General features: G+C 42.5%; 1 protein-coding gene and 1 long non-coding RNA gene across 2 annotated transcripts; one reads left to right on the top strand and one right to left on the bottom strand.

Annotated features, from left to right (window-relative positions):
• Positions 1-666: 666 nt before the first annotated feature.
• LOC311018299 lies at positions 667-1,036 on the top strand. The gene is made up of 3 exons (XR_014597710.1): positions 667-726; positions 835-896; positions 1,007-1,036. It is a non-coding gene; the product is annotated as an uncharacterized lncRNA (long non-coding RNA).
• Positions 1,037-40,590: 39,554 nt separating this feature from the next.
• Positions 40,591-244,503, bottom strand: bnc1 (basonuclin zinc finger protein 1). The gene is made up of 6 exons (XM_084006690.1): positions 244,456-244,503; positions 65,171-65,309; positions 56,504-56,606; positions 55,264-55,499; positions 48,081-50,173; positions 40,591-43,019 (listed from the first exon to the last, which is right to left on the bottom strand). The coding sequence occupies exons 2-6, from the start codon at positions 65,183-65,185 to the stop codon at positions 42,233-42,235; spliced, it is 3,234 nt and encodes a 1,077-aa protein (XP_083862816.1). The 5' UTR covers positions 65,186-65,309; positions 244,456-244,503; the 3' UTR covers positions 40,591-42,232.
• Positions 244,504-281,617: the final 37,114 nt, after the last annotated feature.

Here is a 281,617-nt window from a genome sequence, read left to right as displayed (position 1 = left end):
GGGGGGGGGGGGGCACATTTGTGTTGCGTCTAGGTTCCCCTAGACCAGGGACGTAACAACTTATGAGTAAAGTATTCCCCATCAATGATCGCTTTTGAGTAAACGCTACGTACACGGACGTCATGACGTCACGACGTTGTGAATCTGCTGCCCTGACCGACGTAACATTTTTTGTCCAAGATGGCTGCCGTGTGCGAGAGTCCGCGTCTCATCTTCATTCATGGATTAACGTGTAAGTAAACCAAACAAACTTGTCAAAACTGCTTTGCTTGTTATAACGTTGCATGGGTATCACAAATAATTAAGTGTTTGATCGTTAGACTGCGCTGTTTTTACATTTAGGGTACCGAGCAATGGCCGCAGTGATTCGCGCTCATATTTGAATTGCGTTGAATTGCATATTTGAAAGTTAGCTAGTAACTCTTTTCAGTTAGCAGCCGTAGCGTTTCTTTGTGTGGCGCTGAAATTTATGTGAAGCGCCCTTATCTGGTAAATATTTTTCTTCTTCTTACATTCACCCGAATGAACTAACGTAGGCCTAGTAGCTATCTTAAGACGAACGAACGTTAAGTTGCAGCTAGTTTAGCCATTAGCCGACTTAGTAACTTTGCATGGACATGAAGTTGGTTAGCTTATGCAATCTGCAAGTTTACATTGAACCTCCATTTTTTTCTTTCCTCATAGGCTGAAGTGGATGCAGAGAAGCGAGCATGCACACAAATCAAGGTAACTGAGATTTAGCTTGTGCTGCTCCCCCTCCATAAATGGGCTAACATTTTATTATTATTTGTAATAATCAAGTCTGTCTGTCTGTCTGTGTGTGTGCATTTGAAGATCTATGTAATTGACTGTATATGACCTACAGTCACTTATATCATCTGAGAACAACTTTATTGGTTAGTTATATTAACACTTGAGATTCTGGGTTAATAAATTGTAAAGCTGTTGTTGAGTAGCCTACATAATTTAACAGGGTTCTTACTGCTTATTGCATCTGTTTCCACAGGATCAAGTTGAGAATATTGACCAGCACTGACCTTTTTCTTTGGTAAGCCAAATGATTTAAACTCACTTGTAGGAGAATTAATTTAGTTTGAAAGTAAGCACTTCAAATGATGGAGTGGAAGTGCAAATTGGGTGCTGTGTCCTCAGACACCCAGACGCAGTTATTTAAGCACTACATAGCCATTATTCAAGAGTTAGTCCTTTGCCATGTCTCTACACCTCCTGCATTTGTACATTTCTGTAATTAATGCACTGAAAATTCATTTATCGCGGTTTCCCAAAGACACGTGTAGAGCTGGTGCAAGTGAAGGAGCACAAGCAGGACACAGTTTTTACATGTCCCTTGTGTGACTTCAGACCGCCCTTCTCAGAGGTAACACTGTCACACTGATTACTTTTGCCCTGCGTCGCCAAGAGATCGTTCAGGGGGATCAAATGGTGAAGGAGTTCCTACAGAAATGGCCGGCTCTTCGGATGGAATCGCAGGTAAAACATGCTCACTCTTTCTCATTTCTACCAATCTTTACACATCTTTCCCAGTCTGCCCTCTCTAAACATGTTTCATCCCAATTAATTTGTCCTATTGTGTTTTGTAGGTTTGTGCAGAGTTCCACCGCATTACAAACGTCAATCTACGGAACCAGTTTTATGCTGAGCTTGACCGGCACACACCACAACTGTTGGCCATATACAGACAGAAGGCAGAACACACCGGCAAGGTAGCAGAGGCGCTGCATGACATCCTACATATTTATGATCTCCAGGTGAGTTAAAGTTGAACTTGGTCCAAATCAAGTTATACGGACAACAGTGACAGCAACAAAGTTCATCATGTTCAATTTGCTTGTCCTTTCAAGTCAACATGTCAACATGAGATGCACTGCAGCCCTACGTGCCCTCCCGGTATACCTGCGTGAGGAGGACCCACCGTTCTTCAAGACGTGGAATGTAAGTATGCACTGCTTTCGCAGAACTGTTAGTATCAATGAGGTGATATTGCTTGCTTTGTATAGATATTTTCAACACTAAAAGCTGCCTAACTATACAACGCAACCACCTTCCAAACCCTGTGTGGAGGCGTGAGTGTGGATGCATATGGATACATACAGTATGTGGTATAGAAGCCCTGTAATCCTTAAGTTTTAACTTCCCACAAAGCCCTGACCTCACCTTGCCCAGAGGGCTAATCATTTGGTTGACCTTTTGACCATAACACACACACACACACACACACTACTTTCCTACCTCCTCCCTTCCTTCTTTCCTCCCTCCCTGCCCCTCCCTTCATTCCTTCCTTCCTCATTTTTCTTCCTTCCTTCTTCCCCTCCTTCCCTTTTTCTTTCCTTCCTTCTTCCCCTCCTTCCCTTTTTCTTTCCTTCCTTCTTCCCCTCCTTCCCTTTTTCTTTCCTTCCTTCCTTCCTTCCTTCCTTCCTTCCTTCCTTCCTTCTGTCCCTCCATCCCTCCTTACTTCTTTCCTTCCTTCTGTCCCTCCATCCCTCCTCACTTCTTTCCTTCCTTCCTCCCTTCTTCCCCCTGTCCTTCCTTCAGCTTCCTTCCTTGACCCGATGACCGCTGGAGGGTTTAAAAGACCTATACGAGACACATTGACATACTTACTTGTATACCTACCTGTTGGATGGTGACTAGTAGAATAGTCAGTTGAAATACCTACCTAATACTTAGCTGTTGAGTCATGACAGTGTTTCCCGCAGGATTTTTTTCAGCAGCGGTGGTGTGGTCCCCGAACCCTCTAGGGGGGTCCGGGGGCATGCCCCCCCGGCCAAATTTTTTTTGTACCCTTTACATTGGAATGCATGAATCTGGTGCACTTTGAGAGGAGAATATGCACTTAAATCCTATTCAAACAGTCCTGTGTATTACTGTAGATGGGATTATTGGTGTTGTAACTTTGCCTTTTGTGTCTTCATTTACAGATTTTTATATTTTTGTATAGTAATATTTAACAAAAAATGCCACAACGCAAATATAATTTGCACAATTTATTTACAGATTTTTGCCTAATGCTTAAACACTAAACATGGTTGCTATGCCCAAAGCATAACTGTTTTTTACATAAGACACTTTGTTCAAAAATGAAATCTCCTGCAACAATGGGCAAAACACATCTTTTTTTAAAATTATAAACCTAACTAAAATTTGAAAAGAACACAGACTCACACACATAAAATGTAACTAAAATTTGAAAAGAACACAGACTCACACACATGAAAAATAAAAAATAAAGCTAATTGAATACCAATCAGTGTGAGCCTTAGCACTACAAATAGACCTCAGGTGAGCTCAGCTCCTTTGTGAGACAGTGAGAGTCAGGGGAAGAGGACAAGAGAGCGACAGGAGGATGAGGACAAAGAAGACAACAGATGGAGAACTGTGAAGCCATTTTTGAGATGTTTTGGTTCGCCTGGATTTATTCTCTTATTAAGATTGCATTCATCACCCTTATAATGCATAGCTGTCAAGCTATCATTTATTTGGGTCACAACCTGGACTATCAGAATATGTGTGCTGCAGTGATGTCGTTTGAATGTAGGAAATTATCAATTAGACAGTAAAAAAAAAAAAAAGCAAATAATATCTCAATTATTTATTGATATGACACAAAGGCAAATTGATTAAGCTTGTTATTGCTTAAAACACTTCTTCTTAGTCTTGGGAGTCAAAAAGTGATGAGAAAATTATAAAATAAATATAAGTTATACATAATAGAAACTATTCATGATCTTTTAAGAAGTCCTTAGGTTTTTTCCCTGCATTTATGCTAATGACCACATGCTTACAGGCGATTAGCATAAATCCCTAACTAAAATACGCGATGAAAACGGATTTTATATGGCAATAAAGAACAACATCGGATCTAACAGTATGGATTCATTTTTCAAAGTTCCCGAAAATACCTAGGCTATAAATTCCTGGCTGGATATAAGCTCCTGTAAAGGCTATGAGTGATCCCAAAAAGAGCGACAACACGCGCACACACACACATAGGCCTACACACACACACACACAATACTAGAGGAAAAACGGCACGGAGGTTGCGGTTTATAGATACAATAAAATGATTGGGCTCAGAGGGTTTTTAACACTGGTGGTCATGTAGCGACACATTTTAGCAACTTACTTTCTCTCTCTCTCTCTCTCTCTGTCTGTGTGTCTCTCTCTCTCTCTCTCTCTCTCTCTCTCTCTCTCTGTCTGTCTCACTCTTTCCTTCTTTCTTCGATCTTCCGCTTCACTCGCTACTGCTAGAATCAATGTAACTTTGCAACCGTGTAGGGTAGTCTACTGCCAACAACAACAAAGGATTTTTATTGCAGCGGCGGAGAAAATTCAGCAGCGGCGGCGCATGAACGTGGGGGGAAACACTGCATGACCTGTGAAATAGTAATATAATGCAATTGTCTAGTTCCTGAAAGTTAACCGTGTATAACCTGCATATTCCAGGAGGACGATTCGCCTGAGCCAGACATCACTGTTGCCCTTGTCACGGTGGTCTCCGAGAGCACTACAAGTCCAGTTGACTTCAGTCCTGCATCCATTGCTATTGTGGTAGAAGATGAGCTTGTGATGAGCAACATCCCCAAGTTGGCTAAAGCATTTGCATTGTTGTTTGGTTTGATGTATGTATTGCATTTGGACTACCCCAGGAAACTCATTCACACTTTTACCTTCATCCAGAAAGTCCTGATGGGACCACATTACACTTTGTGTCTATGCACATGCACACATCTGTATGCACATACAGAAGCAAGTTTTTGGTGCCATGTGTCTTAATGTGACAGTATGTTGAATATGCTTTTGCCTAAAGCATCTGAATGGAAGTTACACCTGGTAGGCTGTCTAACCACAAAAGCTACCTGTTCATGTTTACACTTTAAAAAAAGATTACAGTTTGAATTGTTAGCAATTGTATATTTCTGTCATTTATTCACTGAAAATTCCTTTATAATGTGTAGAGCTGGTGCAAGTGAAGGAGCACAAGCAGGACACACTTTTTACATGTCCCTTATCCACCAAATGGTCATTCGTTCATGGTTGCCTTTTTAAAAAGTTAACAACTGTAAATCGGAATAGTGTGAGATATGCCATTTACAATAATGTATTCAGTTCTTTTTTTATTTTATCTTGGTCCTTTGTTGTAAGACTTATGCACAAAGGCCAGTGGTATTATTTATTTCAGTTTTATTTATGTTTAAAATATGAACACATATTTAAGTATAGTGTAACTCAAAAAATGTATTAGGTTAACTTAAAAGTTTACGTAATCAGTTACAGCATAAATTGAGTTTTCTGAACTTATTCGGGTTTACAGTGTGGTTCAAAAGTATATCAAACAGAATTATGCAAATACAATAGCAGAGCTCAACGCTAAGGTTTTCTTCCACTGGCCCAAAATATAAATAGTTATATAAATAGTTTTTTTTATTAGTGGTTATCAAATAACGACAAAGATTCAGGTAAATTGTTGTATTTGATCTTTATTTACAATGTATGAATAATTCTGACATTGTTGGAACATTGGTATTTTTTTTTTTTTTGTGGTTTTATCCCATATTTTAATCTTTGCCACTCAAACTTTGGCACAAAAATAAATAAATAAATAATCCCCTCACACCCGACGTGCTCTCTGACCTGCTGACAGCCAGTTCTACAACACGTTCTGCATTGTAGTTGGCGGTAGCGGAGCTATGTAGCGGATAGGGTTGCACATCTCTTTGTGATAAACGGTTCGATATGCATCTAGATACACAGGTTACGATTCGATTCAAAAACGATATCCTTTATCACAGACCGATTCGATTCAAATCGATTCCATACAGTGTAAGAACGATACGATTCGATTCTACAGTTAATATTTGTTGTAGATATTTTATAAAATAAAGAAGCCGATTCTATGAAAGTGACAGTACAATAGTTTCTTTTCAAATATGTAAAATACCACACATCCCCAAACATTGTGGCTGTATGGCACTGGCAAAAAAACAAAAAAAAACAGAACAACAAAATCACATGTCAATGTATTTATTTTTAGACATGGACCCAAAAAAAAGTCTGTCTGAATCGTTGGATGGCGGTCACAGGACAGCGTCGTGGACGCTACCTGTGCTGCGGCCGCCTCTTGTGGCGCAAGTTGAGACACAAGCGATTGGCATTCAAAGCCGTCCGTCTCTCACGTGCGGTCGTGGAGTGCCTGCGGTCACACGGCAGCGTCGCAGCCGCCTACCTGTGCTGCGCCCGCCTCTCCACCTCCATGTTCCGTGTTGTCCCTTGTTTACTCATACAAGCTAGCCAGCTACGGCGTTTCACGGGCAGCTTCAGCTCTCGCGTTGTTTTAGAGACGCTGGTGTAATGCCGCCCAGATATGATGCCGCCAACCGCTTCAAAGTCTCGCGATACCCGATCCATGACTCCGTAACCGATTCATCTAGGAATTCATTGATAATTTGTATCGATTGAGGAGGCTGCTACCGATGCAGCCGTAACTCTCACTTGTTGAACCGAATATCCGGTCGCATCGGTTTATCGTTTACAACCCTAGTAGCGGAGTAGCGGGAGTTTCGCAATCTCGATTTTGATAGGCCAGAACCACATTTAAAAAAAATCAAATAGTACGCCAAGCATTACAAGTAGGGCTGTAACGATACACCAAACTCACGATCCGGTTTGTATCACGATTTTTGACCCACGGTTCGATACAAATTTCGATATTATTTATTTTTTTTAATTAAACATTTGATTTTTGTAAGATGCAGATTTGGCATGGAGGGCGTGTCTATCTGATGGTCTGTTAACTGCACAGGTCCCTCACTCAACTTACTACAGAGAAATGTCACACAAAGCAACGTTGCAGAACCAAACTAAGGTAACGTAGTAACTGTAACTGTCTTTGGCAACGGGGAAACAAATACCGCAGCTGTACGTGGAGAAGCGTCTCCTGTCACAGCTAGGGGGGCGGATTTGGTATGGCATATTCATGACTTATGATTATATTGATAAACACTCATATGATTCTTGGAATATTATATCCAGGCAACTTTGGAGGTTATCCGCCTTACATTTTTGTTTTTGTTACTTTCTTGTGTTGTTTTCGCCAGTGATGCCCTTTCAGGCGAACATTCCATCGTATCCCCTATCGGGCTTACTAATTTCCTGCATATCACTGTATGAACTAGATAATTTTATAATAATCTCCTTCAGAGTGCAGTTTCACCTGCACTCTCCCTCCTATCTATCACTACTATTGTGGCGCTGTTACTAGCCACCTCCCACTTTTACCCTCAACCCTATTTTTATAGCAAGAGAGACCCCCAGATCAGTGGTTGACTCATGGCAGTTTCAACAGTTCAGTTTATTGGCCATGGCTTTGACCGTCTGGGTAATGACCGCCTCCCATTGTAGTCATCCCCATTCTGAGTAGCTCCAGTACATTTGACTGATGTACCAGTTTATCATTGCAGAAACTCAACAGTCCAGCATTCTGATGTTGTAGCTGGGCCAGTCTGCGCTGTGTGACGTTGGCAGTCTGACGCAGGTTTTCGTTATTCGCCTGCAGTTCTGCATTCTCTTCTCTCAGCTGGGCTGTCTCATCCATCAGCAGTCTCCTAGATGCTTTTAATTCTTGGATCTTAACCCTTCGTCTGCGTTCGTATGATCTCCTCCGGCTTCTGGCCATTTCAACTTGTGCTTGGGTCGTCAGACGTTTCTTTGTGTTGATGTAGTTGTCTTTAGACAAGTTGCCTACTGTGTTTTCTACCTTGCCGTATGCTGACCATGTACCTAACGGCTGTTCCAACATTTTGTTCAGTTGGTCCATGTCACTCGAGTCAAATCCATCCTGCTGCATGGGCCTCCCTGGTGAGGGGCTTCCTCTGTCCTCACTGGCAGGACTGAGAGGGCTGAACATGTTGTCCGCTGGCGGCTGATTTGGCATTCGTGGATCCACTCTTGCTTCTGGTAATGTAGATCTGCTGTCCTCCGTGGTCACGCACCCGTGGAAAGCAACTCCCAACCGTTCTGGTGGGACCGGGTCTCTTTTCTGCATTCCACCAGTCCCGCCACGTCCGTCATGATCGGGGTGTCTGTTTTGGTCAGGTACTCCAACTCTTCCCCTCGTGCTACACAAAAAGGGAAAAATCAAATCATTTGGTTTGCGTACAACAGGTGATAATGCTGTTATTACTTCATTATTATTCAGTTTTTTAGTCTATATGGACATATTCTTGAGTTTTCACTCCATCCATTTAAGTGTCCTGCCGTGATCATTGCACAGAAGGCAAAACATTCAGCTATCTCTGGACAGCTTCCTATGCTACTTCCAGGCAGTGGCATGAGCTGTGGAATTTTTTTTAGCATTATAACAGGCAATGCACTCCTGTCGCTCTTTCTTCTGTGCTTTATACATTGCTTTAGCTGAGTATGTTATCCATTGTTGAAACATGTTGGAGTCCCATTGCGAGGTTGTTAGTTTGGTCAAATCTCTTTTTTTTCTCATTTACTCACCAGCCGAATCCATTTATTGGCCTCTACTGTTGTCATTGTCTGTTTTGTGTCCGTTTCTTGACACAAAATGTTGGTGCATGTGACCTGCATTGTCACCATCCCTTCTTCTTGGCATTCAGTGGTGCGGGGTAGTCCCACCCAGTGTTTGCTTGGAGCGTTAGCTGTTGTGATGTCAATGGTTAGTACATAATCATAGGTGTCAGTTTTTACATACATGTAGTTTTGCACTTTTCCTTTTGTTAATAGGTTTTTGTCAGTAGCTAATGTGACCATAGCCAATGCACACTTAGCATGTGGGATGTTATTAGCGGCTGCTAGGGACGGAGAGGTCATTAGGACATCCTCCCCCCTTGTGAAACCTGAAAGGGTAAGCACAAAAAGAAAGAAAGCAAACAAACTATTCCGGGTCTGATCTGAAGGTAATTGTGGGAGTGCAATCGGTGTCTCGTACACCCGATGGCCCTGTTTGGACACTCTCTGGGGTGTCCTTATCAGCCGTACTGGCAGAGTCATCTGCTGTGGCCGGCCCATTGCTGCTGTCAGTACCTTTTATGACAAGAAGTTGCACGCCGAGCCTGTAGGTGGGCTGACCATCTTTCACCTTGAGGTGAACTGGATGGACTGCTGCGTGGGGTGCTTTCTGCATCCCCATCAGCAGGTAGAGTAGAGCAGGGGATGCTTTCTGCATCCCCTTCAGCATGTGAAGTAGATCAGGGGGTGCCTTCCGCATCCCCTTCAGCATGCTCTGGCAGGCGGCCAGGCGGGTTAGGAGGTTGGGGACGGGTGCAGTGGTTACGATGGTACCAAAAACTCTTACCTTCAACTTTTAAGGCAGTGGGTGTAGTGAGTACCACCTTAAATGGCCCTTCTCTACGGGGCTCGTGCCAATGACGTCTAAATACTCGTATGAACACCTGGTCCCCCACTTGGGTCTGGCGAGCATCCAACGGGATTCTGCTATCGTCTTTGCCGTTGGCCTCTTTCACCTGTTGGAAGACAAGTCTGTGGATTTGAGTTAAACTTTTCAAATAGTCACCCAATTCTCGTTCAAGTTTTAAGAGTGATGGCCCTTCTTGGGGGCCCCTACATTGTGGTAACGGCATTGGTCGGCCAGTGAGCATTTCATGTGGGGTTAGGTGAGTTAGTCTGTTAGTTTGTGATTGCATAGCCATCAATGCTAATGGAAAAGCATCCACCCAGGTGAGCCTGCCATTGCTGTCAGCCATGATTTTGGCTATTTTGTCCACAGAGCCTTGTGACTGTGGATGATACACGCAACCATACTTCTGTTGTATGCCTAACATTTGAAACATTTCTTGTATCACTTTGGATACAAAGTGTGGTCCATTTTCAGATGAGATGGTATCTGGCATACCAAATCTTGGAAATACTTCTGTACACAGAAACTTAGCAGCAGATTTGTGGTCAGCTTTAGTTGTGGGGCATGCTTCAACCCATCTACTAAACCTACAGATGACCACAAACATGTATTTTTTGTTTTGAACTCTGTCTAGCATGTCTACATAATCCATCATTAGATGTTTGAATGGACCTTCTGGCACTGGGATGTGTGCCAAGGGATGAGTAAACATTTTTCGCACGTTATATTTTGGACAGTGTAGGCATGTGGCCAATTGCCTATCTACCATAGCAGTCATGTATGGTGTCCACCATGTTTCTCGTAGTTTCTGAAGAACTTGACTTTGTGAACAATGATCAGGTTCATGCATCTTTTTGATTGCTATCTGTAACAGTGATAGCGGGAGGACAAAGTGTCCATGGCCGCTTCTCCACAACCCTGCATGGGGGGTTGTTGTTCTGATAGCTCCTCTCTGTATCCAAAGTTGTTTTTCAGCCTCTGGGACCTGATTTTGGGCTTCTATCAATGAGCTCAAAGTGGTTATAGGCGCACAGTCTTGCTCAACCAAGATTGGGGCTTGTGTAGCTTTCCCTGTTACCTTTTTAGCTGCCTCATCAGCTAAGTTATTTCCCTTAGCTACCAGAGAGTCATTAGGCTGGTGTGCTGAACACTTTACTATAGCTAACTCTGCCGGAAGCTGCATTGCTTGGATCAATTCTAGTACTGCCTGACCATGTACTACTGGTGTACCATCTGCTCGAAAGAAACCTCGTTGTTTCCAGATGCTGGCGTTAATGTGACATACGCCATAGCCATAGGCACTATCTGTGTAAATAGTTGCCCTTCTTCCGGCAGCTAGTTTGCAAGCTGTAGTTAATGCTTTTATTTCTGCCAATTGAGCTGAACATGGTTGACGTTGTAGAGTCAATTCTGATGGAATTGGTTGATTATGCAGTTTGTCGCGCACTTTCATGAAACTGTTTCTTTAAGGCAGTCGTGAGGGGTGCCCTCTGTTGGCAATATCATTCTTGTAGCTGGGTTTATAGTATTGCAACGTCGTATCGTTAATTCCGATCCTGATAGGAGAACTTCATAACCAGTTTGTCTGGCTTGAGTTAATACAAACCGTGGGCTAGTTAGCATGGCATGTAGCTGGTGTGATGTATACAGGGTGACAGGATGTCCCATTGTCAGGACTGATGCCTTTTTGTGAGCAAAGGCAGCAGCAGCCAATCCTTGGTAGCAAGGTGGCCGGCCTTCCTCAATGATGTCCAATCTTGTGCTGTAATAAGCCAGGGGCTGTTTGCCTGTAGGAGACTCCTGCATTAACACAGCACATGCATAGCCCTGTCGCTCTGTTGCATAGTGTAGAAGAAAATGTGTTACCTTACATTTCTTATTTGTATCCCATATAAAGTTCCTTTCTCTCGGGAACATCAAATGTCCTGCTGAGCTGCATTCATTGTATGTAACCCTTGCCATGTTGATGAAAAGACCCTTTGTTCTGTCCCCCTTCCTGGACCGTCTCCGAAACACCTTCATCTCACATACTTGATCAAGGCCTTCATGAATGGCCCCTGTTGTGACACTATGTAGAAAGAACCCAGCTGTTCCGAGGGAAGTCACACCTTTATGTTGTCTTAGGACGTCTCTTCCTCTTGGGAGAGACGTGTATTGAATCTATGTAAATCCACTGTTTAGACCTGCCCCTTTGGTTCTGTGTATAAAGTTATCCCTCGCCTCACATATTTTAGAATGGACAACGCGACATTGTCTTTTCTCCACTGTCAGTGATTAAACCTCATTTAAACCAGCCACAGAATTGGACCTGAAGAGTTTTCTTCCACAATACAGATGAACCCTAACCCTAACCCAGATGAAATGGTTTACTATAGTCTGGAGTGGCCAGGGCAGGAGCGGTTTGCATATCAGTTTTAATGAGGAAGAACGCTTTTTCAGCTTCCTCTGTCCAATTCAGATGAGCCGACCTGTCTGTCTGTCCGGCAGCGTGAATCAACGCTCTTAATGGAGCTGTCTTGATTGCATAGTCACATATCCAGGACCTACTGTAACCAGCCATTCCTAGAAAAGATAACATTTGCCCTACCGTTTGCGGCTTTGGGGCTTTCGTCACAGCCTCAATTTGTGAGGATGCAATTTGTTTTTTATTTCCACTTAGTTGTCGGCCCAAGTATTCTACTGTCTGTTGGCAGAACTGTAGTTTACTTTTACTGACCTTGTGACCACCATCTGCCAGCGCTGTTAGGACAGTTAGTGAGTCTTTTTCACACTGCTCTTTGCTGTTTGTGCATATTAGAATATCATCAACATACATTAATGTCGTGGACTGACCATTTAAATGTTGGAGGTCTTCAGCTAGAACTTTGTTAAAAATAGATGGCGAGTGCACGAACCCTTGTGGTAACCTGTGATAGGTGTACTGTTGATTCTGATAGGTGAATGCAAATAAGTATTGTGACTGGTACACAAAAAAATGCTGAACATAAATCTATCACCGTATACCATTTTGTCCCTGGAGGGATGTTGGACAATAAAGTATGTGGATCAGGCACAACTGGTGTTTCTTCTGTCACTATGGCATTTATTGCTCTTAGATCATGCACTAGCCTGTAGTCTTCAGAATTTATTTTCCTAATTGGAAAAATAGGTGTGTTACATGGGCTATTAGTTTTCACTAGAACTCCTGCTTCTAACAATCCTTCTATAGTTGGTTTTATTCCGTCAATAGCTTCTTTTCTGAGTGGATATTGTCTTTGGTATGGCAAACGTATGTCTGTTTTCACCTGGAATTGCCTTGGGGTTGCTGATTTTACTAACCCTACATCAGTTTTATGTTTTGACCATACTTGTGGTGGGACTTGTAATAGCAGGTCTTCATGTTCTTTGGTTAATAGCATTTGTGTTCTTGCTTCTGTGGGCAGCAACACTTTTTTCTGCTGTTGCTTCATCTGCTTGTTTGTATGATATTCTACAGAAACGTCTGTCTGGAGATACATGTATGTACTGATTGTCTGTCTATTCCTTGATTTGTTGTGCTTCTTTAATCATTGGTCCTAGATCATGTGATTCATATCCGTCCGCTATTAGTAGTGTCACATGTGGTGATGAGTTAGGAACCTGGAACCATTCTTTTATGTCTTTTGACAGTGTGACTGCTGCTGCAGCTCCTTGAGGTCCTAGTATGATGTCATCATATTGTATGGCTGTAGGGGAGTGATTAATCAATTAATTCCAACAGGCATCATAATCTACTTGACTTTTGTCTACATCGACAACATGGTACAATGACTTCCCACTCTTGGTGTAGGAAGGAGTTTGGTGAAGTTAACTTCATCCAATATACTTGGGCTTCTTTTATGTCATCATCTTGATGATGATAGGGGAAGTCCAGCTCCTTCTTTTCCAATGCAGGAGTATGTTGCTCCTGTATCCACCATGAACTGATGCTGATGGTTCTGTATCGTTACTTCTATGGTGGGTTCAGTGCGTTGCTGCTTGGTTAGGACAGGTGTTATTACTTCCCCTTCATGATTCTCTAGGCATCCCTATTGCCATTATGCTGCTGGTCCCATCCAAGGACCAGTGTTGTGGCCTGCTGCCCATGGATTAGTTGGGCAGCTTCTTTGCATGTGTCCTGGCTGTCCACATCCCCAGCAGCGATTCTCTCGTTGCTGTGCGTTTTGTTGCATTGGTGGGCTATACGGAGATGGCTGACATTGATATGGCATTTGTCTCCATCTTCCTCTTTGAAATGGTCCTCCATTTTGATTCATTCTTCCTCTACCTTGTGGTGGGTAGCCGTTATTTCCTCCTTGGCCTAGGTACACATGTATTGGTGGGCCTTGTTGCATCGGTGTTGGGGCTGGTGCATATCCATGTTGCTGGATAGCTTGTGGCTGTTGAGGGGCCTGTGGTGTAGCCGTTGTTGTTGTAAACACTGGTGCTTGTGTTATTGTTGGTCCGATGTGTGCCTCAGGTGTAGGCTCCGGCTTACTCTCTGGAGCTGTAGTCATCACTGAAGCCTGGTGCTTGGCCTTTTCTTTATCTTTCTTCATGTTTTTAGTCAGCTCTCCAATCTGAAGCTGTGTTAGTTTTCCTTCCAGCATTTTGCATTGTTCTTCTTGGGTTGATTTCTCAGATCTGTCCACATAATGTATGATGTGTTCTGAGAATACTGGCCAGTCCATTTTCATCAAACCAACCACATTGTTTAGTTTATCTCGTACTTCTTTTGGTATGGCATTCTTCACATACAGTTTGAAGAGGGCTTTGGATGCCTCGTTCGTGTTCCATTCACTTCCTGTTTCTTCTTTCCATTTTCTCTGAAACTCATGGAGAAATTGTGCTGGATTATCTCCATCCTTAAGTGTTTCTCTTTTCAGTCTGGATGGGTCCATTTTAGATGGATATTTGGCCCGTAGTGCATCCCACACCTTCGTACGATAAGGCCCAAATGCAGTGGCGTCATATTGATGATTGTTGTTTACTGCTAGACGGACTTTTAAATATTTTTCTTTTAATTCTTACTCATTTTATTTCTCTAATTATGCCCTTTTCACCTTTAACTAATTCTCTCTTAATAGTTACTTATTTGATTTCTCTACTTTTATTATTATTATTTACCACTTTTACTTTTACTCTATCACTTTTACTCCTTTTTATTTACACTGCACTCCTGCTCTCCTCTATTTCCCGACAGCATATCACATATTTTGTCACTTTGCGCACTTTTATGTACATATATTTACAAGGCCTTATGCTTTTTTATTTTACAGCTGTTTTCCCTACCTATTTTATGTAGCTACTCTTACAGGCAACAGCCCTCTTGTAGGCGCTGTTCCTATATCTTATCAGCTTATCGGCAACAGTCCTGCCCTAGGAACTGTTCCGGTGCCTAAAGGCGAGAACCTAACCTTTTGAGGTTGCCCTTCGACACTAAATCCTCTATTTTCACATAGAACTCTTAAGTCTAGATCACCCCAAAAAAGGTTCCAGCAATCTTCCAATTCAGACTTTTTCAGTTCTTTTACAACATAAATGACAGACATTAAATAACAGACATATAGGCAACAGTCCTCTCTTAGGTGCTGTTCCTATATCTTATCAGCTTATCGGCAACAGTCCTGCCCTAGGAACTGTTCCGGTGCCTAAAGGCGACAATCTAACCTTTTGAGGTTGCCCCTCGACACTAAATCCTCTATTTTCACACAGAACTCTTAAGTCTAGATCACCCCAAAAAAGGTTCCAGCAATCTTCCAATTCAGACTTTTTCAGTTCTTTTACAACATAAATGACAGACATTAACATACATCTATTCTCAGCTGAGCTTTAAATTTCTCTACTTCCCGTTCCCAGTTCCATTTACTTGATTAAACAGTGAGTTAGTTGATATGGAAATTTTGTACTTCTTGATGAGAGATATCTGAACTGAAGACTTACACATGAGAAGGTTTGGTGTGAATGTAAATGTGTCCTGTGACCTGTGACCTGTGGCCATTTGTGTGTGTTTTGCAACCCATGTGTGTTTTGCGACATAGGTGTGGTTTATGACCCAGGTGGGGTTTGCGACCCATGCAAGGTTTAGATAAACATTCGAGTTTACGACTTCCATCCCTGTGAACTGAGTGAAAACACACCCACAAGAAGATGGATAAATATCATGTTCATCTCACAACACTTTGAGTCTACACTTAGTAACGGACCAGCATGTTGCTCTGTGAATTCTCCTCTTGATCAAGATTAAATCCCTGTTTGGACCTTGAGCTGACTCCGATCTCCTTCCTCCAGTTCTATACCAACGGGTAATTATTTTAACACTTTGGCGCCCAACGTGGGGCCCCAATATCTTTCCCTCTCTTCGTACCAGAGGACCTGAAACCCTTGCAAGGCAGAGGAAATAGAAACCCTCTGAAAAGACCTCCACCGCGGAGCTCATATTGCCTCGTTTTGGACAGAGAGGCCAGGTCCTCTGAAGAGGGGGCGGTGACGGGGCCAACCACAGAGGGGAGACGGACCAGCCAGGCAAACAGAGTCAGGGACTCATCGAAAGGGTAAGAAATTTCTAATAAGTAAAGCAAGTCGGGAACTTGGGGGATCGATCTCTTAGAATAGGTCAAAGGACCTAATAGGAAAAAGGAAATAAATAGGAATGAAGCCAAGGCTTGGGGGAGCAGGACTCTTAGATTTAGGGCAGGACCCTAAATCCAGGTAAGCTGTCTTTGGAAGGACAAAGCTAATCCCGAAGGCCTGCGAAAACAAAAAGACGTCAGGGAGGGTCAGAGACCCATAGGTAAGAGTACTCAAAAGGAAAAGAAATGAAAAGACCGGTAAAATAGAAAAAACGTTTAAATAAAAATACGTCTTGAAAATAATTAAATAGATAAATAAATAAACAAACAAACATAACTAAACAAATTCAAGCTGGGAAATTGTAATAGTTGTTTTAAATTGTTGTTGTTTTTTTTAAATATTGTTGTGAACCTGACGAGGTTCAATATAAATGAGATGCAAAATGAATGAGCCAGAAAGCTCTAGATAATGTAAATTATATAAAGAAGTGGAAAAAAAAGTATGGGTTTAAAAGAAAGTTGCAGGTGGAAGAATGCAGAGAATTGGTAGAAAAAATAGAGGAAAGGTTAAAGGGAAGTGAGAAAAGGCAGAACAAAGAGGGATACACTCAGGTGAAAGCATGGTTAAAGGAGGCAGAAGCAAGAAAGAGAGGAATGTAGAAACAGAAAGTAAAAGTAAGTGAGACAATGTAAAGAAGAAACTGAGAAAGGAGAGGTTGAAGAAAGGAAAAGATAGGAAGAAAAGGAGAAAAAGATTCAGTATGTAATAAACTTTATCCTGTTTTGTACTCCAACCGAGATAAACAGGATGACAAGTATGTGCCTCTGGGTCTCCACCCTACCCCGTACAACATCCCTCAGCCACCACCGCCTCTTGTCCAGGCCTCAGCTCCACTCCTTCGCCCTCCCTCTCTCTTCGCATCTACTCTCTCCACTCCTGCACCGATAGCAACAGCCGTAGGAAGCACCTAATTGGTGTTGGAACTGCTGGGATACAAGCTACGACTGACCAAGAAGCCAAGAAAGGCGGAACAAAAAAGGCAAGTGGAATATTTGTCATGGAAGATGATGATGATGATGATGATGATGAAAATTATGCTAATTAATTCACTGATGTGTATTTCCGAGGCAATGTCAATCGTGGAGGCTGGAGAGGGAGAGGAAGAGGAGAAGGACGGGGAGGACGAAGATTTGGAGATGAGAGCTCCTACAGCTGTGGTAAATTTGGACATTGGGCTCGAGAACGTAGAGCTCCAAAGGGCAGAGGTCAAGGAGGCTGGCGGGGGAGAGGAGGAGCAGGGAGACCCAGACGAGTTGATGATTCATCGGCGTGACTTCAATAAATCAGGTCATGCATGGACACACACACACACACACACACACACCAAGACACAGAAGAGGAGGAAGAAGAAGTATGTTCACTAGAAAGTGCTGAAATATTTTTAAGCATGAATCAGAAACCGATTACCGATCACCAGATTATTGGTTAACAATTATAAAACTTTAAAACGTTTTCTATGCGATACGATAGCATGCAGAACAATTAGAATAATCAGAAAAGATGAAGGCGGTGGTAGACTGCCTACAAACAACTATCTTTTCTAGGCCATGTCCGCAAACTTAGCAAAATTTGTAATAAATTTGTAATTTGTAAAATTTGTGAAAAAGCCAGATACTATTATATGTGGATGACATCTTAATAGCGTCTAAAACTGAAATAGATTGCAAAACTGACACTTTAGCTCTATTAAAATTCTTAGTTGAATAAGAATTTAAGGTCAGCAAAAATAAATTACAATTGTGGCAAACGGTTGTAAAATATTTAGGTTTTAAGATTTCACAGTCAGGTAAACATCTAGACGAGAAAAGGAAAACAGCTATTTTACAAGCACCAAAACCTACAACCAAAAGACAAATGATGTCTTTCTTAGGTATGACTATATTTTTGCAGACAATGGATTGCTAATTATGCTGAAATAGCACAACCGCTCCAAAATACTATATATGACCAACCTATGGCAGCTCAAGACAAAATAACATGGACTCAAGAAACGAATGATGCTTTTGTTAGACTCAAACAAGTTCTAGTGAGCTCTGCAGTATTAGCTTTCCCTGATTACTCAAAGCTGTTTGTTCAGACTTGCGATGCTAGATCTGGTTTTATGACTAGTGTTCTAACACAACCATTTGGAGGAAAACAGAGACCTATTGCATATTATTCATCAAAACTTGATAACATCACAAAGGTTATGCCACCTTGTTTGCAGGCAGTACAGGCAGCTGCACTCAGTGTGCAGAGTTCTGCTTCTATAGTGTTATTTCACCCACTGACACTTCTGGTGTCACATGCGGTCTCAGCACTTCTAATGCAGAACAAAATAGCCTTTATGTCACCAGCGCGACATCTTAGTTGTATGACTATCCTACTGTCACAGCCACATCTCACTATAGAGAGATGCACTACATTAAACCCATCAACCCTGCTACCAAATGAAACAGATGGAATAGCACATGATTGTGTAGGAGAAACTAAACTAGTGCTAGAGTTTTACCAAGACCAGATCTCACCGATGTACCACTTGATGCTGCTGATATTGTGATATTTGTAGATGGCTCATGTAAAAAGAATCCTGACGGGACAAATGTAAGTGGATATGCTGTAGTAACATCTGACAAGGTTTTGAAGTCAGGCTCCTTACCGTCGCATTTCTCTGCGCAGGCAGCAGAACTTGTTGCACTTACAGAGGCGTGCAAAATAGGGAGAAATAAAGATATAACTGTATATACAGATAGCCAGTATGCATTCTCGACACTTCACGTGTTTGCACAACAGTGGAAAAATAGAGGCATGGTAACATCTACAGGGAAACCTATTACACATAAAGATCTCATTTTACAGCTACTGGATGCCATTCAACTGCCAAGAAAAGTTGCAATATGCAAGTGTGCTGCACATACTACAGGTAAAGATTTTATTTCAATGGGGAATAAAAAAGCGGACGAGGAAGCAAAACAAGCGGCTGCTACTCAGAAAAATGTAGATGACATTTATACTACTGAGACTACGCTTACACATATAGATCATGACATTTTGAGAGACATGCAAAATAGTTCACCGGAGACTGAGAAAAACATGTGGCGAAATAAAGGAGCCACACAGACAGAAACGGGGATTTGGGAGAGCCTCGACGGAAAGCCTAAATTACCAAAAGATGTATTTAGATTTGCTGCGATATTGAGTCATGGGATTACCCATGTCTCAACAGGAGGGATGGTATCCACAATAGAGAACATTTTTACTACATATGGATTTCACAATTACACAAAAAATGTTTGTGCCTCATGATTGATTTGCTCTAAACATAATGCTCAAGGTAGACTACGTCCTAAACCAGGTAAATTCCCAGAAGCGACATACCCATTCCAATGTATCTGTATGGACTTTATTGAATTAAACAGAGCCGAAGGAAAGAAATACTATTTAGTAATAGTGGATATGTTCTCCAAATGGGTAGAAATTACACCAACAGTGAACAATGATGCAATAACTGTGGCCAAAATTTTAGCTACAATAATAGCTCCAAGGTATGGTTTTCCAGAAAAGATTTGTTGTGATAACGGTCCTCATTTTAGGAATCAAGTAATACAAAAGCTATCGGAAATATTTTCAATCCAACTCAGGTTCCATTGTAGTTATCATCCACAGTCAGCAGGACTGGTGGAAAGAAACAATGGAACTATTAAAGCAAAACTGAGGAAGGCTATGGAAGAAACAGGGAAGAGTTGGGTAACATGTCTACCAGCTGTAGCATTAAGCTTACACATTCAACCTAACAGTACAGGATTATCACCATTTGAAATATTATATGGAAGGCCATTTAGGGTACCGCTAATAGATACAAAGGGAGATGATACAAGATTGACTGAAACAATCGTTGACTACATGTCAAAAATGATGAAGAACAAAAGTATTATGTCTACAGTATCTCCTCCTACAGATCCAGCACCAACAGGAGGGCCAATAAACCCAGGAGATTGGGTGTTTATCAAAGTCCTGAGGCGAAAGAATTGGTCAGCTCCCCACTGGGAAGGACCCTATCAAGTGTTACTGTCTACACCCACAGCAGTCCGCATAGCTGAAAGACAGACTTGGATCCATCTCACACACTGCAAAAGAGCACAAATACCACTGTCAGATAAGTAGAAACATTCACCATGCCGGATTTAAAGCTATGCTTGATAACTGTTTTATGTGTGACCACAATTGCATTCCTTATTTCAAATATAGTGACACAAGGCCAGGTATACGATAAAATGAGGGAAAGAGCTATAGGAATACAATCCAGGTGGGACACTAGTAGAGGTGTAGTGATAATAAAATGTACTGAAGGGATGAATTGCATTGCTCAGATTGATGCATGTCAGGTTTTCCCCTGTTCAGGACAACACTTTCACTGGCCGGAGACAGAAAATTATATCTGTGTCACCACGGAGGTATGCAGCACATATAGAAAAGCGTGGGGTAGAGCTGTTCATATAGGTGGGTGTGCGTGCAAGAAGTGGAGTTGGGTAATTGCTAATACAGGACCACGGGATTGGGGATACAACCCAAATTCTAACTTGAAAAACCGACTGAAAATTATCAAGATATTTGCAAAACAAAATATTTGCAAAACAAACAATTGCATGCCTGTAATAATAACACTTAAGACTCCTAAACGCACTGATAACGGAACATATGTGTTGGGAGCATGGGGGAGTGGAATAAACAAGGTTGGGATATTCCATATAATAGTGTCCCCAAGCCCGAGAAATCAGACAACATCTGTAACAGCCACACCAACCAAACCGACTTCGATGAAAAATAATCCTGTAAAATATATAGACATAAGAAATATGAAGGAAACGTATGCCCTAGAAACAGGATTCACAGACTCAAATGTATGGCTACAATGGATCGTTCACACAGCCCGAAACAGCAAGTTATCCTCTTCCAATTGTCTAGCATGTGCAGCAGCCAGGCCGGGGTTAGGCACAGTGCCTTTTCCCCTTAATCCAGATAATGATCCAAAAGGTTTTCGTTGCATGCTAGAATTATACAAATCAGAGAATGCTACAAACTGCACCACTTTGAAACTTCTGTTCCCCCCAGTGTCATCACAGATTAAACCACCTTGGTTTACGCCATACACCGGGAATTATACCTGCTTGACACGAAGCAGAGGTACTGTGTCAGTAGGAGTATTGACAACCTGTAAAACCATCATTGATGTAATTAAGGGCGAGAGCAATGTCACTGATGGCATAGTGAGTGATCAAACAATGGCCAGAGCTGATGTATGGTGGTTATGTGGAGGTAAGATACTCAGAGCAAAATTACCAACTGATTGGAAGGGAACTTGTGCTATGGTACAATTATTAATGCCGACATATATTTTACCATATGACACAATGGCATTAGAAAAAGTGGCGATACATAATTTACGAACAAAAAGAAATGCACCAGCAGGATCTTTTGACAACAGAGTTTATATAGATGCAATTGGTGTTCCTCGAGGTGTTCCTGATGAGTTTAAAGCCAGAAATCAGGTTGCTGCAGGGTTTGAATCACTCCTGGCTTGGTGGGTAACCGTTAATAAAAATGTGGATTGGATAAATTACGTCTATTATAACCAACAAAGATTTTTAAATTACACTAAGGAAGCAATTGGGGGCATACATCAACAGTTAGATAAGACTAGTTTAATGGCATGGCAGAATAGGATGGCGTTAGATATGTTAGCTGAAAAAGGAGGAGTATGTAAAATGTTTGGAGATACGTGTTGTACGTTTATTCGTAACAATACAGCACCTGATGACAGCATCACTAAGGCGTTGAATGGATTAACCTCCCTATCTGCAGAGTAAGCTGAAAACTCTGGTTTTGAAGATCCTCTGACAGGATGGCTCCAGGACATTTTTGGAAAATGGGCAGGTTCTATAAAAACTATGATGTTATCTGTAACCGTAATGATTACCATTCTAATCGTCTGTGGATGTTGTTGTATCCCCTGTTTGAGAGGACTGTTACAGAGACTCATTGACACCGCTGTGACTAAAACAACTATGCTGTACGAAAGGATCCCCACCACCGATGATCACCGAGGGGACTATGAGAATGCAGCACAAGAAAATGTTACTTCTGATCTGACAGATGATGATTTATATGGTAACCTCTTTGATGAAGATAAGGACACTACGGACTAAGAGATAATTGCTGTTATATGTTTATTCTACTGATTATGATGAGACTACAGAAAATCTAACTGAAGTTGTAGTTTTCTGAATTGGCCGACTAGAGCCACTTAGGAGAAAAATATTCACAGCATTTGTTAGGAATGGGCGATATTTTACCGTTTGCGATATACCGTCAAAAAATTTCCGCACGGTAAGAATTTGTCATCTCGCGGTAATAACGATAAATTCCGGTTGATGACTTCCCCCCCCCCAACTTTATTGTATTCAGATTTACTCTCGTTTGATGATGTTGTATGCGACCACGCACTCGCAGCCCAACTCACGTGACAGGCACCTGCCTTCTGCCTGTAGACCTGATCTCTCGGCTCACGTGAAGAACAATAACAAACATGGCGGAAGGCGGAGCTGAGAGCGATGCGAAAATGCGCACAGATGCAGCAAAAGCGACAGCGTCAACTTCAGCCAAAGCCTCCGGTAAGAAAACTCTTAGCCAGGCGAAAATTGGCGCCGCATTTGCTCATTCCATACCATATGATAAGCAAAGCAAACGATGGAAAGAATTAACGGAGGCAGTGGCGTTTTGCCTGGCTAAAGACATGTTGCCACTCCAAACTGTGGAGAAGGAAGGATTCAGGCGAATGATCCATAAAATCGACGCTAGATACAACATGCCCTCGAGGAAGTATTTTTCCAAGACAGCGCTGCCTAAGATGTATGATGAGTGCCGTGATGGCTTACAAACAACGCTGTCTACAGTGGAGTTTTTTGCCTCAACCACAGACATGTGGAATAGCCGAGCGACTGAGCCGTATATTAGCCTCACGGTCCATTACATCGCGAGTGATTGGAGTTTGAACAGCTGTTGCCTCCAGACGAGTTTCTTAATTTATCAGGTTTTATTTTAAGTTGTTTGTGATTTTATAAGCTAACTGCCAACTGCTGCTAACTTGTGCCTTAGTTTGAATATATGTTGAATCTGTTCTCACATTTCAGACTTGTTTGAGCTGAGTCATTACAGTTTTACAGTACAGGTGAATTGGTATTTTTTTATCGTCACTTTTATCGTTACCAGGATAAATGCCAGAAATTATCGTGATACATTTTTTAGTCCATATCGCCCATCCCTAGCATTTGTACATATTGAAGGTGACCCCATTTCTTTTGTTCTTTTTACGTGCAAGGGATAGTTTAGCTAGGTAGGGATAGGTCCGTAGCCAAGCCCGATAGGTTGACTAGCTTGGCGAGGACATTTATGTTTTGTTTTTGGGGGCAACAATGTAATCAAAATGCTTTTGAATTTATGCTTATTTTTATATAATTTCTGTGCCTTGTTAAATGGAGTACCTGCGGGTGGTTGCCGGGGCAGCGGGACCGTGAGAGAGTTTCCCTTTCTAGAAGGATAATGGATAATAAGAATGTTTTGAACTGCCTGATAGGGTTTTCGCTCTCACACTTCACAAAATGTATGTTATGATTATGCTTAGAATCAGCATAAACAGGAGGGATATGATATGGAAATGTTGTACTTCTTGATGAGAGATATCTGAACTGAAGACTTACACATGAGAAGGTTTGATGTGAATGTAAATGTGTCCTGTGACCTGTGACCTGTGGCCTGTGGCCATTTGTGTGTGTTTTGCAACCCATGTGTGTTTTGCGACATAGGTGTGGTTTATGACCCAGGTGGGGTTTGCGACCCATGCAAGGTTTAGATAAACATTTGAGTTTACGACTTCCATCCCTGTGAACTGAGTGAAAACACACCCACAAGAAGATGGATAAATATCATGTTTGTCTCACAATACGTTGAGTCTACACTTAGTAACAGACCAGCATGTTGCTCTGTGAATTCTCCTCTTGATCAAGATTAAATCCCTGTTTGGACCTTGAGCTGACTCCGATCTCCTTCCTCCAGTTCTATACCAACGGGTAATTATTTTAACATTAGTATTATTTTCTTGCGATATATTATGCATTATTCTCATTATTACCATATTTCTTGCAACACACCATATTATTCCACTTATTATACTCAAACACATGGAAATCCACATAAAAATTAACATATTAAAAATCAGCTGTTCTAATGTATCGATTTTTAGGCATGGTTTACACATAGATATTTCTTTCTCTAATCATTTTGCACATTTGTATCATGATCTTAACCATGCACAATCATAAATAGTTTGGATTGAAGACTGCTGTTATGCTTCCTTAAAATACCTTATTTCAGGTTATGTAATTTTTTAATAATTACATTTTTTGGACAGCGCCACTCGTTAAAAAAAAAAATCTTTATCTGACCTTAGCGGTAGATGTGGGCGCACCCGAGTATCGCCGTCCCGTCCTCCCAGTCCTCCGCTGCAGGCTGTGTGCCGGACCAGTCCTCCTGGCTGGGCTCGCCAATTGTTGTAGCGAAAAACCTTCAACTACATAATTTCTAGGTCCACTTCAGATAAACTAACTATCTAACAGATAGTCTCCCAATTGTAGTCCCAGATGAAAAGAAGTCCATTCAGTCTTTAATCCAAAGAAAAAAAGAGATGTTTATTAGCCAATACAGGATCCAAACATCATGGGTTATCCCGGGGTAAGCGCCCGAGAGCCCCATGTCCTCGGTTTATATGCTGTTGAACCCAGGATTCCACGCCCATGTCAGGTTGCCACCCTCACCTTTTCTACAAATCAGGATCTTATTTTTCTAAAAAACAATGACTGTCATAATTTCCCCACCCATCATTTGGAACTCTCCCAGCTGTCACACTTTGGCAGGGTTTTTCCCCATTAGCTTCCTAAAGCGTTCCTAAAACACCTCTCCTCACTGCAGCAGGCCTCATTATGACATAATGGTGTACACAGTTTGTGTGGACTCATGAACCCAGGTGCAGGGCCTTTAAATCACAGCCTGACATGGTAACTTAGATATCCTTAGGCTGCAGAAATAATTAACCCCTTAGCCACTACACCTCCCCCTGTTGTGTTTGAAGAGAGGCTACGAACTTCCGCTGGGCGAGGTACTTGACCCGGACTTCTTTCAGCGTTACAGTGAGGGATGATCTCTCCTCCTCCATCTGGAGGCGTTTGGTCTCCAGATCCTGCTGAGATTTCTGCTTCTCTTCTTTCTCCATCTCAGAGTGGAGACGCTCAGTCTCCAGCAGCTCTTCGGATTTTTCAGGGCTGCTGCAATCCTGCTGGTCTCCACTTTCTGCTGCTCCATCTGGGCTTGATGGATCTTTGTAGCCTCCTCCTGTTGTGTTTGAAGAGAGGCTACGATCTTCAGCTGGGCATGGTACTTGTCCTGTGCTTCTTTTAGCGTTGCAGTGAGAGATGACTTCTCTTCCTGATCACTCTTGTGCTGCTGCTCAGCTTCAGAACTTCAGAGGTCCTGAACGATGCTGTATGTACCAACATGTCAGTATGAGATGGGAATAAGACTGTGTTGAGTCACTTCAGTCACCATCAAAACCCACAATAGCTAGCTTGAAAGCACCCCTTTTAAGTATCTTCATCATATCAGTGATTGATTAAATAGTTTATTAGACAGAATGCAAACAGCATAGTCAGTCACACATTTGGGCTAAACAAAAAAGTCCTGGGGACCCTTTTCCATTGTGGTCCCATGTGTGTGATGAGATGACTGCAGCCCTCTAACAAACTGTGTTGAGTGAGATCAGTACGTGGATAGTGCATGTGCATATTCTGATGCAAAACTTGGGCAATTACTAATTACCTGGCAGTTGGTTGGATGGCTCCTTAAAGTGGATTTCATGCAGTTCCCAGTGCTGCAATGCTGCGGGCTTCAGAAACTTCAAGAGCAGCTTGCGGAAGAAACCCCCCATCTAAAAATTTCAGAAAAGATTTAAAAATTTAAATGTATTTTGTGCTAATAAAAAAGGAACAAAGATAGTACATCATACTAGCAAACTGTGTATTCCAACCTTCCTAATTTACCTTATCATGTAGAAGGAAGATGGACGACTTCTCTCTCTGGAGGAGTAGGTTGAAGAGTGAGAAGACTGGAAATGTTGCTTGATAGAAGAGCAGGTACTCTGTGATTGGGTCAGAGAATGCCTCCACAAGCCTCCTGAACCTTGGCTGTTTGTCATCTGTGGGGAAAGAGAGAGAAAATGGTTGTGCATAATAAATAGTACATTTACTTTTCAGTCTGTTCTAAAAACCATACATTTGAATCATTAAAAATGTGATGCCTACTTAATGACTTCAAGTAGCTGGCCAGTGGCTTATACTGCTGCAGGATACGAGTCAAACAATTCTCCAGGCTCAACCATCAAACGGAAATGTGCATGGGCATTTCCATATATTCACTTCCATGGAGCTCACAGAATTCTATGACAGGAATGGAACATCTTAATGCCATTTGGTCAAACCCTACTGGATTTGGGGTGGCCGCTTGCGCAGTGATTAGGGCAACCGCCCCGTGTACAGAGGCTCAACATCCTCGACGCGGCAGTCCCGGGTTCGACTCCCGGCCCGGGATCAGTTTCCCGCAATGTCTTCTCCCTCTCTCTCCCCGTTTCCACACAGGCTTGAACGGTGCTCTAGCCGAAAAAATAATCTTAAAAAAAAAACCCTATTGGATTTAATTTGTACTACATTGGGACTGCACATACATACCTGTCAGATAACCTTTACGATTGGTGCTTCCTTTAAACCAATATCCAACATCCACAGCGAGATCCTCTGGATCAAATCCACACACCTGCAATACATGATTATTTATCGTCACAAGACATTGTTGTCATTGGTTCATGACACCGCACAGCATAACAACCTGTTTGACTTGACATAGGCTGTGTTCGAAATGCCATACGTCCTACTCGTACTCAATTGTGACGTAAATTTGAGTACGTAGTGCGTTCAGATACAATAGTATGTGAATTTGTGTACGCGAGAAATGCCCGGATGTATACTGCATTGGCAAGAATTTCTGAGTATACAGCGGACCTTGCTAAATCTACTCAACTTCCCCAAAATGCATTGCGGCTCGTCTGACTTCTGAAAAGTTTTGGATAATGGCGGACGACTGCGGTGATTCTGGCGACAGCCCGACACAAACCGCGTACACATGTAAGTAAACTGTAACATGACTTTTATGTTTCCAGCTGACTTTTAAATCGTATTGATAATGAACGTTACTTTATTGTTGTTGGAACTGTACGTTAACATTACGAATCGAAGGTCCTGCTAGCCGGCTAGCCTACTGACGGTAATTTACCATAGAGGTTAGCGAGCGTAAGCGAAGCGGAAAATGTGCCGTTTTTACCGACGTTAACTAAGAATATAGTGCTTATGTTAAACCGTGGTTATATATTTACTAACGGCGGTAAATAACGCGGTGCACCGTTGTCCGTTAAAGGGACGGATGCAGACACCGAGCGCCTCATTCAGTGGAGGGAACGATCAGGAGAAGTTCACCGGCAGGAGGGATGCTGCTCTGAGAGGCTTCACTTAAAAAATGTGGTGTTAAATGTTGTGATTCTCATATGCAGGGCTTAACTACTACTGGTGCATATTTAGCTACTCAATTATATAAGGTTGAACACCAGCGTATATAGATGGGAGATGTACTGCTCTCCTGAGATGTCTACCTGAAACGTTCTGTTGAACTGCAAGACATCATCAATGAACTGTTACACTTTTCTACGTGCTGTTCTTCATATAGGATGTTTATTGAAGAACATTAGATGGAGGGAAGGTGGACCCGGATGAGCTAAGAAGAAGTGGGAGAACATGAAGCAGAAATACAAGGGGAGTTGGAAGCAGTTTAAAGTATTGAACTCTACATGCTTGATGTGAAGCATAAAATAAACCAGATGAAGTTGTCATTCTTATTAATAACCAGGCAAAGTCTGCTGGGTAATATCCCATGTGGAACAGTATTACAGTACATATTATAATATATGACTAGTGGTGAATAGTTGATCTCAACAATGATTATGAGATGTGTTTTGTATGAACTGACGGTGTCAGCACTGAGGGAGGAGAGGTCACTGCTGCACACTGGAAGTGTTTGTTGTCATGGATGAGGTGATGGAGCAAAGACCTGCTATTACACTACACCCCATCTCCTCAGCCATGATGCCAACCACTGCAGCAGGGTCTCTCCTCCAGAGCAGGAGGGAAATAGACCTGCAGGCCTAAAACATGAGTCAACAATAATATATATATTCAGATATTTATTATTTAGATTTGTACACAGCCTAATAATCGTAAATCATTAAACAGGAAACATTTGTCTGTAACAACTTCTACTGTGTGGTATTACTTATAAACTGCACTACTGATAAACACAAATAAAACCTCAACAATAAGCATGTTCCTGCAACACAGGGATCTGGACATTTGGAGCAGACACTGCAGCTACGAGCGTCTGAGGATGTCCCAGGACTGCTGGAGTGGCTCGTTGACTTCGTCGCTGTCACCCCCATCACCACCGTGGAACTATGGACATGGAACCCATCTGTTCTGTTAGTAAGCAGTGGACGAGGTTCTCCGTGGAACACCTTGAAAGACAGAAGTCCTTCCTTAAATCCCCTTCCCGTCTGGCACCAACCTGTAACAGAAAACATCAGATATTACATTTATTCAGAATGTTTTCCTATTCATTTGTTGATAAACTACTTATTCCTTCTTATCATACACGTATTGCAACCTGTATATATAACATGGATTATTTGTCTAATCAATTATTCACTAATATCCCACTTGCTTGTACTTGTTTATTTTAATCACACCAAACTCATACATGATATTATTAAAACCACTTATATTAGCCTACATGTAGCCTACATTTGTTTATGCATGCATATGCACATCTATTGATAATCAAATAATAAAGGAACGTATTTAAAAAAAAAAAAAATGTATATTCTTTTTATTTTCATTTTTCATTTAAAGGAAAACAGACATAACAGTAATAACAACAGTAACAACACCCCGGCTCAGACACGTAAAATTAAATTAGAAAAGAAAAATACCTGTGACTTTAATAAGCACACACACACATAGATGAGTGCATAAACAAATATACAGTAAGGCTACCAGTTATTTGTCGCCTGTCCTGGTCTCATCCAGGTAGGCAAGGAAGGGGCCCCAAATAGCGAAAAATTTTCCAATTGAATTAGTCCTTGTGAACCTGAGTCTTTCCATTTGCATGGTTGAGGCCATGTCAGCCAACCACCTCTGAAAGCAAGGGGGAGACGTCGACTTCCACTCCAGTAGGATTAGCCTTTTTGCAATAATCATCCCCAGCATCAGAGCCTGCTGCATTGCTGCAGGTAGGCTTGCTGTAGTCTGTGAGCAGCCAAAGATTGCAAGTTCAGCCTCCGGTTGGAAGGGTCTCTTATAGGCCTTGGAGAACCAGTCAAATATTTTGTCCCAGAGTCCAATCAGCAAGGGACAGAGCCAGAAGGTGTGAGACAGTGTGCCCTCCGACACCCTACATCTGTCGCACAGCGGTGAGACAGAAGGAGCGATCTTATGCAGTTTGAGTTTGCAGTAATGAAGACGGTGAACAACTTTGAATTGAATTAGCTGATGTCTGCTGTTAACCGAGCAAGATTGTATCATAGCTAAACATTTCTTCCATGTTTCTGCAGACAGCTCAATGCCTAGCTCTCCCTCCCAAGCCGCCCTCACCCTGTCCGTGGCAGCCCCATTACAATCATCAAACAGACGCACAAATCTGGAAATGAGATGCCTGGAGTCAGGGGGGCTCCTTAAGATGTCGAAAAACACATGCTCCTTCGGGAGAGTTTTGAAATCAGGGATTTTGGATCGAACATAGTCTCTGATTTGCAGGTAACGAAAATGGTGCGAGTGTGGTAACCCAAAATTTGCCCGCAATTCTTCAAAAGAAGCGAAGTGTCCATCCACGTACAAATGCTTTATGGAAGTAAGGCCCCTCTCCCTCCAGGCATGGAAAACTCTGTCTAATGTTGAAGGCATAAAGGAGTGGTTGAAGCAGACAGGTGTATGTACAGATGTCGTTGGCAGACCCAAGGCTCTTCTCACCTGGTTTAAAATTCTAACAGCGTTTTTAACAACAAAACTTTAACTCCTCAAAATGGCTAGCTTCTCTATTTTGCAGAACAGCAAGGCAGATAAAGATGATCCGACTACCGAGTTGGCCTCCGTATTCAACCAGGAGGGGGCCCCAGGGGCCAAACTGCCTGGAGATTCCAGTTGCCAGAACATCAATGCCCTAACGTTAGCAGCCCAGTAATAATGTCTAAATATAGGTAGACCCAGCCCTCCCTCTGATTTGGCCTTTTGTAAATGGGCTTTTGAGATCCTGTGGTTCTTATAATTCCAAATGTATGACAAAATGATGGAGTCTAGTTCTTTAAAAAAAGCTGATGTGAGGAAAATAGGAAGGTTCTGACAAAGGTAAAGGAACCTGGGAAGGGAGACCATTTTAATCGAGTTAATACGGCCGATCATAGACAGGGGCAAGATCTTCCAAGCCTCTATATTTCCCTTAAGCTTAGCCACAAACTCTGAGAAATTTAGTTTGAATAGGAGTCTAGGTTCCCTGGGTATTGTCAGGCCAAGATATGTAAAGTGGATGTGATGGAGTTCCTTGCTCCTGTATTGACAGGAACTGGCCAAGAGAAGAGTCAAATAAATCTTACACAGCTCTGCAACAAATACAGGACAATAATGGACTTATAGAAGCCTTAAAACAGTACTAACTAGGAAACTCAAGGAGAAACGAACAAAATTGGGTAGTTACCTACTGTCCGTCTTCTAGCAAGCAGGAGAACGTCGAGTCAGTGGGTTTTAAATGTCGGCGCGGTTGTGTGTGAAAGATGGTTAGAGACGCCAAGACCCGCCTTACGTTGCTTCTGATTGGCACAAATGACTGATGGATTGGTTATCTCGGTCAGTCAATCAGAGTTACTCGAACTATGGCAAGCCGCGAGGACCAAAGTTTATTATCATGAAAAAAAAACAGAGTATTGAATGGGGAAATATAAGCGTGAGAAATGTCAAGTGTGGGGCGTGTGGTGTGAGAATGGGTCAAATTGCGGTGACTGTCATACTCAAAGTGTGAGGCTTGGCAGCCCTGTGTTCTCAACTTTGAGACCGCATCCGGCCAACATGTCCAAAATCGTGCTGGTGATGGATTCCGCATTGGCCCTTGGGCAGTCGTACATCCCGATGAAATCTTCGTGGACCTCAAGGACATCTGACACACACCGAACAGAGAGGGACAGCTGCTCTTGCCCAGCAACATCCCTGGTCCCGTCAACAATGATGGCATGAATCTTCGCTGCCCTGAACGTTAATGCACATTTCAGAACTCAGAACTCATTAATTGTGTCATGGGACATGTATTTCGAGTTATTTGCAAATGCCTCTAAGTGTTTGTTTTTTGCACTTAGGAGAGCCACGACCTGCACCTCCTCCTGTCTCTGGCCACCCACCAGCTTCTCATCCTGCTCCTTATCCTGCTGCTCCTGGCCTCCTTGCACCTCCTCCTGTCCCTGGTCCCCCACCAGCTCCTCATCCTGCTGCTCCTGGCCTCCTTGCACCTCCTCCTGTCCCTGGTCACCCACCAGCTCCTCATCTTGCTCATCATCCTGCTCCTGGCCTCCCTGCACGTAGCTCCTTGTCACCAGCTCACGTACCTCCTCCTCCTCATCCTCCATTGACACCTGCCCTTGCTGATTGTCCGGTTCGCCATTAAAGTTTGTGAGTTGCTCTTGTTGTTGGTCATCATCATTCTGACTTCCACATATTTTTTTTGTTAATCCAGCAAGATAAACTTGTCTGTAACTGTCGCTTACTTTTTTATGACTAGACATAGCTTAAGCTAATTTGTAAAGCATGTATCAATAGCCTATAGCAAATAGCAAACGTTAACCTGCTGTGCTGACTGCCGATTAAAATTCTTTAGTATTTGATTCTGATTGGATTAAAATAATAACACTGAGCGAACATAACAGCAACATTTTATTTATTTGCCCTATTCAACATAATACCATTGTCAATGACTGTGCTGAAAATATCTGTACATAACCTACTTGCTACATTTTGAGGGTTAACAGTAAAAGGTCCCCGGTAACCTGTCACTGTTCATCCCTGTTGCTAAGAAAAACTACACTAGAATTAGTTACCCAACTGTGCCTGTTACCTTTGTGTTTGACTGTAGTCATGTACATTAAATATTGAAAATCCTTTCCCACCACATCATCTTCTCTTGAGTCTTTTTTCATGTGATTTCACCCACAAAAAAAATGAAGCATGATTCACCGCAACATTGGTCTGACTGTATTTGGAAGGAACCTCACACCTGATAGCCTAACTAGATAAGATGAGATGAGATAGCCTATACGCTACCGTTAATAACATATAAGCACACAGTGATATGACAACATACCTTAGCCTTTCGGATCATTGTTTACACATTTGTCCAAGGAGCATTGGTCTGTAGCCCTACAAACGCACCTAGCGCTTAGCTTAGCAGCTATGCTAGCAACTGCTTTCCACGTTGATCAACATTGACTGTAGCTAGTGTTGTGATGTAGTAGTGTATCAAAGATCTGTAGTCCTCCACGCACAAGTTTCAAGAACAAATACAAATGAAGGTAATGTAGTAATGCCTCGTTGGTCATAGGATAACCCTTTTCCTGGACCTGGTTAAGAATCAGAATCAGAATCAGAATTCCTTTATTGTCCCTCAACGGGGAAATTTGTTTGCCACAGCAGCCAAAGGACAGTATGTTACAAAGAGCACAATAGTAATAATCACAATAGCAAAAATTAACAATATAAATTATAAAAAATGTAAAAGATAGAATAGAAATAGAGTAGACTTGTTATATACATTTGCGGGCGAAGTATCCGATTGGCTGAGCAAGACATCTAGAGCAGACGTAATTAAAGCTACAGCACTGTGAATAGATCTAGTTAATGCTGCAATCACAATGAAAAGTGGGGGTGCGGTCGCACCCCCTGCACCCGTGTTTCCGGCGCGCCTGGCTCTGATGCAGCTGCTTGGCCATGGAAACCCATTCCATGAAGCTGTCTACACTGTTCTTGAGCGAATCTGGAGGCCACATGAAGTTTGGAGGTCTGTAGCGATTGACTCTGCGCACTATGCGCCTCAGCATCCGCTGACCCCGCTCTGTCATTTTACGTGGCCCACCACTTCTTGGGTGAGTTGCAGTCATTCCCAATCGCTTCCACTTTGTTATAATCCCACTGACACTTGACTGTGAAATATTTAGGAGCAAGGACATCACAACTAAACTTGTTGCACAGGTGGCATCCTATCACAGTACCATGCCGGAATTCACTGAGCTCCTGAGAGCGACCCATTCTTTCACAAATGTTTGTAGAAACAGTCTGCATGCATAGGTGCTTGCTTTTATACACCTGTGGCCATGGAAGTGATTGGAACATATGATTTCAATTATTTGGATGGGTGAGTGAATACTTTTGCCAATATAGTATATATAAGTATTGATATGACTGGGAGGACTAGCTTCATCGCTGAGTGGGGAAAAACGATTAGACACGTGAACATGGTGGTTAACCATGGGCTTCGGTTTACTACTATGCCTCCTTCGGACATTCACCCAGCAACAGCTGGCTGATTACAGCGGCAGCCGACGGAGGATTGTCGATGTAGACCCGCACTTCCAAATAATTTATCCTTGCCTCCGAAGCAAAAAATGAACTACCTTTATTACATGCACCCTTATCAGCAAAGGAGGAGGAGAAGAAGCTAAACATTAGACACACCGGGCAGGGGAGAACAGAAGGAGGACAGGGAAAGAGAGAAGCCGTCGCAGCTGCTAGGCTAGCTGTTGCGCTAAAGTAGCTAACAGAGATAGCGTGTAAACAACTGCAAATTTAGCGAGAAGACAACTCAGAAAAGGAGCAATGTGTCTGCTGAAGCAGGGATAGCATGTGTTTAGGCTTAAACTTAGCGGTAGTTAGCCGCTGAACTGGGAAACTATGTTAAATTAACAGCTAGACTAGAGAGAAAAACACAGCCTGCAGTGAGTATCACAGAGAAACAGGAAATGATGCAAGGCGCTTACCGTCAGAGTCTCACGTCATTTTAGGCAATCAGGTCCTGCAGTAATTGTTCCTGGGTGTGTCTTGTGAAATTTTACCCAATTATTAATTAGATTTGGTAATTTGGTTGATTGAGCACCAAGGGGGCAATAACTTCTTCACATAGGGCCTAGTAGGATTGGATAGTTTTTTCCCTTAAACATATAACGTAATCATTTAAAAACTGCATTTTTGTTTACTCTGGTGGTCTTTGTCTTATATTAAAATTAGTTTGATCATCTGAAACATTTAATTGTGAGAAATATGCCAAAAATGAAGAAATCAGGAAGGGAGCAAATACTTTTTCACAGCACTGTATATATGTTATATGATGACATATATACTGTGATCCATATTTAAAAGAGACTTCTTGCAGGACTTAAATGTGTTGCTTTCTTATTTTACAATACACATTCATGTTGCATAAGCTGTTGGCCAGGTAGAAGTTGAAGTGTGGTGCAGGGATTGTTGCCTATGACTGGTTTTCTACACCACCAGGGGACACTGCAGGCCTGCAGAGTAGTAGATATTCGATCCAGTGGAGATGTTATTTCCAGCAGCAGGTGGCAGCCGAGCAACAGTCTCCACTCCTTTCCTGGACCATGATGAGGTTTTAATGTGTGTACACGGTTGGATTAAGGCTGGAGGGTATGCAGGATCGTCATCATATCGCTGAGATGTGAAGTTTTGTCTTTCTTTAGATAATAACACTTCACATTTGAACCCATAAGTACATTTCTGTCATTATCATCACAATTGTTTTGTATGAATGTGTTTTAATGTAACAAGATATGTTATTAAATCTTTAGAGTGATTAAAAGGGCTGAAACTTACCTTAAATAACAAAAAAAATAAGCTTTTTTGTGAAATGTTAAATGTGAGACGTCTTCGAGGTAACATCAAGGATGAAGCTGGAGAAGGGACTTGCTAAGACTGTGCCAACATGATGGTGACATGATATCCAGGCATCTTAAAGGTTAAATATGGATAATATATATGTATATATATATATATATACACACACAAATGGCTCTGATGAACTTACATAGTACAGAGAAGGAAAAAAAAGCTTGTGAAACTGAAAGTCCCTCCTTCCCTCCTACATGTACTCCTCTTCACCTCCTCTTCCTCCCTCGGCCTGCAGAGTATTTTGGAAGAACAAAAGTCATCTGCTGTCCATCTGGTTGCTGTGCCATAATACCCCCTCATATTCCTCAGCTTCCCAAGCACCCGTGGACAATCCATTCTCTCCCCCCTTCTCTGCCTCAACCTCCAGTTCTACTCCAGCCACCCCCCACCCCCCTGCTGGACCGAGAGGTGGGATCCGGTGTCATTGCCCCAGAAAGACCCCGCTCCCTGGAACATGTGGGAGATCAGAAGCAGCGATGTTTAGAGGGCTCAGTTTCACTGTTTGGGATTCTCACAGTAGCGTGCACGTATCCCTTACCTCCCAGGTGCTGGTTCAGAGCATATCTAACTTTCAAGATGGCAGTCAGCTGATGTTTTCCCATGAGAAGTTTGTGATTTACTTCTATCTTCTGGATGCATCCTACACATGAAGGTTCACGGTTCACATTCAACACGGTCGGCCATTTAAAGGAAAATAACTTCTGTTCGTCTACTGCTTCTATCAGACATCATAACATTGTAGACACATTATTTTATTATTAAAGCTGCACTATTCTTGATTTTTCTATTTACAATGGACCAACTGACTGATTGTAATGTGAAGGGCGTTGCTTATGTAGACAAAACCACACAAACTCTGCAGTTCCCCTCAGCTCCACAGAGACTCCAGCTCACACTCCCATAAAAAACATAGGCCATTGTACTGTTGTAATATGAAGGAGGCTTCCCCCATATTTGTAATTACAAATTGAATATGTGGGAGCAAGAACCTAAACAGGCCCTACCAAAACCTTCATTTGATTTTGAGAAAAGGTCCTCACACTTCAGTGGTAAAAATAATGAAGCTATACTTATTAAAATTATTTATGATGAAGAGTTAACGTTAGCTCGGTATTGTTTTAATTGAAATGAGTTCAGCTTGTGATAGCCTGTGTTACCATCTACATGACCAGATATGCCAAGAAGGTGTCGGGTCGCGGGGGCAGCAGCTTTAACAGGGGATTCATTTTCGAACTCCAAGGCAAGTTTGATAATGTGATTTATTTTTTGATGGAAGTGTGTGTAAGTGGTACAGATGACAGATTGTCTACAGACTTTTATGCTTTAGGCTTCAAAAACTGCAGTCCACAAACCAACGGATTAGAGCACAATGACTACGTCCACGTCTTCTTTAATCACTTCTTTTCAACATCAATATCGCGGTCGATCATGTTAATTTCATTGGGACTGGGGGAAGCCAAAGTGGATATTGTGATGAATATTCGATGAATTGTGCAGCCCTCGTTATTCCTGTGACATTAGTTGTTGTTCAGTCACACCAAACAGTCAACGCTGTACCAACGTTAGCTGTAATGCTAGCTCCACAGTGTGAAATGTGTTGTGCTGATGGTTCAGCCTGCGTTCCATATTTACCATTGAGCGCTTTCTGAAAGTGGTCTACCACTTCTTAAAAATAGCCCTAATGATGCACGTCGTTCCAGATCCAGATCCAGCTCTGTGGAGGAAGCTGAGCGAGTGCTCCACCTCTACAGATCAACCAGATTCTCCGCTGAATATTGTCGCCTACATGCAGCGCACAGGAGGGACTGAAATAACCCATTGTGCCCTCTGAGTGGTACTAGATTTCTGCAACGTGCCAGAGAAAAAGGATGGGGGCCACTTGTCAGAACTGGGATTTTCAGCTCCAAAGTGATGAGGAACAACTCTGCCGGCTCACTAATGTACAGTAAATGTGATGGGTGGGTTGAATTGTTGAGTTATGCAAGGCTTTCAGCCCTCTGTAATCGTGCAATACTTTGGCATGTTGCATAACAGATTTGCCCTCCTCGCTTTTTCAGTGTATGCCCAACGATACTTCCACTGTCCCATGTCCATTTCCATTCATGCCCTCTAACTTCACCTCTTCACTAACAGAGAGGGGGGTGTAGTGTATGCCATTTTGCAGCAATGCACATTTTAGCAACTACTGAATTATGACTACCACTCATTCCATTTTATCAAGCCAAAAGAAAGTATCCCAAAACCAAGTATTTCCTTCCCCTGGTGATTTTTTTTCACCACTGAACCACGACTTATGTGGTCTGAGTGCATTAAGACGAGTGTTGCTGTGTGTCTACATGAATGTGTCCGTACATCCAGGTCTTTTGTTTAGTTTTGCAATCTGTGCAGTGTTGTATTGAAAGGGTCAAACGGAGGTCTAACTCAACACGGTTATAGAGGCTAAGTTCCGTCCCTTTCTGTGGAGCAACATGGGACCTCATGTCAGAAAAAATATGGATAGCAGTCAACGGCAAGAGACAAATCATTATTTTTTCCCCATTTGAATTGTACCAGGAAAAGCCTCTAAACCTTGCTAGCTACGGGCCGTTAGCTTTAGGTTGAGCTGCTGACCCACAACACAAGTAAGATAGTTCACACTAAAGTGACTCAACGACAAACTGAGTCTTTCTTGATGTGGAAATGTATCTTTTAAATTAACAAACATCATGGGCCCTAGTTTCGTGGCGCAGCGCAGGGCGGCGCAGGGTGGCGGAGCCGGCGTAATGCAAGTTTCGACGCGCGCAGCCTTGCGCAAGGTCAGTTTGGCAGTTTGGTGGATCGCCTGCGCCAAGATGGGTGTGGTGGCGCAGCAGGGGGAGGCGTCACAGATTCAGCTTGGCGTAGCGGAAGTTTCGTGGCAAAAAGCCTCGCCGAGACTGCGCTGAAAGCTCGCCAGCTCCAACCTGGTCTACTCTTGGCGCAAGGCGTAAATAAAGTCCATTCATTCAATGCGAATCACAGCTGGCGGAGTGGAAGTTTGGCTGACGGCGCGCAGTGCGCACACGTCACCGAGACCTCACAGGCAGGTTTCCACAGTTCCAGGCACATTTAAATGCAATAAATAATCACAACAAACACTATTTAATGCAACTAATTGAATCAACATGTGAATTTATATCTATTGTCCCGTCACATCTGACGTCAGATCAAAGGCGTATGGCACGCGTAACGGAAACTCAGCCTCTCGGACCAAAACATCTCCCTCTCTCTCTCCTGTTTTTTATAATATGGGCATTGTTATTATTATGATACGCACGCACAGCGTGTGATGCGCGTGGTGGGAGCGGCGGCGCTGCTTCTGTCATCGGGTTGTCACGGAACTTGCACTGAACCTCCCCTAACGCATTAAAGGTGAGGAGAGGAGCTCATTTGATTGGTGAAGATCTGAATCGGCTGTATTAATCCCAGACCACGCCTCGTCTCCTCCTCGTCTCCCACTCACGCCTTCTTCTCCTCCCTCTTTCCCACTTGCGCGGGTGGGAGTGACGCGAGGTGTGCCTGCGCGAGCCTGCGCGGTGCACGAAACTTGCAAAGTCCAGGCGGACACACCCCGTCGGCGTGGCGCAGGTGCGCTGAGAGCTGACTGCGCCTGGTCTACGAAACTAGGGCCCCATATGTTTAATTCATTTAACAATTCAAACGGGATTAAAAAAAAAAATCTCTCTCCCCAGTGACTACCATACATATTTTTTCTGAAATAAGGGAACACAGGAAGGAGAGAGGCCATGGGACCTTATGTAGAAAACAATATGTACCGTAGTCATTAGTGAGAGAGAATTTCTGTTGTATTCCATGAATTCCACATCTGATGTTTGTCAATGTAAAAGATAATTCTTCAAGTCCAGAAAGTCTCAGAGTGTCTCAGGTTTGTCGTCATATCATTTAGTTTAGTGTGAACCATCAGTGAACTACATCTCTGGTCTCACATAACGTACGTCACCAACACGGATGTTAGCTTGTCTTGCTAGCTAGCTAGCTAACTAAGCTACGTTCCATCACTAATGTAACGTGAGCTTAGCTGATGTGTTTTTAGCAGCCGGGAAGAGCAAGAAGGAGCAAGACCTGTTGTTAGTGTGAGTAACATTACAGCCTGGTCCTCACTGATGGTGTGCCATCCTTATAATTAGTCTTATACAACAGTTAGACAACAAAGTAGGACAGTATGGATGCCATTGACCGTTCATATTTTTTCCGAAATAAGGTCCACCAGAAGGGGCTTCATTTTCTCTTGAATCTGATCAAATACAATTTTGAATTTGTGAATTTGTCCCGTTGTGTTTTTAATACCTTAAATGAGGAAAAATAAGACATGTAGCTCCATTAATACCAAGACAATGACACATGACTGAGCATTCTCCAAACAATCTGAACCAGACTAGACTGATTTTCTCATGAATTTTTACTTACTTACTCCTGCCAACACTTGCTCCGTAACCAGCTTTCATAGGGATTTACCTCGAGAGGCCTGTCGTTTTTTTTATTTTTATTTTTTATGTCGTTGGTCAGAGTTGTGAGAAACATTAATCAAATCTGGTTAACCTTCGTGGCATGGTATCTGTACAAATATAACCCAAACTATCTAACATCACAAGAGAAAATATGCTGTTGTGTAATTTGGCTGAATTCATTGAAAAATTGAGATTTTTCTTTTGGTTTACATATATATTGGTTGCCTTGTTAAGAGGACTATGTTCATGTATGTTATGTTCCCAGCAGCCTCTTGCTTTATGTGTCTGCTAGAGGCTCATCAGTGCTGCTCCGCCTAACGTTGAGTATTACGGGTCCTCCAGGGAGTCAGCCTGGATCAGATGATAGTGCCGCAAAGATGAGCCAGGCGACAGTCCCCTATCATACAAACTGCCCTTTCTTGACTGTTTATTCATCCTTTATTTAGTTTCATTTATTTATCTCTCTACTTCTATTAACATGGATCATATCATACCGGTATATACACACACATAAGTATCCATTGTTATCATTTTTATTTTTTCCATTTTTAAATTATTATTGTTATTATCATCATTATTTAATCAGATATATATTATTAATCACTACTACAACTACTACTATTATTATTATTATTATTATTATTATAAATATTGTTATTATTATCATTACTACTATTGTTAATATGACTATTATTTCATATACTCTATTTATTGATCTGATTATTTATTGTCATTATTATTAAGAATGGTTTTGCTGTTATTATCATAATCATTGGTAATAAATAATTAAAAAAGAAAGAAAGATACATTTCATTCAGAATAGTAATAATTAATGAGTGTGAATATTTGTTTCCTGGGTAGAATATTGAATGGAATGAGGCTTGCAAACATATGGCTTTTTATTTAATTGGAATGGATATTGTAACATTAAATCAAAGGAAAGCATGAACACTTATCAACATATGTAAAGTTTTTGTTCTTTTTTTTAACAAATCAAAACAACAAACAAATGGATCTAAAAATCTGGCCCACTGCACATTTAAATACAGAATAAAAACAATATGCAGAATGCAGAGCAAAACCAGAACAGTAGAGCACGGTGAAAATATCAGACATGTACAACACAATGTTCTTGTTCGTTCATTTCTGGACAAAATAAAAGCAAAAATATGTAATTTTATTCGTGAAATTAGCCTAGTTTATAGAGAATATTTTTTTGGTTTCTTTCAGATAACAAATTACTCTATTCACAGAATATACAGTTCAATAAACATTTTGTTTACCAGTTATTTTTTAGGGTGTGCTCACATGTGGGGCCATTATTGTAAACTGCATTAAAAGAAAAAAAGAAGAGAAAAAAAAGCATTATTATTATTAGAATTTCTCAGTGTTTGACTCATTCACAGTACATGCCTCTAGCCTCCAGACCCAGCGTATCTTCCTGCTGTTCGTCCAGTCAGTCAGGACACTGCAAGCAACCACAGATACAAATCAAAAGCATTTATCAGTTCTGGTCCTGTGAGCAGATTTCTTGAAAAAAAAAAAAAAAACGCCAAGATATTCAAGATATTTTTCCCAACCTGATCACTTAAAAGCTGTTCCTTTTTTGTTTTGGTGAATATTATTTTATTTTATAACAGAGCCCACCCGTGAATACTGCTGTTAATCCCACGAGAGAAGACCAGGCGGGTCCTTTTAATACTGCATACCCCTCACACACTATGAAGGGTTTTCTATACACACATGTAGACTGAACAAATCTTTGGTCAACATTAGCAGTATTCAACAACCAGAACAGTAAAGACAGGTCATATATAACACCATACGATAACTTATTGGTCAAGCTCACAACACTATAGCTTTTCAACAAAGACTATTTTTCAAAAACCACCATCCAAATGAATGAGGACACGTGTAGAGGTTACTTCACCACTGCTTTTGAGCAATACAGTATGCACAGCTTGACAGGGAAGATGTGAACATCTGACAACAAAAACACCAGAAAAAAAGAGCTCACATGATACAGTTTCATGACTCAACTCTCACCTGGACAACACATGGACAAATTCAGTTCATACAAATTAATCTTTTGAAGGTCTAAACTGGGCTGTAAGGCAAACCAATGCAAGGAAATCAGTACTGCATTACAACAAAAGACTGCGACTTGTTAAGTTCGCATTTCTCAATGTTGAAAATGAATTAACTGAGGACAAGTCTATGTTTTAGTTATTCTTTACATAGTAATGTGTAAAGAGACGTGTGTGTAAAGCCTTAGCAATTTTTGCTGTCCAGAACGAGCACATTGTATTTGCCACTACAAACAAACTCCTTATTGTACTTTCTTTTATTCTCTCCTTTTCCCCAAAAATATGACAACAGGATGGACATGGTACGGAATTTAAAAGTGCTAATTGGTGAGCCTTCTTTAGGTGCCCAAAACACAACAACAACAACAGCAACAACAACAGCAACAACAACAACATTAACAAAAAGACAATTAGAACCAAGGAAATCAGTCATGTTGGCATATTCTCAAAGCCCTACTCCTGGTCCATCGTGGCCCCTGAGCTAACAGCAAGGTTCCTGTGAAGGTTCGGGTTTTGGCTGTGCCTGTTTCTGCTCCGCACAGAGGAGAAGGATGTATCACAGCCGGGGACTTTACACTTGTGAAGCAGTCGCAGATGAACAGTCTTGTAATGGGCTCTGAACGTGCCCTTGTTGCTGTAGACCTTTTGGCAGACGTGGCAGGTTATTGGAGACCCACCCCCACCTCCCTGAATCCCACCTTGTCCTCCCCCAATGCAGCCCGGGGTCCTCTCTCCTCCGAGCACCAACTCCTCGCTCCCAGGCCTCCCCACACCGATCCCATCGCAGCTTTCATCACTGTCCATGTGGAGGGCCTCCTCATCCTCTTCAACTCCTTCCTCACTGCCGGCACCATCTGAATCCCAGGAAGACCGAGCGTTGCTGCCACAAGGCGGGGCAGAGGAGGAGGTGCTGAGGTCCAGGATTGCCCCATCCTCTCCATTTCCACCACCTTCTCCACCTCCTAATCCCTCCATTTCTGCTAAGGGAGATGCCTCAGCACTGTTTGGTGCAGTAGACACTTTGCTCATTGGGAAGACCAGGCCCATGCGATTGTGTCCTCGGAAGATGACGGAGGTCTGGCTGGTTGGGTCTCGATGGGGTAGATCTCGGTCTTGGTAGTAGTCAAGGCCTAGTGAGTCTCTGTCTCTACAGTGGGATGAGGGCAAGAACAGGCTGTTGGCTGGACTGAATGAGTCTTTGGTCAGCAGCTTGTGATGCAGGTTCAAATTTGCGCTGTGTCTGTAGATGAAAAAATAATTGAAAAAAATTAGGGTTGACTCCAAATAGTCGACTATTCTGACTCAACTGCCAATCCAAGAGTCAAATTGTCACAGTGGCAGAAAATCTGGCAAAGAAACATAGTATTGTTAATTCACAACAGCATGGCATGTTTTAATCACAGAACAGGATTACGTTCATTCATCAGACCAATCACATAAAAAGTAGCACTATGAGCACAAGATATATTATGAATTTATGAACAATTCCCGAAAATAAGCTGGTAGAAACAGCTGTTAGCAGCTGTGTAACAGCTGGTTGCTGCTTGCCTCTGTCTCTCCCGTTGACTGAGCCTTCAATGTTGATTCCCTTCTATCTGTGCTTTGCTCCAATGGGAACAATAGAATGAAGTAATAGAATGAAGTATCTAATTTCTATTTATAACGACAAAGAGCAAGCAAGATCCAAGCAAGATCCAAAACTGTCTCTTTATCGATCTATGCTTTGTATCTGTACCATGGACATTATTCTGAGACAACAGCTAAGCGATGAGTAACATGTCTTGTGGCCAATTTTGTTACTTTTACTATTTTTCTATAGATACATAAAGCTTAAACCATAAAATCTATACAAGAATTGGACTTAGTCATCATGACATCACCAGGGGCCCGTTTCACAAAGCAGGTTCAACAAACTCTGAACCTAACCCTGAACTCTGAGTTGAACAACTCTGAGATGGGCAACTCTGAGTTTTCGGTTTCAGAACAGCGGTTTTGAATTAGTTCAGTCAACTCTGAGTATGTAAACTCTGAGTTACGCGCGTGCCTGCCAACTCTACAAAGCCATCATCAATGGAGCTCCGATACTACGATTCACCATGGCAACGGGGAGAGCGTCATTAGATATTACTGAGTGTTTATGTAGAAAATGAGCTCATCCTGAGAAAGCGGAGCAACGTAACTGCAGCAAAGTAGCGATAGTTGGCGTGGCAGACATTTACTGCCCGATCTAATGTGTATAACTGAATGAAACAGTCTATTGATCTAAAGGTAATAACTCTTTATTTTCAAACTTACAGAGCGACACTGTGGTGTAATGGTTAGCAACGCTGCCTATGGTGCAGGCAACAAGGGTTCAACTCCCGTAGTTCACATAGTAGTGCACTGAATTAATTATCATTTTCATTGGGTGTAATCCCCCCAGGCACAGAAAGAAAGTGGCGTCAGTTGAAAATTAAGCATAAGAATATTGCGCAAATACGTTGACTAAGGCATATGATTTTAATCATATTTCACATATTAAACAGTAAATATAAGCAGGTATTTCAACACAGGAATGTACTTAAACATTTCATAAATCTCCCGTTCGCAAAAACACTACCTCCGCAAAGAATCTGGTTGCGGATTATGTCCGCGATATGAAATGTTGAAAATGTTGGAGAATATTGTTTAGATAATATCTAATGTGATTGGAAGGAAAGGTAATCAAAATTGTCTCCCAACGCAAAGCTGCTAGAATCACTTTTATTTCCATATCGATTAGGTTGACGATGAAAGGACGGCAAATTTTTTTGGTTCAGATTCCGGAAAAAGGCGGAGACATGTAGGGAGAAACTCAGGGTTTGTTGAAGCAAACCTGCTAGCGAGCAGGTTAGGTTCACGGATTATGTTACCCGGGTAACTGACTCATTTATGCTGAACTGGCTTTGTGAAACCGAAAAACCAGTTTCCCTCATCTCAGGGTTAACTAACTCAAGGTTTTTACTAAACCTGCTTTGTGAAACGGACCCCAGTTGGTTTGTGGACTATTGTTTTGAAGCCTCGAGTTTGGCAATTTTCCATCGCCATCTTGTATTTTGGCAGTTGCCATTTTAGATTTTTGCAAGCAGTGACGGAAGTGACCTTGGACTGTGGAGGAGTGAGGGGTGGATCTGATGAATACAAGTGGCAGAGCAGCACCCTTTCTGGATCTGGATCCATCTGGATTCTGGTGTGAAGCTGCTAACAAAGTTAGCATCATAATTCAAGGTCTTCTAAAAGTCATCTTAATAGCTAACTGCATTAGTAGTGACCTGTCAATCACCAGGTAGCCCCGCCCCTAAAGCATCCCCTACTTTCTGGTCTGTTTGACTCTAAATGGACGATAATGTACTAAATGAACATCATGCTGGATTGAAGAAGACTTGAAACATGTTTACAATGTTTACTGAGATAATAAATTAAGAGAGAAGAGAAGAAGTCATTCTTTCATAGACATTTATACAATCAGAGAAGAGACACCCCGTGATGGCCAGCAGAGTGCAAGTTTATGACACTTTAGCATTGGCTTCACTTTTCCGGTTGCCGTCTGTCTTAAACAGAGGGGGACCAATGATTGAGGGAAAACAACATGATTCACTGATCAGTGTTGTTGTTTTGACAACAACTTCAGACTGTGAAAGATGGAATGACACACCTTATGAACTTTTTGAATCAACTCTCTGAAGATGCTAATAATTTACTGTAGCTCCGTAGGATTATTAGTGCTCATTTTGGTGAACTGGACTTTTTTTTTTTACATGAGGCTCATTCTGGAGAAAGAGGCCGATTTTGCATCAAATGTCTGCATATTACTTAATCACATTATGTGCAAATTACTTGGGATGGCAGTTTGGTGTGAATTTCACCAAATGTGTGCTTTAGGAATTACAGGGTTTCTATTTCTGCAGCCTAGGAGGCCTTTTCACATCGCTGACAAAAAGGAAAAAAGAAAAGGAAAATGCGGAATCTTCGCTGGTGATTTTTGACATTCAAACCTTTCACACCAGAGCTAACACCCATATTCACATTCCGTGCATTTCACCAAAATGTACAGTTTTGCATTGTAACACAATAATCGATTCATAATTTGTTTTTACTTTTACACAGTCAACTCTACACGCGGCAAGCTTGCAAACACTACACTGTGAAACATTTATTATTGTGTGGAAAGCCTCATAGAGATAGATGGGCTCAAATTTTTAAATTGCCGTGTGATTTTTTCACACTACTTATTCACGTTTGGTGTGTAAAGACTTTGGGCCCTAGTTTCGTAGACCAGGCGCAGTCAGCTTTCAGCGCACCTGCGCCGCGCCGACGGGGTGTGTCCGCCAGGACTTTGCAAGTTTCGTGCACCGCGCAGGCTCGCGCAGGCACACCTCCCGTCTCGCCCACCGGCGCAAGTGGGAAAGAGGGAGGAGAAGAAGGCGTGAGTGGGAGAGGAGGAGGAGACGAGGCGTGGACTGGGATTAATACAGCCGATTCAGATCTTCACCAATCAAATGAGCTCCTCTCCTCACCTTTAATGCGTTAGGGGAGGTTCAGTGCAAGTTCCGTCACTTGACAAGCCGATGACAGAAGCAGCGCCGCCGCTCCCACCACGCGCATCACGCGCTGTGCGCGCGTATCATAATAATAACAGTGCCCATATTATAAAAAACAGGAGAGAGAGAGGGAGATGTTTTGGTCCGAGAGGCTGAGTTTCCGTTACGCGTGCCATCCGCCTTTGATCTGAGGTCAGATGTAACGGGACAATCTATATAGATATAAATTCACGTGTTGATTCAATCAGTTGCATTAAATAGTGTTTGTTGTGATTATTTATTGCATTTAAATGTGCCTGGAACTGTGGAAACCTGCCTGTGAGGTCTCGGTGATGTGTGCGCACTGCGTGCAGTCAGCCAAACTTCCACTCCGCCAGCTGTGATTCGCATTGAATGAATGGACTTTATTTACGCCTTGCGCCGAAAGTAGACCAGGTTGGAGCTGGCGAGCTTTCAGCGCAGTCTCGGCAAGGCTTTTTGCCATGAAACTTCCGCTACGCCAAGCTGAATCTGTGACGCCTCCCCCTGCTGCGCCGCCACACCCATCTTGGCGCAGGCGATCCACCAAACTGCCAAACTGACGGTGCGCAAGGCTGCGCGGGTCGAAACTTGCATTGCGCCGGCTCCGCCACCCTGCGCCGCCCTGCGCTGCGCCACGAAACTAGGGCCCTTTAAGTGCACAAAGGGAAGTGTTCACACAAGTGAGGGCTGCACATACTGTCCATGTGTACGTGTTGGCTACATGCAGACAACTCGACAGAGTCTCCGTGCAACCTGTGTGGACAGTTGCCAATTTCCCCAGAACAGATTCTTGCAGCTGCATGAATGAAGGAAGTGTAATTTGAGTTTGAGGGCCCACGAGTCGCTGATTCAATCCTAACCAAACTAAAGAAGCAGATTTCGTACGTTCTCCCTGCCAGCATATTGACATATTTCCGTGGCATACGTTCGATCACACTGAGACTTGTTGCGACAGGCACAGCTTCTTCAAAAATGTTGATTGGCAAAGTGCATAGGGCAAAACAGTTCATCAGATATGGATTCAAGCAAATGTGGAGCTCTTGCTGTTGCTCTGCGGTTGGGTGAAGTTTTGGGTTCAAAACTTTTCCTGACAAAATATATAGTACCTCTTGATTAAATACCAGTAATATCAACCTTCCATTGTCCGTTCCTACCACATCTACCAGCATCAAAGCAGGAAGGTAGTGGTAAAGTAGTAAAGCACTCCTCTTGCTCAATTTGATCGACTGCCTTGGCCAAGGCAAGGCAAGGCAATTTTATTTGTATAGCACCTTTCAACAACAAATCAAAAGTGCTTTACATAAAAAATTAAAAGCATTAGAGAAAAAGCATTAAAACAAGCCAATAAAATAAAATACAAAATTTGAAAATTTGAAAAATCAAGTGTTACATTGATTCCAAGCCTGATGCTGAAAAGTTGAGAATAAACGTTTCTGTGCATCTAAAAACGGAGAAAAACATGATGGCGGCTGAAGAGAGAAGCTCATGCTAGGTGTGACGTAACATAGGAAAACAATAGTTTTGTGGTTGATGCATTTCTAGAGATGTCTCTTGTCTGGTCCCCGCTGATCTGACGCTACATGACTGATACACAAGGTGTCTGCTCAGGGGAACCATGAGAACAATACGAACCCTACACTTAGTAAAATGTACACGCAAGCATCTGTCAGCAATCCTGATAACCCACACTGTAACAATGACAACATATGGCTGCATCTCACCTGTCTCGGCTCCGGCGGGAGGGGAAGGTGGCATTGCAGCCGTCCACTGTGCACATATGCATCTCCTTAAGATGGACATTTTGGTAGTGCATCTTGACACTGTAGGGGTTCTTAAAGGTCTTACTGCAGATCTCACAGTGGTGTGGCAGGTCAGCGTTGGGGTCTAGATGAGACAAACCTAAGTCACCATAGTCGTCTGCACAGCCGTCCAATCCCTCCCTCTCACGGTCTATAAGCTGAAGAGCACCTCCATTAGTCAGCTTGTGTTCACCCTCATCCCACCTGAGCTCTGACATCTTGTCAGCTGTATGCAGCGAGTTTGCATTCTCCCTGTGCTCCCTTTCTTCATTACCGTTGGGTTCCTGACAGAGTAAGCTGTTGCCACAGTGATTCTCCATTGGTCTGTCTTCGAAGGGGGAGGAATCAGAGGTCATGACCCCTGTTTCAGCTTGCCGTGCCCTTTCATCTTTGTCCTCTCTCGTTGCCATTTCTCTATCTAAAGTTTGCTCCAACATGGCACGCTCCATTTCCTTCTCTTGGCCAAAGTAAGCTCCTTTGGCCTCCCTCTCGTCCCCAGCTTGTCTTACACACATATCCCCTTCTACTTGGATTCTGTCACACTCCTCCTTGTCTCGGCCCCGTAAGGGAGTCTCGTCCTCAGAGCTGATCCCTTTATCCATCTGCTCATGTTGCTCCACCACCTCCTTCTCTATTTTTATTGGCATGCTTGACTTTCGGGACTTTTTCTTTGGTATCGGTTCTGTCATGCAGGGTTCAGGTGCTGTGATGGGTTTGATTGGTACAGAGGAGGATAACAGAGGAAGGGAGGGTAGTGTTCCTGGGGTGTTGGCAAGCTCTGCCGGGGTTACCAGGCTGCGGTAGAAAGGTAGAACTGGCTGTACTGTTTTTAGATTTGGGAAGAGGATGCCACTCTGGCCCATGCTGGGGAACGAGCTACTGTGGACTTTAGAGCCAGTGTCCACATGGCTCACCATGTAGCTGGGCACTGACTTGTGGCTTTCTGCAGAGCAGACAGGGAAAGGGGTTCCATATTCTGGCCTCTTCTCCTCTGGAGAGCCCTCATCACCAGACAAACTGCCCCGGATGTCTTTGTCCCGGTTGTTACGATTCATAGGCATGTGTAGCCGTGGATTTGGGTTGGCACTATGGCGATTGCGACTGCGCAGTGAACTGAACACCATGTTGCAGCCCTCGATGGTACACTTGTGCTTAATCTTCAGGTGCACTGCATTGTAGTGGATTTTCAGTGTGCCTTTGTCGTAGAAGGTCTTCTCGCAGGCGCTGCAATAGACGCGACCTTTCTTCAGAGAGCAACCTCCCCCACTACCTCCTGAGACCCCTCCACAACCGCTCCCATTCCTCTCCAGGGAGCGCAGCTTGCCCTCAGGTGACATCTGTGTTATGTCAGAGCTCATGGAGGGTGTGCACGGTGTGGAGGGTCCATCCGAGTAGTTGTCACTTGCAGAGAAATCCTCTGCCTCGATCTTTGTGGTGGTGGAGAGGCTGTCCATTGGCCTGTCTCCACTTTGGTCCAGATCAGCTGTGAATGAGACAGAGCTGGAACCTAGCAGGCTGCTCTCTGGAGGGTGTGAAAGAGGGAGGGGGTTGTCCCTCCCTAGAACATCCCGACTTTGATCATCTCGTCTCTGACTTTGCTGCTCCATTGACCCACGGCATGGCTGCTGGTGCTGCTGGTGCTGCTGGTGCTGCGTCGCCCCCAGTGGCGAGCTCAGAAATGGTGCCGGAACAGAGCCTAACAGTTGAAAGGGCAGCATGAAGGCCATGCTGTTGACAAAGTTCTCAAAGTGATGCATGCTGTTGTTGCTCAGCTTATCGACTTTGGTTGTAGAGAGGTTGGCAGCAGTGTGCGGGGTGTTTCGCTCAATGAAAGTGCGGATATCAGAGTTGGTGCGGGTGCTGGGAACCAGCACCGCCTGGCCCTCCTTGTCCTGCAGAGCCATCAGCTCCACTATGGACTTGGTCTCGCCAAAACGCAGGAACTGCTGCAGTGTGGCAATTTCCTCTTCGAACGTCATGATGGCCCACCGGTCCAGCACCTTCCCGGCTACATCCTGCGGAGAGGGCAGGAGGAACAGGAAGAGCAAAGGGAAAGGGGAGGGGGCACGGGAAAGGAAAATATCGAAAAAAGGAGGGGAGGTGAAAAAATGATAAAGGAGAGAGAGAAACAGAGAGAGAGAGTGACGGAGAGAGAGACAGAAAGAGAGAGAGAATTTCATCATTAGCATTATAAGTCTGTTAGGTTGCTCATACATATTCACAGAGTGGGTTAGATGACACACCCTATAAAGTAGACTGGCAGGGCAGCTAAATAAAGGAATCACAAGGAGTGTTAATACAAACGGGCAGTGCAGAACCCTGAGAACCCTCATTACACAGACACACAGTGTTTCATCTTGCAGGTCATTTCACTTCATTTATATCATGGATTTACTCCCTCTGCATCAGACAGAGAACACACTCACATCCTGGTGAGGACGTGCATCAAAGCATACTAGCAGACACATACTCGTGTACTCACTCCCAAAGCCATGTTAAAATAAATATGCGCACAAACATACCACACACACACACATATGTAGACGCACAAGTAAGGGATCGGTGATCAGAGGGCGGCTTACATTGATCAATTGGGTCCTCTCTCCCTGAGCTCAGCAGTAATCACATGTGAGTTTGGGTATCTTTGAATGTGAGGAGCGGCTCTGTGCCGTAACTGTGATTAATATTTCATCATAGAGCATTCATTGGGCGCCTGTCGAGGATTCTGACTCTACGTTCACCATTAGATGAGCTAACATGAATTAAACGGAGCCCGAATTGAATACTTGATGATGTACTAATCGAAGTGAGAGCTCGGGCTGACATAGTGCCTGCAGCTCAGGCCTTGGCCAGCTTGGCTCCAGCTTGAGAGGAAATCTGGAGCAAAAGACATAATATTTACAAATCTAGCAGACACAGTTTGGAGACCTCCCTGAGCTGGTGGTACCACGGCAACAAGCAAGCGGCATCAGCAGTGTATCATGAGAGTTCATGGCATTCGTCGCTACATCACATCCCTACTCTCTGCTGTCTTCAGCCATGCTGTCCTCCCTCCTCCACCCTCATCCTCCTCAGAAATTCCCTCTGTCTGTCTCTTCATAGACTCTCACTCACTCAGTGTGAGCTTTAGGGCTTGCCTTCAGGCTGTTTTACAGGTTTTTTCTACCCTGAAACTAATTACACTACCTACTATGTTGAAATTGTTTTCATAATTAAAGGAATAGTTTAACATGTTGGGAAATAGTTTGTCTTCCTTCTGAGATTCAGATTAGATGATTGATATTAAGATGTATATCTTCTTCCATCGTATGTGTTAAAGTGTAAGTTTGGCGGAAATTGAAAATAAAGCTATTTTCTGAATGAAAATATATCAACTAAGCCGTGGAGGAAGTAATTTTCGCTCATCACGCAGTTCAGAGCTAGCACGGGCGGAAGCTAGAGTCCAAAATCGCAAACAGTGGGTTAGCATGGGGCCAACAGCCACACGCTTTCAAAATCGCATTTTTAAACCACTAACATTGCTCAAAACAGCGCCAAACCTCGTCAGCAGCTTGCTCTGGGTGTCTACACATAAAACGAAGCACCAACAACTCAGTTCATGAACCCGAAGTTTATAACAGAAGACAGTTAAGAACACTCACCAATTCTACCCCTGCCAGCTCCTCGCGAAGGATAGTCCGTAAGTGTCGATTACCGAACGCAGCTCTCGTGTTCCCGTGTGAGATCTCGCGTGACATGTATGTGCTTCAGATAAGGCTGCTGTCTTGAACTGATTGGAAGTGTATACAAACTATCCCGACGTTTTTACCCACCGTTATTAACTTATATTTGGCCAAACTGCCACTAATTTAAAAGTATACTCGTTTTATTCTGGGCGAAATCTTCAGTGGTCTCCCTCGTTTTGCATTGCGTTCGGTAATCGACACTTACGGACTATCCTTCGCGAGGAGCTGGCAGGGGTAGAATTGGTGAGTGTTCTTAACTGTCTTCTGTTATAAACTTCGGGTTCATGATCTGAGTTGTTGGTGCTTCGTTTTATGTGTAGACACCCAGATTAAGCTGCTGACGAGGTTTGGCGCTGTTTTGAGCAATGTTAGTGGTTTAAAAATGCGATTTTGAAAGCGTGTGGCTGTTGGCCCCATGCTAACCCACTGTTTGCGATTTTGGACTCTAGCTCCCGCCCGTGCTAGCTCTGAAATGCGTGATGAGCGAAAATTACTTCCTCCACGGCTTAGTTGATATATTTTCATTCAGAAAATAGCTTTATTTTCAATTTCCGCCAAACTTACACTTTAAGTACAGAGCTTTGTTCAGAATGTGTTAAACTAGTTAAACAAAACTCCAGGCTTAACATTAAACATTAAGCCTGGAGGGCGGAGGACACCCCACCAGCACCGCTAAAGCTCTTGTACATGCTGTATATGAAACCTGAGCACATAAAGAGGAAAAACAACGTCTTTGTGGCGTGTCTGGCTGTAACACCCATTGACAGGTATGGCAGGCCAGCACAATTGCAATAGCACAACTGACAATTAGACTTCAGAATGCTGTGCACATTCTGTACATGATCACTTTTGAGTTGTTCATGCATGCTGTTTCCTCCGTCTCCTAGCCTTTATGGTAAGCTAGGCTGACCACGTCCTGACCACTGACCATAGATCATATACATCATATAGATCATGTACGTTCCTCAGTTCAGACATCACGGTTCGGTACGAGTTCAGGGCAATGGAGGGGACAGAAAAAAAAAAATGCAGAAGGCAATTCTTTTTTATTGTGCATGTCTCAGGTTGTACCACCTAGTGTCATACAGTCTCTCTCCTGAGCTAGTTGCAACAGCCTGAACTGCGTAATCTAAGATGTAAACAGTAGCCGGGAGGCGGAGCTCTGAATCCACTGAAAAAGACTCGAAGAGCACAAAGACTCGCTGTAGTCCATATTCCAGGCCCTTATGTGGCGCTGTTTCATCTACAAAAATACACCAAAAATGCAGAAGAAGAGACGGAGCTTGACCGGATGTTTGCTGTTGCTATGGCAACACTTGAAAGCTACGGCTACTATCCACTCGACTACCCGATCAATAAATATCCATAAGATGACAATTTGGCCCGTATAAAAAAAACCCAATAAGCATCAAAAGCCGTCACCCTGGGGACCTTAACGAGGCGTTGTCACACGTTGTGATGGATTAATTAGAAAAATGTATGCATTGGTTGTTTGTTAGCATCGTAAAAAAGTAGCAATTCTGCAACTTTTTTCCCGGAATATTGCCCCCCTCTCTCGACTCCTGTTTTTTCATACAGTGGCCCTAATACGCCGTCGTACAGAGGAGCAGAATATCTGCTGCAGCACGTTCACGAGCACGTAGGCCGTTGTTGTTGTTACGAGACATCGCGGGGGAAGAAGTCAGGCTCGAGGGTCGAGGAGCGGGGCGATGACATCAGCGTATGCGTTTTTGCCGTCTACATGAAAATGAACACGAAACGGAGGGGTGCCGTTTTTTCCTTTTTCACCGTGGGACCTGGTTTCAAAAAAGTGCGTTTTCAGGCCCTGAAAATGCTGGATCCATATGGACGGCCGGCTGAAACGCACAAGACTTGTGCGTTTACCCACAAAAAAAGTTTCCGTGTGGACAGCCTCTAACAGTAGTTCCGTAATTAATTCGCGTGCCAGTTTTATCTATTTTTATACTGTGTATTCTCCGTGTAAATCCACGCACCGAACCGTGACCCCCATACCGTTTCGGTTCAATACAAATACATGTATCATTACACCCCTAAGCCACGCCCTGAAGCATACCCTGCTTTTTGGTCTATTTGACTTTAAATGGACCATTCCATCCCATGGAATCATACTTCAGTTTGATTCATTTGTTAATGAAAGGGGGTCATATCAATTTCACAACAAAATAATGCATTTTCACCAGACATCAGAGCAGAGTGCTGCTGGATTTCAAAGTAATTGAGAAAGCTGATCTATGGGCAGAAAGTGTTCTGGGATTCTGCACCTGAGTTTGGATCTGAGTTTGGATTGTGAAAATGGAACGTGAGAGTATATAGAGTCAAATTTTCAGTGATACATTCAATTTCAAAGATGCTATACAGATTCAGTTCTTCAATACAATCATTCAAGTTGACAAATTCATATTCAAATATAAATTATTCAGATCCACTTTCTAGTGACACAAATTTCTGCCCATACTGATCTCTCCTGGCGATGCCAACACATTCAGAATGCATTGCAGTTGAGTGGCGTTTTCACTATTTTTGACAAATAAACCTCTACATGCTGTTTTTACTCGCTGTATGATGCTAGCAACCCACAGCAGTGGCTCTCAACTGCAAGACCCAGGGCATGATGGGAAACACCTATTTTTGTAGAAACTCTTGCTTTTCTGTGTAGTTGTATTATTTAACCCTAGCTATTTGGCTCATGGTGTGCAGACCTAACAAAGCATGACTTTTTACTGATCACCATCATTATGGAGTTATTTCAGCATCCTTTTCATCTGGATATTAATATTAAATCACAGCTAAATAGTTTTTTCTGGGTTCCTCCAGCTGTGGTAAACCAGCTGACATGTGTCTTGCTGCCATGTGTGTTCTCACTGAGCACATCTGGATGATGTCATGAACTCAGACAGGAGGGCGTCTGGTTTCCTGGTGGATCTTGGACTTCAACATGTACAAAATGGTTTTAGCCATATTGAATGAAATCTTTCTACATCGAGATATACCTGCCGGCCCCCTCCTCTCTGGCAGGTCTTGCATGAGTGACGTGAATAAACACAACCAATAATTGTGCGACGAGACACAACTGAGCCAGTGGTCAAACTCGCCAAATAACGCAAAGCTAAAATTTGCCCTGCAAGTACCTTGACCTATACAGGATCTTTAGGGAGAATGTAAGTGTATGGCACTTCCACATTGGCTTCACTTTTTAGAACCAGGTTGGTACCTGCTCCTGATTCTGTACTTAACACCAGACCCAAGATTGATATGGTTCTTTCTAAATAGGCATATTCTCCCCATTTTTTTTGAAATTCAGAAACCCACACTGGGTATAATATGAAAGTAGTCTCACACAGTCTTCCCCCACTGCCCACCTGGAGAACGTATCCACGAATGTAGTCCTGCAGAGTCCAGTCAAGTGCGTTGAGGATCTGGATGACCTCCTCCTGCTTGAGGACAGAGAAAAGGCGGTCCAGGAGGATCTTGAGGCGGATGGGAATGGCCTGTGTGCCATAGAGCATCAGGCTGCAGATGTCGAACACCACGTTAGAGTGCACTATCTCCACTTGGCTGCTCTGGTACATGTGGTGGACCTTCAATTTACTCAGGGCTGGAAAACACAGATCAGATTTGAGCAGATTAGCTTTTATGAAACTATGTGATCCCTGGAATGTATCAAATATATATAACATGTATAAATGTAAACAGGAACAAAAGTATTCATACAAAGTGTATTATGGGACATGTATAACAAATATAATTGGTTAGAAATGGGAATTATACAAATAAATAATCAATAAATGACAATATTAGAATACTGTTTGGGAAATAAATAAGAAAAGATAAAATAATTATAAGATGCCAATGGGGCTGCACGGTGGTGTAGTGGGTAGCACTGTGGCCTCACAATTCAGAGGTACTCATTAGGAGGATGGCCAGAGAACACAACGTCGTCATGGTTCTATTGAATGTTTCTACTGATCCGGTTTAATGAACTACTTATTTTTGAAGGGTAGGTTGAAAGACTTGAAATCTCACAATGTAAGAAATGTTCTGTAGATTTACAAGATGTTCTCTCTACCATTCACACACACACACACACACACACACACACACACACACACACACACACACACACACACACACACACACACACACACACACTTCTGTCAAAAAATAAATTACACAAAAACATAAGTGACACTCTCAAACTTCTTCCTGGCATATCTGGCAACGTTAACGGTTCACACAGTTTAAGAAAATCTAATTTTTTAGGTATTTTTTACCACACAAGTGTAAGGAAGCTTTCTCCAAATCCAAAAATGAAATTAAAGATTCTGTGAGAGATGGCCGCTGCCTCATGGCGACTTGAGCGTTTGCTGAGCTTCTTGCTCCCACAATTCAATGTGTAATTAAAAATACGGCTAAAACCCCTGTGAAAAATAAATGCAGAAAATTCCTTCATAATAAAACGGTGCATTGGCCCAGATTTGACTTTTGTTAGAGTGCAGAGACAGAAACTGAGTCGTTTGTGAGAAATATGTATTTTTGCTCAAAATAAAAACACATAACATTATTGAAAAAAAGACCTTTGGTTTACAGTACAACTCTTACCATGTGCTACCCAGCCATGCTTGCAGTTATCACACTGCCTCCTCTTCAGCTTCCCAGGCTTGAAGCTGTCACAGTTACAGTTCACCAAAGTGCAGCAGATAGTCTGTCAACACAAATTAAAAAACATCACCCTAAATGTTACAACACAATTACATAATTACATATACATTCTTGTTCCAACCATTTTGGCTGAATCATTGAATCATTGAAACCCAAGATGCACATTTTAATTTCATATTATGAACATTTCATTTCAATTCATTTCAGCTAATTTCAATATTTCTTGCATTATGTTCACCAAATTCAGCCAGACATATTTTAAATTGTTGTAAACTTGAGTAGAATCTAAGCTGGAGAGCCTTTTTTAAGGTTGACGTTCGATTTCTAAATTCCTCACATCAAAGATTTGACAGACATTATTGATGTTATGCCACTTTTACATGTTCTATCATGCCAAAGATATTACACTTCCAAGTGGTCGCATTTGTAGATATCGGGGCATAATACCGTCTCATCCTTCTGTGACTGTTCAGGCGAGGTAGTGTCAGGAGTGTGTGTGTGTGTGTGTGCTGTAGCTCTGCTTATCTCACACAGCTCCATGAAAAATGTACAACCGTCAAGTTGCCTGCGGAAACCGAAAGAAAGAGCATATTTGCCTCGAGTAATTTTGTTCTCCCATAGGTATCACTCCTTGCCTGGTTTGCCCTGTGAGAGTACAGGTGTGTGTGCGTGTATGTGTGTGTGTGTCTCAGTGATGCTGCAGGGCAGGTCCTATCTATAGTCGGCCTAACGAAAGGTCTCAGATACACCTGGAACCACCAAAGCCATTTTAATCAATCAAGGCACACACATAAAGAACTACACACACACACACACACAGAGAGAGAGAGAGAGAGAGAGAGAGAGAGAGAGAGGTCAGAGGAGCCTGTCCATTAGCTCGTCTGCTAATGGGTTTCATCATTTCAGGACAAACGTGCAGAAAAGCAGAGTAAGTGGACAGAGACTCAAAGTGAGGAGTGAATGGCAGTAATGAGTCAAGTTTTCTGGGTAGCTGCTGACTTGGCAATGGCGATGACTCCAGCACACTGATACACTAAGAATGCCCCCCCCCCCCCCCCCCCCCTCTGCCATGGACAAAAAAAATAATTTACACACCAGGAACTGAGGGGAAAGCATCATCAGATTTATGATCAAAGGCAGTGTTGTTAGTGCTACATACTGAAAACCTCGGAGTGGCTGCACTACTCCACCTCTCCCCCTCTGCATCTATAATGCATGATCAGTGAGGTTTTAGTATACATGAGCAGCATGCTTAGCTCCTCACTCCCTCTCCATGAGCGCACAAGGAAGAAAAGTGTGGGTGGGTGGATGGGTGCGGGACCTCCTCCTCCTCCTCCTCATTTAGTCAGCCGCTTGGCTCTGTGCTTCAGGCTGGGCTTGTCCTTGAGATCTGGGATCATGTTATTTCACCTTACAATAACCCCTCATCATTAGGACGGATAAAGTGACCCGAGATGAAGGCGGCGTCAGCTACCTGGCCTTGAAACAGCGTGGCAGCTCCGGCCTTCAGTCCCATGACATCCGCTTTGCCGTTCCCTCTATCACCCTCTCCGTCGGGTTTTATCTCCGGCTGGCTAACTCAGCTTCCTCTGGACAGTGGCAAGGTGTGAAAACCCCCTTTGCTCATCTCTCAGTGACATAATCCCATTATTACAGAGCACCAAGAACCAACACGGCCCAATTAGGCTAATCCCACCCCAGTGTGGGTGCACACACACACCTCCTGCTGCTCCCCCTAATATACATCTCAATCAGGTGCCCCCTGCTTGCTCACCAGCCTGAAACACACACACACACACACATTCCAATGCACAGTGTGCTCCAGGTCATTTATCTTAATTATCATTTCAGGGTTTTCTGAAGAGAAGGAGAAGAAGAAGAAGAAGAAGAAGAAGAAGAAGAAGAAGAAGAAGAAGAAGAAGAACACGGAAGTAGAAGAAGCAGGGCGTGCCAAGGATCTCTCTCTCTCTCTCTCTCTCTCTCTCTCTCTCTCTCTCTCTCTCTCTCTCTCTCTCTCTCTCTCTCTCTCCTCTGTTGTCACAACAAAGACGTGGCTGTTGGCATGCATCACTGAAGTCGATGACAAGAGACTAATTGCACAAAATGATGCGGCTGGGTCAGTAAAGGCACCACGGTGTTGTTTCTTTATATCAGTGATGTATAACCACCACCTCCAACACACATCCTCTTATCAGCATTTCATACATACATGTGGTTAAATGATGACAGTTAGGTAAGTCAGAGGTTCTTCAACTAAAACATCCAAAACATGTTTTGGAGGGTAATGCAAAACAAAATAGAAATGCTATGTGAAAAATGCATCCAAACCTAATCATGTCACATTAAACTGTGAAACTCCAGGAGAGTTAGTGCAGCCTGTATTGAGCCTGACAGGCAAAACCAAGGATGAAGAAAGTCCACCTCTTCACTGCTGCTTGTATAGTTTATTCCAGAAATAGTTAATTCATATCAAGGTTTTTATTACCTCACAGCTTCAATGACCTTTTGAAAAATAATACTTCAATAAAAAAAGTCCAATTCAAGGTTGGACTACACTTTTTTCCAGTGTGTACAGGTATATTTAGTTTGTGTGATGACAACTAACTAACTAACTAACTTCACCTGCTAATAACGACGGTGAGAATGAGCCCATTGATTCCTATATCTATTTGAAATAAGAACATGTGTGAGAATGTGATAGAAGACTGGTCTCCTTGTCACTACTTTCTTTCTTATAATTCAAAGCATCGTCTCCCTCCTCGTCTGTGTCTTGATTCTGGCCACAGCCGCTCGGCCTCTGTACACCCAGAGGTCAGACCCAGAGGTCAGGCTGTACAGGACGGAGAGATGGAGGCCACGATGGGAGGGCAAAGAGAGAGGAGGCAAGGTGAAGAAAGGAGGTGAAGAGGGCCCCCGCTGTGTGTCTATGTGTGTACTTCCATGTAAACACATACAATTAAGCAGCCATGTTTGTACAGGGTTTGTTTCAGGTCAAAGAAAACCTGTACACATTATTCCCATAGAGCAAGTTTGACTTGTGTAATGATTGACACATTAGAATTGATTAGATTGATTAGATTAATAATTCAATTCCTGGGTTTCATGAAATGATGAAATGTCACTCCACTGAAATTTTAGTTTAGTTAAAGCATCATCTAAGCATCTTAACCAATGGCAAGGAGTATTTTTTGGAATTCGCTGCTCATCCATTGGCAGTTTTACCTGTATTTATTGTCCTTCTGTGAAGACCCGCCCTACCCCGCCTCTGATTGGCTCATTGCCTCCATGATTACAAGAGAAACATTTTTTTTTTTTTATATGTGCTTGGCACGTTGCCTATATGAATGGAATAAAATGACACAATTGTTGGTCGCATAATATAACTGAATGTTCACCTTAATTGTGACACACTGATAAACAAAAATATATATATATATACTATATACTGTATATAGAATATATAGTATATAGTATATACTATATACTGTATATAGAAATACATAGAAAAACTACAGTGTGCATCCTAAGACAGAAACAAAACAACAACAAAAGACATGTTCTGTCTGGTCGCAGTACAACATCATCTTCATTCCACCGCTGACATCCTTCTCACACACACACACACACACACACACACACACACACACACACACACACACACACACACACCAAAGAAATAAAATGAATTAGTCCTCTCGGGCTCTTAAAATCAAATCCTCTCCGTCCTGCAGAGCCCCAGCGCTTTAGAGCTCAGCAGCAGCAGCAAACAGCTGCTTGGACTGAGACGTTTCAGGGACGGACGGAGACCAGTTGGCTAACGTGAGGGAAAACTAATCAATTAGTAGCAGCCCGATACTAACTGACACTCAGCGGGGGAAACAAGCACTGCTGGTGCCAAAGAGTGAATAACCACAGGACAATCAGCAGCTTGGAGGAGCGGATCACATTTTACTATCAGACATTAATCACTTAGCGCCACAAATATGGCACAAGGGGAATAAAGGAAGTGAGAGTTTTCACGATGGGAAACACATTTGGCACATTTCATTAATTTAAGGTTCACTTTATGTATGAATTAAACACATTTTCTTGAAAACTTTCTGCAGAACCCTGACGGACTGGGAGAAAAATGATCGAATGCTTCATAAATCACTTGTATGGACATTTTTGGATTTCCCAGTTAAATCTTGAAAATCTGTGGGCTTTGTTTGTTGTTTTGTTCTCCTCCCAACTTGGCAAAAAGTGTTCTAAGGGCTAACAATATATTGATAACGAATTATGAAATTATTTTTTTACCATGAATAAAGCAATTAGTGCCAATGTGTGTGCTCATGAGGTCAAACTCTCAGTGAAGTGAGGGGTAAAAGAAAAAGTCAAACATTAACTGATGTGAGAATTTGTTGATTTCCTGTTCTACTTTATTATTAAGTTGGCATTTTGAGATTTTGTTTGTTGGTCAAACAAACATAAGCAATCACAAAAACTCTCTGCTGTCTGTGTCTCTGTCGTCCTGAGCTGATTTCTCTATTTCCTGGCTTGTTCTAATGACACATGGAGTTACCTTAGAAACAAACACCATCAGTCCATAACACAATAATCACAAAATTACCGCATTGACACTTGATTTAATTTTGTATAAAGGGAATGGCATAATATGTAGTTAGATAACTTGAGAGCCAAACGTACTGATTTTAGAATGATTTGGAAAAACTACATTTACATTTATTTAACACGCTTCAGTTTTTTAAATTAAATAGCCACTAAAAAACAAACAAAGTGCGGCAAGCTGAACAATCTCTCTCTTACACACACACACACACACACACACACACACACACACACACACACACACAGACAGGAAATAAATATCTTATCCCTGCCAGAACCCAGAGAACACTGAGGAATTTCGTGGGAGGCCGGTGTTCCTGGTACCACTCACATATCCTGCAAATAATGCCTACTTCCACCAAAAAACCTCCTCAGCACCAAAACTTGTGGCTGCAGTAACGACACCTGGCCATACCACCACCGATCGCTGTGTGTGTGTGCTTCTTAAAGAACACAGTCTCGTGAATAAATCAAGGCAGACTGAATTGTGTATGTGACAGCAAGGTAGTAAAATGTTAATTGACGACAAGTGTTAAAGCGAGGTTAGGAGACGCGCCGTGATCCCCCGCTCATGATTTAATGTCACCCCACCAAGTAAGAGGAAGCACTTAAACACACAGGAGCACAGTTTTAAAAATCATCACATTTGACTCTTTTTTTTAGCACACAAAGCCAACCACAATGTGCTCCATTTAAAGCCGCGTCAGTAGCTTTTTAAAAAGAAATAAAATCACGTTTCCCTTCAACGCCGCATTGGACGTGAAATAAGAAGACAAAGCCAGGGAAAGCCTGAGCACGTACAAGTAGTGACAGGCTGTGTTTGAGCCTATTAAAAGTCCATACAGCCCAAAGACAGCGTGAACAACTCATTATTTCATCCGCCAGTCAATCACAAGGAAGCACACACACACGCACGCACACAAACACTACATGTTTCAACACTAAAGCAGACAAAAAAGGAAGCAAATCTTTACCTGAATATCCATGAGAAAAAAGTTTCTTTAAAAGAAGAAAAAAAAAGAGAATTAAAAGAGCTTGTGGTGCAGGACGAGGGGGAGGAGGGCGGAGGCGAGCCAAAGTTTGCTTCTTGGTGTGTGTGTGTGGATCCCCGTTAGGAACTCGGAGGGAGTGTTTGGCTCGGAGAAGGAGTAAATGAGGGGAACATGTTAGTACACTGAGTCTGAGAGAGTTTGGCTCCCAGCTACGCTCTGATTAATATCAGATCTCCCCTCTCTCCTCGCTGCCTCTTGACAATCTTGTCACATCTGGCTGACAAATCCTCACAAGCCTTTTGGTGGCGGCGCAGAACCGGCGCAAGGGGTGGCTGCTGTGTGTGTGTGTGTGTGAGGAGTTTGGGGGTGTTGAGGGGGTAGCTTGGGACCGGGAGGGGCGGATCACTGCTCGAGGAGACACTGAAGGGGGTAAAAGGCTGACCCCCCCTTACCACGCCTCTTATCCTCTTGCGGATGCACCATCATGAACCTAATGAAGCTGACGAGGCTGGAAGACTACAGTTGCCGCTGCCGACACACTCACACACACACACACACACACACACACACATAAACACACACCACATCCACTCTCACTCTCACTCTCACTCTCACCCGTTTCAGGGCTGATTTGAAGATGTCATTGCTTGCTTTTAAGTTTTTAAATGGATGTGTCACCTTAACGAGCAGAACTCCATCCTCCAGTTAGAGCACTGAGGTCGACCAATCAGATGCTCCTGGACGTCCCCAGAACCAGACACTAGAACAGTGTTGACCAAGCTCTGTTCTCTGCAACAGCCTCATGCTTCATCTAAAAGCTGAAACATGGAAATGCAGCTGATACTCTATGAGACGCAGACTTCAGTGCTGCATTTATTTGACTTATAATATGAGCACATTATGTTTCATCTTTCCTTCTGTTCTTCTGCTTGCTTTGTATTTATTTTCATTGTATGCGTGTTCAGCATGTTGGTTAGTTGGGTTTGTTTTTTAAAGTGCTATCGAGTGAAGTTTGACTGGACTTGACACACAAAGCAACACTGTAAAGACAAGCAGCGATCCTGTGTGCCGTTTTCTGTTACACACAAGTGTGTGTGTATGTGTGTGTGCCGCCCTGGGGCCCTGCAGCACTAAGGGATAAGAGAGAGACGCCCACAGAAAAGAGTTGGAGGTAAAACGAAGGATACAAACGACAGAGAGAGGGAGCTAGCAGGAGGGTAAAGAGATATGAGTGTGTTAAAAGGAAAAGTCACAGAGGGCCACTCCACCAACATTTCTGTCTCACACACACACACACACACACGCACACACACGCACAAATAAATCTAAATCACTTTGGTGGATTGCCAAAGTAATGGCCTTCACACAATGAAAAAGGCAACCTGTTAGAGGAGCATAAAATGTGCAAGGAAGAATCAAAGTAAAAAAAAAAACACCTCACATGCTGAAATAATGGAGTGGATCATAATTCAATAAATGTATTTTTAATTATTCTATTTGTTTTTTATTATTATTATTTTTTATATTCATAAAATAAGGGCTGATTCAATAGCAAACTAAATTCACTCTGCCCTACAATATTTAAGGTTAAATCGAATATGATTGCCAGTAAAAAAACAGTGGCAATGAATTTATTTAACATGTCTTAAAACTACGTTTAAAAAATATAGAATCCAATCCATCAGATGGTGCATTTTTTGAGTTTTTAGTTTAGTTACATTCGGGTTATTGGGAGCCTCAAAAATATTATTTTTATAAATAAATCATAACATGTGGTAAAACAATTAAGTAATACATAAATAAGTAATTGTTGTTTTTTTTCTATTATAAGAAGAAAGTATCATTTGCTTTATTCATAAAATCTATGATCGTCTCATATTGTTGTGGAAGTTAAACTCCATCCTGTGCCGTCGCTCTAAAAGAGAATGAACCACAATTGTTTGTCCTCCGACTGTTTAGCAGCGATTACACACACACACACACACAAACACACACACACACACACACACACACACACACACACACACACACACACACACACACACTCACACACACACACACTTGCCGCTACAGACACCAGCCTCACACAGACAGCTCAGCTAATTGTTACATTATGACTGCGACCAAACATTAGGGCTGCTCTTAAATTACATTGAGAGAGGCTGTGGCCGGCAGCCAGGAGACCAGCAGCAAGGAGGCCGGCAGCCAGGAGGCTGGAGGAGGCCGGGCGGCAGCACAGGCCCAGGTAGAGACGACACACACAAATCAAACATATAAAGTTCTTACAAAGATTGATTCAAAATCAATTTTAAAAAATCCCACAGAACATGACTCGGGGAAAGAGAAAAAGAGCATTCCGCAGTGAGAGAAGCCTGACTTGTCTGTTGTTGTTTATTGGGAGTTGTCTCCGAATGCTTGGAAGGCATGTGAGGACAATCTCTGTCCACGCTGACTGGCAGAGACGCACTCATTTGGATTCCCTTCATTTCAAGTGCTTGAGAGCAAACTTAGACACATACGCTACATGTGAGACAACTTTCAAAAACTGACAATAAAAAAATCAAGTCAAATTCACTGTATTCTTCAATCAGAGATGTTCTGGATTTTTTGCCAATTTGAAGGTTTTTTTATTTAGCTTACTTGTGTTTTGGGGACATTTCACATTTGAGAACTGTTGAAACAAATGTGCAAAAGTCAGAAAAGTTTGGGCTCTAATGTCTAAATGTGGAACACTAATCACCTCTATGAACAAGTGACAACTTGTAAAAACAAATTCTCACATACAAAGATATGTGGAGTCTGTGTGAGCGCGGTTGTGTTCGCGCACATACACAAAGAAAGATCTAAAGCTGAAACATCTTTACGTTTACGTTTGTCCTGAAAGTCTCCTGCTGTCACTGATCTCCGTAAACTCACTCAACTCACACTTTGTCTTTGCTGAACGCATCATGTTGATGCGCGCGAGAGCGAGCAGACAGTAATGCCAATGAAAAGCCGCCTGTCTTACCTCGGCCATTGTCATTTAGTCGGAGGTTTCCAAGGATACCGTGGAGTTTGCCATTCCCCGCGAGTCCCGCAAAACAACTGGCTCCAACTCTCCGTCCGCACTGATACTAACGCGGCAGAGCCATCCCAGCCGGCAGCATCTCCTCCACGCGCACGCACCGAGGAGTAGTCACCGTGCTCTTACTCTCACACACAAACACGCCTCCCCTGCTTTCTCTCCTCTAATGTGGCCGTGGACTTGCTCTAAACTACTCAAGATGTTCAGTGTGTGTGTGTGCGTGTGTCTGTGTGTGTGTGTCTCTGTGTGTGTTGAAACGGGGCACAGGGGATTGGAATGAGATCCTCCCACTCGGCATTCTCACCTCAGGAGCTGCCTGCTCCTTCCCTCGCGCACACACATATCTCACGTGCGTCCGAAGTAGGTGTGCATGGTGTTTTTGCGCGCGCGCATGCACGTCTACCCCCTCAGAGTCACAGGGCAGTCCCCTCACAGCTGGCTGGAAGAGGGCATGACACTCATCTTTCACAGAGATTTGATCAAAAGGAATCACAAAGGCTGGAGGCTCTCCTAATGCAGTCAGAGGAGACTCCCTCGCTCTCTCCCTCTGTCTGTCTGAGTAATGCCCTAAATCAACGTTGCCCCTCTTGGTGCACACAGCCCAGTGTGTGTGTGTGGGTGTGTGTGTGTGTCTGGATTCACCTTAACACAGCTCTGTGAACAGCCTACATAAGAAGTTATGCCTTGTGCATTAGGAATGTGTCAGTGTCTTTTTGAAGCCCCGAGTTCAGCATCTGGCTGTCGCCATCTTTGATTTTTTGCAACCAGTGAAGGAAGTGACCATATTTGGACAGTTGATAAGCAACAGGCGTAACAGAAGCAGCAGACAGCAGCGACCTTACTGGATCTGGATCCATCTGGATTCTGATGTGAAGCTGTTGACAAAGTTAGCTTCATGATTCAAGGACAATTTCAAGTCCTCTTAGAAGTTTACTGCATTGGTAGTGACCTGTTAATCACAAGGCAGCCCCGCCCCCTAAAGCCTCCACTGCTTTCTGGTCTGTTCGACTCTAAATGGACCATAATGTACTAAATGAACATCATGCTGGATTGAAGAATACTTGAAACTAGAGATTGAGACCATAAACTCGTGTTTAAAATGTTTACTGAGATCATACATCAAGAAAGAAGTAGGACCATTTTCTCATAGACTTCTTTTTGCAACTAGAAGAGTTGCTCTCTGATGGCCAGTAGAGAGAATGCTTTAAGGCACTCTGCCTTGGCTTCACTTTTCAGGTTGCCGCCTTCATGTAGTTAAAAATTGTATTGCATTGAAAACTATGGGATGGGACTAACTATGGGACTAAGTATGGACATGTGGCACTTATACTTCTTTAATCAGAAAGTTCCAGATTTCAGATCCAAAAGTTTGTCAATGTTTGGCATTTGCGTCAAGTCTTTCGTGCTGCCCAACGCCGATTCTACAGATTCAGGTCCATTGCATTGACTACCATGGTTTTGACCCTCTTTTTTCTTTCCACCTCTTCCTTTGTCTTTACCCTCTACAGAGGGGAAGCTCTGATGATTTTAGCCATTAGAGGCATCTGCTAATCCACAAATTACACAGCAAGTTTAAACAAGTACACCTGGTGTGCTCTACCTGTGGCAGCTTTAGGGAGGAAGGGAGGGGGGATGCCACCATGTTGAGACACACTTGAAAGTGGAAAACAGGATTTTCTTTTTCTTTTCTTTTTTTTTAAACCTTAATTCACCTAGAGAGTATCAATGGACAGGTTGTTCTTATTCATTGTTATACATTATAATTGTATAAAAGCCACTTCATCATGAGCCAGGAGGTGTAGGGCTGCCTCGAAGGAAGTCAGGTGACAAGTAAGAGCCACAAATCTGCGAAGGGAGAAGGTCAGGGTAGATGTATGATTGGGCCAAATAAACACAGGACTTTATCCCAGGAGACCATTGTTCATGTTCGACATGAAGCACAAAGTCAACGACCTAGTTATTGTTGTAGTAATTTGACCTAGTTGTTGTCATTTAACTTACACACACACAAAAATATAGTTATTTTCATCCAAAACACTTAGGAAACCCAACCAAGTAGTTTTGTTGCCTTGACAGGTTTCTGCGTCGGAGGATCCATGAAAAATAAAGAATAAATAACTTGTAAGATATCAAAGAAAGAATTGTATGAGGATAAGTTGCACTGGAGCACTTCAGCATTTCACTGCACCACATTAAAAGGATTTAACAGCTTTGTGTACATGTTTCTCCTTTTAGCCAATAAAACAGTGGAGGGTTCAGTGCCTTGCTAAAAGGCAACTCAACTGCAGTGGGAAGGAAGTGAGAGAAGTGTATTACTCATCCACTCTTCCCACCCACATTCTCCCAGCGAGGACCTCAACCTGACAACCCTCCAATCATAAACCCACTTCTCTAACCTCTAGGCTAGCAACACCCCCTGACTTGACATTCAGAAATTTGCCGAGCAGCCTCAGTAACTGTTAAAAATGCAACTAATGGCCCTTGAAGTTGGACATTAAAACTGCATTACTTTTCACAGAGAGATCAAAGCTGTTCTTATTTGTGAAAAGCCCAAAAATGTTATGAGGTTACATATATGGATGAGAGACATCCCGTCAAGGCATGTATCGCATGGTTGGAAAGCCCTCCACTCCCCTGCGGTCGTCCAGGCAAGCAGATCTGCTTACCGGCCTTGTATTTATTCCATACCTAAGGGATGCATACCAAACACAGCCCCAGACCTGGCCTGGATTAGGTCTGCACTGCTTGTCAGATTGCTGTTCCCTGGGCTGGTGCGCAGCAGACGAATTTGCGCCCTGGGGGCTGAACATAGAAGCTGCAGCTAAAACCACAGCAAATAAACTCCATGTGCAGTACAACAGATCACGCTGCCTACTTACACGTCTGTCATTAGCCTTCCTGCAGGGAAGAGCGAAACAGGCTTGAGTACTTGAGCAGATGCTTTGGGAAAGCATTACACTCATTTACACTTTCTTTATTTGATGATGTCCGAGCGAAACATTGCTAGAGTGTACACTTGCACTCTATCATTGTTTGTTAAATGATACTGGCTGATTGGGCCGTCATATCAGATGTGACAACTACATGTGATGATGTAAATAGCCACCTGTAATTTCACAGCTTTCATTGCATGACTATTACTGCTGAAAAATCAGGTTACAACCCTAATGTCAATATAATCCCGCCAACCTCCTTGTTGTGTCTTAAACTTGCATTGTCTTACTGGCCATCAGGAGGTGCCTCCTCTGGTAGCAAAGTCTGATTACATGGAAATCATGGGAAATGAGCCTACTTCTCTCTTGATGTATGATCTCAGTAAACATTGTAAACATGAATTTATGGTCTCAATCTCTAGTTTCAAGTCTTCTTCAATCCATGATGTTCATTTAGTAAATTATGGTCAATTTAGAGTCAAACAGATCAGACAAAAATCACTTGTTAAACAGCCATACTGGCCTATGTCATATCAACATGGGGGGAAGAAACTTATTGATGGACACCTGTCTGAATACCAACATGTCAAATTAATTACAATCAAAGCTGTAATTGTTGCAACAAAAATGATTCAACTTTATGAAGACCCACCATGGACACAAATGTTCCAGTTTTTTGTGATCATGCCTTCACCACATTCATCCAGATGACAAAACCTCTTAGTTAGGTTGAGGAAATTTTGTAGGAAAGTCACTTCACAACATCACATTGTGACGTCCCCCTCACCCTCCATAAGTAGTCTTTCTCAATAATTAATACTACATCACTATCTCCGGCCATTACATTGTCACGTGGATGTCTTCAATTCATGTGGTGACCATGAAAAATTATTCCAGTTGACTTTCCATTGGCATCGTTTCCACACTAAGCGTCATGAAAAAAAACTATTTGTCTCCCTGTACATGAAACCAGTCGATTCTGTTCAGTACTTGCCGTGAGACTGGGTTGGAAGACCATATAAATGCTTGTATTTACATATGAATAGGTCTTATTAATGTCAAAATAATCACTTACAGCTTTTGTACTGGCTATTATCTCTCTCTCCTTACTGACAATCATATCATGCAAAACCTGTACAAACAAAGCTACACATTATAAGGGAAGTTACGTATTATGTGTGTTTGTGTGTGTGTGTGTGTGTGTGTGTGTGTGTGTGTCTGTTTGCATGCCAGTATCTCATCCAAGTATTGGCCTGCCTTTCCTTACTTTAGTTGACAGTAAAAAAAAAAAAAAAAAAAAAGCCCAAAGAGAAGCTCTTACCTCCCTGCTCCCTGCAAACTGTCTGTACCAGGCTCCAACCACCACGGCCATGGCCCCAAGTTTACCTGTCATTCTATGCCATTATTCAATGCAGATGCTCGCACTGGGTCACTCTAAATCACACAGAGAGCAGAAAGACTCCTTAAATTGAATCTAAGCTGGTGAAAGATCTTGCCATGTGACAGGGCTATTGTCAGCCTGAAATTCACAGTTGTGTATTTCAACATTAAAAGGATCCAATTGTTTGACCCTGCCGTTGTGGATAAGCAGTAGGCCTATGAGATGCAGCCATGTAACAGTATGTGCATGATTATGTGTGAAGGAAATGGAAAACGATGTAACAAGTAAAAAGTGAGGCAAGCGCTCTCAACATGCAGCACGAGAGGAGGTCAGGACTGCTTGTGTGTGGGAGGTGCAGTGCTTTCATAGAGATTTGGTTTTATATAAAACAGCATTAGTGAAAGCAGAACTGGCCACTGAGTGCACTTCAAATGTTAAAAGAAGACCACAGGATATTAGTGCTTACGATGAATATATTTTTCTCTCTTTAGTTAGTGGGTAATGTGTGTAGGACATCGAAGTATCTGGGAACAATGCTGATGCTAACACACTCACTGCACATGTTGTAAAAGGTAGACAAAGACGTGTAAAGGAAAAGGACATACTGTAGAAATAGAAAGTTTTCAGTTGTCATTTGACTAGAACAGGGTTCTCAGACTCGCGGCCCGGCGATATTTTGTGGCACCCTACCTGAAATCAAAGCTTGATGTTTGTGCGGTCCACACGTTTCTTTCTTCGCTTTATCTGCGTGAGTCGTTTGCCTGTGCGTTTTGTATTTTTTAACACTTTTGGGCTACCACAGCTCAGGCTTGTGACAACAACACGAATTAGCAACGTTGGTCACCATAATTTCCAGACTATTGAGCGCACCTGAATATAGTATAGAGTAGGAGGAAGTAAGAGAAGAACCGTTCATGTTCTCCATGTTCTGAATTGTTATTAGTAAAGATTGAGAAGATTGGATTGGTTGTACTTTTTTTGGAATACTTGAACCCCTTTTTTTGTGGAATACTTGATGCGGCCCAGCCTCATCCAGACTCTACCTGCAGCAGCCCACAGGTAAGTTGAGTTTACCCCTGGACTAGAAGAAAATAAAATGGTGATTGCTGTTTGACGTTATGGTGACAACACATGGCCGGAAAGTTTGACAGCATACAGGGAAGAGAGAAGACGGAAATCAGGAGACTGATGTCTGGCTAGGTAGCTAGTTAGCTAGGTAACTAGTTAGATAGATATCTAGTTGGCTAGGTAAATGGTTAGCTAGGTAACTAGTTAGCTAGGTAGCTAGTTAGCTATGTAACTAGTTAGATATAGTTAGCTAGGTGACTAGTTAGCTAGGTATATAGTTAACCTGACCAGATGGATTTTTATGTGAGCTCATGGTATCGCAAGAATTTTCAACATGTTTTGATTCATACAGAGAATAATTAGCCTGGGGATGCAATGCAATGCAAATTCCCCATCATACAGTAGAAACACAAAGATTTCCTTCTGTGAACAGTTTACGCACAAATTTGTTCTGCTCGGTTTCATGAATGAGACCAAAGCTGTGCCATCACCACCTAATGTGCTGTTGAGTGGTCATCTCATGTATTTCCAGGTTGGACCCAAAATTTGGGAGGTAAAACACAGAGACTTGACTTGGGTCTTGAGGAGCCAACACTGTACATAACCTACCACTTGACAACTGTTAATTCCCTCTCTGCTCTGGTCGCCAAGACCTGCTCTGAGCACATTCACTGTCACTCTGTTTTACTGGTGTTTCTGTGTGTTTCCTGCCCTCTCGCCACCTGAGGCCTCCCTGTATGGGTGCAGTCGAATAGTCAAAAAATAAGGTCCTAACTCCTATTCCTTGACCTCTGGGGAAAACGTCACGGGGTTAAGGAAAGGCGATAGGAGAACTCAAAAGGATTTAGGAAAAGACGACTGCGGTGCTCAGATAATCCGACCGGACTTTCACTAAACTACATCATTATAACGTGGCCGCTGATGATTGACAGCTGATGATCGGCACCGGCGATTGACGTGCATCTCCGCTGGAGAAAATTCAATAACGGACTTCAAAAAGCGCGTCGTCCAATTCTCCCCATGTTGTTGGTTTTATAAGCAGCTGGTTCACTGACCGGCTTCAGGTCAAGCAGCTCCTCCCTCCTGTTTGACCGTTTGCTCTATTTACATTTCACTTGTGGTTTTAGTTTAGTTTTTGTCAAGTTTGTTACATGATTCAAATAAATAAAAAATACCATTCAATTATTATCACGGTCCACATACATTTATCAACACAATTCCAATTACTATGTCTGCATGAAAGTAATTGTTAAATGTGCAAATGCACATATCATTTGTTTTCATGAACGACCGCGGCACTTTAAAGGTTGCTCTCGCAAAGAATTGTGGGTCGGCGTAATCTCCTTTCCTTTTCGTATAGGAAGGTCCATTGCATCCTATGCTTAACCCTAGAACACCATTGCCGGGTGGTTTTCACCCAAGCAAATACATTTATGTGATTTTCATTATGCTGCATTTATCTGAGTGTCATGGGTCTCTGGGTAGCTTCAGCATTGTCTTTGACACCTTTGATGGCATGGGTGTTTTCCTAATCCAAAACACACTTTTTCTTCCAGGCACATGTTTGGGTGATTTTCACCCAGCAATATTGATTGAAGGTAAAGTAGTTTACTATCTGCGTGTACCAATTGCATGTAAGGAATAAGGTAAGTAAGAGTGGTCCTGGAATTGCATGTTGTCTTTATTAAGTGCAGTGGTTATGAATAACTATCACAAAGTGGTGATCTCCAAGAGAATTCATATTATGATAAAGTTATTTTAGTCAGCTGGCCTTTTTTACCCATTCAAAATATTACATATTTTGTTTCTCTCTCCTGCAACTATTTGTGTGCCAAGGACACTGAGCCTTCACCAGGGAAGTCTCAAACATGTTCCCAAATTCCTAATTTTCCAGTCATTTTGGAGCATTTTTATATGGTCCCCTCATGATGCTTTTCTTTCATTTTGTTAGACATGACACAGTTTAAAATCAAAGAACTACTCAAATTTGTCATGTATTGTCATGTTTTGATATATTTTGATGACAAGTACTTTTTATTGGGTGTATTATCTCGGGTAAAAATCACCCAGCGTTAGTGATAGTGTTTTGAATTTGAGCGATAGTGTTCTAGGGTTAAGGAGCTCTGAAAGGAAGCATTGGAGCTCCTTTCCTTTGCATTTAGAGAATCCGAACGGCTCTTATCATGGCGGCCACTTGTTTACTTCCGGGTTACTTCTTCAGTTAGGAAACTTCTTAAGCAAAATAGACTATTCGACTGCACCCAGAGTCTGTCCGTGTTTATGGGTGTGGCTACTCCTGAGATCTAGCAGCTGGCACACCTGAGTCTTGTCACCTAATCAACTGCTGCAGTCTATCAACCAGTCTATCACAGGGCTGACATGTAGAGACAGACAGGTCCTGCATGTCTGTGGGAGAAAGCCGGAGAACCCGGAGAGAATTTGCAAACTCCACACAGAAGGAACCTGAACCCGGACCCTCTCGCTGTGAGGCTACCCACTACACCACCGCACAGCTCCGCCAATAAGAGTGTTTTTCCAAATGAATACATAAATTCAACCTACTTTGTGACCATCTGTGTTGTACTGTGTACTGCTCACATGAAATATATTATTTTCATGGATTTTTCTCAATCACTCTGCTCTCCCTACTCTCGTCTGCCTGTTATTTTTCCTTCAGAGCAATGCATGATGGTCTATAACACTCGGTTAGCGAACTCAGTTGTACACTACTTCTCAAGATGAATTGTGGCATACTATGAGTCCACTATATTGGGTATAACAATTCTCACTATAAACTCATACAGCACTATAATATGGCACACAGAGTAGTGAGGGATTTCGGGTACATCCTATGTGTCATGACAAATGTCAGTGTAGCGTGGATTCCTCCCTTCAGGAATTTCTTCTACTGTTTTTAATTACAGCCCTCAGTGGTTCTACTAAGGTGGTGAGCATACAGGTGTGATACCTAAACAAGCAAGCTCACTAGCCGATAGCGGTTGTTAGCTGCTCAGTGCACTATGAATATAAACACCTGTTAACACAATTACAGCAGAGACAGTGAGAATAAACACGGACCTCCTTTAAACTCAATATGGGATTAATCTTCTGTGGGACACTGGATAGGAAATACTTCTAATCTATTGTTGTACAACGACTGACAGTGCTGGAAACCGCAGACCATTTTGCATTCCCACTTCGACTGACACTGCCATCTATCTGTCAAATGAGTCAGCGTTAAATGTTACTTTCCGCTTGCTGGTGAGAATCACATGCAGGGTCGTCTGTGATGAGGACGTCCTCCAACATGTCTCATCTCACTTCTTGAGCCTGAAAGGAAAGACGTCTGGGCCATATGAGGGAACCTGATGGGAACCAGCTGCCTGTTCAACTGCCGCAGAAATGGTGTGAAGACGTCCCTCCGACTGCATGTTGGACACACCTGCACGTGAAGGCATTAGCAGGAACAAAAGCAGCCTTTAAAACACTATACACACACATCCAGTCAACATCAGTGGTGCTATAAACTGATGAGACGAGCAGCATTCCTCTCAAGGAATGTATGTATCCTACAGTGGAGAATAATAACAGGTGATACTTCATCTCTAATGGTGCTCAATGGTGCTTTTTTTGTCAGTCGAGACAATATTACGCTACAAAACCAACGTTAGGTTTTGGCAACAAAAGCTCTTAGTTAGGTTGAGCAAAAACTTCATGGTCTGGTGACGGCCAAAATGCTTGAGGCTCTAAAATCCTAGACTATAAACCAGAGAACACAATGACTACGTCCACTGCATGTATACAGTCTGTGATATGAACAATATGCATCATACAACTGTTACATCCTGCTATTTAGCATTTTTTACCGGTTCATATCGTGCAATTTAGGATGCTTCAAAAGAGCATGGCTTGGTGGACAGTTAAGTGGTCATGTTGTCAAATTATGACATTGTGAGTTGTTACATGACTTACATATTGTATCATATAACCTCCAAAAAACCCAACTCCCCTCATGTTTTGCACCATCTCTGCCCGTCGCTGTCATCCCATGGTGTGGCGACAGAGCGTTCAGCCGGTAGATAGATTGATAAAGCTGCTCCTTTTCCTCTCATCCTTCATCCCTCCATCCCCTCCCAGGAGTCTGGTATTGATCAGACATGTCCACATTAGAGGGAGGGGAGATGCTTTTATGATAATCCACCCACCCTCCCCGCCACTCGTAATGGCTGCATTAGACGCTCATCCCCTCCGCACCCGACACCTGGTCCTCACTCTATTTGGACTTACTGTTTGCATTACAACACTGTTTAATGGGCTCTTTAGAGGGGCTGAGGGGGCTGGGGGCAGGGGAGGGCAGGAAACTTTCCAAGAGTTTCCAGTAGATGAGGACCCAGCAAGGAGCCACTGGGAAGGTCCGGTGCGAGAGTGATAGATGGCACCATATTGAAGTGGAGGGCGGAGGGAGCTGGAAGTGGGGGTCCATTACCTATTACTGAATGCCCTCTCTGTCTAGCCATGCTGCTCGGCTGCCTGTCTGATGGACAGACAAACTCTGGGAAGTGAAGCTTTGGATGACTGTGTTCTCTGACCGGACCCAGACAGAGGGCCAATCAATAGCTCTCTCCCTCGCATTACTTTCTCATTAAAACGATCACATCACTTTCTGACACAAATGTAAAGAGTCCGTACACATGGCCTAAAGCTAAAGATCCAGGGAGGACACGTGTGTTGGTCGACACTGGTACTATAGTACAAGCACACCTATAGCATTATGGGTTATACTTGCTCTCCCTCTGCATTATTCACCAGGCTGACTGGATGTAGCCAGGATGAGTGGTGTGTGGCTCAGGGGGGAAAAAACAGGATTGAAAGAAAAAAAAGGAGAGGGAAAGAGCCACCTGGACGCCATCAGTCTCAGCGAAGGTAAACATGTCCCACATTCCTACCAGGCACACTGGCCTACAGGGGTCAAAGGTCGTGATGACAAACGAGTGACCCAGGAGCCCTGAGAGGCCAAGAGAGGAGCCTCTGGAATCTCTCAGCAGGGGGACGGGGGGACACAGAGACAAATTCAACAGCCCAGGAACCGCAGATAAAAGGATTGTGCATTACAAGGTCTCAAGGCCACTCTGCAAGACCCAACCTGTGGCTCTTCAAGGAAAACAACATTTGAAGAAGAATTTGTTCCTAAGAAAGGCACGGTGTCATCCGTTATTTGGAATTGGTACGCAAGGTCAGATTTAGACCAGACAACACCCCGCTGCAAAGTCTGTACAAAGTCTGTTGCTAGCAAAGGCAGCAGTACGACTAATTTACTGCGCACAGCGGAATGAGAGAGACCGCGGCACCACAAGCACCACACGCACAGCCACTAAAATACAGACCAACGTCACACAATCCTTTGCCAACTGCATCCCATATGAAAAGAATTCGTCCCGCTGGAAAGCCATAACTGTCGGATCGCTATGTATATAGCAAAGGATATGGTCCCAATTTATACCATGGAAAAGCCAGGCTTCATCAATATGCTAAAAGTTTTATGGTTTATGGTCAAGTCGGAAGATGCAACCATACATGAGTCTTACTGTGCACTTTATCAACAACGATTGGACTCTGTTAAGCGTCTGCCTTCAAACGGCATTCTTTCCAGAGGACCACACAGGTGAAATAATAGCCCAGGGGCTAAGAGATGCCCTAAACTCATGGAACCTTGCCGAAGACTGACTCATTTGCATCTATCTATCTATCTATCTATCTATCTATCTATCTATCTATCTATCTATCTATCTATCTATCTATCTATCTATCTATCTATCTATCTATCTATCTATCTATCTATCTGTCTAATCATAAGGTTTTACATACTGTGTTAATGTGTGTGCCCTTTATGCATGTACATTCATATTTTGCAGAAATTGTAGCAAGACAACAAGTTTGTGAATGTAGTGGTATCACTAAAATGTGTTTTGATTGATGTATTCTTCATTTACTACAGAGAATGGTGTGAAGGACCCACGGATCGATCGTGCTATCAGGGTATGCAAAAAGGCTGTCTCTGCCTTTTCTTACAGCTGGAAAAAAAAGAAAAGACATGACTGACGCCAAATAATGATAGAGAGATTTCTCGAACAAGAGAAGGCTCTGGTCCATGTCCTGGGTTCGGACAAGAAAAGTCGCCATCTTGTGCCCACTTGGCAAGATCTGGATGAGTTGGAATCAATAAATAAAGCTGTAAAATCCCTCCAAGAATTCTCTGATGCACTCTCCAGGGAGTCATATGTCAGTGTTTCCTACATTAAACCAGTGCTCCATCTGTTCCAAACCAGTCTCCTACAGCAGGAGGAGGAAGACACAGAGCTCACGAAAACAATAAAAGGAAATATCAGGCAGTACCTTACAAATACAAATACAGTGAACCTGTAAAAGATGAACTCTTGGACATGTGCTCACTGGTTGACCCAAGGTTCCGCACAACCTACATTGACCCAGACAAGGTGGAACAGGTCAAAAAAAGAGCTGTTGCTGAGCTGATGTCTCTACCTGCTCCCACCAACAACAGTACACCACAGCAGCCTTGCATGGCTGTACAGGTGTGTCAAAAAGAGCCTCCACCCAAGAAAAAGATGACTTTAGCAGCCTTCTTAAAAATGAATGCAGTGTCATCTCCCAACCAGTCTGAAATCTTACTTATTGACCCCTGACGTAGACCCAGACACCAATCCTCTTGAGTGGTGGAAGGGCCACCAACCGAATTTTCCTAGGCTAAGTGTCCTGGCAAAAAAAATCAGTTTTCATCAATTTCACACAGCTGTCAGAGGTCCAACAACACTGTATTCGATATGCATTGCCCCAAACCCATCTGTGGTCCTGAATTTCAGCTGTCTAAAAGTTGCTCAAATGAGCACTTTGTACTGACTCTCGTTACTGACTCTCGTAACTGAAGCAGCCCGATGTGAAGTGGTTAGCACACACATAGAAGCTAACAAGGACCGTAGCCGTAAAAATGAAACACAAGAGACCAGACCCGGACCGCCGTGCAGGGCGCTCTGTTGGACACACGCCCCCGGGTTCTGTCCGACCGGAGGCAGTAGAAGACGCACCAGAGAGTGTGAGACAGACGGAGGATTATCTCCAGCTTCACCTGCACAGGGATTTATTCACGGAGCACCAGCCGGATCACCCAGCGCCATGACCAGTAAGTTGGGCTGCACTCTCTGGCACGCTGTGGGTCCGTGCGCGCTGTCTGCCCGTGCTCTCCGTGCCGCTCTCCTCCGTGCAGCTATGGGTCTGTCGGTCGCCTGCGCTGTCTGTCCGTGATGTTGGTCCACACTCTCCATGCTTGCTGTGGGTCCGTGTGTGCTGTGGGTCCGTGCGTGCTGTCGGTCCATGCGTGCTGTCGGTCCATGTAGGTCCGTGCTGCTGTCGGCCTGTCCGTGATCTCCGTCAGCGCTCTCCGTGGGTCTCTCTGGTTGGCGCTGTCTGTCCGCTTTCTCAGTCCGCGCTGTCGGCTCTCAGCGCTGTGTTGCGAAATGCCCCCCTTTCGGATCTCCTATCATCATGCAGAGGAGTTCGGGCTTATGCAAATGACTCCTTTCGTTACGTAAAGAAAGGAGCTAAATCCGAACAGCCTGTAGGAGCACCATTTTACCAGAGGGTGGGCTGCAGAGACCATGCAGGAATTGCTTGATTTCCTCATCCTGGGAGTTGGCAGGCTCAGGGAGGACCAGTTTATAGGTGTAGAGACCAGAGAAAACCTGTTTTTCATAATATGGCCCCTTTAAAGAAGCGCATGTTCCAACTTAAAAAAGCACCTTATGCGCTCATGCACTGATTTAATGCTTTGTTGAATGTTATGTTGGCACTTTATCAGAACTACCTCTTATCAGAATTTTTCCAACTTTCAAGATGTTCAACTTGTGTTTAAAGAATTATTTTATGTTTACAGAAATATTTTATTTTATATTTTATTTTATATATTTTACATTTTATGTTGTGTTACATTATAAATATATATTTTTTGGAACAACTTATATTTGTCCTCTGCATATGATTTTTTTTTTTTTTTGGGGGGGGGGGGGTTTAGGCCATATTGCCCAGCCCTAATCTGTATTAATTGAACGTTGTTGCATTTTGCATTAAAGGAGTCATCACCTGGAAATCGCAATTTCTCTTGTTAAAACATGCATATCTGTGTTTGACCTCAGTTGAAACTTGCCTGAAAGGCTGGAGTTTGAAAGTGGCGCCGTTTTTTCGCTTCTGCTCTTTTTCCGAACAGGAATAGCACACAAGGGTGTGCATTCCTAAAGCACGAGATTTTGATTCTGCGCCTTCGGTGACGTCACCGTGGCGGCTACTTGCATAAGCCCACCCCTCTTTCACCACCCAACCCCGCCCCGTCCGCTACCTGAAATCGCCGAAGCGCCGCCATTATGTTTTGGAGTCTGCATGCAGGCAAGCCCCCCCGGCTCTGTCCTTCCTGCGGCGAATCAACGCGCGCCTCATTACATATTATACAATGCACATCCGGACCAGTCAAAACCTCGCGCGTAATCTCGCGTGATAAAATCGCGGTACGAAAAAGGGTCAGAACAAGCTCAATGTTTGATTTATTTTTTATTTTTTTTTTCTAATAAGTTTTACGAATTGATCCAAAGCGATCCAAGGGGGGCTGGATACGTATAAAACCAGGTGATGACTCCTTTAAATGGTACACCAACTTTTCAACCTCAGCCTAAAAACTTTTCCTGATATTTTTGAATTTCTAGTTTTGTATGTGCAAATATAAAATGTGCTGGGCTACGTTCCACACAGATCTACCTCAAAAACACAAGTGTTAATTCATTGACAATTATTCCCTGGTTACAGAGACTATTAATGAGCTTGACCACAGACCTTTTATAAAAAAGTGAACGTAGTCCTCATGATGTCACCCATCAGTTTACACACTACAATTTTGAAGTCTTGATTTCCGCATTTTGGTCGTTGCCATCATGGAATTTTTTCAACCAGTGAAGGAAGTGACCATATATGGACTGTGGAGGAGCGACGGGTGAATCTGATGAACACAAGCGGCCAGTGAGCAGCACCCTGAGTAGCAACCTTACTTTATCTGGATCCATCTGGATTGTATTGTGAAGCTGCTAACAAAGTTAGCTTCATGATTCAAGGTAAACTTTACAGCAAGTGTTAAAGTCATCTGAGTTGCTAACTAGCATTGGTAGCGTGGTAGATGGTAGAGACACTGCACCATTTTCTTATAGACTTCCATGTAATCACTTCTTTTTTAACAAGAGGGGTTGCCCCCTGATGGCCAGTCGAGCGAATGCAAGTTTAAGGCTCTTCAGCTTTGGCTTTACTTTTCAGAAGTGGAGGTTGCCACCTGAGCTTGACATATTTGTTGTGGAAAACACAATATTTCAAAACTGCAAAACAACAAAACATGCCCAGCACAATTTTCACCTATATGTCTCAGATGATTTGCACAAATGTCATGTTCATTCAGGAATTTTTATATCTGAATCCAAACTATGTAAAGTGCTTCAAAATAGATGAATAAATAAATTATTGAATATACTGCCAGAAAAAAACAATGAAGGTAAATTTAATTCATATTAAGTAGGGCCGGGACTTTAACATTAACTTGACATTGACATTAACGCGTTAAAAAAATGTACGCATTTTAATCACACTTATTTTTGCACCGCGGAACGTTTCTCACCGGATGAGTTTCAGGCGGACCAATTACGCCTGGTTCACACCGGCCGCAGAAGCGCCGCCAATAGGCGCGTAGTGGAGCCCGCTTCCTTTCGGCGCCCTTGTTAAGCGATAGTGTAGTTCACACCAGACGCGGAGCGCCGCGAATAGGCGCGGCCGTCCCGCACTGTGAAGCGGTCGTTTCAGCGTCTGCTATATTTTTTTGCGCATGCCGCGAGCGATCGTGTCAATCCTGGCAGGAAATCACACAAACAAACACGAGACAATAAAATACCGCGATTTACAAATACGATATTTGTGTATCTAAACTCGCACTGGGAAACAGGAAGAGAAAATACATTTAATAAATGTGAAGAGTAGATAAACAAATATGTGTATTTCAACTGTATATCTACACTACTACTGTCTACTACCATACACACTCTCTCTGTCTGTCTGTCTGTCTGTCTGTGTGTGTGTGTGTGTCTCTCTCTCTCTCTCTCTCTCTCTCTCTCTCTCTCTCTCTCTCTCTCTCTCTCTCTCTCACTGAATGGATGAATAAAAGAAGTGTACAAACTTCTTGGTTACAGAAAAATGTCGTATGACTTGGTTGAACAAAAATAAACAATATTTTGTTGCTTAAGCTTATGTATTCAGTCATTATTCAATGGTATACTAAAAATCCATGTGAAAAAAATTACTTCTCACTGTTCTCAGGTCAAATCTTTATATGCGATTAAAATGCGATTAATTTCGATGAATTAATTACAAAGCCTCTAATTAATTAGATTAATTTTTTTAATCGAGTCCCAGCCCTAATATTAAGCATACATTACACATTTGGTTTCCTCTAATAGTAATGGTGAAGCTTGATCAGAGCAATTGCTCTTAAAGAATAAATCCATTTAGATTGCCTTCCGTATTATAAGATCTAGTGCAACCATTAACACTCATCCTCTTAAAGCCATCAGCACTTGAGTGCAGTGGACAAAGTATTCTCTCTTAATACATCGGTTATTTAAAAAACAAAAATTAACAGAATAGAGTTACACACACACATACACACACAGGTGGCAGGACAAATTATTTGACATACACTAAAATCCAGGAGTGTAATAAGTATAATAGAATCGGGGGGTTTAGCTCAGGAGGTAGAGCGGGTTGGCTGGCAACCGCAAGATTGCCGGTTCCTCCTAGCTGAGTGCCTGGTGTCCCTGAGCAAGACACCTCACCCTAATTGGTCCTGACGAGCTGGCTGTCGCCCTGCGTGGTTGACTCCGCCGTCGGTGTGTGAAAGTGTGTGTGAATGGGTGAATGTCAGTCATAACTGTAAAGCGCTTTGGACAAAAGCGCTATATAAATGAGGCCATTTAATAATAGTCAGCAAGTTGATCCCTACTGAGTAACCATCGTGTGTGTGTGTGTGCACCTGTGAATGCAACTTCATCAAACAATCATTTTAGTAGGATTCCTATATCTCCTTTGGAATATTTCGATGTCATGAAGTGAACATGTATATAGCTGGTTCTGATGAAAAATGTAATTGAAAGATGTTCTGGAAAAAACTACGATCAACAAAGCAACTGCCACAAGTAATTTTTTAATGAAGCTACATGACGTCTGGCACCAATCAAAGCTGAGCTGTCCTCAACTGTTGTCAGCAGTAATCACCTTGTTTTGTTGTGCTTCAAGCTAGCACTTGAGCACTACTTCCACGACAATAACGTAACTCATATAAACCAGAGGACATTGACTTGCTGAGACCAGTATTTATGGTGATTTGTCACAGGGACTCTCTTTGGCTAAGTTAGTTACAGTAGTAGTTTGTATTTGCTACCATCTGCATACTTACATACTCACAATGTTATATTTCCAATGTAATTTTTTAATTGTCAGTATGCTAGCATTTTCTCATTCTCACAGACACAAGTACAATATATATTCATGTATAGCTGAACTGGTGGGAATGCCAATTTTGTTGCTAATTGATGTGTTGTTGATAGTTTCTTAACAATAAGAATGATATCCAACATTAGTAGACAGTTTGATTGATGTCTGTTGCTGCACCCATCATTTCCTGTTTGGATGAAATTGTAAAGTACATTGATTTCTGGTTTAGTAGCTGAAAAATAGACACTACACTACACTGTATTAAATTAGTGTGTAATATGTCACAGTATGTAGTGGGACTCAACACTAAAATAAATATCAACCTTATCAAACTTTATTGTATAGAGAGGCTAAGTCGCACCACTTCTGGTGTTCATCAGGAATGGGGAAAATATGTATGGTAGTTAATGCTTGTTCCCATTTAAATTGTACCATAAGTTATAATTGCGGTGTTTGTCAATTTAAAGGATAATGTTTCAAGTCCAGATAGTCTCAGTTTTTCATAGTTTTTTTGGAGCATCATTTCATTTTATGTGAAACCCCTCAGTGATCTCTCGTCTACCCCAACGTACAACACCAACACAGGCGTTAGCTTGGCTTGCTAGCTAGCTTGCGAACTTAGCTACATTCCATCACAGATGTAACATTATCTTACCTATCAGCCAAAAAGTGAAACAATGAGAAAGATAATTTGTTCAAGTGAGTACATCCATGTAGGAGAATCAGACATTGCAGCTTCAGAGAGAGGCCTTACTTCAATGACGCTTCTGTGTAGTAAACAGTTATACGACAAAATGTGTTTCTTGGTGTCGAAAAATGTCTTTATGAATTGACAAACATCAAATGTGTGATTGATGGCACAATTCAAACGGGATAAATCATTATTTGTCTCACCACTACCATACATGATTCTTTTGAAACAAGGTCCCTTGTGGAACACCAGAGGTGGCAGAACTAAGCCTCTCTGTTTGCTTCATCTTCTGAGGGTGTGTTACCTATTGCTAAAGAACATTCAATTCAACCAGAGGATCCAGGTTTGTGCGAGGATCTTACTTGCTTAAGTGTCCCTGAGCAAAGACACAATCAGATCCAGACCTGCTGCTGCGTAGTTAAGCCTGACCCTGACCTCTGACCTCTCTGACACAAACAGCCTCTGAGCAGTTTCACAGGTAGTCCCAGTACTACTCAGTCCTGAGGTACTGCTTTCAACATCAGCTGGTTGTGTAGCCAGACAATAGAAGCTAACCAGATGCACTGTGAGTCAGACTGAGATCAGGCAAGTGTGCGATTGCTGCAGCAAGAAGCTTCAACCCTGCTTGACCTTCAAACTCCATTATAGTTCTCTTACAAAGCTTGACAAACATGCTCATATTCCCATCTAAAGTAACAAAATAATTTCTGAGAACATTTATAACTCATGGGCACATTGGCCTGTACAGGACAGGTGGCAAACTCCAGTCCTGACAAGTGAAGCCAAAATCTAAAGTGCCTTAAACTTTTTCTAGCATTCTCTCTACTGGTCATCAGTGGCGACTCCCCTGGTCATAAAAAGAAGTCTGATTGCATGGAAGTCTATGGCTGCGGTCGAACAGTCTATTTTGCTTAGGAAGGTTCCTAACTGAAGAAGTGACCCGAAGTAAACAAGTGGCCACCATGGTAAGAGCCGTTCAAATTCTCTAAATGACCCACAATTCTTTGCAAGAGCAACATTTAAAGTGCCGCACACCTCGGCCGTTCACGAAAACAAACGATATGGGCATTTGCATATTAAAAATTACTTTCATGCAGACATATCCATCCATCCATTGTCTACCGCTTATTCTGTATTCAGGGTCGCGGGGGGGCTGGAGCCGATCCCAGCTGTCATTGGGCGAAGGCAGGGTACACTCTGGACAGGATGCCAGTCTATCACAGGGCTGACATGTAGCGACAGACAACCATTCACGCTCACATTCATACCTACGGGCAATTTAGAGTCTTCAATTAACCTATCCCCATCCCCCATGTCTTTGGACTGTGGGAGGAAGCCGGAGAACCTGGAGAGAACCCACGCTTACACGGGGAGAACATGCAAACTCCACACAGAAGGAACCCGGGGCCGACCCGGGAATCGAACCCGGGATCCTCTCGCTGTGAGGATATGTGAGGACATATATTAATTGGAATTGTGTTGATGTTGATAAATGTGTGTAGACAGTGATAATAATTTAATGATGTTTTTATTTATTTCAATCATGTAACAAATTTAACAAAAACTAAACTAAAACCACTAATGAAATGTAAATACAGCAAAAAGTCAAACAGGAAGGAGGAGCTACTGGACCTGAAGCCATTCACTGAACGAGCTGCTTATTAAACCAACAACATGGGGTCAACTGGACGATGGGCTTTTTGTAGTCCATAATTGTAGTTTCTCCAGACCCACGTCACTCGCCGGTGCCGATCATCAGCTGTCAATCATCAGCATGCGCATTATAATGACGTAGCTTAGTCTAAGTCCGGTCGGATTCTCTGAGCACCGCGGTCGTCTTTTCCTAAATCCTATTGAGTTCTCCTATCGCCTTTCCTTAACCCTGTGACATTTCCCCCAGAGGTCAAGGAATAGGAGTAAGGACCTAATTTTTTGACCATTGGACTGCAACCTCTGAGAAAATGAGCCTACTTCTCTCTTGGTGTATTATCTCAGTAAACATTGTAAACACGAGTTAATGGTCTCAATCTATCGTTTCAAGTCTTTTTCAATCCAGCATGATGTTCATTTAGTACATTATGGTCCATTTAGAGTCAACAAGACCATAAAGCAGAGGGTGCTTGAGGGCGTGGCTACCTTATGATTGACAGGTACAATTAGTTACTCAGATTACTTTAACACTTAGGTGCAAACACTTAAGCTAACTTTGTTAGCAGCTTCACACCAGAATCCTGGATCCACTTCTACAATCTGTGTAGTTAGTGTAGCTCAGGCTGTGGCTCACAGGTAGAGTGAGTCGTCCGGGTCGAATCCCGGCTCCTCCAGTCTGCATGCCGAAGTGTCCTTGGGCAAGACATTAAACCCGAAATTGTCCATTGGTGTGAATGTGTTTGAATGAGTTAGATAATATTAGATCCTGATGTGCTGCTCCTCTGCCATCAGTGTATGAATGTGTGTGTGTGAACAGGTAAAAGTGACTGAATGTAGTGTGAAGCGCCTAGAGTAGCTAGTAAGCTAGCAAAGTGCTATATAAATGCAGGTCCATTGACCATTTTACTTAAAGTTAAGCATAAATAAAGTGTGGGTGAAGGGTCGCTACAATGGTGTTGCTCAGCAATTGGCAAAACCAATGGAGGACCAACCACAAACCAATGGAGGACATCAAGGTGAAAATGTGCACCGCTACAAATGTCAGTGCATCCTTACAAAGTATTGAAATAGATCTCAAATTGAACTCATTTGATATCTTTGAATTGAAGTACTGTTGCTGTCCCCGTTAGATGTGATGGTAAATGGTGTTATCAAAAGTCCTCTGACCACTGAGGCAGATCATACATATATATTCTTATAATGTGGTGCATGACAATATCAGCTTAATTCTTCCAGCTGCAGTCCTGACGGTGTAAAACAGACTTGGGAGCAAAAAACAGATAAATATAAAAACATAATTCAAAGTGGTAAGTAGTGGTAAGAAGTGAACCAGCGTCGTAGGACGGAAAACCCAGGGTTGACACTGAAGTTACCTCGCTAAGCCCAAAGCCTGCTTCGTAGTACAGGCCCCTGTCCTCATCCTGTGTGAACATGACCTAAGGCCCTCCCATAGTCTGTGGTACAGGAAACACAACTAACATTGTATCTATAATATCAGAGCTGGAGGCTGGACTGCAGATTTTGATTTGGCAAAACCAGGAGAACAACCCCAGTTTGACACAAATGAATCAACACAAAGATAAAAAAAAAATGCAAAGTCATGTGGTGTAGGTGTATAGGCCTGCTGCAGACCAGCTGGACAGCAGGGACATCTTTGTCTTTAGCTGGATTTATTGACTCTGTTTTTTTTTTTTTTTTTTTTTTTTTTTTCAAATGTTCTATATATATCGTGATAATATAGTTATTATGAATTATTTTGGCCACAATAATCATTAGTGAAAATCTGATGTTGTGATAGCCCCAATAAGGCAAAACTCAAAAGTTTAAAAACAGAGAAGAAAAAAGAAATGTCATGATCATCTCTGCTTCAGCTTGCTCTTGAACCCCCTCAGGTCATGCAAGCCTCCAGGATATTGTCAGAGGTAGGAGGTGGTTCTGAGAGGTGGGGGCTTACCAACAGGTTCATTAGGAGGCCTTGGCTGCTGGGAGTGGGACACATTGTGACCTTCCCTGGGCTTTGGGCACAGCTAGAGCTTGGAGAGGGGGGAGGAGAGCAGAGGAACGGGGGAGAGTCCAAGAGGAAAAGAAGAAAAGAGGGTCCGTACGTGTCTCCATAGTGTTTAGGTTTGATTAGGTTGAGCAGAGCATCTCTGTGGTGGTTGTATATCCATCTGCCGCTCAGGGCTGAGCGGTGTGTTCCTGTTGCCACCCTCATGACCTCAGACCTAAACACACCAATTAACCACCACTGGACTTTCCACTTCTCTTCAAACTATGGTCCAAACAAACACACCGTTATATCTACCCCCCCACCACCTTGCCGCTCTTCATTTTTGATCTGCTGCCTCTTGCTCTGACTTAGAACAAAAGTAGATTCCAGGCAACACATTCACTTGTAAAATCACTTTCTGAGATGAAGAACAAACAAAGCAAATACATAGATTCAAAAGTTGGTTTAAAACCACAGACTGTATATAAGAAGTGGATATAGTCATCATGATGCAACCCATTGGTTTGTGGACACTTTTGAAGCCTTGAGTTCAGCATTTTGGCCAACATATCTTGGATTTTTTGCAAACAGTGAACACAAGCTGGATCCATCTGGATTCTGGTGTGAAGCTGAAAACAAAGTTAGCTTCTGTAATTCAAGGTCAACTTTACAGCTAAGTGTATCAGTCATCTTAGTAGCTAACTGTGTTGGTAGCGTGATAGCGACCTGTTTGACTCTAAATGGACCATAATGTCTGGATTGAAGAAGACTTCAAACCAGAGACCATAAACCCATATTTACAATGTTTACTGTGATAATACATCAAAAGAGAAGTAGGCTCATTTTCTTATGGACTTACATGCAATCAGAGAGTCGTCCCCTGGTGGCCAGCAGAAGGTATTCAAATTTGGTTTCAATTTACAAAAGCAAAGAATGCTGCATGTTTAAAACCAATATCTTTGTCTGATTACACTTTGAACGTATTATATTGGCATTTGTTAGACACGCATTCATTCTTATATGTTTGAATCTTTTTTTATATGTTCCTAACCAAGGTTTCTACACCTAAACAACTGCCTTTATATTAAAATACTAATTTGCTTTACAAAATACACATTGTAGGAAACGTATTCGCTGCCTTTATTATGTTCACTGACAAACTCGCACAATTCTTTCAAGTGCCTTTTAGCCAGATGGCTGTCTGTTTGACAGTCCATCACTTTGACATAGAAGGAGATATCTCAAGAACTTTGACAACGTTACCTAACGTTGTTTTAAACGGCGTTATTCCAAACACTGTTGGTGACACACAACAACTAAACCAATGACGTTCCCATCAGCCTCAGTTGGACTTGAGTTAAGTGTTAACGATTAGCAAATTAACATTGTCCTTGCAAGCATATTGACATTAATATTGAACTCTGTTAAATGAAGGGTGCTACCACACCAAACCTGTCTGGTTCCTTTAAAATGGACTTGGTTCCATTTGTCTAGTTAGAACCGTTAGTTGGTCAGCGTGTGTGAAATCTGTCAATCAAACCGTGGTCCAAACCAGACAAGTTGGGTCCATGTGGACTTGAAAAGGCCATGTATATAAAATATATATGCAAATCACCATGTATTTACATCAGTGCAGGTAGTTCCCTGATTAATAGGTAAAGAGCTGCAAAAACTGTGGTTTGTATCCTGCTCTGTGCACTTTGCCCGTTCAGTCCATTAAAGAGTCTGACAGTGATGCCACATTAATAAGTCCCGAATCATTTTTGTACAAGACGTCACATGCAAGTCACATGTTCCCTGAAGATCGCACCAGTCATCATTGAGCATGCAAAGATGCTTTTGCGCGGTCCTGTCTCTACCTGTCGGGATTCATAACATGCGGTTGATTTGCAGTCTAATAATACTAATGATGAACTATAATCAGTTATTTCTTTGTGACACCAAAGAACATAAATACACAAATCAGAAGCATTAAAGAGTTGCATAAACATCTGTCAGTCACCAGAATGTGATAACCTGACGAAAGTCCTGTCGATCCACTGATGATGCAGGATGCTCATCACCAATCACCACCCTTTTTACAAACCAAATTGACCCAACAACACGTGTGAAAGCTCCTGATGTGATAACAGAAAAGACAAAAGGTAATTTGCGATTTTTAATTTTTAGATACAACTAGTAAAGCTCATCTAAAACTTGATTTGATTGTATTTTAATACGGATGGTACAAGTTTTACAGGATCTCCTACTGTACACTGTTATTGTGTGGGTTTACATGTAATATGCTTATTTAAGCCTTTTTCACTGGAACAGTCTCTTTATTAGCCATAACTTAGTTCTAGTCCAGAACGGGGCTGCTGCAACTATGTAGTTGTGCAATTTCATCCACTGTGAAGCGCTCAGCCAATAACAGAGCGATCTTGTGAATGTGGGACCCTGCCACTGAAAACAGCTTGCGGTTTGGAGGGACAGACAGAGTGGAATAAATTAGATTAAATACATACTATTTTCTTTCAATTTAACATTGTACATTCACGTTAGAGTTGTTTCAGAAACTTGAGTCAGGGTTACTGAATTTACACCCTGAGAGTGTTTTATTTCTCCTCCCCATAATCAATCTCCTGTATACCTTACTGCTGGGGGGTGGAATGATGATTCACGTTAAAGCTAAAGCTTTCATGTGGAAGCACAGAGACAGAGACAGATCACCTCGGGGCCTGTGTTTTGGCATGGCTGTGTCAGGGCTGTGTTGGGACTTGTAGCGGTAGAGTCTTGACACTGAGCCCAGCAGCATCCGAGGGCCTCTAAGCTATGCTACGGTGGCCTGTGTAAGGGCCAGCACAATGAGACGACAACGCCATTCTTAACTTATGTTGCCCTCTTGGTGCTGGTAAAAGATAGGTTGCTACTACAGTAAGTATTGAAGTGAGAATTAAGAATTCAGGAACAAAAAAAATGTAATTCACACTTGATTAAGGCATTTTAAACGTATCTCGCACTTGATAAGAGATCCCACAGCAATGCAATCCACAAAACCTTTTTATTGTCCATATTTCTATGTAGAAAAAGGTTTTGCCAGTCAGGTATGTGGATTGCTGTATTCACTGTGATTGACATTTATAGTATTGATGTTGGACTCTGAAAATATGTCTGGCCAAATAATACCAAAACTATCTGTTTCTGGTGAAATGTGGCAGGACAACATTCAAATATGCAAAGTCATGGTAGTGGTTTGGTGAAGGATGGTCAAAATGGAGCCAAAAAATTTACACAATTGAAAAAAAAAAAAAATAGCAAGCAGTTCTGCTTTCAACCCTCCAACCTAGTTTTAACTGAACCCATGTCAACCGAATAATTCCTTCAGAAAAGCAGGTTGTTTTCTGGGCTCAATCCAATCACCTGTTAATGAGTGTGACATCCCTAGATCCTCCGGTCCACATGTCACTTGTCCGAGTACAAGAGACTGACCCCCAAATTGCCCCATGAAAGATGTGTCTATTTACTTTGAGTGTTGATGGCGCAGCTACAATGTTGGCATAGCCTACCTCCAATCAATCCAATCTCCATTAAGAAAACAAGCATGCAACATAGCATGACTTCAGACTTTTTACTGATCACAATAATTATCTACTTATTTCCGTATATTTTTTCATCTGGTTATTGATATTAAATCACAGCTAAATAGTTTATTCTGAGTTCATCCAGCTGTGGTAAACCAGCTGACGTGTGGTTGGCTAGATCCAGTAAATCCAGCTTAATTAAATCCACCGAGCACCTCTGGATGATGTCATGAACTCCAACAGGACAGCGCTTGGTTCCCTGGTGGATCTGTAAACTGCACCAATAGTAGTTATTTCAGCCATGATTTTTGAAACATTGTTGGTCTATATGGAGGTAAGCCCCGCCTCCTCTCCAGCCTGTCTCGGGCAAGTGACATGAATAAACACAAATGATACCGTGGTTAAACTTGTGCAGGTAACACAAGGCAAACATGTGCTTAGTGCATGGTGTGAACACAGGATTTGTGAGCAATTTGGTTATCTCAGTATCTTGCCCAAGGGCACTTCAACATGCGGACTGAAGTCAGGGATCAAACCAATCTGCCTGAGAGGTCGACCCGCTCTCTCAGCCACAGCAGTCCCCATCATGACACTGCACATTTAAACAGCAATATAAACCGATGCCTAATGCTGTAGCTTTTGTTGGGAAGACAGCCTCGTACAGGGTGTGGTTGGCTTCCCTGGTCAAATCCCTTCATAAAGTCATGTTTTACCTTTCATTTGTATGAGCAGAGAGAGGCACGGTGTATGAAATGATAACAGACTCCACAAGGTACAAAATATTTGATCAAGAGAGTGTACAGCTTTGATTCACAGGTGCTTGAATTTCTTTCCAAGCAAGCTTGACCCGAGATGGCACCAGTGAGGCAATTCGCAAATAAAAACAGCAAAGGAGAAAATTGCATTGTGGAAGCTGTTTTACAAGTCTGGGCTGATCGATGCTCACATGGCGCACACACACAAAATCTTCTCTGAGGCTATCATTTCAACATAAGAGAGGAGAGGTGCCTCATTAGGAAGGCTGGCTTTGGAGAACTGAAGACTTCAGATAAACTTATCAGTATACCCGACCCATTTCAGGGAGGGTTCGCAGGACTCGACGCAGCCAATTTTGACTTTGTTTTTCTCGCTACAAGTCGGGGCAAATGGGTTTCAGGGCCTCTACACGAGCAGACAAAGAGACAGTGGTAATCCCTGGAGTGTTTGCTGAATTGTTTACTACATGGCCAGTCTCTCGATTTGACACTGACACTCTCACACAGGGCCCAGAAACCGAGTCGCCTCTGAGACGGCTGAAACTGAAGAAGAAAGCATGTCTCTCTCTCTCTCTCTCTCTCTCTCTCTCTCACACACACACACAAACACACACACATACAATCCTACATTACCAACAGTTGACTATTACACTACTCCAACCAAGTGTGTACTTCTGTTTCTGGTCAAATTGATGAAACAAAAATCGCGTGGAAATTTTACTTTTAAGGTCTTTTCCCAGAATATTACTGCAAATGTTCTTTCAAATATATTTTTGTTTTTAAAGAAAAGGGCCATTGAGTGAAGTCTGCTGATCAATGAGCTGACGTCCATGTACTGCAGTGGAACTGTCCATATCCATTGTTTTACCTAATAACTGTTTGCTTACCACAAATACTTTCTTTGTTTCTTTCAAAATCATTAATTCAACTTTAATGTCATCAATATTTAAACACTTAATTTTGATGTTTTTCCTGCAACCAGAAGTAACTTGGCCACATCCACTAGTACCAAAACTGTCTATAAGGTTTATTCTATCTTGTCTTTTTTCATATAAACTTTATATACTATACTATATATAAAGATTGATCACAAGAGCACATTCATTCTAATTTCATTTTAGAGGAATTTAGAAGTCAGACAGACTCACACACACACACACACACACACACACACACACACACACACACACACACACACACACACACACACACAATGTGGCTTTCCCTCTGCCAATCAAGTCTCACTCCTGTGTGTTTCACTCAGTGAATTAAAAAGCTGACTTCATTAGTCCTCCAGATGCTTGTCCTATAATCGTATGCAGCATAAACATTTCTAAAAACATTGTTGATTGTTCACCTCCTTTTTCCTCAATTTTGATGGTGCTCACTCTCACCCCTTTTCCTGCTTCTTTAGTGAAATGTGAGACTCTGGCAGCATTCCTTTCTCAATAGCCTCTGAGAGAGTAAGGCTATGAGTCTGTGTGTTTCAGAAAGAGAGAGGGCTAAGATGAAGAGAGATGTTTTGGGGGGAGAATATGGTAGCAATGAGAGAACTGTTTTGAGCCAAAAAAGCACATTTTTGTATTATTTCTTCTCGATCTCTATTTAGAAAAGAAAATCAGAATGAGCAGCCCCACTTGATTGACCTCAAGGCACACACAGCTTCAGCATGGCTCACCAGTTTCCAAACAGGAATACATTTATGTAAAAGAGAAATCTGTACACCCATATGTACAGCCTTGGCATGGCATGTCGTCGGCACTGCTGACAAGTCCACCGGGACGCTGCCGTTAATCAGAGTAAGATGTTGATTTTGATCTCTTTCATGATCAGAAGTAGAACCGTTCCATACGGACAACGATGTGTTTTCCGCCAACATACATCTGTTTGTGTCATGATCAATCCACTCTGACACATGCAACTCCCATCAGTCGACCCTCCCTCCCCTCCCCTCCCTCACACACACAGCTGCCTCCCCAACAGCCATCAGGCTAAGGGACATAATCATCCAGGTTGCTTGTGACATTCCTATTTAAGGGTCAGGAGGGAAGCCCCTCCACCGCTTCTTACCTCCTCTTTGCATGCACATGCGCACACACACACACACACACACACACACACAAACACACACACACACACACACAAAGTTATTCAAGTATGGCTAGCTATTTATACTTGTGGAAGTTAAAAAAGTAACTGTGGAAAAATTGTTAATGAAAGATTGTAAAATCTGAGCACATCCTACCGATTATCTCTGAAATAATATAAAATGTAGAAATGTCAGAACAAAACATACTACAGGATGTACACATGATCACAACTCTTTTAGAAATGGCAATATATAGCAACTGGAGTTTTATTGTTTTGTATTTAAGTTCTTTCAGCTATGACAACATTGTCTTCAGTGAAATTATTGAGTCAGACGACTCCACTGCTTTAATGCTGCACTTGTTACAGAAAATTATCCGAATCAATTTGTCACTCATCCGACAACATCAGTGTTGTTTCCTCTGCTGTGATCAGAGTGTGTGGATGAAGAATTAGGTTGTGAAATGTTAAACTAATTGAATCAGTCTCTATAGTCCGAGATTGTCTTCTTCCATTCTCTTCTGTTGAACAAGAGTTACTGTCATGTTAACTTTTAGACACATTAAAGCTGCATGCTTAGAACACGCCCTGATTATGTAAATGTGTCTTAAAGTGATACCATATGTAATTCCTCTCTCCATTAGATAAGCTGCAGGTCTAAAGAATGTACTTTAATTAGATTGGTGGATTGGTTCAATCAGAGTGTGAGTCTGGTAATGTTTCTGGCATAAAGTATACAGTAGAATAAACCAAGATTTTAAATGTCACAGTGAAATCTGACAACATAAATATGAACTTTACCCAAATAACTGTATTTTGTATGTATTTATTCTGTTTTAATTCCAGCTAAATAAGGATACAGTGTGACACAAATCAAAAACAAAAAGACAAATAGGTTTTACAGAAATGCTTCTTTCTAAAGTATATTCTTTCTACAGACTATGATGCTATAATCCTAAAACGCTATGTATACTCTTTCATCACTATGAGATTATTCTGAGAATAAAGATGACAAAAAATATTTGGGGGGGCTCCAACCCCCTAAACAGGCCTAACAACATCACTGACGAGATGGCACCAATGTCCTTAAACAGTGACTGTTAATACATTAAGATGCAATACTGTTTGCAAACACAATTTCTAAGACATTTTAAAGCCAGATTACCGAAACCAAAAGTAAGTACACCAGGAAGTGAACTGTGATGGATGATTGCAACAGAAAGTTTGGGTAATAATTTCACTATTCGTCTTCGTTTTCTCCCTAAAATGAAATTAAATAAACTGGGTTTTTGTTTACAATCATCTGCTTGTGTTTCTTGCCATGTCAGATCTCAGCCATTAACATAGTGGGTACTTAAACTTATCCTAAGATGTTCATTAAAAGAAGTGAATAATCCATGCAAAACTGACACTGCACCTTCTTGTCTGTGGTCATCTGTCTTGCTAAACCATGTCACCAGGAATGTGGAGGCGGGGGTAATTGGCACACAGCAGGGTTCAGTGAGTGGCTGGGGGCTGCAGAGGCGGTGGGGTGATGAAATTGGAAAAGCATGTGGAGATAGATGTGACTGCAAGACAGATCCAGACACTTCCAGATGCCCGGGCGCTGAGGGGCCGAAGGCCGCAGCAGAGCCACCTTCCCGGGGGATGTGACTCACCTGGAAGGAGGGCCAAGCACTGCCAGATGTGGAGGAAGCCGGCTGGGTCCCTCACGCCAAGTCTGTCTAACACTGTCTCGATTGTGCTACAGCATATGTTTCCAGTCAAGGGTGAAAAATGCAGGCACCAGCACATGCCAGAAGTCTTTCATGCATATAGCCCAGCAGTCATCCTCCAGCCTTACACCCACTCTGATCCCTACACACACACACACACACACACACACACACACACACACACACACACACACACACAAACACACACACACACACACACACACACACACACACACACACACAAACACACCCACACACGGAGCAGAGCCTCCCAGTTATCCAGTCAGTGTAGTGCAGACATGTCACCACACAGCAAGTCAAGGCTGGTTAAACTGTAGCAGCTAGAAGGACCCGGTCCAGACAACCAACCCCGGGGATATCCCAATCCATCTCTCAGACAAACACACACGCTGAACATGGTCCACCCATAGACTGCATATAACAAGTGCACGTAGTCATGGTGACGTCACCTATTGCTTTAAAGGACTACGGTTTTGAAGCCACCGTAAAAAGATAGCGTCGCTATCTTAGATTTTTTTTTTACCAAAGAAGAAAGTGACCATATTTGGACTGCGGAAGAGAGACGGGTGGATCTGATGAAATCAAGCAACCCTAGTCCAGGATGAAAGTGGCAAAAATGCTGAGGATAGAAAAAAAGGAGTGTATAACAAGTGCTATGTCTCAGCATTAAAACACAGATGATCCAAACAAACCACAGATGCCGCCTGAGTCAGACCAAATTATTTCACTGCCATAGTAACATCATATTGTAATAATGGACCCCCGCTTCCATGTGGCCTTGACTATATGAAAGACAAGAGTGACACAGTCGGAAAAAAACAGCCTGGCCCACTTAACCCGACGCTCACACACACACAAGACGCTGATTTTGCAACACTGGAGAATCGTCACTTGGCCTGACTGTGTGTCTTTGTGTGTGTGTGTGTGTGTGTGTGTGTGTCTGAGCCTTGATGGTGTGTAGGGACATGCAGCTGGTGAGCACACATCTCTTTCATACAGCAAATCTCATTGAAATCCCCCCTCACCTGGAGCAACAGACACATTTGCACACACACAGATGGCTAACTCCAGCCTGTAAAAGTCCGAGAGCCCCGTGCAGGAATGTGTGTGTTGCACAATGACCTCATTGTGCCGTGATATGGCTTGTCTGAGCCACGCTCTGTGGCAGAGTCACACCTGTTCCACCTATGCCAAAGGGCTGACAAAGCCAAAGTTACATCAATCAGCATTTAGAGCACACACACACACACACACACACACACACACACACACACACAGTTGAGAGACACATGCGCTCACATGCAGAGACACACAAACACACACACACAGTGCTGATGTGGCACTCTCTCTCTGCAGCAGGGTGGCTCCCTGAACACTATGAGATTCAGTGAGATTGGATACGTTATGATGGTTTGACATATTTCAAAATGCTTAATTTGCTTTGACTTGTAGACTGTTTGAATAAGTTCACAAAAGGCAGTAGAACAGGCTCAAACAATAATAGTTTAAATTAGTGTGAGAAGTAATGTCTTCCTTCTAATCTTGTCTAAAACCCATTGTTTGTTTCCCTGGTTTTTCTGTTCTCCCAATACACAGCACAATATCTATGACAATATCTAGGCTTTAATTTAGCTCAGAATATATAAAAGAAGTGGCAGAACTGTATGTGAAATTAGTCCTTTAACGATTGAGTAATCCAGTAGTTGATTGAAAGGAAATTGTCATATCATCCGGTATCATCCCCAACTCCTCAAATACTAGCGATTGATCACTATCTTATGGCATCTGATACCAACGCACTTTAGCATCCAATGTAAACCCAGGTGTGTCATTTTTGATGGGAAGAACTGACGTAGAATAAAGAGCAAGAAAGTGCGGTTAGGGGAGGTGGGTTTGAAGGTTGGATCGGTCACACCAACACAGAACTTATTGTTTTACGCTAGTTTTGATACATAACTTCCATACATACGCCAATTATGTAACACATTTTTTTCAAGACTAAACACTAAATAAACCTACATTGGAAGTTTATTTTGACACTGCAGAACTGACGCGAGAGGTGTACCAGAGTTTATTGTTTATTGTTTAGTTGTGGATCCCCATTAGTTGACGCAGAAGCGGCAGACTAGTCTTCCTGGAGTCCAATTAAAATCAGAACATACAAATAATAAATCAACAATCACATTTTCATCAATCACATACATTCGAATACAGTAAAAGTAACAGTCCCATCAGATTACAGATATAAAACACAGTTGTTGTAATAAATAAATAATTAAATAAGCATCTGTGCACTTCAGAGCGTGCAAACACCCACATCAAAATACAATACAGTGAGTGCCAAGTCCAGAATCCAGAGTTCATGTTTAACATGCATAAAAATAGGATTTAATTAGCCTATCAAATTCTTTCTTTCCAGTTACAACACAAATTTGCAAAGGGAGTAAATTCCATAAAGACATGGATCTATAGAAGACTGTTTTCTTCATTGCATTCTTTCTACATTGTGTTAGTAAAATTCGACCAGCTGTTGCAGATCTAGTACCTTATGAATGAGTATCAGAGCAGAAACCAATTTCATTGAAGAGAAATCTAGGAACATGAGTGGAAATTATAGTCTTAATAAATATCAAGGACCTAATGGATAACCTATCAAGAACTTTAGGCCATTTCAGATCAGAATTCATCCGGTCAACATTTGATCTGTAAGATCTATCAAGGGCAAGTCTTGCAGCCATGTTTTGTACAATTTGTAGTTTGTTTAGGTTAGTCTTAGAGGCAGAGGCCCAAATTAAAGAACTATAGTCAAGATGGCATAATACTCATGTTTGAACAACCTGCCTCCGTAAAGTAGCTGGTAAGTAGATGGCACATTTACGGACTGTAGCAATGCTTCTATTCATCTTGGCAGCTATCTGCCTAACATGATCAGTCCAGGACAGAGTGTTACAAATGGACAGTCCTTGAAGCTTTAACTTACACTCCTGCTTGACTGGCTGACTAGAAATCTGCAGATCAAGCATGGGCTCACTGGCGAGACTATGCAGTGATCCAAAGACAGTGCTCACAGTTTTTGATTGGTTTAAAACAAGTCTATTAGCTGTAACCCAATTGACCACTGCATTCAGATCTTGTGACAGAACAGACTTCAGTTCACAGCATGTAGATGCATAATAGTACAGTGTAGAATCATCAGTGTGTAAAACCATAGTGGATTTTTGAATAACAAGCAGGAGATCATTCGTAAAAGTTTAAATAAAAGTGGACCCAAACATCTTCCTTGCGGCACACCACAGTCAATGTTAATGCTATTGGACATTCAGTGCCATGGAGTGCCATTCAAGAAAACCCTTTGAGTTCTGAATGATAAGTAATTCTCAAACCAAGAGGTTGCCATAGGTCCAAAACCATAATGCGTAAGTTTTCCAATCAACAACTTATGGTCAATAAAGTCAAATGCAGTGCTGAAGTCCAACATGACAGCACCAGATAACAATGAATTGTCAATCCCCCTTAACCAATCATCAGTCATTTTTACCAAGGCTGTACAGGTGGAATGACCCTCTCTGTAGGCATGTTGTGCATTACTTATCAAATCATTCTTAGACATATAATCATGGATTTAGTTATATACAGTCCTTTCTAAAATTTTACTCAGAACAGGTAGGATTGTTACAGGTCTACAGATAGGACCACTGAATGTAGATTTGGGGTCTTTTAGTATAGGAATAATTTTTCCTTCTTTCCAGCTTTTAGGACAGGTTCCATTTGATAGGCAGGAATTAACTATTGTGACATAAAGGAAAAGCTATATAATCAATCGCTATTCTGAATAATTTACCATCAATACAATCTGGACCAGCAGATGTCTTTAGAAATTGAACTCAAAAGTACAATGTTTGCCTCTCATTATGAGATCATCAATGAGCAAACATGATTCGTTGTTTACATTTGTACATAAGCCCCCCTCAAAATTTCAACTTTTTACACAAAATAATTATTAAGGTAATTTGACATATCCTTAGGCTTAGAAATAAATACACCATTATCAGTTTCAATGAAGGATGCAGAGGCATTAGTACTCCTACCCATAATATCATTCATCACCTTTCATAATTTCTTACTGTCATGTTGTGCTCTATCAATCATTTGCAAATAAAATTCTCTCTTTTTTACTCTGTTCACTTTCGTAACTTCCATCCATCCATCCATCCATTTTCTACCGCTTATCCTGTATTCAGGGTCACGGGGGGGCTGGAGCCGATCCCAGCTATCATTGGGCGAAGGCAGGGTAGACCCTGGACAGGTCGCCAGTCTATCACAGGGCTGACTTGTAGAGACATACAACCATTCACACACACATTCACACCTACGGGCAATTTAGAGTCACCAATTAACCTATCCCCATCCTGCATGTCTTTGGACTGTGGGAGGAAGCCGGAGAATCCGGAGAGAACCCACGCTTACATGGGGAGAACATGCAAACTCCACACAGAAGGACCCCGAATTTGACCCCGACCCGGGAATTGAACCCAGGACCCTCTTGCTGTGAGGCGCTAGTGCTACCCACTACACCACCGTGCAGCCCACTTTCGTAACTTGATTCATTATTTTACAATATGCACTTTTATCATTGACTAAACCAGAGGCAATAAAGCATCTTTTTACCTCATCTCTTAGTGTCATTAAGTTCTTTAACTCATTATCAATCCAGGGAGCTCCATTAGGCTGTACAGTGAATTTCACAGAGCTTCACCAAGTGCATGGGCCACTGATCAATGGCAGTATGAGGAGTTGGGATTGAGGCGTTGGTCGTAGGCTACCATCTAACACCATCCCAACACACCCTTCATAATGAAAGCTGTACAGTCTTGGGTGTGGGTCACACCCTTTTTTGTATTATGGCCCAACAAACAACTACTGTAGTTACTCTCTTCAATGATATCCCAAATGTTTAATTTTACGATGTAGGCCATGTTATCGGCCCAGAGAATTGTTTTTATTGCTACTGTTACATTCTCTCTGATTCAAATTCAAAAACCTCCCTTACAGGAATAAACTATTGTTTTTGTTTTGTAGGTTTTCTTGTGTAGCATGTGGGCTTGAACTGAATTTTCATTGTGCATCCCTGTGTTGAAAATAAATGATCCATAATCCTCATGATTCAACGCTGCTTATGTAAACACACCTGGTTAATTGCTGCATGAAGTAAGTTAAGCATGTGTGTCAGATTGCCTGCCTCGGAAAGTTACACAATTGACCAATTCAGTCTTCATGTTCAATTGATGAAAAACGATCTGACAAACACTCAGTGTGAAGCATATTGAGACCTCTAAGTGGCACTTACTGTAAATGAATTAATGAGACATTATTGGCCAATCTTAGCTTGTCTGGTTTATATGTCAGTCAATAAATGCCAACAATATGTTTAAGGTAATTTATAGTTTCCTAATTGTGTAAGGCCAGATTGTTATGTATTTGAGTTCATTTCTATGTTGAGTCTATATTTCATATCTAAACTTAATCTACTTAGCTTTGCTGTTATATTAGTGTTTTTTTTCTAAACGTTAATCTTACAATTGAAATGTCCCTAAAGTACACACATTGTATATCACCACAATAAAGAAATAAAGATGTCCATCCATCCATCATTGACCGCTTTATCCTACTCATGCAATTAGCTTTAAGCTTAGAGTTTACTCTGGCACTTAGCTGCTGTAAGTACATTTAGCAAGTTTACCCTCAATTTATAAGAGTTAACTTTAAGATATATATGGTCACTTCCTTCGCTGGTTACAAACATTCTAAGATGGTTACAGCCAAAATCCAAGATGGTGATTGGCAAAATGCCGAACTCACGTAACCATGACTACACACCACTCTTATATACAGCCTATGGTGCTGACCTCACTGGCCCCGACAAGCCAAGTTGAGCAGATTTCAACCTCGAAAGATTTACTGATCTAAACTAATTGTTAGCAAATGTCCGAGTGAATTGTATGTTGCTGCCATTACTGAGTACGTCTCTCTCAGTTTACATGTATGTGTTAGTCGGAGAGAGAAGGCACACACATATATTGATATCAGTGAAGCATATTTCAGGAGGGGCCCATCCTTGTCAGGGGCTGAGCTTAGCTGTTGGCAGGCCAACTGTTACTTGCAAAGATTTGTCACAGTCACTTCCTGGAGCCATGACACAGTCATTAAGACATTTGCTGCAGTGTCATTTGATCCACTGGCTCATTGGACTGACGGGTCCCTAGTGCCAGAAGTGCACTTCCAGGAAGCCTCGGATACTCTAGTGATAAAGGCCTCGCTAGAGGACCAAAGTGATCAGGGTCAGGGGGAAATGACTGCTGTTTGTCATATTATCACCACCACTCTGAGGAGAATCAATCAATACCAATCTTGTGAAGGTCCATCTGGGAGTGCTGCTGCTGCTGATGGTGCTCACTAACACTGGTGGGAGAGCCCACCTTATGGTGTCACAATGAACTAATGAAGGAATCGGCCATTCAAAGAATAAGCAGCAGAATTATGGTAGGTTCATTGTTTGTTTTAAATATATATAAATCTTCCCATAGTGTTTGCCAACCAGCTTCCTGACAACTTGAATGTCCAGAGTTTTCAACTAAAATATGAGTAATTAATTGTTTGATAGTTTCATTAATATGATTAACACTCTAACCCAGCCCACCCAAAAAATGTGCAAACCAGAGAAAAGTTGAATGTCTGTGTTTTTGAACCAAAAATATGTTTTATAAAAAAGGTTTCATATCATGCTTGAGGCAATGAACAATTCCACATGGTTAACGTTGTGGACCTGGTGTTGTTAGGTATAATCAACAAAACGACTTAAAGGTTAGAATAAAGATCACGGCTTGTATTAAAGGAGAAATCCGGTCATTTTTTACCCCATTTTCATTGTCTCCAGGCTCATCCCGATTAGAAGCAAAAAACCAGACAAAAATTGACATTGCCTAGCCCGAGATCTGTACCTGCCTGGCAGCCTTCCAGACTCGCTCCAATGCTGACCCATAGGGGCAAGTTTTATCTGCTTTTCTGGGCCTCAGAAAGTAATTCCAAGACCTATGCAACACAGGTTGGGTCCGTACGAGACACAACAGCACTCGTTTAGCTCAAATAGTGTGGCAAAACGACATAAATATGTATGTTTTTGCATGGAGTTACTCACCTCAAATCACCCCGTAGACATTAGCAGTAGATAGCTGAGCGCGCGCTCATCCCTCCCAGTCACCGCAGAAACGAAAACATTTTCCTCGTAGTTTTGATTTTGTATCCATAAAGAAACGATCGAGCAGTGCAGTCGTCATGTCCGTAATAAATCCATGAAGCTGTTATGTTACAACATAGCAAAGATTGCTTACAGCTCAACAGCAGCCCGTAGCCAAAACAATGCAAGTCTCGTGCAAGTTCCCGTCTGCCGTCCTCACTCTGGAGCTGATTTTAAGCCAGTACAGTGACAAATCTTGGACAGTCACGCGAGGGTCACTTTGAGTACACCTGGAGTCGAAAAACAGCGACAATGGCAAGTACTAGCTAGCTAGCTTGGAAGCTCTTGCTCGATCTCACTCTGCTAATGAGAGACTGCACTCTGCACACGCGACTCCCACTTGTGCTATCAACACAACTAGCCTACTGAGACTGCGCAACATTTTTTTGCTGTAGCAGGTTCAATTGTCACAAAGGCTAAGCAATCTTACTATGTAGTTACATTGTCATATGGACATGACAGCACTGCTCGATAGAAAGAAGTTTGTCACTATACTGGCTTGAATAGAATAGAATTCTTTATTGTCATTGCACAGAATACAACGAAATTGGATGGCAGTCCTCTTGGTGCTTATAGATTAAAAAAAAATAGAGTTCTAAAATAATATAAGACAATACAAAACATACATGTCCAGCTATTCACAGACAGCCCCCCTCTCTACCCTCCCATTATCCCCACATACATTCACATACATACTCAAGTACATGTTTTAAAGTGACAGTGAGGTAGAATGGGAAAAGTGCATAAAGTGCATACAGTCCGACATTTAGAGTGGCTAAGTCTCTAAGTGACCGTGTGTGAGGGTGACTGAAAGTGTTCAGTGTCCGTATTGCGGTGGGGTAAAAACTGTTGCTGAATCTGTTTGTGTGTGATTTGATGGACATGAAACGTTTGCCGGAGGGCAGCAGTGCAAACATATGATGACCGGGGTGTGAGGGGTCTTTCAAAATGTTTGCAGATCTGGTGAGACAGTGGGAACTGAAGATGTCCTGGAGGGAAGGCAGGGAACAGCCGGTGATTTTTTGGGCAGTATTGATAATCCTTTGTAAGGCCTTTTTGTCCGCTGCTGAGCAGCTGGTGGTATACCAGGTGGAAATGCAGTAGGCCAGCACGCTTTCAATGGAGCAGCGGTAGAAGGACACTAGCAGTTTCTCCTCCAGGTGGTGTTTCCTGAGTATTATATACTCAGGAAGTGGAGTCGCTGCTGGGCCTTCTTGACCATGTGGTGGGTGTTGGTAGTCCAAGAGAGGTTCTCTGTGATGTGTGTGCCCAGGAACTTGAATACAGGAACCCTCTCCACACATTCCCTGTTAATGTGGAGCAGCTCTATGTCTGTCTTTTTCCTTCGAAAGTCCATGATTATTTCTTTTGTTTTGGAAGTGTTGAGGATGAGATTGTTGACCTTACACCACCCCACCAGTCTGCAGACTTCCTCCCGATAGGTGGCCTCGTCTCCCCCTGAGATGAGACCAACGATGGTTGTGTCGTCCACATACTTCACAATGGTGTTGGTAGGGTGGGTGGGGGTGCAGTTGTAAGTGTAGAGAGAATACAGCAGGGGACTCAAAACACAGCCCTCGGGGGAGCCAGTGCTGAGTGTGAGTTGGGTAGAGATGTGTTGGCCTATTCTCACTGTTTGAGGTCGGTTGGTCAGGAAGTCAATAATCCATTGGCAGATTGATGAGGAGAGTCCCAGGTTGGTGAGTTTGGTGACAAGTCTCCCCGGAATTATGGTGTTAAATGCAGAGCTGAAGTCTACAAAGAGCATCCTCACATAGCTCCCCTGGTGTTCAAGGTGGGACAGTGCACTGTGGAGAGCAGTGCTGATGGCATCTTCTGTAGACCTCCTGGCTCTGTATGCAAACTGGTGTGGATCAAATGTGGGTGGGAGGCTGGCTAGGATGTGCTGCTGGATCAGCCTCTCAGTCAGTCAGTCAGTGCAGGTGTTGATGTAGGAGAGTACCGTGGTGGTGAAAGCCTCCAGGTCCTCGTCCTCGAAGATGTCCCAGTTGGTTCTTTCGAAGAAATCCTGCAGCTGTGATGAGGCTCCCTCAGGCCAAGTCTTTACAGTCTTTGAGGTGACTTGAGTTTTTCTTCTAGGTGATCTGACTGTCCTAAGTGTGGTAGTGGTGTGGACCTGAAACCTTTGCTAATGTTAGAATAGGCTTTGTCAAGTGTTTTAACTCCCCTTGTAGCACATTTAATGTGTTGTGTGAACTTGGGGAGGACCAGTTTAAGATCTGCGTGGTTAAAATCCCCGGTTAAAATGTGGGCAGCATCAGGGTGTTCACTCTGTTGTTTACTGATAGTGCCATGTAGAATGCCTAAAGCAGTGTTAGCATTAGCATCTGGTGGTATGTAACTGCGGTGATCATTACTGCAGAGAACTCCCGCGGGAGATAAAACGGCCTGCATTTAATTGTGTCTAATGTAATGTAGATTTAGATTTTCTTAATTTTTAGGTTTACTTCCACAACAAAAGGAAAAGATCATGGTTTAGGTTTAAATTACATTTTAAAGTATTTAAAGTATGTTCCCTACATAAAATAACTACTTGTGTTACTTCGTACTAATAGTACTTAGCATCGTGTAGCATCTTACCCTAGCTATCTTTTTTATATACCAATGGGTTAACCTAGCAATTAGGAGTGCTTGAAACATGTTGTATTGACATCCTTATTGTACCGACAGCCAAATGTACTTATTGTAAGTTGCTTTGGACAAAAGCGTCTGCTTAATGTCCTAAATGTAAATGTAACTTAACTGCTGTCAATACATGATTTAACAAAACTAAGGTTAAATAAGTAAGCGTTTAGAACACCAGACTCCTGGTGAAAGTTGTGTTTGTTTGACTAATCCGTCGACCCCTCCATTTTGCCTGATTTTCTTTGCACTCTTTATTATACCTCAGTTGCTATGACCATCTAACAACGATGTAGATGGGTTAAAATTGTAGTTAGGTAACCACCTGGTCTCATACAGACACTGACGGTTGTCTCGGTACATCGGGATCAGTGGTGGTATTTGATGAGTTGGCAGCGAGAACAGGTTGAATGGCTCGGTATCACTAGGGGTAAGTGTTAAGTTACATTTAGGTTTAATTAGTCATCAGTCATTGTGGACAGGAGTAGTGTCACTGATTAATAGGATCTGAAAACCAGGATCTTTCAATATGGCATTGCTGTAACAACAGACATATGTAGGCTCCTTGCCACCAGCGGTACAGTGCAGATGAGTGTGCTGGAGCACTGCTGCAGAAGCTGACAGCGGCCAGATCCTGGTGAAACAATGATCTGGGTTGGTATGAGCGAATGGTGGGTTAGCACTGGTTGCTGTGGAGGCTGCAGCTGAGAGCTCAAAGCTGTGGGATTGTCTCAGGCTGAAAGGGGATCCAGCACACACTGTAAGAAAAAAACGGTCAATGACTGGCAGCTGCGGCTGCCAAACAAAAACCGTAAAATTAAAGTAAAATATCCTAATTCAAATAAAGTGCAAAAACATTACTATTACAGAAAATTTCATTAAATGTTCTGCAGGAAAATACCGTTATTTTACAGATTTTTCTTCAATTTTTTATGATCAAACACCTTTAATAAAGTGAAAATGCTATAAGTTCTGCAGGAAAATACTTTTATTTTACAGATTTTTCTTCAATTTTTATGATCAAACACCTTTAATAAAGTGACAATGCTAAAAGTTCTGCAGAAAAATACAGTTATTCTACAAATATTTCTTAATCTTTTTACAATCAAACACCTTTAATAAAGTGACAGTGCTAAAGGTTCTGTAGAAAAATACCATTATTCTACAGATTTTTCCAAAATTATTACAATCAAACACCTTTAATAACAGTTAAAAAACACCTTAAAAAACAGTCAAATTGACTGGCAGCTACGGCTGCCAAACAAAAACCCTAAAATTAAAGTAAAATATCTATAATAATACATCTAATTCAGATTAAGTAAATTTTTCATTCTGCATGGTTCTGCATAAAAATACCACTATTCTACATATTTTTCCTATATTCTTACAATCAAACACCTTCAATAAGTGTGTTACATGCTCAATATTTAATTATTCAGTTTTTGTAATATTACAGTTTTAATGTAATACATTAAATATTTTAACTACTGTACTGACTGAAAATATCATGTAAAAGATTATTGTGAAATATCCTCAACTCAAAACATACTTAGGAAATTCAAAATCGATACATCTAAAGATCACTGTTTCAATTAAAGTAGGTCACGAAACTTAATTACAAATAAAATACACACCAATATTGATTCTAAAACCCCTTTATTTAATGTATTGGGTTGTACATTTACAATATCAACCAATTATTCACAAACAGTTCTTCAGAGACCCCAAGGAAGAATTGAAAAACTAAAAATTCTATTTCTCCATGTGTCTATCTTGTCTGTTAGCTGTACTATCATGACGAGGTGATGGCGTTTCACTTTTGAAACAGGTGGAGAGGTGCTGGGCTGAGGGGGTTGTTGTCAGTTGTTTTTTAGCTTGTATTTTCCAATTCAGTTTTATATTGTTTTCCACAATGTTCTCCTGTCCCTGGGGGCTCTGTATACTGTAGTTCCAATAATATTTGTAGTATTTGTGCACATGCATTACATTCTTAATTTAGCCTATTTAGCCCTCTTAATTTAACCTTAAATGTACAGTGTATTATCAAATAAAATCAAAACCACAAAAGAGTCAATTAATCTGTACCAGAGGTGACAGTGCAATGTAGCAGATCAAGAAGAATCCTCCTCCAAATTGCCGGTAATCAGCTGGATCTTTGGTGCACCTGGGGGAGGGGGAAGGGAAAAAGGACAAAGTAATACCCACTGAAAAGTCCTTACTATAAAAAGGATTTTATTTATTTTTCTATTATTATTAGATGATCCAGAGTCTTTTTTTTTTTTTTTTTTTACGCTATTGCTGCTTGCCAGTATTGCACGCTTGGTGGGCTGCCACTAGGAGGATGATTGACAGGTGCTCTCCAGTCAGCCATGCCTGCCCAGGGCTGGAAGCTGTTTATTTTATTTGGGTTTTGTTTTTTACCTCGGAGTGGCCAACTCTCTATTACTCCTATCTCGGTTTGTTGATACAATTCAACCAATCCAATCAACGAACAAACGTGCTGGCCAATTACAGGGGTTGGGGAGGCGGGTCATTGAGTCATACTCATGAGAGGGTAAAGCTGTTAGTACTTGACGTTCACGCTCATAGTTAGCTGTTACCGGCTGTTGCTCTAACCGGCTTAAGGTACGTGTCCACAGGGGCGATTTTAAACGCGTGTGGACGCGCCGCTTCCCAGTATTGCACGCTTGGTCGGCTGCCACTAGAGGATGATTGACAGGTGCTCTCCTTTAAACAACAATTTTTTGCGAGCGTTCGCGAGGCGGCGAGTCGAGCCCGGCGCCTCTGATTAGCATAAAGTAGATTCGACTTCAACTTTAGGCAAATGAGGAGCGGCCAACTCGCGCGCCGTCTCGACATTCGCCGCGACGCTACCAGAATGCATTGCACGGCTTTTCACATAGACAATGAATGGGACGCGGGGAAACACCGCTGCCTGTGGACACGCACCTTCACGTTAGGGGCTGGGGGCGGGGTTAATGCTTGAGGCAACGGGGGAAAATACGCCACTGCGGAGTTTTACTAACGTTACTGTTCCCGGTAAGTTTCACTTTTAAAATGTTTCACCTCGTTGCAAACCAACGACACATTTCTGTTTAGTTTTCCAAAGTAACTAGTTACTTTTAGAATTTGTAACTCAGTAACTACTTTAGTTATTTCTGGGAGAAGTAACTAGTACTTTAACTAGTTACTTTTTTAGAGTAACTTGCCCAACACTGGTACTTTTATACATACCACATAGTAGTGATGTCCAAATGAAGCTTCGTGAAGCATTTTCTTTATTTTCTGAGCACAATAGATGGCGCTCTCTGTTCAACAAAGGGTTGAAAGCAATGGAAATATATCGGCCTTAAACCCATTGTTGAACAGAGAGCGCCATCTAATGGGCTCAGAAAATAAAGAAAATGCTTCACGAAGCTTCATTTGGACATCACTACCACATAGTACTAGTGAACTAATAAGATTTACCTTAACCTTACAGAGAAAAACGTTAGTATGGACATAAATCTTAATATAATGAGCTACATATTTAATTACAGAGTTTGAATGTTAAAGTACACATAAATCTAAAACTAATAAGATTTAACTTAAAATTACAGAGAAAAACATTAGAGTATGGAAGTAAACCTTCATATAACAAGCTACATATTTAATTGCAGGTTGAATGTATAAAACATGCAAATGTGAATGAATAATAAGATTTACTGTAAAATTACAGAGAAAAGTGTTAAGATTGTTTTTATGGACATAAACCTTTTTATTACAAGTTACATATTTAATTATAGAGAATTACTGTCATTTTACGTACATTTGTATTTAATTTAAGAAAACGGAAAGATAATGCATAATTAATATAGTATTTTTCTGTAAAAAAAATTGAAATAAATGTAGTTTGTCATTACTGTCATAATACTTAAAATAACAGGCAGATTGTTCATTTACTGATAAAGTCTGTAATTTTGTACAGTATTTTCAAAGAACAGAAAAACTACTGTAAAAAATTAGAGTCATATAGGATTTTTTTTTACAGTGAAGGGCAGAGAAACACAGCAGCTCCCCCTCACTGCTGGAACACACCGCTGACACACTGCCAAGTTCTCAAGGCTCCGCAGTGCACGCACAAGTGCTAAAACTACATATTCATACAGGGGTGCACACACACACACACACACACACACACACACGCACACACACACACACACACACAGTCACATGGCATTCACACATACACAATTTAACACACACATCCATCGTCACATTTGTACACAGAGACACATGCATGTATAGTATCCACAAATAGACAGGAGTACAGATGGAACCTCAAATGCACAGACAATAACACACACACACACAATACAGACTCACACTTCACACTAAAGCTTTGCTGAGGTACAAAAAGCTCACATAATATCCTATAACATGCTCCTTGTGAGTGCTGTGAAATGTAGAAATAAGGAGGGAAAAGAGCGCAAGAAACCAGAATTTTTTTTTTTGTTATTCCTCTCAACTCTGCTGCAAAGTGTTGGCTAATTTGAAGCATTAATAAATGATAATTGAAAAGCAATGACAGTATTCAAAAAGCAAACCTCTTTTAGGGTTCCATTCTTCGACTTAACCTCCAGTACAGATGAAAGTGCTGTTATTTGTACATGGTCTGCTCTGATATTTTGGGAAATACACTCATCCGTTTGCTGGCTGAAGGTTTATTGGGAAGACTGATACCACTATCAACATGAAGCTACCGCCACCAGTGTGATCAACTGTCATTTGATTTGAGTTGATAAACAATGTTAATATATTAGCCTATAATGTAATTATTCAATTTAGTTAGAGCATTATTAAGTCCACAAGCAGAAACCAGTGCAACCCAGTCACCAGGAAAAAAAGGTTGCCATTGTAGGTTTCTGCAATGAAATATGTTTCATAAATACGTTATGAGCCCTGTGTCATGCTTGTGAAATGGTTGGTTAGATCAAGGTAACAAAACTAGGTTAAGGCATAACTGTAACGACATAACTATCTAAATAGCATTCGCTCTTGGCAGATTTTCTCTTGAAACAAGCAGGAACAAGGTTACGTAACAGTTACCTTTGGTTACACATAGGACACGAACCGCTGTCTCCAGGGGTGAAAATTCTGTGTTTGTTTGTATCTTGATTGATTTCTAGTGACTTAAATAATATTCAGGTTATTGTGTTTTTAGATGTTTGTTTTACTTTTTTCTTGAGGTTGGTTCATTCATTTCAACATTGATTTTAATAAGGTTAACTCATGAATAAATTAGATTTTTTTTTGTGCAAAGGCCCAAAGCAATGACATTACAATATGTTATTACATATGTTTCTGATATTTTAAATTAAAATGACCCCCCTTGGACCTAAACATAGCAGTTTATTTTATTGCTGTGCAATAAAGGAATATCACTTTGTTACCTCTATGGTGTAGTCATGCAATTTGTCTGGCCATCATCCATCCAGGAGCATGTCTACGTCCCCTCAGACCTCCACCTGCCATGCCATTATTCCAACAGCTGTTTATTCCAAAACCCTAGTAGTCTGAATAAATGTCCCATTGGGCCGAGAGGTCATTTGTCCAACAGCCTGTTATCCTAAAAACAAAAAGAAGCACATGGCACATTATTATGCAGAATGACGTCAACACACCTTCCTAATTGCAATTTTTTTTTTACGAAAACACAACTCTGCCCGCACCGGTTCATCTTTCCCAGAATGAGGGGGAAAAAAATGAATATTTATATAACTGTATACCTAACCTATACAGCACAAAGACAATGTTTTATTTTCTATTACAGCAAGGGCATGAGCCACCTAACTCTGCCTCTCATTGGCTTACCCTGATATTCTTAATCTCACTCCTCATGCCTCAACCAAGCTAACCCAACTCCATGAAGGTAATGAGTATTAACTGCCTGTCTGTTCTCAGATATCGTTAGCATGATATCTCAAAAATGTATATAAGAGCCGAGGAGGGAAGGAAGGGGCTAATTGAGTGGAGATAAAATCATAGGTTCTGAGGGAACAAAGGCCTGACCCCAACCACCCACACAAGCCATCCTCACTGCATCTGACACAGACTAATTTATTGTGTGAGCACTTGTATGCACCAATGCACCACCTGCTGCATTGGTAGAGCAACAGATAGTATGAAGAGAGAAATGGTCCAGACAGGTTGGGAGGGAGGGGAGGTGGACAGTGTTCCAGGAGACCACTGTTGTCCTGCGTGAAAATAAGAGTGACATATTGTCACTTTAGTCCTTCGCTCATTTGTCATTTGAAGGCGTGAGATTGACTGCCAAACTAGCGCACTCTTTTTGATGGTTTGATGATTTTGTGGTTTTGTTGCCATGAGCATCATAGTTTGAATCTTCTAAACAATCTGGATCAGGCTATTTGACGCATTGGAGTGAGAATGTGTTGACCCACACCGCCTACCTATGATTTATGGGCCAAACAATAATGTAACATAAATATGTACAAAACCTTGGCTGTGCATTCTAGATACACCGCTGGACTTAGACTTAGTGGACTGGAGAAACAAGGGAAAAACATGCTGGGATGTCTGTTTGGGAACAGGTTTGAGTGTGACCTGATAGAACCCATCAGGGTGAGCCATCAGCCAGCCGTCCAGTCACTCCAGTCCATGTGATGAGTTCCAGACTGGCTTTCACTCCTTGTCAACCTTCCCCCCACCTAAAGCCTGCCTCTGGACTCCCTTCATCCCTTGCTCGCTTTTTTTCTCCCTTGTGTCCCATTGCCACACATCATCAATACCCCTCAACTCCTCTGTCACACACCCCCTCTCCCACGCACACATAGACACACACCCCTTCCCTTCACCCGCTCAGCACCCCTCTGGAACCCCTCACTTCAAAAGCCTGCCAGCTTAACATGTCATTGATTAGAGCAGGAGGGGCCTGCAGCCTCAGGGTGGGGGGGGTGGGGGGCTTTCTTCAGCTATCCATCATTACTGGGGAATCACACATACAATCAGACAATCAAACAAAGCTCTCAGATCTCATACACATATCCAGTATGTCCTGCTATGGGCTTCTGTGTTCTCTGGTGCACAACACTCACAGCATCAACTTTTATTGAATTATCAGTCCTAGAATCAGATGGAAGGCAACACTGATAACAGCAACATTTGCGGTGAGTCATCATTTGCTGCCAGGCATCATCAATCATGGGATCATTTTCAAGTGCGATGAAAGCCTCTGCCCTGCCAGCATGTGTAGCTGTTAGTAGCGCAGTGGCTAAGGGGTCATCTGTAGACTACGGTTCTGAAGCTTCGAATTTGCCGTTTTAGCCGTCGCCATCTTGGCATCTTTGCCATTTTTTGCAGCCAGTGAAGGAGGTGACCATATTTGGACTGAGTGGATCTGATAAGCAGCAGAGCACCAAACTTACTGGATCTGGATCCATGTGGATTCTGGTGTGAAGCTGTTAACAAAGTTAGCTTCACTATTGAAGGTCAACTTTACAGCTGTTGTACAAGTGTTGAAGTCATCTTAGTAGCTAACTGCATTGGTATTTGACTCTAAATCTAATACCATAATGTACTAAATGAACATCATGCTGGATTGAAGAAGACTTGAAACTAGAGATTGAGACCATAAACTCATGTTTACAATTTTTACTGAGATAATACATCAAGACAGAAGTAGGCTCATCCCCCCCCCCCCCCCCCCACCCCCGATGGCCAGTAGAGAGCATGCCTCTAGCACCCTGGGGTGGTCCACTAAACATTAGATCCTCCCTGTACACCTGCACACACAGACACGGTCATTGAGAAAGGTATGCTTACATACATACACACACACACACACACACACACACACACACACACACACACTCCCAAGTTGGACATGTGGCAGGCCACCCAGCACTTTTGGTGCTCCTGTGCCTTTTGCTTTCAAAAACATCTGGTAGCTCCATTATCACCAAACAGGAGAGAGTTACTCCCTCCGTCTCCGCCGAATACTCACTTCCACTCCTCGACCACAGCACCTCGGCAAAGGGGATAATTGGCCAAATGAGATGTTTGCACACAGCCGACTGTGTATGTCAACAACCTATTTAACAGCGATTATGCCTTGAGTGATGATGTTTTAGTGCAGGTTTTCCCCGGCTGCCCTCCTTCCTACCCTACTCTCTCTCACACAGATATAAACACTCATCAGGCTCTTGATTCTGCAGCAGCAATACAGAAATGGAGGTTGTTTCTACTAGGTGGTGTTGTTCTAGTCTCTGCCGAGTGTGTATCATGTTCATGAGGCAATAACAGCTACTTTAACACGCCTACACATTGTCTGTTTATGCATGAGCCAAATCCACAGCACTTCCCCCCAGTTATCTGGTCTAGTCATCGTCAAACACATCTGTGGAGCACCAACAGTGTTCACATTCAGGTGACTCCTCTTGTGCGGCTCTAAGGGAAAGAACTGCTTGAAATGAGTGAAAATACTCTCCTACAAGCCATATGATCTTAACGCTGACACCGTGAGTTGTCCCTTTATTTTTGCTACTTCTAAAGTTGCAGATCACTGTCACATGACGACTCATGTAAACTGCTCCTCACCCCACATAGAAATGCGTAGATATCACTGCATCACATCCAAAAACTCACATATGCACAAAATCTAATCTCTACTTCTGGACTCTGCTCATATCGTCACATACATCATCTTCATTTCAACCAGCCATTATGAGTTTCAGGGATAATGGTCACACACACATTTGACAAAAATAATAAAGTTGATATGGCTAACATGTTAGCAAATAGTTGTCTATTTACTCATCCAGCACGCTCAGAGAAATCTCCGAACTCAGTTAGAGTCATGTTTCAGGTCTCATATTCACTCTCCTAATAGCTGTTTGAGCTGCTTAAGGCTCAGCTATGTTCATTAGCTCGGAACTAAAAAAGTGTCTGTGTGTGTGTGAGCTGACATTAAAAACATGTTGTGGGAGTTGTATTTTTCAGATCCTCAAATAAACGGGTTTATTTTTTTTTTCATGTTCCACTCAGTAGGAGGTCTGGGTTAATAGTGGGGCCAGACAAGCACAGAACTTTCACTCAGGAGACTGCGTTCATGTCCCGTGTGAAACCGTGTTGCTGAATAACTTTACCTTAGTTTTATTGTTTGTAAGTTATGCACTTAACATACGCAACTTACATAACAAACATACATAATTTAACAGAAGAACAATTTTTTCCTGAATCCAAGCAAGTAGTTCTGTTGCATAAGTAAACTTAAAACACTAATATTATATAATAAACACAGCATACATCCACTTCGGAGGGCTACCTAGAGCGTCACTGTTAAGCGCAATGCCACGGTGACAGATTTGACAGGTTAGAGAATGAGAATATGGTTCAGCTGTAAAAAAATTAAATAAAATAAAAAGTCAAATTTCACCTTGAAGTTACTTTTCTAGAAAAAGTTTGACAGGGTTCTCGTTTTCATTCTCAATGCACCTTTTTTTGCCAGGGAACTTTCAGCCACGTTCCCCGATCAGCAGTGTGGAGCTCGACACCGTGTGGACAGACCAACCTCTCTGGGCTAAGCCACGAGAGATGTTCGTCTCCCCTTCAGTGAAAGCGCTCCAGGTCAGTGAAACCAGAGGGAGAGTCAAGCTGACCAGGCGCTGAACAACTTTCATCTCTGATTACACAGCTTCTCTCTCTGGAGTGTACACTTCTCCACCCCAGCATACTGATCAGGCCGATTAGCCCTCCATGATCACTGCAGCTCCACAGCCTGACTGACTTGAGTGCCCCTCCCCACTCCACCCGCATCTCTACTCTCGATCCCACAAACCCTCTCCTGCAGCACCTAGGGTTATCGTCAGAAGTCTATAGCCTCACCGAAGTCTCAGTAGAAATCAGCAGGGCTGGATCGGTGAGAAGGCCCGGGCCAGAGAAGGCCTGGGAGAGGAGGAGAGGTGCTCTGGCTCTTAAGAGACTCCCCTCTCGGCTTTTTGAAGGAGGAGGGCGAACGGAAGGAAAATCAATAGGCAACGAGCAGGAGGCCTGTGATGGCATGGCTAATCGGGTTTCTGCATTAATGTTTCAGATACTGGGAGAACTCATTGCCTGGCTGGCTGTACTCAGGGCCTCAGCGCAGCCTTGCACAATAAGCAGCAAACACCTACACACAAAAGGCAGCTGTGTAGCTGGTAGGTTTGCACACATTTACTCGCTAAAGCATCCAACAAAAACATATCAATAAGAAGCACTTTAAGCACATATTGCTATGAATACACCAACAGTCTGGTTTTCCATGATATATACTAGAGCCCAACCCATATATCGGTTGGCTGATTTAATCGGCCGATATTAGCCTATCACAGATTTATCGGTATAGATAGATATACAACATTCATTCATTCAATATAGAAAGCACTGCTAGAATAATTTGGATATTGTGTTGTTACATAGCGTGTATTTCTTCCAAATCGGCACACAACCTGGTATAATGTTGGACAACACAGAGGATCAGGCTCCTGCCCCTGTATATATATATATGGCCCCAGTGTATCATTAACTTATTGCAGCAGGGATATATTTCCAACACTAATATATAGTAATATATATAATAATATATTATCATTATTGTAATTATTATATATTCATATATATGTGTGTGTGTGTGTGTGTGTGTATGTGTGTGTGTGTGTGTGTGTGTGTGTGTGTGTGTGTGTGTTTGTGTGTGTAAATACCGGCCGTTGTATTGATACCAGCATTTTTTTTACTCCATCATATAGGAATCGGCATCTGCCCAGGCTCTATTATATACAACAGTTAATACAAAGAGCAGAAACAGAACTGATAACACAAGAAGTCAGGAACAATTACCTGAACCATGCACAAAGGGTGGGAGAGGGGGAACAGCACAAGAAATTGCCCTGAAAAATGCAAGCCGTAGGTCACTGTTGAGATAAGCCCTGAAAAGTGGAGAATGCTGATGTATGTGAGCCAGAGAGAGACGCAGCAGTCGTAGCTGTGTTGGACAAGCCATCCTCCCCGACACTGAATCATAATCTCTAAACTCTGCCAGTATTCAGTGTTTATGCCACAGTTTCCACATTGCTTTCCTCTGACATTAGCCGTGTATAAATCAGGGTGCGACAGACAGGCAGCTCCCTTCTAGAGGCTGGTACGGCAAGGGGAGCTGCCACGGGCTGCACCCTGGGCCCCCACCCGCCTCCACCAACACCACTGCCTCCCCACCTCACCACCAGATGTGCTCCGCTATCTGCTAACCCCCCCCCCCCCCCCCCCCCCAAACACACCACACACACACACACACACACACACACCAACAGACACACTCATCCCACTATTCACTGACACCACTAATGCCTCCAACCATGCTGAAATATTCACTCTCTGCTCTCCTATGCTCTGGCTCTGCAGCTTTGACTACAACAACAACAGTGAGAGTTTAAGGCTTGCAAAAAGGGATGCTGCCTCCAAGTGTTTTTTTTTTTTGGGGGGGGGGGGGGGAGCACAAAATGTTATGTTTAATATAGCTACACAGTGTTCACTGACAATCCATATTATTTATTTTACCTACAATAGCAACTCCTGGCAACAATAGCATGATGTAGGAATGGGGAAGAGAGAGAGGCATACAACAAATATCCCAAACCTGGAAACTGGATTTCCACAAGGAGAAACCAGGCAGCAAACTTGGGTTCTGCAAAGTGAAGTGCCTTAAACTTACATTCTGACCATCAGGGGGTGGCTCCTCTCTGATTGTATAGAAGTCTATGAGAAAATGAGTCTATTTCTCTCTTGATGTTTTATCTCGGTAAATATTGTAAACATGAGTTTATGGTCTCAATCTCTAGTTTCAAGTTTTCTTCAATCGAGCATGATGTTCATTTAGTACATTATGGTCCATTTAGAGTCCAACAGACCATAAAGCAGGGGATGCTTTAGGGGGCGGGGCTTCCTTGTGATTGACAGGTTCCTACCATTCTACCAGGGCAGTTAGATATTAAGATGACTTTAACAGCTGTAAAGTTGACCTTGAATTATTAAGCTAACTTTGTTAGCAGCTTCACACCAGAATCCAGATGTATCCAGAAACCAATGGGTGTCCACAAACCAATGGGTGACATTACGTTGACTACATCCTCCTGTTCGGCGTCCTGTGGAGGCTCCATTTGAAGACTGAATGTGTCACAGCGACTGCTACAAGGCCGTCCCCTTTCCAAGACTCCTTCAAAGGCAGACGAGGAACGTGTCCTTCTTGTGGCCTGAACCACCGATCTTTTGATTGAGTCATTTTCTGTTATGCATTTAGAAAACATGGGCTGTGGTTTGCTATAACAACTAGCAAAGCAAGTCATGGCTGAAGCACAAATGCGTATTTGACAGTTTAAGAGTTTCAAAGATTTCAATCAAACCTAATATGAAAAATATAGTTCATGTCAAAGTCACATCGTTTTTTATTTTTGCTTCTTTTTTTTAATGTTTTTACAGATTAACAGTGTACAGCTTTGACATCCCTTTTGGCCTGTCCTTGAGACATTCTCTGGGACCCACTGATTTATTGTGTAATAACAATCAGGCTGAACTTTGAACCTTGCATTTGAACACATATTTTGTCATTGTGCATGAAAAGGATCTTCACTGAGAAGATTGGCAGCAGATTGCATTTTCTATTATGTTTTTGCCGAGTTGTGTTTGAAAAAAATGCTTTAGAGAGTGTGAGACTATTCCAAGGGCGTTTGGTCTCAACGTTGGTAGGGACACAACCAAATCCCAAATGGTTTATTATCATGTCTGTATCCTGTGCATCATGATCAATACGTCATCAACATTTTTACATTCAGGAGACCTAACAGTTATAGTATTATTATCTTCATTTCTCTTTTCTGTAGCCTATTCCTAGTTTTTATGTGTAGCTTCTATTCAAACCATCCAAACAGTAGCCCCAAATAGGTAGATTATGGTTGTGTTACATGTAAGTTAATACATTCCATGAATCCATGATATCATATATAATCACAGTATCGTTTTAAGACCTCACCCGAAGCCCTGAAGATCCAGCAGCTTCTCCCTCAACCTTTATTTTAAAGCTCTAGTCTATGAACGCGGAAGTGAGTCGGGACGAGACGTGAGCAGGAGCAGGAGAGTGAGCGAGGATTGGATCAGAACATTTAGCCAATAGTAGCCATGCGGACCGGATGGCTATTGGCAAAAGTTTGGCTCTAGTGAAAAATCGTAGACTACAGCTATAACTAAGTAAATGTATTATTGATGAATATGATCCATGTGGTTACATTAGGCCTTGTTTATCTTTTTGCTTAACATTTGAGTAAATAGAATATTTTTAAACCATTTTGTTCTGATTTCTTTTTTCAAAACAACTGACTAACGAGAATTGATCATTAGAAGCTTACCTGAAACCCTGATGGACCCCGATCGTTAGTCTGTGTGTTTCCTGCCACCCAAATGATTCTTTAATGTACATATTTTCATGGGATTTCTTGAGTGAAATTCAACTCATAATTTGAAAAACCCATATTATGCTTACTCCTACCTAGCCAAAAGACAACAAAGCCAGGGTTGGCTTGCTAGCTAATGCTAACTAACATGATATAAGTTGACATTTTTTTCTACAGTGGACTGGCCAGGTGCTTTAGCTATCTAGCAGCTTTTTATTTTAATTCAGGCTAGTTATTAGTTTAGCCAACTAACGTTACCTATTGGCCTTCTAAAGCTTCTTCTGTCTCCTCTCTTTTTCAGGGGAGACATAATATTTATAACAAAAAAAATATTTATAACAAAAGAAATTATGTTCTGTGTTCTGTAGATGACACTGTAGCCTAAGCCTTTTTGGGGCCCTAAGCAGAATTTGATTCAGGGTCCTCCCCATGTCCTCGGCACAATTAATACTATTGACCGCCGTCAATGTTCGATCATTTGCACATCGACTGTAAATCTAACACACACACGATTACCTTAGTCATACTGGCATGTTTTAACCCTTCTCTGGTTTCTTAAAAAAGATCTCACTAGAGTGGTCTGGCATTAGTTTGCTCTGAGATTCAAAGCACAGTACAGTTCTAAGTGTCATGCATAACATGTTGTACTTAAAAGTAACAAATTAAACCAAGAGACAATGCATTTACTGTAAACAAGTTAACTTCTTGGATAAAAGATACAACATTCCCAAGAAAATGCTAAATGCGACATACATTTATTCTTCAATAAATACATACAAATGTAAAAAGAAATAATTTGGGTTTACAAAACAAATGTGCAGAGCATCAACATTTCAGATGAAATAACTTGTAACATTACCTCCCCTTTCTTCTTATATGAAAAATAAATACAAAGTAAAAAAATTCAGCAACCAAAGCAACAAATTACAACATAATAATAATGAATGAAAATGTATGTGCAAAACGTTCAGAATTAATTGAAGAAATTACTATACTTTAATTCAGACACTTGGGCTGCTCCACTTTGTACTATTTGTACTTCTCAGAAATTACCTCACTTTTCCACTTTACCCTCAGAATCTGCATTTCCTGGATTTTCTAGGGGCAAATTTGTTTATGACATCAGTTTTGTTGGAATAGTAATACTGATAATGTCATGCAGACATAAACATATACCCTTTCTGTTTTCTCATTTTCTAATTTATTTATTTTCCTTTACACTGCTCCAGATGCAGTTCAGTCTGTGACTTTTGTTGCAGATAATGTCCATTGAAAGGCATGATGAACATGATGAACACGACAAACGTGACATCAGCTCCAACCGCAGAAGCAGGGATTTATTAAAATCAAGTATAAGTACAAGTATTATGTTTCTCACCAGCACATACAATGTTTTATGACTAACAAACAAACAAAAGAAAAAGCTTTTCTAGAACATTTCTAGTGTTCTTGGGGACCCCTTAGTGGCCACAGGGGCCCTAAGCAGCCAGATAGCTCACTTTCGTCCCAGGCCGGCTCTGCTTTTGAGAAGAGCAAAGGTACAATGTATACCAAAGTATTGAATATAATTAGGCAATGCTAGACATTGAGAGCACCTTTAAATCATTTTTGAGTACTTAAAAATTTAAAAACACAGGCCTCTCGGAAACTGTATGAAATCTGTTGATCTGTCAGGTCCATACGCGCCTCATGGCAGCACATCCTTCATGTATGGCTGTGTGCTGTAATTAAGGCTGTTTGTTGTCCCTCAGCAATACAGCACTTCAGAAGCTTAACAAAAGCATACAGTGCATGAGTGGCATGTATTAATAGACTGTACATGTTCATGCTCACACATTTTCTACCTCATACACACTCAAAAGCGTCCCTTTTCCTAAGGTGCTCTTAGATCTACGAGCAGTGCCATACTGCAGCGACAGTATTGATTGTTCAGCTGGAGATACTCATTTCTTCTCTGCTTCGACCACCATTCTGGGAACTTGAGTCCCTTCAACCCCCAATTCTTTGTACTTGTGCTCGAGTCTGCTGGTTGCTTATTACTTCCCTTTGGGGCCTCACCGGACAGAGGTGGATGTAAGAGTTGAAATGCTTTATTCATGTTACTTGAATGTATTCTTACTCCCAGACAGAAAACAGTTGTCCTCACACACATACAACAGACTGTGGATGAGGAACCAGAAACACAGACGGATAAGAAACGTTGACAACATACATAAAATGGTAGCCGTCGTCTTACTGAACTGCATTCCCATTTTCTATGTCTACATCTTAAAGTATGTGAAGGTACCTAAACATAAATCATTTTAGATCGATTTTGGATCATTTTTGCCACTGATCTGAGGAAGATTTCTGGTTCTGAAAAACGAACTAAATATTTTGTGGGTGATGCTAGCAGAGGATCTTCCTCCCACAAATCAATGCATAGTTTAAAATACAGGTAAACACAGCAACATAAGCTTTCATCGTCTCGTTTGTGTCCACCTGATGAATCTAAGTACAATATTTACTCTATAAGCTCTGTTTTGGCCTCCACCAACTACAACCAGAAACATGTCTGGCTCTTGAGCTGCCAAATATGTTATCCACACTGAAAGAAATGCAAAATGGTTAGGTTAGGTTTCTTTATTAGTACCCGACGGTAAATTTGTTGTGTAGACAGTTTTCATTCCTATACAGCAGACAGCAATAGTGCATAGTACAGCACTAATTAGAACTCCAAACTAGGAACTTGTTGGGTGATAATTCGCTGAGGGTTCAGCAGCCTCCTCCACATTACATATTTTCATATGATATAGTTAACATAAAAATATTGATTCATACAGTTGTAACTTAAAGTCCCAGTGAAATGGAATTTAGAGTGTCTTTAGCTTCAGTACTTTATATATCAGTATTCCCCACTGAAAAATAACATTGGATCGGTGTACAGTTAAAAGAGGGATTTAAAGCAAATATTTCACATTTGATGGGCCCTAAAAAGTGATATGGAATAGTTTTCAGTGGTCATTTGCCTGGCACAGATGAAAATGGAGATTTTTGTTAATTGTCAGACGCAGCATTGATCATTACTAACGAGCTAGCTTGCTAATCCCGCTGCTTTAATGTTGGTCTCGTTACCAAAAATTTGCCAAACAAAGTTGTTGCCAATCTGACAATATCAGTGTTGTTTCCTATGGTGTGATAAGAGGATGGAAGAAACTAGGGATGCACTGATCCCAATACAAGCATCATGGATGTGCTCCGATACTACCACGCCAGATACTTTAGGCAGTGACATCAGGTAAGCGGCGGAGCAGGAGCAATGTCAGCTGTGGCGAGATTCACAGCAAATGTAAGTACTTGAACTTGGTCTGAAAAAAGTGCATCGGGGCTTCCCTAGATGAAGCATTAAGTTGTTAAATGTTACTCACTTACTTCGTAACATTACTACTCCACTGATAGTTGTCAGTGTAAAACCTCACCTCAGTGACTCCGCAATTTGCCGTCATAGGTTGTCGTTATACATGGCGGTCGCAAGGACAACGCTACACATAAAAATGGCCACCACTCGGACCATGCTGCTGCGTTGATTTGAACAAGAATGTCTGTTCTACTCCTATTTTACTTCTATGTATTCATACACACCTCCCTTGTTGCTAAAGGTTACCCCCGTCATAGGGGCGCGCCTCCAAGTTTAAAACCACTGGATTAAATAATGGATGGCTGTCACGATATTATTGGATCCAGGGTACAGGGTCATGGTCGGGTCACAACGCTGGCACATCCCCATCAAGAGGAGGGGTGTGTTAATCCTCCTCAGGCCCCGGAATGCCACTACTGGTCCAGCCGCGGTTTGGTCCCCCAGCCGAGCAGCGGGGCCTCCAATGCTAATTGGAGGCTCTGAAGCGTTGGGAGGCATGCAAATATCTCCGGCTTTACTCAGATACCCTTCTGTTCCACTTCCAGTCCTCTCCAATCCCCTCATTCCACCTGACTGGAGGAAAGGAGGGAGACGAGGAAAACACAGCTGCTGGTTTGTTGCCTCCTTCCCATGGGCCTTGGCTGTGTCGAGGGAAAGGGGGAGGGGCGGGGGGTGGGTGGCACTGCAGCCGCCGTTGCCTTGATTAGGGGCTGGGCTTCCATGCCCATGTCATGTACTGTACATCAGAGGAGATCAGCAAGCCAGCCTGAAAGTCAGATGACATTGAGCACATGCACAACACTCCTGAACCCCCATCCCCCTCCCCCCCACCTTCCCATCATCTCTTACTGCCATTTCTCCTCCCAGTTACCTGCAGCTCCCACTCACTCACTCCTAGCTTCATCTCACATGCGTATCTCCCCCTCCAACATGTACAACTCCCCGGTCTCCTGCAGGACAGATCAAAAAAGGCAACCTGCAGAATGCTGGTGGTTATCAGAGGATGAGAGAGGCATAAAAAAAAAAGATGAATGGCGTATTTGGTGGGGGCTGTCTGGTTTAAAGGACCAGAGCAGACCAGGCACGAGGAAGATGTTTAGACTTGGGCGGAGCACTTGTCAAAACCATCAGGCTTTAGCCTTTGATGAGGACCTCTTGGTTCAGGACTTGAGAGTCACTTGACATTCAGGAGGTGTTAGCGCAATAATTGTCAAGAATTTGTCTTCATTATTTATCTGCAGCAATATCTTTAGTTTCATGCTGGGCCAGTCCGTCTAGAGAAAGACAAATGGTTGTTAAATGTCCTTGATGCCTGACAATGCAAATAAAAAATAAAACACATGGATTCCACATTGAAGATTGCATAACAACACGAATAGAACAGACTGCAGCTTGTTTTCAATAACATTTAACCTTAACTTCATGGTGAAAATGAACAGATCATTCTTTCATGCTGGAAATGGAGGGCATTGCTCATATTCATGATTTAATATTTTCATTTGGAAGTCATGAACATTCATTTAGACCTATGAGTGGAACGGAGCATTTACAGTCTTTTATAGCCAAGCCATTTAACGCATTGCAGGTCATTTGATGAATCTGTACACAAAGATCAATCGTAATCATGCTATAAAACGGTTCCTTCACTGCGGATGAGGAGGTGTATAATACAGGGAACTCATACATACATAGCATCAAGATATCATTTATATCCAGCAATTTATTAATTGTGGAAACTAAAAAATAATATATACATATTGATGAACAAAACATGTAAGTATCTACATAAACGTTTTATTTATTTACTTTCTGCAACAGTCCAGAATGGAAATTCTAATGGAAAAATCCCATTGGCTTTTTGTGCAGGGGACCAGTGTGATGCTAACTTCCAGGCTTGGCCTATGAAAACATGTCTTTCATGCACCACTTTATTCATAGTCTGCATTTTTTTCCTGCAATAGTGATATGTGTGTCTCCATCTATACGGTAGTTTTCATGGTTAGTCCCTCATTCCCACTTGGATTCGGTTTGCCTCGACATACATGAGGGGCTGACAGGAAAAGATGCAGCTCACAATCCATGTCCCATGTTTGTACTTTGATGTCATTGAGCCTCACCATTCACTCTTAGCTGTGGTGCAGCTGTTTGAGAGCTGGATTCAATTACTGCTACACCTCAGCATCCAGTTAAGAACTTACCAACCCTGTAATTAGCATGAGGACGTCTTTACTTAAACAGCCGGAGTTAACAGATACACCTGCTGCTTTTCCACTGTGTCCTAAATAGCCACTCAACAACTGTATTAAACCATTACCATGGTAACCGTGGGGGTCACCAAATCAACCAGGAGGGAAATCTTAAGGATTACATCTTTCAAGGCTGTTCTGTAATATTCTGCCCTTGATACTGTATGAGAAGCTCCCGATTCAGCTGCTTGTTAGTGCACCGAGATGCACTGAGAAGCTCTCCTCATCACATATGTCCCCCTCTTAGAATGTAGTTTCTGGTGGATCAGGGATTCAGTGGTGCAGCTGAGAGCAATATGAAACCACATCATGATTTTCTCCCCCAGCCTCTCCTCAGCTGTGTCCTCTCCGAACCTTGACCGAAACACATGTGACAACCATAAGGGGAATGCAACGAGTCCTTTGTGGCAACTTTTTGGCATGGCGGGGCATAAATTAGTCCTCTCTCCTGTGTGTCCCCCGGGTTCCTCTCTCCTCTCCCTGACGTCCCTTTGGAGATCCAGCAGCACATGGGCACTAAAAGAGACAAGTGTTAAACAGGCCATCCTCACAGCACCACCACACACCACGCTTCCTGCCCCACTAATACCTCACCACCACCCCTCTGCTCCCCTTGACTCTCAGAGGAAGTCCCCCTTTCCTGAAGCCATCAGTCTTGGCACCCTCAGGTCAGGACCAAATGTGACTTATGGGCTCGGACGGGGACAGGCTCTGCAGCTTGTGTTTGTGCAGCAGCTAAGAGCAACACATATGGCTGAGCAGTGTGAGGTTCTGCTTTTAGTGTAAAGACTTGTGGGCAGAAACCTCCATGTTTTCTCTGCCTCCCCTTTGATTGAAAGAAGTATGCCCCCCCCCCCCACAACTCAGACTCAGCTGTTTGACCTCTCTTTCAACCTTGATGTGCTTCTCGACCTTACACCATTGCATGAAAATACTTTACCAAGTCACAGCTCAAAGGAGTTGAGTGGCTATGAAACAGAGTTAATGCTTCCCATCACCTCTCAATAACAGCAAGTAAACAACAACACATTTTTAAATAAAGATTCTTAACTGCAGAAGAGTTTTGCACAGAAATAATATGATTTGATGAATTTCTACTATATGTTCTACTTCTATGAATGGCAGTACTAAAATGAAACACTTATTAAACACTTGAAACATTTTTTAATGTTGTTTTATTATATTATATTTTTTCTGTTACTTGATTATTTTAATTTCTTACATCCTTCTATTCTGTTGTTGATTTGTTTTGTATATCGTCACCCATCAACCTACACTGATCACTTTTCTTGTTTTATTTTATATAAATATTTTCTTGGTTAATGGCATTTTTACTTATTTTATTTCCAACTAAAACTCCTGTGGCACCACATTATAAATTCTAAATCAACACAATCACAGTATATGGGAACTGTCAGAGCTGTGGAGCTCCATTAGGGGGGCTGCAATGGATCCCCCCCTTCCATATCCACTTAAATTAAATGTCTGCCAATCTTGAATAAACAAGTTCACTCCTTGGAGTCTGTTTTTTTAATGGATCAAGTCCAGAATGGGCCCGTCCCCTCCTATAAGGGTCTAGGGGCGACCAAAGAGTGTATCTAAGATGGCAATGTCCAAAATACCGAACTCAAGGCTTTAAAACCGTAGTCCAAACAAAGGAGAAAGGCCTGAAGTCTGGCTTCATGTCAGATGTGCATCTCCTAGAGATTGTGGTGGGGTCCACAGCCAAGATAGACATTGAAAGTGATCTTTTTTACAGTATGCTGACATCATGCCACCAACATTTTTACAGTTTTGATGTCTATCTCTAAAAATGTAGTATTCAACTCAATACTTCCTTTTGACATTTCCAAATAAAAGCCCTCCTGTATCTTTCCGTGGAAAGAATCCCTTTATTTTACACAATGCTTTTATTCTGAAAGAGTTGCAGGATAGTGTTGTGGAAAATTCAGCGGCTTGCAAAACTTCCATAAATGAATAGAGTACCAGCTTTTAATAGAGGATGAATGAGCACTCGCTTCTTAATTATTTCCCAGAATGTTTATGGCTTTTCATACAGAGTTTCTGTGTAGAAAAACTGGCTGACAGTAGCGATCCTGTCTCTGTGTCGGGCTTTACAACCTAATTAACATCTACAACGAGCTCGGAACACTACAGTCAAGATCCTCACTCAAACTAAATGGAGTGTGTGTCGAACACACCACTCACATTCTCTGTCTGCAATGAAGGTCCAGCACTAAGGGGTCCATTTATTTAATACGCTCCCAGACAATAGAATAATTGACAAACCTGCATTTTCAAGGAACCTTTACTTAACCAATAGTATTAATATTTATTTGTGTAGTGTTAATCGAAGAAAAACATGTGTCTGTGTATTTTCTCTTTTGAGAAGTGCATTGTATTGCATATTTCTGTAAAAAAAAAAAAAAAAAAAAAACACACAAAAAACAAACTCAAAAGTACCCCATTTACATATAATTTGTTCTTTATTCTTGAGCGTAATACTGCCATAGTGAAATGGCACCATGTGCTACCTCAACATAACACCGAACCTGCATAAATATGATCTAACATTTAGATTTTTCAGAGAGAAGCACACAGAAGAGTCTACAGCATGCGTTTGAAGGATCTAGCCTGGATGTCAAAGTGACTGCAGTGAAAAAAAAGAGAAAGACTAAGCCATAGACTAAGGTTACGGATGAGTGTAAAAATGAACAATTAATTCACAAGTGCTTGTTCTTGCCAGCTCGTAATTTATGCTTTTCTGTCATGAATATCTTCATAATTAATATTTTCAGTCATAAATTATCTTGAAAAACTTGACTTTTCATTTAATGTCCATTCTAATTTTGATTCAGTTTCATTCATCAGCATGTTTTGTAATCATTATAATTGCCCGTTATGGGAAAGTAGTAGGCCAAATATTTGTCATTAGAGCTTAATTCTTACTTTTGCCTGTTATTATGTCAAGTCAATCAAATGAGAACATCAGAATTAGAAACATTTCAATTTCGTTTTCACTATACATCATGCAAACAAAAATAGTCAAAGGAAATTTCAATTTGATTAAATAATTTAATTTCAATACTGGCAGTCACAGACTTCCATAATTCTTTGCTATCATTGTTTGGGTTGATTTATTGAAATATTGGGGAAATCACTACACTGTCATGTCATGCTCTCCCAACCTCAAACATCAATAGATGCAGCTCTTGACACAATCATGTACAAAACAACTTAATGACTTTGGACAGATAGTCTGCATGCTCACCTCCGTATGTAAAGTCAGTCAAATATATCAATCTGCCACCTGCAGACAGTCCATCAATACATGGACTTCACACAACCAACCTTCTCTCACTCCAGCTGCCGGTGTGCAACCGCCAAGGCATGGTGTTACATGTGCTGGGAATGTGTCAACGTCACAGAGGTGCCAGACTTTTAAATAGTCCGTTGTACTGTTAAACACATATTTATTCATAAAGCATCTCGTTTACAGGACATGTTGGATGAATTGATGACACCAATTCATGGTGTATATTGATCAATTGTGAAGTCCACAACGCATCTATCAGCAACGTACCTTGCCATTTATTTTTGCTGAATGGACAAACAAAACATCGGGCAACTTGAGTTTTCACGTTTTTGTTCTCCAACAGCTCACTGGCACACGGTAGAATACAGGCAGGCAACCTGAGGCCCGGTGCATTAATTGGCACGCGGTAGCTTAACCGATGACACATGCAGCAATACATGTTAAAGAGAGTTTTTGTGTCTTCTTATTTGCATGCTAAATTACCTCTTCAGTCTTATTTACAGTAGTACTCTCTGATTGGCTAGCACTTGTTCGCAAAATGGAGACTATTCATATAATTTGTTACCACAAGGGGTAAAAAAAAAAAAGGAATTGCTGATAATGAACTTTGATTCAATTAGGGTTAAAGATTTCAAGTCAATGAGTTGAAGCCTACTTGTATAGTGCTCTTGTATATAATTACAATGTCCTGATAGGAGAAATATGGTGTGATGTCATAATGATGTTAATGTTGATATGGCACACTGATTAACAAGAACATTGCAGTAGAAGTTTCAGTTGCTTGAAATCGGCAACCTTACCGCTAGATCCACATCCTACACACTGCACCTTTAAGCACTGGGAACTGGCCGATGGCATTTTTGTTTTTGTCAAACAAAAACATATGATTGGTTTGTCTCTTCATGTTCACTCAACTTCCCTGGCTTCCATTGAGAATGTTCTGTGTTGTTTGCAGTGTGAACACTACATAACTTCAACAGAATGAGGCAGTATATTCAAGACTGGTATCAGACGGGAACTTGCTGATTACCAAAGACCAAATTTCTGTATTGGGACTCCAAACATCAGATGGGTACATCCGTAATATTAAAGTCATCGGACTTCTTCCTTTGCTCCTGTGGTTATTACTATGGACATAGATAGATAGACTGATAAATATACTTTATTAAGCCCACCTTAATTTTGGTAAATTTTATTTGTAAAATTATTGTATTACAGCGGCTGGTTATTCAAAAGAAGTGAATACACAGTGATTGTACATAACATTAGAAATATATCTATAGAATATAAATTCTAATAAAAATAATATATTTTAAATATAACCAAACTACATCAACTACAGTATAAACATAGGATAATATATACATATATACATTAAACAAAAAGGTGGGAAGTAATAAAGTACACACACTTCCTTACTGTACGTAAGTCAAATTTTCAGGTATCTTAAATTATATCTGTACTTTCTACTCACATTTTTCAAAACAGGCTTGTTACTTTAGCTTTAATGTATTTGAGGGGGATTATCCATTATTATTTTCTTACTAATATGATGCCAGATTCAGTTACCCATGCAAAAAAACAGCCAGTACAAAATATCCTTCATATTGGTATTTTTTACTTGAGACTTTCATTACATTTCAAATCCTGTACTTTCTCACCTTTACTTAAGTAAAGAAACGCAAGTATCTGTACTTCTATTTGAGGAGAAAATGGCTGTACTTTTAACACCTCTGGACAAAAGTGTGCACATTTGCTGATGTTTGCGTTTGAAATTAAATGAATGAGGTAGCGTGATAATATTCTGGTGTGCAGGTTTCAAAAGAAATAAAGAAGAACTCAACAGCTGAGAGTTCTCTGTTAGGTGTTTTGTTCCACAAAGCTATTGATCTCGGCAAGAAAGTCTTCCTGAATCAGTCTGTTAGAGAAGGAGCTCTGCTGTTTGTCCAGCAAGTGGTGGAGAGGATGCTCAGCATTATTGTCCAGAATGTTCTCCTCTCCACCACAACTTCAAAGGTGTCCTCCTCCTTCTCCATCCAAGTGACTTTGTCAAACATACCATTTTTCTAAAATACTCTAAAATGCCTATATTACAGGTAAACAAAGGTGGTTGTAGGAATGCAAATCCATCAGAAAGGACATGAGGACACTTCATCGCCCAATAGGTCCTGGAATGAACTAAGCATCACAGATTCGATGAGGTCTAATCATGTAACAGGAACCTGGAGAGGTTTCTCTTGAGTGAAATCCTTCACCGCCCACCCTCACATTCACACCTATGGAAGTGTCTTATCCCCATCCTGCATGTTTTTGGACTGTGGGAGTAATCCAGAGAACCCGGAGAGAACCCGGAGAGAACCCACGAACACCTTGCAGCCCTGGGTATATAATGTTAAATCACATTTTTGTGAAATAGAGAGCATTTGTTGTGTCTTGTGTGTCACGGGTTTACTATGAATGAAGGAGGTTTGGACCCAAATGCAGTTAAAAGGTTTATTTAAATAATAAGCTAAAAAAAAAAAGGGGGGGGACCACAAGGAGAAAAGACCAGGGGCTGTTTCAGAAAGCAGGTTCAACAAACTCTGCACCTAACCTTCAACTCTGAGTCGACCAACTCTGAGATGGGCAACTCTGAGTTTTCGGTTTCAGAACAGCGGTTTTGAATTAGTTCAATCTACTCTGAGTGTGTAAACTCTGAGTTACACGCGTGCATGCCGACTCATATTGATACTACACGTGTTTATGGAGAAAACTAGCTCATCCTGAGAAAGCGGAGCAATGTAACTGCAGCAAAGTAGAGATAGTTCGCGTGACAGACATTTACGGCCCGACTTAATGCGTATAACTGAATGAAACAGTTGATTGACCTAGAGGTGATAACGCTTTATGTTCAGCTTAGTAGAGCGACTCTGTGGATGGTTTGACTCCCATAGTTCACAAAGTAGCGCAATGAACAAAATATAATTTTCATAGGGCAGCAGAGTCATTTTACATCTTCCGCAAAAGGCTCAATACTTCACCTCGACTCTGCATAGCATGACCCATAACAACACCCCCCCCCCCACCTTACCTATAGCACTTTGATCATAGCACTGTTGTTCTTAAGGAAAGTTTGCTGAGCAGCTACTACCTTACTCAGACGAGTAACACTTGTTTCTATTTTTTAGCTCTTACTTTATCGGCAATGATATGTTGTGGTTTCTTTCTTTCTTTTGACAAATGTACATATTGTAAGTCGCTTTGGACAAAAACGTCTGCTAAATGCCCTAAATTTAAATGTAAATATAAGTGTAATCCCCCCAGGCACAAAAAGAAAGTAGCTTCAGTTGAAAATTAAGCATAAGAATATTGTGGAAATACGTAGACTAAGGCATATGATTTTTAGTGGCGTCAACAATAATCGATTCGGCGATGCATCGCATTGCGATTGCGGGGCATGCACGATTCAGCATCGATGCGGCAACGTACCATAATCGATTATGTCACTGATTATTTTCTGGCCTCAAGTGGACAATAAAGTTGTGAAGTTCCAATTACTTCCGGGGGCATTTCCCGACAACAACACTAAGGCTGAGGGGAACGGGTAATTAAAGTCGCAGTCGGCAAGTCTGGCAGATTGAGTCACATTTCGAATGTTTACAACACTCACGCTCCCATCAAAGACGTGCACCAGATTCTGTGAACGCGCCCGTGTCTACCTTCTCAGAGGTAGGCTGGCTAACTTACTCATAGATAGCAACTGCTAACGTCATTTAGCGTATGCCTAGCTTGAGGCATTTGCCTGCGATATGGGGGCAATCTGTGGCGTGTTCACGAACTGTGAACTGCGCTGAGTGGACAGGATGATGCAGGCGCAAAACAAACAACAAGCTCTAGGTGCGCGTAGAGTCGCGTTTTTTTTCTAAAACCGGATGATTTATGTTGTTCTATTGGAGCATAGTGTCAGTTTCAGTGAATATGGTCAAAAGCAGGGAGAAGAGAAACATTTCTCATTCAAAGCACTGAAAGCAGTGATTAATGTTTTCTTTTTCAGGTTTGAAAATGCCATATCCAATACCTTGTACCATTCAATTTTATTTTATTTAATGCCATTTATGTCAAAGATACAGGACAGTGATAATAATATAATATACACCTAGCAGCCAATAAATTCTGTTCAATATCTGACTGCTTGTAAAATTTGCCTTGTTGTGTGCAGTAGAATTTTGATGCATCGTAGAATTGAATTGAATCGACTCTTTACCTCGTGAATCGTAATCGAATCGAATTGTGAGGGCAGTGCCAACGCACACCCTTAATGATTTTAATCATGTTTCACATATTAAACAGTACATTTAAGCGTCTATTTCAACACAGATATGTCCGCGATATGAAATGTTGAAAATGTCAGAGAATATTGTTTAGATATGCGATCGGTAGGAAAGGTAATCAAAATTCTCTCCCGACGCAAAGCTGCTAGAATCACTTTTATTTCCATATCAATTAGGTTGACGATGAAGAAAACCTGCCAGCGAGCAGGTTAGGTTCACAGAGTATGTTGCCTGGGTAACTGACTCAGGTTTATGCTGAACTGGCTTTGTGAAACCGAAAAACCAGAGTTTCCCTCATCTCAGGGTTAACTAACTCAAGGTTTTCACTAAACCTGCTTTCTGAAACGGGCCCCAGGACATATCAGGTGGTGGACACACATCCGGGATAAAACAGATGATCAAGCAAAGACAGAACAGAAACACACAGACTAAATACACCAGGGCTGATTAGGTCGATGACAGACAGGTGTGGACACACAAGGGCTATGGGGATTGGGGAGAACGAGAGGCAAGGCTGACGATACAATGAGACACAGCTGGGAGACAAAAAAGGAGGGAAACCAAAACAGGAAACAAAACACGAGAGAGAAGGACTACAAAATAAAACAGGAAACCAACACTACAAAAACCCACAGTCATGACATAGACAAGACAAGAAAAACATGTGACAACACAAGACAGAATGACTACAAAATAAACCCGGAGACCAAAACAACAAAAACCCACAGCCATGACAGTTGTGTAGCTAAGCAGAACATGATGATTTGTCCTGATTAATTGTCCTGTGAGCTACGGTGCAAACAGCTGATCTAGAACTCCAAATTTTCGTTCTAGGGACTCACTTTTTAAAATTGACAAGCATCCCAATTCTCAAGAGGCCTTATCTATAGATCATGACATTAAAGAGTTTGTTGATACACCATTTCAGCATCTCCGTACATAATCTTGAATGGGTAAACCAGCCATTTCAATGTGAGATAAATTTGATACAGCACAACTTTGTTTTATGCATGTTAAACACAAATACATCTAGGCAGAGTTAACAGACAGATATTAGATGTAATAAGTAGGTTACAATTACCAGAACAATATGAACTTTCAGGTTCCCCGTGTGGCTCAAAGGCATACTGCAGATATAAATGTGAAATATGATGTATAAATAATAATAATAATAACAATAATACATTTTATTTGTATAGCGCTTTTCAAAGGTTCTAAAAAAAAACATCTCTTGCAACTCACCGATTGGTCCTGCCCCAGTCGTTAAGAATTACGCTCAGTGCAAGGAAAAAGTGTGTCGAATATCAAAAACTCTTTGAAGTTCACAGAGAATTTCCAACTAGACCAGGTGCTGGACACGGCAATGATATAAATTGAAGAGCAGATGAATGCAAACTAAGCTGAACTGATTTTATGACGGACGTCTCCAAAAGGCCTGGTATAAGACCTTGAAATCTGCAAGCCATACAACTGTGGAAAGAAGTTAGTTGTAACACTGTTGCACCAAATGTTGTAACATGACAGTTAAACAAACTTGTGCCTGGTCTGACTATAGTCCCAGCAGAAAACGAAGTCTGCTACTTAGCTGTAGCTGGCTTCGTTTTTGTGCTACTTAAAAAAAATGGTTTTGCTGTTCTGAACTAATGACATAGCAAAGACAGGTTACTTTAATTCTTAAATTATCATGTTAAGTCGATAAGAAGATAAGAAGAATTTGTTGCCAAAATTAAAGACATGACACTGAATTATTCCACGTAAAGTTACTTAATTAGACATTGTTTAATCGAAGTGCGAATAGCTAATGAGGGTTCATGAAGTGCAATGCTTTTGGGTTTTTCTTACTTAACTTACCACATATCGTCAATGTTACAAGCTTTATTTATTATTATTGTACAAGAGGGTTGCACAGTGAAATGTAGCCTGTAGTCCCATTGCTACATAATACACAGACACAAAAAATGTGGGGGGTGGAGGATACATTTAGGATTCTCTCAGTCTGCTGTTTTGTCAGCTGATACTTGTGTCTCTCTTCCAAGAATGCAGCAGGGTGAACAGACTGTGTCTGGGGGGTTTGGTCTTTTCATATATTTGGGCTCATCAGCACAGCTTGTCACCAACATCACTGATGCTGGTCGATGGTAGCAGTGGGGGTTTTCTGTGTTGATCGAACTGCCGACACTCCAAACATTGGCCAACCCGCTCTACCAACTGAGCCACAGTCGCCCCAAACAAACTGTATCCTTCCTTGTCACCTGACCAAAGGCAGCTTTTTCATCTCCGGATAGCGTCCTCACCATTCAATTCATGTAGGTTTTCTGTTTTTTTTATTGTCTTTGTGATCACATCATCAAAACATTCATTGTTGGCTGGGTATTGGAATAACCTTGGGCCCTTCCTGGTTAAGCTTAGGCTTCTGCTCCGGCTGGTCTGGTTGATTGGTGGGAAGATTTTGTGGGCGGTGATTGTTTCCTGATGCACTGCAGTTAATCCAATGTTGTTACTTTCTTTTCCGATGTTGATGAGTGTATTCTTGAGTGTAGCAAAATCCATGGGAGCATCGGCAAACCACACCTGCATGCGCCTCTCCTTTGAAAGTGACAATAATCTGCATATGTCCGTGCCACGTGTGGAAAGAGTGAAAAGGAACATAGTGTAGCCAGTCACTACAGCAATGGATGAAATACTGTGAAATACTGTAGCTTCTGGTCAGGCTCGGGTGTATAAAGGTTGGCATTATCATTCAGGTTCAGTCTGCTCAGGTCTTGGGTTTCTGAGTGTGGACTGGGTCAACACGTTCTCATTCCCAAATGAGTATGTTTGATACATAACTTATGTATCTGACATAAATAAAGTACGTTACGTAAGTTGAATTGGACACAAACAGCTGTCTCCAGGATGAAGGTCCCATGTTTGTTTGAGCAATCCATCCACAACAGTCTTCTTGTTTCCTCGCTCCTGTCATTATTACCACAGCCACTAAAGACAGACAGAAGATTGATCAATCTACTCTATTTGATGGTTGGGGAGTGAAAACATGCTGTCTGGGTTCACGTTTCATGCAGAACTGAGAGTAGAACATGAATGTATGAAGTATATATTGTATATTATGGTTAACCAATGACTTGAAATACTGTGAACAAAATAAATATGTCCAAGTGTGTAAAAAAGATTTCTATCAGAATCCCACATTGCATTTGTTTTCTTGATAAACAACCTGACGCTGATAAAATATCCAGTGCAACTTCGACAAATTCACAGACAGCGAGTGGACAGCCTTGAGCTGTTGAAAGTCTTGCGATTAGATAGAGGGACCCAGGAAGCCACAGAGCTCCATTGTACTCGTATGTTTTCTGTCAAAGCAGACTGGCCGGCCAAGGCCAGTTTCTCCGGGCGCAGGAAGGAAAGACAATCAAGAATCAGAGGAGTGAATTGGGAGGAGGGATGGGCTGATAAGGACGAGAGCTGGGGGAAGGAAAAGGAGATGGAGGAGTAAAATATAAACAGAGAGGTGGTATTTGTCTGCTGTGGTAACCGGCGGTAATGGCTGTGCCCTCTTTTCATGTTGCATCGTCTGGAGAGGGGGCTTAGAGATTTATTTGGATGTAAGTATCAGGGGAGGGTGACCTGCAGGACATGGCCCAACAGGATGACCCCTAACCTCTCCTCTTGCCAGAGCTGCTTGGGCTCCCACGAAATACCCAAGGGGCCCTGAGACTAGCCAGTGTGTGTTAGGGCCCTCAGCAGTGTCAACTAGCTTAGGGCCTTTTTCAAATGTATTTTTCAAAAGGGGGGAAATCAATAAGTTGGGTCAGAGAAAGGCGGCTGCAGAAACATGAGCCTGTGATATTTACTTTGCTGTAAGGCACTGCATGTTCACAGCACTTGTCAAAGATGTACCTCCAAGAGCATGTTTGGTTGTGAGAGAAAAATCACTTTTTTTGTGGCACACAGTTTGTACATTGAAATAGCTTATAATCAACATTTTGCCTGTACTATTCAGAAACAAATTTTAATATGACAAAAAATACAGATATGGCATCATGTATTTAGAAGGGTGTAATCAGAATCAAGTACATCAATAATTCATGTGTAAGGAATTTGCCTTGGTGTTCACTGCTTTTCTATCAAGTTGGTTGAGTTTTATATGCATACAGTGTAGAAACTGCTTGTAGCCCTCAACCCTTTGCAGCACACTAGATAGATGTGTCGCATATAAAAGGATAGGACTGGTGTTAGTCTTTTTATTATAAAAAATCACAGCATCAAAACCAACAATGTGCCTGCCAATACTACTTCCTCAAACTGTGCCTTTCTTAGTGACTATTTTCAGTGGTGAATTAATTCACATTTGGTGCTCCAGTGATTATTTGGGGCAGCAGGACGTCGTGTGTGGGATTGAGTCCAAATAAACCCCACTAGAGTATAATCATGGTAATGAAGGAACATGATAGCCAATGCAACACTATGGCACATTGACTGGTTTTTAATCGTTTTTGGACAACAGTGGAGCAGAGGAATGGAATATGTCAGGCTTTTGATACACACACAAGTTTGTTTTGGGTTTTTTTTATACATGCATGCAGCATAATTATATTATTGTATTCAAAGCAACATTCACAACAAATAGCAACTTTAGCTGCATTGTTGAAAACGGACACAAAGCCAGTTAGTATATATATATTCTATAAATATACCTTGCCAATATGTCAAGGCAGAAAAAATGTCATTGCTTCTTGTACGTGTTGCAATCAGATGGCAACCTCCAGCCATGGAGAATTGCCTTAAACTTGCATTCTCTCTGCTGGCCATCAGGGGGCGACTCCTCTCTGATTGTATAGAAGTCTATGAGAAAATGAGCCTACTTCCCTCTTGATTTATGGCATCTACTGCAGCCTCACTACCATCGCTGTGACTTTAACTCATGGTTGGGTTAAAATGAGTATGTGACATAAGTCAGGTACGTTATGCAAGTTGACTTGCATATGCAAGTATAATTAATCAACATTGACTTCACACAGGACCAGACAGCTGGAGCCTGAGTCAAAGTGTTTGTTTGACCCATCCATCCATCCACAAAGACTACCTCCGTGTGACTGATTCGCTCTTTTTATTTTTCCCTGTGAAAACTCAAGTCTCATCATAGAACTGCTTTTGCGTGTGATGGCTACCATGCATATCCTGCTTTCGTCTGTTGTTCTGGTTGACAATTCCTCATATTTGGTTAAATCCTTGGTACATACCTGTATAGTTAATATACATTAAAGTAAATGAACACTGTTGCTTGCAGGGCAGCCTCCTGATTACATAGACACCATTTAAGGCTAGTATATCTCCGAAATCTCAGCCAGACTAACATGATCAAAATCAAATCTCCTCTCCACATACTCGCACTGAAGATAGAAAACAGTTTAGGGCGGGTTGTGAAATTGCAATGACAGCAGTGTTATTCTTCCTCACCCAGGGTTTCCCCACCATGCATCTTAGATTGCACTCTGGCCGGAGACAAAGCGGGTAATTGGATTCACATTGTGTCTGCAAGGGGAAGCAGGGAACAAATGCCCACCTCTCCCCAGGCTGGCCCATGGCGGCCAGTGTGATGGTGATATTGTACTGACCCTGCCTATCAGGGGTCATGATGGGGAATTATAGTGTCAGCTGTCAAGCTGAGACCCATATTCTGCCCAGAGGTAAGGCACATTCACAGCTCCAGAGGACTAACCCAGACCCACACACATACACACACACACACACACACACACACACACACACACACACACACACACACACACACACACACTGTTTTGAGTACTCACTGTGCAGCCTTGCTCTCATTGGGTTTATGGGCCTATTGTTGCCCTCCAGGGGTGAGAGAGGGGAGAGAATCTACAAGCTACAGCAGAACGCAGCCAATGACTCAGAATGACAGACAATGAGGGCCAATGGCTGCTGGTACATCAATACACACTCAACGCAACACTGGTGAAAAGGCAAAACGAGTGACTCTCTAAACGACAGTGGTAAATATTGGCTGTGTCCAAAATTACTCACTACTCACTCTATAGTGCGTTCTCCATGTTGTTGTGCTCTGAATGTTAAGTGAGAATAATTATACCTTATATAGTGGGCTCAAGTATCCCACAATTCATCTGTCATGAATCAAGCATTACATAACATCATGCATTGCTCTGAAGGAAATAATAATCTACATAGTCCTCTACATAGCCCTCTACATAGTCCTCCACATCGTCCTCTACATAGTCCTCTACATAGTCCCCTACATAGCCCTCTACATAGTCCTCTACACAGCCCTCTACATAGACCTCTATATGGTCCTCTGCATAGTCCTCTACATAGTCTTCTATATAGACATCTACATAGTCCTCTATATAGTCATCTAAATAGCCCTCTACATAGTCCTCTACAAAGTCCTCTAGATATTCATCTACATAGTCCTTTACATAGTCCTCTACACAGCCCTCTACATAGACCTCTATATGGTCATCTGCATAGTTCTCTACATAGTCCTCTATATAGACATCTACATAGTCCTCTATATAGTCATCTACATATCCCTCTACATAGTCCTCTACAACGTCCTCTACATATTCATCTACATAGTCCTTTACATAGTCCTCTACATAGTCATCTACATAGCCCTCTACATAGTCCTCTACAAAGTCCTTTACATAGTCCTCTACATAGTCCTCTACATAGTCCTGTACAAAGTCCTCTACATATTCATTTACATAGTCCTTTACATAGTCTTCTACATAATCATCTACAAAGTCCTCTACATAGTCCTTTACATAGTCCTCTACATAGCCCTCTACATAGACCTCTATATGTCCTCTACAAAGTCCTCTATAAAGTCATCTACGTAGTCCTCTACATAGTCCTCGATATAAAGTCCTCTATGTAGTCATCTACATAGTCCTCTATGTAGTCCTGTATATAGTCTAACCACTTTTCATGGAGTACAGTTCATTGGTGGTGATCAAGTCCCCATTTTTTGGGTAGAGGTCCACATATATTTAATAAATCAGAAAAAACATGATCATATTAGGGGATCTTTACTTCTGGGGAGGAAACCATGCTTTGAACAGCTACAACGTAATATCTATGTAAAGCTGCTTTCACACATGTACTGCAACCCTAAAGTGATCTAGACATGACCCAGGAGAGCTGTATGTGAGAAAACAAATGTGACCAGCCACGGCAAAACCAGGAACAAGTTGACCTCGGGGCATTTTGACTTATTCACAGATTCTGAAATTTGCAAATCTCACCTCACCTGGCCAGAAAGGAAACACAATGGTTCTCATTTGCATCTCATTCAGATAAGCCCTCCCCCCTACAGATGTCACTCAGTGATATCTGGTATCTGTTACGCCCAATTTCCACTGCATGCGTCTCCGCTGCGGTGCGTCTCCGATCCGGCTTCGGTCCGACTGTGACGTTGCGAGACCTTGCGATAATACGTAATCGCGCGAGACTGCAGTTAAAGAACTCGGAAAACCTCTGACCTGTGGACTCCGTACCTGGCCCCGCCCATTCTGACGTTTTTGTGACGTAGTTAACTGAAATATGATCCGTCGTCAAGAGGTTTTATTAACACAAGTGTTTTATTTTGAAGTAACCAGATGTTTTATTGTTGAGTATGTACCGAACTTCCTGTTTCGCTATATTTGCTCTGTGCTGAATTGCTGCGCCGTGGTCCGGCATCCGCCAGAAATAGAAGTCCTGCGTATTTGTTGCGGAGAGCAGCGGACTGACGGAGCCGAGACGTAGTGGACACGCAGCGCAGCGGACCTGGTGGGGATTCACCCATAGACTAAAGTGAAACGTATCTGCTCCGCTGGCGTGGCGGAGACGCAACGCAGCGGAGACGCATGCAGTGGAAATTGGGGGTTAGCCTGTAGGCACCGTCTAAGTAGCTAGTGCTAATGATTTAGCAACTAGCCTATTGTCCTCAGGTAGGCTAGTTGCTAAACTATTAGCATCACAGTCAATTCAAGCAATGCCAACAGGCCCCTTTGCACCTTACTGTTAAATCAGATGCCCACATTACGAGCCAAAAACCTCCCATTACAGCTTAGTTTCGATGTGCATATACTTTTAAAACGACAGCAAAGTAGATAACTTAATGTTAACGGAAACTCACCCCATAAGAAACTGAAAAGTATTCCTGAAAAGTATTTCTGCAGACTTGCATGTCTTCCAAGGAGAGAGTTCTCCTCTCTTCTTCCGTAGCATTTGCAGTTAAAGTTACGGATTTCCTCCATTCCGCTGTCTTTATCCCGTTGAAATGTAACCGTAGATATAGCGTCTGATATTTTCCGCTCCAACTCCTCCGCTGCGAGGGACACGGGCAATGAATAAGTAGCCATGTGTTTCGGTTCTAATTTGCAGCTGATTTGCCGAAAAAATAACAACAGCGCGTGAATGGCCAACGGTGATCAGTATGGAAATTAACTGCATCGCCGTACACGGCCCTGCAGAGACACAGACACTGCAGATTTTTTCAGAATTAGTCCCATCCGACTTGTTGCTGGTTTTGCCGTGGCGGGTCACAAATGTCTGAATCAAATGACCAAAGTCAGTGTAATTTCCGATAAGGCCCATTGGTGAATAGAGCAATCATCTAAGGGTGAAGAAGATAGACGCCAACGATATTCGGAGAGACAGCCACATTCGGGAACTTGTGGTGGTGAAATCATCAGACAAATTCAAGGAAAGGCAAGAGACTTGGTTGTTTATGACAACATTCTGAACCGTCTATGTGGCTACATCATGTTCTGCCTCCTGATTGCTCTACCCAGGCGCCACCACAAGCCTAAACAGATTATTTCCTCTAGGTAGGAATGCCTCTGACACCAACAATCTCCTGCTATGCTACATTTGTGAAAGGGCCACGCCAGACAATGTCTGAAACGGATTCTCTGGACAGCGTCTGGTGTTCATAGGAGAAAACAGTTTCAGTTTGTTTTTGCTGATGTCTGAGTGCAGGTGAATGCAGAGAAAGAGACGCTCCCTGTAATCCACAGTTTGGTACCAGGAGTCACTTGAGGACTATTGTAACGACCGCACACGATGACTGCTGATGGATTTTGTGTCCTGCTAATAAATGTGTGTGTAGAGTTGAAAGTAGAAGGGAAATGCAGAAGAGCCACAGATGAATATTAACATTAACCCATGCATGCCGCGCAGGTGGCCGAGTTGTTAGAGCGCATGCCATGTACGCACGTACGCATACGCAGCCGACCCCAGTTCAATCCCGGCCGGAGGACCTTTGCTGCATGTCACACCCCCCTCTCTCTCCTGTGTTTCCTATCTGTCCACTGCTAATAAAAGCCATCTATGCCTGAAAAAAATCTTTAAAAAAAAACAAAACATTAACCCATGTATGATTGTATGTACTAAACCAAAACATTCACTAGTATGACTTTTTTCATAGAAATAGGAATAAACAATTATATATGAGATCCATACACCAATTATCCTGTTCAGGGTCAGGATCTGGGAGGCTGGAGCCAATCCCAGCTGACATTGGGTGAAGGCAGGGAACACCCTGGACAGGTATCCAGTCTATCACAGGACTGACACTGACACAAACCAATCACAATTTAGATTCATCGGTTAACCTAAACGGCATGTCTTTGGACTGTGGGTCCTGGCGGCATACTCGGCGGGAACCCACGCTTACATGGGGAGAAAGCACCAAAGTTTTCATGCATATATATTTCCTGGGGCAGGTGGGAAATATATATGCATGAAGGCGTGCTTGTGTTTCCTCCTTCAAGTTCAGGTCCTCTACCAGAGGCCTGGGAGCCTGAGGGTTCTGCACTCTTCTGGACACAGATCTCAGATATTGTTCCTGGATTCTGCTGGAGCCACTGTACCAGTTTGGAGGTTACAGTCCAAAGTGTTCCGATTACCACCGGTAACACTGATGCTTTACTCTCCACATCTTTTCTATGGGTCTTGTCTGGTGTGCTAGGCCTGCACCTGGCGTCCTGTCTGCTGTGGTAGACCCCGGGCTGCACCTGGGGGCCTCTTTGAGTAACTGGTAGGATTTCTCCATATCAGCTACTTCTTCTATCTGTCGGTGGTCCATGATGGTTCCCCCTCTTCCTCCTCCTCCTCACCATTAGGTTTCTGCTGTCTGAGATATTCACGAAGCTTCCTTCATCTTCCTTATGTACTCCTGGATCGTGGTTGTTTCATCCTGGGTCGCGGTCTCCCTCCTTCTGCTTAGTGTACAGTCTCAGGGTGCTGGACTTGGGGTGAAACCCTCCATGCACCTTGAAGAGCTTTCTTATAGATTCTTTATGTTTGGTGTTTACATGTATATGATGATAATAGGCCCATGTCATGATTATGTGACTTCTGTTAACAGTTTGGCATTTTTCTAATGTTTGCCTTCAAGTATTGTATATTCTAGTTTTAGTCACTTTTCTGTTGAAATACTGGGATGAAACTTGTGTTGCTCTCATATAGATCTTAAAGTTCCTCCTCGTACACAAACATGTGTTCCCCCACACACGACTGTGAGGTAGTTGACCTCTCCTCGCAACCCGCCATGTGCTTAAGAAGAACCTGTCTCTTGTCCAGTTTTTTCTATCAGCTCTCCCATCACACGCTGACACCACAGCAGCACTTCAAAGAGGCCTGCTTTTGATGCTAACCATCAATATGCATTTCATCCTGCACCACTTTCTCCCCAGCATTCCTCCTCTGTGTCCTCTCTCTGCAGTAATTGCCTTCAAAGCCAATTTGCGCAAATTATTTGCGACTGTGCTGGTGGTAAAAATCCAACGCTTGTCGGCAGAGGTGTCCTGGAGGTCAGATGTATTAGCTCAACAGCTCTCATTTTCCAAAAGCTGTTTCCGGTCTCTACTTGTACAAATAGGCCATCAGTATAACCCGTGTCAACCTTCCTACATTAATCTCCAAATGTGGTGCAGGAGGGGTTCTGTAAATGCATTATTAGAGGAGCAGCAGCTCCCACTTTTCTGAAGGCTCATGGGGCATGCTGCCCTACACATGTGAGACTAGTAAGTATGTTTAGTTAATTTGTCGGGTTCTGTGTTGGCGGTTTGCATCCACAGCCTAAGCCGATGTTTGGCTAATGCTGCCAGGGCCATTGCACTGCAGCGCCTGCCTGTTTTCCCCCTCGGAAAATACATGTTTTACTCTGTGAGCCAGATCAAAGCGGAGACGTGGGGATCAAAGACCAGCATCACGCCGCTTTGGTCACATCTGTGTTGTTTACATGAATGCTAAAGGCACTTATATCAAATATTACCAACTTTGAAAGATATATGTGTTGAATCAAAGTATTTTGATGTCACTTTTGAAGTGCATCAGTGCATTCGGGGATAATTTTGAAAATCTCCCCACAATTTCACAACAATTTTGTAAGCCTTAAACAAGATGAGAGGGCTGAGCCCTGGTAGAGTATGCATCTGTTTGCATCCCCCCCCCCCCCCCCCCCCCCCATTTCCAAATTCCGCCACATCCTCGCTATCAACAGCACGCCCCCCTGTAGGTATGCCTCCGAAGAGCTTAGCTGGAGCGCCCACTGTCCATGCAATGGACTTAACTCTGCAGGATCAAACACTTCCCATCAGTACTTAACCATATAAGATATAAGAATAATGAAACAGAAAGTGGGGGTGGATACTGTACCTCGCTCAGGCCGTTGTTTATCTGTTGACCTCAGATATTCTCTCGTTGGTAATCTTACCCGGCGGGAGGCTGAGGAGGAGATGGGGGAGTGGTGGGGAGAGGGGGGGGGGGGGGGGTTGGCTAAGGAGCAAGGAGGGAGGAGGACGAGAAGAAGGGGGTTCAATGACCTGTGAGCCAGCCTGCTGTTGGGCTGGGGGCTAAACAACCCCCTTTACTTCTAACTGGATTATAGACATTCCCATTCCCCTTGCAAAGCATCAGGCCGGATCAGACCCCCACCCCAACGCACGCACGCGCACACACAAACACAGACACACACACACACACACACACACACACACACACACACACACACACACACACACACACACACACACACACACATAATTAGGGGTTCATCTCTGAAACAGCAGTCACCCCTCTCTCTGTTATTGCAGGTCTCTTCCCTCTTTCTCCTCGGTCCTCCAGGTTGAGTGAGCCCTCCCCCCCCCAAAAAAACCCTCCCTCTCAGTCTTCCACTCTGTCTCTCTGCCAGCAGCTGACCCCTGCCAGACTGGTATGTGTTGGAGATAAGTATGTCAGGACTCAGGAGGAATGTAAGGTTCATTGGTTTGGGGTGATCTGCTGCATCTGGCTCCATTTCACCATCGGGACTCACAAGCCGACCAAGAAAAATGTTCTCACCTACAATGAACAACAGGAAGCGTTGAAATATTTTCATATAATGGCAACTAACTTGAATTCAAAGTATGTCTTCATTTCTCAGCATTAGAAGTGAACGTACTGAAGGAACAGTTCAACATCTTGGAGAATGTACTCATTCACTTTTCACTTTCCAAGAGTGAAATGAGAAGATGGATCTCAATCAGTCTGCCTGCACTTAAGTCCACAGCTGGAGTCAGGATGTGGTTAGCCTAGCTTAGAGGTTTTCCATACTTCCAGTTTTTAATGCTAAGCTATAGGCTAACCACATCCATGCTCCAGTTCTCAAGATTGTCAATAATAACATCATACAGATCATCAAATTTGGCAGGATTTAAAGAACATTTTTGGAAGAAATGCTGATTTGACACTTCAAATTGGAGGATTAGAGTCACTATAATTTCATATTTAACCAAGTGTATTATCACTGAATGTATTATATATATAAAATACATTCAGTAATAATAAAATTGTAATAGTAATAATAACACAAACAAGGTAAATCAGGACTACAGCAGCCCAAACAGTCTCATGTCTACGAGGAGAAATAAAACTGCATTCCAAAACGCAGAGAGCGAAGGGAGAGAAGACACACAGTCTGCACATCATATACTCTTACTCCCACTGCCAGCGCAGGAGAGGTGAGCAGCATAGTTCAGTTCAGCAAGCAGGTCAGCGCTTCAAGGTCCTACACCGGCTGTCTGACAGTTTGCTCTCACAGGGCTGAGTGGCCTGAGCATTTCATGTGTAAACCAGCGCCGGTCTGGCTTGTTTCAGATGTCATGAAGAGGAGCTGGCAGCCAGAGAACAGCCACAGCAGATGCAGTCCGACACTCCCAGGCCCCGCAGCCAACGCACCAGCACGAATGCCTGTTCAGGCAACTGGAAGAGGTGACAAAACACATCAGGTAACTTTGGCTTTACGGATGGTTCCCACCCTCTCCTGTCACAGATGCGAGATGCCTCCACGTCAGACGCTAATGGTCACTGAAAATGACAGGCGCCTTTTCAGGGGACGTGTGCAGCAGAGGCGTTTAACTGGTCGTTAACTGGTGCAGCAGATGCCAACTGGTAGCTTACCAGTGAGAGAAAACAGAGCTGTAAATATAGATATTGTAACAAGGCTCTTCACCCAAGCAATTAGGTGTTCATGTGCACTGTGGACAGATGTCAGGAGAAGAAGAGCGCATAATTAAGAAAGCAAAGCTCATTTGTGGCCCTGTTTATGTTAAACGAGAACATTTCTTAGGGTCTGACCACTGGTCATGACGTTCAGTTGTATGATTATAAAGCAAGCATTACAAGTACAACTTTGACTGAGATGCCCAAGAATCATGATAAATTGTCACACTTACACTCTGTAATGTTGAATGAAACCTTTTATATTAGGGCTGTCAAAATGAACGCGTTAACGCATGTCGATTCATTTCTTTGGGTAAATGCATTCATTCATTTAACACATTAATGCAAAAACAAAGATGGAACTAACAATAACGATGTGATGTTAGCAAGTGGAGAGAGAGAGAGAGAGAGAGAGAGAGAGAGAGAGATAGAGCAAGAGCAAGACGGTGATTATGAAGTCAGCAGCTCCAGCTCACTTAAGGAGAGTGAGTGTTACAGCTGTGAATGTAGCAGTTAGCCGACATTAACAACAGTTCAGGGAAAGTAAAAAAAACAAACAACAAAAAAAAAAAGCACTATTCTCAGTGACAAGCTGCTCCTCTGATTCTGAGCTTTTTATCTTTAATATTTAATTTAACTGTGTAACTGTGTATTTCTGTTCTGTTTGTATCAGGAAAATACAAGGTTGAATGTTTTCAAAGTTATTGTTAGAAATGGTATTATTAAGAAGCAGGACAAGTATTGAAATTTAAATTAGGGCCGGGACTTTAACGTTAAAAAAATGGACGCATTTTAACCGAACTTATTTTTGCACCGCGGAACGTTTCTCACTGGATGAGTTACAGGCGGACCGATTACGCCTGGTTCACACCGGCTGCGGAAGCGCCGCGAATAGGCACGTGGCGGAGCCCGCTTCCTTTCGGCGCCCTTGTTAAGCGATAGTGTAGTTCACACCAGACGCGGAGCGCCACGAATAGCCGCGGCCGACCTGCGCCGTGAAGTGATCGTTTCGGCGTCTGCTATATTATTTTGCGCATGCCGCGAGCGATCGCGTCAATTCTGGCAGGAAATCACACAAAGAAACACGAGACAATCCGGTCAATTTTCAAAATAAAAGCAATTTTCAAAATAAAATACCGCGATTGACAAATGCGATATTTGTGTATCTAAACTCGCACTGGGAAACAGGAAGAGAAAATACATTTAATAAATGTGAAGAGTAGATAAACAAATATGTGTAATTCAACTGGAAATACACGCTGGAGGTGAGGTTCGCCCAGCGTCATGAAACCTAGGACCGCCACTGGCTACACTTAATGGCAAAAATTGTTGGAATCTGTTGGACTTGGTTGAACAAAAATAAACAATATTCTGTTGCTTAAGCTTATGTATTCAGTCATTATTCAATGGTATACTAAAAATCCATGTGAAAAAAATTACTTCTCACTGTTCTCAGGTCAAATATTTATATGCGATAAAAATGCGATTAATTTCGATTAATTAATTACAAAGCATCTAATTAATTTGATTAATTTTTTTAATCGAGTCCCAGCCCTAATTTAAATATTTGTATATAAAGTGACATCAGTGCATCTCTGTTTGTAGAGGCTTCACATTCTGGTGCATATACAGCCTCTGTCATTTATCTTTCCGTTCCCACAACAATATACAGAAAAAATGGGAATTTTTTATGTACATTTACAAATGGTGATTTATCTCAATTAATCCAGGCATTTTCTGTTGGTGCAATAGGAAAGACATCTGTGTCTAAACTGTGTAACACACGCTGTCTGAGCATTAGGCTGCTACTGTAGCGGAGAGTGTTTCAATCATCCCAAATACAAAAATATGTTTACTATAAATATTACAGTTGAATATTGTTAAGACAGAAATGACAAGGGATATTTATAACAGAAGAAAGATTATTTTATTTGTTTTATTTGCAACAGGGGGTCCCCACCAGAGGCTAATGCTATATAGGGGTGCTTGGCATGGCAACGTTTGGGACCACTGATATAGAGTGTCCCCCATAAGACAAACCCTAAATGTGACCTATTCACATTGAAGTAGACAAACTAGCCTCTTCCTCGACCACTGTCTTGTTTAAATAAATAATTTAAAGGGGAAGTCAACTGATTTTACACATCTAAGCCTGATTCCAGGGAGTACTACTGCTAAAGCCGTTTGTAGCTCCGGTGGGAGCCCTGTGAAGTCTGATAAATGACTCAAGTGATGTCTCTTGAGTCGCAGTCGGGGGGTGTGTAGATGGAAGTGATCTTCCTAGATCTAGCTTGCTGCTCATCTCTGCTGCAGGCTTCTCACTTCTACCATGACGATCTCTGACCTACAAAACTGTCCGGTGTTGAGTTGCATTGTTGGTAATGTAGGCACCTGGTTTTGACAGGGAAGAAGGATAGGTGGAACAAAAAAATATCTGAACTCTGCTGCATCAACTTCTTTATTTTTTATTTTGTTCTGTCCATTGTGAGTCTGAATGCAATCCTAAATTGGTGGAGTATGTTTATTAAAGATATAACATATCACTCATGGATCTTAATCTGTATCATCACAAACACCTGAGAGAATGATTAACATTAAATATTTGATATTATGAAAAAATGTCTTAAATGCCAAGTTGCATTGAATACAAAAGAAAACAAATAATAAAGATTAGATGAGCGATGTTCAAATCAGGCCAATGTCTTATATTGACTCTGGAAAAATAATATATACAGATAGAGACACAAATTATGAAGGCAAAATGATGTAAATATGAAACAAGCTCAAATTATTATTCATGCTGTGAATTTGAGTATTCACGGCGGTCTGTGGTTGTAACAATACATCTCCTCAGCGCTAACAGTGTGATTTCATTTCCCCACACACCGGTCCACCAGGTGAGCATTTGTCAACACTTAACTCACACACTGACTGATTAGTAGTTTGTGCTTGAGATTGTAGATGAGATTCATGATGTCAGTAATTGTACATTTCTGGTTAAATGACCAGCTCCATCTCATAATAACACAGGCAAAAGCCAGAGTAGTAAAATATCCTATTCATAGTAGCAGCAGAATTCAAGAAAGGCCTTCATTTTCTAAATAGATTCAGTCATCTGTCATTTTAGATCCCATAATCAAATGTCCAAACAGCAGCGAGCATGTACAGCAGAAAATAAAGAAATGGGAGATATTAGATGACTATTAGTTACAGTTTTGTTCCCTCAGCAGATGCCGTGAGTGTACTAGAGGGAGATTACATGCTGGAGCAGGGTGGGGGGATGGCAGGGTGGTATACAACGTCCAGTCATTAATCCTGTCGGGTTCTTGAAATTTCACATCACAGCCAGGGCCGCGGCCGTCAGAGAATCCCCTACGCTGTTGCAATTGGTGACATTACACTGAAATATTAAACACTCATGTGCATCTTGCTTTTTAAATGCGGTGAAGCATATTTTGTGTAGTGCTTAGGAATATTAAAGCATAATTTATATTTCAGGAGTTTGACACCTTGACATTTTGGCACCTCTGTTTTGAATTTTCGGCATGCGGTTTGACATGTTTGTATTAATAACATTGTGATCTCGGAGGGCCATGGCCTCAGGCTACTTGAACAAGACTACTAAAGAAAGGGATTTCAAAAGGAATTGTAGAGCAGCTGAGGGACTCGTCAAAATCAGCCCTGATACTGTTGCCCTGGTAAAAATCCATTACCCACAAACGTGAGGGGGGATGGTGGTTTGTGTGTGTGTGTGTGTGTGTGTGATAGAGAGAGAGAGAGAGAGAGAGAGAGAGAGAGATACTAAGGCCTGTGAGTTTTCTCAGGCAGTGCAGTATGTCAGAGAGGCGTTCACGGTTTCATTGGGCCTTTTTGACTGTTTGTGGTGAATCATGGCCTGGTGTCATCTCCTCACTGCATCATGATCATGCCTAGAATCCTAAACCCAGCTTTTTATTTTTTAACTCCAAACTCTCACCACTCAATTCTGGTCACATCATCTGGATTGTATTTCACACACTATTGTCACAAATAAATTATTTTGTTAGCAAAAAAAAAAACTCTCCTTGGGTGTCGGACCATACATGACTAGTGGTACTGGTTTGTTTCCCTCTGTTCACCTGTAGCCCGTATATGTCTGCTGATATCTTGGCCTATTTAGTTGAGGTAAAAGTATTGAATCATCTTATTTCTGTATCAGGGTTTTTGCAGAACTGTAGAATCCCCTTTTTTTGCACACTTTTCCCTTGTAATAAAATTGTTATTTAAATGTCATATGTCGTTACATGGTTTAAGGTTTGAATCATAGTTCAAATTACAAGTCTGGTTTTATAGTTCTGATCAGTGTGGTTATGTTAACCTTTTATTCACCATATTGTTGAGACCTGTCTTGTCTTGTTGGATCTATTTTTGTTGTAAATAAACATGTTTACCAAGGACACTATGTGATATGTTGTATTGTATTTGAGCTAAATTCATCAAGATTTGTCCTCCCTGGAGTAAATCGCTATCCATCCAATAGTTGTTGGGGTATTCTAGTCGGGACCGAAGTGGTGGACTGACTAGATTTACGTTGCAATCGTGGTTAAAAGCTGGTTCACACCAGTATGGTGAGTAAAATGTCGTGCTGGAATATGGAATGAATGAACATGTAGCAAATTCCACCTGACAACTTTGTACACCTGGTCCGGTGACACATTGCTGTCTTACATTTACGTAAAAAAAATCCAGACAGGGAATGTCTAATATTAACTGACCCACCATTTGTTGCTAACATTGTTGTGGCTAACATCTCTGTCTGACCAACATACACTATATTGCCAAAAGTATTCACTCAAAAATCCAAATAATTGAAATCAGGTGTTCCAATCACTTCCATGATCTAAGGTGTAAAAAGCAAGCACTTAGGCATGCAAACTGTTTCTACAAACATGAAAGAATGGGTCACTCTCAGGAGCTAAGTGAAATCCAGCGTGGTACTGTGATAGGATGCCACCTGTGCAACAAGTCCAGTCATGAAATTTCCTCACTCCTAAATATTCCAGAGTCAACTGTTGGTGGGATAATAACAAAGTGGAAGCGATTGGAAACGACAGCAACTCAGCCAAGAAGTGGTAGGCCACGTAAAATGATGGAATGGGTTTCCATGGCCGAGCAGCTGCATCCAAGCCATACATCAGCAAGTGCAATGCAAAGCATCGGATGCAGTGGTGTAAAGCATGCTGCCACTGGACTCTAGAGCAGTGGGAATGTTCTCTGGAATGACGAATCACACTTCTCCATCTGGCAATCTGATGGATGAGTCTGGGTTTGGTGGTTGCCAAGAGAACAGTACTTGTCGGACTGCATTGTGCCACGTGTAAAGTTTGGTGGGTGGGGGATTATGGTGTGGGGTTGTTTTTCAGGAGCTGGGCTTGGCCCCTTAGTTCCAGTGAAAGGAACTCTGAATGCTTCAGCATACCAAAAGATGTTGGACAATTCCATGCTCCCAACTTTGTGAAAAGCCTTCCCAGAAGAGTTGAAGCTGTTATAGCTGCAAAGGGTGGGCCGACGTCATATTAAACCCTATGGATTGAGAATCGAATGTCACTTAAATTCATATGCGAGTCAAAGCAGGTGAGTGTATACTATAGTGTATTTAGTCTCACTTCGCTGATTTTTGGTCGCATTTGCGCCCAATATGGTCGCACTCTGGAGCCCTGGTTAATATCGATACAATCGATTATTACGTTGCAAATCGATTTTATACCAATGTCCCTTATAAAGGACAACTAGCCGAGCACCTATCAATGTGGTTGGATAGGTGGAATAAAAATCGATATACCGATATAGTAGATGAATCGTTACACCCCTACTAACGAGTATTCACTGAATACACACATGAAAACCCATTAACTAGAGAATAAGCTCTTGAACATGATAGTCACAGTTTCACTTCAAATCAAAGGCACAGAGGTTCAGAAACACTGTCCTAACACAGTGTAAATGCACAAGTCAGTATATAGCAAACAACTTAGACATAGGGTGTGGCTCTTTGGTTCCACTCAATTAAGTTTTACTCAAGCAGAGAGATTATTTCTGTCTCCAAAGCGGCTCTGCCTCAGAGCTACCATTATCTGCTTATTATCCATTTACTGGCAGTGGGTATGTAGCAACACAGATCCTGTAAAAGACTTGATCTGAAAGATGAAACTTAAGAATTAATATGCAGTTAGTACTAGACAGAGGCACAACACATAGGAGCAGGGGGGAGTGCCAGTCAAAGATTATTGGGTTATGAGCCCTGCAGTTTTGGAGACATGCACTCTATACGTCAATTAAATACCATCAAACATTCCTCTGCCAGACACATCTGAGGTGACATTTATCACCCAGACATGCAATACTTCCTCAGTTCAGTATTGGACTGAGGAAAAGATACTGGCATAGCTTTTGGATGACTTTATAGGGCCCTAGTTTCGTAGACCAGGCGCAGTCAGCTTTCAGCGCACCTGCGCCACGCCGACGGGGTGTGTCCGCCTGGACTTTGCAAGTTTCGTGCACCGCGCAGGCTCGCGCAGGCACACCTCCCGTCTCGCCCACCGACGCAAGTGGGAAAGAGGGAGGAGAAGAAGGCGTGAGTGGGAGACGAGGAGGAGACGAGGCGTGGACTGGGATTAATACAGCCGATTCAGATCTTCACCAATCAAATGAGCTCCTCTCCTCTCCTTTAATGCGTTAGGGGAGGTTCAGTGCAAGTTCCGTCACTTGACAAGCCGATGACAGAAGCAGCGCCGCCGCTCCCACCACGCTCATCACGCGCTGTGCGCGCGTATCATAATAATAACAGTGCCCATATTATAAAAAACAGGAGAGAGAGAGGGAGATGTTCTGGTCCGAGAGGCTGAGTTTCCGTTACGCGTGCCATCCGCCTTTGATCTGACGTCAGATGTGACGGGACAATCTATATAGATATAAATTCACGTGTTGATTCAGTTAGTTGCATTAAATAGTGTTTGTTGTGATTATTTATTGCATTTAAATGTGCCTGGAACTGTGGAAACCTGCCTGTGAGGTCTCGGTGACGTGTGCGCACTGCGCGCCGTCAGGAAAACTTCCACTCCGCCAGCTGTGATTCGCATTGAATGAATGGACTTTATTTACGCCTTGCACCTTGCGCCGAAAGTAGACCAGGTAGGAGCTGGCGAGCTTTCAGCGCAGTCTCGGCGAGGCTTTTTGCCACGAAATTTCCGCTACGCCAAGCTGAATCTGTGACGCCTCCCCCTGCTGCGCCGCCACACCCATCTTGGCGCAGGCGATCCAGCAAACTGCCAAACTGACGGTGCGCAAGGCTGCGCAGGTCGAAACTTGGGCCCTTTATCATAGACAACTTATTCAACCTGTAGTTATTCACTGGGAGTGAAAGATTCACTTCTAGAAACCTGAACTCCAAAAGATTATTATTGTGTTCAATTTCCACATTGAGCAGGACTAGAACACTCTCAGGATTTTCAGAGTCAATGAATTACAGAGTCCCAACATCACCAGGATCAAGGTTTACAGTGCCACATAGTGGAGAGAAGTTTAGGCAGACATCTGGAGCAGACCAGGCTCTTGGGGGTACTATTAGCAGTAGTAATATTATTAGCAGTAGTAGTGATAGCAATAGTATCAATATTAGCAGTAGCAGTAGTATTAGCAGTAGTAGTAATATTAGCAGTAGTAGTGATGTTAACAGTAGTAGTAATATTAGCAGTAGTAGTTTTAGCAGTAGCAGTAATATTAGCAGTTAGTTATAGCAGTAGTCATATTAACATCCACCCCCCTTCACATGACACTAACATCACTGAGCAGTTCCTTCAGTGTGATACCGCAGGTCATTCCTTCCTGCAGCAGTCAGATTCTACAATCAGCACTGCTCTCGCTGACACACACACACACACACACACACACACAAACTGCTAGTAAATTTGCACAAATGCACACTGTTGTACATAATCTTCTATTTTAGTACTTTTTTTGGTATTTTGTATTTTGCACTGCTTTATTTGCACTATCCTCTTTGCTGCTGTAACCCTGCACATTTTCCCACTGTGGGACTAATAAAGGATTAACTTTATATTAACAATTGTAGTGTTAACAGTAGTAATATTAACGGTAGCAGTAGTATTAACAGTAGTAATATTAACAATAGTAATATTAACAGTAGTATTATTAGCATTATATTAACAGTAGTAGTAGTATTTACAGTAGTAATATTATCAATAGTAGTATTAATATTAGCAGTAGTATTATTAACGGTAGTAGTAGTATTATCAGTAGTAATGTTAACAAGTAATATTAAGATTAGTAGTAGTAGTATCAACAGTCAAACCATTAACAGTAGTATTAGCAGTAGTATTATTAACAGTAGTAATAATAACAGTAATTGTATTAGCAGTCGTAGTAATATTAACAGTAGTACTATTTACAGTAATAATACTATTAACAGTAGAAGTAATATTAACAGTAGTAGTAATATTAACAGTAGTAATATTTAGAGTAATTGAATTAGCAGTAGTAGCAATATAACAGTAGTAGTAGTAGTAATATTAACAGTAGTACTATTAACAGTAGTAGTAATAATAACAGAAGTAGTCCATGGTAACAGGCAGAGCAACGTCTAGATTGTTTTATCTCCAACATGTCACCGGAGCAGAAAGTAGTCCAACTTGAGCAGCATCACAGCGGGCATTCACATTTTGGTCCAATAGTGACTATTTCACATTTTAAATCCATTATAATGAGCTTATTCAACTCAGGCATTATAATGAATTTGCAATTTGGAGTGGAGTATTTTAAAATATTAAAAGTCCTGCTGTCTACAGTTTTTTTTTATTTTATTTGTTAAATCTTTCATTAGATTAGTTATAATATTTTAGGATATTGATATTGGTCTCAAAATGCAATCCTGTATCTTTTCTAATATCATATTTTTGTATAACGGCGCACTTATTGAATTACTTGGAGGACAAGACACTATCATGTAGAAAATCAAGGTCAATGAAGTTATCATATAATGGTTCCTTGCCCGTAAGTGGTAAAAGAATCAAGAAGTGTATATATAAGAAATACAAATCGTATTAAAGGAAAATTTATTTTTAACATGTTTTATTGAAAATAAATGTAGCCCGGTGGAAATTTAGGAAGATTAAAACAGGAAATATGTTCAAATAAATGGGTTAATTGCATAATAAATAGTATTTAAGATTTAAAAGAAAAAATCTAAGTTCATGGTTAAGAGATGTCATTTAAGGTTGAAAAAATAAAGTTAATGTCATTCAGCTCCTCGCGAAGGATAGTCCGTAAGTGTCGATTACCGAACGCAATGCAAAACGAGGGAGACCACTGAAGATTTCGCCCAGAATAAAACGAGTATACTTTTAAATTAGTGGCAGTTTGGCCAAATATAAGTTAATAACGGTGGGTAAAAACGTCGGGATAGTTTGTATACACTTCCAATCAGTTCAAGACAGCAGCCTTATCTGAAGCACATACATGTCACGCGAGATCTCACACGGGAACACGAGAGCTGCGTTCGGTAATCGACACTTACGGACTATCCTTCGCGAGGAGCTGGCAGGGGTAGAATTGGTGAGTGTTCTTAACTGTCTTCTGTTATAAACTTCGGGTTCATGAACTGAGTTGTTGGTGCTTCGTTTTATGTGTAGACACCCAGAGCAAGCTGCTGACGAGGTTTGGCGCTGTTTTGAGCAATGTTAGTGGTTTAAAAATGCGATTTTGAAAGCGTGTGGCTGTTGGCCCCATGCTAACCCACTGTTTGTGATTTTGGACTCTAGCTCCCGCCCGTGCTAGCTCTGAACTGCGTGATGAGCGAAAATTACTTCCTCCACGGCTTAGTTGATGTATTTTCATTCAGAAAATAGCTTTATTTTCAATTTCCGCCAAACTTACACTTTAAGAGAAGCGAAAGCTAGCGGCTGGACAAGTTGCTAGTAGTTTCCACGGACTTTGGCTAGCGGCTAGCGACCCCTACGGCAGGGCCTGTGGGACAGCGTGTGTGCTGTGGACAACGGAGCCGAGCGTCAGCGAGAGCGACAGCGAGAGCGACAGCGAGAGCGACAGCGAGAGCGACAACGACGCGGACGACGGAGTTGAGCCACGGTGGGTTCGGCGGCGGCGTGCGTCTTCTTTTTCTCTGGTTGGATCATCTCTTCCCGCTTTGGCCGTTCTTCAGCGCGGGAGTGTTAGGGTTCAACACCTGTGGATTACGGTACCCCTTCTTTCCTTTTGCCCTCGTGGCGAAGCCGCCATTTGTTTGAGGATACAACGTACCCCAGCTGCATTCAGGCCTGCATCGGTTGAACGGTATATTTGAACAATTGAGTTTTCATTTCGTTGCCGGCTATTTTATTTTCATGGGGCCCATTATTTTTTGGCAATGTCTTTGAAAAGTGTGTGTGTACCTGCTGAATATAATTTGTGAGTAAATGGTTCATTTTTTATCTATACTGAACAGTTGTGGTCACTCGAGTTACTAGTTCAAGTTCATTAAGGTCAAAAAGAATAACCTACGTTAAAAAGTGATTAAAAAGTACTATTATTTTAAAAGTATTTAAGTTAATCTGAGAGTAAAATTGATGGTTAAAAACTTGATTTAAAGGGGAAGTCAAGACAACATTTAAAATTCCCTGTTCGCACCTACTGTTATTGTATATGTTGAAGTTTATTACTGAAACCCTATCTTGTTGTTTAAGAGTAAAGAAAGAGCTCAGGTTAGCCACCTCTCACTATAGTTTCATACACTAGAGAGGCGCTACATAAATAACAAATATATCTATAACGCATAATATAACAAAGTGAAAGGAACATGTATTTTAAGAACATTATAACATAACCTTTAGAACATTAGAGCATGTGCTGATACAGGCACTTGTCAACACATCATCACATAGACAACATTAGGCCACTTCTTCGTGGTACCTAACAAAGCAGTTATGCTCAGCGTTCATGCAGAGGTGCAGACCCTGCAGACCACATTTGACTGGAGAATGTTGCCTTTCCTGCTGCAGTACTTGCAGGTCTGGCGGTTGGCGTAGATGGGGGCGTGGAAGCACAGCCACATTTGGGTGTGGCTGCGGTGTCAACAACGGTGATCAGGCTGTCAACAGATGACGATGAGCTTCTTCGGGAGCAAGATATGGCTGGTGTCTGACTGAACACCTGGATTCTGAAATTTGAAAGAGACAGGCCATTCTCACCAAGGGCCCTGCAGTCTGTAGACCCAGACATTTGTGAGGCTGATATCACTGTACAAACCTTCACTTTATGCACAGCAGGACGATCACGATTCAATCACAGCAAAAATATGCAAGACAAAAATATATTCCAATATATTATCTTACCAAGATGTTGAAGAAGAATCTACTTGTTTTCAGGTTGTATGTTGCAATGTAGTCTAGATAACAGGCAGTGAAAGCTCGGGATCAACACCCGGAGGAAGGAAGTCAGACTTTACTCCTCCCCTTCTGCTTTCTGTATCTCCGTTCTCCAACTCCCTTCGAATCGGTAAATAGCAGCAGCAACCTCAGATCTAGCAACTTATACTTATGCCCGATGTTGATCCGTTTTCTGACACGACCGTCATCAGTTGGAGTTGTTTTGGTACATCTCTTAACTCTGCAGTGTGCCAGTCTATCACAGGGCTGACATGTAGAGACAGACAGGTAACCACTCTATCACAGAGCTGACATGTAGAGACAGACAGGTAACCAGTCTATCACAGGGCTGACATGTAGAGACAGACAGGTAACCAGTCTATCACAGGGCAGACATGTAGAGACAGACAGGTCCCCATTCTGCATCTCTTTGGACTGAGGGAGGAAGCCGGAGAACCCGGAGAGAACCCACGCTTACACGGGGAGAACATGCAAACTCCACACAGAAGGAACCCTGAACCTGACCCGGGAATCAAACCCGGGACCCTCTTGCTGTGAGGCAACAGTGCTACCCACTACACCACCGTGCAGTCTGGAATGTAACCACAGACTGTATATCAGAAGTGGATGTTGGTTTGTCGACTATGGTTTTGAATCCTCGCCATCTTGGAATTTTTGCAACCAGTGAAGGAAGTGACCATATTTGGCCTGTGGAGGAGTGACGAGTGGAAGAAGACAGGCAACCTTACTGGATTTGGATCAATCTGAATTCTGGTGTGAAGCTGATACGAAAGTTAGCTTCATAATTCATGGTCAACTTTACAGCTAAGTGTTAAAGGGGCCGGTTTTCTCTGGTCTCTACCCCTGTAAACTGGTCCTCTCTGAGCCTGTCAACTCCCAGGATGAGGAAAACAAGCAATTCCTGCATGGTCTCTGCAGCCCACCCTCCGGTAAAACGGTGCTCCTACAGGCTGTTCAGATTCAGCTCCTTTCGTTACGTAACAGGCTGACAGCGCGCACAGGACCTACAGCGCGCACGGACCAACAGCGCACACAGAGAGTGCCCTGACTTACCGGTCATGGCACTGGGTGATTCGGCTGGTGCTCCGTGAATAAATCCCGGTGCGGGTGAAGCTGGAGAAATTCCTCCCTCTGTCTCATGCGCTCTGGTGCATCTTCACCCACTAATAGGGAACGTGAGCTGGGTTTAGACCGTCGTGAGACAGGTTAGTTGGTGCATCTTCACCCACTAATAGGGAACGTGAGCTGGGCCCGACCCTCCAGTCAGACGGAGCCCGAGGGCGCGTGTCTGACAGAGCACCGTGCACGACAGTCCGGGTCTGGTGTCTTTAGTTTTATTTTTATGGCTACGGTCCGTTTTAGCTTCTATATGTGTGCTAACCACTTAACATCGGGCTACTTCAGTAACGAGGGTCAGTACAAAGCTGGCTTTGCCTCGACACGGACTATCGTTAAAGGATCTGTCCCAACCATAAGGGACCCAGCAACTTCACCTGAGCCACATAGGCGAGCTATAGCGATACATCCACCGTAAACATTGGTGCATGCTGCCGCGTAGGTAAGCGGCGTCCTGTCTCTCTCCGAGTAGCCGATGACAGACGGAGCTCATTAGCATTTAAAGGTGCAGGCATAGATACAGCCTGATCTCAGGAGAGCTCAGCAGAGCTCATTTGAGCAACTTTTAGACAGCTGAAATTCAGGACCATGGATGGGTTCGGGACAATGCATATCGAATTAAGTGTTGTTGGACCTCTGACAGCTGTGTGGAATTGATGAAAAACAGTATAATATGAGAACTTTAAAGTAGCCACCCGTCATCACAAGGTAGCCCCGCCCTTATGGTCTTTTTGAATCTAAATGGAACAGCATTTATTAAATGAACAGCATGTTGTATGGAAGAAGACTTGAAACTAGAGATTGACACCATAAACTCCTTACAATGTTAACTGAAGTAACAAGTACGGTCATTTTCTCATAGACTTCCATGAAATCAGACTTATTTTAATACTAATACCAACACTAAATGTAGAAGGAACCCAAGAGCCTGGTCTGCTTCAGATTTCTGCCAAAAAGTTAAATGTTAATGCAGTTCTTTCTCTCCACCGTTGTACTGTTACTCTTTATCCTGGTGAGGATGGAACTTGGAAGATTCATTGACTCTGAAAATTTGGAGCGTGTTCTAGTCCTAGGCCCTCATTTATCAACAGTGCAACAGTAGAAAAGTTTCTAAATGTTGTCTTACGAATGGAATGTAGAATGTGCACAAGTATAAAAATATATGTATCAAAACATGCGCACGTGGGTCGTACGCACACCAGCATTGATAAATCCCACATGTTCTAAACCACCATGTTCGTGCACATTTGGGTTCATTTGCATTCAGAAACGCCCCCAATTAACCATATATGGTAACAAAACATCCATTTAAGAATCATGTGAAATTGCCTTTTTTCACCCTCACAGGCATAATGGAGAGCAAAGAAAAGAAACTTCTCTGCAACAGAAATGGAGGTGCTGTTCAGTTCACTTGGTGCAGGTGTATTTTTCTATTATTGTTATTATTAGTAGTACATTGAAGTAATGACACCCCTTTCTGTTGACATTATTAAATTTGTTGTGTGATGGTGTTGTTATCCCTATGTCTGTGCAGTCGATGGCTCCTATTATATTTGGCAATCCAGCGTGAAATCACCATTTGATCCCGCCTTTTTGTGAATTCGTGGAAGAGAAGTAGATGTAGTTCGGTCCCGGGGAAATCTCGGGCATTTGAGATATCGGTGCGCTGGAACGTGCCGGTGGCCAGAAAACCACGGTGGACCAGACATGGATGTGAGACTTTAGTTTGTTTCGTTTCTGTCTGTAACATCGGTCCCAAATCCCGGCATACATCCAGCAATATCTGTTTGGGGAAGCGGTTCTTACCCAGAAGCCACTCTGTTCTCTCACCAAAAAGCACTGTGATCAGCGCTGTGAAAATGAAAACCTTCCAATAATGCAAGATGAGCCATGCTACATTATTATTTGTCACAAGTGTCTTTTATAGACTTTGACACCAATTAGGCTACATGTCTGTTCCTAACTACACAAAAATACACAAAAAGAGAGTAATTATTAATAATTAAAAAATAGAGATTGTATGCTGTGACAATCACAATGCTTTCTATTTGCAGTTTCCCTTACCACCAAACAACCAGTAATCAAATTTTCTGTATTCATATTCATGAATTCATGTCTCTTTCCATTTAAATAATGAATAATGTTGGACATAGTAAGCTTTTAAAATATTTTGAAGTGGAAGCTTTCAGAGGATATCTGTATTTTGCACACTAATTCTTAAAATCTTTAGGTAGTCTGCCTGCACTACACATTTTCGTTAGAATGGATGTTTGCGGCTTCATTTGCTTCTCACAAGTAAGTAAATTAAATCATTCAAAACAAAAATGTATCCTTCAAAATGTTACTGTTTCAAGTGCTCTCAACTATAACTCTGATAACTCAGTTAAATCTACATCTACTACCTACACTTCCTGGGATATCATTTTCTCCATATCTATTGCCAAGAAATATCCATAGTAAGCTTAGAAATAATTGAAAAAGGATTCCTTGTAACTCCAGAAGTGACCTGAGAATCTTTATGTTTTTTTGTTTTTGAGTTCCAAAGTAATCCAGTTATATCTTACTGTACAGTTGATATAATATAAGTTATATTTGTCTTGTCTGTGGTACACTCTTATGCGGCGTTCACACCGGACGCGATAGACGCGAATACAATCGCGTGAGACGCGTATATCGCGCTGCTTGATCATTTTGGACTATTCGCGTCATTCGCTTCATTCGCGTCATTCGCTTCATTCGCGTCATTCGCTTCATTCGCGCATGACGCTCATTTTTGAACCGTTGCCACTTTAGCGGGGGAAACGAGGGCAGCGCGGAGGGGAGCCGGCGGGGCACGTCGGCGGACCCTCCTCCGGTAGCCACGTCCCTCGCACCTCTCCCCAGGGAGAGTCGGGGCCACATTCGACTACGATCTCAGATCAGACGAGACAACCCGCTGAATTTAAGCATATTACTAAGCAGAGGAAAATAAACTATCTAGGATTCCCTCAGTAGCGGCGAGCAAAGAGGGAAGAGCCCAGCGCTGAATCCCCGTCCGACGGGCGGGTGGACGTGGGAAATGTGGCGTATGGAAGACCGCTTGCCCGGTGTCGCTCGGGGGCCTGAGTCCTTCTGATCGAGGCTCAGCCCGTGGACGGTGTGAGGCCGGTAACGGTCCCCGTCGCACTGGGGTCCGGTCTTCCCGAGTCGGGTTGTTTGGGAATGCAGCCCGTCCATCTCAGCTCATCTGTCTGTCGGCTTGAACTCGTCGCTGATTGGATGTTGCGGCGCGATGCCGCCTGAAAAGTTCGATACTTTCAACTTTATTTGCGTCGCTTCAGACGCTTCATTCGCGTCAGACGCTTCATTCGCGTCAGACGCTTCATTCGCTTCATTCGCGTCAGACGCGGCATTCGCGTCAGACGCGGCATTCGCGTCAGACGCGCCATTCGCGCCACGTCTCATCGCGCCAGACGCTCCATTCGCGCCGCCTCCGCCTGAATCGCGTGTCATCGCGCCATTTACATTGATTTTCAATGTAGAGTCGCCGCTCTATTCGCGTCTATCGCGTCCGGTGTGAACGCCCCTTTAGAAATAAAAGTGCTAAGTAGAACCATATAAGGTTCTTCGGCTTGTCGTCATGGGAGAACCCTTTTTGGCACCAGGTAGAACCTTTTATAAAGGTTCCACCTGGAACCCTTTTGGAAGGTTCTACCGAGAACCCCACATAAAGGGTTATACCTAGAACTGTGTGTGTAAGGTTCCACCCAGAACCCCCCATGAGAGGTTCTACAAAGAACCCACGCAGGGAGTTCCACTAAGAACCCTTTCATTTTTCAAGGGTTACATCTAGAACCCACACAGGGAGTTCCACTAAGAACCCTTTCATATTTCAAGGGTTTCATCTAGAACCTGCACAGGGAGTTCCACTAAGAACCCTTTCATATTTCAAGGGTTTCATTAGAACCCACACAAGGAGTTCCACTAAGAACCCTTTCATTTTTCAAGGGTTTCTTCTAGAACCCACACAGGGAGTTCCACTAAGAACCCTTTCGTATTTCAAGGGTTTCATCTAGAACCTACAAAAGGAGTTCCACCAAGAACCCTTTCATGTTTCAAGGGTTTCTTCTAGAACCCACACAAGGAGTTCCACTAAGAACCCTTTCCTTTTTCAAGGGTTTCATCTAGAACCCACACAAGGAGTTCCACTAAGAACCCTTTCCTTTTTCAAGGGTTTCATCTAGAACCTACAAAAGGAGTTCCACCAAGAACCCTTTCATGTTTCAAGGGTTTCATCTAGACCTCACACAGGGGGTTCTAAAAACATCCCTTTTCAAAGGTTTTCACAAATAACTGTCTTGTCCTCTGAGGGTTCTATAAAGAACCATATTGTATTCTACAGATCAGTTTAGTTCATATTATATTGTGTTCATTTATCATGTTGACATTGAACAAACATTCAAAACATTTTAATGAGAAAAACATTTATTTAAAGATATTCCAACAGAACAGGCTGTGTAGGTCCCAGGGGAGAACAGGTCAAAAGTCAGCATAGGTCCAGTGGAATCAGCAACATGACAGGCAAGACACATCATGCTGTCCTCAGTCGTGGATTTGTGTAATCTCCAGCAACGGTGACATGGCAGAAAGTGGAGACAAAAAAGAGTTTTAGTTCCATCAATCCAAGGTGCACTTACTTCGCCTTATTGTAAGCTACAAACAATAAAATAATGCATGGTCCAATGAAAGGAATCAGAGTACATACTGTATGTAGTAATCGTGACAGTGGAACAGAATCATGAGACAGTGAGGGAACCCCACAAAGTTTTCACATTGATTTAAATAATGTTCAAATACTTTTCAGTGTTATGTCACAAGTACTCAAAATGTTACGTATTGTAACAATAATGGAAATCTCCGCAAAACCCTCTTTTTCAAGCCAATGGCACACTTCGGCTTTCGTCCAAGCTGTGAAAGTAATTTCTACAAGAAAACAAACAAACAAGCAAACGAACAAAACATAACAAGAAACAAATGCTTAGTCCACCTTTCACCATAAAAGCCCTCAGCTAGGGTCAAGCATGCTGCAAAAAGATATTATATTTAGCTCACCTTGATTCTCTGAAGTTTCTTCTGTTCTCTCTCTCTTCTGTTCTTCTTTGTTCTGTTCTGTTCACAGTAATCACTATTGTCACACCTGGTTTGTAGAGGGTGAAGACCAGACTATATGGTGCAATCCATGGGGCAACCAGCTCTTAACTCACACACTCACCTGGGGCCAGCTCCCAGGCCCAACACACCAAACCTCGCCCTTTCCCCTGGGAGATCAAGGTTCAATTCCTGGCATCAACAAACCCTGATGCAGTAGCCCCAAAGTCAGTGTTACAATATTATTATTTTTTTTTAACATCAGTTAAGGCCTGGCCTCTGACATCAAAGACTTTCCTTTATCACTGAACCTATTTTTGGCAACTTTAGGCAATTCTGAGCAACAAACAGGAGAATAGGAAGGCAAGACATTTTACATTGTAATGTTGCACATTTTGCACCAGTTGAGGTTGAAATCCACAATTTCTGGAATTTCAAAGACCATTGTCTATCGCACTGAGCCAATTGGCAAGTGGCAAGTTGACTGTGGCTTCACAAATTGACTAAGCAATTCACAGTCAAAAATCAGTGTTTGAGGTAAAATTCTGATATGTTTTTGTCAAACGTCATCTACCATGACTCTAAAATTTTGTACATTTGTTTCACAAAAACTACAAGGTATTTTGATGCATTACCATTATCGCCCTTGCTGGGGCTTGAACTCACATCGTCTGGCACCAAGAACCAGCTCCTAGCCAACTGAGCTAATTGTCTGGAAGTGCAATCAGCAAGGTATGATATCTCTCAACATGGGAATTGATACTGTGACCTAAAAGCAGAAGTCACAGTTTGTACAGACAGAGCTAAACAGACACATGATCAGCTCCCTCTGTCTGACCACTGACATGAAGGAACTGTCAACCTGGCTGTGTGAGTGAGTGTGGCGAGTCAGAGGAGTCCCTGATCTACACATTCTGCTGGATAGCTCAGTGGGTAATGGTACAGACTTTAGATTTGGAGGGTGGGGGTTAAAATCCCAGTCACAGCTAATCTTTGCCTCGATCAACACGATTTGCTGATGAAGGTCTTGCTTTCTTATAATTAATGGTTGTGAAAATAAATTGGTAACAGGTAATAAGGTGGACCTGATAACTCAATACAGCTAGCTGGTTAGCTCAGTCACTACTGCCAGTGACTTTAGACTGGGTGGCAGGTGTTCAAATCCCAAGATGGGCAATTATGTTGCAGTTTGATCAACAGGATCTGGAGAAGAAGAAAAAAACAAATTAACAAAAAAAATGGATATGAAAAGTATTTGTATCAGTAGTCACAAGGAATTGTATTTTGCACCATTATTGGTAAGTGTTATCAGGAAGTATTCCCTGGTGACACAGGATCTTATACCCATGCTTTCAACAATCCCTGAAGACCTCTTTCTTCCAAAAACGGTTCTCTGGATCAAAATAGTTCTTACTGGAACCCTTCGCGTTACCAAGAACCCTTTTAAAACCCTTTATTCAGGAAAGGGGTTTTAAAGGGTTCTCTCGATCAAAATGGTTCTTACTGGAACCATTAGTGTTACCAAAACCCTTGAAAAACCCTTTCTTCGGGAAAGGGTTTTTCAGAAGCAAATGGTTCCAGGTAGAACCTCAGCCCTTGTAGAAGAACCCTATTGGAACCATTATTTCTAAGAGTGTAGGCCCTGCACTGTCAGACATTGAAGACCACCTAATTTAAGAATAGGTTCACACTTTTTAAATCTGTGTTAGAACAATTCTCAAGTGGATATTTTCCAAAGTTACAGTCTTTTTAATATTGAATTTTCTGTCTATGTTTCCTCTGGGAGGATGGAGTTGCTGATCAGCAGGGAAATGAAGGCACTGAAGAATAATATGTTACTCAATATATCAAGAACATTTTGTCATTTTATATATTTTTTCATGTTATACCTACATACTTTTCATGTTGTAATTAGGTTTTTTTAAATTACTACATTGAACATTAAGCAGCATCACAGCAATTAAACAATCTAGTAGGAATGGCTCACTTGTGTGAAACATCGCATTAATATGCAGTATAAAGAGAGAAGGTTTTTCTTTACCTGTGAAAGGAGTAGCAAAATAAGTAAATGAGCTTGACACATGTGACACGTGGAGCAGATATTTCTTTTCAGGAGAAGCAACTTCATGTCAAAGTAAAACAAAAAAACCTTCATGTTCCATGTTTTTCTCACATCTCATTCTCCATCAAAATAGACGAATAAATCTCAAGCGTACATTGCTATCGTTGTTGCCATTTCATCACATGTGCTGTCCTTCCTGCTGACTACCCTCCATATGTGAAACCACAGGGGTCTCAGACACTCATGACCATCTGCACTGTTCTCCATCGCTGCACAAAGCAGCCAGCTCCACCTGATTGTCTCGTGGTTTTCTGGATCTCAGCGCTGCACTGAGTTGCAAATGATTTACAAATCTCTCACATGAGACGATGCATGATTTGACTGTGTGAAACATATATCAGCTAACCACTAGCTGCTCACACAGTGAGTCAAAGAGCTGGCCCTCAGGTCTGCATTATTTCTATTTCTATTATTTCTGCACTATTTCTGCATTAGTACTGAGCAACATAATAATATGCTCTGACAATGTACATCTGACACAAAATAACACAGTAACAAAAGTACAGTACAGTAAATACAACTTTTTCTTCTGCCAAAGATGAACTGTGAGGGAAGAGGACTCTTCTTGAAGCTGCACCTTTAACCCATTCAGGCTTTTGTTGACGTCAAAATCTAGCCTTCCAGTCAGGATCTGGGTATTTAAAAACATAGATTGGTTTAATTGAATTTCCAGGGTCCTCCAGTCCAAGTCACCAGAGTAGAGATAATTCCTTTATCCACATCAATGCCGGCCCTCTGCTGGGCTCAGTGAAAGGGGCTGGGGACCTGCTGTTTGCTGGCAGGATCTGCCACAATCACTTACACAAGCCTTGTTAAATACAACCGGGGTTCCCTGACTGCTCAACCCACACTGATGATGAACTAAGTTAAAGAAACCAAACTACACTGCTGAGACAAATAACCGTAGATCACAGTCCTGCTACAGTGTAATTTGGTGTCTTAAGCTGGCTTAAGTAATGCCACGAGATGCTGGTTGATGTGGGCTGTCCTGCAGTCAACCGGGGGTCTGATGAGGAGGCATGGGTCTACAGCAGGGTTCCCCAATTAGTTTTCACTGAGGCCCAAATTATGTCCAGGTTGCCAAGTCGAGGGCCAAATTGTCTGTTTTTTTTTTCATTGGACCACTAAACATTGTTTTATGTGCAAATGTTATTATTGTTGTTGCTATTATTAGAAGTATTATTAATGTAATGATTAGTGCTACAGTGGTAGTTGGTTGTAGCAGGTATAGTAGTAGTCATAGCCTGTGTTGAGGGACAGCACACTTGAAAGAAAATATGTCCAATATCAATGATTTATTTATTTGAATACCCCTGGAGAATATTTTGATCAACAAAATATGACCAGTTTGATCAACAACAAAAAACAACAGCACTACAGCAAGTGGTACACAAGAGGAAAAAAAGATTGTATAACAGTGGAGTTAATGATTTTTGTTGCGTCTTGCTCTTGTCTTGCAATTTGCAGACAGTCCCTGCGCACTCACCCGGCTGCCGGCTGCGCATAGAGATCAATGTTCTCTGTACAGCGTGGAGGAGGCTTATTTTTGTAAAAAATCTGGGTTTTGATCCTTGTAGCTCGTAGTCTGATATTACGGTGGGACAGAGGCATCATTTGTGTTTGAAAAACGTTTCACTTCAGATTTATTGATCCCACAAGTTCGAATCTGTGAATATATTTCCAACATTACCGAACTCTTTATTTCACCTTATGGCAGGTTATTGCATAGTGTCACTGGGTCCGCACGGGCCGGACACTTTGCTCTTGCGAACCGGATTTGGCCTGCGGGCCGCTAATTTGCGATGGCTGGTCTACAGTAACCACCACACAGATCTGCTGACTTGCTCTTTCATCTTGTCTGCTCACCCAAGTGTTTTTCCTGGACCCTGACACACACACACACACACACATAGAGACCAACTGGTGACTGTTATATTAACCAATGTGTTTACTTCTGTTCATCTTAATGCTGTTGCATTTACATATTAACCCATTCAAAAGAATGACTCTGGCGTTTCAAATCCAATTACAAAACCCAAACCAACCAGTTAGTACTTCCTGACTTCCTGACCCTAGACAGGGTAAAGAAGTCTCCACAGTGGGAAATCTTTAAAGATGCAAGATACGAGATGGGGAGCATTTTCATTTTCTCTCGACTGCTCTCAACATGAAGACTCATCAGCTGTTCGTGGCTGACAGAGTGAACATATCTTCACATAGCATATGGTTTTGTATGTTACGTTAGTGTGTGCATGCAGTTTGGATGGAGGTCTAACGGACTACAATAGCTTTTCAGAATATACAAGGACATTTACCACCTCGCAAATAAAACCTAAACAAATTGATTTTCTAGATTTGCGTGCTGTTAGCGAGCATGTACAATACATTAACAGTGGAGCAAATACTTAGTGCCCACATATATACATGTATTTAGTGGAGAAAACTAGTGTGTAATGTGTAATGAGAAATTACAACTTGATGCTTCCAATTATGTCATCTGTGATCATGTACAGAACGTCAATTACCAGGGGCCTGTACTACGAAGCAGAATTTGTGCTTAGCGAGGTAACTTAAGCGTTAACTCTGGGTTTTCCGTCCTACGACGCTGGTTCACTTCTTACCGGGGTAGATCGCCATGGTAACTTACGCTGTGGAGCTAACCTGCTCCGGAGTTATCCTGATCATGAAAATTATTAAAAGGGGTAGGGTGGAGTTGTGGGAGGTACCTGGGTTACGAAGACTCTTAAGGTAGAGCTTAAGAAATTTGTTTACCTTTTAGTCGTGCTCCTCCAAATTAATTACATAACGTTAAAAGTAGGCTGAAAAGAGGACCTATGTTGTACCTCCTGTTTCAAATCAAAAGCACAACTATTGTTCATAATTGACCTCATCATATTTTTCATTAGTAAGAGATTTATAGATTTTGTATTTGTATTCTGATGACGAATTTGAGGCCAACCCCAGAAGTTAGCGTCACACTGGTTCCGTGAGAAAAAGCAAATGGGATTTTTTCATTGCAGCTGAGCTCTGCATTTTAACAATAACTTAATTGAAAATGCATTTTTTTCTTTGATGAGTAGGAAGAGATAACCTTTTAATTCCTTGGTATTTAGTTTGTGTTTTTTCCACACTTAATTCCAGCCATCTTTCATTTGAACTTGTCCATAAATAGACCTTTCGAGTAAATCCTAAAAGAAAAAGAAATGGCCGTAATTGAATTCTTTGAGCTGTGGCTGTTAGAAATTCTAAATGAAAGTTTTAGATGTTGTCGAAAAGTTCACTCTCGAAAGCCAACTGTTCTGTGGTTATTTACTGTATGTCACAGTTCTTTCATGCAGACCAATAGAGGCTCTTTGTGTGTCCAACATTTTAAAAAGTGTCATGTCTTACAAACTTTCTATGAAGCAGTGTCTCTCATTGGATATGCCATCGTCTCTGATGTGTACGATGATTTTCCTCTTTTGTTAGCTGCTGTATAGAGACAGGTTTAAGTGCCTTGGTGGAACTCCTATTCACCCCCATGTTCAGCACTCTCCCATGGCCTCTTCTCCATTTCCAGTGCCCAGAAAAAAAGATGTCATTGTGAACCCTGACCCCACCGTGATCCGCATCCACTCTCCACCAGGAAGCCAAACACATGCCTGAACAATTAACTCCTGCACTGCCATCAATTTAGCCCAGAGTAAAGAAAAGATGAGTCACCCAGGTTCAGGCAAAAAAGAGATGGGTAAAAACATGAGAATAAAAGGGTTTTCTTGAGAAAGAGAGAGAAAAAAACATGTTTTTTAGTCGCTGAAAAGTAACTGTCACTGGAGTGACAAGGAAACACTATTAAGAGCCTCCGTTCATTCAGCCAGTTTGTCTGAACTATTCAGCAAACAATAACAGGGAGTCATGAGGGTTATGTTTATCTTGAGACCAGGCCTGTGTGGAGCTGCCTTAAAAGCCCTGTTGAATTTAAGAGGCAAGTACGTCTTCTTCATAAACTTGTGATTTTGTGTCTCAGTATTGATTCCTGTTCATCACAGCAGGTGATGGTCAGCAGGAGGCTGATGGCAGTGTGACCCACTGTCTGTTCAGGTCACACTAAAGCCTCTCCTGCTCTATGGGATTCGATTGGTGCATTCAGTTGATATTGGCCTTGTATTAATAACAACATATCGCCAGTTATAGCCATCCATCTGGTGTGAAAGATGTATTTAATGCAGGTTAATTAAGCTCAGTTTTTAACTGTGGGACTGATGCATGGAAGATTATGCTTATCCCCAAAATTCAACCTTTATCATGGGGCCCAGTCTAACCATTTGGTCACATATGTCATATGTCAGAAGAACTAGCTGACTGTTAAACATTCAGTTTATCAATTTCTAAATACTTTCTACCACAACTGTATATTGTTTTATTATTTTAATTTAGACCTATATTTTAATTTGCTACATTCTCTTTAAGCCCAAAAGATCCGGTACTATTTCTATTTATAGAAGACATACATGTTGTACTGTTGAAAACATGGGGTCACAGACTGTACATAAGAAGTGGACGTAGTCATTGTGATTTCACCTGTTGGTTTGTGAACTATGGTTTTGAAGCCTCAAATTAATTTTTTTGTCCATAGCCATCTTTCAAATTTTACAACCAGTGAAGGAAGTGACCATATTTGGCATCCCAAGCAGCAACCTTACTGGATCTGGATCCATATGGCTTCTGTGTGAAGCCATAATTGTAGGTGAATCAGCCCCCCTCCCCCCCATGCGACCCTGAATACAGGATAAGTGGTAGATGATGGATGGAAGGATATTTTATGTATTGGCTATATGTTAATAATATATGACATTTACCCAATTTCTAACAGGTTTCATATTTAGTTTGTATATACTGTAGCCGATGTTTTAACTTCATATGTACATTTATTTCATGTATGGAAATGTGTATGTACTTACATTATACTTCCATATAAGATATTTACAATAGCAATACGTAGGACAGAAGTAGGCGAAGTGAGCTTGACAAGCCAAATCTGAAATGTGGTAAATAACGTGAACATACAAAGAACATATATTCTTTTAGTCAACATGGAAAGACCTGACATAAAGGTTTTTTGATAAAGAGAAAGCAGAGACTGTTTTTTTCCTTCAAATTATGATCATGATACACCACATTGGTCTTGCTTGTACTTGCATCTCTGTTTCTCCATCCCCCTCCACCCTCACACCCTCTGTTCCCCCTTCACCCCAACCCCCCTGCCAATTAATGCCAATCAGGCCATTGGTGTGCTGACGTGGAGGGAGGGTTAGGGACTGGGACCACCTGGCTATCGCTCACAGCTGGCCTCTCCTCCCTACCTGTCAGGACCAGCCTCTCTCAACAGCCTGTGTTGTAGACCACAGAGGAGCAAGAAGGCTGCTCCACCAAACATGTGTCCACGATGGTTTATTAATGCTGGAACACTCTGTGTCTGCCTTTTATTTGATAAAATTTCAGACTTTTATTGACATCTTTGAGAGGTGTAAAATAAGTTGGGTGGCTCTTTAATTTAAGCGGGTCATATATTGAAAAACGATGTCATTTTCTTTTGCAAATTTTACAGCAATAATGTTTTCTATGTCTGCAGATATGAAAAAAATCCCTGTCAGGAGTGGGATTTGAACCAACTCCTCTATTTGGAGACCAAAACACCCTTTGCTCAGGAAGGAAATAACCCTTGAGACTGGCACCTTAGACCACTCAGCCATCCGCATTCTAAACGTAAGTCATAGGTCATAGGTTTACAGACTTATATGACACTGTTGTCACATTGCAGTTTGTTCACTACTGTTGAAAATCTCTCTTTAATCTTCTCTTTTTATCTGTACAATCGCGTATTGAAACATATAGTTACAGATATAATATTTTAAAGCCATTTACCACAGTTGCGTATCAGTATTTAAAATGAATCAATGTTTTTCCTAGTTTTTCCCCAGAAGCAGTATGGAGGCAGCATATGAATGAATACCAAAAGAAACAAAAAAACCCCATCATGACTCATTCAGGAGCCATTTTGACAAATTAAGGTGTAAGGTGTTAAGTTGGGGGTTTTAGCTCAGGAGGTAGAGTGGGTTGGCTGGCAACCACGAGATTGCCGGTTCAATCCCCGGCTCCTCCTAGCTGAGTGCCTGGTGTCCTTGAGCAAGACACCTCACCCTAATTGCTCCTGACGAGCTGGCTGTCGCCCTGCGTGGTTGACTCTGCCATCGGTGCGTGAATGGGTGAATGTCCGTCATTACTGTTAAGCACTTTGGATAAAAGTGCTATATAAATGAGGACCATTTAAATCCTTCCTCAAGTCTGTGCACTTTTTTATATTAAGCTTAATGTTGCTTATGAGTGGGACATTTGTTATTAATTAAAGTTTATGACAATCAGTTTTGTTCCGTTAAAAATCAACTACATCATTAGCTTTACTGCAGCCATTTGTTTCTGTTTATAACATATTTTCTAAAAAGTGATCTATCAGGGTGCCTTTTTCCTCAGCTGCCAGGCAAAGTAATTTATGTTATAGGGGAGGAGGAATCAAACACAGAAAAATACACACTATGCAAGCTAGTAGGATGAAGGGAAATCTACTACAGGCAATGGCCAGGGACAGACTTATCCGTATAAACATATCAAATAGAAAGGCAATATGAACACTCAAACCAATAAAGAGGGTACAGGTCAGCAGGTTTCTGTTGCAGATGGCTGGCAAGTAAAGGCATCAAGTAAAATTGACAACCTGGCATTAAATTGGCAAATACAAATCAATGTGCGTTTACACCATCTACTGCGGTAAATAGCCGGTGGTTCCCATTAAATCCTTGTAGAGGAAGGGGGCCCAACAAGATGACGTAAAAGAACAAAATGCTACATTTTTTCTCCATGTTCTCTAAACCCTATTGTCTGGAAACGGGTGTCCCTCAAGGCTCAGTACTGGGACCACTTCTGATCTCAGAAGCGGCCTACCATTGTTATACCGACGACACCCGGCTGTTCCTCACTTTTCCCCCAACCTCCAACACCCACATTGCAACTCGCATCTCGGAATGTCTGTCAGACATCTCCGCCTGGACAACTGCGTCTCAAGCTTAACCTGCATAAAACCGAACTCCTCTTCATCCCGGGGAAAACTGCCCTTGCGTGGACCTGTCGGTCAATGTCAAGGACTTTACAGTACACTGCATGAAAAGTGGGATTTTCGTCAGTTAGCGGCCCTGTAAATTCCCGTGGAAGTTCAGGTTTACGACTGCAAACGGCAATTTGCAGGAAACACCGAAAACTGACGTAAATTGCCGGGAATTGACGTGGGCCTTGCTTGGCAGTTGTCCCCCCATGACCCCCCTCCCCGTAATCCTAGGGGAGGCTTTAACATGTAAATGAAAATGCTGTGAGCTATACAAATGCAAATCAGGGTAGCAGGGGGAGTTTTCCCCCAGGCGACATTTTTCTGAAAGGTGTTAACTTCATTTCATCTTCATTCAAAGATATAACTTCATTTCATCTTCATTCAAAGATACACAAAACAATTTGCTTCAACAATTACTTTTAATCAGGCTTTGCCACAAAGGTAAAATGTACATTCATGCAAACAACATCACAGTCTCCTAGAGCTCAACCACTGTGCATAGTGGCATGACTACAGTGACCCTTTCTGTGCTTAAATGCACAGTGGATGTGTTAACCACACATCTCCCAGCAATGCGCTCAACAGGCAGAAATGATGCTGGGTATGACGTGTCTGTTCCCTGCAAGCTCCAAACTTCTATTGGCTTTCCATAAAAATGTCTGTCCGGATGGGGATGAAGCCAGGAAACTTGCGCAATAACATGTTTAAATGCAGTACCTTTTGACACAACATTAACAACTATAAACTGCTTTATAATGGCTGGTTGTAGTTCTGCTAGAGGGTCAAGGATGGGTTCATAGATCATAGATCTCGGCTGTGTTAGAAATGCCATACTAACGTCCTACTCGTACTTAATTGTGACGTAAATTTGAGTACGTAGTGCGTTCACATACAATAGTATGTGAATTTGTGTATGCGAGAAATGCCCGGATGTATACTGCATTGGCAAGAATTTCAGAGTATACAGCGGACCTTGCTAAATCTACTCAACTTCCCAAAATGCATTGCGGCTCGTCTGACTTCACAAGTTTTGGATAATGGCGGACGACTGCGGTGATTCTGGCGAGGAGCCCGACACAAACCGCGTACACATGTAAGTATACTGTAACATGATTGTTATGTTTCCAGCTGACTTTTAAATCGTATTGATAATGAACGTTACTTTATTGTTGTTGGCACTGTACGTTAACGTTACGAATCGAAGGTTCTGCTAGCCGGCTAGCCTACTGACGGTAATTTACTATAGAGGTTAGCGAGTGCAAGCGAAGCGGAAAATGTGCCGTTTTTACCGACGTTAACTAATAATATAGTGCTTATGTTAAACCGTGGTTATATATTTACTAACAGTGATTAATAACGCCGTGCACCGTTAAAGGGACGGATGCAGACACCGGGCGCCTCATTCAGTGGGGGGAACGATGCAGAGACGTTCACGTTCACCGGCAGGAGGGATGCTGCTCTGAGAGGCTTCACTTAAGAAAATGTGGTTTAAATGTTATAATTCTTATATCCAGGACTGCTGGAGACTCTGAGGATGTCCCAGGACTGCTGGAGACTCTCAGGATGATTGCGGTAAGAATATGTTCGGTGACTGCTAGCTAAGCTAAAATTAGCAAAGCAAGCCCAAGCTAAAAGTAGCTTAAAAGCTAATAGTCCAAGCTAAAAGGAGCATAGTAGCCTTGTAAAAGAACAAGAGAGAGGAACCAGTGTAACGTTAAGTTGCTTTGTTAACTGTATGTTGTTGGTCTTTTACAGGAAGCAGTACGCCGTCTTCACAACTCGGAGACGAATTGTAGGCGCTACGAACCGGAGCAAGGGTACGATTTAAAGAATATGCTTTCATTCTGCTGTATAAGGAAATAGATGCGTTAACAGTAGATACCGATCTTAACTGTTCATTTTGTTTTCACAGACGAACCTCGCCTCATAACGAAGCTGTGACCTCTTACTTGCTCGGAGCTTTGTCCGCAAGTCCGGATTTCTATGACGCTGATAGTGACGCCATTGTGTGTAAGTAACTTTTACTGTTTTCTTCTTCCTTGTTTTAATTTTACTGTGACTTAAGTTTTCTTATTCATACCACTCATTTAATTTTTTTCCAGCTGCCTGTAAGACATACTATGAAACGGTATGCAGGAGCTTCAGACACACACAGCCTGATCTCGCATCGCAGGCGGAAGCTGTGAAGAGGTCCCCTCGGAGTCGTTCCAGGAGAAAGAGGGTAAGACTTATTAGATTTATTAGATCAGTTTTTGGTCAATGTGACCAAACCTACCTAAACCTATTTTTCAGGTGCATTAATAGATGTGTTGTGTCCATGCGCAGTGCATCGCGCAGTACTGATTGTCTTTATTGATTGTTTTACAGCTGCTGGAAGCGAGACGGAGTGTGCTTGCTGGCGATGAGGTGGACCGTTGGAAGTCCGCCACCACAGACATGATGTCTGATGAGGAGGACGGCGTCGTTGGCGGGGTGTCTGGATGGATTGTGCGACCTCCATCCTCTCTTAGCCAGGAGCTCACCGAGCTCTGTGCGACTCTACAGTCGCGATTAGAGAAGACTCCCAAGTACAGGGCCACGCACCGCAGGTGGCTGTAAAATTGACCAAATTCGGACAGAATGTCGCCAGTTCATTTGTTTGTTGTGTGGGCAAATTTGTACAGTTGTGTGTTGTGTTGTCAATAAAGCTCTTTCTTTGAATACTTCCTCCGGGCAATTTTTCCTTTCCTCAATGAATTCATTCATATTTATATTTATAAATATATAAATAAATAAAAATAAATATATGTGTGTGTATATATATATGTATAAATATACACATATATATATAAACATATATGTATATATATATATGTATATATATATGTGTGTGTATATATATATATATATAGTGATAGATCTGCTAACCAATCACTAGTGATTATTCTTGTTTAAAAGACCCAGTGTGACCAATAGTAACACATCTGCCAACGGGGGTGGGGTTTACTTTTATAATGACTTATCAGGTTGACCAATAGTGACAGATCTGCAAAAGTGGGTTGGCTTTACATTTATAATGACCAGATCTGCCAACCAATCACGAGCGATTATACTTGTTTAAAACTAGTGGTTTCATCAGTGGTATTGCTTTTGTCAACTGTGAGGAACCTGGGTGTAATCCTCAACGACCAACTATCCTGCATCCCCAACATCACTGCTGTGGCCCGATCCTGCTGATTTGCCCTCTACAACATCCGCAGCATCTAGTCTTTTCTCACAAAGGATGCATTGCAACTCCTGGTCCAAGCACTGGTCATCCCGCCTTGACTACTGCAACTCTCTCCTGGCTGGACTCCCAACGCTGCAGCACACCTTGTCTTCAATCTACCCAAATTCTCCCATGGGACCCCCCTCCTCCGTGACCTCCACTGGTTGCAGCCTGCATCCAGTTCAAGATGATTGAAGGCCAGTGTTATATCCCAGTGAGGTCAAGAGGCAAAGGGAAGGAACATAAGCCGTTGTTGTAGGCGTAAAGTTATCGTTTTTTGAAAAAGGAACGATCAATTTGGCAAGCAGAGCCATACAAAAGCACAATAGGCCGTAACAAACAAACGGCCTGGGCTACGGGTGGCGCCAAACAAAGGAATAAAACAGAAAGACTGCACAAGTAACTTAAAATCACAGCTGACTAGCTGGCATAATCAGGTACGATATTAAAACAAAAGATACTTCCTACACTGAAGCTATAACCAAAAATACAACAAAGAGCAACCACCCCTCCACCTAATGGCACTAACAAAGGAAACTCAGTGTGGCAATAGAATGTTGTGTGTTAAATTAAGTTCACCTGCCCAAAACCAATCAAACAATTCAATTAGAAAACTGACACGATACAAATGACACGAAGCACGTAGCTATCTCAGACAATCACAGCACAATGGTGGTCTGTGCCAATAAACACAACCACACCGCAGCGCAGCTCCAGGCCTCTTTTATGAGTGTCTCTTTAATTGGCAGCTGGCCACGGGATTGGTTCACAGCCGGGAGTGATGCGTCGGGACGCGGCGACAGAGCAGAGGGATTCCCCCTCCCAAAGGGAAAATCTTGGAGAGAAAACACTACACAGAAAAGGAGACGCAACACATGCATAGCACACAAAACAAGGGCCGTAACAGCCATCAATGGAACGGCCCCCATCTACTTTCAAACACTGGTGTAACCACATGCCCCAAAGCGAGCATTTCGCTCCTCTACTTCAGCTGGCCGGCTGGTACCACCAAATGTCGCTCAGCAAAGTTCTGACTCTTCTCTGTTCTGGCGCCTCAGTGGTGGAACAAACTCCAGCCGATGTCAGGACAGCAGAGAGACTTGCCTTCTTCCGCAAAAGACTCAGAACTCACCTGTTCAGACTTCACCTCAAGCATGCATAGTCATATAATCACTTCCACAAAGAAAACTTCTATGTTCTTTCCTACAGCACTTTGATCATAGCACAGTTGTACTTAATGTATCCTTGCTGAACAGCTACTGCTTTACTCAGATGAGGACCTAACATTTATTTCAATTTTTTCGCTCTTACTTTATCGGCAATGATATGTTGTGGTTTCTTTCTTTTGACAAATGTACTTGTAAGTCGCTTTGGACAAAGCATCTGCTAAATACCCTTAATGTAAATGTAAATAAATCCTTGTGGAAAAATGTATTGAGAATGAGACATTTATGTTTGTCACATGTATTTATTAGTAGGAAGTTTTCAGTCTCATCTATAGAAATAAAATGGGAGTAGAACAGAGTCCCATAGTCACCATGACAACTGTACGTCAAATGACCACCGAAAACAGTCCAATGTTTGTTCTAAGTCCATTTCTATGTTCTCATTAATGAAAGACAGGAGGAACGTTTCAGCTTCTTTATACTTAAATTTACAGATTAAAGGCCAGCAAGAGACGAACGATTCCTCTGCAGCGATGCAGAGGACCTCCGACGTTCCATCCAGACATCCACGTCCGTGACCACTCGTGTTCTCAGGAAAAGAAAAATACCTGAGCAAACCGTCTAACACCATTCACTAAAAAATAATAAAGAACACAAAAATGGAATTCTTCCAGGCTGCATTGATTATTTATTTTCTCACTTTTATTTCCAATCAATTTCAACATAACTTTTGCGACAAACTCCCACTTTCCCCACAACCCTCCCACGACCGCAGATTGAAAGTGCTACTTGCCTCTTTCTGCTCATGTGGCAGGCAATCTGCGCTTTTACCCAAGTGCGCTCTGTTTGTAAATAAAAATGTTTTTATGCACTAGTTACGAACGGATCAAGTGGGCACAAATGCGTTAGTAAATCTGGCCCACAGTGCACAGAGATCGCCAAATTTCTGCAGAGTCAATTGCTACAGACCTTCAAACTTCATGTGGCCTTCAGATTAGCTCAAGAACAGTGTAGAGACCTTCATGCAATGGGTTTCCATGGCCAAGCAGCTGCATCCAAGCCATACATCAGCAAGTGCAATGCAAAGTGTCGGCTGCAATGGTGTAAAGCAGGCCGCCACTGGACTCTAGAGCAGTGGAGATGTGTTTTCTAGAGTGACGAATCACGCTTCTTCATCTGGCAATCTTATGGACGAGTCTGGGTTTAGCTGTTGCAATGAGAACGGTACTTGTCTGACTATGGATTAAGAATGGGATGTCACTTAAGTTCATATGTGAGTCAAGGCAGGTGAGCGAATACTTTTGGCAATATAGTGTACTTTTATCCCTCTCTATTACAGTGTTCAAGAACCCACCCACAACATCAACATGTACATTGTGTATGAGACCTGCAATATGGAGCTTTTTAAAATGTGTCCTGTGTGCCGGCCTGAGTGCAAAGTTTGTACACGAAGATTGGGTACATTCCTTTGTACAAGTGACAAGGTGTACAGCTTCTGCTATTCTTCAAATTTGTTTGCATTACTCTACCAGACCTGGCTGCCATGCATTTTATTCCTTAGACCCATGGGGACATTTTTGTCATTTTCATTTTAGTTTTTATGATAATTTTGGCTGTGTTAATGCAAACCTAATATAGTGTTTATTTACTCAAGTGCATCGCGGCCCAGGCCTTTATTGGAAGGAGGCCAGAATTAGAGACAGGCCTCTATTTCTAATTGAGCAAAACAAACTACCAGTAGAATGAATAAAAAAAAGATTTTGTGTCTACTTGAACCTATAAAATACTAGGTTAATTTATTGAAAAAGTCTCCTCTTTGGCTCCGCAGCTGCCATATTACCGTAAACAACGTTAGCCGTTTTTAAACGTTCGTTGATGCACCGCTTGCCAGTATTGCACGCTTGGTGGGCTGCCACTAGGAGGATGATTGACAGGTGCTCTCTTAAATACAATCACGCGCACACTTCATAGTTGCACCTGATTGGACGAACGCCTTCACTGGTGGCCTGTCTGCCAACATGGGGGCTCTTTTGGAAACTTTCTCTTATTTTACGAAAATAGTTCACCGAAATGTGTTTCTGAAAACATTTTATGCAAGAAATAAGCTATTCAGTTGCTGAATCTGTCTATATTGGTATATCTATATTTTAGATCGACACTGGTGAGTTTAAAATATTTTCGAGAGCTTGCGGGAGGCGGCGCCCCATCTCTCGAAACTCACCACAACGCGAAGGCATTGCAGGGCTTCTTACATGCCATAAATTCTCTAATATAGACAATGAATGGGAAGCGTGGAAAAACGCTGCCTGTGGACACATACCTTCAGCCAAAATCTCACGCTGAACTAAGTAAAAAACTTGAGAGCCCTGCCGTAGTTATGGCTTGGATTCGTTAGCAAACCCTGTGGTACTTGCATGTTACTATCACAAGCATAATGTTGAGGCCTGCCCAGAAAAATGTTGGTTCTAATAATAGCCCCGGCCTCCATTAGAGACCGACATTTATTTACCTCTGCCAACAGCGAGACCAGCCAATGTTAGAGACCCAGCCGGTAATAGAATACAGGCCAATATGAAAGGTTTTATGGTATGGCATAAAATTATCAACCATCTATACTATGTCTATAATACACTGTGTACACACTTTTGTTACACTGTGACCCTTTGAGACAAAAATGTCCTCATTGAAACCCATTATAAATGTAATTTTTGACCCCAGGGCCATTGCAGCATACAGTTATGATTATATTTTTCTGTCATTCTGTGCTGTAGAATTGTAGTTTTTACTATTTCCAACTGTCATGACTGTGGGTTTTGTTGGTTAATTTGTAGGCATTCTGACTTGTGTTCCTGGTCCTTGTTGTTTCTGCTGTCTTGACTTCCCCAGGTGTTGATTACCCTACCTGCCCTAATGTGTTTCACCTGTCCCTCGTCAGCTCCCCGCCTCCCTGTGTATTTAGTCAGTAGGCTTGTTTCGAATCAAGCATGCGCATGCATTTGCCTCGCAAAACAAGGCATTCTGGGAAAAAAACGTCACAAATGCTGGTGATAACTTCCCTTTGCGACATGTCACATGACTTTAAAAACTCGCGGTATCTCCAGGTACCTCCCTTCGCATGCTTTTCTCTGCAGATGGTCTGAAATAAGTGCGGACATAAGACACTCCCCTCAACGTTGCCCTAGTTGGTTAGAATTATCACGTGGTATTTCCCACGTGAGAAAATTCCTCAGCCTCCGTCAACAACGGGACTTCAAATGCCTCGGCTCGAGTTCGTCAGCGACGAAGAAAGTCAGCCCCACTGGGCAGGCCATATTCTTTGTGCAAAGTCCGTGAAGTTTCCCCTGGCACGATAGTTTGTGTTATGTATACAATTATTAATAAAGTTTAAATAAAAAAAATTAAAAAAAGTCCGTGAAGTGCACCTGTGTCCGACTTGACGTGGTGGGAACTTGGCGTGTTTATGACGAGTTCCGGCGGATCCTCTCAAGTCTCGTGCATGCATCGGCGCAAATGCATGCGATCCGAAACGCAGCCAGTGTCTTCCCTTTACTCCTTGTCCGGTCATTGTATCTGTCTGCCTCTGTTCACGTCTGTCCATGCCTCGTGTCGACGTCTATGCCGTTCATGTACCTGCCTGATTCAAGTCCCTTTGTGGTATGTTTTGGTTTTCAGTATTCCATGTTTAATTAGAACTTTGCCTTTTTCTTTGTTCTTTGTCCAGCCTTTTGTATTGCTACTTTGCCTTGCTGTTTTTTTGCTACTTTGCTTTTTGTCCCCTTTTGACTGTTTTTTTGTACCTGACTCAATGTTTGTTTTTTTTAATTCAGCTTAAATAAAGCTTGCTTTTTGTTTTTCCCCATCTTGCCCCCTTGTCTGACTTACTGCATTTGGGTCCTCCTCCCATTTCCATAGTTATCCCCTTTGCCCGACGTGACACCCACCAGGTAAAGCCATTTTCCTATTTTGGGAACACAGAGGAAATCCCTCCCTTTTCACTGAGATTCACTGTCTGTTGTATTACAGACCATAGCAGGCCAGTGGAATACATGTATGTAACAAAAATGATGTGGGTGTGTAGATATGGATATAAGAGAGTAGTGTGTATGAGTTAGGATTTTAGGAGAACAATATCCCACTGAAACCATGAAAAACTACTTTTAATAATAATAGACTGTGGGGGTGAGGATGTGTGCGTCAGTCTTTCCCACACATTGACGGGACTATGGCGCACCGACGTAGTCTTATTTAGGCCACCATAGTCTCAAGTCCATTTGCCTTGATAAAATAATTTTGGGCGAACGTTAACTAGCGGCTCTAATGATAGGCCTAAACAGGAGGGCAGCAGCACTTATTATAAGGGGAAATCCTCGCGGCTGGTTTGGCTCATTAACGTTCTGTTTTTCCCCGTCGCCATTGGCAAGGCGTCCCCCGTGCCTACCCCCCTCAGCTGCGTGAGTTTGACAGTACGTGCGCATATGTCAAAACCAAAACACCAAGGAAGGCTGATGAATAGTCACCAACTTCTACCGAAGCGCTATTTGGAAAATATTTATTATATTATATTTAACAGTATTAATAATAATAATAATAATAATAATAGTCATAATAAACTAATGGCAAAAAGCAGCTATCACCAATTAGCGGCCCAGGGGCCAAATCCGGCCCGCAAGAGCAAAGTGTCTGGCCCGTGCGGACCCAGTGACACTGCAATAGCCTGCCATAAGGTGAAATAAAGAGTTCGGTAAAGTTGGAAATATATTCACAGATTTGAACTTCCGGGATAAATAAATCTGAAGTGAAACGTTTTTCACACACAAATGATGCCTCTGTCCCACCGTAATATAGGCTACGAGCTACAGGGACCAAACCCCCGATTTTTTTACAAAAATAAGCCGTCTTCCGAGCTGGATGGAGAACATTGATCTCTATGCGCAGCCGGGCGAGTGCGCAGGGACCGTCTGCAAATTGCAAGACAAGAGCAAGACGCCGCAGAAAAAAAAATCAATAACTCCACTCTGATACAATCTTTTTTTCCTCTTGTGCACCACTTGCTGTAATGCTGTTGTTTTTTGTTGTTGATCAAACTGGTAATATTTTGTTGATCAAAATATTCTCCAGGGGCTTTCATTTTTTATCCGTCCCTCAACACAGGCTATGACTACTACTATATCTGCTACTACAACCAACTACCACTGGTAGGACTAATCATTACAATAATACTACTTCTGCCAATAGCAGCACAGTAATAACATTTGCACATAAAACAGTGTTTAGTGGTCCAATGAAAAACAAAAACCCCAGATAATTTCGCCCTCGACTTGATAACCTGGACATAATTTGGCCCTCAGTGAAAATTAATTGGGGAACCCTGGTATAAAGGCTCAGTACTGTGTTTGAGTCATTTTTGTTTTCATGTTTTCTTGAATGCTTAAACTCCTCAACCCCATTTAGTATGTCAACATTTGTATCGGTACCAGCAGTTTTTAAGAAATTGGTCAATAATTGATATGTCATATTTTGGTTCTCAAAATTCACCAAATTGATGCATTAAAATGAAATCTATTCAAAATGTAATATTTTCAATAAATCAATATTTTTGCTAATCAGTGACATATCCCAGACTTTGATTGTGTGACCACTGTGACCATTGCATTGAGTATATGGAAAATAATTATTTTTATTTTCCATAAAAAAACAGTGGCATTGTGTACAGAATATTTAATAGTTATGATCAGGACTGATACTAATTAACAAAATTGACTAAGAACATTTTTTTATATATAATGATTTTATGGCACTTTTTTGACAGAGACATTTTTGTCACAGTGTATAGTAAGTTGAAAGGGTGTATTAGGGTTAATGAAAATGCAGACTGCACAGGCAACATCATCTACAGAAGACCCTCTCTTCAAACTACTATTCCAAAAGGCTAGGAAGGGAGATAATTGAGCGAAACCAGTGAAGACTGCCCCGACATTCTGTGTTGCATTGCTTTTATTTTGCACAATGCTCAAGATTTCGGCCTAAAAGTCTGTTGTTCTCCCCACTGTTGCACTACAATGCTACCTCCTGGGTGATGTGGGGATTTCGAAAATGTATTACCTCTGCAAATCATGAGCGTGTTCTCGTCCTCCTCAATATGTAAAGTGTCTTGAGATAACTGAACTTCAACTGCTGATTAATATGACAATGTCTTTACAGTAATTATAAAATGTGTCATGTTTAATATTACTGAAGTAACGCTCAGGAAGTAATGCATAGAGGAATTTATTTTTATAAAACACAATTGGTAAACAAACAACTTACTGCTGTATTCTCCTAACGTGTAAAGCACCATTATCAGCTCTCGTTTTATCGTTTTGGAGTGAGAAGACCTGTCAGGCAGACAGGTTCCAACCAGGATGTTCATACATGCCAATTTCTCCTCCAGCTGCTGCATCCGTCTTCTAACTATGTGAATCATGATAATCGTCATGTTATGTGAACAATAATCTCAACAGACAACTTCAACTTGGTGTAACAAACAGCAACATTACCTGTGGTGTCTCCATGCAGCAGACATGTTCGCTGTTTGAAGGCATTGTTGCACTATTCCCACATGTGCACCTAGACGGATATAGTGCATAATTTGAGCATTTCAACAACAGAAATCTTGTTAATATGGTAACATGATGGACTTTGCTGACAAGCTGAGGTGGATAAGCGGTAAGCTTCATGTTTCAGTTTTGTAACAATAAGTTTGGCACGTAATGTTGAGATGGAGCACAATCACGTTTATAAAACACAGCACACAGCCTATAATTCAAAATTACCCGGAGGGGGATGTTTCCATTCATTGCCAAGTAAGAAGCCGTGCAATGCCTTTGTGTTGTGGCGAGTTTTTAGCAAAAATCTTTACTGTCGATCTAATAGACAGATTCAGCAACTGCATAGCTTATTTCTCGCATACATTTTTTTCAGAAACACATCAGAACCAACGTTTTTCTGGGCAGGCCTCAACATTATGCTTGTGATAGTAACATGCAAGTACCACAGGGGCGCAATGTTTGCTAACGAATCCAAGCCATAGCTAAGGCAGGGCTCTCAAGTTTTAGTGTGAGATTTTGGCTTTAGGCAGCGTTATTTCCACGCTTCCCATTCATTGTCTATGTAAAGGTACGTTTCCACAAGCAGCATTATTTCCACGCTTCCCATTCATTGTCAGCCGTGCAATGCCTTTGCGTTGCAGAGATTTTGGCTGAAGGTACGTGTCCACAGGCAGCGTTATTACCACGCTTCCCATTCATTGTCTATGGGGCGCTGCCTCCCACAAGCTCTCGAAAATCTTTTAAACTGACCGTTGTTGATCTAAAATAAAGACATTTTCTGCAACTGCATAGCTTATTTCTTGCATAAAATGTTTTCAGAAACACATTTCAGTGAACTATTTTCGTAAAATAAGAGAGGTTCCTAACGAGCTGCCATGTTGGTAGGTTTGAAATCCGGGAGCAGACAGGCCACCAGTGAAAGCGTTCGTCCAATCAGGTGCAGCCATGAAGTGTCCACGTGATTGTATGAAGGAGAGCACCTGTCAATCATCCTCCTAGTGGCAGCCCACCAAGTGTGCAATACTGGCAAGCGGTAAGCGATTGTTTACGGTAATATGGAATATAGGTTCAAACAGACACATCTCGTTTTTATTCATTCTGCTGGTAGTCCGTTTTGCTCAAATAGAAATAGAGGCATGTCTCTAATTCTGGCCTCCTTCCAATGAAGGCCTGGGCCGCGATGCGCTTGAGTAAATAAAGGCCTGGGCCTATATTATAGGATTTACGGTAATTATGGCTGCTTCCTTATATGCACCATTCCACTCCAGCACCAAAAGTGTATTTCCGTGGTGAAAATGAGTCCGAAAAAATGTAGTATTTCCTCCTGTTTGACGAAGAGTTGCAAAAATCTACAGTCCACGGGTTATAGAAAATTGTTGAATATTTTTTTTAAAAGAAAAATACATAAATAAAACAATTAAATACAATAAAATTTGCATTACTCATTCTTAAAGAATAATGTTCCCGGTCTGAACCATTGGGCTTGGTGCTGACAGGTAAAGGAATGACTGTATGCCATCTTTATGCCAGCAGTATAGCACATTTTAAAAATGACTGAATGGAGTTATCATATTCAGTACAAATATCATGCGGTAAGTATGCCTGCGTACACGTGTATTAGTGAGGGTGGAAGAGAGAAACTGAAGCCTGTCACAGCGCCTCATAGCCGTCTCACCATCACCCTGGAGTCTTGGCTGCAACCGTCCGTTTGAGAACTCAAGATCCTTCTATAAATCGCCTGATCTCTGTGTTAAATAATGCATAAACAATTTTTTTTGTAATGTAAAAAAGCTGGCTTTTAGCAGCGTTAGTGGGACAGTAATGCCACCTGACAATCACTCCCCGAAGTCTTGACTGTGGCCTGCAGGAAAAGACATCCGACTCCTTGTGATTGACAAGGACAAAAAGAGTAGTCCCACTTCTGTTTTTGAATTGTCAACCACAGCCATGGGACTTGAGGGTGGAGGATGAAACCGTGACTTTGACTACAAGAAGCAAAGGACTTAAGCATGACAAGTGTGATTACAATATCCAGGAAAGTCATTTAGGGCGCCACGGTAAGAGACAGTCTCAACAGGACATTCAATTATTTATAACACTGGGGAGAGTGGGTACTTTCAAGGCCAAACAGCTTACAAGGTGTATTCTCAGATACTTCAGTAACACCAACGCCACTATTTACTGTTACAATACAACTATTTCATATAAATGGGGTGTCACCCAACTTCACATGATCAAAACCCCAGCTATTTGAAGTTGGCCTGTCATGACACTGATTGTTGCTGGAGCACCTGTCGTAGAGGCAACTAATCAATAAAACTGAAGCTGCGATGCAGCTTTCCTAATAGGAAACCTGTGAACTCCAATCAAAAGTATGTATTTTTGTTTCACACGGTATGCACTCCACCACATTTCCAACATGTAGATGTAATTTTAAAGCTCCTTGAGAGGTGAGAACATACCCTTGCTGCTTTCATTCTTAGCTCTATGAGTAGATAATAAGTCCCCTTATTATCATGCCTCACTTAACTAGTCAAGAAAAAAATCAATTAGCAGCAGCTTGGGTGGAAGGTTCAGTATGGAGGATGAGTATTGTATTCATAGCAATAACTCAAATGTAAAACCCACACACATATACTAGTACTAAAAACAGGATTATTAACTGGCTTGTAAAGGCATACATAAGAAGTGTGACCTCCATGTCCAGTCCTGAAGAAAAACTACAACTGTAGTCAGTCAGTCTACCATTTTGGTACAGAGGATTTTAGTGACCATACAAGCCTACATTTTTGTGCATGGTAGATTTGACCATGATGTATGATAATAAATTAGCAACACTTACACACTGTAAGCCTATGTTACCCAAATCTGGTCTTAGTCTTCTCAGATCAACTGATTCTTATTCTACTTATTCTTCCTGGATCTGGTCATATTACACCCAAATTCTCTCTTTTTCTGCCCAGATGCGGTCCTCTTCTACCCAGATCTGATCTGGCCCTGTTCTAACCATACCTGGTCTTATTCTACTTCCAGATCTGGTCCTGTAGCTGAACCAGATGGTTGGTTTTGGTTGAGGCAGGAAGCATGCACCTGGAACTCAGGTTTGAGCTTTGCAAAGCCATGACGGGATTTCAAATAAAATCCATGCATTGCATTTTTTTCTTCAACAATACGAATGACGAAAAAAAAAGGTATTGAAAATAATGACCAACTGGCCAATGAGTACGTATCTACCTGGATCGAAATGACGCCTGCTTAAAGTTTGTTGGCATGGACCATGTAGAGAGCAGTGTCCAGCAGCAGTTTTCATTTCATTACTATATTTATTTTTGAAAATGTTTGACAATATATATTTCGCATTATTTTACAAAAAAATATGTTGAATCAAATATTTGCTCCAACGATTTCAGAACGAGTTAAGAAGCTCCAAAAGTATAATTTTCACTCTGATTCGGAAGAGGCAAACTGGCTTATAAAAGCGTAATAAAAGATATGCGAATGGTGATGAAAAACAATTGAAATAAAACAGTTACAGTATTCGTCAGTTTAGACCAATTTCCCAGTCCGGGCCTGGAAACAAGTCTTCTGTCCCTCACACACGTATGCACATGAACATACGTATATGGCTCACTCTAGCCATGCTAAGTGGGCTTCAAATGCAGTGTGAGCTGATGTGAAAAGTATCACTAGTGTAGTCACACACTTTTACAGCGAGCAGCATCGTGGACAGACATCCATACCAGATGCCATGTGTGCCCTGGGCTCAGAGGCATCACTGCGAGGGGGAAAAGCCAGTGCGGGGAAATAAGCACCTGTCATGTGCCAACTGAAGTGTTAAGTGCACAAATTGCGGAGGCGAGGGTGATGTTTCCGCAGGGGTGACAGCTCTGGGTCTGGGTGCCATGTCAGGCCCTGGCATATCATGCAGAGCACCCCACCCCCCTCTAGCCCACCCCCAGTCGCGCCTCTTGCTGAAGGGCACAATGGCAACTATTATTTACTGGATGTCTGCCTCATTTCCTCATATTCATCCTGGCTGACCATCGCACCCCCCCACCCCTTGTGTCTTCGCTGAGGGGCGGCAGTGGCAAAACAATCTCTGGCGAGCATTTAGATCATTTATTCAGAGCGCCGGGTGTCAGCCGCAAACCAAATTGCCCGCATTTGTTTGTCAGGGTCCTCTCCCTTCAGGTTGGACATGAATGCGAGCCATGGAAGGTGCATCAGGCCGGGTGTCAGAAGGCCTCTTCACAAACTAACGCTAATGCCACACGAAGGTCTTTCTGTGAACAGTGTGAAAGTGCGAAATGTATGATAAATTGAGCGTGCCAGGGGGGATTTATGGCTGTGAAGTGCTGTGGCTGGTCGCAGGCATTGTTATGACTATGGCTATTTAGGATCATGGGAGTTGACAGTGCACTACTGGCAGCCATAGAAGCCTGATTTATCAGGGCTTTGTGCACCAATGAACAGCCGTCATGGGTGTGTGTGAGAAGAAAAACAAAGTTTTAGAATATTTCTTAATTTAACAGAACTTCAAAAACATGATAAACGCCAATGGCCCAGGGTAAAACTATTAGCTAAAAAGCATCATACAACAAGATGACAGCACCTTAAAAAATGCTTTTCTTTTCATCTGACCACCTGTTGTCAAGGTGTCAGAAGCTGAGGTGGACAAAAGAATACGTGGATGTATCAGTGATGTTTGACTTCAGAGATAGATTGATGGCAGGTTATGGTTTTGGGCTAATGGTTTCCTGGTGTTGAAATAGAGGTATATGACACTGGCCCAGTAGTCCACAAACATCTGCAGATGACCAATGAGAAACATGTGAACCAATTTTTGCATTTGTCCTTACCTTTGCTGCCATCTACAGTACAAACTCCACCAGGGCCCACAGCTTCCACAGCACATAATCAACCTGATCTAACATCTCATTGTGCCTAAAAAGACATCTGTGATTCTCTTTTCCTCCTGCACCGTAATTATTAGAAAACAGGCATTTCTTAGTGATTCTTCATAGATACTCAAATAACACGCCGCTAGTGCACGTTAATCAAACCAGACACCTTTCCTCTGACATCAGATGATAGGTAGATGGTTTCATGTCGCCATCTGCTGGAATGTATAATGAAACACACCTTAAAAAAATCAGCCGCAGCCATGATTTTAGACACCAGAGATTGGAAGTAACGAGTACAAATACTTAGTAGCAGGGTGGGAATTTCAGGACGGCCCCGCACTTTGGCCTTGATGCCCTGTGAAAAATTTTTCAATTTACGGCCAAGGTGGCATTTGTGCCCCTGGCCCTGTCAAAGTTCCAGTGTAAACAGCGCTAGTGACGCGCGGTGAGCTTTTATGGACTCACAGCCACCCTCGTGGATCTGTGGATCAGAGCGATTGCTCTGCTGTGATTGTTCCAAAATCCAATTTGCGCAGGTTAAGTATCAACATCAAGCGCCTGTGCAGCGTAGCGGGCTTAATTACAGCCACCCGAGTGGAGCGGGCAGTGAAAGCACAAAGCGGCATATTTGTTTTATAAGTAGCGGCCCGGTTCCCGTCCGGTTCCGCTGAGGCGTGCGCACGTTTGTAGTCAACACGAGCAGAGCTGGTGGAGCAAGTGGTCACGAGAAGGCAGCGAATTTTGCAGAGAGCAGCATTGTTATTATAAAAATACGATCCGGTTCCGCTCACACCACGAGTCTGAAGCCCAAGCCCGACCCAGAATCCCGCTGTGTCCTACTGTCATCGACAGTATTTTCAGTCATAATACGGTTCGATAGCGGGGTTGAACACCGAGCGATAATGAGAGGGAATGCCCATCGATTAAAGTATATGAAGATTTCATGCAGAATATGTTTTATTGCTTTCAAGTAGTAATTCCTTTGTAAGATGTCATTAAAAAAAAAAAAAATACAATGTAACATTAACTTGATATTGGTATTACAAATATTTTAATACATAATTCATGTTTTGTTATGAATAAGGATGTTATGGTATTAATCTGAAACGTAAAACCATCTCATTTTACTCGATGGCCTTTGTGCCCTGTTATGTGGCCTTGGTGCCCCTAAAAAAAAATTAAAGTGAAGGCCAAATGGCCTTGCCCCTAAAATGACCATATTCTAGTGATGTCCAAATGAAGCTTCGTGAAGCATTTTCTTTATTTTCTGAGCCCAATAGATGGCGCTCTCTGTTCAACAATGGGTTGAAGGCCGATATATTTCTATTGCTTTCAACCCTTTGTTGAACAGAGAGCGCCATCTATTGGGCTCAGAAAATAAAGAAAATGCTTCACGAAGCTTCATTTGGACATCACTACCGGCTAGTACCACCAGTGGCGGTTCTACACGGGGGCCTACAGGGGCCAGTGCCCCTGTAAAAATGTCCCAGGCCCCCCCTGTGGCCCCCCCAGAGCTGACTGAATAAGCTGACTGAATGATAAAATGAAAATGAAATAAATTGATCAAGTTATTACGATTTTATGCGCTAGCGCCAAAAGCGAAACTAATGTGACTCAGCGCTCTACACGGAATAATTAGAGCGACGCACCCAAACACTGCCTTGCCGGATGCGAGATGAGAGTGAGAACGGCAGCCACAAGTTTTGAAGAGAGGAGCTAATGTCTTGTTGCAAGAGGCGAAGGTAAGCAAAACGATTTCATCTCGTAAAGTGATTTATTGCACGTAACCGTGTTACTGTTGTTCCTCACTACGATAAGAAAATCAAGTTTGTAAATGTCTGATCTCGCTATGTTTAAATATCATTTGTTTCCATTTTTTAATGTGCCCCTCTGATCAAACATTGGCCCCACCTTGGCCCCCCCAGTAAAATTTGGCTAGAACCGCCACTGAGTACCACCATCGCTGAAATCAAACAAACAGGCTTGTCACTTTAGTTTTTATTGAGTTTACAGTATATCACAACTGTACACAATCACATCGCTTTACAAATGTTACTTATGTAGATATAATAAGAACACACAGAGTCTGTAATGATGGTAGCCACAAAAATAAAATTAAGCTAATTTAAAATAGCTGCCTTACATTTTAATGAGTACTAGCTGTGAGCCAGTGTCCTTATATTTTGTCTGAGTAAAGTTCTCACTTCTGCTATCTCTTTGCATCATTACTCGAGTTTTAATGCATTTGATTATAATAATTTTTTTATTAATATGACGTGAGATTCAGGTAGCCTTGTAAAAAAAACTGTCACGACTGAACAAGAGAAAAAAAGCAAAGGCAGGAGGAGACAGGATACGCAGGGTGGGGGGAGGAGCTCGGGAAGCCGAGCAGGAGGGCGACCAAACGGAAGGGGCCGCTCGGGAGGCCGGGCAGGAGGGCGACAGAGCGGACGGGGCTGCTCTGGGAGGCCGGGCAAAGCTGGGACTGCAGGCTCCGGCGAGGCTTGGACTGCAGACTGCAGACTGCTGAGGTGCTGCCGGTGCAGGATCTGGAGACGGATCAGGCTCTGCCGTGCAGCGACTGATGCCGGCTTGGGCACCGTCGAGCCCGGAACTGGAGACGGCAGAGGCTCTGCTGATGCAGGGAGTGTTGACGAGCGGACCCCTGGCAGGATGCGTGGAGCAGGCTTCGGACGGCCCCCTGTCGAAACAGGAACGGGCGACGATCGGACCCCAGATAGGCTGCGTGGAGCAGAAAAAGCATATATATATGTATATACATATACACACACACACACACACAGGTGATACTCGAAAAATTAGAATTTTGTGCAAATGTTCATTTATTTCAATAATTCAACTTAAAAGGTCAAAATAACACATTATGTATAAGGCTTATATCTTATGAAAACCCCAAATTCAAAATCTCATAAAATTAGAATATTACATGCAATCAATAAAAATTTTAAATAAAGAAATGTTGGCCCTATGAAAAGTATAATCATGCATATGTACTCAGTACTTGGTTTGGGCCCCTTTTACATGAATTACTGCCTTAATGCGGCGTGGCATGGATGCTATCAGCCTGTGGCACTGCTGAGGTGAGATGACCAGGATGCTTCAATAGTGGCCTTCAGCTCTTTGGCATTGTTCAGTCTCATGTCTCATCTTTCTCTTGGCAATGCAGGTCAGGTGAGTTAGCTGGCCAATCAAGGACAGTAATCCAATGGTCATTGAACCAGGTTTTGGTAGTTTTGGCAGTGTGGGCAGGTGTCAAGTCCTGCTGGAAAATGAAATCAGCATCCCCATAAAACTTTTCTGCTGAAGAAAGCATGAAGTGCTCTTAAATTTCCTGGTAGACGGCTGCGTTGACTCTGGTCTTACTAAAGCACAGTGGACCAACACCAGCAGATGACATGGCTCCCCAAATCAACACAAACTGTGAAAACTTCACACTGGACTTCAAGCATCTGGCATTCTGTGCCTCTCCAATCTTTCTCCAGACTCTGGGACCTTGGTTCCCAAATGAGATGCAAAATTTGCTCTCATCCGAAAAGAGGACTTTGGACGACTGAGCAACAGACCAGTTCTTTTTTTCTTTAGTTCAGGTAAGACGCTTCTGACGTTTTTTGTTCAGGAGCGGCTTGACAAGAGGAATACAACATTTAAAGCCCATGTCATGGATCCGTCTGTGTGGTGGCTCTTGATGCACTCAACCCAGCCTCAGTCCAGTCCAATCTTCTGATTGGAGGACGACTCGCTCTACCTCTGAGCCACAACGCCCAAAAAAGTACCTGGTCCTGAGACGTGTGTTCCTGCTAACATTGTGCAGACTAACAATCTGCTGCCCTGTTCCAATATGGAAGGGTCTCTGTTGCCAGTTAAGCTTGAACGTAAGATAACATATAAAGGGCATTATGAGTATCAGTGATGCTATGATGCTATGCACATTAGGCAAGCATTAGGCTTTTTAAAGCAGACCAATGCTCATAGAAGGACATTGAGTTTAATGCAGTGGCTCAATGAGTTGTGTTGGGAACCAGATGAGGTTGTTGTAGAGGAAGGTGGTTATGATAATGCAGACAATGATAAAGCATCTCCTGATGTGGAAAATTAGCTTTTGCATTACCAACAGCAGCACTGTATGTTTCAGGACACCTGTCTCATACCTGTTGATGTTGGTCAGGAGGCCTTGGATCAGTTTATTGATGACGTACTGAATCTTGCTCCTGGAGAAGGGAACAGTCCTTTGAAACTGCTGTCTGATCAGGAGAATAAAGCCAAATTCTTCCCAGTATTGTTTCCACAGGGATGCAATACGTATCATCAACGTAGACGGTATCCCTTGACTTTGTCGCGCTACTTTAATAACAGAATTCTACATGCTTACAGATTTGCTAAAAATTTTGAATATATATTCTCCACTCAATACATGTCTGGGGTAGAGCAGGTTGTTTCGGGTGTGTAAATAGCTTTAAGAAAAGGACAAGGTCGTTCCAAAACAATTAGTAAAAAATTTGTTGAAAGACCCAGAATCATTGAAGAAGTTGTTTGAGTTTGATGATGGATATCGATTCCTCAAACCTTTTAGAGGTACTCCATCTTTCTGGCAAGGAGCCAAGCGTGACCTGATGGCTTGTGTGCGTCAGCTCAGTGTTCTTACGTGGTTCTGCTCCTTTTCTTCTGCTGACATGCGATGGAAAAATCTTCTGGCGCCAAACTGCCAAACTGACCGTGCGCAAGGCTGCACTGGTCGAAACTCCGCCATCCTGCGCCACCCTGCGCTGCGTCACGAAACTAGGGCCCATAATCTCATAACCTAGTCCTGGGTCTTCCCCATGGCCAAAGATTGACCAGTATATTGAGAGCTTTGCCTTCCGGCTCAGGTCTCTTTTCGTCACAACGCAGCAGTACAGCGAATGCAACACTGCCCCCGCTGCTCCGGTTCTCTGGCCAATCTCAAGTTCCATTGCCCCTCACTCGCGTACTTGAATTCCTTCACTTGGAGTAAGGACTCATTCCCTACCCGGAGCAGACAATTCACCAGTTTCCTGCTGAGCACCATGGCCTCAGATTTAGAGGTGCTGATCCTCATCCCGACCGCTTCACATTCGGCTGCGAATCGATCCAGTGAGTGCTGGAGGTCACAGACTGATGATGCCAGCAGGACCACATCATCTGCAAAAAGCAGTGATGCGATCCGCAGCACACCGAACTGCAAACCCTCCTCCCCCCCGACTACACCTTGATATCCTGTACAGGATTGGTGACAAAGCTGAGGCCAACCCCCACTGGAAACAAGTTTGACTTACTGCCGAGTACCCGAACACAGTTCTCGCTTTGGGAGTACAGAGATTGGATGGCCCTAAGAAGTGACCCCCTCACCTCATACTAATCCCAGGCTTTGCCACTGAGTTGTTTCACTACCTCAGTGACTTCCACCAGGGAAATTGACGATGACCCTCCATCAGCTTCCAACTTTGCCTCAACGCCTCTAGAAGGCGTGTCGGTAAGTTTCAGGAGTTCCTCAAAGTGCTCCTTCCACCGCCCGATTACCTCCTCAGATGAGGTTTAAGGGGGCGCTTTAGAGCCAATTTGCCACACCTAGTCATTGTAGCTGTATCAGACATTTAAAGTCATCATGCTTGTCCGGTGTACAAAGTTTCATGACGTTGGGATTCTAGTAACCCACTGAATAATCACAAGAAAAAAAAACACTTTCTCTTTCATGGCGTAATAAGCATCGCCACGGTAACAGCTCGGGCCCTAAATATCTGAATATATATTATTGTTGACTCATGTTTCCTCTTTAGGCCTGCAGGTCTTTTCCCCTCCTGCTCTGGAGCAGAGACCCCTGCTGCAGTGGTTAGCATCATGGCTGATGAGATGAGGTGTAATGGGGTAATAGCAGATCTTTGCCTCATCACCTAATCCATGACAACAAACCACTTCCAGTGTTTTTCAAACGTCTTCTGCTCAGGCTTTACTTTAACCTAGAAACTCCATTTAAACTTTAAACAGTAGTCTTTTGTGTTGGTGTATTAATCCACGTTTCAATACTTCATATAGTTTTTGATCAATCACTGTTCAATGACCATGATAATTTTTCACAATTTACACTCTACACACGTGATATTTTCCAAATTTGTAGACGAACTCTCTCACAATGTGCTAAAAAAAACAAACAAAAATTCCGAGAGAAGCAGATGGACCCGTTTTAAACTTGCAACTCTCTCCAAAATATTAACTGCAGAAACACAAAAATCATATAAAATCGTTCAGGAAGTCCTTACAGCGATGATGGTCTGTGTTTTTTTCTGATAGGAGCTACCGTTTTGTCGGAATAAGCTCAAATGTGAGACCAGTGCAGAGGCAGAAAATTGCTCTTTTTCTCCACGTTTCTGTCTGCCTCAGCCTGAGGGGCCTCTATCATCAATGGTAGGGCTGCACGATATTGGAAAAAATCGTCTTCCTCTTTGTCTATGCAAGGTTTTAGCAGGTAGTTGTTCAACTCTGCTTCCACAACATCTTTGAGGGATGGAGAGGAATCACCCTTTTCTGTAGCTCTGCTCCATTTTTCTTTGAAGAAGTTGCCTAAGGACTTCTTAGCTTTCTTTTCCTCGGGTGAGGCACTGGTGGCAGCCGTTTTGGGTTGGACCTCAGAGCTGCAGTGTGGTGTCTCCTGCATCTCCATCATCCCTGATGTCACTCTGGCAGTGATTTGGGACTTCTTGTCTGCACTGATGAAATCCATCTTGAATCTGGGGTCCAAACAACTTGCTATATCAAGCAGCTCCTGAGTAGCTTCATCCTCGTATTTCTCGTTGAGGTAGTTCAATATCTTACTGTATAAAAGGCTTTTATTTTGAAGGTGGCGCATAGCCTTTTTCCGGCTGCTACAGGTAGTGGTGACGGTACGGCGCGAAGACATCAGAGAGACGATAGCCTTCGGTCATGTTAACAGAACTTTTCGCTCCTTTTTCCAGTTAGTTATGTACCTGAGATACTCGAGGCTTACCTGTGTTTTTTGACGTGTGTTTTTGGAGGTGTGCTGTTTTAACACTATGGGTATAAAGTGAATGAAACGTGAGTATCGTTCATGTCACGTATTTAGTATATTTTATTGCCTCGTTAAACTTGTCGGCAGTAATGTAGTCTGTTATCTTCACCTGGCTACGGATCACAATGTAATAATTTTCTACAGCCTAAGAGTATATATGCTAGCGGTTATGTGATATTAATGTTGTTGGGGTTTTTTCTGTCGTTAATTGCTCGTTGAGAGCCGACATGTGCGCAGTCCGTGAGAGACCAGTTCTTTTTCCCTCGATTAGCCAGCAGAAGGCAGTGTGTGTATATATCCCATGTCTATCTAAGTTGCTTGAGTACAAATCTTGATGAATACACAGGAGATACGTGTATACATTTATATATAGGGTTCATGTGAGTGCATAAAAACTCATCAGAAATAATATTGTTTATTATTGTTTATTATTATTTCAGAACTGCAAACAACTGCCCGTGTGTGTTCACCTGTGAGAATAAAGAAACCCTGCCTTTGAAGAGACGCCGGTCTTCCCCCTTTATTGTGTCCTGACCGACACACCACCTTGGATGCTGTATCAACCTTAACGAATCAGCTGTAGTCCCCTACCTCCCTTACACTTACCCTTCACCTCCTTTGTTAGCTCTGTGTCTTCCTCCTGCACAACCAGGACTGAGTTGTTTAAGAGGTGAAGAACAGGCTTCACAAAGGAAACACTGACATAGTCTTCTCCCGAAAGTGCATCAGTAAAGTCCAGCAAGTGGCCCAGTGACCTGCTGACAGACTCCAGGACATCTATTTCTTGCCAGTGTGGAATTAAATGGCGCATCTTCCATTCCACAGGACCTGAGTTATGGCTTTCTGCTGCTCCAGTATCCTACTGATCATCATCTAGAGCCCCATCTTGTCTGGCATTCTGATATGAGGGAATGAGTTGGTAGATTGAGGTCCTTCTGGGAGAAGTGACTGACTAGCTTTTTGGAGACACCCACAGTGCGATCAATGCGTCCATCATGTTTGACTGCATTTTCTATGGTGAAATAAAAACAGTACACATTAATAATTTTACATATTTTGAATAATAACATAATAACATGTTCACGTGTTGTAAAACTTGTAAAACTATGGTATTTAATTAAACATGAATTGTATTGCTTCTGCATGCTGTCTTCTTACATGTTATAAATATGAACTTCATTGATTCTCAAATAATATGAAATATGAATCTCATCAGTTTGAGATCTCTCTCTCTGTCACACATGCATGCGCACACACACAAACACACACACACAAACACACAACTTAATGCTCTAATGATTTCAGAAAATTAGGCAAAGCAGTTGAGGCAGACAGTGTAGACATAACACTAGACGTGCATCATCTAGGCCCCATGCAGCGAGCGCTTCTTTCATCCCCATTGCAATATTATCACCCGTGTGATGCTCTGGGAAATATGCAGTTTGCAGACAGCGGCTTCTGAGTTGGAACTCCAGATTAATGAAGTGGATAGTCAGACTGATGTAGGGCTCCGTTGTCCTACTGGACCACAAGTCTGTCGTACAGCTCTGGGATGGCAACTTGAGAAAAAAAATTGCGTGACGGCATAACATACCGTTTGTCAAGCAATCTGATCATTTTTTGAAAACCATCTTTGGAAACAATATAAATTGGTACCACATCTTTAGCCAGGTGTCTGTTATGGTGTAACACTTGCAAAGGCTTCTGTAATGTTTTTTTGTTTTGGACGACATTCAGATCTGGCTTTACATTCGTCGTACTGCGCTGTGTGGTGCTGACGTAAATGATCAAATAAGTTTGTTGTGTTACCTCTCGTTGTGGCAACAGATGAAAGGCACTGCCGTCACAGAATGCGTGTTTGGTCGACATCATCCTTCTTGTAACCGAAATAAGTCCAGATAATTGATGTTGCTTTTCTTTTTGGCAACAAGTCTTCGGGTTTGTCGTGTTCGTTGCTCATTTTGCAAATGTTGTTGTTGTTAGCGGCAGCGCCAGCGACTCACTCCATGTGCAGGGGCGTTTCCTCTCTAATTTTGATTGGCGGCTGGCAGGGTAGTCTGCTTGGCAGTAAAGAACGAATGTGATTGGTGGAACCGTTGAAATTAGATGAGTTCTCTGAAATTATCTCATGTCATATGCCACTCATGCTCATATCACCTGGCTACACACAAACAGGCAATCATTTTAGTCATAGGATAACAGTGAAAAAGAGGAGATGCAGACCAAGGTCTGACCTGAGAAAGATTCTAATTTATAAATTACAAACATCCAAAATTCCCATAACAGCACCTCCAGCAGAGGCTGCTTCTTGCTCCAGCACCCACGCAGCACCAACACACACACGGCCTCATAAGTGTCGGCGGGAACAAGATGACGTCCTCCAGTTCCTCCGTGAGTCTGAGGAAGCCAGTCAGAGACGTCATTGGGAGGCACAGAGGTGCCACAAAGAGTTACTGGCTTAGCTTAAGTCAGCCCAGCAAGGGTTTGAGGGCCTGATGTATCGATTCTTAGACAAATTGTTATTCCATTATTCTTTTTCGCATTGCTGTATTGTTGAAACATGTTGGGACCTCACCATTAGGACTACACAATGCGGCCTACAAAAGCCTTCACATGCGGTCAGGACAAAGGAACAAAGGAGATAAAAAACTACAACCGCCATTTTAGTTTCACTTCTCACCGAGGTGCGAAGTGCCACGTCACACAACTGGTGCCCTATTGGCTGACAACCGCAGGTACCCCAGGGGGTCCCCGGGAGCAGCCGTGAGCTGTATAAACTGGCGCCGCCTTAAGAACTTCCTCTCTCCACCGTGACACGCGTTACAACAGGAGGTGAACTTTACGTCTGCAGCATTTTCCTTTGTCCTTTGTCCTGGACAAGCAACAGACTGTTTTCCCTCTCTTTTTCTCTACTCGCTAATCGCAGAACTAGGCATGACGGCATCTGATTGTTTTTTTACTCCGACCAATCCGCACCCTTCAGTGCGAGGGGCGCAGATTGGTTGTTTGTTTTCTCAGTCCCACGGCGGCCACAGAGCTCTGTTTAATTCCGTTCCTTTTCCTGATGACATAATGTACTGATCCCTCTGAAATTAGACGGGCCATTTCACCCAGTATAACAAAAAGTGCTTCTGAACAGGATTACATACCCCATCTTTAAATGTATTCAATTGTATTAAAGTTCTGTCTGGCATGTTGTTGATATCACTGCAGTCAATAATACTAATATATAATAATCATAATTAAAGAGAAGGAACAGTCAATTGTGGCAAACACTTATTTATTGGCAGGATAAAAAGTTTAAAACATCTAAAAACACTTATGACAGCAGTGTATTATCGGTACCTACGGTATTTACATTATTTACAATTTAAGGACGGGTAGGATAATTACATGGCATGGCCTCATGACATTTGCAGTGTCACTCATTTTCATCTGCCTGTCTTGGGCATCCATTTGGGTGTTCCTGACAGATCTCTGAAGCACCAATGCACATGTTGTGTAGAACATGCATCGATCCGGGTGTTCTGCAGATCTCGTAGGCGCCTCCACTTACACTTCATTCTTCCGAAGGCTTGTTCTATGACCACCCTCCCAAGGCTGATCCTGGAGTTCTGTAGCTTGTCGGCCTCAGTTAGAGCCCCGTTGTCACGCTTAGGCGTGATGACAAAAGGGAATGCCTGTCCGGTGTATGCACTGTCTCCCAGCAAGCTGTTGTCAACCATCTTCTCTTCCCATGTTGTGTAGAAGTCAGAGCCCCTCAAAATCCTGGCATCAAGGACCTTCCCTGGTGGTCCAGCGAAAATGTCAATGAATTGCCCCCTCTCATCCACAATTCCCTAAAGGAGGACAGTTGTACGCAGTTGTTAAGAGCACTCGCCCGCTATTTAACGTTACTGGTGACCGATCAAATGGCGATCGATACTTTTTGTAAACAATGATACATAGAAAGAGAAAATAGGCTACCTTCTGCGCCTTTGTGTTACCCGGTCTACCAGGTTGCAGAAGGACCACATATTTGTCCAGAAGGTGTTTATATTGGGACAAGGCAAACGCTAGAATAACTTTTGTAGATGTAGCCATCTTGTTTCCTCTTCCGTTTTCGGCCTTTGGCTATTTTTTTCAGACTTTGTAACTGAAACGCTGATAACTCGAGTGTGACGTCATTCCCAGCTCTGGCTTCCAACTTCCGAGGTAAATGGAATGCACCATAAGTCTCCCACACTTTTGAGGTTGATAGGTTGCTGTATAAATAAATACTTGAAAAAAAAAGTTTGTTGTAGGTGTGGTCCTTGTATATAATATCATAATGTTACTAGTATTAATTGTTTGAAATCTCTGAAGAATCTCATCATAATGTACACGCTACAGTAGCCCCCGTGGCCCTTTCAAAATTTCCCCAGAGGTTTCTTTTATGCTTCACATCAAGAATGTAGTGTTCAACACTTTAAACTGCTTCCAACTCACCTTGTATTTCTGCATGATGGTCTCCCACTTTTTCTTTGCCCATCCAGGCTCCACCTTCCCTCCATCCCATGTTCTTTAATCAACATCCTATACGAAGGGGATCAGCACCTAGAAAAGTGTTACAGCTCATCGATGATTTCTTGCTGACTAAAATAAGTGTTCAACAGAACATTTCAGGTGAACAGTATATCTCCCATCTATATACACTGATTTTCAATCTTATATCACTGAGTAACTAAAGATGGATGGAACAGCAGAACTTAAAGCTGCAGTCGGCAAGTCTGGCAGATTGAGTTGACTCAGTCAAATTTTGAATGTTTACAACACTCACACCCCTCCCCCTCTAAAACCGAGCTCTTCTGCTCCCTCCCATCGAGTGCTCGTCAGTGCGCATGCACCAGGTTCCTGTGAATGCGCCTGTGTCTTCTCTCATCAATAAACGGCATGGAGTACATGCTACACAGAAGAAGGCTGGCTAACTTACTCATAGATAGCAACTGCTAACATAATTTAGCGTATGCCTAGCTTGAGCCGTGTGCCTGTGATATTGTAACGTGTGAGGGGGGAGCTGGGATCTGTGGCGTGTGCAGGAACTGTGAACTGCGCTGAGTGGACAGGATGATACGGGCGTGGTGGATTTTTGCAAAAAAAATGAGCTCTAGGTGCACGTAGAGGCGCGTTTTTTTTTCTTTTCGAAAACCGGATGATTTATGTTGTTCTATCGGAGCATAGTGTCGGTTTCAGTGAATATGATCAAACAAATGTTGCCCACTGCGACTTTAAACGGAGCCCTGCATATGAGAATTACAACATTTAATACCTCATGTTCTTGCGTGAAGCCCCTCAGAGCAGCATTCATCCTGCTGGGGAACTTCTCCTCATCGTTCCCTCCACCGAATGAGGCGCTCGGTGTCTTCAACAGCCACTTTAACGAACAACAATGCACAGCGTTATTAATCGCTGTTCATTGGCAAATGACTCTGCTGTCCTGACATTGGTCGGAGTTCGTTCCACCACTGAGGCGCCAGAACAGAGAAGAGTCTGGACTTTGCTGAGCAACATTTGTTTGATTTCAGCGATGGTGTTCAACAATGGGTTGAAGGCCGATATATTTCTATTGCTTTCAACCCTTTGTTGAACAGAGAGCGCCATCTATTGGGCTCAGAAAATAAAGAAAATGCTTCACGAAGCTTCATTTGGACATCACTAGGACCCACTAGTCCAGACTCATCCAGGTGAGATGCACATTAAAATATATATATACTTGTAGTGAACGCAACTGTCATATTAGAATATCTTAAAATTGGTTGGATCTTTGTTAAATACAATATCAATGCACTTCCAAATGTAAACGGACACAGAGCACATTGTGCTGAACCCTCAAGTTATTAATAATAACATACAGTTTTGACACATTTTGACCCAGGGAGGTAGAAATCTGAATGAGGGTAGTTACTGTTGTTTTAACTAACAGATCCATGACGCTCAATCAATACAAAGAGAGTTGGATTATGAGTACAACGGGGACAAGAGCAGAGGACTTTGTTATGGACAACCATGCAACTATTATTTTTATTGGTCATATATCAAAGCTAATGATTAGCTATTCAGTTTATTGTGTCAAGTTGGTGGTGGACTTTGGGACAAAAAAAGTGTCATCGAAGAGTTTGAATAATCTGTAGTTAAATTGGAATTGCGCAATTTGAGTAATTGCATTAAAAACTGAATTTTACAATCTGTTTTTCTTTTGCAGTTTACTACATGTAATTCTGTATTATGTTTTTTTTTTATGTAATTCTCTCTGGAAACTTTTTTTTCGGTAAAAATACTTTGTAACTTAATATGAAAGTTATTTTGTTATAAGCTGAATGTACTTACAGTAGCCACAGCAAAAGTTCACAGAGCAGTCTTGTACTTCAAAACATGATGTGCTTAGATTATTCTTATTAATACATTCAGGTGGAAGTTGTATTTTACAGCTTCAGTACATTTACTGCAGTAAAGAGGGAACATTGTCACATTCTTATATGTTTGAAATATCCAAAACTGTCACTTACCAAATGTTTCACACGGAGGAGACACAACTGGACGATATGTAGCACACCTCAGACACCAGGAAGTAACCCGAGATCAGAGTCCATTCATGACCATGGCAAGTGATCTGAGCTATTTATATATACTGATTTACTTATTAACTATGTTGTATTATGATTTTTATGAACATATTTTATTTTATGATTTTACACATTTAGTAGATTCTCTAAAAATCCCTGGAACTTCTAGATAAAAATATGATTTTATTTAATATTTTATTTATAATTTGCTTTTCTTTATGTTTATTTCAGTTTTTTGTTTCATGCTATTTGATTGCTGTTCCATTAACATGAGTTGAACACTTTAAATTTTAGAAAATAGAAATTAATTTTAAATAAATGAATAGAAGATACATTTATAGTCCATTCATCAGACATGGATTTCATCTAATAATAATTATTAACCCCCAGTTCCTTTTGTTGGAAGCCCAAGGATAAACCGGAAAACTCTTCAGTTCACAGATATATATACACAAATCTATGTGATATATTGTTCACAAATCAGTCTAAATGTGTGATAGTGAGCACTTCTGCTTTGCTGAGATAATCCATCCCACCTCACAGGTGTGCCACATCAAGATGCTGATCTGACATCATGATTAGTGCACAGGTGTGCCTTAGACTGTCCACAATAAAAGGCCACCCTGAAATGTGCATTTTTTTGCTTTATTGGGGGTCTGGGGACTCAGAACCAGTCAGTATCTGGTGTGACCACCATTTGCCTCATGCAGTGCAACACATCATCTTCGCATAGAGTTTATCAGATTGTCAATTGTGGCCTGTGGAATGTTGGTCCACTCCTCTTCAATGGCTGTGCGAAGTTGCTGGATATTAGTGGGAACTGGTACACGCTGTCGTATACGCCGGTCAAGCACATCCCAAACATGCTCAATGGGTGACATGTCCGGTGAGTATGCTGGCCATGCAAGAACTGGGACATTTTCAGCTTCCAAGAATTGTGTACAGATCCTTGCAACATGGGGCCGTGCATTATCTTGCTGAAACATGAGGTGATGTTCATGGATGTATGGCACAACAATGGGCCTCAGGATCTCATCACGGTATCTCTGTGCATTCAAAATGCCATCAATAAAATGCACCTGTGTTCTTCGTCCATAACAGATGCCTGCCCATACCATAACCCCACCACCACCATGGGCCACTCGATCCACAACATTGACATCAGCAAAGCGCTCACCCACACGACGCCACACACGCTGTCTGCCATCTGCCCTGAACAATGTAAACCGAGATTCATCCGTGAAGAGAACACCTCTCCAACGTGCCAGACGCCATCGAATGTGAGCATTTGCCCACTCAAGTCTGTTACGGCGACGAGCTGGAGTCAGGTCAAGACCCCGATGAGGACGACGAGCATGCAGTTGAGCTTCCCTGAGACGGTTTCTGACAGTTTGTGCAGAAATTGTTTGGTTATGCAAACCAATTGTTTCAGCAGCTGTCTGAGTGGCTGGTCTCAGACGATCTTGGAGGTGAACCTGCTGGATGTGGAGGTCCTGGGCTGGTGTGGTTACACGTGGTCTGCGGTTGTGAGGCCGGTTGGATGTACTGCCATATTCTCTGAAACGCCTTTGGAGACGGCTTATGGTGGAGAAATGAACATTCAATGCACGAGCAACAGATCTGGTTGACATTCCTGCTGTCAGCATGCCAATTGCATGCTCCCTCAGTGCTTGTGGCATCTGTGGCATTTTGCTGTGAGACAAAACTGCACATTTCAGAGTGGCCTTTTATTGTGGGCAGTATAAGGTACACCTGTGCACTAATCATGATGTCAGATCAGCATCTTGATGTGGCACACCTGTGAGGTGGGATGGATTATCTCAGCAAAGCAGAAGTGCTCACTATCACACATTTAGACAGATTTGTGAACAATGTTTGAGAGAAATGGTAATATTGTGTATCTGGAATGAATTTTAGATCGTTAAGTCCATCTCATGAAAAATGGGAGCAAAAACAAAAGTGTTGCGTTTATATTTTTGTTGAGTGTATATTATGGGTGCTGGTTACATTTACATTTATCTCTGACGTGAACTTACAGAAATGTAATTTGAAACATGTATGGGTGTTTTCATTGAGATCTAGAGGTGTTTTGTTTTTGCTTTTGTTATTATTTTGTGTTGGATATAAAGCTAATATTCAAAATTTGGATAATGAGTATTTCACACAGATATAGGAGCTATATAAGTATTATATGTGATAATGTAATGAAGGGGCAGAGATCGTAGCTTCCTTCTGTCCCTTTTCGAAGATGTTATTTATTTATTTTTTTTTCATAATTGTATGATACATTTCATGTCATGTTATTATTGTACTTTTTATTCAAGGAAAATAAATATCAAAGCAAATCATATCTTCTCCCTCTATGCAAACGGCTGCACCTCAGCAGACCCGTCTGTTCAACTACTGAAATGTGCAGACAAGATAATCGCCATTGGCCTCAGTCTGAGGGGAGGTGGAACAGCTGGCCCTGTGGTGAGTCACAGCAACCTGGAGCTGAACACATTCAAAACTGTGGAGATGACAGTGGACTTCAGGAGGAGCCCTACATTGTTATAATTGCAGCAGGTGGGGATGGAGGGGTTTTGGGATTGGTGTCTGGATAGGTGGGTTGATGAGAGCCTCTATGTTTCTATGTATTTATGTATGTTATGTCTGTTGCTGTAACAATGTCTTGTCTTGTATTATTGTATGTTGGACCCCCTTGAAAACGAGATGACTGTTCATCTCAAGGGGTTATCCATAAATAAACTTCAACTACATCAGCACCCTTTGCAGTCATTCATTGTCCTGTGCTTGTATGTGGAAGGGAGGTATAGACAGGGCTGCCAACTCTCACGCATTTGGCCGTGAGACACACAAATTTGATTGGCTTCACACGCTCTCACGCCACACCCCCGATTTCTCACGCTTATGGAGGTAGAGTTGTCTTTATTATTCAATCAAAAAAAGGTTGCTTCAATCAAAATATATATTTTCAATCAAAGAAACCATTTTCAATCAAAGAAAAAACGTGTTTGAATGCAGAAAATATGGTTGAGACTCAAAAAATGCATTTGAACACTGTTTTTCTTTGATTGAAAATGTTTGTTTTCTTTGATAGAAGTGAAGATTTTTTTGTTTGAAGCAACTTTTTTGATTGAAGTAATGTTGTTTTGTGTTTGGGCCATATTATGGGTAGGACATTTGTGTCTTTATAATTCAATCAAAAAAGAAGTTGCTTCAAACAAAAAAAATATATTTTCAATAAAAAAGTCACTTCAATCAAAAAAAACAACCTTTTTCAATCATAGAAAAAAGTTTTTGAATGCAAAAAAAGATTTGAGACTCAAACAATTGCATTTGAACACTTTTTTTATTGAAAATGTTTTCTTTGATTGAAGTAATCTTTTTTGTGTATGGGCCATATTATGGTAGGACATTTGTCACGCTGAAGTTTCCATCCAGCAACAAACCAAATCTATTGTGTTATCTGTTATCTCAGGTTGAGAGCATCAGGGTAACATGATAAGCGTTTGTCACCACACCTTAGCCAAAAGAAAAAAACACAAGTCTCTCCTGTGTTATAGTGTAATAAACGGCACACCGCTTCACCCAGTGTCTCTCCTCAATGTCTGTTTCACCGTTAGACACACACACACAAAGACGTTTATTATGCAGAACTGTTCTCTGAGTTTTGTAAACATAATGACTCGACTCACAAGAATCTGTGTGATGAGCAGCTACAACAGAATCTCACATCAGAAATGTTCAGAAATGAACTGATTCACAACTGAAGTGAAAGTTAAATAGCAGCAAGTGGATAGACAGATGCGCTGACTTTAGATGCGGTAAAAGTCAGGGGGGGTCCAAAGTTATTATTTGAAAAAGTGGGTGGTATATTGTGACTCCTCCATAAATGATCGCACATACACTTACATATTTTATGCACATTTGACTCTGAATGACATGGGATTTTCCGTGACGCGAGTTTCATGCCAGAGTATGAAAAAGTTTCGCTGATTTTTTATAAATGCTTCTATTATCAGGTCGACAAGTGTTGACATGATAATCCAAGCAAACTCGCGTCACAGAAACAGCTGGGTAAATGCCGACTGCCATTAAACACCAACGAAGAAGAAGCTGGGTAAACACGGAAGTGCCGTCTACGCAATAGCGGTAGCTTTAGCAGTAGAAGCTATCAGGCAAGTGTTCTTTTAAATAAACTCCTGATGTACTTACAAACTGTAAAATGCCTCGTTTTGTGAGTACGGACCCTATGTGTACTACTGCAGAAGTTTGGTAACATTCCATGCATTATTAGTGGGGAAATTTACGAGCTATACTCTCTGTACCATCGTGCTATTACTAAGCCATTCGGCTGATTGCCCTATCTTGACCAATGCTGACCATCGCTAAAAATGCTTCCGAGGGGGTGTTTGGCTGGATGTCATGGTGGAAATTACCTAGGGTCCATTTCACTCCGAACCATCACTTTAAGCTTTCAGAGGCAGCGAGGGGTGGAGCTACTCTTTGGTCAGAACCTACTGTCTATGGTCAGAATGAGAGAGAAATCATCAAGAGCACACAGCTGTTAAGGACTTTGAGCTGGGAAGAGAAGCTAGACACAAGAAATCTTTTACATTTTAAAATAACACTTTTGTTTTTTTTTTATTTTTATTCAAATGTTTCGAATGTTTAGTATTTGATTACTTTATTTTTTATACAGAATCCTAAGGTAAACGTGTACAAAATGAGGCATGCTGTGTCTTGTATCTTACTGTTGGGTCAATTGGTTCTATTTGTACACTCTGAGTTAAGCTAATACATTGAGATCCACTGATAAATGGTATTTAAACATTTGTTTGCTGTATGGTAATGATGCTGAATGGGTCAAACAAAAAATTGCCGTGTATGCGGCAACATTTTGGTTGCCCCACAAAATCTCACTCCAAGGTTTGTTGAAAAGTTGGCAGCCCTGTATAGAGGAGTTGGGCACTAGGACCCAGGCAGAGGGCCAAAGTCTATAAAAAGGGAGCAGATAGCTGGGCCCTCTGCAAACCTGTTCCAAGCTGGATCCACCTCCAGCCACACCGTCATCATGGGAGACCTCATTGCAAACATGCTGACTTCTACTGCAATAAAACAAACACAAGTGGCAAAGTACTCAAACAGATTCTCACTGACACCAACTTAACAATCATCAACACAAATTAACCTACTTGTCACAGTGCTATCGGGACAGCTTGGTGTTTTGTGTCTTGTTTGTTTTCCCTGTCTGTCTTTCCCCCTCCTTCCTCTCCCTCACCGGCTCCTCCTCGGGGTGTGCCCGGTGGGCGGGCCGGCGGCCGGAGCAGAGTGGTGCAGCTGCCTTCCATCTACTCATCAACTCTCAGCCTACATAACCCGGGTCTCTTCACCACTTCGACGCCAGATTGTTCCGTCCCTATGGTGATGTTAACATGCGCCGAATTAAACTACCTGCTCTAGTCTTGACGTGCTTCCCCATACCTTAGCCTTTTTGCAAGTCTGTTTTGTGGCTTCACCCTCCAGGAAACCCTCAGCGTCCCTCCGTTCTGGATTTCCACCTGCCTGCCTGCTCGCCACCTCACCTGCCTGCTGCCGATCTGCCTGCTCGGCCACGTTGTGCTCAATAGCTCACTGCACAATTTCCTGTCCAAATAAACTGTTACCAACGGCTCCAGTCTCTGGTCTCTCAGTCCGGGTCCACAAACAAAACCCTAACACTACTTACCGTAGATGACCATTTAGTAGCCCGGGCGTTTAATATGCTAAATCGACTTGGAGCCCAGGCGTTTATAAGAACCAGGCGCGTATTTGCAACAGGCTACAATTTATTTTTGCAATGAGCAGCACCAGACCATCATGCAAAGAACAAGGAGCTCACCATAGCACCATAGCACCACTGGAACAAAACTACTTTTTCCCCCCGACGCATCTTTATTGACATCAGACAATAAATACAAAGACAGTTTGTCTGTGTTACCGCGACACAGGGAGCTGATCAGAGCAGTGTTATGAATGATAACGGAAGGGGGGGTCGATCGCGGTAATTTCAACACTGTACATTAGCGCATTTATCTATATCCCTATATCCCTCAGTCTAGCGCGCCTGTGTTTGTGTGTCTGTGTGTGTGTGTGCGCGCGCCTGCATGCGAGAGAGAGAGAGAGCGCGAGAGGAGGGGCTGACTGACAGAAGAGGTGAGAGCCGGTGAAGTGCTGTTAAAAAAAACCTTTTGTTTTCTGTGCAAGACTATGGTAAACACTTAATCGCCCGGGCGTTTAATTGAACCGGCGTTTATTATGCCAAATGAGGTCGGACCCCGGCGGCTATTAGAGCACAGGCGCGTATTTGCACGCGGGCGATTATTTGGTCATCTACGGTACATATCTCCAGCAACTGGCAACTCAGACATCCTGGACCATATGCTCCCCTGACCTGGCTTATGAACTCCATAAGTTCTCCACCACCAACCACCTCTCCAGCGACCCTACCTGTTCTCACCATATTCTCCTTTCAACTACAAGCCACCAACAAGAAGAAATACAACTAGAAACTGTCAGAATGGGAAAAATACAGATTAAACATCGAAGGCAAACTCAAGAACATCACTCTCATCACCACCCATCAACATCTGGACCAACAAGCATCACTCCGAAGCCAAATTCTCACCCAAGCCAGAGAGGAAACCATATTCCAACATTCTGCAAAACCATCAAAACAGGCTTTACCTGCTCCCCTCCTCCAACTCATCAGACACAAAAAAAAGCTGCGACGCGAGTTCATCAAGTTCAGATCACCCCTCATCAAAACGGAACTAAACGGGCTGCAAAACACCATTAAAACACAACTCACCCTCCACCGACAGAACACATGGAACACATTCTACAGAAAACTCGACCAAGACACAAACCCCCGGACATTCTGGCAAAAAATAAAGTGCCTAAACAGAGACACAGAGACCAACAACACACCACCACTCAAATCATCAGGCACAATAATTAATAACAACTCTGAAAAGGCCACACTCTTCCGTAATCACCTGGAAAACATCCACTCTTGTCTGACAGACCCCCACTTTGACAATCAATGGAAAGATCTTGTTGACAAAGAAATACCCAAACATAACGACACAAACGAGACAAACACCACTGACTTCACTACAGAGCATTAACCACTCACAAAACCAGTCACCATCCAGGAAATACAACTGCACTGTTACGGATTCTAGGATCCGGGGACATGTTAAGGAATGTGTGTGTGTATTTTTTGTATTGAAACATCTTTCTCGCCTGCTGCCGTCTGGTCCTGTGGGAGGAGCGGGGTGCCCGTGATGTCACCGAGGATTCCCCTGGGGGTGCTCCGCCTTTCACCGCACCTCTAATGCTCCAGCTAATGGCCATTTCCCCTGATCAGCTGGGCCCGCTTCCGGTCTTCACACCGGGGTTTAAAAGCAATGTTCTGGCGCTGCTCGGGAGGCTGTGTTTTCCCATACACAGGCTCACCGACACTGTGTTTCAGTGTCCGTTGTTGTTGGTGATTGTTGTTGTGTGTGTTTAGCTGTTAAAGCGCTAAGGTGCAGTTCTACGTGAGAGCTGCTTTATCAGGGTTAATCTACTGTCAGAGGCACGTAGTTAATGTATTTTTTCTTTGTTTTTTTGTGATCAAATTTTTATTTTATTTTCCAAACTTTGAAAAAGACATTTTAACAACAAATACAAAACATGAAGACAGACATACGAATGAGAAGATGAGAACTAAGAGAAACCACAATAGTAAAAAAATAAAATAATAATAATACAATTTTTTTATAAAAATAAGCATAAAATAACCCCCCTCCCCCTCCCTCCTACCACCACAGAACCAAAAGCTACTAGCAAATTAGGTGGCTAGATCCACTCCTTTAGTTTCCCTGCCACTGCGACCCACAGCTCAATCTCAGATTCCTTGATTCCAATCACACGAGCAGTGGACAACTCCAGGTAAATAATATCAAGAAATGTGAGGATCCAATTGTTTACTGACAGCTTATCAGGGTGTTTCCACCTCATAGCTACTAATTTCTTAGCTGCAGTAAGGCCAGCAAAAATAAGTCTTTTCTGCTGTCCAGGTGTCCAAAACTGAGATAAATCATTCAGGAGTAAAGTTGTTATTGACACCGGAATTGTCAAAGAAAATATATTTGATAAGTGAGAAGATACGCAATTCCAAAAAATAGCGACAGGTGGGCATTGCCAGAACATGTGAAGAAATTTACCAGGAGCCCCGAGGGAACACAGGGTGCACCGGGAGTCAGCCACCAAACCCATTAAGTGCAGTCTTCGTGGGGTCAGGTAAATTCTATGAGCATAATTCAGGTGGATTTGTTGGTGGTTTGGATTACGTGAAGTCAACAAAATGTCAGACCAGACCGTGTCCCAATCAAAATCAGGTCTAAGTCCTGGAACATCACTTCTCCACTGTTTGTCTAAGAGCAGGTCCTTGTAAGAGGACTTCAGTAGAACTGTGTAAAAAGTAGAGACAAAGCCCCTGGAGGTTCCTGTGCTCGTAATAAGTTTGTAAAAGGGGTGTTGTTTCAGTGGCTGACCCCACGGGACTCCGCCCTAAGCTGAAGATAAAAAAGGAAAGATGAGCCTGGCAGGTCATAACAGTCTTTCAGATCCTGAAATGAGCGAAGACCAGTATCATTATAAAAATCCCCTAAGGTGTGAATGCCTTTTTTCTCCCACTGAGAAAAAGTAATGGGCCTCTGTCCTATCAGAATTTGGTTGTTGTTGAATATTGGGGACTCAAGATGCCATGGACAAAGAATACCACAAGATTTCTGGGAGTTACGCCAAATCTGACCCGGTTCGATTGCCTATTTACGGGCAGTATTTGCGGCGGCGCGTCTTACAGTTTTGAGTAAGAAAAGTTCCGCTGCTGCTGAGAAACTAGTTCCTCAAAAAATGGATGATTCATGCGATGCGAGGTTAGTTTTGTTTCAAATATTATTCTATCAACACACATATGTACATCGACAGTCTAGTGTTTTAATGGATTTGCCTCGGGTGCACTGTGGAGTGGGCAAGACTGTTTTTAATGCTTGTCTAGCTAAGAACCATTGACTCACGCTAGCTATAGCATAAGCGAACTCGGCAACTAGAAGAACTGAATGAAATTTCTTGAAAACGTCTCCAGACGTCTCGAACACACCGGCTCACTTGGAAAATAGGTCTTATGTCCAAAATTATGGACTATCCCTTTAATGGCTGGGATATCTGCAAATTGTTCATTAGCACAAATTTGCATAGCAAGCAAGTGGCTAGGTCTAGAACCATGGAAATAATAGTGTTGTCTTGTTCTGTGCAACAAAAATTCAGAGCGCTCTCTGAATATAGAATGAATTTCTTTTTTAACTACTTTCCCCTGCAAGTCCAATTGTTCATTGTAAATTAGCCTGAAGTGAAGCATTCAGGTAAGCATATAAATCTTCCAATTTTCCAAGTTTTGAGAGGCTAATTTTATGTAAATTAGATGCAAATAGTGGAGTGTGGCTCCTAACGAAATCCTTAACTGAATCCCACAATATTCTGGGGTCTTCCACTGAACCCACATTAAACTCCAAAAACTCTGCCAGTTTCTCCCTAAATTGCAAACAGAAGTCATCATTTTTCAGTAATTTTGTGTTAAATCGCCACCTGGAAGCACGAGGGGAGAGTTTTTTGAATGAAGCAGACAGAAAGATGGCTTTATGGTCAGAAAAATCTATGGGTAACATGGACACATAAAAGCTATTAAAAAGATTAGGGGAGGCAAACAAGTAGTCGATTCTAGAGAAGGTCTTATGTCTTGAAGAAAAGAAGGAAAAATCTCTCAGAGAGGGGTTGACCATGCGCCACATATCAACAAGACCAGTATCGCGAGCCCAAGACTGCAGAGCAGCTGAGGCCTGTCTCTGGTCCGGTGTTTCTGAAGCACCTGATCTGTCCACGGCTGGATCCCACACTGCATTGAAGTCTGACCCTACTATAAACATGTAGTCTGCAAGTTGTAGCATAATGTCAGTGAGCACACTATAGAAATCTGCATCAAACTGGTTAGGCGCTTAAGCTGACATCAAGGCGATTTTCCTGTTCGAACATTCAATTTTGGCAATAGTTATCCTCCCCGATGACTTTCTTAGTGAGAGGCAACGGGACACCAGCAACTGTAGAAGGATGTAATGGAAGCAAGCGCACATGGCTCCTGTGGGTTCACAGATTTAGACGTGATAGACGAGCCCGTCGGTTAGATATCTTACACGTGTCTTCATAAACGGTATCGCCCGATCGCGAGTCGAGAGTTGCAGAGGCTACAGAGGGCAAGATGGCGACTCCCGTAGCCGAGGACATGCTGCGTGCGGCTGCTAGCTGCAGCATCGAGAACACTATCCCCTGCGAGAGCTGTCATAAAAATCAGCAAGACATAGCCATACTCTGGGAGAAAATCAAGACACTTGCCGATGAGTTCAAACAAAAAGTACAACTTCAAAACGACTTCATAAACACTGCGGCCACACAGTCGCAAATAATCAACATTCTCAACTCACCAGCAGCAGCAGCGGCGGACACGATTCTGTGGGAACCATCCACATCCCGCCACCGACCATCCTCCATGTCCACTCCCAGCTCACGGCTTCTTTGGACGGAGGTGGTGTCTCGAGGTAGGAGGCAAATAACCCGGACTGTCTCTCCTCCACCTCTCAACCTCACAAACCGCTTCTCCATGTTGTCGTCCAATGTCACCGTTCACCCCGATGGCGTCCTCAGGGCCAGGGCTGATGCATGCCCTCTGAACGCCGAGCTCCCGGCTGGTGTGCCGCCTGTCCCGGTGGACACGGTGGGGGCTCCAGTCACCATCTCTTGGGCTACTCCAGCGACGGCTGCTTCGGTGACCGTCTCGACTACCGCTGTGGGCCTCTCTGGGAGAGGGGGCTCTTCTGGTGCTGTCACATCTCCATCCGGCGCTGGGCTGACCGTTTTACCGCGGGACAGCAGAACACCCGGCTGGGATTGCCCTCCGCTGCTCCGGCTACCAGCGTCGCTGGTGCTAGCACCATTAATGCTAACACCGTGCTTCGCTCTCCACCTCCACAATACATCCTGGTTGGGGACTCCATGATAAGGTCTGTTGCAATCCCAAATGGCATTACTTATTCATTTTCTGGTGCAAAAATCCTGGACTTACACAAACACATCCCTGCTATTTCCGACCATCACCCGTCTGCCCACACAATCATCGTGCACTGTGGCGTGAACAACCTCAGGTGCAGACAATCAACGAAGCTCTGCGCTGATTACAAGCAGCTTGCAGACCTCATTGATAGCCTGGGGAGGACCTGTATTTTTTCAGGATTGATTCCATCCCCCAAACATGGCTCTGAGTTTTTTAGCAGGTTATTTAGCATCAATCAGTGGTTATCGGACTTTTGCTCTGCATGTGGGCTTGGTTTTATCAATAACTTTGACACATCCTGGACAAGGACTGATCTATTCTGGCATGACAACCTCCACCTCAACATCAAAGGTCTCACTGCACTAGCCTCCCGCATTACCACACATCTCCCCTGTCCCACAGATTGACGCCACAAGTCCACCACCATCTCCACCTCCATCCCCATCACCACATCACATCCTTCACACATCCCAGTCATTACAAACAACAGACCACTACACATCCACCATCCCATTACACCTCCCTGTCCTTCCCGTCATAACCTTAAACATATCAACATCAACAAGGTCTCACATTCAACCAGCCCACATGCAGCCCTCCACATGGCTCTTTTTAATGTTCGCTCCCTGTCAAACAAGTCTTTTATCATCAATGACCCGATTTTAGAGAACAAACTTGACTGTTTATTTTTAACTGAAATGTGGCTGAGCACTGATGCACCAGCTGTTCTCACTGAGGCTTCCCCACCAAATTTTAGTTTTTTATTTTCCAACAGGAGTGGTAGGAGAGGTGGTGGGACTGCAACAATAATTTTAAGCTCTATTATAACAAAGGTCATTTCTTTTACCAATTATACATCATTTGAACACCATGCCTTTGTTTTTAGCAGTCCTCCGATTTTATGTGTGACTATTTATAGACCACCCAAGCACCACCCCTCTTTTATTAATGAGTTTTCCGAACTTTTATCAATTTTACACTCAACTTACAACAGGGTTTTAATAACTGGTGATTTTAACATAAACATAAGATAACAATTCAGATCCCACTGCGACTGAATTATTGAATCTTTTAAACAGCCTCGATTTTAAGCAGCACATCACTCAGCCCACTCACAACAGAGGACACACCCTGGACCTGGTCATAACACATGGCCTGTCCACAGGCGTGTCCTCTGTTGTCGACCTGGCTGTGTCTGACCATTACTGTGTGTTCTTTGATATCTCCAGTTTTATCCAACAGGAGGCCCCAGTGAGAACAGTGAGGAAGCGCTACCTTACTCCTGAAGTGGCTGCAAATTTTATTGAAATTTTACAGAATAGCACTGCTGACATTTTACCTGCATCCTGCGATTTTATTGTTGACAATTTTAACAGTAAACTCAGGTCAGCCCTAGATTCAGTGGCTCCACTTTCCACAAAAACAATGTCAACCAAACCTACCACCTTGGATAAAGACTGAAATAAAACAACTGAAAAGAAATTGCAGGAGCGCTGAAAGAAAATGGAGGCAGTAAAAACGAACAGTTCATCACAAAATATTCCGGGACAAACTCAAAACCTACAATAAAGCAGTAAAACAGGCAAGAACTTTCCATTTTTCACAACTCATCTCAGATAAAAAGAACGACCATATATTCCTCTTCTCCACAATCGCATGTTTAATTAATAGTGATTTTAAGAAATCCTCCATAGTCCCAACAAACAATCTATGTGAGGAATTTACAGACCACTTCAGGGGTAAAATCGTTGGCATTAGGTCCACTCTTTTAGAACATAACATTGTTGCTTTTAACAGACCTGAACCATCACTTTTATCTGAGGAGACAATGGAGCATTTTGTCCTGGTTGATGCAGAAACCCTTGGTAGAGTTTTCTCCCGAGTAAACCTAACAACCTGCCTTTTAGACCCAATCCCCACATCACTCTTAAAACAATTTTATGCGTTCTTTGAGTTTGAACTTTTAAATCTTGTGAATTGCTCTCTCCAGACGGGTGTCTTCCCCACTGCCTTTGAAACAGCAGTGGTGAAGCCCCTTCTGATGAAGAGCAATTTGGATCCTGACATCTTCGCCAACTACCGACCTGTATCCAACTTACCCTTTTTAAGTAAAGTTTTAGAAAAGCTGGTTTTTATCCAATTAAATTATTTTTTAAACAACAACAACATTTTAGAACAGTGTCAATCTGGTTTTAGGATGAACCACAGTACCGAGACAGCCCTCGTGAAGATTGTTAATGACCTCAGGTGTAACAGTGACTCTCAGAAACTGTCAGTCCTGCTGCTACTGGATCTAAGCGCTGCTTCACAGGTCGTCACTTTCCGTCACATGTTCCTCAGGAATGCATGAACTTAAGTGTGGGGTGCCCCAAGGGTCAATTTTAGATCCAATACTTTTTAATTTATATATGCTCCCCCTTGGGGACGTCATCAGGAGGCATGGCATCAATTTTCACAGCTACGCGGATGATACACAGCTCTACATTGCTGTGTGTCCTGATGACACGGGACCTATTGATTCCCTTTTAAATTGTATTTTAGATATAAAGTCATGGATGGCAGAGAACTTCCTGCAGCTCAACCAGGACAAAACAGAGGTTTTAATTATTGGTCCTGAAGGCAAGAGAGAGAGAGAAACTTTTACCAAAACTAAATGCTTTCACATGCACAAACATTCACAGTGCGTAAAAAACCTGGGCGTTCTTTTCGACTCTGAGCTAGATTTTATTTCACACATCAGAAATACTACAAAGATTGTTTTTTACCATCTTAAGAATATAGCCAGAGTTCGCCCGTTTCTCTCTCTGGCCAGCACAGAGGTGCTAATGCATGCTTTTATCTCTAGCCGGTTAGATTACTGTAATGCCCTGCTCTCTGGTCTCCCGAAAAAGAGCATTTCACACCTTCAGCTGCTCCAGAACTCAGCTGCACGCGTGCTGACGAAGACCAGAAGGCGGGCTCACGCTGCATTGGCTCCCTGTGCGCTTCAGGGTCGATTTTAAGGTTCTTTTACTAGTTTTTAATTGTCTTAATGGCCTCGGGCCTTCTTATCTGTCTGACCTGCTTTTGCTTCTTATCTGTCTGACCTGCTTGGCCGTAATCATTTTATCATTACGGCCCTCGCCTATGGAACAGCCTGCCGGAGGGCCACTGAGCCACTGAGGGCCTCAGGGCCACTGAGCCAATGACAGGAGACATTTATCCTGTCATTTTACGTTGCCTTTTAATTTTCTCTTAAAGGTTTTATTATTTATTTACTCATATGTATGTAGCGTGTGTGTGTTACATGAATGAGGGTGCGGGGAGTGGGGATGTTAAAAGGGTTTGTTGACTTGACTAGTGTCCTTTTTCAGGGTAGTAAGCTCGCCTTCAGCCGTAACAATCCTCGTGGTCAGTGAAGTTAGCTCTGTCTGCACAGAATCTAGCTTATTAGCCACCTGCTGCATGCTAGCTTCCAGCTCCTCACGCAGCAAAGCTCTGACGACTTCAGCAATGGATTTAATATCTTCGTCTTTCAGGGTTTTAGCCATCTTTCCTTTTGAATCTGGCATTTTAACCGACCATTGGTGCATTCACCTAAAAAAAACGGTGCTTGTTTGGCGTGAAATGATTAAATATTTGACAAAAATGGGATGCTGCCGGAGAGCTCAAAACTCAGGCAGCCATCAGGTCCACACGGTTACCGGAAGTCTCTCGTGTTTTTTCTTGTTACTTGGCGTACCACACCTAGCATTCCTGTTGTTTAGCTTCACTAGGTGCAGAGTGGCAGAGCACCGCTGTGTTTTCGGTTGGGGTTTTTGCGAGCTTCCTGCTCCCCCATGGATGCATTCATTGGCCACAATCTAACGATTGATAAAACCTTCCAACAATCACTTCTGGTTGAAGGAACAAAACTAGTGCTGTTCACCCTCAAACCGACGGGACTCACTACTAAGTAGACCGATACTCTACCAAGGAAACCCGGTCAGCTCAACTGCACTCGGGCTCCTGCTTAGTGGCCTTGCCACCTGGGTTTGTTTACACTACCTCACACCCCCCTCCTCCCCGAAACATCCATCGTCACCTCCACCCTCCCAGTCTGCGTTCTCCCCCATCAGCGCCCTCTGCCGGCCACACCCGTCATCAACAGTTTCACCATTGTTTCTCCCCATACCCACCATCATCAGCCTCAGACACCCCCATCAACACGACATATCTCAGGCCACCGCCATTTCCCACCATGGACGTGTGGCGGCGCGAGGAGGTGATTTTGGTTTACAGTAAGGTTTTAGAATGGTATCTAATAATTGTTGCCAGACAACGCCACCCTGGGTGTTTCACCTAGGGACTTTAAGTGAACCAACTCAAAAGGAGAAGGCATTCAGGTTCGTCACAAAGTGAGGCAGAGACAGTGGTTCGAGGGTACAAAAATATTATTATTTTTATTGCCAATCTATCGTTTTAAAAAGGTTTAAATGAAATCGTTCACTTGGGGGAAATTAAATAAAACCAATTAGGCCTACTAGTGACAGATGGGTCAACAAAACGGGGATACCAGGAACACCACACATGCAGCAAAAATAAGGATGAAGTGAAAACTCAAACCAGTGTAGACACAACGCAAAAAAAGGGAGGGCACCACCACCAGACACCAATCCACCACCGTAGGCCCAGAGAGAGAAATAGTTTAGGGACAAAGAAAACAAAATAATAATAATAATAAAGAACATACAGCGACCAACAACTAGACAAACACAAGATAACAGAAACCACAATAAACGTTCCAACACTGTTCTCTCTCTTCCACACACACACACACACTTTAAGACGTGGCAGAATAAATAAAAACGACGCGTTGCTGAACCACAGGTACGCCCAGGCGGCGACAGGCAGCACCAAAGACACCCAGCCAGCCAAACAGTCAAAGCCAGACAGAGCAGGGGTCCGTTTCACAAAGCAGGTTTAGTAAAAACCTTGAGTTAGTTAACCCTGAGATGAGGGAAACTCTGGTTTTTCGGTTTCACAAAGCCAGTTCAGCATAAATCTGAGTCAGTTACCCGGGTAACATACTCCGTGAACCTAACCTGCTCGCTAGCAGGTTTGCTTCAACAAACCGTGAGTTTCTCCCTACATGTCTCCGCCTTTTTCCGGAATCTGAACCAACTCTGAAAAAAATGTGCCGTCCTTTCATCGTCAACCTAATTTCATATCGCGGACATAATCCGCAACCAGATTCTTTGCGGAGGTAGTGTTTTTGCGAACGGGAGATTTATGAAATGTTTAAGTACATTTCTGTGTTGAAACTTGCTTATATTTACTGTTTAATATGTGAAATATGATTAAAATCATATGCTTTAGTCAACGTATTTGCGCAATATTCTTATGCTTAATTTTCAATTGACGGCACTTTCTTTCTGTGCCTGGGGGGATGACACCCAATGAAAATGATAATTCATTCAGTGCTCTACTTTGTGAACTACGGGAGTTGAACCCCTGTCGCCTGCACCGGGGGTGGCATTGCTAACAATTACACCACAGTGTAGCTGTGCAAATCTGAAAATAAAGACTTATTACCTTTAGATCAATAGACTGTTTCATTCAGTTATACACATTAGATCGGTCAGTAATTGTCTGCCACGACAACTATCGCTACTTTGCTGCAGTTACGTTGCTCCGCTTTGTCAGGATGAGCTCGTTTTCTACATAAACACTCAGTAATATCTAATGACGCTCTTCCCGTTGCCATGGTGAATCGTAGTATCGGAGCTCCATTGATGATGGCTTTATAGAGTCGGCAGGCACGCGCGTAACTCAGAGTTTACATACTCAGAGTTGACTGAACTGATTCAAAACCACTGTTCTGAAACCGAAAACTCAGAGTTGCCCATCTCAGAGTTGGTCAACTCAGAGTTCAGGGTTAGGTCTAGAGTTTGTTGAACCTGCTTGGTGAAACGGGCCCCAGGCGGCAACGGGAGCTCAAGCACAGCGGCAAAAGTGGCACGGCAAGCAATCGATCTGCAGCAATAAGCGGTGTCTGAACGCCAAGCAGCTCCAGCGAGGCGAAGCAACTCCAGCAAGGCGAAGCAACTCCAGCATGGCAAAGCAGCTCCAGCAAGGCAAAGCAAAGCAGCTCCAGCAAGGCGAAGCAACTCCAGCAAGGTGAAGCAAAGCAGCTCCAGCAAGGCGAACCAACTCCAGCAAGGCGAAGCAAAGCAGCAGTGGTTTAGCGGTCGGATTAGCTGGCGCTGAGCCGCTACATAGACATCTTTACCCTACAATAATAAACAAACATAAGAAACTTACAAGTGGCTGGGGGAGGAAGCTACTGTCACTCTACTACATACCGGTCAGGCAGTCCCGGCCAACGCAGCGTGGGGAGAGTGCGGCGCTACACGAGAGCAACCTGTAAACAAACACAGGTTGCCACACGTGCAATGCCACAGGGGAAGACACGTGAGGCAGAAAGCTCACCTACCGGCATTAAGGATGAGGTGAGCAGCATGCAGCCAGCAGCAACACCCAAGCGAGCCTCTGCTAACAGAGGGGCGAAAGTGACGGACACCAGGAAATGACGTGGCCTGGCCTCCGGCAAGCAAGAGGAAGACAGGTACTCTACACCCCCTTTTATGCGGTATTCACCCACCGCAATTGACTGGGGCCACCTCCTGAGTGATGTCACGGGCCCAATGACTGAGTCCTGCTACAATCTGCCCCCAGCAATTGAATCGTCGTCCCGACGATGGAATAACCAAAGTAAAGACTTAACTCCAAGGCCTAAATAGTGCTGCAACAGCATTAGACACAGGGACAGAAGGATATCCACCTCCTTGTTCAGCGCCCCCTGCCGACCGTGGGAGGCGGTGGACATTGGGGTGGTGACCTGCAGTTGGTCTAGCTGTCCGCTGGACAGCATCTCGTTCAACAACAGGGAGAGAAGAAGAAGCACCTGTGACCACCGGAGCAGGAACTACCGATGAAGATGGCACAGAGGGGACTGAGTCCAGCGATGGAACCAGAAATGGAGGGGGGGGTCTGGATCACAGCTTCGGCCCGGACAGAAGTGGGCAATGGGTTTCCAGACCTCAAGATCAGCCAATCACCATCAAATGACAGCTCATCCTCTGACTGAGACTGCTCAGGAGGAGGTGGTGGGGAAGAAACAGCAGGGGGACCTGGAGGATTGACCCCTACCACAGCCTTCAGCAACGAGCGATGTACCTGTCTGGCTCTGGTTGGATCATCCCTAGGGGCAATGGTGTAGACCGATCCCCCTTTCCTTGGTGCCCTCAAGACATAATACATCACAGAGGCCCACTGATCCTGGATCTTATGGCATCCCCGAAGACCACGGTCTCGCAACCATACCAACTGGCCCTCCTTTAGAGGAACATCACGGACATGCTGGTCATGATTTCTCTTACGCCGCTCTGCAGCAGCCTTCAACCGGTCACGAGCCATCTGTAGCGGGTTTGGTGTTCCAGGACCCACTCATGGACACTGCCACCAACAGGATCCTGAACTTGGCCCAGGAGGAAATCAACTGGGTGCCTTGTCTCCTGGCCAAACATCAACAGAAAAGGAGACTTGCCGGTTGCCTGATGCGGGGTGGTGTTATAGGCATACAGGCCCTAGGGGAGACAAGAACTCCAGTCACGCTCCAGACACAGGCAATGTACGTAACAGATCGTGAAGTGTTCTATTGAAACGCTCACATTGCCCATTCCCTAAAAATGTTATGGTGTAGTGCGAGTCTTCTCTATACCATACAAAATGCACAACTGCTGGATGAGAGAGCCCTCAAAGCTCCACCCCTGGTCTGAGTGAATCCGGGCTGGGACACCAAATTTTGAGAACCACTCAGCCACCAAAACCTGAGCTACAGTGGTAGCTCGCTGATCACGGGTAGGGACCGCCCACGTATATTTACTGAAGACATCAGTCATTACAAGAACGTCTTCAACCCCATTACGGCTGGGCTCCAGAACCGTAAAATCAATAGCGAGGATCTCATTAGGTCGAGAAACCAACAGGTGTCCCATAAAGCTGCGGGCAGCTGGTTGACTCACCTTGGCCACCTGGCACCTTTCACACGCCTGGCACCACCGTGCCACCTCAGCAGACAGACCTGGCCAATAACACCGCTGGCGTAGGAGCTCCAAGGTCCTCTCGACCCCCTGATGACCATGCCCCTGGTGAACCTCAGTCAACACATCCGTTTTCAGTGCAGCAGGCAACAACAACTGAAACACAAGCTCGGCTCCATCTGGCCGGAAAACCTGGCGATACAACACACCATTCTTTTCAACCAACTGCTGGAGGAACACCAAGGCCAACTTGGACATCCGTTTCCGCTCCTCTTGATTGGGACGCTGTTTATGTATCCAGAAGACCAAGATTTCCTGGATGACTGGGTCGGTGTGCTGGAGCGTGGCGATGTCAGATGGAGGGTGATGGGGCAAGGCTGCAACAGTGGCTTGTGTCGCCTTTACTTGGTCCACCTGCAGGACCTGCTGCAAGGGTTTAGGAAGCAATGTACCACGGATCATGGCCTGCATGTCTTGTGCCTCCTGTCTTGTGTTTCCGTTGCTTCCGATACTTTAATTCGAAATCAAAGGACGCAAGTTGGGCAGCCCAACGCTGTTCGGTGGCCCCCAGCTTTGCCGATGACAGGTGACTCAATGGGTTGTTGTCGGTGTAAACGACACATTTGTGACCCAACAGATACTCCCTAAACTTTTCAGTCATAGCCCACTATAGCGCCACAAACTCCAACTTCATGGAGCTGTAATTATGCATGTTGCGCTCAGTGGGCCTCAAACCACGGCTCGCATAAGCTATGGGACGAACCTTTCCCTCCTGTTCTCGCGACAGCACCACTCCAAGACCTCCATAGCTGGCGTCCACCTCCAGAATGAATGGAAGGGTGAAGTCAGCGTACGCCAGCACAGGTGCAGAGATGAGACGAGCTTTCAATGCTGCAAAGCTACAGCAACACTCATCTGTCCAGCGACCAGTGACTGACTGGTCTACCCGCTTGGACTTGAGACCTGCCAGCTCTGCCACCAGCCTGTGCAGGGGTGCAGCCAGCTTCGCAAACCCCTCCACAAAGTGGCGGTAGTAGCTGGCAAAACCGAGGAAGGAGCGCAGCTCTGAGAGGGTGGCAGGGGAGGGCCAGCTGGAAACTGCCTCGACCTTGCTGGGGTCGGTGGAGACACCTTGATCGGAAATGACATACCCCAAGTAACGCACTTCCTGTTGGAAGAAGGCACACTTGCTGAGTTTCACCTTTAAACCTTCGTGCTGCAAACGCCCCAGCACCACACCCAACCTCTCCAGATGTTGCTCGATGGTAGAAGAGAAAACCACGATGTCGTCCAGGTAGAGCAGCAGGGATTGGCACTGCTGGTCACCAAAAATCCACTGCATCAACCGCTGGAAGGTGCTGGGAGCGTTGCAAAGCCTGAAGGGCATGCGGTTCCACTCAAACAGGCTCAAGGGGGTACAAAAGGCTGTCTTGGAACGATCAGACTCTGCCACAGGGACCTGGTTGTACCCGCTAGCCAGGTCCATGGTCGAAAACCAACGAGCACCGAGACCTCACGGGCAGGTTTCCACAGTTCCAGGCACATTTAAATGCAATAAATAATCACAACAAACACTATTTAATGCAACTAATTGAATCAACACGTGAATTTATATCTATATAGATTGTCCCGTCACATCTGACGTCAGATCAAAGGCGGATGGCACGCGTAACGGAAACTCAGCCTCTCGGACCAACACATCTCCCTCGCTCTCTCCTGTTTTTTATAATATGGGCATTGTTATTATTATGATACGCACGCACAGCGCGTGATGTGCGTGGTGGGAGCGGCGGCGCTGCTTCTGTCATCGGGTTGTCAAGTGACGGAACTTGCACTGAACCTCCCCTAACGCATTAAAGGTGAGGAGAGGAGCTCATTTGATTGGTGAAGATCTGAATCGGCTGTATTAATCCCAGTCCACGCCTCGTCTCCTCCTCGTCTCCCACTCACGCCTTCTTCTCCTCCCTCTTTCCTACTTGTGTGGGTGGGAGTGACGGGAGGTGTGCCTGCGTGAGCCTGCGCGAGCCCGTGTGAGCCTGCGCGGTGCACAAAACTTGCAAAGTCCAGGCGGACACACCCCGTCGGCGTGGCGCAGGTGCGCTGAGAGCTGACTGCGCCTGGTCTACGAAACTAGGGCCCATTGAGTTGTAAATATGAGTCATCACACCATTTGATGAAATTGTCCAAGACTGGACCATGGCCCACGTCATGGTCCTGCAGGAGGCTGGCTCTCACCAAATCATCAGCAAACTTGAACCGTGACTCAAACATACTGTAGAACACATCAAGGCCCCAGACAAAGTGTCATTAACACTCTGTGACCTCATTGTCGAGAGGTCGACCAGCCAACATGTAGTGCCAAAGTCACTGCCAGATGTTATACTATGGTGATTATATTTCTTGTGACATACTCTTGACCTTTAATGATATACTATGCCATACTATACTTATGGCATACTATTCTAACTATATTGACATATTATACAACAGGTAGTTCCGACCGGTCCCAACCGAGCAATTTGATTGGACAAGAGACGTTCCATGAGTGCTGATATACAGTATAACAGCACTGCGACTTTTTACAGACATAATCACTCCGCTGTACGGGCGTTCTAATAACCGTTATTAGCTAACGTTACATCAGCTGTTAAATAGCCTATCTTAGATTGTGGCAAACTTTGCACGGTAAAGATGGACATATTTCCAAAAATAACATTTGATTTGAACTATGAATGGTCATCATCAGACTCGGAGGAGGACGAAGGGAAGGAAAGAGGCCTGGATACATCAGCGCAAACCAGGTGTGCTGATATGACATCAGCCGACCTCGACAACTTAGAGAAGAGCAAAAATGAAGCTAACACTGTAAGGCAGACAACCTGGGCTCTGAACTGCCTTCAGACCTGGATTAATCTAAAAAATATCCAGGTCAACTTTCAGTCGATTAAGAAGACCGAGCTGAACACGGTGTTGAGGCAGTTTTATGAATCGATCCGGACAACTAAAGGGGAGCTCTACAGCATCAGCAGCTACCTTGGACTTCGGGCTGGATTAAATCGATACATCAACGAACCTCCAGTTAGCCGTTTGTGGAATTTGATGCAGGACCCAGAGTTTACATCAGCTAATAATGTTTTCAAAGGAGTCGTCAAAGAGATCAGAAGGGCAGGGAAGGACAGAACAACACATCACCCCCCGATCTCACCTGAAGACCAGCGCATCTTAAAATATGCGGCAGCGCTGAGTCCAGACAATCCTCAGGGTTTACTGAACAAGGTCTGGTATGACATTCAGTTGCACTTTGGACGCAGGGGCAAAGAGCGGAATCGGGACCTCAAACCTGACTCATTCATACTGAAAAGTGACGACAACGGAGCAAAATATTTCACAATGTCGTTCAATGAGGAAACAAAAAATCATAAAGACCCGCTGGAGAGAGACAGAGAAAACCGGAGGGGCGCTATGTACGAGGAGCGAGGAAATCCGCTCTGCCCGGTAGCGTCGCTCGCAAAATATTTAAAGAGAATTCCACCTGGTGCAAAGGCCCTGTATCTGCAGCCGAGGAGGGGGACAGTGGAGACAGACGGCTTCTGGTTTACCGCCGTTCCCCTGGGAGTAAACCAGCTGGCACAGATGTTACCCAGGATGTGCAAGGAGGCGGGGACACACACGTCTTACACCAACCACAGCCTGAGAGCCACTGCCATACAGAAACTGTCTGATGCGGGACTCGAGGCGAGGGAGATCATGGCAGTGAGTGGGCATAGGTGAGATGCTTTATACATTTTGACACTGTGTCGCAGAACATAAAATACATATCTAAACAAAAACTTTTTTCGTAGGTCTGAAAGCTCACTAAAAAGCTACTGGAGACCATCTATGGAGAGCCGGAAACGCTGGAGCAACGTGCTGTCTGATCGAGCTGTTAACTCACCAGAAACACACATCATGCCACCAAAGCGTCTGTCAACAGACTCATATTTCAGTGGTTGCACAATAAATGGAAACATTCAGATAAATGTAAATGATACAAAGTAGCGGCGGACACAGAGCAGAGCCTATCGCTCTGACACAGAGTAGCGAGCTTGTGTCTAGGAATGTTTATGTACTGTATATGTGTTGCCTGGCAACAGCCTTGTCTCCCTTCAGTTGCGGAACTATTTGTGTTGGCGGAGCCGAATAAATGATTACTAAACAAACAAATCATAATCTCTTGTTTCTTATTACTGTTAACTAATAAAATGTGCTCGTAGCACTGTTGTATAAAAGCAATATCAAACTCGAGGTCGTGCTGTTGTACTGTATATCAGCACGGTGTGATTATCTGCGGCACTCGGCCTGCGGCCTCGTGCCTACGACCGAATCACAGCCGTGCTGATATACAGTACAACAGCACTCCCTCTCGTGTGATATCTGGTGCATAGCGGTCACTACAGTGGACAGCTACTAAAAAGTAACTTTCTCTTAAATGCATTGGTTTCTATGGTGGAACTGCATATCAGCCTCTAGTGTGCTCTCTGCTGCCATAGTCCATTGAGGTCAATTCAGTGGTCAGTTGGTGTAACTGCAAGTACATTTCCTCTGAATCCAAGATGGCCGATAAGCAGCCACCCCTGCCGGCCACTGCTGGCATGTCCTGTCAATCCTTCTATACTAGAAGAGCCCCAGTGGTAAGAAAAATATGATGATATACAGTAACATCTAGGGAAGGATATTATCTGTTTGGAATATGAAATTTTTATGTCCAATATGTAGAAAATTACGATTAACCATGTGTCCAATGAAGTGGACATCATGCATCACCCAGTATATTTTTTAACACAAGTCATATAATTGCTTCACTGTTTCTTGTGACTGTTTTGGTTATAAGTCAGTGTATAATTGTTATATTTATAAGCTATTCATTTAAAATATACATTTTTGTGCAGATTAGCTGTAGTTTGAGTTACTATAATAATTATTTTATCTTATTTTGTAGACTTCAAACGCAGCAAAGAATAAGGCAGCCTACAGAATAGTCCAGCTCCAGTGATGATTGTAGTGACAACAGTGATGATGAGTGTAGTGACAACAGTGATGATGAGTGGCTGCCAGAGAAGAACAGAGACATCGGAGCTGAGGATGATGGAGATACAGACAGTCAGGATGCAGAAAGTGAGGATGATGAGGGGCAGGATGCAGAGGATGGTCAGCATGATCAGGGAGCTGTGGAAGATGGGCACATGGTACCTGACTATACTCAAGCCCGAAAAAATATCTGGAAAGTCCAAGACAATGACTTTGATGGAGACTTGCCTCCTTTTCTAGGAGAGTGGAAACTGAATGTGGAGGGAAGTGATCCCATAGATTTCTTCAGACATCTGTTTCCAGCAGATCTCATTGATGATATAGTGCACAACACCAACTTGTATGCTCTCCAGAAAGGGAAAGAAAATCTGGCAGTGACAGGAGAAGAAATGCAGATTTTTTTAGGGATCAATCTGATCATGGGGTACATTCGGTATCCTAGGGCACGAATGTACTGGTCTAGTGAGGATGGCCTTCGTCTTGGAATAATTGCAAATGCCATGTCTGTAAACAGATATGAGCAAATCCTGAGATACCTGCACTTTGTGGATAACTTGACTTACCAGCCAGCAAACACAGATAGGCTCTTCAAAATAAGACCATTTCTAAGTGCACTTCAGGAGACATTCAAGGCAGCAGCAGACCCTGAAGAATTTCAGTCAGTTGATGAGCAGATCATTCCTTTCAAAGGCCTACTGTCCATCAAACAATACATACCAAAAAAGCCCAAACCCTGGGGAGTGAAAGTGTGGGTGAGAGCAGGAACCTCAGGCTATATGAATAGATTCGAAGTGTACCAAGGCTCTGCAAGTAGTGGTCGCATCAGTGGATTGGGAATGGCTGGAGATGTGGTGATGCGTCTTTGTGATGACATAAAACACAAAAATCACAAGGTGTTTTTTGATAACTTCTTCTGCAGCATTCCACTCATCGAGGCCTTGAAAGACCAAGGCATCTATGGCACAGGTACATGCAGAGTAAACAGGCTGAAGGGAGCAAATCAGAAACTCAAGAGTGAAAAACAACTGAAAGAAATGGGCAGAGGAGCTTGCTGTGTTGTCAGCAATAATGCAAACATCACTGTCACACGTTGGCTCGACAGTTCAGTCGTCCACATGGTCTTGTCCTGTGCTGGCCAGTCCCCTGAAGATGTTGCCAACAGATGGGTCAAGAAGGAAAAAACGATGATGATGGTCCAAAAACCCTTCTCTGTGGCCCTTTACAATCAACACATGGGTGGGGTTGATCTTGTTGACCAATGTCTGGCAATGTACCCCCACAGACGTCGAAACAAGAGGTGGTACATCCGAGTGTTTTTTCATTTTTTGGATGTGACCATTGTAAATGCCTGGCGCCTCTACCTGATGTCTGGTTTGGAAAAGATGAGACTCCTCCTCTTCAAAGCTTCTGTGGCTCGTGCACTGATAAATAGTGGCACCCTCCAGCAAAGAAAAAGAGGAAGACCCAGTGGGACCCCACAACCCGTGAAGCGGAGAGCAGTCACCAAAGTAGCCCGTGAGGTCAGGTTTGCCACAGGATATCACTGGCCCAAACTCGCCGAGGTGAAAAATGCAAATAGATGCCATGATGCTGCATGCACACGGAAGACCAAATACATCTGCATGCAATGCTGTGTGCCACTGTGCCCTGGATGCTTTGCGAACTTTCATACAGCCTAGGTGTGATGAACATAGAAGTGTTCGGAGATGCAGGGACTGAAATATCAGTTTGTGTTAATGTATTGTCATGCTAATATAAGGGCTTGGTAATACTGTCCTTCCTTATAGAACTGTGGAGACTCACAGTAATGTTTCTCCTGTTGGGGATGGTTTGACACATTTAGGTGTAAGATTCACGGCTATGAGTGTCATTGGTTTTCTTATTCAGGCCTAAACATTGCGCCTATACAATGTTGAAATTTCCCAAAAAATGTTGAAATGTTTTTCAAAGCATAAAAAGAAACAAGGGTTTGTATATTCACAATAGAACACAAGTTAATTAATTTTTACAGTAAATTCACAATGTTTTATGTTGAGTGCTCAGGCGTATGTAGTCCACTGGATTGGACATGTCTGTAACTTTATGCAAAAATCATATTTTTGGAAAAAAAAAAGTTGAACATTTTTTTCATGTCCTGAGAAGAATAAAAACACTTCAGAAAAAAATCTTGACCAAGGCTTTCATAATTCAGGCATCAGAGGGTTAAGTACACAGCGCATAACCCAAAATAGTACAAAATCATTAAACTTAATTTTCCATACTGTAACGAGAAATTATGTTGTTCTTATAAAGTCTTTTAAAGCCGACTAGAGTACAGCATAATTTAATATTTTCAGGACAATTATTCCAGATGTTAACCCCAGAAAGACAGTGATTTTTTACAGTAGTTTGAGTCTTTGGTTTATCAAATAATAGTGGTCTTCTCAGGTGATAACCGGAGTCCTTCATTTTAAACAGATTCTGGATATCTTGAGGAGGAAGTTTATTTTTTGCTTTGTACATGGTTTGTATTGTAATGTAATCAACTAATTCCCTGAATTTCAAAATGTTCAAGTGACTAAATAGTGGGTTCGTTGGCTCACGGAAAGGTTTATTACTGATGACTCTTATAGCCTTTTTTGCGATAAAAAATAGAATTTGTATTTGTTCTGTATGTGTTTCCCCAGACCTCAATGCAATATGTCATATAAGGGGCAATTAATGAATAATATAATGTGATTAGTGATTTTTGAGAGAGGAAAGCTTGGACTTTATAGAGAATTGCAATGGATTTTGACATTTTGGATTGACATAATTTATGTGTGATTTCCAATTTAGTTTATCATCAATGATAGCTCCAAGAAATTTGGTTTCAGGTACAAATGAAATTTATTTTTCCAATAGTATAGTGTGGTCTACCATATAAAATGCTTTCTGTGAATCAAAAAATACCCCCATTGTATATTGTTTTTTCTCAATTGCATTTGTTATTTGTTCAACAAAGTCCATTAGAGCCAATGAGGTGGTTCGATTCTTCCTAAATCCATATTGCTGTTCACAGAGTATTTGTTTTTTTGCTATGAAATCATTTAATCTGTTTGCAAATACTTTTTTCACAAATTTTAGAAAATTGTGGTAACAGTGAAATTGGCCTATAATTTGAGAAGATATGCTTGTCACCAGATTTAAACAATGGAATCACTTTTTTCATTTTTGAAGGAAATTTCCCAGTCATTAGTGACAAGTTACAGATATAAGTTAGGGGTTTAACGATACAATCAATAATACTCTTAATCAAGAACATATCAAAATTATAACTATCAGTTGATTTTTTACCTTTTGATTTCCAAACTATGTTGATTATTTCTTTTTCATCAGTTTTTTTAATCAACATTGGATCCGAGATTTTATTGATTGTATTGGTATTATCCTGGGAAGACATTTTGGGGGAAGGGGATACAATAGAATTTGCAAAATTTTTACCCACATTACCAAAATACTCATTAAAGTGATCTACTATAGATTTATTTTCCTTAATGATTGTGTCGGTATTCGCGTAAAAAAAGGCGGGTACTCTTTAACAACTTTTTTCTTTTTAATGATTTCATTTTAAATCTTCAAGGTGTGTTTGATGTTGGTTCGATTTTTTTTCTAGTAATTCACTGTAGTACTGCTTCTTACAGGATCTCATGATACTGGTTAATTTATTTTTGTATATCTTATTTCCTTTCTGCATCCACAGTTCTAGATTTTAAACATTTCTTATACAATAAATTTTTCTTTTTACATGCATTCTGTAGCCCCTTTTGTTATCCATGTTTTGTCCACATACCGTCTCTTATCTTCTTTGGCCACAAGTGGGCAGTGTTTTTCATATAATTTGGAAATAATAGAAATAAATGATTCATACGATTTGTCTATATCCTCAACATAAATATCGTTCCAGCTTTGATGCAGTAAGTCCGCTCTAAGATTTTCAATGGTTGCATCTGTTATTTTCCTTGTTAAATTTCTAGTTTCCTTAGGACCATCATTATTTTTAACAGGTGATTCAAAGGCAGTGAAAACAGGTAAATGATCACTGACATCACTTATAAGTAATCCACCCTTTAAGTTCCCTTCAGTGACATTCGTTAATATATCATCAATAAGTGTTGCTGTGTTCATAGTTATCCTGCTTGGATGTCTAATTGTAGGATACAGACCCATACAGAACACAGAGTTAATTAATTTTGTTATTTGTAGTTGACTATGTGGATTTAAAAAATCTATATTGAAATCTTCACAAACAAATAAATGCGTATTGCTATTAATTGTGTTATACATTTCTGTCAGTTTATCCTCAAAAATATCAATATTTGATCCAGGAGCTCTATAAACACAGCTTATAATTTTTTTTTTTTTTGATTTTTCACATTTAATCTCAACTGTGATACATTCCATAATATTGTCTAGGGAAAAGGACATATTTTTGATAATTTCACATTAATGAATTGATTTAACGTAAAGTGCAACCCCTCCGCTCCTTTTACTCCTCCTGTTTGTAGAGAAAAAATCATATCCCTCAAACTGGACAGCATCCTCTTGACCATCTTTTAGCCATGTCTCAGAAATTGCAATTACAGAGAAATGGTTGTTGGGCAGTTTTAGACAGTCATGGATTTTTGAAATATTCATAGAGAGACTCCTACTATTAAAATGTATGATTGAGAATGTCTCATTTGTGATAGGGTAATCCTTAAATTGTTCCTCAGTGAAATATTTACAGTGATGAATAATTTTGTTGAGAAAAAAATTATCCGGTTCTATATTATATTTAATGCTGTGAAATCTATGTTCAATGTAGTCAAAAGTTTTCAGGCAGAGCTCCTGTGCAGAAGTAAATTGAATACAGTCCGTTGACGTCATATAAAGCTAATATTTATACATGTGTCCACATGCAAAGAAATGCGGTTGGCTGCAGTCTGATAGCGTAATGTTTGTCCGATGTATTGTGCAAAAGAAAAATACACTACAGTCACTTATTTAGAACAAACATAAAGAAACACCCTTTTGGTAGAGTTTCCATCCACAGTGGTTCTTCCAACATTTGGTTGCACCCTCTGACCAGCCTCAGCCATTGTGAGGCCGTGATTGACAACATGGTCCACAACTGTAGCCCTAATTTCATTAGGAATCTGCCTATATATTTGGCCTCTTCTCCCTCTTCCCCGTTTTGTAGAATATACACACAGAATTATATCCTGCTCGGTTCATATACGCTTGCCAAGTGACGGTTCATGGGATTCATCCCTGAGTGACTGTAAACAAGTGGCTTGTCATGGTTACAACTAATACTTCACACACCTCCTCCTGAGTGAAAGCTGAAGTTCACCTGAGAGCAACTGTTCAATTTAAGAGACATTTCCAGGAAAAAATTATAAATAAAAGGTATAAAATTTGCTTGACAGAATTTGATAAATAGTTCAACAATTTTGTATGTAATGACTCAAGCAATGAAATGAAGACTATTAGTTTTAATGGGAACGACTATTCAGCATCCATAAGTATAGTTAATTTTGACTGGCATGACATAAGCAAATGATAATGTTATAAAACAGAAGAGAATTGTATGAAAGCAACTGATAGATGTCCAAAAGCATTTGCAATTTGTTCAGAGGAAGGAGGAATCGCTACTATGATGTGCACAAATGACTAGTGATGTCCAAATGAAGCTTCGTGAAGCATTTTCTTTATTTTCTGAGCCCAATAGATGGCGCTCTCTGTTCAACAAAGGGTTGAAAGCAATAGAAATATATCGGCCTTCAACCCATTGTTGAACAGAGAGCGCCATCTATTGGGCTCAGAAAATAAAGAAAATGCTTCACGAAGCTTCATTTGGACATCACTACAAATGACTAAATGTTGTGGAGGTTGAACTAATAGTTATGAGAATTTTGATTCTGATCTGACTGGACACGGGTACACGAGTAAATCCACAGGAAGAGCAGTGCACAAGGTAACCAACAAACATAATGATCCGACAAAGATGAAGAGGAAACGTAGGGTGCAGTCGAATAGTCTATTTTGCTTAGGAAGGTTCCTAACTGAAGAAGTGACCCGGAAGTAAACAAGTGGCCGCCATGATAAGAGCTGTTCGAATTCTCTAAATGCAAAGGAAAGGAGCTCCAATGCTTCCTTTCAGAGCTCCTTTAGCATACGATGCAACGGACCTTCCTATACGAAAGGAAAGGAGATTACGCCGACCCACAATTCTTTGCGAGAGCAACATTTAAAGTGCCGCACACCTCGGCTGTTCATGAAAACAAGCGATATTCCTATTTAACAATTACTTGCATCATGCAGATAGTAATTGGAATAGTGATGATAAAAGTGTGTGGACAGTGATACTAATTGAATGGTATTTTTTGTATTTATTTCAATCATGTTACAAACTTGACAAAAACAAAACTAAAACCACAAATGAAATGTAAATACAGCAAACGGTCAAACAGGAAGGAGGAGCTGCTGGACCTGAAGCCGGTCAGTGAACCAGCTGTTGATAAAACCAACAAAATGTGGAGAAGTGGACGACGCGTTTTTTGTAGTCCATTATTGTAGTTTCTCCAGCGCAGACGCACGTCAATGGCCCGTGCCGATCATCAGCTGTCAATCATCAGCGGCCGCGTTATAATGACGTAGCTTAGTGAAAGTCCTTTTCCTAAATCCTTTTGAGTTCTCCTATCGCCTTTCCTTAACCCTGTCACGTTTTCACCAGAGGTCAAGGAATAGGAGTTAGGAATAGGAGTTAGGACCTTATTTTTTGACTATTCGACTGCACCCATACAGACTATATACACAGGGAGGGAGGGAGCTAATGAGGGACAGGTGAAACACATTAGGGCAGGTAGGGTAATCAACACGAGAGGGTGGGGGAGTCAAGACAGCACAAACAACAAGGACTTGAGGGGTATTCCATCAAACTCGCTAAGCGCAAAGCCGGGCTAATTCCGATAAGCCTCGCTACCTTTAGCGAGAGTTGCGTTCCATCAACGTGACTTGAGGGACTCTCCGCTAAGTAACCATGGGAATTTATCCGACCAAACTAGCCTGCTCCGGGGCAGGCTAAACATCAGGCTTACTTTAGCGGGGGTTTCAGAGAAGTCCGTCTGTCGGAAACAACTGTACCAGCAGAAGGTTCCGCCAAGCCTAGTCCTCGTGATTTCATCACGTGAAAGACCAAAAATTACATATATGAAGTACAAACTATATTTGCATCAAGTGTCTAAGAATACATGCTTGCAATTAAAAAATATGAATAAATCGTTTATTTCCTGAACACCGACTATCTAAATACATATCTATTTCTTAAGTTGCTAGTCTCCCAGTTGGGTGAGTGGTGATGCACCTGCCCCCAGGTGCAGGCAGTCCGTGTTCACATCCCGGCCAGGACGTCTTACAAATAATTTTTTTTTGATTGCATAATTGTCTTTAGATCAGAGAATTAGACCAACATTTTACTTTAACTATGATAAATATGTCATACAATTTCCCCAGAACCCAAATATAACTTGCAAAAACATGATAGATATAAGTTATAGATCCCAATGACAAAGGCATTGCTGCATGCAATTTTCAGCCACATAAATTCCTTTCAGGTGAGTTCATTAATAGGTTCATTGAATGTATTCATTAAATTGTTGCGATAAATGAGTTGGTCAATGTAGATGCATTTACTAGGCCTATCTAAAAAAAAAGAGAGAAAGAGAGAGAAAGAGAAAGAGAGAGAGAGAGAGAGTTCCGGCCAAAGAAAGAAAAAGAGACGACTATGGGCGGGAATTGAACCGTGGGCGGCCGCATGTACAGCCGGCACGTTACCTCTACACTATCGTCACATTAGAGAAAATGTAGTCAGTGTTATATTAGAACATGTTACTCTTAACGGTACTTCCGTATTAAATCGCTCGGCAATTCTTGCCCAAGCAGCCTCGCGATTTTTATTTATCACTACAGTATTCCCTTTTTTGGTTATGATGGGTTTGTACTCCTCATACAGTTCCATCAATAATTTTTGCTCTGGTCTTTTCTGCCATTTTCTCGATGATTCGACATTCACGGTTCTGGTCTGGCTTCATATCCCGTGAATGTGCGTAAAACATTAAGGAAAAAATAGGTTTAGTAAAAAAAAAAAACATCATGGTTTGGATTAAAATGATCAAAAGATTGAAACTAAATTATTTGTCTGGAACAGGACATGTACAACAATAGTAGTCACCTGGTGGAAACCCTGTTATTTGACTTGTCCACCATCCAGACCCACACAGGAGGGAACTAATTTGTGATATGTCAAGAGCATGTATAACATTGTACTGATCCTCGTGGAGAAAGCAAAAAAGAGACAGTGGGAGCAAAATTAGAATACAAAAATAAGTTAAAAAAGGGGGCTGCACAATAAAATCATATGAAATACATCAGCCTTGTTTGATGAGAGTTTGTATGCACATGACGAGGTTTGAGATATTTTTCGAGAGAAAATCTGCTGACTTTTATCATTCTCTCATACAAAATAATCCTTGATCCCAGACAGATCTCAGTCTTCAGCTCTGAACTTCATTTTCAAGAGGCTTTTAGAATTGGCTTATTTCTGTGACCAAGGCACTCATGGATTTAAAATGTATTTTCACTGTACTTGCATCCAGATGATCAAAATGCCTGAGACATAACGCAGTACCAAAGTAGGCCACACGATGGAGATAGATAGCAACAAATACAGACAGCCTGCACGAGTTCATAGTTGGAATATTGTATGATGTCTCATCTATATAGCAAAGAAAATGTTAATAGGTTCATCAACATAGACATATGTTTAGAAACAAAAATAGATACATGAAACATGAATAAAACAATCATGCAAGTGGCATTATTTTCTTTTGAGTTAATGCTACTTTATACTTTACTACACTTTCAGAGGCAAATGTACTTTTTATTCCACTTTAGTTACTTCTCAGATTATAATTTTCTCTTTTAGTGAGTGAGTTTCACATAGATTTAAACAAGTAGTTCAAACTTAATTCAAACTTAATTTTATTCCTTACAAAATATATCATAATGAACCAAAGACACAAGAAGTTTAGTCGTAGTTTTTTAGCATGTCACATAACTATCAAGTACATATTTAAGACCATATTGACCATTTTTTACAGGGTTTCCATTAAAAAAAAAAAATCAGCTGGAGAAGTGATGGCAAGTTAATAATTTATGGATTACGCTTAGCTCAATTAGCTAGCCAGCTAAATATGAGTAAATCTTCCAGCAAAGTTGCATTTTCAGCTAACAAAGTCGATCTGTCTGAAACTGAAAAATAAAATGGGGTCGTTATTCACGTGACTTACATGAGTTGCTAGATTAATTTGCTATGTGAGTCAAGTTAACGTCAACCAGGCTCTTTTTTTTAAACCTAACTATATGCTTTTATTGCCTAAAACATAACTTCCTGTGAAGACAAGTATATTTTGAAAAGACACTCTCTGTTCAACAAAGGGTTGAAGGCTGATATATTTCCATTGCTTTCAACCCTTTGTTGAACAGAGAGCGCCATCTATTGGGCTCAGAAAATAAAGAAAATTCTTCACGAAGCTTCATTTGGACATCACTAATGATACGTCAACAAAGCCAATCCATGACAAAATATGATTCCTTTGACAATAATTCACAATATCATTTTATTCATAATTCCCATCCTTAGTTTTAATAACATAGCATACCTGCTTATTTTAAGCCAACCAATGATGTTTAATTACACTAAACCAAGTTTTTTTGTTGTGTTTTTGTTTTATTTTGTTTCGTTTTTCAAGGTGAATCACTGTAATCCAGGAGGAACTAAATTTCCCTCAAAGTGTAATTGAGAATGCAGTTTAGAACGTCATTAGGCTACAGGGCTGTAAAGTGTGAAGGTGTGTTCTCCTCACTGGGCATGACATGACCTGCAACTTCGACTTTGAGCATTACGCATCCTCATCACACAATCCAGTGCTCAACCTGGGGGGTCTGGAAAATATACACAGACCCCCATGCAACATGCTGAGAATAAGTATTATCTACTATCAGGAATCTCATCTCATCTTCAACAGCTTATCCGGTGTCGGGTCGCGGGGGCAGCAGCTTAAGGAATCTAATCACATCCTCAAATGAGCTCCAATTGGAACTCATAACGAGGGCTGGTAAAGATGAGCTCAGGTAATAATATCATATGGGAACAATAATCTTGGCTATTGAATTTGATCGCTTCTTATTTTGTTCTTTGCTTGGAAACTCAGAGTCAGGGAAGTGCAACACTTTTTGCAAAACAATTGAATGCATCTCTTCCCAGTAGAGATAGGAGAAGATTTGCTCACCCACTTGTATCACCCGGATTCTTTAACTGATCCGGGTGAGTCAAGTCTGCTGTCAACATTCACCCGGTTCACTTGCTACTGACGCCAGTCAAAATATAATTGAAACGTTTGATTGCGTGACTCACTACTCTCTTAAAACCTGTAAAATCACATTTTAACATTACCTAGTCCATCATTTTACCCAAGCAAGTGGCTGCTAGAAGTTTACATGGACAAGAGAAGGTGGTTCAATGACTTCCACTGAGTTAAACTTCAGCCGTAGCTCAAAGCAGCAGAGGGTTTGTTACTGTGTATCACTCCGTCGTCAGTCGGAAGAGCTGCAGACTTACAAACACGGATCACTCGCGGATTCACAGACCAGACCGGAAGAGAGGAGGACTCGCTGCATGGATCACTCAGTGAAAGATTATCATAACAGAGCATACTCTCGCAGTCTGACAGATTGGGTGAATCTGCTTCCTCAAAATAGTCCACTGATATTTTTGGAGCGGATTAGACTTCAACAGCATAAACCATTCTTTTAAAATAAAATAATAAAATACAATTTAATTTTAATGAATTACGACAGCGTATTAGGGCCACTGTAGGAAAAAAAAGGAAAAAAGGAGCCCAGAGAGGTGGGCAATATTTTGAGAAAAAAAGTGCAAATTTGCTAGTTTAAAGTGTCAAATTTGCTACTTAATTACGATGCTAACAACCGGCATTTATGCTAGCTAACTTCCCATGAATGTCGCTTTTATCTTTCTAATTAATCCGTCCCAACGCGTGACAACGCTTTGCTAAAGTCCTTAGGGTGATGGCTGTTGATGGTTATTGTTGGTTAATTTTATATGGGCCATTTTGTCATCTTATGGGTGTTTATTGATCGGGTGGTTTGGCTAAGCTAGCGGTAGCTTTCACTTGTTGTCATAGCAATGGCAAACATCTGGGTCAAGCTATGTGTTTAGTTCCTCTATGACCCACCACGCCTTCCCAGCCTGCTCTCCTGAGGGAAACCTTTTGTCGTGAATTATGTTTGCTCTCACATATACACATTTCAAACAAGTCTGCAGAAGTGCACATAGGGAGGAGGTCTGGGTGGAGGACGGGTCAAGAAACACAGGACATCCACCCAGGAGACTGATGTTAGTTTCCTGTGCGAAACAAGTAGTTTAGTTGCCTAAACATAACTATGTAGTTGTGTTCGTTCACCACATGTTCCACACTGTGACCATTTGGTCCCGAAATTTTTTTTTCCAAAGAAATGTAATCCAGAGTGCAGTTGAGTTGTATGGGAACGTAATCATGTAGGAGACCAAGTTACTCCTCCCACTCCTTTTCTTTTAGTTTTCTTGCCAGTCAGAGCACAAAGAAGAGTCACATTGTGGTTTTTTTTTTTTTCTGTTCAAGTTCCGGCACCTTCTTTGATTTGTAATCCAAGATTAGAACTGTCAGAAAGTGACTGCCTTTGTTTTGTGTGATTGTCTTTAAACAACTGACAGCAGTGTGTGTGTGTGTTTGTGTGAGAGAGAGAGAGAAACATGTCCATGCAGCCACTTTGGGGCAGATGAGGGGATTTTTTTTATCAAAGGGAGTATGCCGCCTCATATGAGAAAAAAGTAGTCATATACATTTGACTGTAATACACACATCATTAAAAAAGTTATTATATTAGTGAAAAGTGAAAAAGTCCTGCAGGTGTGGTGTAGCGGTTGTGGTGTATGAGACCTTATTCTGAATGGAGCATTTTTTCAGATGAAGATGAAGACTGGTCATTCTTGATCTGCGTTTTTACGTCACACTGTGTCTCAGCTCTGTGTGTTGGACACTAACCAACCAGCCAACAGTTTGCAGAGCTGGAGCAGAGCTGCATGGCCAAAAGAAAAGATGGAGAAACACACCTTCTTTCAAGCATTATGAAAGACTTGGATATTGTTTTTTTAATGTGCATAAATATCATAATGCTAACTGGGCTGCAAAGTAACTTTCCCAAGCAGCTCGTTGACGTGATGAAAGACATGTGAGGCTATCGACCTATCAAACACAGCAGAGAATGGCGCCAAGAATGATGAGGATGTGGCAGGGAGCTCCTCAAATGGACCAGATGATGCTGGTGAGAAGAGGGAAAAAAAGACAACTAACATTACGTTCATCGGACTTGCTTTAAGTTTTTGTCGACGTTTCTCCTCTCATCCAAGAGGCTTCTCCAGTTCTAACCTCTTGTGGGGTCGTTAACACCATGACAGGCCTGTGACTCCTGGACCCGCAGCCCTCTCACCTTGGGGGGAAGGTGAGCTGTGGACCCACCCAGCCAATCGAGTGAATTAGTCCCATGGGTGTGAGTTGGTGTTGCATGGGTCTCCTGCGTGTCGTTGACTCCTCCTGCCACCATGTTTAACGGTAACATGAGTCCAAGTGACTGCACAGTGGTGTAGTAGGTAGCACTGTTGCCTCACAGCAAGAGGGTCCCGGGTCGGGTTCGGGTTCCTTCTGTGTGGAGTTTGCATGGCCTCCCCGTGTAAGCGTGGGTTCTCTCCGGGTTCTCTGGCTTCCTCCCACAGTCCAAAGACATGCATGCAGGATGGGGATAGGTTAATTGATGACTCTAAATTGCCCGTAGGTGTGAATGTGAGCGTGAATGGTTGTTTGTCTCTCTATGTTAGCCCTGTGATAGACTGGCTGTCTTGTTCTGTCTTGTGGAACATAAGTTGAGCCAACACACGACGTGCTGCTAACTATACTTTTTTATTCACCACTTCGGGAACATACAGCAGTCTGCATCTTGTCTGCAGTAGAACTAGGAAGTAAAGAAAAACACACGTCCCTGTACCAATCACATTCATGTATACTTCAGGGACCGGTCGGAAATCGTATTCTCTGAGAATATTACACTGGCGTCCTGGCCAGAATGTACCCTGCCTTCGCCCAATGACAGCTGGGATCGGTCCCCCCCCACCCCCCAGGATAAAGCGGTAGAAAATGGATGGATGGATGGATGGATGAGTCCAAGTGTAGATGGTTGTTGATTTGTCTGGGAATGATCTGAGAATTGTATTTCATGTGGTTGATGAGTCTTAAACCACCTTGTCTATTGAAAGATGGTCGGTTCAGACAAAACGCAATGTAAAAACACATGACTGCATGTAATAATATTAGTGGAATATTAGGGATGCACAATATTGGATTTTTTGCCAATGTCTGATATGCCAATATTTTACAACTCATTTGGCCCTTAACCAATACCAATATATACAGTATATACAATATATACATATATACGCCCCCCCCCCACACACACACACACACACACACACACACACACACACACATCTAATTGCAGGGATCATCAAGTCTCTTCTGTAGTGAAATTAACACATTATTATTTATACTCTTAGGGCCTGATTTACTTAAGGTTTGCGTGTGTAAAAACGTGTGCAAACACATGTTGAAGCTGATCTACTAACCGGACGCAACGAGGATTGCGTCCCTCCCCAACGGACAAAATAGCACGCGCCATCCATTAAGCGTGTTTCCCTTAATGAATATGTAAATATGGGCGTCTCTGCCAGAACACACAAAATATTGGGAGGAGTAGATGCAAAAATATTAATTTAGCGCACGCAATGTGATTTACCAAACCTGGAACTAATTGCATTCGCTGATTTTGCATCTTTATTTAGCACGTTTGAAAGTCATGTATTAACTGGCACAGCTTTACACTCACATGGCTGCGGCCGTTGTAGCAAGGAGGAGGCATAGACACAACGAAAGGCGATGGTGAGAACAAGTCTTTTCTGCTCACGTCAACATTTTTGGAATGACTGAAGAAAAAATAATAGAGACATATCAAGCATGATGCCTTGGACGTGGAGGAGAATCCACACCGGCCACATGTGGGACAACTCAATGCTGCGGAATTGCAGACACGGGCCAATCTGATTCAAAGCCATTTTTCATAAACCATTTGAGAGGTGTGCATTTGTTTTATTTTTCACACAATTAAACAAGGAGAAAAACACATTGATCAACCATAACATATAATATATTGTGGCCCATAGGCAGTATAGCCTAACTATCTCTAACCAAACAAAACAATAGCAGCCACCAAAAAACGAAAACCCAGCCTAAATTTAAACAAAATTAATGTTGAAATTGCCATTATCTATTTTCTTTCCTTTTTCTCAGGTTGCGCTGGTATCCACTAGTGCGTAACGCGCGTCCCATCTCCTCCTGCGATCTCCCCTCCCTCTCCCGGCTGCTCAGTGTTTCATGACCTTCCGAATCCCTGTATGCCATCCTCGAACCCTTTTGCCAGGGCATTGATGGCTATCGTCAGCCCAGATACAGCACTGACCAGCTGCCTGGTGTGCGTAAAGATGGCACAAGTGTCCCGCCTGAGCGTAAAAATAAATAAATTAAATGTATCCAATAAAAGAAATGCGTGTTTGTGCTATCATGGGCATACCTTGCTCTGCCGTTTCTGGCTCAAGGGTGTCAAATCCTTGAATACCTACAATCTGTTCATCGGAGAAAGTCAGCAGCACCTGCTGCTCAACTGAAGACAGGGGGATGTCCTCTGCCGGTCCACCACCTGTTTTATTTGCCGAGGTATTATTATTAGCCATTTTTTCCTTTGCTGTTCTTCTAACATCTTGCCATCTCCTCTTGATTTGTATAAGAATATGTTTGTTTGCCTCCTCCAATTCAATGGCTTCAAATTTCATCTTTCATTTGCACCTACTCTCTCCCACGTTCTTATCTTATCTTATCCCTTATCTGGGATCTTAGTAAATCAGGCCCTTAGTGTTGGCCCAACAGCAAATGCAGACATAAAATACAAAGCTTAACATAAAAATAAGAAAAATACTTAAACAAGTTATGACAATAAATAAATATGGCAAGTAAGACCTCCTACTTAAAACAGGCTTAGATGATGCTCACCCTGAGACAATCATAACAATACCCACAAACAGGGCAAATGTCTGTGGTAAAACTCACCGAAGCGACATTGGAAATAAGCTTTCCAATGTTGTTGCAAATGACCGCTTGCAACTCCGGTAAGGCTACATCAGAAAAATACCTCTGACTGGGGACTGTGTAGCGAGGCTCAACGTAGTTCAAGACTCTGCGGAATCCGATGTCTCAACGAATGAAAACGGCTGGTTGTCCAGAGTGATACACTCCATCAGTTTCTGAGTGATGGCTTTTGCCCTCGGGTGGTCGTGGTTGTAATTCTTGGCTTCATCCAAGGACTGGAGAAGAGGCAGCTGCTGAGTTTTTCTCTCGCCGGTTACCTGTTGTTTCCCCATGTCCTTCTTTGTTGACACAAACTCGTTGTAACGTTCCGGATGACGGTTCTTCAAATGGACAATTAAGTTTGTGGTGTTAAAAGAATGCATCTTGGCTCCTCCTCGCATCACCGACGCTGAACAATCATTGCAAATACAAACTTTGCTATCCGTTTCTGACACCTTAAAAAACTTCCACACCGCTGACATTTTGAACTTCTCCCTCGCTCTGCTGCAAATTGACGTAGGTGACATGTCGTGTCGCGCTGCACACGCAATCCTCGCGCCCTCGGGCATTTAATCTGATTTAATCTATGAAGCAGCAGTCTTTATATATCGGTTTAATATATCAGCATATTATCTGATATCCAATAGTACATTTTAACGTCAATATCGGCCGATACAGATACCTTGCCGATAACATCGTGCATCCCTTTGGAATATTCATTATCATTAGCCGTGAAAACAGTTTAAATATTGCTTTTAGGATTAAGTGTAGAAACTGCATTATCTGGTGTTGCATGTATGTTTGTATTGTAATGTGTGTACTAATCTGCCTGTGTGGTGTCAGTGTATGTGTTTTTCTGAGCTGTTGCATGGTTTGATGCTTGCTGCTGCTGTGTGGGAGGATGTCGGCGCTTGCCAGAGTGCCCTCAGTCCATGTAACCTCTCAGTGTTGGCCCTCCACCTTCAGCACAACTTTCACATATAATATCTGTTCCACGTTTCCGGCCAAGGACTTTGCAAAGGCTCATTATCGTATTCGTACTTTACGAAAAAAAAAAATTTAACAAACGACCCGGGGCAAGGGATACGAGTCTGGGCGTTAACACTCCCACTGAACAGATTGATCGTAAAAAAAAAAGAGTGTAAACAGTCATTACCCCAGGCGATGATTGAGTCATCATTTTCACAAGGATTGGAAGAGATATTAGGTGAAAGTCTGGCATATATCAAGTCCATCCTTGGTTACAGTGAAAGAAATCTGTAAAAATGTGTAAACTCTATTCTGCACACACACAAACACACCCGCTGCAGTATTCACCATCAAGACCCTGCATGCCCTGATTTATACAGTAATTTAATACGGGTTGCTGCAAGCGGCAGCTTAGTTGAAAGGAAGGGCAATGATTTGAAAGAAAAGTTCTCGTCCTGTTAGACGAAATGTATAAGTGAATTTGAAATGACTCAAACACAGGTTGCTTTATGAAGGCTGATCCTACTGAAAACCTTTTCCTGTCAACTACTTTACACAACATTATTAGTGAGATTTTTTTCTACATTATTCACGATTGAACCTGTTCATATCAATGACAGAATTTCACTATGTAGTAAAGCAGAATAACCATCAACTTAGCAACCTCCGGGTCTGAAGAGTAAACCCAACAGAGAAGCTCAGTCACGCCTACCATCTTACTCCTGTACTAGACATACACAATTATGTTTTAAATTGAAAAACATCATATGTGTAATCAATGACAACATTTAAAAAAATAAAAAAACAATATAAAAATAAACATTTATTTCACATGCCATAGATTACCATACATCAATTTTTCCAAAATAAAGTCCCTGTAACGGTGCGGCTGCCCGCTACCACTAACGCAGCTGAGTCAAGCGGGACTGACACCGGAATTCACAGACAACCTTTTATTATATTAGCACAAGCGTAGCATCCCAGCGCACACACAAACAAAACATTCCAACACATTCAGGACGCCGCCTGCAACACAAACATAAAACACAACGCTACGGCAAAACCGTTGAGGAAACACGGTACAAACATTTAGAACCTTGGGGGACACCAAAACTACAACCAAGGACAGAGGATAGCTCACCATTTGCCCTTACTCTCTGAGTTCGACCTTCAAGATAAGACTTCATATATCTGGTATTAGGGGAGAAATTGTACCAGGAAAGCTTAGTGAGAAGGACGCCGTGATGCACAGTGTCAAAGGCTTTCTTTAGATCTAAGAATGCAGCTGCAACAACTCCCCCCTTATAAAGCTTAGATCTGATATTCTTTTCTCTAGAAAGGATATCGCAGTCTCTGTTGAATGGTTTGATCTAAAACCAAACTGCATGGGGTGCAATTCAAAGGAGCTGGTATTTACGGCGATTTATCAGTTGTTCTGCTATATTTTTCTGCTATTTTGGACAAAACAGCTAGTATACTGATTGGCACCGCTAATGCTTGCCTACTACTAACAGGGTTGTTCAAATGAATTGCGTTACCGGTAACCTGTGGTGTACAGCGATCGGTGGAGGCAAGCTGTCGTGTAGTGAAACGGCATTTACCAACCACAGCAGACAGACCGCTTGTAACGTTGATATTAGGGCCAGGGCACTGGTGAATGTCCCCCGAGAGTAGCATACAAAGTATGATGACAAGATTGTCACTTTGCTGGCTTTTTGGTGTTGTCATGGTCCCTTTTTTATTCTGTTTTGACAATAAGGTTGGATAAAGGTGTCAAGCAGTATCTTATTTCATAGCCAAAATGTTTGCTAACTTTGTGATTGACAGGTTGCTACCACAGCATTGTCTGGTCAATTGTTACCTTGTTAGTCACCTAAAAATGTCTTATTCGGCATTCTGTTGTAATTCACCCTCTCGTCTCACTTCTGATTTTCTGAAATAAGATGGCAACGGCCAAAATGTCTTACAAACTCTTGTCATTACCAAAACCAATGGGTGCCATCATGGCAAACACATCCACTTCCTGATCTACCGTTCATTTAGACCCTTTTTTCACAGTAGACATTTTGAGAAGCTCAGGTGTAATCTAATTAATTAAAACCGTGTCTTGGCCTCTTGCATTTTGGCATCAAAAATACATTACAACTGATTAGGCAGAAATGCTGAGGATGAGATCCCTGTCTCTTTGTATTGGTTACGACTACGGACCATTAAATTTACCAGACATAAAACATTTTTAAGACCTCATAGTCTGCATCGGCTTGCATCCTTCGCATGTAAAGCATCGAGTCTGGGATGATGTCACGTCTCCACCTTTAAGAGTGTGTCAGTTTGCCTCCACACTGTGAACTCACAGAGAATGAGCGATGGGGAAATTTAGCTGGGCAAAAGAATGGCCACTCATTCACTCCAATCAGGGCGGAAAATCGAGAGACAAGAGATCCCTTCCCTGCTGGACACACACACACACACACACACACACACACACACTCACAGACACACACAGACACACACACACTTACACACTGAGCATGACTGGCTTCCTGTGGCCCTGGCAGCAGTTGAAAGCGGTCAGTGGGATCAGACGAAACGAGTCGGGCCTCTATTGTAACAGATGACTGGAAGAGCCGTGTCACCACTCTGAAGCTCCCTGCCACTCTGCTGAAGGGTGGTCGGGGCTTGTCAAAGGATGAGCTCATGTGCGTGGCAGTTGCTCTTGTTGTCATTATTTACCGCCGGTGTTTGGTTGCGCTGACATGCAGCTTCTTTGTGCACCGGAGCACGGCTCAGAAACCATGAAAAGCCACCAATGTATCTGTCACAGTCGGAAGCTATTACTGTCAAGTTCACCTCATCCTTTAGAAGTCAAAGGTTCCTACTGTTCTCAGCAGTGAGGCATATTGCAGCTTTTAGCCTTGACCACTATGGGACCACTAGGTTTGCCAGTCCCAATGTCACTGTTTGATTGCCTCTCAACATTACAGAGTAACCACAACTTTCCGGTTTTGGTTCCCTCTCACCAGCATTGTTTCCAGATCCAGGTAGCTGTTTATAGCAACAAATGCTGTGATAAACTCACACTATATTACCTGCCCAACACCAACCCTGCCTCCTTTAAAACATCACATTCCCATACAACTAAACCGCATTCTTAATTATGTTTTCAAGTAAAATTTTCTTTCTCCAAGGTTACAGTCACTGTTTTAAACACGTGGTTAAAGTTGTGAATTTAATTAATAAAAACATAACATTCCTTGGTCAGGTTCAGTTAAACATAATGGTTTTCAGGTTAATGACATCAATGAAATCAATTGAGTGGACAGAACGGAACTGTACTTGATGTGGTTGCTGTCATGGTCTTAGGTTGTGTATTTCCTGTTTTATTTTGTGTCGTGTGTTTGACTTCGTGTCTTTGTGGTTTTTCCTGCTTTCTCCATACCTGTAACCTATAGGCTACTGGGTTGTGTCTTCTCATCCAGCTTATTTTTTTTGGTATTGACTCCATGTCTTTCCCTGTGTCGTGTTGTTAAAGGAATACTTCACCCATTTGCATTGAGCTTTGTATGGTTAGAAACCCGGTAGTATGTTTGAATGGTCGTGCATCATTCCCTCATTTTCCTCAGAGACGAGAGATCTCCGTTTTTCTATTCTGAAAAAGAGCCGCCCGATGACACAAACATGGTAATTTTGCGTCATCGGAGGCTGCTTTTGTTAGAGGGGGTGAGACTGCTGGCCCACTGAGACTACAGACCTGTTACAGACCAGTGGTGGGACCCACTGAGACTACAGACCAATTACAGATCAGTGGTGGGACCCACTGAGACTACAGACCTGTTAGAGACCAGTGGTGGGACCCACTGAGACTAAAGACCACTGGTCGGTCCTCGGTTGGATACACTGTATCTTTCAATACAGATCCATGTTTCCACTGGTGAACTACTTCAGACCCGGTGCGGTTGGAAGAGGTGTATTTCGACATGGTACAGTTCATGCAGGAGCACATGCACAGGTACGCATGTGGCCTTGATATAGACTATAATCCTATTACAACGTGATGACATATGTTCAACTCAGGCGGATCACCTGGTGAGTGTGAGTGCGCTTCTGTGTTCCAGTTGCTGATGTCTCTGTTTGGCATCCGTCACTCAGGTTCCTTGTGTCTTACCAGTTTGCCCTCAGTTTGGTTCTTTTTTCAGTTGTACAGCTGCCTGCTCCCTCAGCTTTTATTAAAGCTGGCTTTTTATTATATTCAACATATCTTCCTGGTGTTTGGGTATAAAATGTGCTTGTGTGTTTGCTTTAAATTAAACCAGTAGCCTACTTGATGTAAAACATATAACAATTGTAACACCAACAAACCTGGGATAGTATGTGCTGAAATGTTACAAAAAAGCAATGGTAAAACAATAGCAAACTGAAAATAAATACAATATGAAAATAACAAGCGCTGGAAGGTAAGAGTTAATAGAGGAATATTAACTACTGCCACATCATCCATGAGTGTAAACTCATATGGTGAGAAAGAATATTAAATTACACATTGTGTTTTCTTCTTGACATAGATAGCTTGCAGCTAAATTATGGCATTCTTGCTCCGTCTAGTCACAGGGCTCTTAGAAAGAATTATCTTCATCGGCGGTCGGTGGCGCAGTTGATAAGGCAGCCGCCCCATGTACGGAGGCTCAGCCTCGGCGCCGAGATCACTGGTTCGACTCCCGGCCCGGTAATCTCTTTCGCGCATGTCTTCCCCGTCTATCTCCCCTTTCCACACTGTCTCTCTCTGCATTAAAAAACAATAAAAAAAGGCTTGCATGGCACGAATTATCTTCATTAGTCAACCTCATGAAGGACTATGAAGAGAAGGACTATGAAGAGAAGACCTCTGCGTCTCGGACACTGATTTTAAATTACTTTTAGCCCAAACCACCTGTGAGGTAAAACCTCACCCAGTGTTGGAAACCCCTTAAATCCTCTACATTAACTCACTGAGCATCCTTTGAATTCCTCTTAAATCTAAATTCAAACGTGTCAGATATTATGTTCACCTACTTTACATCGACGAGGGCAAATGGCAAAGTAATGAGCAGATGAAAAAGGGCCGACATCATGTTTTAAAGCAGCACTTAAATTTTCATGAGTCTTCTGGTGTCTCGGTACTAGTGTTAAACTGGGAGTGGATTGGCTGTGGAAGTGTGCTTTTACAGATGCCTCGGCTCGGAGCGTTAGTGATTTACAGATGAGGAAAAGACAAAATTATCTTCTCAAACATTACGTGCTCTCGATTCAAACAGCATAATTCATATGAGACAGAATGTTCCCAGACAGTGGAAACCACTTAAACACACAGAAATAATAGAATAATGAATGGCTACCCTATGCTTCTCCACTCTGTCATGCAGTGGTCTCACTGCAATGGAATAATGCAATGGAATAATGGTGAAGGCAGCCTTACTGCGCATTCAGCGTGAAAACAGCACTCTGTTAATACAGTACCAAACACCACTGAAAAGTTCCACCGCCCCAGGAGGGGAGTGGAGATGGAAGCTAAGCTAACCCAGCTAGGACCAAAAGCTACTCCACTACCCAGCGTGCTCTTGGCCGCCAGATGTCCAGTCACAGAACGATAAAACTGCAGGCTACTTTTTTCTGTCATCATTAACCTCCTCAGGAAGTCTAAATCCAATGCCATCCTTTGAACCCCATCATTTAAAAAAATAAATAATAATTACAGTGTTTTCTCTGGCAGCACATCCGGTCCTGCTGGCATGCAACATGTGTCTGTAAGCGTGGAAAACTCCAACAGTTGATGATGAGTGCATGGCAGGTGGCCGAAGCTTTGGGAACGCTTGCTGAGGAGGATTTGAACAAAGGTGTGCTCGAAACAGCAACTATATAAGAAGTCAGTCATCGCCACTTCCAAAATGGCAAATTCAGCACGCTAGTTTTTCATTTCCAAACGAAAATATACCTGTAAGCTAGCCTGTTCGCTAAGCTTCATCAGCGCACTGTCCTATCAAAGAGAAGCTTCAAGTGTCAGTGTGGCTGCAAAACTTTGTTAAGTCATGTGATGCCAAACATGGTAAATGATGCGTCTGTACTTGCACAACCCAGAAAAGAAAAATCTAGCATCCGTCTGATGCAAAACAATAGAATCTGGCAGGCCCACGATGTATGTTTTGATATTGCTCTCTTCATTGGAGCATCTCATTGTCTTGCTGAGACAAAAACAAACTCCCCATTTATTTTCATCAGGATCGACTAAAGTGAGAAGGGAGAGGAGGTGTTACCTCTGCTCCAGGGAGGTGAAGATGAAGACTATTTTGATCTGCTCGACTCGTTATGCTAACCCTTTACCTTTTCTGGAATTCTGTCAACAAATAATATCACAGCAATTTCATGCACCTGTTGAAAGTTTGACTTTACCTCAGAAATGCACAAAAGATCCTTCTAAAGATATCACTACATTCGCTTCACTGACTTGAGGGGACGTTTCTGCGTTAGCCAAACCTAAAAAACCTTGAGCGTTAGCTTCTGTTAACTCAGCAGGCTTGAGACCACAGAGTGAAAAGACATCACAGTGCAGCAATATCCTGCTCTGTATTGTGTAGGTTGAGTAGTGTCAGGGACAATGAAGCTGTGTGTGTTTGTGTGTGTGTGTGTGTGTGTGTGTGTGTGTGTGTGTGTGTTTGTGTGTGTAATCCCATTTGAAATGATCTCACCTCTCTTCAGGTCACTTCATCATTGAGGCCCTCCATCTTTTGTCTTCTCTTCTCTCTCGCTGTACTTCCTTCTGTTTTTCTTTAAATTAAAAGAACTAACACACACACCAGTGAGAAGAGAAGAGATAGAAAAGCCAACATCACCAGCAATAATCCAGTGCTGTCCCCTTGGAGGACGGGGTGTCAGGGGTTTGTCTTTGCCCATTGTTGTCCAGCCGTGGAGGCCACAGACAGGGGAGGCTTTCCAGCGTCTGCCCCCAGACAATGGAGCCGTCGGAGGGGGCCAGGACTGACAAAGTACAACAAGATCGAAGAGGTCAGAGGAGTCATTCGACTTCACACTTCGATTTGTTTGACTTTTGGTTTTCTGGCTGTCAGATAGTGAAAATTTCTCATAGAATCCAGTCTGATGTTGTGCCTTTGCGGTGCCTCGGGATAACTTCTTGTTTAAACGGGTTTTCCCGATACAGCACTTTCTCCAGCTATGATCGTCTTGCCAGCATAAAACCATTTCACATGAAATAAATGACCTCCCTGTGGTTCAAAGTGCTCTTATGCTCTCTGCTTCCTTTCTACTTTGTGGTGCATTCTACAAACAAGCAATACATATTTATAGATATATCAAAGGGTGGCCCTTCCACCCTCGGTTGGTTGGAGAAGCCACAAATTGAGATCCATGTGCAGAAGTCAGATTATCCCGTGAAAGACTAAATGCAGCAGGCTGACGTTCCTTCCCCCCGTCGCGCCCTGGTGAACCTGCTGGTTTCTCTGCTCCTGGCCGCTTGGTGTATTTTTACAAGAGATGTTTATCCTCAAAATGCTGTTGAGCTGTAATTTTGGGTCATCCATCTGTCTCCGTGTCTGTTGTTCACTGGGGGAGGAAGAAGGTTATGGCTGCTGACCACTAACCCAGACTGGTGCCAAGCTTCTCTTCGGTCTGAATCAGGAGCTGTCGTGCGACGTGTATCACCTCTGACTGTGTCTGTGGGGAGGACACTGCTGAAGATCAACTGCTGCCTCACTGGTACTGTTTCATTTGAGTTTGTGCTTTTTCAGCCCAACAACATAGAGTTTCGCTATGACACACGGGTCACTTGCACCAGTCCAACAGAATTCGCTCAATTGATAACTATGGAGATTAGAGTCACGACAGATTGAAGAAATTGTATATTTGATTTCAGGACATATTGGTCCTTTTTAGGGCAGCATTATTACGTTTTGATACAATATATTGGTCACGCCGATTTGCACTGCTCTTAATTTAAGGCAGTTACATAAACAGATGGTGGGATTTTTCTGTCCCCGTTTTGTTGTTGTTGAATGGAAGTATTTCTTACTGGATTTTTTTTCTCCAATTTGAGTTCATTCGTATCACTAATCTACGCAACGTGCAAAAGACAACAAAAAACGTTTCCCTTGCAAAGTTATCCACAACGCAATTTAGTTGTATGGGAACGTCATTTTCAGGAGACCAGGCTTCTTATTCAGTGTGTGTGTGTGTTTGTGTGTGTGTGTGTGTGTGTGTGTGTGTGTGTGTGTGTGTGTGTGTGTGTGTGTGTGTGTGTGTGTGTGTGTGTGTGTATGTGTCCCAGGTGGTTGGGTAAGTCGATCTCAGACAGTGTCAGTCAAATGTCAATGAGAAATGGAGAAAAACCGGCAGTGGAGACTCCCGTGACTTGTTCGTTTATGAGGAGACGAGCCACACAAAGTCCTGTTTGCTGTGTCGTCAACATGCTTCAGATGCAAACAACAGAACTAACTTCCAAACTCCAAAATTGGAAGCCATAAAAGACTGTGAATCATCAAAATGCCACATCCATGTAAAAAGAGAGTAGTGGGAGAATCAGCCCTGGAGGATACAGCTGCATGAAGGGCACTGACAACCCTGAAGACGGCCCAGCTGGAGAAGATGAGCCTGCTGTTCAGAAAAGCCAAAAGAGGAAGGCCAATCCTAGATTACGAGTGGTGATTCAAGTAAATCATCATTTTTTAAATTATTTTGCTGATGTTAGATTAAGTTTTGCGTCAGGATAGAGCTGTCATGTAATGCCATTAACTAATGTTAGTCGTGTGTAGATAGCAACAATATAGATCTTTATTCGTAATATTAACATGCAGTAACACACTTCTGGTTAAAAGATGAAAGTGGCAGGTAGATTTTGGAATCCACCAGCCACAATGGTAGCTAGACAAAAAATGCCACAGAAATCGGATTTGGAGCTAGAGCTAGCATCAGGGTCCATATCCGTGTTGTATAATGGATCATGAAACATTTGGATGATGCTGATCAAATCAGGCCTTCCTTGAGCCAAAGGTGTCAGCAGCGATCATATCAGTCAGTGTCGATGGTGTAAAAAAAGAGCCGTGGCAAGCAGCAATTAGCCCATTTACTGTGTCATGACAGCACAGACCTGCACTCTGTCACGTCCCCCCAGGAAGAGAGTGGGCCTGACTTGGCCTGCAGGAGGAGTGTGGTGTAAAGGGGTAGTGGGGGTAAGGGGGACAAGCTATTGGCCCTGCACTGACGGCAAGCCAACAAACTGTGTGTGTGTGAGTGGATTGGGGGGGGTTAGACAGGAGGGATATTGGCAGGCGGTGCATCTCAGATGGAGAAGATGGTTGCTGCCAGTTGTCACGTTGTGTTTGTAGCACGTTGGAAATCACAAAACCTCAAGTCTGGGGCTCCTGGCCGGACCTCATTATCCCATCAGCTCTGAAGTGACTCACTGAGGCAAACTCTGCTGCTGCTGTCTCTGGCCTTAGTCTCACTCTCTGTGCTTATACTCTCCGTTTTCACTGCATCTTCAGCATATAATATAACACACATATTAGATATATTCCTCAAAAGTGTTGAATTGTTTTGTATGATGTGTATTTATATTGTTGGGGATGTAGCAGGAGCAGATTTGGTTATCAACAGCTAATTATTAATGTCAATATGATTATCGATATTAATAATTATATTTAATATATTATTATGATATAATCATAAATAAACGGGGCACCATCCTGGGATCAGGGAAAAGATAACCTAAAACTGTATTCAGTCTCAATATAAAAGGTTTTACACTCACATGCCAATCATTGTGATCATTGGCATAGAAGTATGAAACAATCGAACAATTAAAAAGGCGTGAAATTCAAGCACTAGCCTTCACAACCTGCTGTTATCCAGTGACATATACACAACAAGCACAAAAGACTGCTAGTTATAATATAATAAGATTTATTAAAATCAGTAATAATGATCACAATCAATAACACTGCAATTAACAAAGCCTTATTACCTAACTACCTAACACACAAAGCTAAGCTAAACAACGGAAGAGACACACGTGGAGTGTGTGTGTGTGCGTGTGTGTGTGTGTGTGTGTGTGTGTGTGCGTGTGTGCGTGTGTGTAGAGAGAGAGAGCGAGAGAGAGAGATATGGCCGGGCGCGGCCACCAGATGGAGCTATCCCTCACAGCGTTCAGGGGCGGAGCCACTGACGTCCGATAGGATCGCGAGAGAGGGAGAGAGCGAGAGATGGCCGGGTACAGCCACCAGATGGCGCTATGTCCTTAGCATCCTGATACGGAAACAGCTGGCGTAGGACATGTGTGCGATGTATGTGTGCGTGTGTGTGTTAGCGGGACACAAACAAAGAGAGGGGGAGAATGCGCGCGCAATATTCTAAGGCTCAGGAGGCGTGTTACTAATACACGTGAGCTTGTGAATGAACGCCGGAGTGATATTCACTCAGCGAAGATAATTGCCGTGTTAAAAGAGTTGTATGGATGCTCTGAGTCCTATGTAGCTCTACAAGAGGCCTTTTTCTCCAGAAGGCAGCAAGAAGGAGAGACTCTGCAAGAGTTTTCTCATGCTTTGCTCGGCCTTATGGGGGTGGTGAAACAGCGTGCACCGACTGACATGCCTAATGCTGAAGTTTTGCTGCGGGATCAGTTTGTGGAGCATGTACTCGACGGGGCCCTTCGTCGTGAATTAAAACAGCTTGTGCGGAGGCAGCCTACTGCCACCTTGCTTGAGGTCAGAGGAGAGGCGATCAGGTGGGAACGTGAGGGTTTGCCAGGTGGTGCGAGGGGGCGAAGTCACTCTGTCCCCTCAGCATTGGGTATTTAGTATGGCGTCCGCAGTGATCATCAGGGGGCAGCTAACCGACCCCAAGTGTCTGAGATAAATGAGATGAGGGACTTGTTGAAATGTCAGCAAGAGCAGTTAAATAAGCTTACTCGTAGCAGTTCCCTGTTGCAGAGCTCTCATCAGCGCAGTCGATCACCTCGTAATGGCCCCATCATATGTAGACGCTGTCAGCAGCTTGGTCACTATGCTAGTGAGTGTGATGGGGTACGTGCTCCCCCTCGTGCCCAGCCCTTCTCGCGTGCTCCATCAGCTAGTAGGCAGTCTTATCCAGCTCAGCCTTCGGAAAACTAGCGCCCACCGGACTGCAGAGCCACTGGCTCGGGTTGTTTCAAATGTTTCGGGGGGTGCATCAAAGCTGATGTCATCGTGCCCACATTTAGATGTGATTATGGGTGGAGTTAAAGTGCCTTGCACTGCATGAAAAGTGGGATTTTCGTCAGTTAGCGGCCCTGTAAATTGTAAAAAAAGGAAACACCGAAAACTGACGTAAATTGCCGGGAATTGACGTGGGCCTTGCTTGGCAGTTGTCCCCCCATGAACCCCCTCCCCGTAATCCTAGGGGAGGCTTTAACATGTAAATGAAAATGCTGTGAGCTATACAAATGCAAATCAGGGTAGCAGGGGGAGTTTTCCCCCAGGTGACATTTTTCTGAAAGGTGTTAACTTCATTTCATCTTCATTCAAAGATATAACTTCATTTCATCTTCATTCAAAGATACACAAAACAATTTGCTTCAACAATTACTTTTAATCAGGCTTTGCCACAAAGGTAAAATGTACATTCATGCAAACAACATCACAGTCTCCTAGAGCTCAACCACTGTGCATAGTGGCATGACTACAGTGACCCTTTCTTTGGTCTTGCTTAAATGCACAGTGGATGTGTTAACCACACATCTCCCAGCAATGCGCTCAACAGGCAGAAATGATGCTGGGTATGACGTGTCTGTTCCCTGCAAGCTCCAAACTTCTATTGGCTTTCCATAAAAATGTCTGTCCGGATGGGGATGAAGCCAGGAAACTTGCGCAGTAACATGTTTAAATGCAGTACCTTTTGACACAACATTAACAACTATAAACTGCTTTATAATGGCTGGTCGTAGTTCTGCTAGAGGGTCAAGGATGGGTTCATAGATCATAGATCTCGGCTGTGTTCGAAATGCCATACTAACGTCCTACTCGTACTTAATTGTACTTATTGTAAGTCGCTTTGGACAAAAGCGTCTGCTAAATGACCTAAATGTAAATGTAAATGTAAATGTAATTGTGACGTAATTTGAGTACGTAGTGCATTCACATACAATAGTATGTGAATTTGTGCACGCGAGAAATGCCCGGATGTATACTGCATTGGCAAGAATTTCTGAGTACAGCGGAACTTCCCAAAATGCATTGCGGCTCGTCTGACTTCACAAGTTTTGGGTAATGGCGGACGACTGCGGTGATTCTGGCGAGGAGCCCGACACAAACCGCGTCCACATGTAAGTATACTGTAACATGACTTTTATGTTTCCAGCTGACTTTTAAATCGTATTGATAATGAACGTTACTTTATTGTTGTTGGCATTGTACGTTAACGTTATGAATCGAAGGTCCTGCCAGCCGGCTAGCCTACTTAATTTACCATAGAGGTTAGTGAGCGCAAGCGAAGCGGAAAATGTGCCGTTTTTACCGACGTTAACTAATAATATAGTGCTTATGTTAAACCGTGGTTATATATTTACTAACGGTGATTAATAACGCCGTGCACCGTTGTCCGTTAAAGGGACGGATGCAGACACCGGGCGCCTCATTCAGTGGGGGGAACGATGCGGAGACGTTCACGTTCACCGGCAGGAGGGATGCTGCTCTGAGAGGCTTCACTTAAGAAAATGTGGTTTAAATGTTATAATTCTTATATCCAGGACTGCTGGAGACTCTCAGGATGATTGCGGTAAGAATATGTTCGGTGACTGCTAGCTAAGCTAAAATTAGCAAAGCAAGCCCAAGCTAAAAGTAGCTTAAAAGCTAATAGTCCAAGCTAAAAGTAGCATAGTAGCCTTGTAAAAGAACAAGAGAGAGGAACCAGTGTAACGTTAAGTTGCTTTGTTAAGTGTATGTTGTTGGTCTTTTACAGGAAGCAGTACGCCGTCTTCACAACTCGGAGACGAATTGTAGGCGCTACGAACCGGAGCAAGGGTACGATTTAAAGAATATGCTTTCATTCTGCTGTATAAGGAAATAGATGCGTTAACAGTAGATACCGATCTTAACTGTTCATTTTGTTTTCACAGACGAACCTCGCCTCATAACGAAGCTGTGACCTCTTACTTGCTTGGAGCTTTGTCCGCAAGTCCGGATTTCTATGACGCCGATAGTGACGCCATTGTGTGTAAGTAACTTTTACTGTTTTCTTCTTCCTTGTTTTAATTTTACTGTGACTTAAGTTTTCTTATTCATACCACTCATTTAATTGTTTTCCAGCTGCCTGTAAGACATACTATGAAACGGTACGCAGGAGCTTCAGACACACACAGCCTGATCTCGCATCGCAGGCGGAAGCTGTGAAGACGTCAGCTCGGAGTCGTTCCAGGAGAAAGAGGGTAAGACTTATTAGATTTATTAGATCCGTTTTTGGTCAATGTGACCAAACCTACCTAAACCTATTTTTCAGGTGCATTAATAGATGTGTTGTGTCCATGCGCAGTGCATCGCGCAGTACTGATTGTCTTTATTGATTGTTTTACAGCTGCTGGAAGCGAGACGGAGTGTGCTTGCTGGCGATGAGGTGGACCGTTGGAAGTGCGCCACCACAGACATGATGTCTGATGAGGAGGACGGCGTCGTTGGCGGGGTGTCTGGATGGATTGTGCGACCTCCATCCTCTCGTAGCCAGGAGCTCACCGAGCTCTGTGCGACTCTACAGTCGCGATTAGAGAAGACTCCCAAGTACAGGGCCACGCACCGCAGGCGGCTGTAAAATTGACCAAATTCGGACAGAATGTCGCCAGTTCATTTGTTTGTTGTGTGGGCAAATTTGTACAGTTGTGTGTTGTGTTGTCAATAAAGCTCTTTCTTTGAATACTTCCTCCTGGCAATTTTTCCTTTCCTCAATAAATTCATTCATATTTATTTTTATAAATATATAAATAAATAAAAATAAATATATGTGTGTATATATATGTGTATATATATATGTATATATATATAGTGATAGATCTGCTAACCAATCACTAGTGATTATTCTTGTTTAAAAGACCCAGTGTGACAAATAGTAACACATCTGCCAACGGGGGTGGGGTTTACATTTATAATGACTCATCAGGTTGACCAATAGTGACAGATCTACCAACATGGGTTGGCTTTACATTTATAATGACCAGATCTGCCAATCAATCACAAGCGATTATACTTGTTTAAAACTAGTGGTTTCATCCAATCCAGAGTGAGGATATTCAAGCCATCTCTGGCCAGGCGCGGTTTCGCTGCTATTCATATGCTAATTAGAGCCTTCGCTGTGGTTCGTTTCCGACAATTTTCGGCACAGACGAATGCGGCGTTCGCAGCCTGTAAATTGTCGTTAACTCCCGAAAATTAGGGAGATTTTCGGGCGTTTACAGGGACGAAAATCCGACTTTTCATGCAGTGTTGCTTGCTGGATGCTGGGTCCATGGTGTCTACAGTCACTGAGAGTTTTTTCCTACAGCACTTTGAGCTGTGGGGTCGAGAGCGACTCCAATCGTGTCATTGGCTGGAGCTGAGAGCAGCCAATGGTGTGACTATCCCCTATATTGGCTACCTAGAATTAGATGTTGAGCTCTGTGGTAAGCTAATGCCACAGTGTGGGGTTTTGGTGGTAAAGGACACCCCCGGTGGTTTGTCTTTGCATGTTCCTGGTGTTTTGGGAATGAATGTCATCCGCAGGTGCTATCGAAACCTCTTTGGGCAGCATGGGTTGGCGTTGTTTGATTTGCCCTTGGTATGTGAGGCCCCAGAATCGGTTGTTCAGGCTTTGCAACAGTGCCATTATGTTAGCGTGCAGGCCTCTCACGATGCTTTAGGCAAGGTAAAAATCCAAGGTCGGAAGGTTTGTCGTATCCCTGGAGGTGTAATGAATATAGTGGAAGCTACATGCTCTGAGCAGTATTCAGGTGCCACGGTCTTGTTTGAGCCCCTAGACTCTGGCTTACCCGCTGGACTGCTTGCTTCCCCTGCTCTGGTTCAGGTGTTAATGGGCACAGCCTACATCCCAGTTGTCAATGTTGGTTCCACTGATGTGTTGCTTTACCCCCGCACTAAACCGATCCAAGAAAAGTGGAAGTGGTAGCCAACTGGCAGCTTCCCAAGACCATCTCCGAGCTGCGTTCTTTCTTGGGGTTTGCCAGCTATTATCGTCGATTCGTGGAGGGTTTTGCCAAGATGGCGGCTCCTCTACATAGGCTGGTGGCAGAGCTGGGAGGCACCAAGTCCAAGCAGAGGACAGCGCAGGGTACCATTGCTAACTGGACGGAGGAGTGCCATCAAAGTTTTGAAGCACTGAAGAACAAGCTGACCACTGCACCAGTACTTGCTTATGCTGACTTCTCGCAACCTTTTGTCCTAGAGGTAGATGCAAGTTATGGTGGCCTTGGAGCAGTACTTTCCCAAGAGCAAGGAGGCAAGGTAAGACCAATTGCTTATGCCAGCGAGGTCTGAGGCCCACAGAACGCAACATGTTGAACTATAGTTCTATGAAGTTGGAGTTCCTGGCGCTCAAGTGGGCCATGACGGAGAAATTCAGGGAGTACCTCCTTGGCCAAAAGTGTGTCGTTTACACTGATAACAACCCACTTAGTCATCTCTCCTCTGCTAAGCTTGGTGCCACTGAGCAACGGTGGGCAGCCCAACTGGCATCCTTTGACTTCGAGTTGAAGTACCATTCAGGAAAGAACAATCAGAACGCTGATGCTCTATCCCGTCAGCATCCACCTGGTGTGCAAGATATGGAAGCCATGATCCCCGGCACGTCACTCCCCAAACCCTTACAGCAAGCCCTGCAGTTGGGAAGGGCTGAAGCAACCCAAACTACCATCACAGTCCTGCCTCATCATACATCTTCCGATATGGCTGCTCTCCAACAGAATGATACCGCTATCCAGGAGGTGTTGGCGTTTTGGAGACGGAAGCAGCGTCCTAACCAGGAGGAGCGGAAACTGCTTCGGCGTTGCTCCAACAGTGGGATCGCCTCGTTGAGAGGAGCGGAATCCTCTATCGCCAGGTTTTTCGCCCTGATGGTGCTGAGCCAGTGTTTCAGCTGCTGTTGCCTTCTGCCTTAAAGGAGGAGGTGCTGACTCAAGTTCACCAGGAGCATGGCCATCAAGGTGGAGAGAGCACATTGGAGCTACTGCGGCCACGTTGTTACTGGCCAGGTATGTCTTCCGAGGTGGCGCAGTGGTGTCAGGCCTGTGAGAGGTGCCAAGTGGCCAAGGATAACCAACCGACTGCCCGCAGCTTCATGGGACATTTGTTGGCTTCCCGGCCTAATGAGATTTTGGCCATCGAATACACCATGTTGGAACCTGCCAAGACTGGACTGGAAAATGTCCTAGTGATGACGGATGTCTTCAGTAAATACACGCTGGCCGTTCCCACACGCAATCAATGTGCCTCTACTGTGGCACAGGTTTTGGTGGTGGAGTGGTTCTATAAGTTTGGTGTTCCAGCCCGTATACACTCGGACCAGGGCCGCAATTTTGAGAGTGCATTAATCCCGCAGCTTTGTGGCCTTTACGGCATTGAGAAGTCTTGCACCACCCCGTACCATCCAGCCGGCAATGGCCAGTGTGAACGCTTCACACCCTCCACAACTTGTTGCGCACGCTGCCAGTGTCTCGGAAGAGAGATTGGACTTCCTGCTTACCGCAGGTGCTCTACTGTTACAACACTACCTCCCACCAGTCTACTGGTGAATCACCTTTCTTCCTGATGTTTGGTCAGGAACCCAGGCTACCGGTTGATTGCCTGCTGGGCAGAGTTCAGGAGCCTGCTGGCGGCAACATCCATGAGTGGATTCAGGAGCACCAGGCCCGACTACAGGTGGCTTTCGAAGGCGCCAGAGAGCGGTTGAAGACTGCTGCAGAGCGTCGAAAGAAGTACCACGATCAGCATGTTCACAATGCACCACTGAAGGAGGGTCAGTTGGTATTGCTACGTGACTTCAGCGCTAGAGGACGTCATCAAATCCAAGATCTCTTGAGCTCGGTGGCCTACCAAGTTCTGAAAGCCCCTCAGGAGGGCGCATCTGTATACACCATTGCACCTGTAGACGACCAGTCCAAAGCCAGACGAGTCAACCGTACGCTGTTGAAGGCAGTGGTCGGAAAGGACGGCCTAGGTGGTGCTCTCACCAGTAATCCACTCCCCGTCCACGAGCCATCAGCAGAGGACGAGTTGTCATGTGACGGTGATTTGTTGTTCCGCTGGCATGACGTCCTTCCGACCATTCCTACTGAGACGTCTGCCCGACCCACTGCAGTGACCCAGATGAGCCCTCATTTGCTGCTTCCACACTCTGAAGTGGTGCCTATTCTACCAGGCCCTTCAGTGGTTCCCACTACTTCGATACATTTACATTTAGGTCATTTAGCAGACGCTTTTGTCCAAAGCGACTTACAATAAGTACATTTGTCAAAGTAGTACTTCAAGAGCAACAGTGCTATAGGTAAGGTTTTTTTTTTTTGTGGGGGGGGGGGTGTTAGTGGGTCATGCTATGTAGAGTCGAGGTGAAGTCTGAACAGGTGAGTCTTGAGCCTTTTTCGGAAGATGGCAAATTACTCTGCTGTCCTGACATTGGTTGGGAGTTCGTTCCACCACCACCGATACTGTGCCAATGCTTTGCTTTGTCGACTGACCCACCAACCAGTTATCCTGACACCAGCAACGCAGCAGTGCGACGGATGGCACGGTCAACAGCTGGCCAGCATTCTAACGTCTACCATTTTCCGAGGCCTGTGGGGGAGGTAGTACATGGGGCTGCAAGCTCTCCCAGTCCTGTGTCGAATGCAGTTAGGAGAGTGGTGTTTGCTCGTGCCGTGTTGTAATTTCTTGTTTTTATTAGTGTGGTGTTAAAACCAGTTGTATGTGCTTGTAGACGCCGTGGACCCCCTCCCCTCCGCAGGTGTGACGCTCACCGTTAGCAGCTGGTAGGTTCCCGTGCGCTGTAACATAATTTCCTATGTAGTAGCTAACTAGCCGTTGTTGTGGTTATAGGTGTTTACTCGGGGCGGAACAGCACCTGAGGGCTCTCGTTCGTTCCCCCCTCCTCCTCGGCTGGCTAGTTAACACAGCGGGACCGGATCGGGACCGCGAGTTTGGGGCCAGCAGCCAGTAGTGTCACGCTTTGGCTCACCTGTAACTCCGCTGCTGTTTTGCCGATCGTTAGCTCATCCGAGTTAACTCCGTTGTTACTTTGCTCCATTAGTCCCTACGCATTGTTTTGGCAAATTCGGTAGCTTGCCAGTGGGGCTAAACTTCATTTTTTTTGTTTAGTTTTATTTGGCTTGCTGCCCTTAATCCCCGTAAATATTCTTTTGGTGCAATTAATTCTCTTTTCCGTTATCTTATCTCGTTTTTCTTATTTCTTTACTTGGTTTTGTGTTTACTATTGCAGTTTATTATTTTCCCAGCATTTAAATTGTCTAAATAATGTTGTTTATTTACATGATGTCCCACTAATTTGTATTTCGTTTCTTTTGTTTAGAAGCTCGAGAGCCCAAGGTGGTGGGGATTGATGTCCTCCGGTGGTGGTGTCCCTTTTGGTGTGCTGTGCTGTCGACCCCGGGTGTGATCCTTCACGTGTGTGAGTGTGTGTGGATGTGTATGCACGTGTGATTGGGGTGACTCTCTACTGGACTCTTCACTTCTGGGGTCCGTTTCACAAAGCAGGTTTAGTGATAACCTTGAGTTAGTTAACCCTGAGATGAGGGAAACTCTGGTTTTTCGGTTTCACAAAGCCAGTTCAGCATAAATCTGAGTCAGTTACCCGGGTAACATACTCCGTGAACCTAACCTGCTCGCTAGCAGGTTTGCTTCAACAAACCCTGAGTTTCTCCCTACATGTCTCCGCCTTTTTCCGGAATCTGAACCAACTCTGAAAAAATGTGCCGTCCTTTCATCGTCAACCTAATCGATATGGAAATAAAAGTGATTCTAGCAGCTTTGCGTTGGGAGACAATTTTGATTACCTTTCCTTCCAATCACATTAGATATTATCTAAACAATATTCTCCGACATTTTCAACATTTCATATCGCGGACATAATCGGCAACCAGATTCTTTGCGGAGGTAGTGTTTTTGCGAACGGGAGATTTATGAAATGTTTAAGTACATTTGTGTGTTGAAATACCTGCTTATATTTACTGTTTAATATTTGAAATATGATTAAAATCATATGCCTTAGTCAACGTATTTGCACAATATTCTTATGCTTAATTTTCAATTGACGCCACTTTCTTTCTGTGCCGGTGGGGATTACACCCAATGAAAATGATAATTCATTCAGTGCGCTACTTTGTGAACTACGGGAGTTGAACCACTGTCGCCTGCGCCGTGGGCGGCGTTGCTAACCATTACACCACAGTGTCGCTGTGCCTGTCGGAAAATAAAGAGTTATTACCTTTAGATCAATAGACTGTTTCATTCGGTTATACACATTAGATCGGGCAGTAATTGTCTGCCACGCCAACTATCGCTACTTTGCTGCAGTTACGTTGCTCGGCTTTCTCAGGATGAGCTCGTTTTCTACATAAACACTCAGTAATATCTAATGACGCTCTCCCGGTTGCCATGGTGAATCGTAGTATCGGAGCTCCATTGATGATGGCTTTGTAGAGTCGACAGGCACGCGCGTAACTCAGAGTTTACATACTCAGAGTTGACTGAACTAATTCAAAACCACTGTTCTGAAACCGAAAACTCAGAGTTGCCCATCTCAGAGTTGGTCAACTCAGAGTTCAGGGTTAGGTTCAGAGTTTGTTGAACCTGCTTTGTGAAACGGGCCCCTGGTGTCCCACCTCCCCACTGGTAAGCCTCAGCTTCACCCCTTTCTGTTGCTCCATCATACGGAATGTTCGCGCCTGCTGGCTTTTATTAATATTGTGTATTTAAAAATAAAACTTGTGCTGTTGGAATCACGTCTCTTTCCTCATCGTATTACGAACCTGTGTGCTATCAAGTGATCAGCTATTAGATATAAACTATTATTCTCTGGCTGAAATTCCCTGAGTGGCGTTGTTGTCTCCTCCTCAATTATACCAGCTCGCTGGTCGATTTCCTAACCGCCCCGCCCCAGCATGGGCCAGTGGTTGATGAGTTTGTCAGTTGGTGTGACAGGTCCTTTCTTCAGCTTAATATCTCCAAGACAAAAGATATGGTCATTGATTTTAGAAAAAAAACAGCCTGGTTCCCCTCCACCTACTTACATAAAGGGAAGCAGCATAGAAATGGTGGACCAGTATACATATCTGGGGACAATGTGGGACAATAAGCTCAAATTTGACATAAATACTGATATTATCTGTATAAAAGGGACAACAACATTTGTACTTTCTTAGAAAGCTTAACTCTTTTAATGTGGATAAAGTTATCTTGTCTTTGTTTTATAAATCTTTTATAGGATCTGTTCTTACCTTTTCTTTCGTTGCCTGGTATGGAGGCATCAGTCTGAAGGACAAAAACAGCCTCAGCCACATTGTGAAGGTGGCTGCGAAATTAATTGGTTGTCCACAAATGTCATTGTCAAACATTTATGAGAAGCAGGTTATGCAAAAAACCTTAGACTGTGAAAATCATCCCCTGCATTGTGCATTTGAGGTCCTCCCCTCAGGCTGGAGACTGAGAGTGCCTTGTTTTAAGTCCAATAGGACTAAGAACTCTTTTATTCCCAGTGCAATACGTTTGCTGAATTTGCACAATTCTTTGGACACTCCTGTGTATGAAATTTAATTTGATGTTTTTTGTGTTTTTTATCTTTTTATCTCTCTTTGTTGTATGTCCTTGTGTATCTTGTGTTTATGTGTACCTACCTGGTTGCAAGACAAGTTTCTCTTTTGGGACAATAAACTTTACCTGAACTGAACTGAACTGAAATATTCCTTCTGTTAGTCCAGATGACATACTGTTAAGGCAACAAAACCACTTAGTTAGGTTGAGGAAAACATCATCATCGTTAGGTTAGGCAACAAAGCAAAAGTTCTGGGTGTCGATCACAAGAACAATAATTAAAAGTCTGCTTTAATTAAAAAACTGCTATGAGACTGGGCTTTGTGTGCATGCACATGTCAGACTTATGAGGTATCAGCCACTACAGCCGTCACAAAAAAGGAATGAAGTCCCACATTTGTAGACCAAGTGGAGGTAGTGATCGTGACGTTACCCATTGGTTTGTAGAGTGACTTGTAGACAGTTTCCCGTTACTCAGCTACTCAGTTCAAGTCGGCATTTTGATTGTTGCGATCTTGGACATTTTGCAACCAGTGAACAACAGTGACCATATTTGGACTACGGAGGAGTGACTATTGGATCTGATGAACACAAGTGGCAGAGCGGCACCCTGAGCAGCAACCTTACTGTATTTGGATCCATTTGGATTCTGGTCTGAAGCTGCTAACAAAGTTAAAACATGTTTACAATGTTTACTGAGATAATAAATCAAGTGACAATCAGACATCTTTTTTACCACCACAAGAGTCGCCCCCTGACGGCCAGCAGAGAGAACGCAAGTTAAAGCCATTTCAGCATGGCTTCACTTTTCAAGAGGTTGCCGTCTGTGCGCAACCTTGAAAACTACAAAAGAATATCCTTCTGTTCATTAAAACATAGCTCAACAACACCACTAGCACCTTTTATCAGCTGGTAGAATACATTTGTATTCAGGCTGTTCTCATCTACTGTTTGTACTTATGCCTTCTGCATTCTAATTGACATATCAAGAGCAACAAAGTCTGCATAGGGACGAGGTCGGGGTGGATGGATGCGTCAAATGGACACATGACTTTCACCCAGGAGACCGCTTTTCATGTTCCATGTGAATCCACAAATCAAAGTTCACTAATTTGATCTTACATTTGTTATGTAACTTAAGTATTTAACTAACGCCACTTACATAATTTAAGTAACAAACATAGTTATTTGACATAACGTTGAACGTAGTTATTTGAACCCAAACCATCCTTTTCCTCAACTTAACCAGGTAGGTGTGTTGCCTCAACAACAGGTTCTGCAATGCAGAGGCTTCTGTAGGAAAACTGCTTGTTTGCCTTGCTTGGTGAATGAAACATGAGACATATGTTTTTGTAAGATATTAGTAGATATAAGTTTAGTGCCTTAGCATGCAACCATTTGCTTTTTCACTCTAAACACAATAGAGGCTGATGGGAATGTAAGTAGTTTTACAGGCATATGGTACATATGATCTGTCATAAAACACAAGCCTCTCATAGTTATTAATTGGATGCCACCTTTATATCCCCAATATGTTACTGTTTCGCTGTTATTTATATTACATGGATACTGGACCCAGAATGTTCTTTTGACTTTGAATGCATTTCTTAGCATTACTGTAAGTGTAGGAGTTGGCTGTTAAAGTGTTGTAGGTCTCTCCTCTACGGATAACACCAGATGTGGTCAGCTTGAAGTCTAGAAACTGTGCAAACTTCCCACTTAGCTGTTCATTTTTATGCTTGCTATGACCCAGGAGAGAATTTCAATGCTAGACGAACCCTCGCTATTCAAAAGACACCTCATCAAGATGAGTGAAGATTTGGAGCCAAAACTTTCCAGATTGAAAGACTAATAACAGGCTTTTCTGACTCAAGACTAGACGTTTTATTTAATTTCCTCTTTGGTGGATGTCAGTGTGTCTGTGCGCTTCCCACAAGCTGAGCTGTCATGATGCGATGTACCATGTTACACTGTGACCTGAAGGCTTCTACTGTGCCATTAACAGGAGGCACAATTTAAAACAAAAAAAAAGAAGGAAAAAAAAAGGAAAGCAGTCTTCTGAAAGGAACTAGATATGAATGGAATTGTGCTGACTGGGAGGTTTAGCTCTTTTTTTTATCACCTGTCACCTGACGCCTGCAAGCCTGTCTGTGTAGAGCCATTAAGCAGATACCTGAGACTGCCAGGGCGCCGTGTGACACAAAACAAACGCCCTCTATTAATCCTTACCTGAGTGAGGTAATGTTGCTCCGCTTCCATGATGTGTGCACATGCAGATAACTGCTCTCTGTCTTTCACACACAAACACAACACACACACACACACACACACACACACACACACACACACATATTTACACATACATGGATGCAAACGTGCACACAAAGGTCATAATCCTTTATTGTTTAATGGATACACAGATTGGTTCCTCTGTTAATGTTGTCTTTCTAGGACAAACCCAATCTGCCTCCTCCTACCTCCAGCTCAGACTTGCCCTCTTCTTGACAAGCATTAAGATATCAAAGGATTACCGCTAAAGCCAGCCTTGTAAATGTTTTTGGCCCAATAAAGGTGTATTAAGGGCTTCCTATTTTCAGTTGGAGAGTGGATAAGAGGAGGGGTTGACAGCTGCTTGGATTTTCTTTCAGTGGCACAGTTTATACCTTTCAGCCTCACCATCATCCTATTCATTACTGACATAATACGTGCCTAAATTCACCAGTGAGTCACCTCTTGGCAGTGTCTGCCAACTTCCTGTTTGAACAGATACACTGTGTGTGATCTTGTGCGGGTGAAGAATAAGATCTTTGCATTTATTGTAAGGAGATCTTCTTTAGATTTGAATGTAAATGGGAAGTTTGGCGTAGGCGATCCACCAAACTGCCAAACTGACCGTGCGCAAGGCTGCGCTGATCGAAACTTGCATTGCGCCAGCTCCGCCACCCTGCGCTGCGCCACGAAACTAGGGCCCATAGTGTGAATATCAATACTCAACTAATGATTTTATAAACACAATTCCACTACAGTGACTGAGCAGTCTTTTACATTGTAAATATACTTACTGTACTGTATACTGTCTGAGTGACAGCAGGGTGTAACTGAGGATGGATTAGGAAACTGGTGTGTAAGAAGGTATTGCTGAAACAACAGATGTGTGTTAATCCTGTCTGAAGGAGTAGGAAACCTCAAGCTGCCCTCAAAGTCAAATTTGAAAATAAGCCGTCATCACAGCAGCATTAAAACGATGCCATTAAAATACTCCATACATATTCACGATCATTGTACACACAGTCCTTGTTGTCCTCTTGCAGGGTTCCAGTGGCTCCTGAAAAAGGCTTTAAAATCAACAAAACGAAGGTCTTAAATTGACCATAAATTTGCTGCTAAGTATTAAAGTTCTACAGTAGAAAGTATTCCATTTGCCAGTGTAATTTTTAGGATACTCTAAGACACTTTACAAGAGTAAAACATCAAAGCAAAAATGTACAGACGGTATTAAAAACATGAATCACAGGTTAAAAGCTGTTCTAAATAGGTGGTTTTGACTTGTGATTTAAAAGCAGACAGTGTGGAGCAGTCACGGATTTGTTTGTGGAGAGAGTTCCGGAGGGAGGGGGCAGCGTAGGAGAAGGCTCTGTACTGAGACACAAGATTTTGGAATTCAAAATCTCTCAGGTTTTATGTTTCTCATCGTGAAACAGTGATGGGTGTTGATTTATTCTATGCTGAATGTTAACTTTTTATATATATATTAATTTATATGGACAAAGCACGCCACAGTGCCACACAATCCCCGGTGGTATGGAACTCCAATGAGCCCTGTAATGCCTGACAGTAATGTTCATTCATGTTCATGTTCATTCAACAGTGAAGCTGCTGGCCAGCTTGTATAGACACTAAAGGTACCTTGGGACTTGTAGGTAGCCTGTGTTTCTACCTACTGCCTGCCTGGTGTGATCCTGAGGTGTATGTAGGAGGATGAGATGTGCATCATGGAGGAGGACGCTGCAGTCTCACGGAGACTCATTTGTGATCATATGTGGGTGGTCGGGCGTGAGTGTGCAACTGCACGCAGTCGATACAGAAGTCATTTGGAAGAGGAGCGGAAGAAAAGGGCAAAGACAGAACAGATGGGTAAGAGAAAGAAGGCAGAGGATGAGCTTGAAGGAAAAAGAAGAAAACAAGGACAATCAAAAGTGTATGGGAGACACTGGAGAAGTCCAACTCCATGAGAAGAAGATGCAAGGAGAGGAGTTGGTCGATCTCGACCTGGAAGTTGAAGAGAGGGCAGCAGTGCTACGCCACACATCATGAAGAATTTGGTGTGGTGTTTTGAAACAAAGCATTAAATTTGACTTTAAAAATGGTGCAAGAACTATGTCTTGTTGTTTTGATGCCTCTTCACTACACTTACCTGACAGAGAGACTGGATATATACATATCCTACAGTTATCTTCAATTATCAGAACAGTACAAACATACAAAGACAAAATTAAAGACTTTCACAACTCAAAACTTCAGGAGCTTTGTTACAGCCCAAGTGCTGTGGGTGTGTTTGCGCTCTTTTCTTTGTCCCATTAAGAGACCTGTACTACTCAGCGAGTTCAACATACCTAGGGTATCTTCCGGTTATCTAGCCTAACCCTAACACGACCCTGGTTATCAACTCGGTAATTCAACCCAGGGTTTCCCTGTCAAGCTATGAGCTCGTGCACATAATAGAGGCGGGGTTTGCAGCATTTGACCGATCACAAACATGGATCATTCTACGGGCAGCAGAGCGGCGTATTTCATGTACGATGAGCAAACTATAATCTTACAGAAATAAGAAGTTAAACGTATAATACAGACAAAAAGCAACAGTTTCATCTGCCAAATGCAGGAAGGACAGCTGGCAAAAACTCACCGACTGTGTGAATTCGTACGTCGTATTAATAGTATTAATAGTCGTATAATATGACTGCCCCATCATAAGGACACTACTAGATCTGACTGATTAAATTAATTTATTAAGTGCGCTGATAGCTCAGTGGTAGTTACTGCCCCATCTACCGAGGCTCCCTGCAGCGGTTCTGGGTTTGAATCCGCCATGCGGTCCTCTTTTAAAGCATGGTGTCCCTCTCTCAACCCTTTAACTCTCACGATGTCCTCCCGCAATAAAAAGCTGAAAAAATAACTTTAACAAATGAATGTGTTGCTGAGATGTATTCTTATGGCGTGGTCTATGACAATATCAGCCTCATTCTTTCAGCTGCAATCCCAGCGCTGTAAAACGGACTTGGGAGCAGATAAAATAAAAATAAAAACATAATTCAAAGTGGTAAGTAGGCTGTACACTGACAAAGATAAGTCATGTCCTCCGATGAGAATCTGTATCTCTCATATAAAACATCGTCAGGGACAGAAAAAGGGTTTTTGCCGGTCTTTGAACACTCTAGTTCTCCTAAGAGACCCTCTCACGATCCACTGAGTGGAGTTACCATGGCGATCTACCCTGGTAAGAAGTGAACCAGCGTCGTAGAACGGAAAACCCAGAGTTAACCCTGAAGTTATCTGGCTAAGCCCAAATCCTGCTTCCTAGTACAGGCCTCTGGTGACAAGCTTGGGTGTATTGTGTTGGCGTCACAAGAAGTCTCTGGTCTCTGTGGTGGTTTGTGTGATTTACTGGGCTGCTGCCTCATCACAACAGCTCTTCAAGAAATAACCCATTTGATCATTGAGATTAATATTATTCACAACAACATCCGATCTGTAAAAGGAGGCAATAGACAGTGCAGAGTGTGTGTTTGTGGGAAGCCCGCCACATACAGTAAAACCCCAGGGCATCACTAGATCGTATCTAATGGGAATTATACAGTGTATTAAAACATCGCCAGCCTCGTCACAACAGTTGGAAACTTCCTATTCTTGGCTATGGCACAAAGTCAAGCTGTATATCTAATCCAGTTATGGAGGAGTGCAAACTTGGAGCAGCCCATACTGTTTAAATGAAGTGATAGAAGAATGTGGAGAAGTATAAAAAAAGCTATTTCTGCACAGTTTGCACTTCTCTATGACTATAATCTAAGATTGCAGTGCCAGCAGTAAACTCTGATAAACAGTATGATATTCCAACACGGTCTCATTTGTGAATACAATTGTGTGTCATGAAATGTAATCTATTAGTTTGTCTTGGTTGAAAGTCTTGTGTTGTTGGACCCATTCACCTCACCAAGCTGTGATTTAATATCAATACAAATCTGTAAAATCAAAACAGATAAAAAAAGGATGCTGATATAACTCCATAATGATGGTGATCAGTAAAGTCTGAAGTGCTTTGTTTTTTACTGCTTTATTAGGTCGGTCTGCAAGATGACAATCTAAGTTGTCTGGTCTCTGGACTAATGTGAGCTACTATAGTAGACCTCTGGGGGACCACAGACAGTATTTTTGACCCGCATCATCATTGAATGTGACATTCATTGGACATTGGGCTGGAAAACATGGAACTGAATCCTCCGAGTTGTTCTGACATATATTTTACTTGCCAGCATGTTTTGACATTTTCGATGAAGTGCAAATCCCTTTCTTTCCAAGGTGCACTGTGGAATCCAACACCCCCAGCAGAGTAGAACTGTGTCAATCACTTCAACATGACCACCCACACTTTTCCTCTCACTAGATCAAATCTGAAATGCTGAATTACAGTGCAGGTAACACTATAAGCCTAAAAAATGTAAAAACAGTGTAATAGTGAACATTGGTACCATCAAAATGAATTTAATTAGGAAAGCAAGTTCACTAAGACCCCGTTTACACATAAGAAAAACTCATATATTATATTATATATTCATTCACCATTCTTTCTCATTCATCTAATTTACTCACTTATTAAATATAGAATATAATATGATATACTATGAAGTGTAAGAGCGCATATCATATTATATAGAATATAATATGATATACTATGCCTCATCCCCTACAAACCTTCTCCTTCTTTGTCTTAGTTTCTGTCTCGTCTTGTGACATGTTATATATATGTATGTTCACATTCGTCTTTCATTTACAAGAAAACGGAGGTTTCATCAGGCAAAACAATCATTTCTGAGAACTCTGGCCAAAGTGGAAATTTGTGAAAACGGCGTTTTCCTGTTTGCGTGTACACTGGGTGAAACAGAGTTTTAGGTTCCAAACGTCGCAGTATGCAACAGAAAATACTTGCCTCATGTGTGTGTCCCTATTTACCCTTTTTAAAGGAGCCATTCGTTGTTGTTGTTGTTGTTGATCCTGAGGATTCTGATTGGCCTGCATGGCTTTATCCTTCTCGTTACACTGCCGCCTGTAGGTTTGGCATGGTCATGAAAACTAACTGGTGTGTACGACATATTATTGAAATGGAGGGGGGGAAATATTAGTTTCTGTAAAAGCCCGGATATGTGTAAATGTCGCTTAAATAATTTCTTTAATCAACATGTAAAATGATGTAAAATTCCTCTCATTCAATTAGGATAATCCTTGGTTTTAAAAAAAGAACAATAATTGTATACAATCTCATTTACTCCTTTTATTATATTACATTAACCTTTATACATCTCCTTGTGACGAAACCAGGGCACAAAGAGATGTATTATATATTTGAAATATATGTTTTGAGGGAAACATATTTTGTGGCGTCAGAGGGTGGATGGGTCAAAAAACACTAGCTTCCTCAACATAAACAAGCAGTTTTTGTTGTTTTGTTGTTCGTAGCGTATTTTGTTTTGTTTGTTGCCTTGAATAATGCAATTTGCATCTGGATCTTTGTGTGTGTGTTTGATTTAACACAAATTTCACAATGAATGTAAAGCAACAGAAGTTAATCTGAAAACAGTCTGGTCTGCTGCCACAGGAGCAGCAGGCTTTTATTCTGCCTGGCAACGAACAAGGAGACACATCAAACACACGCACACCAGGCAGTTAACACCTCCAGTGGCATGGGCCCGTGTGATGTCATCAAAGACAGAAGTCCCAGGTGCTGATGGGATAGGAAATGGTCTCTCTGGCTCTCCCCCAAATCCTAGCACCTGGTTGTCAACTGATGACATCTCCCTTTTCATGTAATCATCCCCTTGACTTCAAAGTGAAAGTAGGGGAATCCCACCACACACACACACACACACACACACACACACACACACACACACACACACACACACACACACACACACACACACACACACACATTCATCTAATTGTGAGATGATTATAGCTGTTATTTATTTTTTGTAAATATTCTTAAGATGTCAAACTTTCAAACATAAGCTTTCAAGAAATGAGAGTCGTTATGGTCACTTCATGTGAAACCTGAGACATTTAACAACAAAATTAAATTTGTATAACTTGACAGCAAACTCATGCTAAACGACAGACGCTGAAGCTGCATATGCAACACAGTTCTTGAAATAGTCACAAAATTGATACTGATTCGTGTAAAAGGACACAAATTGTAACTTTCTTTGGTAGCACTTTCACACATTACTTTCACACTAATCGTTGGTGTTTGAGCCACCTTTTTTCTGGCAGTCAGGACAACTACAAAACCAACGTTAGATTTAGACAAAAAAACAACGTTAGGTTTAGAAAACAAACCAACTTTAGGTTTAGACAACAAACCCAACATTAAGTTTAGACAATACAATAAACCAGGGGTGTATTCCAGAAAGTAGGTTTAACTCTGAACCAAGTTTTGGTTCCAGAACAGCTGAATTTGTTGAATCAACTCTGAGTATGTAAACTCTGAGTTTGCCTGCCAGCGATAAAAAGCCATCATCAATGGACCTCCGATACGATTCACCATGGAACCCGGGAGAGAGTTAAAGATACTGCTTATGGAGAAAACAACCTCACCCTTAGAAAGTGGAGCAACAAAGCTGCAGCTGTAAAGGAGAGACAGTTGGTGTTGGAGGCAACTGATGCCTGAATCAAGGTGTAAGCCGTAATGAAAAAGTCAATTGATTTAAAAGTTAATAAGAATTTCTTTTCAGTTTTAGGGCATATCACTGTGGTGTAATGGTTAACAATGCTGACTAATGCGCAGGTGACAGGGGTTCAGTTCTCGTGGTGCACTAGTGAAAGTAGGGTGTAATGAAATTCCTTTTGATTGAAGTTCAATCCCACAGGCATATAAATAATGGAGCTGCAGCTGACAATGAAGCACAATAATATTGTGCAAACACTTTTGGACATGCGGTATCAAAACCAGTCTAGTGGTGAAAGACCTGCGTTTTTGGTTGATGCTAACTAATGTGTTAAGCAAACGTAATGCTATCTTGGGTTATGTTGGCAGGGGTCGCTGTGTATAAGGGCTCACTCACACTAGGGCCAGTTGCTCCGTACTGTGCTGAAGCTAGATTGTCCCCCCTCTCCTGTCCCCCGCTGGCCTGCACTCACATTGCTCCAGGCCTGGGTATGTCCCGCTCCAATTTTGCTCCGGTACCGCTGACACCATGAGTCTGAAGCAACGGCCTATCCATTATATGACACGTCATGACCACATTGGGTACCAGTTCTTGTCCTTGTGCATATGCAACTGAACTGTGCCGAAACTCACCTCTTCTAACCAGGCTGAGGAAGTGGACCAACTAGGATTGAGCAACGTATGGAGCACCCACACTAGTCAAACAAACCGGACTAAGCTTCCTGAAATACAATACAGAGCAGGACAGAGCCACATCAGCCAAAACTGATAGGATCCAAAGTAAAAGAAGAAATATCACACTGTTTAAATATTACATCACTTGTACAAATATTGCACTGCAGATTTTATTTCCGTAAAAGTATGTAAGTATTATTAGCCAAATGTACTTTAAATGTACTAAGTACGTTAAGTACTAAGTGAAGGAAATTGGCCAGTGAGTGTAATACTGTTGTTGTTATTATTATTATTATTATTAGATGAACATACTAATGCATTAATATCCAGAGGTGCAGGTGTAAGATCTGGTCTGAAGTTGGTTTAAAACATAACCAAAATGAATTAAAATCCTGAACAGAATATTAAGAGGTTACAGAGTTTACGTCACGGACAGAGATCTATGAAATGTGTTGCAGAATTATCTACTTAAACTCGCATTCTAACAGACTCGCCCCGGCCTGCCATGTCTTGTAACACCACTTGTTCCTTGAGAGGTGATAGTGATTCACTAGTGTCAGTCTGCCCTCAGTGCAGAGAACAGGGGCCCGTTCCAGAAAGCAGGTTTTCCTGGAACTCTGAGGTTGTTAACCCTGAGAAGAGGGATACTCTGAGTTTTCCGTTCCAGAAAGAGAGGTAACTCAACCTTTAGGTCAGTTACCATAGTAACTCTGACTCTAACTGGTTTTCTTCATGAGACCTGAAACAGTTTCTCCCTACATGTCTCTGCCTTTTTCCGGAATCTGAACCAACTCTGAAAAAAATTGGAGTCCTTTCCTCGTCACCCTAATCGATATGGAAATAAAAGGGATTCTAGCAGCTTTACGTTGGGAGAGAATTTTGATTACTTAGAAGGAAAGTACCGTTTTTCCTACCAATCACATATCTAAACAATATTCTCCGACATTTTCAAAATTTCATGTCCAGACATCCATCTTTATCGGAAGGAGGCCAGAATTAGAGACAGGCCCCTATTTCTATTTGAGCAAAATGGACTACCACTAGAATGAATAAAAACAAGATTTTGTGTCTATTTGAACCTATAAAATACTAGGTTCATTTATTAAAAAAGTCTCCTCTTTGGCTCCGCAGCTGCCATATTACGGTAAACAACGTTTACCACTTGCCAGTATTGCACGCTTGGTGGGCTGCCACTAGGAGGATGATTGACAGGCACTCTCCTTCATACAATCAGCACCTGATTGGACGAACGCTTTCACTGCTGTCCTGTCTGCTCCCGAATTTCAAACCGACCAACATGGCGGCTCGTTTGGAAACTTTCTCCTATTTTGCGACAATAGGTCACCGAAATGTGTTTCTGAAAACATTTTATGCGAGAAATAAGCTATGCAGTTGCTGAATCTGTCTTTATTTTAGATCGACAACGGTCAGTTTAAAAGATTTTCAAGAGCTTGCGGGAGCCGGCGGCGCACTGTCTCTCGACAATCGCTGTGAGGCGAATGCATTGCAGGGCTTCTTACATACCGTAAATCCTCTAATATAGCTTCAGCCAAAATCTCCGTGACCCGAAGGCATTGCACGACTGACAATGAATGGGAAGCATGGAAATAACGCTGCCTGTGTGGACACTTGCCCCAGCCTCCATTAGAGACCGGCCGTTATTTACCTCCGCCGACAGCGAGACCGGCCAATGTTAGAGACCGGCCGGTAATAGAATACAGGCCAGTATTAGAGGATTTACGCCAGCTGCTTATATTTACTGTTTAATATGTGAAATATGATTAAGAACATATGCCTTAATCTACGTATTTGTGCAATATTCTTATGCTTAATTTTCAGCTGAAGCCACTTTCTTTTTGTGCCTGGGGGGATCACACCTATATGAAAATGATAATTTGTTCAATGCACTAGTGAACCATGGGAATCCAACCACTGTCGCCTCTACCGTAGGCAGCATTGCTAACCATTACACCACAATATGCCGCTGCAGGGCTGAAAATAAAGACTTATCACCTTTAGATCAATCGACTGTTTCATTCAGTTATACGCATTAAGTCTGGCTGTAAATGTCTGCCACACCAACTATCTCTACTTTGATGCACTTACATTGGTCAGCTTTCTAAGGATGAGCTCGTTTTCTACATAAACACTCAGTAATATCTAATAACTCTTTACCGGTTGCCATGGTGACTCGTAGTATCGGAGCTCCATTGATGATGGCTTTGTAGAGTCGGCAGGCATGCGCCTAACTCATACATACTCAGAGTTGATTGAACTAACTCAGAACTGCTGTCCTGGAACCGAAAACTCAGAGTTGCCCATCTCAGATTTGGTTGACTCAGAGTTCAGGGTTAGGTTCAGAGTTGGTTGAGCCTGCTTTCTGGAATGGGCCCCAGTACAGCTGATCTGATGGCTTGTCAATTAAACATCCATGTTCAATGTATGATTAAACACAACTGGATACAGAATTGAAAGCAGTGCTGTTCAAGTGTACTGGGAAGTTGATTCATCTCAGAAAATCATTGTTTGCAGTGTTACAAACTTCTTTCTTTATTTATTATTACTTATTTATTATTATTATTATTATTATTATTATTATTATTATTATTATTATTATGTTATAAAGTATCATATTTTATGTCATCTTTGTATGTCTGATGTGTATATTATAAAATGAAAAATGTGAGAAATCATGAAAAAATTATACTGTGGTATTGAGAGTTTTACTGTTAATCGGTAATTGTTTACAGATGACATGCTGGACTGCAGAGCCCTGAAGCTCCGCCCCCGCTGTTGTGCAGACCACTGCTTCCTTATTCAAAGTGTATTAACACAAATTCATGCTTTATCTAACTATTTTATACACTAGGGTATTTTATTTAAAAAATGTGCATTATACTTTATAAGCTCATGAGGGAGTAGTACGATATTGCGCTCTGAAGTGTAGAGTAGAAGTATAAAGTAGCCTTACAGTTAGTTAATGATAAGATGTGGAGTACACTGGCAGCAGGGCATGCTATGCATTTCATCGTACAATATGTTAGAGCAGATAAACACAAATCCATTCCTTCCACTTTTGCTCTTGTATTTTTGGTTTTGGTAAGGCTAAAATAAAAGACCCTCCACAGTCAGAGTATCACTACTACAGTCACATTGCTTTGGTGTGTGGACAAATCCAAACCATGACTGCTGTGTATTGCTGAGCTGTGATTGGTTAATCTCAGTTTTGGGTCAGTCAGTTGACATGATTTACAGTTTAGCCTACAATAAAATATCTCGTTTTCTTAGGACAATAGCCACCTCCTCTTTTTGATGAGAGAGAGACAAGTCTAAGATCATTTTCATAACCTGTAAGCTGAGGTCCGACATCCACTGTACAGGCGTAGAACCTGAACAGCTCTGTTCTCCTCTGGATGACTGAAATCACAGATGCTGTTCAACAATTCTAGTAGGACCATCGAGAGAGACTGCAGAAGAGCTACAGAGAAGACAATGAGGCTATCAGTAACACCGACTAACACACTACTTAAGTACTTCATACTTAATTGAACAAATAATCAGCTTCTTCTCAACATAAAACGTGTTTTGCTAACAACTGCTAATATTTTAAACATCACAATTGATGATTAATCTGAAAAGTGGATGTTTTTTTGTGATAAACAGTTCAGTTTTTTAATTATTAACACATAGGATTTTGCCGGACCCCACTGAGGTCTGTGTTAAGCCCCTCAAGTCCTGGAACGCCCCTGCATCCATACACTATACTGTATGTGGTCGGCCCACACTGGATCTATTTCTATCCGCATCCAGTAGGAGATCACAAAGCTGCAAAGGATGAGATGTGACTGACGGGCGAACAGATGCCTGCCGCTGTGGCAACCGCTGACACAGCCAAAAATAATCCTGGAAGAACAGGCAGAAATTCACCCCAAAACATTCCACAGATACAAGCAGCGGGGTAATTATAAGGTCTGAAACGAGGACCAGATACAGGACAGGAGAGAGAGGAGGAAACGTCTCAAGCTGGAGCCCACGCTGGAAAAAGCAGTACCACATGACAGTCAAAACAAACAAGCAAGAGCAAAGTGAATGAGGGGGAGGAAAAGGGGAAGAGCTGGCATGTTCCTGAGGTAACAGCTTGCTCCTCTTAAGGCTTCACTGATGTGTTTTGACTGTTCAGTAAATAGGCGCTGCGTTTGATTAGAAACAGAGTGCATCCACTTTCTCAGCCAGTGCTACACCCAACCCTGAAGGTTACCATGGGTGGAAGTGGTGATGCCTGATGCAATGTTCTAACCAGGGCAGCCCATCCCAGGTCCTGAACCACGAAGTGTGGGGTCTAGCTGGGGTCACCCTGCAGTAGAGTTCTCAACGGGCCTGAAAATTACAACCCGACCCGACCTGGCCCGTGGCTTTTAAAGCCCGGACCCGATGTAACCCGACACATCAACATGGATTATCTGCCCGAACCCGGCCCGCGGCCCGACGCCGCCGCCCCCCCCTTCTTTTTTTTCTTCTCATACACGTATTATCATGACCAGAAGACAGTGACGGTGAATTCACCTGCGGCAAGTTCACCAAGGGTGAAGGGGGTCTGCCCCCGCCCCTCTCCATGATGCACGTTACACGCAGCAGCCAGACTTTACGGTGAACAGCAGCGATGATTAATGCTTTTTTTTTTTTTTTTTTTCACTGAGCAGAAAAAATTAAGCCCAAGGTCCGACCCGAGTCACTTGCTTATATTTTAGACCCGAACCCGGGCCGACCCGACCCATTGAGAACTCTACCCTGCAGTCATTCAGGTCAAACTCTGCCATTTAAAGGTTCTCTAGGGGTCTCAAACTCGCGGCCCCTGGAACGATATTTTGCAGCCACCTACCTGAAATCAAAGCTTGGTGTTAGTGCAGCCTGCACGTTTTTTCTTCACTTTATCTGCGTGAGTCGTTGCCCTGTATGTTTTGTATTTTTTAACACTTGTGGGCTACCATAGCTCAAGCTTGTGACAACAACACAAATTAGCAACATTGGTCACTTGTACCGTAATTTCCAGACTATTGAGCGCACCTGAATATAAGCCGCACCCACTAACATTGGTCCCCCTTTTTTTGTGGAATACTTGATGTGGCCCAGCCTCACCCAGACTCTACCTCCGGCGGCCCACAGGTTAGTTGAGTTTGAGTTTGAGACCCCTGCTCTATATGATATTCAGAGCATTTATATAGCAGAAAACAACTATTTGCTATGTAAAGATCTAGAGGACTGATGTGTATCTGAGAAGAGAATGAACTCTATGTGGGACTTTCTTTACATGATTTTAGTGCATCGTAGTTCGCGTGAGCATGCACCGCTGGCTAGCTAGTGGCCACCACGCTGCACTGCGCTCACCTCTGTCAACATAGTTGCCACGGTTAGCACTGTTAGGCAAGGCAAAGCAATTTTATTTGTATGGCACCTTTCAACAACAGGACAATTCAAAGTGTTTTACATCAAACATTAAAGGCATTGGAGAATAAAAACATTAAAACAAGGCAATACAATAAAAGAAAAATGTAAAAAAAATTAATAAAAACAGGAATATGTATTGTATTGTTTGCTGAAAGGCAGCAGCAAACAGAAAAGTATTCAGTCTGGAGTCCACACTGTTAGCATGTTAAGAGCCTGTGTGGAGGCTGTCATGGTCTTGGGTGTTGTTTGTTTTCCTGTTTTATTTTGAAGTTCCCCGCTTCTTGTGCTCTGTGTTTGTTTGACTTCTTGTATTTATGGTTTTTCCTATTTATTTCTGTTGTCCTCCTGGGTCAGCCTTGCCCTCAAGTCTGCACCTGCATCTTGTTGTCTAATTAGTTTCTTGTGTATTGAGTCCGTGTCTTTCACTGTGTTAGTGTCAGGTCATCTGCCTTAGTCCAGCGTCTATGTCCCTTCCTAAGTCACTGATGTTCTGTGTGCTGTGCTGCCCGTCTTCCTCGTATCGTACCGGTTTGTTCTCAGTTGGGTTATTTTGCTCCCTCAGCTCTGGTTATAAAAGCTTGCTTTTTGGTGAAATTCAATCTACCTTACTGGTATTCTGCATCTTGGGTCCTCTGTTGAGCACTGACCTAATGAGAGGAGGGAATAGATTTGCTCTGAATGTCTTATTGGGCACCTTTGATCTAATATTCTTCAGAAATTGATAATGCTTATATCAGCTAAATTAGGTTTAAATAATCACTTTTAGATTAGCTCAATATTTAAAATGTTTCATTGTAAATCAGACTACTATAATGTACAGTTATAATGTATGTATAACCCTGTGAGTTCAGATATGTCTGTGCAGGTATATTTTCACAGTCTACTACTTGGATACCATTAACTTGTCAAAGGGGATATTACTCGGGTTTCTCTCACGTTGCGTTCCCAGGACAGAAGACTCAGGGGATTGACCTTGTCTTAGTGTGGTCTCTAAATCTTACAATCTATTTCTATCCCTGGCCAGAAAAGCCAACTGCTTACTTCCCGCTGCAACCAGATATGTTGTATTGGTTTTGGGAAACAAACAGCAGACTGGCCTGACAGTAACTCAACAACCCATCTGGGGGAGAGACATTATGAGAATGGGGGGGGGGGGGCTGCTCAGGGATTCAGATAGTTGGTTTAGCATGCTGTAAATAAGCACATCGTCTGTCAACACAGTGGCGCGGTGGAGTGAGCTGCGGTGCGCTGGGGTGCAACGCTGTTCAGATTTAAAAACATCTGTAGCCACCACCAAGAAATACAACCTACATGTTCAGAGGGAGAGAAAGAGAATTATGCATACCGAGTGAAATGCCGAAGAAATAACAATGAAAAAGAACCACATTAGAAAAAAGCCTCCCAGCCCACAACGCTTTCCACTCTCCGGTCTTAAAGGAAAAGTTCGGAATTTTGGACATAGGACCTCATTTCCAACTTACCCGAGGTGATATAGGTCGGTGGAGACCGTTTTCAGCACAATTGGTCCAGTCCTTATAGTTGCACAAGTCACTGTTGCTAAACTGGTGTTGAGCTAGCGCACGTCAACGGTAACATCCAGCCTGTCTCTAAAAACAGCTTTAACTGCTCCGCAGAACACCCGAGACAAATGTATTATGACGTCGGACTATCGATGTACATGTCAGTGTTGGTAGAATAATTAAAAAACATTTTTTACCGCTGCTACGAGTACTAGCTGTCACGACTGTAGGGCGCTTAGGTTTCGTTTTTACGCACTACTACTAACACGCAAAGTAAAATTCTGCTGCTGCTGAGAAACTAGTCCCTCAAAATGTTTTATCATTGAAAATGCAAGGTTGGTTTAATTTCTAAAATTATTCTACCAACACTGACATGTACATCGATAGTCCGACGTTATAATACATTTGTCTCGGGTGTTCTGCGGAGCAGTTAAAGCTGTTTTTAGTGACAGGCTGGATGTTACCGTTGACGTGCGCTAGCTCAACACCAGTTTAGCAACAGTGACTTGTGCAACTATAAGGACTGGACCAATTGTGCTGAAAACGGTCTCCACCGACCTATATCACCTCGGGTAAGTTGGAAATGAGGTCCTATGTCCAAAATTCCGAACTTTTCCTTTAATGCTGTGTTTCATTGAGGCTCAGCACACGGAAACAAATAGGTGGGTCCGAGTGGAGCGATCAGTTGGCCGGACTGTCAAACATCAGCAGCTTATACAACAACTCAGGGACCTTCACTGAGAGCTTGTGGAAACAGTGCGGTTGTGTTTCCTCACTGACTCTACATCACACTGTGCAGATGACAGTGTAATTACCCTCCAAAGTACAGTGCAGGAGATTTCCCAGCAACCCCAAATCACTGACACTCACACTCTGCTAAGCACAGGGCCACCGACATTGCATCTAGCATCTTAATGATAAGTAGAACCTGTAATGAGCCAATGAGGTATAATATCACCATGGGGGTGGCTGTTCCCATGATGAGATTGGTTCCATAATTTGACACCTGCTGTCAGAAGAAGGTGAAACTATTACTGAAGTTATTGAAAGCACGCTATTAAGAAACTCATTATATATTGTAATGGATGGCAAGTTCTTTCTCACGCTGCCGTGAATGGGCTCAGTAACACATCTAAGTTAATGCAGCATTAGCCTTTCAACCCTGTCTGCTGCAAACTTAAAATGTAATAACACATGAAAAAAAAATGTACGTTTCCGGGGAAATTTATTTTTTTCCTGGACCAAACAGTTGCAGTCGGAAAAGCGCAGTTAACAAACAAGACAAAACAATAAACACAACAAAACTACATAGTCAGGTCCAGCCAACAACACTATTAGGGCACACTCACACCAGGGCCATTCGATCCGTACCATACCTCTGCACGATTGATCCGAGTTGAACACTGAGAGATAATAAGAGGGACGGCCTATCGATTAAAGCCTACGTCATGTCCAAATTGCGTACCTGTGCATGGACCGTGCCATACTCAAATCCACCTCTTCCAAACGTGCCGGGGCCAAGGAAGTGTTCCGTTCTAGTACACAAGAACACTAGTACAAGAGTTTAGGCCCAATTGTGCCTGGGCATTGTCTGGTTGGTGTAGTGTGACTTAGATTCTAATTGGACTTGATCAGCAGTCTCCACTACCTCGACCTCGTCTGTATGCAGACTTCCACAGACCTGTTTGACACTAATTCGTGATAAACAGTAAACATGATCCACGATAAAATAACTTTTCCTGTGAATTGTAATTCACAACACAATTTTGCTATGAGGGTACTTTTCAGGAGGCCAGGCTGTTCCCTGGCTTTACTACTACTGTGCATGCTGAACAGTGGACTAAGGGAAGAGAAGGGATTATTGTTACATTCTCATCCACCTTCTACTATTTCTTTCAGGATGGAGGAACACATCAGTCCCATCTGGTGCATATTGTAGAAGTAAAACCAGACTAATTTAATGTTTATTACAACGGCTGAGAGAGCAACACAGCAATAAGTAAGTCACTTTGGAGTTGTAGTGAGGCAACTATTCACCAGTCCAGTAATAAGTCATGAATAATGTATGTATTTGTGCAAACTCTGCTGCCAAAAAAGTTCCTCTGATTACGTCTATTGCATGCTTTGGCGTGCTGCGAGGAATTCAAAGCTCTTCTCACATGCTTACAGAAATGATTTTCCTGTTCCTACAATGAAATGCAGAGCAGGTTCCTTTCAAAGCAGGTCCCACTTTCAAACTTAC

This window comes from Eutrigla gurnardus, assembly GCF_963514095.1.
Source record: "Eutrigla gurnardus genome assembly, chromosome: 1".
Lineage (NCBI taxonomy): Eukaryota > Metazoa > Chordata > Actinopteri > Perciformes > Triglidae > Eutrigla > Eutrigla gurnardus.
Note: the sequence above shows the minus strand (reverse complement) of the source record. Positions and strands in the feature narration are given on the sequence as shown.

Bases quoted from the DNA above. Each gene is read 5' to 3' on its own strand.
- bnc1 (XM_084006690.1), bottom strand. The intron at 50,174-55,263 runs GTGGGCAGTGGG...CCCTCTCCGCAG, and splicing joins TTCGTGGATACGTTCTCCAG to GATGTAGCCGGGAAGGTGCT. The intron at 43,020-48,080 runs GTGAGATGCAGC...TTTCATCTACAG, and splicing joins TCCCGCCGGAGCCGAGACAG to ACACAGCGCAAATTTGAACC.